The sequence below is a fragment of the Mustelus asterias genome, unplaced genomic scaffold, assembly GCF_964213995.1.
Source record: "Mustelus asterias unplaced genomic scaffold, sMusAst1.hap1.1 HAP1_SCAFFOLD_262, whole genome shotgun sequence".
In the NCBI taxonomy this organism is placed as follows: domain Eukaryota; kingdom Metazoa; phylum Chordata; class Chondrichthyes; order Carcharhiniformes; family Triakidae; genus Mustelus; species Mustelus asterias.
The window spans coordinates 10,001-212,500 of NW_027590228.1; the positions used below are offsets into that span (position 1 = coordinate 10,001).

The 202,500-nt window shown below is 47.9% G+C and overlaps 1 protein-coding gene across 1 annotated transcript; it reads left to right on the top strand.

Moving 5' to 3' along the window:
• Positions 1-14,821: 14,821 nt before the first annotated feature.
• On the top strand, positions 14,822-180,320 carry LOC144485994 (sodium/potassium-transporting ATPase subunit alpha-3-like). Its single transcript, XM_078204100.1, has 24 exons — positions 14,822-14,917; positions 123,501-123,623; positions 126,950-127,009; positions 131,628-131,831; positions 132,196-132,309; positions 132,737-132,871; positions 133,122-133,239; positions 134,355-134,623; positions 136,326-136,524; positions 139,252-139,361; positions 140,829-140,963; positions 144,631-144,823; positions 147,083-147,258; positions 147,688-147,824; positions 156,177-156,327; positions 157,043-157,211; positions 157,590-157,744; positions 158,227-158,350; positions 159,229-159,374; positions 164,061-164,191; positions 165,588-165,689; positions 165,804-165,895; positions 179,504-180,142; positions 180,227-180,320. Exons 1-23 carry the CDS (start codon positions 14,876-14,878, stop codon positions 179,530-179,532), a joined length of 3,114 nt encoding a protein of 1,037 aa, XP_078060226.1. The 5' UTR covers positions 14,822-14,875; the 3' UTR covers positions 179,533-180,142; positions 180,227-180,320.
• The last annotated feature ends 22,180 nt before the right edge of the window (positions 180,321-202,500 follow it).

A 202,500-nucleotide genomic window follows, 5' to 3' on the forward strand; every position in this document is an offset into this window, starting at 1 on the left:
GGCAAAGGAGAAAGGACCGGGCGGCACAATGGTTAGCACTGCTGCCTCACAGCGCCAGAGGTCTGGGTTCAATTCCAGCCTTGGGTCACTGTCTGTGTGGCGTCTGCACGTCATGTTTGCGTGGGTTTCCTCCGGGTTTCCTTCCACAGTCCAAGGATGTGCGGATTAGGTTGATTGGCCATGATAAATTGCTGATCCGTGTCAGGAGGATTAGCAGGGTAAATACTTGGGGTTATGGGGGAAGAGTGAGATATCAGACTGGGAGAGTATGGCATCAGAATGGTGGAGTGGGATATCAGATTGAGGGAGCGGTATATGAGATTGTGCATGCATTATAGTAGATTGGAAGAGTGGCCTCCTTCTGCACTGTAGGGTTTTTATGAATTCTATGACTGCGACACCCTTTTCTACACATAGAGGATTCAGCGAGGAGTCTTAAGATTGAGCAGTCGGGTGAAACAGGACAGGGAGGCCTGAGGGGGTAGAACAGATTTCAAGGGAGCAAGAGTAGAGCTGGGCCAGCAGCCCAGAACAGAATCGTGATGCGTCCCCTCCCTAAGCTGTGGAGAACAAGGATTTGCTGTGAGATATCCTCTCTGGCAAGACAAGAATGCTCCAGAGTGTTTTACAGAAAATATAGTAATTTAGAACTGCTGGGATCTGGGCCAGGCTTGGATTCTGGGCAGGCAGAGTAGAAAGATAGACATCAGACAGGGAGCGGGATATCAGACTGGAGTGGGAGGATATGAGACAGGGGAAGTGGGATATCAGAGTGGAAGGAAGGGCTATCAGACTGAGGAGTGGAAACATCAGAGTGGGGACTGGGGAATGCAATATCAGACAGGCAGCGTGGGATGTCAGACTGGGAGAGTTAGATATCAGATTGGGGCAGTTGGGATATCAATTTGGGAGGTCCAACTTGAAAAGTGGGATATCTGACTGGGGGAGTGGGTTATCAGATTGGGAGTGTGGGATATCAGACTGGGCGAGTGGGATATTACATTGAAGGTGTGGGATATGAGATTGGGTGCATGTTATATCAGACTGGGGGAGTGGGATATCAGAATGGGGAATGGGGTATCAGAATGGGGAATGGGGTATCAGAATGGGGAATGGGGTATCAGACTAGTGGAGTGGTATAACAGACTAGTGAAGTGGGCTATCAGACTATTGGAGTGGGATATCAGACTGGGAGAGAGGTGTATCAGACTGGGAGAGAGGTATATCAGACTGGGAGAGAGGTATATCAGACTGGGAGAGTGGTATATCAGACTGGGAGAGAGGTGTATCAGACTGGGAGAGAGGTATATCAGACTGGGAGAGAGGTGTATCAGACTGGGAGAGAGGTATATCAGACTGGGAGAGACGTATATCAGACTGGGAGAGTGGTACATCAGACTGGGAGAGTGGTACATCAGACTGGGAGAGTGTGCTATCAGACTGGGAGAGAGGTATATCAGACTGGGAGAGTGTGCTATCAGACTGGGAGAGTGGTACATCAGACTGGGAGAGTGTGCTATCAGACTGGGAGAGAGGTATATCAGACTGGGAGAGTGTGCTATCAGACTGGGAGAGTGGGATATCAGATTGAGCGAGTGGTACATGAGATTGGGGGAGTGGTTTCTGAGATTCGACATGCATTATATTACATTGGAAGATTGGGACATCAGACTGGAGGAGTGTGATATCAGTCTGTGGGAGTGAGATTTACAGACTGGGGGAGGGGATATCAGATGGGAAGAGGGAGACCAGATTTCCAGCGACTGACATCAAACCCTGGAGTAAGATATCAGACTGGGTGAGTGGGATATTGGATTTCGGTTAAGGGATATCTAACTTGGTGAGTATGGGGAATGTGATAGATTGAGAGTGGGGGATATCAGACCGGGAGGTTATGATAACTGAGTAATGGTGTGGGTGTGAGATTAGGTGTGTTTTATATCAGACTGGGGGAGTGGATATCCGGTTGGAAAAGGGATATCAGATTTCCAGATTGGGATTTCAGGGTGTGGAGTGGTATATCAGACTCGGATAGAACAAAGAACAGTACAGCACAGGAACAGGTCCTTCGGCCCTCCATGCCTGCGCCATATCATGATGCCTGCCTCAACTAAAACCGTATGCACTTACGGAATCCGTATACTTCCATTCCCATCCTATTTATGTATTTGTCTAGTTGCCCCTTAAATGCTGCTATTGTACCTGCTCCCACCACCTTCCCAGGCAGTGCGTTCCAGACATTCACCACCCTCTGTGTAAAAACTTGCCTCGTAAATCTCCTCTAAACTTTTCCCCACGTACTTTAAACCTATATCCCCTAGTACTACCGGAGGAAAGAGCATCTGATTATCCACTCTGTCCATGCCCCTCACAATCTTGTAAACCTCTATCAAAATACCCCTTAACCTCCGTCACACCAGTGAGAACAAACAGTGTTTATCCAACCTTTCCTCATAGCTAATACCCCCCAGACCAGGCAACATCCAGGTAAACCTCTTCTGTACCCTCTCCAAAGCCACATCCTTCTGGTAGTGTGGCGACCAGAATTGTACACACTATTCTAAATGAGGCCTAACTAAGGTTCTGTACAGCTGCAGCATGACCTGCCAATTTTTGTACTCAATACCTCAACTGATGAAGGCAAGTATGCCATATGCCTTCTTGGCTACCTTATCCACCTGCGTTGCCACTTTGTGATCGGTGGACCTGCACGCCCAGATCTCGATGCCTGTCAATACTACTAAGTGTTCTACCATTTACTGTACAGTTCCCACATGCATTGGACTTTCAAAAATGTATTACCTCACACTTGTCCAAATTAAGCTCATCTGCCATTTCCCTGCCCAAGTCTCCAAACGGTTTATATCTTGCTGTATTCTTTGACAATCCTCTTCATTATCCGCAACTCCACCAATTTTATGTCATCTGCGAACTTACTAATCAGACCAGCTACATTTTCCTCCAAATCATTTACATATACTACAAACAACAAAGGTCCCAGAACTGATCCCTGTGGAACACCGCTAGTCACAGCCTTCCATTCAGAAAAGCACCCCTTTACTGTTACCCTCTGTCTTATATGGCCAAGCCAGTTCTGTATCCACATTGCCAGCTCTCCTCTGATCCCGTGTGACTTCACCTTTCGTACCAGTCTACCATGAGGTACCTTGTCGAAGTCTTTACTGAAGTCCATGTAGACACCATCCACTGCTTTTCCCTCATCTGTCATCTTCGTCACTTGCTCGAAAAGCTCAATCAAGTTAGTGAGGCATGACCTCCCCTTCACAAAACCATGCTGTCTATCACTAATAAAACCATTTGTTCCTAATTGTGGGTAAATTCTAAGAATCTTTTCCAATAATTTCCCTACCACTGACACAAGGCTCACCGGTCTATAATTTCCTGGATTTTCCCTGCTGCCCTTCTTAAACAATGGAACAACATTGGCTATCCTCCAGTCCTCTGGAACTTCACCTGTAGCCAATGAGGATACAAAGATTTCTGTCAAGGCCCCAGCAATTTCCACCCTTGCCTCCCTCAGCATTCTCGGGTAGATCCCTTCAGGCCCTGGGGACGTATCTACTTTAATGCTTTTTAAGACGCCCAACACCACCACGTTTTTGATATCGACATGACCCAGAATATCTACACACCCTACCCTAGGCTCCTCATCCATCAAGTCCCTCTCTTTGGTGAATACTGAGGCAAAGTATTCACTTAGTATCTGGCCCATTTCCTCTGGCTCCAAGCATAGATTCCCTCCACTATCCTTGAGTGGACCAACCCTTTCCCTGGCTACCTTCTTGCTCTTTACATACATATAAATTGCCTCAGGATTTTCCTTAATCCTGTTTACCAAGAACTTTCATGACCCCTTTTAGCCCTCCTAACTCGTTCGTTAAGTTCTTTCCTACATTCTTTATATTCTTCAATGGCTTTATCTGTCCTAAGCCTTTCAGACTTTGCAAATGCTTCCTTATTCTTTTTGACAAGGCTTGTAATATCCCTCATTATCCGATGCTTGCCACAGTTAACCTTCATCCCCACAGGTACATGCAGGTCCTGAAATCCATTCAACTGACATTTGAAAGACTCCCAAATGTCAGATGTTGATTTACCCTCAAACAGCCTCCCACAATTTAATATCTTCACCTGAGGACCACTTTTGTCCTTATCTACAAGCACCTTAAAACTCATGGAATTATGATCACTGTTCCCTCGATGCTCTCCCACTGAAACTTCAATCACCTAGCCGGGCTCATTCCCCAACACCAGGTCTAATAAGACTCCTTCCCGAGTTGGGCTATTCACACACTGTTTCAAGTGGGATTACAGAATCGAGAGGGGATATCAGGTTGGAAGAGGGATATTAGATTGCCAGCTTGTAAATCAGACTGTGGATTGGGAAATCAGGCTGTGGATTGGGATATCAGATTGTGGATGAGATATCGACTAGGAAAGGGGATAACAGATAGGGGGTGTGGGATATACCACTGGGAAAGTGGGTAAATGGGGAATTGGATAACAGACTGGGGGAAGTGGGGTATCTGAGTCTGATAGACTGGGAGAACCTAACAAATTTGATAGAAGTTTTTGAGGAGGTGACCATGGAGGGTAGTGCAGTTGATGTAGTCTATATGGATTTCATCAAAGCCTTTGACAAGGTCCCACAAGGGAGACATATAAAGAAAGGAAATGCACATGGGATATGTGGTAATTTGATAAAGTGGATTCAAAATTGGCTCAGTTGTAGGAGACAGAGGGTAGTGACAGAGAGCTACTTTAGTGACTGGAAGCCCAGTGTCCAGTGGCGTACGACAGGGATCTGTGCTGGGCCCCCTATTATTCCTCATTTATATAAATGACATAGATGACTATGTGGGAGGTAGGATTAGTAAGTTTGTGAATGACACAAAGACTGGTCGGGTGGTTAACGGTGAGGCTGACAAAAACGATTGACGAGGGAAGGGCCATGGATGTCGTCTATATGGATTTTAGTAAAGCGTTTGACAAGGTCCCTCATGGCAGGCTGGTGCAAAAAATTAAATCTCACGGGATAAAAGGTGAGCTAGCTAGATGGGTGGAGAACTGGCTTAGCCATAGAAGACAGAGGGTAACAGTGGAGGGGTCTTTTTCCGGTTGGAGGTCTGTGATGACTGGAGTTCTGCAGGGCTCTGTACTGGGACCTCTGCTGTTTGTGATATATATAAATGATTTGAGGAAGATGTAGCTGGCGTGATCAGTAAGTTTGCGGATGACACAAAGATTGCTGGAGTTGCGGATAGTGACGAACATTGTCAGAGAATACAGCAGGATATAGATAGGCTGGAACATTGGGCGGAGAAATGGCAGATGGAATTTAATCCAGATGAATGCGAAGTGATGCATTTCGGTAGATCTAATGTAAGGGGGAGCTATATAATAAATGGCAGAACCATCAGGAGTATAGACACACAGAGGGACTGGGTGTACAAGATCCTTAAAGGTGGCAGCACAGGTGGAGAGGGTGGTGAAAAAGGCATATGGCATGCTTGCCTTTATTGGATGGGGCATAGAATATAAAAGTTGGCATATGATGTTGCAGCTGTATAGAACAATGGTTAGGCCACATTTGGAATACTGCGTCCAGTTCTGGTCGCCACACTACCAGAAGGACGTGGAGGCTTTGGAGAGAGTACAGAGAAGATTTACCAGGATGTTGCCTGGTATGGAGGGTCTTAGCTATGAGGAGAGATTGGGTAAACTGGGGTTGTTCTCCCTGGAAAGACGGAGGATGAGGGGCGATCTAATAGAGGTGTATAAAATTATGAAGGGCATAGATAGAGTGAACAGTGGGAAGCTTTTTCCCAGGTCAGAGGTGACGAACACAAGGGGTCACGGGTTCAAGGTGAGAGGGGCAAGGTTCAACACAGATGTCAGGGGGATGTATTTTACACAGAGGGTGGTGGGGGCCTGGAATGCACTCCCAAGCAAGGTGATTGAGGCGGACACGCTGGGATCGTTTAAGACTTATCTAGATAGCCACATGAACAGACTGGGAATAGAGGGGTACAAAAGAATGGTCTAGTGGGCACATGAGCGGCGCAGGCTTGGAGGGCCGAAGGGCCTGTTCCTGTGCTGTATTGTTCTTTGAGTGTCTTGGGCAACAAGAAGATATAGACAGGGTGGTCAAATGGGAAGATAAGTGACAGATGGAAATTAACCCTAAAAAGTGTGAGGTGATACACTTTGGAAAGTGTAATTTGACAAGGAAGTATTCAATGAATGGCATTGCACGAGGAGGTTCTGTGAAACAAAGTGACTTTGGTGTGTTTGTCCATAGATCTCCGAAGGCACAAGGGCATGTTAGTTGGGTGGTGAAAAAGGTATATGGGACACTTGCCTTTATCAATCGAAGGTTATCTGACTTGGTGAGTGGGAGATCAGATTGAGGGAGGGGGATTTCAATTTGGAGGAATGTGATATCAAATTGGGTGTTTGGGGTATCAGTCTAAGAGAGTGGGATTTCAAACTGAGTGAGTGGAATATCTGACTGGATGAATAGGATGTGAGACTGGGGCAGTGGGATTTCAGATTGGAGGAGTGTGATATTGGACTGGTGGATTGGGATTTAAGATTGCGGAGTGGGATATCGGACAGGGGGAATGGGACATCAAACTGGTGGATAGGATATCCAACTGGGGGAGCAGGATATCCAACTGGGGGAGTGGGGTATCAGACTGAGGGAGTGGGATATCAAACTGGGGGAATGGGATGTCGGACTGGGCGAATGGGATATCAATGTGCGGAAGTAGGATATCACACTGTGAGTGGGATATCAGATAGGGCAAGTGAGATATCAGGCTGAAAGAGTGAGATATCAGACTAGGAGAGTGAGATATCGGACTGTGAGAGTGAGATATCGGACTGTGAGAGTGAGATATCGGACTAGGAGAGTGAGATATCGGACTGGGAGAGTGAGATATCGGACTGGGAGAGTGAGATATCGGACTGGGAGAGTGAGATATCGGACTGGGAGAGTGAGATATCGGACTGGGAGAGTGAGATATCGGACTGGGAGAGTGAGATATCGGACTGGGAGAGTGAGATATCGGACTGGGAGAGTGAGATATCGGACTGGGAGAGTGAGATATCGGACTGGGAGAGTGAGATATCTGGTTGGTGTGTGGATATTGTGGGAAATTAAGAAATTAGACTTCTAGAGTGAGTCAGATATCTGACTGAGATTGTGAGATATCAGACTGTGAGAGTGGGACATCAGACTGAGAGTGGGATATCAGACTGAGAGTGGGACATCAGACTGTGAGAGTGGGACATCAGACTGTGAGAGTGGGACATCAGACTGTGAGAGTGGGACATCAGACTGTGAGAGTGGGACATCAGACTGTGAGAGTGGGACATCAGACTGTGAGAGTGGGACATCAGACTAAGAGTGGGACATCAGACTGGGCTTGTGCGATACAAAACCTTGTATCAGAATGGGGAATTTGGATTTCAGACTGAGAGAGTGTGATATTGGATTGGAGGATTGGGATATAAGACTGGTGAAGTGGGAGAGGGTGAGTTAGATATCAGACTCAGTAAGCGAATATCAGACTGAGGGAATGTGATTTCAGACTGAGACAGTGCTGCGTGGTACACTGGTCGTGCACTGGGCCCATAACTCAACATTTGATGAATCAAAACCATTCTCTGCTGTTTAAATCCTCATTTCTTTTTAATTCATTCATGAGACATGGGCGTCGCTGGTTGGCCAGCATTTATTGCCCATCTCTACTTACCTGAGGGCAATTGAGAGTCAACCACATTGCTGTGGCTCTGGAGTCACATGTAAGCCAGACGAGGTAAGAATGGCAGATTTCCTTCCCTAAAGAATATTAGTGAATCAGATGGGTTTTTCTGATAATCGACAATGGTTTCATGGTCATCAATAGATTCTTAATTCCAGATATTTTTGATTTGATTTGAATTCCATCATCTGCCGTGGTGGGATTTGAACCTGGGTCCCCAGAACATTAGCTAAGTTTCTGGATGAATAGTCCAGCAATCATACCACTAGGCCATTGCCTCCCCTGGAAACATTTGGCTCCTGTTCCAAATACACAATTGGATTTTATATTGTGGTTTTCATGTTTTCTTTATATGGGCATGTTTCGAAACTCTTTAGAAAGATTGTCAAAGTGGTAGATTGGGATTTCAGAGTGTGGGAGTGGGATTCCAGAGTGGATGAGTGGGATATCAGATTGGGATTGTGGGATATTAGATTGAGATCGTGGACATTTTTCTGAGAGAGCGGGCTATTAGACTAGGGGAATAAGAATATATGAGAACATATATGTATGATTGGAATATCAGTTAAGAGAATTGATTATCAGACTCTGGGATTGGAATATCAGACTCTGGGATTGGAATATCAGACTCTGGGATTGGAATATCAGACTCTGCGAGTGGGATATCAGACTGGCATTTTGGACTAGGTGAGTAGGATATCAGACTGCGAAGTGAGATAACTGACTGGGTTGTGGGATATCAGATTGGCATATCGGACTGGAATATTGGACGGAGGGAAATTTCAGATTGGAATGTCGAACTTGGATATCAGACTGGAGCACGCAGATGTCAGACTATGGCAGTGGGATATGAAATTATGAGAGTGGTATATTGGACAGTCTGAGAGTGATATCAGTACCTTAGAGTAGGATATCAACCTGGGAATGTGGGATAGAAACTTGAAGATTGGGATATTGGATGTGGGAGTGGGATATCAGACTGGGAGAGTGGGGCTTTGGAATAGCAGAGTGGGATACCATATTGGGGAAGTGGATACCAGACTGGAGGAGAGGGATTTCAAACTAGGGGAGTGGGATATCAAACTGGGGGAGTGAGATAACAAACTGGGAGAGTGGAATATCACACTGGGAGAGTGGAATATCAGGCAGGGAGAGCGAGGTATCAGACTTGGAGAGCGAGGTATCAGACTTGGAGAGCGAGGTATCAGACTTGGAGAGAGGTATCAGACTTGGAGAGCTAGGTATCAGACTTGGAGAGCGAGGTATCAGACTTGGAGAGCGAGGTATCAGACTTGGAGAGCGAGGTATCAGACTTGGAGAGTGAGGTATCAGACTTGGGGAGTGAGGTATCAGACTTGGGGAGTGAGGTATCAGACTTGGAGAGTGAGGTATCAGACTTGGAGAGCGAGGTATCAGACTTGGAGAGTGAGGTATCAGACTTGGCGAGTGAGATATCAGACTTGGAGAGTGAGATATCAGACTTGGAGAGTGAGATATCAGACTTGGAGAGTGAGGTATCAGACTTGGAGAGTGAGGTATCAGACTTGGAGAGTGAGGTATCAGACTTGGAGAGTGAGGTATCAGACTTGGAGAGTGAGGTATCAGACTTGGAGAGTGAGGTATCAGACTTGGAGAGTGAGATATCAGACTTGGAGAGTGAGATATCAGACTGGAGGTGTGAGATATTGGACTGGGAGAATGGATATTGGAGTGGGAAAGGGTGATATCTGATTAGGATAGTGGACATTGGGCTAAGAGAGAGGACTATCAGATAGTGGAATGGTAATTGAGACTGGATATAGGATGGAGAATATAAGTCTGGGAAATGTTAGCAGACTTTGGGAATGGGATATCAGACTCTGTGAATGGGATATCAGACTCAGCGAATGAGATCTCAGACAGGCATATTGGACAGGGTGAGTACGACATAAGTCTGGAAAGTGAGATAATGCATTGGGTTCTGGGATGTCAGACTGGAGAATGAAGTATTGGACTGGGTTGTGGAATATCAGACTGGGATATCGGACTGGGGGTGAGTGATTTCAAATTGGATATCAAACTTGGATATTGGCTGGAGCATTAGAATATCAGACTTGGGCCAGGGGACATCAAATTGTGGGAGTGGTATAGTGGACAGCTGGAGTGAGATATCAGGGCCTTAGAGTGGGATACCAGACTGGGAGTGTGGGATATCAAACTCAGGGATTGGAATGTTGTACTGTGGGACTGGGATATCAGACTGGGAGAGTGGAACTTTGGAATGGCAGAGTGGGCTTCACAGTGGGGAGTGGGATACCATAGTGGGGATTGGGATATCAGACTGGGAGAGTGAGATATCTGATGGGAGAGTGGGATATGAGACTAGGAAATTTGATATTGGACTGTTGTCGTGGACTACTGGTATGGAAGAGTAGGATAGCAGACTGGGAAACCTGAGTTTGAAATCCAACTGGGGCGTGGAATATAATATTAGTAGAGTGTAAGATCAGATGGGAGAGTTGGATTTCACACTGAAGTAGTGAGATACGGGACAAGGTTAGTGGGATATCGGTCTGCTGGAGCAGAATATCAGATGAGGGGAGTGGGATATTGAACTGGGAAGTGGAATATCAAACTAGGGATTTGGCATATCAGACTGATGAAGATGGATCTCAGACTAATGAAGTGGGATATCAGTCTGATGGAGTGGGCTATCAGACTGATGGAGTGGGATATCAGACTGATGGAGTGGGGTATCAGACTGATGGAGTGGGATATCAGACTGATGGAGTGGGATATCAGACTGATGGAGTGGGGTATCAGACTGGGGAAGGGGAATATCAGATTGGGAGTGTCAGGAATCAGTCTGGAAGAGTGCGATTGTGGAATGGGGGAGTGGGATATCTGACCTGGGAAGTGGGATATCTGGTCTGGGAAGTGGGATATCTGACCTGGAGAGTGGGATATGGGACTTAAGAGGAGGTATCAGACTGGGAATATCAGAAATCGGACTGGGAGAGTGGGATTTTTGAATTGGGGTGTGGGATATCAGACTGGAGAGTGGAATATTGGAATGGGTGTCAATAAGACATAGGAACAAAAAAGAGGCCATCGACTGGAGCAGAGAGAGAGGCAGAGAGAAACACGAGGTGAGAGAGAGAGAGAGGCAGAGAAAAGGTGCGAGATGCAGAGAGAGAAACAGGTGAAAGAGGTCAGAGGGATTTGCATAGGTTAGCGGGATTTGCGTAGGTTAGCGGGATTAGTGGGGTAAATATGTGGGGTTATGGGGATAGGGCCTGGGTCGGATTGTTATCAGTACAGACTTGATGGGCCAAATGGCCTCCTACTGCACTGTATGGTTTCTATGATTCTATGACTCTGCCACAACATTCAATGAGATCATGGCTGATCTGTTGTAATAATCTGAACCCCCGCACTCCTGCCTTATCCCCATAACCGCGGATTCCGATGATGATTAAAAATTTGTCTCTCCCAGGTTGGTATCTGACCCAAACAGCCTGATTTCCCAGCAAGGCTGCCAATACTGCAATGACATGCCCCCAGCGAGATATCTGATGAGAGAATGTGTTAAGAGACAGGCTGTGTGGAATAACAGAAACGGGAGAGTAAGCTATCAGATGGAAAACTGGGATATTGAAGGTGCTGGAGCTTGGGGTTCAAAGCATTGCGGTAGTCCTCAAGCACTGACACACTTACAAAGAACAAAGAAAATTACAGCACAGGAACAGGCCCTTCGGCCCTCCAAGCCTGCACTGACCATGCTGCCCGACTTAAACCCCTTACCCTTCCGGGGACCATATCCCTCTATTCCCATAATATTCATGCCTCTTAAAAGTCAATACCTTATCCGCTTCCACTACCTCCCCCGGCAACGAGTTCCAAGCACCCACTACTCTCTGTGTAAAAAATCTGCCTCGTACATCTCCTTTAAACCTTGCTCCTCGCATCTTAAACCTATGCCCCTGAGTAATTGACTCTTCCACCCTGGGAAAAAGCTTCCACTCTGTCCATGCCTCTCATAATCTTCTATCAGGTCTCCCCTCAACCTCCGTCGCTCCAGTGAGAACAAACCGAGTTTCTCCGACCTCTCCTCATAACTAATGCTCTCCATACCAGGCAACATCCTGGTAAATCTTTTCTGAACCCTCTCCAAAGCCTCCACATCCTTCTGGTAGTGTGGCGACCAGAATTGAACACTATATTCCAAGTGCGGCCTGAATAAGGTTCTATAAAGCTGCAACATGACTTGCCAATTTTTAAACTCAATACCCCGGCCGATAAAGGCAAGCATGCCGTATGGCTTCTTGACTACCTTCTCCACCTGCATTGCCACTTTCAATGGCCTGTGTACCTGTACACCCAGATCCCTCTGCCTATCAATACTCTTAAGGGTTCTGCCATTTACTGGATATTTCCTATCTGTATTAGGCCTTCCAAAATGCATTACCTCACATTTGTCCAGATTAAACTCTATCTGCCATCTTTCCGCCCAAGTCTCCAACTGATCTATATCCTGCTGTATCCTTTGGTGGTCCTCATCGCTATCCACAAATCCACCAACCTTTGTGTCGTCGCAAATTTACTGGTCAATCCAGTTACATTTTCCTCCAAATCATTTATATATATTACAAACAGCAAAGGTCCCAGCACTGATCCCTGAGGAACACCACTTGTCACAGCCCTCCATTCGGAAACGCACCCTTCCACTGCTACCCTCTGTCTCCTTTGACCGAGTCAGTTTTGTATCCACCTTGCCAGCTCACCTCTGGTCCCGTGCGACTTCACCTTCTGCACCAGTCTGCCATGAGAGACCTTGTCAAAGGCCTTACTGAAGTCCATGTAGACAACATCAATCCTCTTCATCACTTCCTCGAAAAACTCGATCAAGTTTGTGAGACACGATCTCCCCTTCACAAAACCGTGTTACCTCTCACTAATACGTCCATTTATTTCCAAGTGGGAATAAATCCTGTCTCGAAGAATCCTCTCCAATAACCACTGATGTAAGGCTCACCGGCCTGTAATTACCTGGATTATTCTTGCTACCCTTCTTAAACAAAGGAACAACTTTGGCTGTTCTCCAATCCTCTGGGACCTCCCCTGTCGCCAGTGAGGATACAAAGATTTCTCTCAAGGCCTCAGCAATTTTCTCCCTTGCCTCTCTCAGTATTCTGGGGTATATCCCATCAGGCCATGGGGGCTTGTCTACCTTAACGTTTCTCAAGAACCCCAATACCTCCTCCTTTTTGATCTCAACATGACTCAAACTATCTACATACCCTTTCCCAGACTCATCATCCACCAAGTCTTTCTCCTTGGTGAATACTGACGCAAAATACTCATTTAATACCTCCCGCATTTCCTCTGGCTCCAGGCAAAGATTTCCTCCCTTGTCCTGTACAGTGCGGCGCTCCCTCAGTACTGACCCTCTGACAGTGCGGCACTCCCTCAGTACTGACCCTCTGACAGTGCGGCACTCCCCCAGTACTGACCCTCTGACAGTGCGGCACTCCCTCAGTACTGACCCTCTGACAGTGCGGCGCTCCCTCAGTACTGACCCTCTGACAGTGCGGCGCTCCCTCAGTACTGACCCTCTGACAGTGCGGCACTCCCTCAGTACTGACCCTCTGACAGTGCAACACTCCCTCAGTACTGACCCTCTGACAGTGCGGCACTCCCTCAGTACTGACCCTCTGACAGTGCAGCACTCCCTCAGTACTGACCCTCTGACAGTGCGGCACTCCCTCAGTACTGACCCTCTGACAATGCAACACTCCCTCAGTACCGACCCTCTGACAGTGCGGCACTCCCTCAGTACTGACCCTCTGACAATGCGGCACTCCCTCAGTACTGACCCTCTGACAGTGCAACACTCCCTCAGTACTGACCCTCTGACAGTGCGGTGCTCCCTCAGTACTGACCCTCTGACAGTGCAACACTCCCTCAGTACTGACCCTCTGACAGTGCGGCACTCCCTCAGTACTGACCCTCTGACAGTGCAGCACTCCCTCAGTACTGACCCTCTGACAGTGCGGCACTCCCTCAGTACTGACCCTCTGACAATGCAACACTCCCTCAGTACCGACCCTCTGACAGTGCGGCACTCCCTCAGTACTGACCCTCTGACAATGCGGCACTCCCTCAGTACTGACCTCTAACAGTGCAGCACTCCCTCAGTACTGACCCTCTGACAGTGCGGCACTCCCTCAGTACTGACCCTCTGACAGTGCGGCACTCCCTCAGTGCTGACCCTCTGACAATGCAGCGCTCCCTCAGTACTGACCTTCTGACAGTGCAACACTCCCTCAGTACCGACCCTCTGACAGTGTAACACTCCCTCAGTACTGACCCTCTGACAATGCAGCGCTCCCTCAGTACTGACCCTCTGACAGTGCAGCACTCCCTCAGTACTGACCCTCTGACAGTGCGGCACTCCCTCAGTACTGACCCTCTGACAGTGCAGCACTCCCTCAGTGCTGACCCTCTGACAATGCAGCGCTCCCTCAGTACTGACCCTCTGACAGTGCAGCACTCCCTCAGTACTGACCCTCTGACAGTGCGGCACTCCCTCAGTACTGACCCTCTGACAGTGCAGCACTCCCTCAGCACTGACCCTCTGACAGTGCAGCACTCCCTCAGTACTGACCCTCTGACAGTGCGGCACTCCCTCAGTACTGACCCTCTGACAGTGCAGCACTCCCTCAGCACTGACCCTCTGACAGTGCAGCACTCCCTCAGCACTGACCCTCTGATAGTGCAGCACTCCCTCAGCACTGACCCTCTGACAGTGCAGCACTCCCTCAGTACTGACCCTCTGACAGTGCAGCACTCCCTCAGTACTGACCCTCTGACAGTGCGGCACTCCGTCAGTACTTTCGTGACCACGCCTTTCTGTTGAGGACTCAGATGTGAGATTGTGTTCCGCCAGTTTATCAGTTTATTTTTGGAGCGTGAATACCATATGTTTATTTGTTTTGTCAATCCATTAATCCAGAGCGAATGTCACATGACCCGGTTACCAGCACCAATTCTCAAGTAGGAAGTGGAAGCTGGCTTGTTTCTGTGTGGAAGGAGCAGTTTGAGAGATGTTGACCGAGCCCTTGGATCAGTCGATGACCGATGATCAGGTAATGTATTCGATCTGCTCCTGCCAGCCAGCCCGGGTAACAGCAGCTGAGTTCAGCTATCTCTCTGGACTGGGGCAGAGGTCAGTCTTTAAGATGCAAAGTACAATATGATGCTGCCTGGAACTCTCAGTGCTGCACACTCTATTTCCATTCAGCATCAGGCGCTGCTCACTCAGCCTGTTCCGTGTCTCACATTAGCCTCTCAAACACTTCTGCCCACTCGCTGCAGTTTCCACCCTGCTCACTGGCCTGCTGACAACTACTTGAACCTCAGTCACGCTGTGTCCCTCTCCCTGCCTCAGTCACCCTCTCTTTCTCTCAGCCTCTCTCACCCTGCCCTTTGCCTCTCTCACGTTGTCTCTCTCTCTCTGTCTCTCTCTCTCTTTGCTTCTCACCCTCTGTCTCTCTCTCTCTCTGCCTCAGTCACCCTCACTCTCTCTATCTTCCTCTCTCACCCTCTGCCTCTCTCTTTCTCTCGGCCTCTTTCATCCTCTGTCTACCTCTCTCCCTTCTGCCTCTCTCTGCCTCTCGCACTTTTTCTCTGTCTCTCTCTCTCACCTTGTGTTTCTTTCTCTCTCTGTTCCTCTCTGACCCTCTGACTCTCTCTCTCTTATGATTTCAACTTTTCTATAAGTCTAGCTCTTTCTCATGTCAGTCTTTTAATCTCCCTCTGCCATTCTCTAACTCTCTGTTACTGTCCTATCTCTGTCTCTCTGTCTCCCTCTGTCTTTCTGCATCTCTATTTTTTCTGTCTCTGCCTCCATGAATGTTTTTTCTCTCTCTTTCTCCTTTCTCTCTGTTTCTCTGTCCTTGCCTTACTGTTTCTCACTCTGTCCCATTTCCTCATTCAATTTCTCATTCAGTAACTCACTGAGTTTCTGTCTCTGTGTAACTCTTTTTCTCTCTCTCTCTGTCAAATGTCCTGTCTGTATCTCCTTGTCCCTGTAAAATTTATCTCTTGATCGCCCTTTTTTTCCTCAATTGTCGCTCTCTGTTTGTCCTCACTCTGTCTTAATATCTCTCTCTGCCTCACCATTCCTGTCTTTCTCTCTCTCTATTTGCACTATCTCGCTCTCTGTCAGGATTACAGCTATGTGCTGTACCCGTCTGTCCAAACACTGCCTGTTGCCACTCGGTGTCTCTTCCTCTTGCTGTTTCTCTCCATTTCTGTCTTTCCCTGCCTCTCCTCTCTCTCTCTCTCTCACACTCACTCCATTCTCCTCCATCACACGACATTGACAAGGTCATGGTCTCCGATAAGGGAAATATTTCTGTTTGCTGGGTATAGATTAGGGTTTGATGTGATGGAGGGTGAGTGAACAAGGGAACTGATTGCAGGAACATTCCAGACATGGCGGGCGGAGGGGGGCACAAGCAGCTCGAGGGAGTGAGCAGCTGTACACAAAAGCCTGGACTGAGAGCGGAGAAAAGTGATAGCGTGACTGACATTAAACCGGAGACACTCACAGGACCAGTGACATTCAGGCAGAGGTGGGGACTGTTCTCCTTGGAGAAAAGAAGGCTGAGAGGAGATTTGACAGAGATGTTCAAAATCACGAGGGGGCTGGACAGAGTAGACGGGGAGAAACTGTTCCCGCTTGTAAAAAGACCGAGAAAGAGAGGGCACAGATATAAAGGGCACAGTCTGACTGGTTCTTCACGCCAACGCTCCCGCTGCAGCGAGGCCAGAGAATTCGGCAACTCAGCCAAATCTCGGTTTACTGCAGCGGGATGGGAAAATCCAGCCGGCATGAACAGCCACAAGAGTCCGGCTAAAGTGTTTAGCAAAAGAAGCAAATGTGTTGTGAAGAAAGTCTTTTTCACACAGCGAGTGGTTGTGGTCTGGAATGTTCTGCCTGGGAGTGTGGTGGAGGCAGATTCAATCGAGGCTTTCAAGGGGGCATTAGGTGATTATGTGAACAGAAACAGTGTGCAGGGGTTACAGGGGAATGGCACTAAGTCATGATGCTGATTTGGAGAGCCGGTGCGGACACAATGGGCCGAATGGCCTCCCCCTATGATTCTATGATTTTGAGTCTAAATCAGGCTGATCTGTCAGAGTCTGATTGTGAACCTCCTGGCTGGGATTCTCCCAAAAACATTCTCAATTCCCAATGTGTGGGAAAATGGGAGTAAATAACACCAGTTTGTTTAGCGTGATTTCCAGAATGAATCTCTGACATTTTGTGTGAGCAGGAACGTGGCGGCTGGGAGAATCGCCTCCCAGATTTTCAAAGGCCTGCACATTGAAGTCCCATTTCATCATCACATCCCCAGGTTACAAATATAGAAAACACCCCAGACAGACCCACTGGGAAATTAATACTCATATCGTGACACTAAAATCTATCCATTGCCTTATTCATTCCTATACCTGCACCATCCGCAAACCCAACAATGATCCCTTATCTCAGTAATCTCCTCCAGCCCTGAGAACCCTCCATATCTCTGTAACCTCCTCCAGCCCCTCCAACCCTCCCTATCGCTGTAACCTCCTCCAGCCCCTACAACCCTCCCTATCTCTGTAACCTCCTCCAGCCCCTACAACCCTCCCTATCGCTGTAACCCCCTCCAGCCACCTACAATCTTCCCTATATTTGTAACTCCTCCAGCCCCTACAACCTCCCTATCTCTGTAACCTCCTCCAGCCCCTACAACCCTCCCGGTCACTGTAACCTCCTCCAGCCCCTACAACCCTCCCTACCTCTGTAACCTCCTCCAGTCGCTACAACCTTCGCTTTCTCTGTAAATTCCTCCAATCCCTCGACCCCCCCCCCTATCTCTATAACCTGCTCCAACTCCTACAGGCCTCCCTATTTCTGTTACCACCTCAAGCCACTACAAACCACACTTTCTCCGAAAGTTCCTTCAGCTCCTACAACTCTTTCAATCTCTGTAACCTTCTCCAGCCTCACAACTCTTCACATCTCTCTAATCTCCTCCAGCCCCTACAACATTTCCTTTCTGTGTAAATTCCTCCAGCCCCTACAATCCTCTCTATCTCTGTAACTTTCTCTTGCCCCTGCAATCCTAGCTATCTCTGTAATCTCCTTCAGCCTCTACAACCCTCCCTCTCTCTGTAACAACCCCCAGTCCCTACAACACTCCCTATCTCTGTAAAGTCCAGCACCTTCAACCTACCTTATCTGTAACCTCCTCCAGTCCGTACAACCCTCCTGATCTCTGTAACCTCCTCCAGCCTCTACATCCCTCCCTATCTCAGTAACCTTCTCCAGTTGCTAAATACCTTCTTATCTCTGTATCCAACTCCAGCCCTTACATCCTTCCCTATCTCTGTAAATTCCTCCAGCCATTACACCACTCTCCCTCTCTCTGTAACCTCCTCCAGCCCCTACACCACACTCCCTATCTCTGTAACTCGCTCCAATTCCTACTACAATCCCTTTCTCTGTAACCTCCTCCAGCCTCACAACCCTTCCCATCTCTGTAACCACCTCCAACCCCTAGAACTGTCCGTATCTCTGTAACCTCCTGCGACTGTTAAAAATCACCAAATAAAAGCAATTCTGTGGATGCTGGAATATGAAACAAAAACAGAAAATGCTTGAAAATCTCAGTGGGTCTCACAGCATCTGTGGAGAGAGAAAAGAGCCAACATTTCGATTCTGGAGCGAAGAGCAAAGAAAAGGTCATAGAAGGTTCAACACCTTCCCCTTTACCTCCTCCCGGCTCACCATCCCAGGTCATAGAGTCATAGAGGTTTACAGCATGGAAACAGGCCCTTCAGCCCAACTTCTCCATGCTGCCCTTTTGTTTTAAACTCCTAAAATAATCCCAATTGCCTGCATTTGGCCCATATCCCTCTATACCCATCTAATCCATATAACTATCTAAATGCTTTTTAAAAGATAAAATTGTACCCGCCTCTACTACTACCTCTGGAAGCTTGTTCCAGACACTCACCACCCGCTGTGTGAAACAATTACCCCTCTGGACACTTTTGTATCTCTCCCCTCTTGCCTTAAACCTATGCCCTCTAGTTTTAGACTCCCCTACCTTTGGGAAAGGATATTGACTATCTACCTTATCTATGCCCCTCATTATTTTATAGACCTCTATAAGGGGTCACCCCTCAGCCTCCTACGCTCCAGAGAAAAAAGTCCCAGTCTATCCAGCCTCTCCTTATAACTCAAACCATCAACTCCCGGTAGCATCATAGAACATAGAACAGTACAGCACAGAACAGGCCCTTCGGCCCACGATGTTGTGCCGAGAGCTTTGTCTGAAACCAAGATCAAGCTATCCCACTCCCTATCATCCTGGTGTGCTCCATGTGCCTATCCAATACCCGCTTAAATGTTCCTAAAGTGTCTGACTCCACTATCACTGCAGGCAGTCCATTCCCCACCCCAGCCATTCTCTGCGTAAAGAACCTACCTCTGATATCCTTCCTGTATCTCCCACCACGAACCCTATAGTTATGCCCCCTTGTAATAGCTCCATCCACCCGAGGAAATAGTCTTTGAACATTCACTCTATCTATCCCCTTCATCATTTTATAAACCTCTATTAAGTCTCCCCTCAGCCTCCTCCACTCCAGAGAGAACAGCCCTAGCTCCCTCAACCTTTCCTCATAAGACCTACCCTCCAAACCAGGCAGCATCCTGGTAAATCTCCTCTGCACTCTTTCCAGCGCTTCCACATCCTTCTTATAGTGAGGTGACCAGAACTGCACACAATATTCCAAATGTGGTCTCACCAAGGTCCTGTACAGTTGCAGCATAACCCCACGGCTCTTAAACTCCAACCCCCTGTTAATAAAAGCTAACACACTATAGGCCTTCTTCACAGCTCTATCCACTTGAGTGGCAACCATTAGAGATCTGTGGATATGAACCCCAAGATCTCTCTGTTCCTCCACAGTCTTCAGAACCCTACCTTTGACCCTGTAATCCACATTTAAATTAGTCCTACCAAAATGAATCACCTCACATTTATCAGGGTTAAACTCCATTTGCCATTTTTCAGCCCAGCTTTGCATCCTATCTATGTCCCTTTGCAGCCTACAACAGCCTTCCACCTCATCCACTACTCCACCAATCTTGGTGTCATCAGCAAATTTACTGATCCACCCTCCAGCCCCCTCCTCTAAGTCATTAATAAAAATCACAAAGAGCAGAGGACCAAGCACTGATCCCTGCGGCACTCCGCTAGCAACCTGCCTCCAATCCGAAAATTTTCCATCGACCACCACCCTCTGTCTTCGATCAGATAGCCAGTTACCTATCCAATCGGCCAACTTTCCCTCTATCCCACATCTCCTCACTTTCATCATAAGCTGACCATGGGGGACCTTATCAAACGCCTTACTAAAATCCATGTATATGACATCAACTGCCCTACCTTCATCAACACACTTAGTTACCTCCTCAAAAAATTCTATCAAATTTGTGAGGCACGACTTGCCCTTCACGAATCCGTGCTGACTATCCCGGATTAATCCGCATCTTTCTAAATGGTCGTAAATCCCATCTCTAAGGACCTTTTCCATCAATTTACCAACCACCGAAGTAAGACTAACCGGTCTATAATTACCAGGGTCATTTCTATTCCCTTTCTTAAACAGAGGAACAACATTCGCCATTCTCCAGTCCTCTGGTACCATCCCCGTGGACAGAGAGGACCCAAAGATCAAAGCCAAAGGCTCTGCAATCTCATCCCTTGCCTCCCAAAGAATCCTAGGATACATTTCATCAGGCCCAGGGGACTTATCGACCTTCAGTTTATTCAAAACTGCCAGGACATTCTCTCTCCGAACATCTATTTTCTCCAGCCTATTAGCCTGTAACACCTTCTCTTCCTCAAAAACATGGCCCCTCTCCTTGGTGAACACTGAAGAAAAGTATTCATTCATCACCTCGCCTATCTCTACTGACTCCATACACAAGTTCCCACTACTGTCCTTGACCGGCCCTAACCTCACCCTGGTCATTCTTTTATTCCTCACATAAGAGTAAAAAGCCTTGGGGTTTTCCTTGATCCAACCCGCCAAGGACTTTTCGTGTCCCCTCCTAGCTCTCCTAAGCCCCTTTTTCAGCTCATTCCTTGCTAACTTGTAACCCTCAATCGAGCCATCTGAACCTTGTTTCCTCATCCCTACATAAGCTTCCCTCTTCCTTTTCACAAGACATTCCACCTCTTTCGTGAACCATGGTTCCCTCACTCGGCCATTTCCTCCCTGCCTGACAGGGACATACCTATCAAGGACATCCAGTATTTGTTCCTTGAAAAAGTTCCACTTTTCATTAGTTCCTTTCCCTGACAGTTTCTGTTCCCAACTTATGCCCCCTAATTCTTGCTTAATCGCATTATAATTACCTCTCCCCCAATTGTAAACCTTGCCCTGCCGTACGGCCCTATCCCTCTCCATTGCAATAACAAAAGACACCGAATTGTGGTCACTATCTCCAAAGTGCTCTCCCACAACCAAATCTAACACTTGGCCCGGTTCATTTCCCAGTACCAAATCCAATGTGGCCTCACCTCTTGTCGGCCTATCCACATATTGTGTCAGGAAACCCTCATCCTAGTAAATCTTTTCTGCACTCTTTCTAGTTTAATAATATCCTTTCTATAATAGGGTGACCAGAACTGCACATAGTATTCCAAGTGTGGCCTTACCAATGTCTTGTACAACTTCAACAAGATGTCCCAACTCCTGTATTCAATGTTCTGACCAATGAAACCGAGCATGCCGAATGCCTTCTTCACCACTCTGTCCACCTGTGACTCCACTTTCAAGGAGCTATGAACATGTACCCCTAGATCTCTTTGTTCTGTAACTCTCCCCAACGCCCTACCATTAACTGAGTAAGTCTTGTCCTGGTTCAATCTACCAAAATGCATCACCTTGCAATTGTCTAAATTAAACTCCATCTGCCATTCATCAGCCCACTGGCCCAATTGATCAAGATCCCATTGGTGGCATAGTGGACAGTGAAGAAAGTTATCTCAGAGATAACTTTCTTCACTATCCACTATGCCACCAATCTTGGTCCATCCTAAACACCCTTTTCAGGTGAAGCAGCGCTTCACATGCACCTCCTTCATTCTGGTCTATTGCATTCGCTGCTCCCAATGTGATCTACTCTACATCGGAGAGACCAAACGCAGACTGGTATAATTATCATTATAATATAACATATTTTGAGACCAAACACCTTCGGTCCGTCTGAAACCAGGATCCAGACCTTCCTGTCATTTTCTCCTGCCCACATGTCTGTCCTTGGCCTTTTGCAATGTTCTAGTGAACCCCAATGCAAACTGATGGAACAGCACCTCATTTTCCAATTGGGAACTTTACAGTCTACTGGACGAAACATTGAGTTCAGCAACTTCAGAACATGAACTCTCCCCACCATTGTCACAATATTTCCATTTTATTTCATTTCTTCTTTTCATCTCATTCATCCATTTTTATCACTCTTCATTCTCACTTCCATTTTTCCACTTCTTCATTCTGGCTCTCCGTTGTGCACCCCCCCCCCCCCCCCCCGACTTCAGGGCAATTATCACATTCCTCAGACAGTCCCTTTACGATCAGTACCTCTGTTCTGCCATCCACACATTCTGACCACTTAATGGACATTTCTATTACCTTTCTCAGTCTTCTTTATCATCATCATTTTCATTCCGTTTGTCCAATTACAGCCCCCTCCCCACCTTCATAGTGTAAATCTCTTCTGATTTTATTTGCTCTTAGCTCTGATGAAGGATCAAGCAGATTTGAAATGTTGCCCCTATTCTTTTTGATTTGATTTGATTTATTATTGTCACACGTATTAGCATACAGTGAAAAGTATTCTTTATTGCGCGCTCTACAGATAAAACATACCGTTCATAGAGAAAGAAATGAGAGAGTGCAGAATGTAGTGTTACAGGCAAAGCTGGGGTGTAGAGAAAGATCAACTTAATGCAAGGTAAGTCCATTCAAAAGTCTGACAGCAACAGGGAAGAAGCTGTTCTTGAGTCGGTTGCTAAGTGACCACAGACTTTGGTATCTTTTTCCGGACGGGAGAAGGTGGAAGAGAGAATGTTTGGGGTGGGCCTTAATTATGCCGGCTGCTTTGCCGAGGGAGCGGGAATGTAGACAGAGTCAATGGATGGGAGGCTGGTTTGCGTGATGGATTGGGCTACATTCATTCTCCACAGATGCTGTCAGACCGCTGAGAATTTCCTGTTTCCGTTGTGTAAAAATGACCAAATCCTCATTATTAAGTAAAGTTCAGGCGAAATGGCAGATATAATAGGTTTTATACAGAAACTTTATCACAGGAGAGTTTATACAGGAACTGTATCACGGGGGTTTATACAGGAACTGTATCACAGGGGGTTTATACAGGAACTGTATCACAGGGGATTTATACAAGAACTGTGTCACAGGGGGTTTATACAGAAACTGTATCACAGGGGGTTTATACAGGAACTGTATCACAGGGGGGTTTATACAGGAACTGTATCACAGGGGGTTTATACAGGAACTGTAACACAGAGGGTTTATACAGGAACTGTATCACAGGGGTTATTACAGGAACTGTATCGCAGGGGGGTTTATACAGGTACTGTATCACTGGGGGATTTATACAGGAACTATATTCCAGGGGATTTATACAAGAACTGTATCTCAGTGGGGATTATACAAGAACTGTATCACGGGGGTTTATACAGGAACTGTATCACAGGAGGGTTTATACAGGAACTGTATCACCGGGGGATTTATACAGGAACTGTAACACAGGGGGTTTATACAGGAACTGTAACACAGGGGGTTTATACAGGAACTGTATCACAGGGGGTTTCTACAGGAACTGTAACACAGGAGGGTTTATACAGGAACCGTATCACCGGGGGGTTTATACAGGAACTGTATCACAGTGGGATTATACAGGAACTGTAACACAGTGGGGTTTATACAAGAACTGTATCACAGGAGGGTTTATACAGGAACTGTATCACGGGGGTTTATACAGGAACTGTATCGCAAGGGGGTTTATACAGGTACTGTATCACTGGGGGATTTATACAGGAACTGTAACACGGGGGTTTTATACAGGAACTGTATCACAAGGGGTTTATACAGGAACTGCATCACAGTGGGATTATACAGGAACTGTATCACAGGAGGGTTTATACAGGAACTGTATCACGGGGGTTTATACAGGAACTGTATCACGGGGGTTTATACAGGAACTGTATCACGGGGGTTTATACAGGAACTGTATCACGGGGGTTTATACAGGAACTGTATCACGGGGGTTTATACAGGAACTGTATCGCAGGGGGGTTTATACAGGTACTGTATCACGGGGGGGTTTATACAGGAACTGCATCACAGTGGGATTATACAGGAACTGTAACTCGGGGGTTTATACAGGAACTGTATCACAGGGGGTTTATACAGGAACTGTATCACAGTGGGATTACACAGGAACTGTATCACAGTGGGATTATACAGGAACTGTATCACAGGAGGGTTTATGCAGGAACTGTATCACAGGGGAGTATATACAGGAACATCGATAGTCACAGGTGAGGTGTCTGAAGATTGGAGGGTGGCAAATGTTGTGCCGTTGTTTAAAAAGCGCTGCAGGGAAAAACATGGGAACTACAGGCCAGCGAGCCTCACATCTGTGGTGGGTAAGTTGTTGGAAGGTATTTTGAGAGACAGGATCTTAGAGGCATTTAGAGGCACAAGGACAGATTAGGGACAGTCAGCATGGCTTTGTGAGTGGAAAATCATGTCTCACAAATTTGATTGAGTTTTTTGAAGGGGAACCAAGAAGGTAGATGAGGGCAATGCAGTTGATGTTGTCTACATGGACTTTAGCAAGGCCTTTGACAAGGTACCACATGGTAGGTTCTTGCATAAGATTAAATCTCACGGGATCCAGGGCGAGGTAGCTAAACAGATACAAAATTGGCTTGATGACAGAAGCCAGAGGGTGGTTGCAAAGGGATGCTTTTCAAACTGGAGGCCTGTGACCAACGGTATGCCTCAGGGATCGGTACTAAGTCCACTGTTATTTGTCATTTGAGAATATAGGAGGCATGGTCAGTAAGTTTGCAGATGACACCAAGATTGGTGGCATAGTGGTCAGAAAGGAAGATTATCGAGGATTGCAACGAGATGTTGATCAGTTGGGCCAGTGGGCTGATGAATGGCAGATGGAGTTTAATTTACAAAGATGCAAGGTGATGCATTCTGGTAGATTGAACCAGGACAAGACTTACTCAGTTAATGCTAGAGTGTTGGGAAGAGTTACAGAGCAAAGAGATCTAGGGATAGGTTCATAACTCCTTGAAATTGGAGTCACAGGTGGTCAGAGTGGTGAAGGAGGCATTTGGCATGCTTGGTTTCATTGGTCAGAACATTGAATACAGGATTTGGGACATCTTGTTGAAGTTGTACAAGACATTGGTAAGGCCACAATTGGAATACTGTGTGCAGTCCTGGTCACCCTATTATACAAAGGATATTATTAAACTAGAAAGAGTGCAGAAAAGATTTACTAGGATGCTACCAGGCTTTGATGGTTTGAGTTACAAGGAGGGTCTGGATAGACTGGGACTTTTTTCTCTGGAGTGTAGGAGGCTGAGGGGTGATCTTATAGAGGTTTATAAAATAATGAGGGGCATAGATAAGGTGGATAGTCAATATCTTTTCCAAAAGGTAGAGGAGTCTAAAACTAGAGGACATAGGTTTAAGGTGAGAGGGGAGAGATACAAAAGTGTCCAGAAGAGCAATGTTTTCACACAAAGAGTGTCTGCAACAAGTTGCCAGAGGTAGTAGTAGAGGCGGGTACAATTTTGTCTTTTAAAAAGCGTTTAGACAGTTACATGGGTAAGATGGGTATAGAGGGATATGGGCCAAATGTGGACAATTGGGACTAGCTGAGGGGTTTAAAAAAAAGGCTGGCATGGACAAGTTGGGCCGAAGGACCTGTTTCCATGCTGTAAACCTCTATCCCTTTATAAACCTCGATAACTGCATCATTGGGTTTATACAAAAACTATCCCACGGGGTTTATGCAGAAATTGTTTCACACGGGGATTTATACAGTAACTATATCAGAGGGGGATTTATACAGGAACTGTATCACAGGGTGATTTATACAGTAACTATATCACAGGGGGATTTATACAGTAACTATATCACAGGGGGTTTATACAGGAACTGTATCACAGGGGGATTTATACAGTAACTATATCACAGGGGGATTTATACTGTAACTATATCACAGGGGGTTTATACAGGAACTGTATCACAGGGGGATTTATACAGTAACTATATCACAGGGGGTTTATACAGGAACTGTATCACAGGGGGATTTATACAGTAACTATATCACAGGGGGATTTATACTGTAACTAAATCACAGGGGGATTTATACAGTAACTATATCACAGGGGGATTTATACAGTAACTATATCACAGGGGGATTTATACAGTAACTATATCACAGGGGGATTTATACAGTAACTATATCACAGGGGGGTTTATACAGGAACTGTATCACAGGGGGATTTATACAGTAACTATATCACAGGGGGGTTTATACAGGAACTGTATCACAGGGGGATTTATACAGTAACTATATCACAGGGGGATTTATACAGTAACTATATCACAGGGGGATTTATACAGTAACTATATCACAGGGGGATTTATACAGTAACTATATCACAGGGGGGTTTATACAGGAACTGTATCACAGGGGGATTTATACAGTGACTATATCACAGGGGGATTTATACTGTAACTATATCACGGGGTTTATACAGGAACTGTATCACAGGGGGATTTATACAGTAACTATATCACAGGGGGTTTATACAGGAACTGTATCACAGGGGGATTTATACAGTAACTATATCACAGGGGGATTTATACAGTAACTATATCACAGGGGGTTTATACAGGAACTGTATCACAGGGGGATTTATACAGTAACTATATCACAGGGGGGTTTATACAGGAACTGTATCACATGGGAGTTTATACAGGAACTGTATCACAGGGGGATTTATACAGGAACTGTATCACAGGGGGATTTATACAGTAACTATATCACAGGGGGGTTTATACAGGAACTGTATCACGGGGTTTATACAGGAACTGTATCACAGGGGGATTTATACAGGAACTGTATCACAGGGGGATTTATACAGGAACTGTATCACAGGGGGATTTATACAGTAACTATATCACACGGGGATTTATACAGGAACTATATCACAGGGGGGTTTATACAGGAACTGTATCACAGGGGGATTGAGACAGTAACTATATCACAGGGGGGTTTATACAGGAACTGTATCACAGGGGGATTTATACAGTAACTATATCACAGGGGGATTTATACAGTAACTATATCACGGGGATTTATACAGGAACTGTATCACAGGGGGTTTATACAGGAACTGTATCACAGGGGGTTTATACAGGAACTGTATCACAGGGGGATTTATACAGTAACTGTATCACAGGGGGATTTATACAGGAACTGTATCACAGGGGGATTTATACAGTAACTATATCACAGGGGGTTTATACAGGAACTGTATCACAGGGGGATTTATACAGTAACTATATCACAGGGGGATTTATACAGGAACTGTATCACAGGGGGTTTATACAGGAACTGTATCACAGGGGGTTTATACAGGAACTGTATCACAGGGGGATTTATACAGTAACTATATCACAGGGGGATTTATACAGGAACTGTATCACAGGGGGTTTATACAGGAACTGTATCACAGGGGGATTTATACAGTAACTATATCACAGGGGGTTTATACAGGAACTGTATCACAGGGGGATTTATACAGTAACTATATCACGGGGATTTATACAGGAACTGTATCACAGGGGGATTTATACAGTAACTATATCACAGGGGGTTTATACAGGAACTGTATCACAGGGGGTTTATACAGGAACTGTATCACAGGGGGTTTATACAGTAACTATATCACAGGGGATTTATACAGTAACTATATCACAGGGGGATTTATACAGGAACTGTATCACAGGGGGATTTATACAGGAACTGTATCACAGGGGGGTTTATACAGGAACTGTATCACAGGGGGATTTATACAGTAACTATATCACAGGGGGGTTTATACAGTAACTATATCACAGGGGGATTTATACAGTAACTATATCACAGGGGGATTTATACAGTAACTATATCACAGGGGGGTTTATACAGGAACTGTATCACAGGGGGATTTATACAGTAACTATATCACAGGGGGATTTATACAGGAACTGTATCACAGGGGGATTTATACAGTAACTATATCACAGGGGGATTTATACAGGAACTGTATCACAGGGGGATTTATACAGTAACTATATCACAGGGGGATTTATACAGGAACTGTATCACAGGGGGATTTATACAGTAACTATATCACAGGGGGTTTATACAGTAACTATATCACAGGGGGATTTATACAGTAACTATATCACAGGGGGTTTATACAGGAACTATATCACAGGGGGATTTATACAGTAACTATATCACAGGGGGATTTATACAGTAACTATATCACAGGGGGATTTATACAGTAACTATATCACAGGGGGTTTATACAGGAACTGTATCACAGGGGGATTTATACAGTAACTATATCACAGGGGGTTTATACAGGAACTATATCACAGGGGGATTTATACAGTAACTATATCACAGGGGGATTTATACAGGAACTGTATCACAGGGGGATTTATACAGTAACTATATCACAGGGGGTTTATACAGGAACTGTATCACAGGGGGATTTATACAGTAACTATATCACGGGGATTTATACAGGAACTGTATCACAGGGGGATTTATACAGTAACTATATCACAGGGGGTTTATACAGGAACTGTATCACAGGGGGTTTATACAGGAACTGTATCACAGGGGGTTTATACAGTAACTATATCACAGGGGATTTATACAGTAACTATATCACAGGGGGATTTATACAGGAACTGTATCACAGGGGGATTTATACAGGAACTGTATCACAGGGGGGTTTATACAGGAACTGTATCACAGGGGGATTTATACAGTAACTATATCACAGGGGGGTTTATACAGTAACTATATCACAGGGGGATTTATACAGTAACTATATCACAGGGGGATTTATACAGTAACTATATCACAGGGGGGTTTATACAGGAACTGTATCACAGGGGGATTTATACAGTAACTATATCACAGGGGGATTTATACAGGAACTGTATCACAGGGGGATTTATACAGTAACTATATCACAGGGGGATTTATACAGGAACTGTATCACAGGGGGATTTATACAGTAACTATATCACAGGGGGATTTATACAGGAACTGTATCACAGGGGGATTTATACAGTAACTATATCACAGGGGGTTTATACAGTAACTATATCACAGGGGGATTTATACAGTAACTATATCACAGGGGGTTTATACAGGAACTATATCACAGGGGGATTTATACAGTAACTATATCACAGGGGGATTTATACAGTAACTATATCACAGGGGGATTTATACAGTAACTATATCACAGGGGGTTTATACAGGAACTGTATCACAGGGGGATTTATACAGGAACTGTATCACAGGGGGATTTATACAGTAACTATATCACAGGGGGATTTATACAGGAACTGTATCACAGGGGGGTTTATACAGGAACTATATCACAGGGGGATTTATACAGTAACTATATCACAGGGGGATTTATACAGTAACTGTATCACAGGGGGGTTTATACAGGAACTATATCACAGGGGGATTTATACAGTAACTATATCACAGGGGGATTTATACAGTAACTATATCACAGGGGGATTTATACAGGAACTATATCACAGGGGGGTTTATACAGTAACTGTATCACAGGGGGGTTTATACAGTAACTATATCACAGGGGATTTATACAGTAACTATATCACAGGGGGATTTATACAGTAACTATATCACAGGGGGATTTATACAGTAACTATATCACAGGGGGTTTATACAGTAACTATATCACAGGGGGATTTATACAGGAACTATATCACAGGGGATTTATACAGTAACTATATCACAGGGGGGTTTATACAGTAACTATATCACAGGGGGGTTTATACAGTAACTGTATCACAGGGGGATTTATACAGTAACTATATCACAGGGGGTTTATACAGTAACTATATCACAGGGGGATTTATACAGGAACTATATCACAGGGGATTTATACAGTAACTATATCATAGGGGGGTTTATACAGTAACTATATCACAGGGGGGTTTATACAGTAACTATATCACAGGGGATTTATACAGTAACTATATCACAGGGGATTTATACAGTAACTATATCACAGGGGGGTTTATACAGTAACTATATCACAGGGGGGTTTATACAGTAACTATATCACAGGGGGATTTATACAGTAACTATATCACAGGGGGGTTTATACAGTAACTATATCACAGGGGATTTATACAGTAACTATATCACAGGGGATTTATACAGTAACTATATCACAGGGGGGTTTATACAGTAACTATATCACAGGGGATTTATACAGTAACTATATCACAGGGGATTTATACAGTAACTATATCACAGGGGGATTTATACAGTAACTATATCACAGGGGGGTTTATACAGTAACTATATCACAGGGGGATTTATACAGTAACTATATCACAGGGGATTTATACAGTAACTGTATCACAGGGGGGTTTATACAGGAACTATATCACAGGGGGATTTATACAGTAACTATATCACAGGGGGGTTTATACAGTAACTATATCACAGGGGGGTTTATACAGTAACTATATCACAGGGGGGTTTATACAGTAACTATATCACGGGGGTTTATACAGGAACTGTATCACAGGGGGATTGATACAGTAACTATATCACAGGGGGATTTATACAGTAACTATATCACGGGGGTTTATACAGGAACTGTATCACAGGGGGATTTATACAGTAACTATATCACAGGGGGATTTATACAGTAACTATATCACGGGGGTTTATACAGGAACTGTATCACAGGGGGATTTATACAGTAACTATATCACAGGGGGATTTATACAGTAACTATATCACAGGGGGATTTATACAGTAACTATATCACGGGGGTTTATACAGGAACTGTATCACAGGGGGATTTATACAGTAACTATATCACAGGGGGATTTATACAGTAACTATATCACGGGGGTTTATACAGGAACTGTATCACAGGGGGATTTATACAGGAACTGTATCACAGGGGGATTTATACAGTAACTATATCACAGGGGGATTTATACAGTAACTATATCACGGGGGATTTATACAGTAACTATATCACAGGGGGGTTTATACAGGAACTGTATCACAGGGGGATTTATACAGTAACTATATCACAGGGGGGTTTATACAGTAACTGTATCACAGGGGGATTTATACAGTAACTATATCACAGGGGGATTTATACAGTAACTATATCACAGGGGGGTTTATACAGTAACTATATCACGGGGATTTATACAGTAACTATATCACAGGGGGGTTTATACAGTAACTGTATCACGGGGATTTATACAGTAACTATATCACAGGGGGAGTTATACAGTAACTATATCACAGGGGGATTTATACAGGAACTGTATCACAGGGGGTTTATACAGTAACTATATCACAGGGGGGTTTATACAGTAACTATATCACAGGGGGGTTTATACAGTAACTATATCACAGGGGGATTTATACAGTAACTATATCACAGGGGGGTTTATACAGTAACTATATCACAGGGGGGTTTATACAGTAACTATATCACAGGGGGATTTATACAGTAACTATATCACAGGGGGATTTATACAGTAACTATATCACAGGGGGGTTTATACAGTAACTATATCACAGGGGGGTTTATACAGGAACTGTATCACAGGGGGATTTATACAGTAACTATATCACAGGGGGGTTTATACAGTAACTATATCACAGGGGGGTTTATACAGTAACTATATCACAGGGGGGTTTATACAGTAACTATATCACAGGGGGGTTTATACAGTAACTATATCACAGGGGGGTTTATACAGTAACTATATCACAGGGGGGTTTATACAGTAACTATATCACAGGGGGATTTATACAGTAACTATATCACAGGGGGGTTTATACAGTAACTATATCACAGGGGGATTTATACAGTAACTATATCACAGGGGGGTTTATACAGTAACTATATCACAGGGGGGTTTATACAGTAACTATATCACAGGGGGGTTTATACAGTAACTATATCACAGGGGGATTTATACAGTAACTATATCACAGGGGGGTTTATACAGTAACTATATCACAGGGGGGTTTATACAGTAACTATATCACAGGGGGTTTATACAGTAACTATATCACAGGGGGGTTTATACAGTAACTATATCACAGGGGGATTTATACAGTAACTATATCACAGGGGGATTTATACAGGAACTGTATCACAGGGGGTTTATACAGTAACTATATCACAGGGGGGTTTATACAGTAACTATATCACAGGGGGGTTTATACAGTAACTATATCACAGGGGGATTTATACAGTAACTATATCACAGGGGGATTTATACAGGAACTGTATCACAGGGGGTTTATACAGTAACTATATCACAGGGGGATTTATACAGGAACTGTATCACAGGGGGATTTATACAGGAACTGTATCACAGGGGGGTTTATACAGTAACTATATCACAGGGGGGTTTATACAGTAACTATATCACAGGGGGGTTTATACAGTAACTATATCACAGGGGGGTTTATACAGTAACTATATCACAGGGGGATTTATACAGTAACTATATCACAGGGGGGTTTATACAGTAACTATATCACAGGGGGTTTATACAGTAACTATATCACAGGGGGTTTATACAGTAACTATATCACAGGGGGTTTATACAGTAACTATATCACGGGGATTTATACAGTAACTATATCACAGGGGGGTTTATACAGGAACTGTATCACAGGGGGTTTATACAGTAACTATATCACAGGGGGATTTATACAGTAACTATATCACAGTGGGTTTATACAGTAACTATATCACAGGGGGATTTATACAGTAACTATATCACAGGGGGGTTTATACAGGAACTGTATCACAGGGGGTTTATACAGTAACTATATCACAGGGGGATTTATACAGTAACTATATCACAGGGGGGTTTATACAGGAACTGTATCACAGGGGGTTTATACAGTAACTATATCACAGGGGGATTTATACAGTAACTATATCACAGGGGGGTTTATACAGGAACTGTATCACAGGGGGTTTATACAGTAACTATATCACAGGGGGATTTATACAGTAACTATATCACAGGGGGTTTATACAGTAACTATATCACAGGGGGTTTATACAGGAACTGTATCACAGGGGGATTTATACAGGAACTGTATCACAGGGGGATTTATACAGTAACTATATCACAGGGGGGTTTATACAGGAACTGTATCACAGGGGGATTTATACAGGAACTGTATCACAGGGGGATTTATACAGGAACTGTATCACAGGGGGATTTATACAGGAACTATATCACAGGGGGTTTATACAGTAACTATATCACAGGGGGATTTATACAGGAACTGTATCACAGGGGGATTTATACAGGAACTGTATCACAGGGGGATTTATACAGGAACTGTATCACAGGGGGATTTATACAGGAACTATATCACAGGGGGATTTATACAGGAACTGTATCACAGGGGGGTTTATACAGGAACTGTATCACAGGGGGATTTATACAGGAACTATATCACAGGGGGATTTATACAGGAACTGTATCACAGGGGGATTTATACAGGAACTGTATCACAGGGGGATTTATACAGTAACTGTATCACAGGGGGATTTATACAGTAACTGTATCACAGGGGGATTTATACAGTAACTGTATCACAGGGGGATTTATACAGTAACTATATCACAGGGGGATTTATACAGTAACTATATCACAGGGGGATTTATACAGGAACTGTATCACAGGGGGTTTATACAGGAACTGTATCACAGGGGGTTTATACAGGAACTGTATCACAGGGGGATTTATACAGTAACTGTATCACAGGGGGATTTATACAGTAACTGTATCACAGGGGGATTTATACAGTAACTGTATCACAGTGGGGTTTATACAGTAACTGTATCACAGGGGGGTTTATACCGTAACTGTATCACAGGGGGATTTATACAGTAACTTTATCAAAGGGGGATTTATACAGTAACTATATCACAGGGGGTTTATACAGGAACTGTATCACAGGGGGTTTATACAGGAACTGTATCACAGGGGGTTTATACAGGAACTGTATCACAGGGGGATTTATACAGTAACTGTATCACAGGGGGATTTATACAGTAACTATATCACAGGGGGATTTATACAGTAACTATATCACAGGGGGATTTATACAGTAACTATATCACAGGGGGATTTATACAGTAACTATATCACAGGGGGATTTATACAGGAACTATATCACAGGGGGATTTATACAGTAACTATATCACAGGGGGATTTATACAGTAACTATATCACAGGGGGATTTATACAGTAACTATATCACAGGGGGATTCATACAGGAACTGTATCACAGGGGGATTTATACAGTAACTATATCACAGGGGGATTTATACAGTAACTATATCACAGGGGATTTATACAGTAACTATATCACAGGGGGATTTATACAGGAACTGTATCACAGGGGGATTTATACAGGAACTGTATCACAGGGGGATTTATACAGGAACTGTATCACAGGGGGTTTATACAGTAACTATATCACAGGGGGATTTATACAGTAACTATATCACAGGGGGATTTATACAGGAACTGTATCACAGGGGGATTTATACAGTAACTATATTCAAGGGGGTTTATACAGTAACTATATCACAGGGGGGTTTATACAGTAACTATATCACGGGGGGTTTATACAGTAACTATATCACAGGGGGGTTTATACAGTAACTATATCACAGGGGGATTTATACAGTAACTATATCACAGGGGGGTTTATACAGTAACTATATCACAGGGGGTTTATACAGTAACTATATCACAGGGGGTTTATACAGTAACTATATCACAGGGGGTTTATACAGTAACTATATCACAGGGGGATTTATACAGTAACTATATCACAGGGGGGTTTATACAGGAACTGTATCACAGGGGGTTTATACAGTAACTATATCACAGGGGGATTTATACAGTAACTATATCACAGGGGGGTTTATACAGGAACTGTATCACAGGGGGTTTATACAGTAACTATATCACAGGGGGATTTATACAGTAACTATATCACAGGGGGGTTTATACAGGAACTGTATCACAGGGGGTTTATACAGTAACTATATCACAGGGGGATTTATACAGTAACTATATCACAGGGGGTTTATACAGTAACTATATCACAGGGGGTTTTTACAGGAACTGTATCACAGGGGGATTTATACAGGAACTGTATCACAGGGGGATTTATACAGTAACTATATCACAGGGGGGTTTATACAGGAACTGTATCACAGGGGGATTTATACAGTAACTATATCACAGGGGGATTTATACAGGAACTGTATCACAGGGGGATTTATACAGGAACTGTATCACAGGGGGATTTATACAGGAACTGTATCACGGGGGGGATTTATACAGGAACTATATCACAGGGGGATTTATACAGGAACTATATCACAGGGGGATTTATACAGGAACTGTATCACGGGGGGGATTTATACAGGAACTATATCACAGGGGGATTTATACAGGAACTGTATCACAGGGGGATTTATACAGGAACTGTATCACAGGGGGATTTATACAGGAACTGTATCACAGGGGGATTTATACAGGAACTATATCACAGGGGGATTTATACAGGAACTGTATCACAGGGGGATTTATACAGGAACTGTATCACAGGGGGATTTATACAGGAACTATATCACAGGGGGTTTATACAGTAACTATATCACAGGGGGAATTATACAGGAACTGTATCACAGGGGGATTTATACAGGAACTGTATCACAGGGGGGTTTATACAGGAACTATATCACAGGGGGATTTATACAGGAACTATATCACAGGGGGATTTATACAGGAACTGTATCACAGGGGGATTTATACAGGAACTGTATCACAGGGGGATTTATACAGGAACTATATCACAGGGGGATTTATACAGGAACTGTATCACGGGGGGGATTTATACAGGAACTGTATCACAGGGGGATTTATACAGGAACTGTATCACAGGGGGATTTATACAGTAACTGTATCACAGGGGGATTTATACAGTAACTGTATCACAGGGGGATTTATACAGTAACTGTATCACAGGGGGATTTATACAGTAACTATATCACAGGGGGATTTATACAGTAACTATATCACAGGGGGATTTATACAGGAACTGTATCACAGGGGGTTTATACAGGAACTGTATCACAGGGGGTTTATACAGGAACTGTATCACAGGGGGGTTTATACAGTAACTGTATCACAGGGGGGTTTATACAGTAAATGTATCACAGGGGGGTTTATACAGTAACTATCACAGGGGGATTTATACAGTAACTATATCACAGGGGGATTTATACAGTAACTATATCACAGGGGGTTTATACAGGAACTGTATCACAGGGGGTTTATACAGGAACTGTATCACAGGGGGTTTATACAGGAACTGTATCACAGGGGGATTTATACAGTAACTGTATCACAGGGGGATTTATACAGTAACTATATCACAGGGGGATTTATACAGTAACTATATCACAGGGGGATTTATACAGTAACTATATCACAGGGGGTTTATACAGTAACTGTATCACAGGGGGATTTATACAGTAACTATATCACAGGGGGATTTATACAGGAACTGTATCACAGGGGGATTTATACAGTAACTATATCACAGGGGGATTTATACAGTAACTATATCACAGGGGGATTTATACAGTAACTATATCACAGGGGGATTTATACAGGAACTATATCACAGGGGGATTTATACAGTAACTATATCACGGGGATTTATACAGTAACTATATCACGGGGATTTATACAGTAACTATATCACAGGGGGATTTATACAGGAACTGTATCACAGGGGGATTTATACAGTAACTATATCACAGGGGGATTTATACAGTAACTATATCACAGGGGATTTATACAGTAACTATATCACAGGGGGATTTATACAGGAACTGTATCACAGGGGCATTTATACAGGAACTGTATCACAGGGGGATTTATACAGGAACTGTATCACAGGGGGTTTATACAGTAACTATATCACAGGGGGATTTATACAGTAACTATATCACAGGGGGATTTATACAGGAACTGTATCACAGGGGGATTTATACAGTAACTATATCACAGGGGGATTTATACAGTAACTATATCACAGGGGGATTTATACAGGAACTGTATCACAGGGGGATTTATACAGTAACTATATCACAGGGGATTTATACAGGAACTGTATCACAGGGGGATTTATACAGTAACTATATCACAGGGGATTTATACAGGAACTGTATCACAGGGGGATTTATACAGGAACTGTATCACAGGGGGATTTATACAGTAACTATATCACAGGGGGATTTATACAGGAACTGTATCACAGGGGGATTTATACAGTAACTATATCACAGGGGATTTATACAGGAACTGTATCACAGGGGGATTTATACAGTAACTATATCACAGGGGATTTATACAGGAACTGTATCACAGGGGGATTTATACAGGAACTGTATCACAGGGGGATTTATACAGGAACTGTATCACAGGGGGATTTATACAGTAACTATATCACAGGGGGATTTATACAGGAACTGTATCACAGGGGGATTTATACAGGAACTATATCACAGGGGGATTTATACAGTAACTATATCACAGGGGGATTTATACAGGAACTGTATCACAGGGGGATTTATACAGTAACTATATCACAGGGGATTTATACAGGAACTGTATCACAGGGGGATTTATACAGTAACTATATCACAGGGGGTTTATACAGGAACTGTATCACAGGGGGATTTATACAGTAACTATATCACAGGGGATTTATACAGGAACTGTATCACAGGGGGATTTATACAGTAACTATATCACAGGGGATTTATACAGGAACTGTATCACAGGGGGATTTATACAGTAACTATATCACAGGGGGTTTATACAGGAACTGTATCACAGGGGGATTTATACAGTAACTATATCACAGGGGAGTTTATACAGGAACTGTATCACAGGGGGATTTATACAGTAACTATATCACAGGGGGATTTATACAGTAACTATATCACAGGGGGATTTATACAGGAACTGTATCACAGGGGGATTTATACAGTAACTATATCACAGGGGGATTTATACAGTAACTATATCACAGGGGGATTTATACAGTAACTGTATCACAGGGGGATTTATACAGTAACTATATCACAGGGGGATTTATACAGGAACTATATCACAGGGGGATTTATACAGGAACTGTATCACAGGGGGATTTATACAGTAACTGTATCACAGGGGGATTTATACAGTAACTATATCACGGGGGATTTATACAGTAACTATATCACAGGGGGTTTATACAGGAACTGTATCACAGGGGGATTTATACAGTAACTATATCACAGGGGGATTTATACAGTAACTATATCACAGGGGGTTTATACAGGAACTGTATCACAGGGGGATTTATACAGTAAATATATCACAGGGGGATTTATACAGTAACTATATCACAGGGGGATTTATCCAGGAACTATATCACAGGGGGATTTATACAGGAACTGTATCACAGGGGGATTTATACAGGAACTGTATCACAGGGGGATTTATACAGGAACTGTATCACCGGGGGGTTTATACAGTAACTATATCACAGGGGGATTTGTACAGTAACTATATCACAGGGGGGTTTATACAGTAACTATATCACAGGGGGATTTATACAGGAACTGTATCACAGGGGGGTTTATACAGTAACTATATCACAGGGGGATTTATACAGGAACTGTATCACAGGGGGTTTATACAGTAACTATATCACAGGGGGATTTATACAGTAACTGTATCACAGGGGGTTTATACAGTAACTATATCACGGGGGATTTATACAGTAACTATATCACAGGGGGTTTATACAGGAACTGTATCACAGGGGGATTTATACAGTAACTGTATCACAGGGGGATTTATACAGTAACTATATCACAGGGGGATTTATACAGTAACTATATCACAGGGGGTTTATACAGTAACTATATCACAGGGGGATTTATACAGTAACTATATCACAGGGGGATTTATACAGTAACTATATCACAGGGGGTTTATACAGGAACTGTATCACAGGGGGATTTATACAGTAACTATATCACAGGGGGATTTATACAGTAACTATATCACAGGGGGATTTATACAGTAACTATATCACAGGGGGTTTATACAGGAACTGTATCACAGGGGGATTTATACAGGAACTGTATCACAGGGGGATTTATACAGTAACTATATCACAGGGGGTTTATACAGTAACTATATCACAGGGGGATTTATACAGGAACTGTATCACAGGGGGATTTATACAGTAACTATATCACAGGGGGGTTTATACAGTAACTATATCACAGGGGGATTTATACAGTAACTATATCACAGGGGGATTTATACAGGAACTGTATCACAGGGGGATTTATACAGTAACTATATCACAGGGGGATTTATACAGTAACTATATCACAGGGGGATTTATACAGTAACTATATCACAGGGGGATTTATACAGGAACTATATCACAGGGGGATTTATACAGTAACTATATCACAGGGGGATTTATACAGTAACTATATCACAGGGGGATTTATACAGTAACTATATCACAGGGGGATTTATACAGTAACTATATCACAGGGGGATTTATACAGGAACTGTATCACAGGGGGATTTATACAGGAACTGTATCACAGGGGGATTTATACAGTAACTATATCACAGGGGGATTTATACAGTAACTATATCACAGGGGGATTTATACAGGAACTGTATCACAGGGGGATTTATACAGGAACTGTATCACAGGGGGATTTATACAGGAACTGTATCACAGGGGGATTTATACAGGAACTGTATCACAGGGGGATTTATACAGGAACTGTATCACAGGGGGATTTATACAGTAACTATATCACAGGGGGATTTATACAGTAACTATATCACAGGGGGATTTATACAGTAACTATATCACAGGGGGATTTATACAGTAACTATATCACAGGGGGATTTATACAGGAACTGTATCACAGGGGGATTTATACAGGAACTGTATCACAGGGGGATTTATACAGTAACTATATCACAGGGGGATTTATACAGGAACTGTATCACGGGGGGGATTTATACAGTAACTATATCACAGGGGGGTTTATACAGGAACTGTATCACAGGGGGATTTATACAGTAACTATATCACAGGGGGATTTATACAGGAACTGTATCACGGGGGGGATTTATACAGTAACTATATCACAGGGGGGTTTATACAGGAACTGTATCACAGGGGGATTTATACAGGAACTGTATCACAGGGGGATTTATACAGGAACTGTATCACAGGGGGATTTATACAGTAACTATATCACAGGGGGATTTATACAGGAACTGTATCACAGGGGGATTTATACAGGAACTGTATCACAGGGGGATTTATACAGTAACTATATCACAGGGGGATTTATACAGTAACTATATCACAGGGGGATTTATACAGTAACTGTATCACGGGGATTTATACAGTAACTATATCACAGGGGGGTTTATACAGGAACTGTATCACAGGGGGATTTATACAGTAACTATATCACAGGGGGGTTTATACAGGAACTGTATCACAGGGGGATTTATACAGTAACTATATCACAGGGGGATTTATACAGTAACTATATCACAGGGGGATTTATACAGTAACTATATCACAGGGGGATTTATACAGTAACTATATCACAGGGCGGTTTATACAGTAACTATATCACAGGGGGGTTTATACAGGAACTGTATCACAGGGGGATTTATACAGTAACTATATCACAGGGGGATTTATACAGTAACTATATCACAGGGGGATTTATACAGTAACTATATCACAGGGGGATTTATACAGGAACTGTATCACAGGGGGATTTATACAGTAACTATATCACAGGGGGATTTATACAGTAACTATATCACAGGGGGATTTATACAGTAACTATATCACGGGGTTTATACAGGAACTGTATCACGGGGATTTATACAGGAACTGTATCACAGGGGGTTTATACAGTAACTATATCACAGGGGGATTTATACAGGAACTGTATCACGGGGGGGTTTATACAGTAACTATATCACAGGGGGATTTATACAGGAACTGTATCACGGGGGGGTTTATACAGTAACTATATCACAGGGGGTTTATACAGGAACTGTATCACAGGGGGATTTATACAGTAACTATATCACAGGGGGATTTATACAGGAACTGTATCACAGGGGGGTTTATACAGTAACTATATCACAGGGGGATTTATACAGGAACTGTATCACGGGGGGGTTTATACAGGAACTGTATCACAGGGGGATTTATACAGTAACTATATCACAGGGGGTTTATACAGTAACTGTATCACAGGGGGATTTATACAGGAACTGTATCACAGGGGGATTTATACAGTAACTATATCACAGGGGGTTTATACAGGAACTGTATCACAGGGGGGTTTATACAGGAACTGTATCACAGGGGGATTTATACAGTAACTATATCACAGGGGGTTTATACAGTAACTGTATCACAGGGGGATTTATACAGTAACTATATCACAGGGGGTTTATACAGTAACTGTATCACAGGGGGGTTTATACAGTAACTATATCACAGGGGGATTTATACAGGAACTGTATCACAGGGGGATTTATACAGGAACTGTATCACAGGGGATTTATACAGTAACTATATCACAGGGGGGTTTATACAGGAACTGTATCACGGGGATTTATACAGGAACTGTATCACAGGGGGTTTATACAGTAACTGTATCACAGGGGGGTTTATACAGTAACTATATCACAGGGGGGTTTATACAGGAACTGTATCACAGGGGGATTTATACAGTAACTATATCACAGGGGGATTTATACAGGAACTATATCACAGGGGGATTTATACAGTAACTATATCACAGGGGGATTTATACAGTAACTATATCACAGGGGGATTTATACAGTAACTATATCACAGGGGGATTTATACAGTAACTATATCACAGGGGGGTTTATACAGGAACTGTATCACAGGGGGATTTATACAGGAACTGTATCACAGGGGGATTTATACAGTAACTATATCACAGGGGGATTTATACAGTAACTGTATCACAGGGGGATTTATACAGGAACTGTATCACAGGGGGATTTATACAGGAACTGTATCACAGGGGGATTTATACAGGAACTGTATCACAGGGGGATTTATACAGGAACTGTATCACAGGGGGATTTATACAGGAACTGTATCACAGGGGGATTTATACAGTAACTATATCACAGGGGGATTTATACAGTAACTATATCACAGGGGGTTTATACAGTAACTGTATCACAGGGGGATTTATACAGGAACTGTATCACAGGGGGATTTATACAGTAACTATATCACAGGGGGTTTATACAGTAACTATATCACAGGGGGATTTATACAGGAACTGTATCACAGGGGGATTTATACAGGAACTGTATCACAGGGGGATTTATACAGTAACTATATCACAGGGGGTTTATACAGTAACTATATCACAGGGGGATTTATACAGTAACTATATCACAGGGGGATTTATACAGTAACTATATCACAGGGGGATTTATACAGGAACTGTATCACAGGGGGATTTATACAGGAACTGTATCACAGGGGGATTTATACAGTAACTATATCACAGGGGGATTTATACAGGAACTGTATCACGGGGGGGATTTATACAGTAACTATATCACAGGGGGGTTTATACAGGAACTGTATCACAGGGGGATTTATACAGTAACTATATCACAGGGGGATTTATACAGGAACTGTATCACAGGGGGATTTATACAGGAACTGTATCACAGGGGGATTTATACAGTAACCATATCACAGGGGGATTTATACAGTAACTATATCACAGGGGGATTTATACAGGAACTGTATCACAGGGGGATTTATACAGGAACTGTATCACAGGGGGATTTATACAGGAACTGTATCACAGGGGGATTTATACAGGAACTGTATCACAGGGGGATTTATACAGGAACTGTATCACAGGGGGATTTATACAGTAACTATATCACAGGGGGATTTATACAGTAACTATATCACAGGGGGATTTATACAGTAACTATATCACAGGGGGATTTATACAGTAACTATATCACAGGGGGATTTATACAGGAACTGTATCACAGGGGGATTTATACAGGAACTGTATCACAGGGGGATTTATACAGTAACTATATCACAGGGGGATTTATACAGGAACTGTATCACGGGGGGGATTTATACAGTAACTATATCACAGGGGGGTTTATACAGGAACTGTATCACAGGGGGATTTATACAGGAACTGTATCACAGGGGGATTTATACAGGAACTGTATCACAGGGGGATTTATACAGTAACTATATCACAGGGGGATTTATACAGGAACTGTATCACAGGGGGATTTATACAGGAACTGTATCACAGGGGGATTTATACAGTAACTATATCACAGGGGGATTTATACAGTAACTATATCACAGGGGGATTTATACAGTAACTATATCACAGGGGGATTTATACAGTAACTATATCACAGGGGGGTTTATACAGGAACTGTATCACAGGGGGATTTATACAGTAACTATATCACAGGGGGGTTTATACAGGAACTGCATCACAGGGGGATTTATACAGTAACTATATCACAGGGGGATTTATACAGTAACTATATCACAGGGGGATTTATACAGTAACTATATCACAGGGGGATTTATACAGTCACTATATCACAGGGGGGTTTATACAGGAACTGTATCACAGGGGGGTTTATACAGTAACTATATCACGGGGGGTTTATACAGGAACTGTATCACAGGGGGATTTATACAGTAACTATATCACAGGGGGATTTATACAGTAACTATATCACAGGGGGATTTATACAGTAACTATATCACAGGGGGATTTATACAGGAACTGTATCACAGGGGGATTTATACAGTAACTATATCACAGGGGGATTTATACAGTAACTATATCACAGGGGGATTTATACAGTAACTATATCACGGGGTTTATACAGGAACTGTATCACAGGGGAATTATACAGGAACTGTATCACAGGGGGTTTATACAGTAACTATATCACAGGGGGATTTATACAGGAACTGTATCACGGGGGGGTTTATACAGTAACTATATCACAGGGGGATTTATACAGGAACTGTATCATGGGGGGGTTTATACAGTAACTATATCACAGGGGGTTTATACAGGAACTGTATCACAGGGGGATTTATACAGTAACTATATCACAGGGGGATTTATACAGGAACTGTATCACAGGGGGGTTTATACAGTAACTATGTCACAGGGGGATTTATACAGGAACTGTATCACGGGGGGGTTTATACAGGAACTGTATCACAGGGGGATTTATACAGTAACTATATCACAGGGGGTTTATACAGTAACTGTATCACAGGGGGATTTATACAGGAACTGTATCACAGGGGGATTTATACAGTAACTATATCACAGGGGGTTTATACAGGAACTGTATCACAGGGGGGTTTATACAGGAACTGTATCACAGGGGGATTTATACAGTAACTATATCACAGGGGGTTTATACAGGAACTGTATCACAGGGGGGTTTATACAGGAACTGTATCACAGGGGGATTTATACAGTAACTATATCACAGGGGGTTTATACAGTAACTGTATCACAGGGGGATTTATACAGGAACTGTATCACAGGGGGATTTATACAGTAACTATATCACAGGGGGTTTATACAGGAACTGTATCACAGGGGGGTTTATACAGGAACTATATCACAGGGGGATTTATACAGTAACTATATCACAGGGGGTTTATACAGTAACTGTATCACAGGGGGATTTATACAGTAACTATATCACAGGGGGTTTATACAGTAACTGTATCACAGGGGGGTTTATACAGTAACTATATCACAGGGGGATTTATACAGGAACTGTATCACAGGGGGATTTATACAGGAACTGTATCACAGGGGATTTATACAGTAACTATATCACAGGGGGGTTTATACAGGAACTGTATCACAGGGGGATTTATACAGGAACTGTATCACAGGGGGTTTATACAGTAACTGTATCACAGGGGGGTTTATACAGTAACTATATCACAGGGGGGTTTATACAGGAACTGTATCACAGGGGGATTTATACAGTAACTATATCACAGGGGGTTTATACAGGAACTGTATCACAGGGGGATTTATACAGTAACTATATCACAGGGGGTTTATACAGGAACTGTATCACAGGGGGATTTATACAGTAACTATATCACAGGGGGGTTTATACAGGAACTGTATCACAGGGGGATTTATACAGTAACTATATCACAGGGGGGTTTATACAGGAACTGTATCACAGGGGGATTTATACAGGAACTGTATCACAGGGGGATTTATACAGGAACTGTATCACAGGGGGATTTATACAGTAACTATATCACAGGGGGATTTATACAGGAACTGTATCACAGGGGGATTTATACAGGAACTGTATCACAGGGGGATTTATACAGGAACTGTATCACAGGGGATTTATACAGTAACTATATCACAGGGGGATTTATACAGTAACTATATCACAGGGGGATTTATACAGTAACTGTATCACAGGGGGATTTATACAGTAACTGTATCACAGGGGGATTTATACAGTAACTATATCACAGGGGGTTTATACAGGAACTGTATCACAGGGGGATTTATACAGTAACTGTATCACAGGGGGATTTATACAGGAACTGTATCACAGGGGGATTTATACAGTAACTATATCACAGGGGGATTTATACAGTAACTATATCACAGGGGGTTTATACAGGAACTGTATCACAGGGGGATTTATACAGGAACTGTATCACAGGGGGATTTATACAGTAACTATATCACAGGGGGTTTATACAGGAACTGTATCACAGGGGGATTTATACAGTAACTATATCACAGGGGGTTTATACAGGAACTGTATCACAGGGGGTTTATACAGGAACTGTATCACAGGGGGATTTATACAGTAACTATATCACAGGGGGTTTATACAGGAACTGTATCACAGGGGGTTTATACAGGAACTGTATCACAGGGGGATTTATACAGTAACTATATCACAGGGGGTTTATACAGGAACTGTATCACAGGGGGATTTATACAGTAACCATATCACAGGGGGATTTATACAGGAACTGTATCACAGGGGGATTTATACAGGAACTGTATCACAGGGGGATTTATACAGTAACTATATCACAGGGGGGTTTATACAGGAACTGTATCACAGGGGGATTTATACAGTAACTATATCACAGGGGGGTTTATACAGGAACTGTATCACAGGGGGATTTATACAGGAACTGTATCAAAGGGGGATTTATACAGTAACTATATCACAGGGGGATTTATACAGGAACTGTATCACAGGGGGATTTATACAGGAACTGTATCACAGGGGGATTTATACAGTAACTATATCACAGGGGGGTTTATACAGGAACTGTATCACAGGGGGATTTATACAGGAACTGTATCACAGGGGGATTTATACAGTAACTATATCACAGGGGGATTTATACAGTAACTATATCACAGGGGGGTTATACAGGAACTGTATCACAGGGGGATTTATACAGTAACTATATCACAGGGGGTTTATACAGGAACTGTATCACAGGGGGATTTATACAGTAACTATATCACAGGGGGGTTATACAGGAACTGTATCACAGGGGGATTTATACAGTAACTATATCACAGGGGGGTTATACAGGAACTGTATCACAGGGGGATTTATACAGTAACTATATCACAGGGGGGTTTATACAGGAACTGTATCACAGGGGGATTTATACAGTAACTATATCACAGGGGGTTTATACAGGAACTGTATCACAGGGGGATTTATACAGTAACTATATCACAGGGGGGTTATACAGGAACTGTATCACAGGGGGATTTATACAGGAACTGTATCACAGGGGGATTTATACAGTAACTGTATCACAGGGGGATTTATACAGGAACTGTATCACAGGGGGATTTATACAGTAACTATATCACAGGGGGATTTATACAGTAACTATATCACAGGGGGATTTATACAGGAACTGTATCACAGGGGGATTTATACAGTAACTATATCACAGGGGGATTTATACCGGAACTGTATCACAGGGGGGTTTATACAGGAACTGTATCACAGGGGGATTTATACAGGAACTGTATCACAGGGGGATTTATACAGTAACTATATCACAGGGGGGTTTATACAGGAACTGTATCACAGGGGGATTTATACAGTAACTATATCACAGGGGGTTTATACAGGAACTGTATCACAGGGGGATTTATACAGTAACTATATCACAAGGGGATTTATACAGGAACTGTATCACAGGGGGATTTATACAGTAACTATATCACAGGGGGTTTATACAGTAACTGTATCACAGGGGATTTATACAGTAACTATATCACAGGGGATTTATACAGTAACTATATCACAGGGGGTTTATACAGTAACTATATCACAGGGGGGTTTATACAGGAACTATATCACAGGGGGATTTATACAGTAACTATATCACGGGGGATTTATACAGGAACTATATCACAGGGGGTTTATACAGTAACTATATCACAGGGGGGTTTATACAGTAACTATATCACAGGGGGATTTATACAGTAACTATATCACAGGGGATTTATACAGGAACTATATCACAGGGGGTTTATACAGGAACTATATCACAGGGGGGTTTATACAGGAACTATATCACAGTGGGATTTATACAGGAACTATATCACAGGGGGTTTATACAGTAACTATATCACAGGGGGGTTTATACAGGAACTATATCACAGGGGGATTTATACAGTAACTATATCACAGGGGGTTTATACAGTAACTATATCACAGGGGGGTTTATACGGTAACTATATCACAGGGGGATTTATACAGTAACTATATCACAGGGGATTTATACAGGAACTATATCACAGGGGGTTTATACAGGAACTGTATCACAGGGGGATTTATACAGGAACTGTATCACAGGGGGATTTATACAGGAACTGTATCACAGGGGATTTATACAGGAACTGTATCACAGGGGGATTTATACAGTAACTATATCACAGGGGGATTTATACAGTAACTATATCACAGGGGGATTTATACAGGAACTGTATCACAGGGGGATTTATACAGGAACTGTATCACAGGGGGGTTTATACAGTAACTATATCACAGGGGGATTTATACAGTAACTATATCACAGGGGGATTTATACAGTAACTATATCACAGGGGGATTTATACAGTAACTATATCACAGGGGGATTTATACAGTAACTATATCACAGGGGGATTTATACAGTAACTATATCACAGGGGGGTTTATACAGTAACTATATCACAGGGGGATTTATACAGGAACTATATCACAGGGGGATTTATACAGTAACTATATCACAGGGGGATTTATACAGGAACTATATCACAGGGGGATTTATACAGTAACTGTATCACAGGGGGGTTTATACAGGAACTGTATCACGGGGGATTTATACAGTAACTATATCACAGGGGGATTTATACAGTAACTGTATCACAGGGGGATTTATACAGTAACTATATCACAGGGGGGTTTATACAGTAACTATATCACAGGGGGGTTTATATAGCAACGGCATCACAGGGGGGTTTATACAGGAACTGTATCACGGGGGGGATTTATACAGGAACTGTATCACGGGGGGTTTATACAGGAACTGTATCACAGGGGGATTTATACAGTAACTGTATCACAGGGGGATTTATACAGTAACTATATCACAGGGGGATTTATACAGTAACTATATCACAGGGGGATTTATACAGGAACTGTATCACAGGGGGGTTTATACAGTAACTATATCACAGGGGGGTTTATACAGTAACTGTATCACAGGGGGATTTATACAGTAACTATATCACAGGGGGATTTATACAGTAACTATATCACAGGGGGATTTATACAGGAACTGTATCACAGGGGGGTTTATACAGTAACTATATCACAGGGGGGTTTATACAGTAACTGTATCACAGGGGGTTTATACAGTAACTATATCACAGGGGGGTTTATACAGTAACTATATCACAGGGGGATTTATACAGTAACTGTTTCACAGGGGGATTTATACAGTAACTATATCACAGGGGGGTTTATACAGGAACTGTATCACAGGGGGGTTTATACAGTAACTGTATCACAGGGGGGTTTATATAGCAACGGCATCACAGCGTTTTTATACAGGAACTATATCAGATGGAAATTTATGCAGGAACTGTATCACAGGGGGGTTTATACAGGAACTGTATCACGGGGGGGATTTATACAGGAACTGTATCACGGGGGGGTTTATACAGGAACTGTATCACAGGGGGGTTTATACAGGAACTGTATCACAGGGGGGTTTATACAGGAACTGTATCACGGGGGGTTTATACAGGAACTGTATCACAGGGGGATTTATACAGGAACTGTATCACGGGGGGTTTATACAGGAACTGTATCACCGGGGGTTTATACAGGAACTGTATCACGGGGGGTTTATACAGGAAATGTATCACGGGGGGGTTTATACAGGAATTATATCATAGGGGGGTTTATACAGCAACTGTATCATAGGGGGGTTTATACAGGAACTGTATCACGGGGTTTATACAGGAACTGTATCACGGGGTTTATACAGGGACTGTATCATAAAGGGGTTTATACAAGAACTGTATCACAGGCATTTATATATGAACTGTATCACATAAGGTGTTACACAGGATCTTTGTCACAGAATTCCTACAGTGCAGAAGAGGCCTTTTGGCCCATTTGGTCTGCACTGACTTTCTGAAAGAGCAACTCTCCCCCACGCTATCCCTGTCACCCCACACATTTCCCATGGCTAATCCATCTAACCTGCACAACTTGGGACACTAAGGGGTAATTTAACATGGCCAATCCACCTATCCTGCACATCTTTGGACATATTTGTTGGAGGAAACTGGAGCACCCGGAGGAAACCCACGCAGATGCAGGGAGAACATGCAAACTCCACACAGTCGCCTAAGGCCAGAATTGAACTTGGGTCCCTGGAGCTGTGAGGCAGTGCTAACCACTGTGCCACCCCCAGGTGGTTTTAAAACGGATGTTGATAGTGGGGAATTCAGTGATGATAATGTCATTGAATGTCAAGGGGCCATGGTTAGATCCTCTCTTGTTTGAGAAGGGTGTTGCCTGGCACTTGTCTGATTCAAATTGTATTTGTCCCTTGTCAGCCCAAGGCTGGACATTGTCCAGGTCTTGCTGCATTTGGACTTGGACTGCTTCAGTATCTGAGCAATTGGAAATGGTGCTGAGATATTGTCAGGGCCCATAGCAGTGTCCAATGCTGTCAGCCATTCCTTGATATCACGTGGAGTGAATCGAATTGGCTGAAGACTGACGCTTGTGATGCTGGGGACCTCCGGAGGAGGCTGAGATGAATCATGCACATGACACTTCTGGCTAAAAATTGCTGCAAATGTTTCAGCCTTATTTACCTTTTGCACTGATCCGCTGGGCTCCTCCATTATTGAGGATGGGGATATTTGTGTAGCCTCCTCCTTAAGCGAGTGAGTTGTTTAATTGTCTGCCACAGTTTATGACTGTCGTTGGTCACCATGGAGGAGTACTGTTCCATTCACTGACTGGAGGCGTGGGCGGTGACTGGGAGTTGGTAATCTGCAGGAGGTCTCCTTGCCCATGCTTGACCTGGTGCCAGGAGACTTCAATATTGAGGACTCCTGGAGCAACTCCCCAGCAACCATATCCCACTGCGCCACCACCTCTGCAGGGCTTGTCCTGCCACTGGGACAGGACATACCCAGGGATGGTGATGCTGGTGTCTGGGACATTGTCTGTCAGTTGTGATACCATAGAACCATAGAATCTCTAGCATGCAGAAGGAGGCCATTTGGCCCATCAAGTCTGCACTGACTCTCCAAAAGAACATCTTTCCCCAGGCCCATCGCCTCTGCCCTATCCCCTTAACCCTGTCCAATTTAGCACGGCCAATCTAACCTGCACATCTTTAGACACGAAGGGGCAATTTGACATTGCCAATCCACCTAACCTTCACACTTTTGGAGTGTGGGAGGAAACCGCAGCACGTGGAGGAAACCCACGCAGACACGGAGAGAACGAGCAGACTTCACACAATCTTTGTTTTGAATTTATTGGATTTGATTTATTATTGTCACATGTATTAGTGTATAGTGAAAAGTTTTTTCTTGCACGCTACACAAAGCATACCATACATAGAGAAGGAAAGGTGAGAGTGCAGAATGTAGTGTTACAGTCATTGATAGGATGTAGAGAAAGCTCAGCTAAATACGAGGTAGTTCCATTCAAAAGTCTGACGGCAGCAGGGAAGAAGCTGTTCTTGAGTCGGTTGGTACGTGACCTCAGATCTTTGTATCTTTTTTCCGACGGAAGAAGATGGAAGAGTGTATGTCCGGGGTGCGTGGGGTCCTTAATTATGCTGGCTGCTTTTCTGAGGCAGCGGGAAGTGTGGACAGAGTCAATGGGTGGGAGGCTGGTTCGCGTGATGGATTGGGCTACATTCACGAGCCTTTGTAGTTTCTTGCGGTCTTGGGCAAAGCAGGAGCCACACCAAGCTGTGATACAACCACAAAGAATGTTTTCTATGGTGCATCTGTAAAAGTTGGTGAGAGTCACCCAAGGCTGGAATTGAAACCGGGTCCCTGGCGCTATTGGACAGCAGTGCCAACCACTGTGCCACCGTTGCTTGACCAGTCTGTGGGACAGTTCTTCCAGTTTTGCCTCTAGCCCTCCCATACATCATGAGGAGGAATTTGCGGTGTTGACAGGCCTGAGTCGGCTGCTGTTGTGCCCAGTGCCTAGGTCGAGGCCGTGGGTGGTCTACCCGGTTTTATTTCTTTCCGAACTTTTCATGGTTTGATCGAGCTAAGTGAGTCTCTCGGCCATTTCAGAGGGGCAGTAAAGAATCACCGACATTGATGAGACTCTGGAGTCACATGTAGGCCAGACTGTGTAAGGATGGCAGATTTCCTTCCCTACAGGATATTTGTGAACCAGATGGGTTTTTATGACAATGTGCCAGTTTCCTGGCACCGTTGCTGATACTGTTTTGGATTTATTAATGTATTGAACTGAAGTGGCACCAGCTGCCATGGGGGAGATTTGAAGCCATGCCCTGGAACGTGATGTCCAGGCCTCCGATTAACTCACCCAGTGACATTGCTAATAGCCAGCCATGGCGTATCACAGAGGTGTCAGTATCACACTGGGCATTGTACAAGAGCTTGTGCCAAGGTGTTTGACAGGAACAGTACCAGCACAAAGTGCGAGTGGTGTACACGAGGAGTTCCCAGGTCAGTGTGGGGGAGACAGATGGGATCCGTGGATTCAGGTTGAGAGGATTATGTTCTCAGCCTTGTCTCCGAGGCACAGGCGACAGCAGGGGATAAATCCGTGCATCTAGTGGTCATGACACTGACTGCCCCAGCACGCAGAGGCAGAGAGAGAGGGAGCGACCAGGAGAACGGCAAGTCACAAAGGTTCAATCCTTGTAATGGTGAGTCCGTCGTGGGAGTCGCTGAGGGATTATGTAGCCGGGCGACTGGGTAGCGAGACGTAGAGGCAAACGCAGGAAGTGGCCCAGAAGCAGCAGCTGAAGGAGAAAGAGAGTTTGAGGAGCTCTCGTTAGAGCAGGACTAATCACAGAGAGGGAGTTCGGGAAGCTGGGATTATTCTCCCGAGCACAGCCAGGGTTAAGAGGAGATTTCCTGGGACACTGCGCAACTCAAAAAGGGGACGGCGATCGAGGGGAGTAAAAGTAACACGGTTTCGGGGCAGCGAGAAGTCTCCATGTTATTGAAGGAACAGAAGGAAGGCCTGAGAATTTAGTCCAGTCTGTCTGTAGTTGTTGTGAGCCAGAAGTCGCTGCCTGTCAAGGCGGCACAGGCAGCGACTTTCACAGAGCACCCTGATGAATATGTGAGGAGGGGGCGGTGGGTGGGTGGGCGGGCAGAGTATGGGCGGTGAATCACAGAGTTGTGAAGGGATAGCTTTTTCCAAAGAACCAGTGCAGGCATGACGGGCCGAGTGGGCAGCCCCCACGCTGTCAGATCCCCCAACACAGGACGTCCCCTCCCAGGGGAGAGTGAGCTTGGTGTGTGTGGGGGGGCGGGGGGTCACTTGCCAACACTTCCTCCCTTGCTCCGTCCGCTCGGGATACGCAGCCTGGGATTGGTCCCGCTCAGATTCACTGCGCGGTCGCTGACACGTCACATCGTCTGCAGACAGAAAAGCACTGCCCCACCCTCCCGCTCCACCCCCCAGCCCCGGCACTCTGCCCCCTGCTCCACTCCACGACTAGCGCCCCCTCCCCCCACCACCATCCCTCCCCCTGCCTGCTGCTAACGAGGGCTCTCTCCACCCTCACCTGGCTGAGACAGGGCAATCGAACACGAACCAGGGTTCATTTGGAGTTCGGGGCTGATTTACTGATCTAGGGAGTAAGACACAGCTTTAGCAAACGGGGAGGCGGCTGGGGGAAAGGGGAGAGGTGATGGTGGGAGGAGGGGGGTTGGGTGGGGAGGGGGTTTGGGTGGGGTGGGGGGGTGGGGGTTGGTCCCCTGATGATCTCCATTGGGGCCTCAACTATTTACAGTGCTGATTAGCCACTCATTAACGGAATATCGAATCCACGAATGCAAATTAGCCAGTGACATCACCCGCATGCGTTAAAGAAAACATAAAATGTGAACGCAAAATGGAGTTTAAAGTTACTTTATTAGTCACAAGTAAGCTTACATTAACGCTGCAATGAAGTTACTGTGAAAGTCCCCTAGTCGCCACACTCCGGTGTCTGTTCGGCTACACAGAGGGAGAATTTAGCACGGCCAATGCACGTCTTTTGGGCTGTGGGAGGAAACCGGAGCACCCGGAGGAAACCCGTGACTGCCAGGGTATCACTCTGCACGGCTGGGTCAGCGAGATTACCACGAGACCCCCTATGTCCCACACGACTCCAAACTGGACCTGCTTATACTTGCAAAGACTGAAATCACAGTGGTTAGCACTGCTGCCTCACAGCGCCAGGGACCCGGGTTCGATTCCCGGCATGGGTCCAAGCAATACTTCCAAACAAGTATTGTCTGTGTGGAGACAGTGAGAAGTTTAACAACACCAGGTTAAAGTCTAACAGGTTTATTTGGTTGCAAATGCCATTAGCTTTCGGAGCGCTGCTCCTTCATCAGGTGGAGTGGAGAAATGCTCACAAACAGGGCACAGAGACACAAACTCAATTTACAGAATAATGATTGGAATACAAAGATGCAAGAAAGCAGACAAGATACCGGAATGCATTCCAATCATTATTCTGTAAATTGAGTCTGTGTCTTTATATGCTCTGTTTGTGAACAGAATTCCCACTCACCTGACGAAGGAGCAACGCTCCGAAACCTGGTGGCTTTTGCTACCAAATAAACCTGTTGGACTTTAACCTGGTGTTGTTAAACTTCTCACTGTGTTTACCCCAGTCCAACGCCGGCATCTCCACATCATGGAGACAGTGACGCAGACAGGGGGAGAACGTACAGTCGCCACATGGACAGTGACCCATGCCGGGAATCGAACCCGGGTCCCTGGCGCTGTGAGACAGCAGTGCTAACCACTGTGATTTCAGCCTTTGCAAGTATGAGCAGGTCCAGTTTGGAGTCGTGTGGGACATCATAGAATCATAGAAACCCTACAGTGCAGAAGGAGGCCATTCGGCCCATTGAGTCTGCACCGACCACAATCCCACCCAGGCCCTACCCCCACATATTTACCCACTAATCTACGCATCCCAGGACTCTAAGGGGCAATTTTTAACCTGGCCAATCAACCTAACCCGCACATCTTTGGACTGTGGGAGGAAACCGGAGCACCCGGAGAAAACCCACGCAGACACGAGGAGAATGTGCAAACTCCACACAGACAGTGACCCGAGTCGGGAATTGAACCTGGGACCCTGGAGCTGTGAAGCAGCAGTGCTAACCACTGTGCTACCGTGCCGCCCATAGGGGGTCTCGTGGTAATCTCGCTGAACCAGCCGTGCAGAGTGATACCCTGGAGGTCACGGGTTCAAACCCCACCACGTCAGCACTGGGATTGAAACTTAATGAATAAATCTGGAATGTAAAGTTAGTCTCAGTAATGGTGACCATTAAATCTCTCATCGATTGTTGTAAAAAGCCATGTGGTTCACTGATGTCCTTTAGGGAAGGAAATCTGCCTCCTTACCCGGCCTGGCCTACATGTGATTCCAGACCCCCAGCAATGTAGGTGACTCTTAACTACCCCTCTGAAATGGCCGAACGAGTCACTCAGTTCAAAGGGCAATTAGGGATGGATAATAAATGCTGGACCAGCCAGAGATAACAATACTAGAACAAAGAGATTTGGTGGTTCAGGGATGGAAATGAATAAGATGTCATCATCAGGTAGAGAAAATATTTCAAAAAGCAAATGGAAAGCTGGCCTTTATTCCTTGAGGATGATAATACAAGGAGGTTAAAGGCAATTAGCTCACAAAATCTCAGGGTGCATGAGGCATATTTTGCAGTGTGTGTATTCAGGGTAAGGATTACAGTACAGAGTATCTGTGTATTCAGGGTAAGGATCACTGTACAGAGTCTCTGTGTATTCAGGGTAAGGATCACTGTTCAGAGTATCAGTGTATTCAGGGTAAGGATTGCTGTAGAGTATCTGTGTATTCAGGGTAAGGATTACTTTATGGAGTCTCTGTGTATTCAGGGTAAGGATCACTGTACAGAGTCTCTGTGTATTCAGGGTAAGGATTGCTGTAGAGTATCTGTGTATTCAGGGTAAGGATTACTTTATGGAGTCTCTGTGTATTCAGGGTAAGGATCACTGTACAGAGTCTCTGTGTATTCAGGGTAAGGATTGCTGTAGAGTATCTGTGTATTCAGGGTAAGGATTACTTTATGGAGTCTCTGTGTATTCAGGGTAAGGATTGCTGTACAGAGTCTCTGTGTATTCAGGGTAAGGATTACTGTACAGAGTCACTGTGTATTCAGGGTAAGAATTACTTTATGGAGTCTCTGTGTATTCAGGGTAAGGATTGCTGTACAGAGTCTCTGTGTATTCAGGGTAAGGATTACTGTACAGAGTCTCTGTGTATTCAGGGTAAGGATTACAGTACAGAGTCACTGTGTATTCAGGGTAAGGATTACAGTACAGAGTCTCTGTGTATTCAGGGTAAGGATTGCTGTACAGAGTCTCTGTGTATTCAGGGTAAGGATTACTGTACAGAGTCTCTGTGTATTCAGGGTAAGGATTACAGTACAGAGTCACTGTGTATTCAGGGTAAGGATTACAGTACAGAGTCACTGTGTATTCAGGGTAAGGATTACAGTACAGAGTCACTGTGTATTCAGGGTAAGGATTACAGTACAGAGTCTCTGTGTATTCAGGGTAAGGATTACTGTACAGAGTCTCTGTGTATTCAGGGTAAGGATTACTGTACAGAGTCTCTGTGTATTCAGGGTAAGGATTACAGTACAGAGTCACTGTGTATTCAGGGTAAGGATTACAGTACAGAGTCACTGTGTATTCAGGGTAAGGATTACAGTACAGAGTCACTGTGTATTCAGGGTAAGGATTACAGTACAGAGTCTCTGTGTATTCAGGGTAAGGATTACTGTACAGAGTCTCTGTGTATTCAGGGTAAGGATTACTGTACAGAGTCTCTGTGTATTCAGGGTAAGGATTGCTGTACAGAGTCTCTGTGTATTCAGAGCACAGGTAATTGGGTTACCGTCAAGCGAGGGAAAGGGCAGGCAGAGCAGGGTTCCCCTGTGGCCATTCCCCTCCTCAACAGGTATACCGATTTGGATACTGTTGTGGGGGATGCCGTACCTGGGGCAAGCTGCGGCAGCTCTGGCACTGAGTCTGGTTCTGCAGCGCAGAAGCGAGGGTGGAAGAGGAGGAGAGCGGTAGTGATAGGGGACTCGATAGTCAGAGGTACAGACAGGAGGTTCTGTGGTCGTGACAGAGACTCCCGGATGGTTTGTTGCCTCCCGGGTGCCAGGGTCAGGGATGTCTCTGATCGCGTGCACAGCATTCTGAAGTGGGAGGGTGATCAGCCAGATGTCATGGTCCACATCGGCACCAATGACATAGGAAGGAAGAGTGAGGAGGTCCTGAAGAGTGAGTATAGAGAGCTTGGTAGGAAGTTAAAAAGCAGGACCCCGAGGGTAGTAATCTCAGGATTGCTACCTGTGCCAAGTGTCAGTGAGGGTAAGAGTAGGATGCTCGGGCGGATGAACACGTGGCTGAGGAACTGGTGTAGGGGGCAGGGTTTCAGATTTCTAGATCATTGAGACCTCTTCTGAGGCAGGTGAGATGAGTTACACCTGAACTGCAAGGGGACCAATATACTTGCAGGGAGGTTTGCTAGTGTTATTGGGGAGGGTTTAAACTAGATTTGCAGGGGGATGGGAACCAGAGTGCCAGAGCAGATCGTGGAGCGGGGGTGAAAATAAATGATGTTAATAGTTCATGCAAAATTACAAATAGAAGGGCTGTGTGTGGTGGTAATAATCTTCTGAGGTGTGTCTATTTCAATGCCAGGAGTATTGTGGGGAAGGCAGATGAGCTGAAGGCGTGGATAGACACGTGGAAATATGACATTATAGCCATTAGTGAAACGTGGCTACAGGAGGGGCAGGACTGGCAGCTCAATGTTCCAGGGTTCCAATGTTTCAAATGTGATAGAGGCAGAGGGATGAAAGGTGGGGGGGTGGCATTGCTAGTCAGGGAAAATGTTACAGCAGTGCTCAGGCAGAGCAGATTAGAGGGTTGTCTACTGAGGCCATACGGGTGGAGCTGAAGAACAGGAAAGGTATGACCACATTAATGGGGTTGTATTATAGACCACCCAATAGTCAGCGAGAATTGGAGGAGCAAATCTGCAGAGAGATAACAGACAACTGCAGGAAACATAAAGTTGTGATAGTAGGGGATTTTAATTTTCCACATATAGATTGGGACTCCCACACTGTTAAAGGTCCAGATGGGTTAGAGTTTGTAAAATGTGTTCAGGAAAATTTTCTAGATCCATATATAGAGGTACCAACTCGAGAGGATGCAATATTAGATCACCTATTAGGAAACGAGTTAGGACAAATGACGGAAGTGTGTGCAGGGGAACACTTTGGTTCCAGTGATCATAACGCCATTAGTTTCAACTTGATCATGGATAAAGATAGATCTGGTCCTCGGGTTAAGGTTCTAAACTGGAAAAAGGCCAAATTTGAAGAAATGAGAAAGGATCTAAAAAGCGTGGATTGGGGCAGGCTGTTCTCTGGCAAGGATGTGAATGGTAAGTGGGAGGCTTTCAAAGGAGAAATGTTGAGAGTGCAGAGTTTGTATGTTCCTGTCAGGATTAAAGGCAAAGTGAATAAGAATAAGGAACCTTGGGTTCTCGAGGGATATTGGAACTCTGATAAAGAAGAAGAGAGAGATGTATGACATGTATAAGCAACAGGGAGCAAATAAGATGCTTGAGGAGTATAAAAAGTGCAAGAAACTACTTAAGAAAGAAATCAGGAGGGCTAAAAGAAGACATGAGGTTGCTTTGGCAGACAAGGTGAAGGATAATCCTAAGAGCTTCTACAGGTATATTAAGAGCAAAAGGATAGTAAGGGATAAAATTGGTCCTCTTGAAGGTCAGAGTGGTCGGCTATGTATGGAACCAAAAGAAATGGGGGAGATATTAAATGGATTTTTTGCATCCGTATTTACTAAGGAAACTGGCATGGAGTCTATGGAAATAAGGCAAACAAGTAGGGAGGTCATGGAACCTATACAGATTAAAGGGGAGGAGGTGCTTGCTGTCTTGAGGCAAATCAGAGTAGATAAATCCCCAGGACCGGACAGGGTATTCCCGAGGACCTTGAAGGAGACGAGTGTTGAAATTGCAGGGGCCCTGGCAGATTATATTTAAAATGTCGGCATCCACGGGTGAGGTGCCGGATGATTGGAGGATAGGTCATGTTGTTCCATTGTTTAAAAAAGGCTCAAAAAGTAATGCAGGAAATTATAGGCCAGTAAGTTTGACGTCAGTAGTCGGTAAATTATTGGAAGGAGTACTAAGAGATAGGATCTACAAATATTTGGATAGACATGGACTTATTAGGGAGAGTCAACATGTCTTTGTGCATGGTAGGTTCTGTTTAACCAATCTATTAGAGTTTTTTGAGGAGGTTACCAGGAAAGTGGATGAAGGGAAGGCAGTGGATGTTGTCTACATGGACTTCAGTAAGGCCTTTGACAAGGTACCGCATGGGAGGTTAGTTAGGAAGGTTCAGTCACTAGGTATACATGAAGAGGTAGTAAATTGGATTAAACATTGGCTCAATGGAAGAACACAGTAAGAAGTTTAACATCACCAGGTTAAACTCCACCAGGTTTATTTGGTAGCAAAAGCCACACAAGCTTTCGGAGCCCCAAGCCCCTTCTTCAGTTGAAGAAGGGGCTTGGGGCTCTGAAAGCTTGTGTGGCTTTTGCTACCAAATAAACCTGTTGGACTTTAACCTGGTGTTGTTAAACTTCTTACTGTGTTTACCCCAGTCCAACACCGGCATCTCCACATCAATGGAAGAAGCCAGAGAGTGGTAGTGGAGGATTGCTTCTCTGAGTGGAGCCTGTGACTAGTGGTGTGCCACAGGAATCAGTGCTGGGTCCATTGTTGTTTGTCATCTATATCAATGATCTGGATGATAATGTGGTAAATTGGATCAGCAAATTTGCTGATGATACAAAGATTGGAGGTGTAGTGGACAGTGAGGAAGGTTTTCAAAGCTTGCAGAGGGATTTGGACCAGCTAGAAAAATGGGCTGAAAAATGGCAGATGGAGTTTAATGCAGACAAGTGTGAGGTATTGCACTTTGGAAGGACAAATCAAGGTAGAACATACAAGGTAACTGGTAGGACACTGAAGAGTGCAGTAGAACAGAGGGATCTGGGAATACAGATACATAATTCCCTAAAAGTGGCGTCACAGGTAGATAGGGTCGTAAAGAGTGCTTTTGGTACATTGGCCTTTATAAATCAAAGTATTGAGTATAAGAGTTGGAATGTTATGGTGAGGTTGTATAAGACATTGGTGAGGCCGAATTTGGAGTATTGTGTGCAGTTTTGGTCACCTAATTACTGGAAGGATATTAATAAGGTTGAAAGAGTGCAGAGAAGGTTTACAAGGATGTTGTGGGACTTGAGAAACTGAGTTACAGAGAAAGTTTGAATAGGTTAGGACTTTATTCCCTGGAGCGTAGAAGAATGAGGGGAGATTTGATAGAGGTGTATAACATTATGATGGGTATAGATAGAATGAATGCAAGCAGGCTTTTTCCACTGAGGCTAGGAGAGAAATAAAATAGAGGACATGGGTTAAGGGTGCAGGGGGAAACGTTTAAAGGGAGTATTAGGGGGGCTTCTTCACACAGAGAGTGGTGGGAGTGTGGAATGAGCTACCGGATAAAGTGGTGAATGCGGGCTCACTTTTAACATTTAAGAAAAACTTGGACAGGTACATGGATGAGAGGGGTGTGGAGGGATATGGTCCAGGTGCAGGTCAGTGGAACTAGGCAGAAAAACGGTTCGGCACAGCCAAGAAGGGCCAAAAAGCCTGTTTCTGTGCTGTAATGTTCTATGGTTCTATGGTAAGGATTACAGTACAGAGTATCTGTGTATTCAGGGTAAGGATTACTGTACAGAATCTCTGTGTATTCAGGGTAAGGATTACTGTACAGAATCTCTGTGTATTCAGGGTAAGGATTACTTCTTAGAGTGTCTTTGCGTTCAGGGTAAGTTTCATGTACGATGTTAGATGTGTTTTAAACCAGAAGAACAAGATGTGTTTTGCACACTTCGATTCAAAGTAACACAGAATTATTGAAAGAAATTTCTCTGTGCAAAACAGAAAAAGACAGAAGCCTTTGACGCACCTGAATGACATCACTATCAAATGAATGCTTAAAGCAATCGTGCAACCTCTTAAATATGTAACAACCATCCACCTTTACTTCTGTGGTCATGAGATCAAATTACTATGATATACATTGGATCAATAATAATTTAGACATAGTACAATGCATCATTATTATTATACTCAGTCAATATTTGATTTGATTTATTATTGTCACATGTATTAGTATGCAGTGAAAAATATTGTTTCTTGCACGCTACGCACAAAAAGGCATACCATTCATAGAGAAGGAAAGGAGAGCGTGCAGAATGTAGTGTTACAGTCATAGCTAGGATGTGGAGAAAGATCAACTTAATGCAAGCTTGCTCCATTCAAAAGTCTGACAGCTGCAGGGAAGAAGCTGTTCATGAGTTGGGTGGTACATGACCTCAGACTTTTGTATCTTTTTTCCGATGGAGGAAAGTGGAAGAGAGAATGTCCGGGGTATGTGGGGTCCTTAATTATGCTGGCTGCTTTGCCAAGGCAGCGGGAAGTGTAGACAGAGTCAAAGGATGGGAGGCTGGTTTTTGTGATGGACGAGGCTACATTCATGGCCCTTTGTAGTTTCTTGCGGTCTTGGACAGAGCAGGAGCCATACCAAGCTGTGATACATCCAGAAAGAATGCTTTCTATGGTGCATCTGTAAAAGTTGGTAAGAGTCATAGCTGGCATGCCAAATTTCCTTAGTCTTCTGAGAAAGTAAAGGCGTTGGTGGGCTTCCTTAACTATAATGTCAGCATGGGGGGACCAGGACAGGTTGTTGCTGATGTGGATGCCAAAAAACCTGAAGCTCTCGACCATTTCTACTTCATCCCCATTGATGTAGACAGGGGCATGTTCTCCACTACACTTCCTGAAGTTGCTGACTATCTCTTTCATTTTTTTGACATTGAGGGAGAGATTATTGTTGTCGCACCAGTTCACCGGATTCTCTATCTCATTCCTGTACTCCGCCTCATCATTGTTTGAGATCCGACCCACTATGGTGGTGTCATCAGCAAACTTTAAAATCGAGTTGGAGGGGAATTTGAGGAGTATAAGGAGTATAGTAGGGGGCTGAGGACACATCTTTAAGGGTGTTGAGGATGATCGTGGAGGAGCCTATCCTTACTGGTTGCAGTCTGTGGGTTAGGAAGTTCAGGATCTAGTCACAGAGGGAGGAGCCGAGGCTCAGGCTATCGTGTTTAGAGGTGAGCTTCATAGGAATAATGGTGTTGAAGGCTGAGCTGTAGTTGATAAATAGGAGTCTGACATAGGTGTCTTTGTTATCAAAGTGTTCCAGGGTTGAGTGCAGGGCCAGGGAAATGGCGTCTGCTGTGGACCTATTGCTGCGGTAGGTGAACTGCAGTGGATCCAGGCAATCTGGGAGGCCAGAATTGATTCGTGCCCATGACTAACCTTTCGAAACATTTCATACTGATGGATGTCAGAGCCACTGGACGATAGTCATTAAGTCATGCTGCTTGGCTTTTCTTTGGTATCGAAATGATGGTGGTCTTCTTGAAGCAGATAGGGACTTCAGATTGTTGTAAAGAGAGTTGATATAAAGAAGAAAATAAGAATAAGAAAATAAATATAAATAAGAAAGTCGATCATGTGGATTTCTAATTCTCTTTTGTTGTACACGACGTTCTGGAGTTTGGTTGTCCTTGACCCTAGAGTATGATTTGAAACTTCAGTAGACACTTCTTCTTTTGGGACTAATTCTGTATCATTCTTGCTTGTATAGTAGCAAAGATACAATCTTCAGGCAACTCAGATTCAACTGAGTCTTCCGTAGCCGTATTCACAACACAGGGGACTAAAGAAGTTGCTATTTCTGGAGATGATTCTGAAAAATCATTTTGACGTGACAACAACTGGTCAGCATGACATCACCAATCTGGTTCATCTTGACTTTGAACCGTGTAAGAAATTGGTCCTGTTTTTGCTAAAACTATGGCTGGTTCCCCATTCTCATTTGTGGCATAATTACACACGAACACTCGAGCTCCTGGTTCGAATAAGCATTGTCTTTTAAAAAACATTTGTTTCATTGATTATCGGAAGGAGATAAGAAACAAAGTCCAATACAATGAACAGCCCCTACCCCTCAGTGAACAAACAATAACTAGAATCATAGAATCACTGCAGGGCAGATAGAGGCCATTCAGCCCATTGAGTCTGCACTGACTCTCTGACAGAGTCTCTTACCCAGGACCTTTCCCCTACCCTATCCCTATAACTCCAAACATTTCCCATGGCCAATCCACCTAACCTACACAGGGGCAATTTAGAATGGCCAATCTATCTAACCTTCACATCTTTGGACACTAAGGGGCAATTTTGCATGACTAATCTACCTAACCCGCAAATCTTTGGACTGTGGGAGAAAACCGGAGCACTCGGAGGAAACCCATGCAGACATAGGGAGAACGTGCAAACTCCACATAGACAGTCACCTGAGGCCGGAATTGAAACCAGGTCCCTGGCACTAGGAGGCAGCAGTGCAAACCACTGTGCCACCAATTCCTTAAAGAAAGAAGCAAAAGGCTACCAAATGCAAAAATATTTCACAGTGGATTCTGGTACGCATAATCCACTCCAAATACAAAAAAAAATGTTCAGTCTTATAACCAGGATGGAGAAGTTTGGTAAGGGGAAATTTACAGTTTGATAGAACCCTCCTGTGAACTATTAATGAAGCAAAGGCAGTTTCATCTGCCTTAATCTTAGTGAAACTAGCCAAATATTGCTGTCAAAGAATGAGGGAAAAGTCAATATTTCGAGCTTTGGAGAGAGTATCAAAGAGAAGGAACCAGAAACCAGTTAGCGTTGGGCATGGGCAGAACATGTGGGTTCAGTCTACAGGTGCAACTGAACAGCTGTCCCATTTGTTGGTTGTGCAGGAACAAGAATAAACTATTTCTAGACTTGAAGTGAATTCTGTGCAGAAGGTTAAACTGAATGAAGCTGAAGCGAGCACAGGAGGAGTTGACCCTGAGAAGGACCTCCTCTCAGCGGCTATCCACTAAGTCAAGCTCAAACTCTGCTTCCCAATCGTTTCTTGTCTTGTGGAGAGGAGAGGGACCAGAGAACAGAACAAGACCATACAATCTTCAAACCAAACCTCAGCGGGTTTGAGGCAATGATAAAAATCCCTTCCAATAATGTGTTTGGAGGCAGCTGAGGAAAGGGTGAGCAGTGGTTAGATTTACACACATCCTTGTCAGACAGTAAGTTTGTGCTAAATCCCCATTGAGTCTGACCTTTATCTTCGGGCATGAGAACCATGTCGAAGGGATGAGGTGAATGGTCTGATAGAACAACGGTAGCACACTCAGCAGCTTAAACTATGCGGAGAGAAGCCCTGTATAAAAGAGAGTGGTCGAACCATGAGTAAGCATGATGGACATGAGAGAAGTAGGAAAAGTCCCTTATGACTGGATAGAGTAAACACCAAGGGTCAACACAACCCATTTGAGTCATAAAAATGGGGCAGCACGGTGGCACAGTGGTTAGCACTGCTGCCTCATTGTGCCAGAGACCCGGGTTGATTCCCAGCTTGGGTCACTGTCTGTGTGGAGTCTGCACGTCCTCCCCGTGTCTGTGTGGGTTTCCTCCGGATGCTCCAGTTTCCTCCCCACAGTCCGAAAGATGTGCTGGTTAGGTGCATTGGCCATGCTAAATTCTCCCTCAGTGTACCCGAACAGGCACTGGAGAGTGGCGACTGGGGGATTTTCCCAGTAACTTCATTGCAGTGTTAATGTAAGCGTACTCATAACGCTAATAAATAAACTTTAAACTTTGTAAAGGGGGCCCTGGACATGCTGAGAAGGGTGAAAGTTGAAAGAGGATAATTACAACATAAGAACTAGGAGCAGGAGTAGGCCATTTGGCCCCTCGAGTCTGCTCCGCCATTCAATAAGATCATGGCTGATCTTTTTGTGGACTCAGCTCCACTTACCCGCCCGCTCACCATAGACCTTAATTCCTTTACTGTTCAAAAATGTTTCTATCCTTGCCTTAAAAACATTCAATGAGGTAGCCTCAACTGCTTCACTGGGCAGGGAATTCCACAGATTCACAACCCTTTGTGTGAAGAAGTTCCTCCTGAACTCAGTCCTAAATCTGCTTCCCCTTATTTTGAGGCTATGCCCCCTAGTTCTAGTTTCACCCGCAAGTGGAAACAACTTCCTTGCTTCTATCTTATCTATTCCCTTCATAATCTTACATGTGTCTATAAGATCTCCTCTCATTCACAGAACGGAAATTACCAACATAGCGAATCTCTCCCATCCTCCCTCCATTCCCAAAACAGCCAACACACTTCCACACACCAGAACAAAAACCAAACCATAGTAATAAACTGTTAAATGAAACCATGAATCAAGCCCTAAGCTCGCCATTAGAACCAATTATTTTATCCGCCTTACTTGGCATCCATTGACTAAACAACCTTGATAGTGAGACATGTCCCTGACATGTGACCTATATTATCTAACACTATTATATAAACCTTGCTCATTACATCCATATAGATAGAGCTCAGATGCATTTGAACAAGTGAACATGGCTGTAATTTGGAGCTTATCAGGTGGCCGGTGCAGGGATTCAGATACAGGATTCTCAGAACAACACCCAAAATGTATCGATCTCACGGCTAGATCAGTAACGAGACTGCGTCTAACATTCCGTCTTGAATCAGGATAGCCCGATATTTTAATCGCGATTGAAAGAATCAACAAGATCACCCCACGGGAATGGGGATTCCCGTGGAATAAATAAAATCCGATATTGTCAGTCCCCACAGCCAGAGTACGAACCAAGACATGAGACTACTCTGTGGGTCCACATTCAATAGGACCACCTACAATGACCCTGAATATAAACAACAATGAGCAGTATTGAAAGAGTCTGGTTTCCAGTTGTTGCTCCCATCAAATCAACCGAGGCAGCCCGTCAAGAATTAAGTCTGTGTCACTGGAGGAATGTCTCACCTGGTGTGTCAAAGAAGTGATTTTCTCTGTTAAATGTGACTGGGAGACGGGCAGAGTGAGTCAATCTGAAGATTACTCCTCTCTTGTACAGCGTGGAGTTGTTGTTAAATGCTGCTCGCCTCATAGAACATAGAACAGTACAGCACAGAACAGGCCCTTCGGCCCTCAATGTTGTGCCGAGCTTTGTCCGAAACCAAGATCAAGTTATCCCACTCCCTATCATCCTGGTGTGCTCCATGTGCCTATCCAATAACCGCTTGAAAGTTCCGAAAGTGTCCGACTCCACTATCACAGCAGGCAGTCCATTCCACACCCCAATCACTCTCTGAGTAAAGAACCTACCTCGGACATCCCTTCTATATCTCCCTCCATGAACCTTATAGTTATGCTCCCTAGTAACAGCTACATCCACCCGAGGAAATAGTCTTTGAACGTTCACTCTATCTATCCCCTTCATCATCTTATAAACCTCTATTAAGTCGCCTCTCAACCTCCTCCGCTCCAAAGAGAAAAGCCCTAGCTCCCTCAACCTTTCCTCATAAGACCTACCCTCCAAACCAGGCAGCATCCTGGTAAATCTCCTTTGCACTCTCTCCAATGCTTCCACATTCTTCTTATAGTGAGGTGACCAGAACTGCACACAATATTCCAAATGTGGTCTCAACAAGATCCTGTACAGTTGCAGCATAACCCCATGGCTCTTAAACTCAAACCCCCTGTTAATAAACGCGAACACACTATAGGCCTTCTTCACGGCTCTATCGACTTGAGTGGCAACCTTCAGAGATCTGTGGATATGAACCCTAAGATCTCTCTGTTCCTCCACATTCCTCAGAACCCTACCGTTGACCCTGTAATCCACATTCAAATTTGTCCTACCAAAATGAATCACCTCGCACTTATCAGAGTTAAACTCCACCTGCCATTTTTCAGCCCAGCTCTGCATCCTATCTATGTCTCTTTGCAGCCTACAACAATCCTCCACCTCATCCACTACTCAACCAATCTTGGTGTCATCAGCAAATTTACTGATGCACCCTTCAGTCCCCTCCTCCAAGTCATTGATAAAAATCACAAATAGTAGAGGACCCAGCATTGATCCCTGTGGCACACCGCTGGTAACTGGTCTCCAGTCTGAAAATTTTCCATCCACCACCACCCTCTGTCTTCTATGAGATAGCCAGTTACTTATCCAATCGGCCAACTTTCCCTCTATCCCACACCTCTTTACTTTCTTCATGAGCCGACCATGGGGAACCTTATCAAACGCCTTACTAAAATCCATGTATATGACATCAACTGCTCTACCTTCATCAACACACTCAGTTACCTCCTCAAAGATTTCAATCAAATTTGTGAGGCAAGACTTACCCTTCACGAATCCATGCTGACTATCCCGGATTAAGCTGAATCTTTCTAAATGGTCATAAATCCTATCCTTCAGGACCTTTATCATTAACTTACCGACCACCGAAGTAAGACTAACTGGCCTATAGTTACCAGGGTCATTCCTGTTTCCTTTCTTGAACAGAGGAACAACATTTGCCACTCTCCAGTCCTCTGGCACTATCCCCGTGGACAGTGAGGACCCAAAGATCAAAGCCAAAGGCTCTGAAATCTCATCCCTTGCCTCCCAAAGAATCCTAGGATATATCTCTTCTGGCCCAGGGGACTTATCGACCCTCAGGTTTTTCAAAATCGCTAATACATCTTCCCTCAGAACATCTACCTCCTCCAGCCTATCAGCCTGTATCCCACTCTCATCCTCAAAAACATGGCCCCTCTCCTTGGTGAACACTGAAGAAAAGTATTCATTCATCGCCTCTTCTATCTCTTCTGACTCCATGCACAAGTTCCCACTATTGTCCTCGACCGGCCCTAACCTCACCCTGGTCATTCTTTTATTTCCCACATAAGAGTAAAAAACCTTGGGGTTTTCCTTGATCCAACCCGCCAATGACTTCTCATGCCCCCTCCGAGCTCTCCTAAGCCCTTTTTTTAGCTCATTCCTTACTAACTTGTAACCCTCAATCGACCCAACTGAACCTTGTCTTCTCATCCTTACATACGCTTCCTTTTTCTTCTTGACAAGACATTCAACCTCTTTTGTGAATCATGGTTCCCTCACTTGGCCATTTCCTCCCTGCCTGACAGGGACATACCTATCAAGGACACGCAGTATTTGTTCCTTGAACAAGCTCCACTTTTCATTTGTGCCCTTCCCTGACAGTTTCTGTTCCCACCTTATGCTCCCTAATTCTTGCCTAATCGCATCATAATTACCCCTCCCCCAATTATAAACCTTGTCCTGCCGTACGGCCCTATCCCTCTCCATTGCAATAATGAAAGACACCGAATTGTGGTCACTATCTCCAAAGTGCTCTCCCACAACCAAATCTAACACTTGGCCCGGTTCATTACCCAGTACCAAATCCAATGTGGCCCCACCTCTTGTTGGCCTATCCACATATTGTGTCAGGAAACCCTCCTGCACACACTGTACAAAAACTGCCCCATCCGAACTATTCGACCTATAAAGGTTCCAATCAATATTTGGAAAGTTAAAGTCACGCATGACAACTACCCTGTGAGCCCCACACCTATCCATAATCTGCTTTGCAATTTCTTCCTCCACATCTCTATTACTATTTGGGGGCCTATAGAAAACTCCTAACAACGTGACCGCTCCTTTCCTATTTCTAACTTCAGCCCATATTACCTCAGTAGGCAGATCCCCCTCGAACCGCCTTTCTGCAGCCGTTAAGCTATCCTTGATTAACAATGCTACTCCTCCACCTGTTTTACCACCTTCTCTACTGTTACTGAAACATCCGTACCACGGAACGTCCAACAACCATCCCTGTCCCTGTTCTAACCATGTCTCCATGATGGCCACAACATCGTAGTCCCAAGTACCAATCCACACTCCAAGTTCACCTACCTTGTTCCGGATGCTCCTTGCATTGAAGTGGACACACTTCAACCCATCTTCCTGTCTGCCGGTACACTCCTGCGACCTTGATACCCCCCTCAGTACCTCACTACACTCAACACTGGCTTCTGGACTACAGCTCGTTTTCCCATCCCCCTGACAAATTAGTTTAAACCCCCCCCCGAAGAGCCATAGCAAATTTCCCTCCCAGGATATTGGTGCCCCTCTGGTTCAGGTGCACCCCGTCCCGTTTGTACAGGTCCCACCTTCCCCAGAATGTGTTCCAATTATCCATGTAACTGAAACCCTCCCTCCTACACCATCCCTGCAGCCATGTGTTTATCTGCACTCTCTCCCTGTTCCTCAACTCGCTATCACGTGGCACCGGCAACAAACCAGAGATGACAACATGGTTTGTCCTGGCTCGCAGCTTCCACCCGAGCTCCCTAAATTTCTGTTTTAAATCCCTGTCCCTTCTCTTACTTATGTCATTGGTACCGATGTGTACCACGACTTATGACTGTTCCCCCTCCCCCTTAAGGATCCTGAAAACACGGTCTGAGACATCACGGACCCTTGCACCTGGGAGACAACATACCATCCGTGAGTCTCTTTCGCTGCCACAGAACCTCCTATCTATCCCTCTAGAACCATAGAACCATAGAAAATTACAGCTCAGAAACAGGCCTTTTGGCCCTTCTTGTCTGTGCCGAACCATTTTTTGCCTAGTCCCACTGACCTGCACTTGGACCATATCCCTCCACACCCCTCTCATCCATGAACGCGTCCAAGTTTTTCTTAAATGTTAAAAGTGACCCCGCATTTACCACTTTATCTGGCAGCTCATTCCACACTCCCACCACTCTCTGCGTGAAGAAGCCCCCCCTAATATTCCCTTTAAACTTTTCTCCTTTCATCCTTAACCCATGCCCTCTGGTTTTTTTCTCCCCTAGCCTCAGCGGAAAAAGCCTGCTTGCATTCACTCTATCTATACCCATCAAAATCTTATACACCTCTATCAAATCTCCCCTCAATCTTCTACGCTCCAGGGAATAAAGTCCCAACCTATTCAATCTCTCTCTGTAACTCAGCTTCTCAAGTCCCGGCAACATCCTTGTGAACCTTCTCTGCACTCTTTCAACCTTATTTACATCCTTCCTGTAACTAGGTGACCAAAACTGTACACAATACTCCAAATTCGGCCTCACCAATGCCTTATATAACCTTACCATAACACTCCAACTTTTATACTCGATCCTCCTATTTATAAAGGCCAATGTACCAAAGGCACTCTTTACGACCCTATCCACCTGTGACGTCACTTTTAGGGAATTCTGTACCTGTATTCCCAGATCCCTCTGTTCAACTGCACTCTTCAGACTCCTACCATTTACCCTGTACGTTCTACTTTGGTTTGTCCTTCCAATGTGCAATATCTCACACTTGTGAGATAACTAATGAGTCCCCAATAGCTATTGCTCTCCTGCTCTCCCCCTTTCCCTTCTGAGCCACAGGGACAGACTCCGTGCTGGAGATCCGGTCACCGTGGCTTACCACTGGTAGGTCGTCCCCCTCAATTGTATCCAAAGCGGTATACTTGTTGCCGAGGGGAACAACCACAGGGGATCCCTGCACTGACTGTTTCCTCCCAGACCCTCTCACCGTCACCCACCTATCTTCATTCCTCGGAGTAACTACATCCCTGAAGCTTCTATCTATGTACTCCTCTGCCTCTTGAATGATCCGAAGTTCATCCAGCTCCAGTTCCCTCACGCGGTTTTTGAGGAGCTGCAGATGGGTGCACTTCCCACAGGTGAAATCAGCAGGGACACTGACGGCGCCCTCACCTCCAACGTTCTGCAGGAGGAACATTGCACTGCCTGCACACCCATCCCCTCTAGATAACTTGCTGATACAACAAGAAAAAGAAAGAAAGAGCTTACCTGCTCTCACTCCGGGTCTTTTTAGGTTAGAGGAGGGGGGAAGGTGGGAGATGCTACACGTGTAGTGTCTCAAGTTTCTTCACCGTTCAGATTTATTGGGTACAACAAAATTACCCAGGTCTCCCCACGGCCGACTTCTGGTTTCTGATTTCCTGCTGCTCTTTTTTAAAAAAAGCTCCAAAAAAGTAAGTGAAAATAAACTCAGCTTAACTTCCAGCTCTCCTCGCCAAAATCGCTCCCCTCTTTGCCCGCTCTGCCGGAAGCCTCCTTGCCAGATCTGCACTCAATGTCCCAGTAAATCCTGATTGTGTGGCCAAGTGGCATTGTGGCTTGTGGTGTTCCCTGGCCCACCTGAGAACGAGTTCCTTCTCCTTGTAGTGATGGATCCACACCAGCCATGGCTGGCAGGGGCATCGGCAGGGCAAAGTTTTGGCCGAAGGGTACGGTGGGCTCGGGGGGGTTTGAGGAAAGTTTCCTCGCCTGCCACCTTTCTGAACAGTTCCGGCACAAACTGTGTTTTGTCATCTTCATTGGTTTTCCAGTCATCCATCGCCTTTGGCTTGCAACAGCGCACTTTCCTTAATCGCCCAGTCAGCTTGGAGTCTAGCGTACAGCTCCCGTCGCTGTGCTCCAAGAGGGCCATCTCAGTGTTGGCGTGGGGATTGAGAGCTGAACGAATGGTGTCGAAGGAGGACCAGACAGGACCCAATGACTCTCCCAGTGAATATTTCAGCTCCGGACCCAAACTTCGTTGGGATTTATCAAGCTCAGTGACAAGAATTTCTCTGAAAGCTTCAAAGGTTACCTGAGGGCCAAAGTTGGTTTTAATCCGAGTAGCAAATAGGAATATATCAGGATGGTGAAAGGAAGCTAATAAAACACCCATCAGGAGAGACGCTGCGTCTGATTCTCCGACATTGCTCAACCCAAAGTCTATGAGCGTTGTTTTGCCCTCACCTTCTATCGAGCAACTTGAGATTGTTGCTTTGACAAAGGGTCATCCAGACTGAAGCGTTGGCTCTATTCTCTCCCTGCAGATGCTGTCAAACTTGCTGAGATTTTCCAGCATTTTCTGTTTTTGTTTGAGATTGTTATTGAGGCTTTACTACCTCTGAAGTTTCTGCAGGTATTAACAAAACAAACATAGTTTTCATCTTTCTCTTCAATAGTAACCCAGGTCAACTTTGGGTAGTCACATGAGTAGTGTTTCTATTAAATGCCAAAAGGCTATTCATAGATTGTGATAATGAATCTTGCTCTCTTAAAGCTTTTGAAAAATGTTTCAAGGACTGTATGAATCTTTCAGATAATTCATTGGTTCATAGAATCCCTGCAGTGCAGAAGGAAGTCATTCAGCCCATCGAGCCTGAACCGACAACAATCTCACCCAGGCCCTATCCCTGTAACCATCATGATGTTTCAGATTCCAGCATCCGCAGTAATTTGCTTTTATCTTTTACTCCTATTCCTGTATCCCCACGTATTTATCCTGCTAATCTCCCAACACTAAGGATCAATTTAGCATGGCGAATCCACCTCGCCTGCACATCGGTTTCCTCCGGAAACCAGAGCACCCGGGGGAAACCGACACAGACACGGGGACAATGTGCAGACTCCACGCAGGCAGTGACCCGAGGCTGGAATTGAACCCATATCCCTGGAGCAGTGAGGCAGCAGTGCTAACTACTGTGCCACCGTGTTGATGGATGATAAGGTGTGGCTTTTACATGTTGAATACCATTTACTTTGAGAGAATCCTCAAACTCGTGTGGGGTAAACTGTGAACCATTATTACTAACAATCTGTTCCAGTTTTCCAAATCTTGCAAACATTTTGTCAAGTTTTTGAATGTTTGTTCAGTTGTAGTGGATCTCATGATAACAAATTCTGGCCACTTTGAGTGTGTGTCAATTATGACTAAGAACATGAAACCTTCAAATGGACCAGCAGAATTTATATGCATTCATTGCCGTGACATTTTAGGCCACTCCCATGTGTGTAAAGGAGACAATGATGGTTTCTTATTCATGCATAGGATTGACACTGTCCCACTTCTTCTTCAATCTGAGCCCCCAAACACAGTAACCAAAAACACCTATGTGCTATTCTTTAATTCCGACTATACCAGGATGTTCTTCAAGTAGTTGTTCAAGAACTCTTCCATGCAGATGAGGGGGAATGATCACTTCGATTCCCCACAATAAACATGCACCTTAGACGGTCAACTCAATCTTTTGATACACATCTGGTTTCAAATCAAGATGTGTATGATGTGATCTAGCTATCAATCCTTTCAATACTATATTCATCACCTTCCCCAACACAGGATCATTTCTGGTGTGTCTCTGAACTTGAGAAGTTGTCACAGGCAAATGATCCATCAGCGAAAAGAAAGAATATTAGCAAAACTAATTGGTGCCATCTGTTCAGTAGGTAAAAATAAGTGTGATAATGCATCAGAATGGCACTCTGATTGACAATACTTTATATCATAGGAGTGTTAGATAAAATGAGTGCCCGTCTTTGAAATTAGCTAGCAGCTAATGATGGTATGCCTTTATACAGCCTAACAATAGTAGTTGAGGGTTGACGATCAGTGAATAATGTGAAATGATGACCATATAAATAATGATGAATCCTTCATACACCAAAAATTATACTCAGTGCTTCTTTCTCTAATTGAGCACAGTTAGACTCAACAGTAGTCAGAGTACACAAAGCAAAAGGTTTTGGCCGTTCTTCTCTCGAATGCATAATATGTGAAATGACTGCCCCTGCTCCATAAGGCGAAGCATCACAAGCAAATAGTAATGGTAGCTTTGGATTAAAATAAACCAATACTTCAGACTTCTGCAAAGAATCTTTGACATCCTTGTATTCTTTCTCACATTCTGTTGTCCAGTCCCATGACTGTTTCACACATAGTAAATTATGCAATGGCTTCAATAATGTGGATAATTTAGGAACACATTTGCCATAATAAATTCGTCGGATGTGGTTCTAAAATATCTTCCATCTTTTTCGGTGCTTTGTTACCCAAATACTAGACTGATGTCTGCGAAAAGCCAAATTTATTTTTCTTGACGTGCCGACCATGCACTTGGCGACATTCTGAGGTTGGTTCTAAATTATTCAATTGCATTTTGCCGTGAATGTACCAACAAGTCAAAGGTCACCAGCATTTTGAAAGGTATTTCACAGGATGTCAGTCCCAACACTTGGGTAAACAATTGCACCATCCAGGGAAGGCATGCATTTGTTAATCTTTGAGCTGAGGGTGCAGACCATAACACCATAAGATACAAGACAGATATATACCTGATATATGAGATATAAGGTATAGGAGCAGAATTAGGCCATTCGGCCCATCAAGTCTGCTTTGCCATTCAATCATGGATGATAGGTTTTTCAACCTTATTCTCCCATTGTATGGGCGGCACGGTAGCACAGTGGTTAGCACTGCTGCTTCACAGCTCCAGGGACCTGGGTTCGAGTCCCGGCTTGGGTCACTGTCTGTGTGGAGTTTGCACATTCTCCCCGTGTCTGCATGGGCTTCCTCCGGGTGCTCCAGTTTCCTCCCCCAGTCCAAAGATGTGTGGGTTAGGTTGATTGGCCGTGCTAAAACTGCCCCTTAGTGTCCTGAGATGCGCAGTTAGGAGGGATTAGCGGGTAAATATGTAGGGATATGGGGGTAGGGCCTGGGTGGGATTGTGGTTGGTACAGACTCGATGGGCCAGATGGCCTCTTTCTGCACTGTAGGGTTTCTATGATTCCAGCCTTTTCCCCATACCTTTGATCCCTTTACCAATCAAGAACATATCTATCTCTTTCTTTAATACATTCAATGACCTGGCCTCCACAACCTCCTGTGGCAATGAATTCCATAGATTCATCACCCTCTGGCTGAAGAAATGCCTCCTCACCTTGGCCAATACACAGAAAGAACCATCAGATGGAAATAATAGTATAATCGGCAATCTTTTCATGGAAGCAGGGAAGCAGTTTCCAATTAGCACCGTGCAGCACAGATTCCACCCAGCAACCTTTTAGCCAGTTCTAGCTAGCAGACTAGAAGCAAGTGTGCAGAAAACTTCGTGGAGTTAAAAACTGATATCTTTGCTGAGCCAAGAAGAGATACTCCTGAGAATAACTCCTCAATCCTATACAGTTTGATAACTATAAGCTGGCCTTTACTTATAGATCTGGTGAGGTGGATGTTGCTTGGGAAGAGGGAAGTCTGAAAGAGTTCAGATCTCATAAGTGTATTATGGATCTAAAGGGTAATTTCTACTTAAACTGTGAGGGTGTGTCTGATAGTCCTTATACATAACTGTTTTAGATCATTATAGTCCTGTTTGTGTATATGTGTCTTTTCAGTATTGTGATAAATTGTCTTTATCAAGTGTTGTACTATGACTGGGCCAGTTACTGTTGTCACTGGGTCTCCCAGCTGGCTCCTCACACCAAAACCTTACCCCACTATGAACCAGTGTCCCAGATTAGGACATCCTTGCAGATAACATCAGCTGGGCTCATGACATCTTATTCACTGAACTCTATAATTAGAATATCATCCAAGTAATGTTGTACACCAGAGAGAGACCATTTAAAATCTGATCCAACGATTTCTGGAATAGGGCTGGTGTCTATGTTATTACGAAAAACAAAGTTTTATAATGCAAAAGACCTTTATGAGTAACAATGGTAAGCAATGGTTGAGATTCAGCAGTTACATTCATTGGTGAATATGAATGTGAAAGATCATTCTTGCTGAATTTCTGCCCACCTGATAACCCAGCAAACAATTCTTCTATTAATGGAAGTGAATATTGATTAGCTCACAACACTGGATTTAGAGTTGTTTTAAAATCACCACAAATACAAACTGAACCATCCGATTTCATGACAGGTACAATTGGGGTAACCCAATCATTCATTGTGACTGACTCTAACACAACAGTGTTAACAAGTTGTACAAAACAAAGTTTTATAATGCAAAAGACCTTTATGAGTAACAATGGTAAGCAATGGTTGAGATTCAGCAGTTACATTCATTGGTGAATATGAATGTGAAAGATCATTCTTGCTGAATTTCTGCCCACCTGATAACCCAGCAAACAATTCTTCTATTAATGGAAGTGAATATTGATTAGCTCACAACACTGGATTTAGAGTTGTTTTAAAATCACCACAAATACAAACTGAACCATCCGATTTCATGACAGGTACAATTGGGGTAACCCAATCATTCATTGTGACTGACTCTAACACAACAGTGTTAACAAGTTGTACTAACTCTTCTTCAGGCTTGGGAAAAATTGCATATAGCACCACTCTTGAGTTGAGACTTCTTGATTGACTAGTAGGCTTTAATCCTGAGTTTCACTTGAACTCCCTTCATTGGGTAGCACGGTAGCACAGTGGTTAACACTGTTGCCTCACAGCACCAGGGACCCAGGTTCGATTCGCGGCTTGGGTCACTGTCTGTGTGGAGTTTGAACGTTCTCCTCATGTCTGCATGGGTTTCCTCCAGGTGCTCCGGCTTCCCCTCACATTTTGAAAGACGTGCTGGTTAGCTACATTGGCCATGCTAAATTCTCCCGCAGTGTACCCGAACAGGCACCGGAGTGTGGCGACTTGGGGATTTTCACAGTAACTTCATTGCAGTGTTAATGTAAGCCTACTTGTGACACTAATGAATAAACTTAAACTTAAACCAAGTGTCTTTTCGAACACATTTTTGTACTTATCCAGAAGGTCTGTTTTGGTATCTGTTGACAGCGCTCCTCCAGTTAAGCTTTATCTTCTCCAACCATGATCTCCAAAATAGAGCTGGAAAATTACCATTGACCACATGGAGAGGCAACTCCACCATTTATCCACTCAAATCTACATTGACCATGATGTAACTTTTTAATGGCACGACCTCTTCCGTGTATGTCCTTAAAATCATATCAGCTGGTTCGAAAGGTAGAAGCTTGAGCTTTTGTTGGTATGTAGCCTCAGGAATTAAAGGTACAGCAGCTTCAGTATCACGTTCCACCCTAATCTGTGTGACTCACTCTGTATGGACATGACGTTCAGCCAGAACTCTTCATCATATTTCTAGACATTCCCTTCTTCACAATCGTAATTCTTTTTCTTCCATGTTGTAAATTATGTTTTTGTAGAATGCAACTTGTTCTTCTTGAAGGTACTCAGATTCTTCTTCTGAATATTCTTCTCAGGGGAAGCTGATCTAGCCCAACAAGCTTTTGTGATGTGACCCATTTTGCCAGGATTCTTGCATTGACAATCCTTGCTTGAGTGTTCACTCATTGAATGGCCCATTTTGGCACATCTGTGACATGCTTGTTGCTGTTTTGACTTTTTATGGGCAACTTGAGGTTCTTCATTCCTGCACTTCACTCCTGTGAAGCCTCTTTAGCAGCCAGTTCCATCAACACTGTGATTTCTACTGCTGACTTTAAAGTCAAAGCTTGTTCAGTAAGCGATCTTCTTTGGCTAGCCTCTTTTTGGAGACCACAGACTAGACGATCTCAAAGAGAGTCTTCTAATGACTCACAATGTTGTGCCAGCAATTTTAGGTTGCCCCAAAGTGAGCAATGCTTTGGCCTTCCACTTGGAGTGAAACCTGTACTGTTCCACAATGATCGGTGGCTTTGGAGAGTAATGCTCTTCAAGGATCTTTGTCAGATCATCGTGACTTTTGTTTCCTGGCTTTGCTGGATGAATAAATTTCCAGAGCAAATTAAAGGTTTTACTTCCTATTGTACTGAGAAAACCTGGTACGAGCAACTGGTTTGCAATTTTGTTCGCTTTTACATTGGTGAATATGCAAATGAAAATACTCAGCATAGGAATTCCATGATTTATTTTCTTTATTGAAAGGGCCTATAGATTCTAATTATCCTGCCAGTTCTGTGGATGACATTAGCGACTTGAGGCTATCAGTATATATATATATATATATTATTTCTAACTGTCTTCCCAGAACTCCCCTTTTTACCTTGGAGACCGTTAGCTTGATATCTACTTTTCAAATGACCCAAGCCATATAGTGAAGCATCTGTGCCAGATTTGCCCTGCATCTCACACTTCTCTAATTGGAAAAAACCCTGCAATGCATGGAAGAAAATGTGAAAGTAAAGCAGCTGCCTGCAACACCCTATTGACATCACCATGGAACCATGTGATCAGCACCTAAAACAACTGTCAAAACAATGAAATATATAACAATGTACAGGATCTTTGTGTTCATTGTAAGGATTACTGTCAATCTTCGCTGCATGTTCGTGGCAAACATTAGAATACAGAGTCTCTGTGTATTGGGTAAAGATTACTGTACAGACTCTGTATTCAGGGTAAGGATTACTGTACAGACTCTGTATTCAGGGTAAGGATTATTGTACAGACTCTGTGTATTCAGGGTAAGGATTACTGTACAGACTCTGTATCCAGGGTAAGGATTATTGTATAGAATCTCTGTATTCAGGGTGAGGATTACTGTATCGAGTCTCTGAGGATTCAGGGTAAGGATTACTGTACAGAGTCACTGTGTATTCAGGGTATGGATCACTGTACAGAGTCTCTGTGTATTCAGGGTAAGGATTACTGTACAGAGTCTGTGTATTCAGGGAAGGATTACAGTACAGAGTCTCTGTGTATTCAGGGTAAGGATTACTGTATAGAGTCTGTGTATTCAGGGTAAGGATTACTGTACAGAGTCTCTGTGTATTCAGGGTAAGGATTACTGTACAGAGTCTCTGTGTATTCAGGGTAAGGATTACTGTACAGAGTCTCTGTGTATTCAGGGTAAGGATTACTGTACAGAGTCTCTGTGTATTCAGGGTAAGGATTACTGTACAGAGTCTCTGTCTATTCAGATTACTGATTAGATTTGATTGGATTTGATTTATTATTGTCACATGTATTAGTATACAGTGAAAAGTTTTGTTTTTTGTGCACTATACAGACAAAGCATACCATACATAGGAAAGGAGAGAGTGCAGAATGTAGAGTTACAGCCATAGCTAGGGTGTAGAGAAAGATCAACTTAATATGAGGCTGGTCCATTCAAATGTCTGATGGCACCAGGGAAGAAGCCGTTCTTGAGTCGGTTGGTACGTGCCCTCAGACTTTTGTATCTTTTTCCCGACAGAAGAAGGTGGAATGAGTATGTCCAGTGTCTGTGGGGTCCTTGATTACGCTGGCTGATTTCCGAGTAGTGGGAAGTGTGGACAGAGTCAATGGATGGGAGGCTGGTTTGCGTGATGGACTGGACTTCATTCACCACCCTTTGTAGATTTTTGCGGTCTAGTCAGAGGAGAGCCATACCAAGTAGTGATACATCTGGAAAGAATGCTTTCTATGGTGCATCTATAGAGGTTGGTAGCGAACATGCCAAATTTCTTTACCTACTGATAAAGTAGAGGCAATAGTGGATTTTCTAACCTATAGCACACAGAGTCTGTGTATTCAGGGTAAGGATTACTGTCCAGAGTCTCTGTATACTCAGGGTGAGGATTACTGTACAGAGTCTCTGTGTATTCAGGGTAAGGATTACTGTACAGAGTATCTGTGTATTCAGGGTAAGGATTACTGTACAGAGTCTCTGTATACTCAGGGTGAGGATTACTTTACAGAGTCTCTGTATACTCAGGGTAAGGATTACTGTACAGAGTATTCTCTATGTATTCAGGGTGAGGATTACTGTACAGAGTATCTGTGTATTCAGGGTAAGGATTACTGTACAGAGTCTCTGTATACTCAGGGTGAGGATTACTGTGCAGAGTATTCTCGGTGTATTCAGGGTGAGGATATGTTGCAGCGTGATTCTTTTCCTGATTCTGTTGTGTAACCTCAGCAATCTGCTGTGGTTTGGCGATTTAACGGAATTTCTTTTGGAGATGCTTTCCTGTCCATATTGCCTTTCTGGATTTCCTGCCTCTTCCCGTTTCCCCCTCTGTATCAGGCTGCCTCTTTTCCCTGCTCTCTCTATCTATTTCCATCTATCTTTCGACCTCTTCCTTGCTGTGCTGTTTTTTTCTCTCTTTCTCACGCTCCCTCTCTCCTTCTCTGTTGCTCTTTTTTTCTCTGTCTTTGTGCCTCCCTTCAACTTGTTCTTTCTTTCCACCTCCCTGTGTCCATTTTTCTTTCTGTTCCACTCTCTCTTCCTATTTTCTTACTCTCTGTCTCTTTATCTCCTCTTTGCTGCCGGCTGCTCTCAGTCTCTGCAATCTCCCTCGCTTCTCTTTAATTTGTTCTCTCCCAGACTCTCTGCTTGTTCCTCACTCAGTCTCACTGGCTGAAATTCTCCAAAGTCACACACCAAGGCCCTGATTTTACCGGCACGGCCGCCCGAGCTTCGTAAGATCGTGCCCAAGACCAAGGGGGAATGTCGTTCTGCGATCCTCGCCCGCCCTGATTTCGGGGAGGCTGCACTGGTAAAATCAGGGCCCAAATCTCCGTTCACTGCAGCTGGACCAGACAATCCCAGCCGCGGATGAGATCAGAAAATACCGGCCTCTGATCTTTTCCTCTATCTGTAACCGCTCTCTGTCGCTGTCTCTCTCTCTCCCTCTCTCTCTTCCTGCCTCACACTGACTTTCTCTCTGACTCTCTGTGCCTGTGCCTCTCTCTTTCTGCATCTCTCTCTCCTTCTCTACATCTCTAGGGCGGCATTGTGGCACAGTGGTTAGCATTGATGCTTCACAGCGCTAGTGACCCGGGTTCGATTCCCGGTTTGGGTCACTATCTGTGTGGAGTTTGTACATTCTCCCCGTGTCTGCATGGGTTTCCTCCGGGTGCTCCGGTTTCCTCCCACAGTCCAAAGATGTGCGGGTTAGGTTGGTTGGCCATGCTAAATTGCCCCTTAGTGCCCCAAGATGTGAAGGTTAGATGGATTCGCCATGGTAAATACATGAGGTTACGGGGATAGGGTGGGGGAGTGTCTGTCAGAGAGTCGGCGATGGGCCGAATGGCCTCGTACTGTACTTGTAGGGATTCTATGATTCTTTCTCTTACTGCTCAAAATCTCAGGACACCGTGCAGTTCCACTCCAGTGCAGTACAGAAGGAGCGTCATACTGTCAGAGGTGCAACCTTCCGCATGAGAACTAAAACAAGGCACCTACTGCTGTCTCCTGTGGGAGTATAGTGATGCTAATCAAGGGGATACTGGGGAGTTTTCCCCAGTGTCCTGACCAATATCTATCTCAATCAGCATCACTAACAAGCAGGTTATCTGAACATTTATCATGTTGCTGTTTGTCAGATTTCGCTGAAGGTAAACCTGGCTACATTAAATCAGTGACTAGGCTGGCGGTAAACCTCTTAGAGAAAGGGGCAGCACGGTGGCACAGTGGTTAACACTGCTGCCTCACAGCGCCAGGGTCCCGGGTTCAATTCCCAGCTTGTGTCTGTGTGGAGTCTGCACGTTCTCCCCGTGGCTGTGTGGGTTTCCTCCAGGTGCTCCCACAGTCCGACAGACGTGCTGGTTAGGTGCAATGACCACGCTAAGCTCTCCCTCAGTGTACCCGAACAGGCGCTGGAGAATGGCGACTAGGGGATTTTCACAGTAACTTCATTGCAGTGTTAATGTGTTATTGTGACAATAATAAATGAACTAAAAAGTCTCTGTCTGTCTTCCTCTGTTGCTGCATGTACCTCTCTCTGTATCTCTCTCTCTCTCTCTCTTCCCACTCTCTGCCTCTCTCTTCCCTCTCTCTCTCTACCACCCTCTACATCTGTTCTCTCTACCTGTCCCTCCCTCTCTGCCCTCTGCTCCAACCCTCCTGGATCTTTGTCTCTTTTTCTGTGTGTCTCTTTATTTCTTTCTGTCTCTCTCTATATATCAGTCTCTCAATTTTTCTGGTTGCATCTGCCTCTCTCTATCTGTTGCTCTGTCACTCTTTATCCATCTCTGCCTTACTCTATGCATTCAACTTTTAAAAATTATTCACAGAATGTGAGCATCGCATGCTACATCCAGCATTTATTGCCCATCCCTAGTTGCCCTTGTGAAGTTGGTGTGAGCTGGCTTCTTGAACCATCGCAGTCCCTGAGGTGTTGCTACACCCACAGTGTTGAGTTCTGCAATGTATCGAAGGCGTGGTGAGATCTGTGGTCTCTCGTTTCTGTCTGTCCTGCATGAACTCTACATTCACTTCCCTGAATTGTTGAATCATTTCTATATAACAACATCTATATTTCACCTCCCCCACACCCACAGGATCCATTCCATACAGCAGAGAGCACGAGAGAGAGAGAGAGCACAGGAGAGACAGAGCGAGAGAGAGCACAAGAGAGAGCGAGAGAGAGAGCACAGGACAAAGAGAGAGAGAGTTAGAGATAGCATAGGAGAGAGAGAGAGAGAGATCGCAGGAGAGGGAGAGAGAGATCGCAGGAGAGGGAGAGAGAGAAAACAGGAGAGAGAGAGAAAAAACAGAGAGAAAAAGAGAGGAAGAGCACAAGAGAGAGAGAGCACAGGAGAGAGAGAGAGAGAAAACAGGAGAGAGCGAGAGAGAAAACAGGAGAGAGAGAGATCACAGGAGAGAGAGAGAGAGATCAAAGGAGAGTGTGGGAGCACAGGAGAGAGAGGGAGAGAACAGGAGAGAGAGAGAGAGGGCACGGTGACAGAAGGTATTGGTGCAGTCTTGATGGGCCGAATGGCCTCTTTCTGCACTGTAGTGTTACGACGCAGACGTTAATCTCCTTTACTTCACTTCATAATCTGGTAAAGTGTTTGGGAAGATGTCAACTGCTTGTATTAACGTTTAGAGGTTAATATAAAGATCTGACACTCACTTGAAGTGAATAATTATTTAACTAACCAAGCACTTTAACTAAACAAGGAATATATCAATTAAAGTAAGGTTCAACTGGAATGCTGTTCAAATAAATACAAGGTCCATTTATGACCAAAAAATAATAATACTTAGTCACTCTTAAAAAAATATATACAAACAGGTTTTGTGACTTTGGAAAAAACCTTTGGAGTTCTCCTGTTGATGATGCTGTCGGTAAACTCCTTCTGATTTGGGACCTTCTGGAAGATACATGGAGAGTTCTCTTCAGATATATTTATAGCAGGCAGTGATCCGCTCTTGCCCTCTATGTGTTGAGAGGTGGCAGCTTTTTATTTCAACTCAACTGAACTAACTAGCTGAACTACTGAACTGAACAGAACTAAATAGCTGAACTACTGAACTGAACTAACCAGCTGAACTATTGAACTGAACTGAACTGACTAAACCAAACTGAACTAACTAGCTGAACTACTGAACTGAACTGAACTAACTAGTTGAACTACTGAACTGAAGGCAGGCAGTTGAGTTCCTATTTCTCTATCTCTGATGACCTATCCACTTTCTTACACCAGGATTGTTCGGATGGTGTCAACAACAGCAAATTCAAATTTGATAGTTGAGTAACTTCTTTAAACTGATAGGTTATCAAAATGCAAAAGCCTGCTACCAAAGCAACCCTGATGCATGGTCCTCGTTATAATTGTTGGCAATCTGTGTACCCTATATTTTAAACATTCAAGCACTGAACACAAATCCAGCTTTTAAAGGGACCACACAATGTTTTTTCTCTCTAACAGTTTTTACAATTGTTTTACATCTTTACAAACTCAGCTTCACAGCAGTATGATTGTACGAGAGCAATAAGACCATAAGAAATAGGAACAGGAGGAGGCCATTCAGCCCTTCGAACCAACTCCATAATTTAATAAGATGATTCCCGATTCATACTCAGTAACTCTACTTTCCCATCTTTTCTCCTTAAACCTTCATCCCCCAACTGATAAGAAACCTATCGATCCCAACCTCGAAAACATGGAAGGATTCAATCTCCACAACTTCCTGGAATAAAGAATTCCAAAGATTCACCAGTGGAAAGAAATTCTTCCTCAAACCTGTCTTAAATGAGCCGCCCCTTATTCTGTGACTGTGTCCTCTGGTCCTACATTCCCCCATGAGTGGAAACATCCTTCCAACATTTACTCTAACCCCCCTCAGAATCTTCTATGTTTCAATTATATCACCTTTCATTCTCCGGAACTCCAAGGAGTACAGACCCAGCCTGTTTAATCTTTTCTCAAATGGCCATCCCTCTGTATCTGGGGTTATCCCAATAACCCTTCTCTGTACTGCTTCCAATGATTATATATCTTTCTTCGATTTGATTTGATTTATTATTGTCACATGTATTAGCATACAGTGAAAAGTATTGTTTCTCGCGCGCTATATAGACAAAACATACTGTACATAGAGAAGGAAACGAGAGTGTGCAGAGTGTAGTGTTATAGTCATAGCTAGGGTGTAGAGAAAGATCAACGTAACGCGAGGTAGGTCCATTCAAACGTCAGACGGCAGCAGGAAAGAAGCTGTTCTTGAGTTGGTTGGTACGTGTCCTCAGATTTTTGTGTCTTTATCTTGACCAAAAAAGATGGAAAAGAGTATGGCCAGTGTGCATGGGATTCGTAAATATGCTGGCTGTTTTGCCGAGGCAGTGGGAAGTGTAGACAGCGTCAATGGATGGGAGGCTGGTTTGCGTGATGGATTGGGTTACATTCATGACCTTTTGTAGGTTCTTGCTGTCTTGGGCAGAGCAGGAGCCATACCAAGCTGTGATACAACTAGAAAGAATGCTTTCTGCAAAAGTTGCTGAGAGTAGTAGCTGATATGCCAAATTTCCTTAGTCTTCTGAGAAAGTAGAGGCGTTGGTGGACTTTCTTAACTATAGTGTCGGCATGGGGGAACCAGGACAGCTTGTTGGTGATCTGGACACCTAAAAACTTTAAAATGGACCATAATTGTACACAGTATTCTAAATGTGGCCACATTAGTACCTTGTACAAAAACAACAATTTACTTTTATACTCCAGCCCCCTTGAAAGGGATTCCATTTGCCTTTCTTATGAGTTTCTGCACCTGTATGCTAGCTTTCTGGGTTTCAGGAACAAGGACCCCCAAGTCCCTTTCTGCTACAGCTTTCTACACTCTCTCTCCATTTAAATAATAATCACCTTCTCATTCTTTCTTCCAAAATCAACAACCTCACATTTTCCCACATTAAATTTGCCAATTTCCTGCCCACTCTGTTATCGGGTGCAACCTTCCTAAAGAATGCCAAACCAGCGAGAAAACTGGAGAGAATGGTGCCACTTTTTCTTGGTGAGTTGCGACCTTACGGCACTCAGTGCAAAACAAAAGCCAGAATGCAGGGCTGAATTTTCGCCAGTAGGGGGGGCAGAGCCTAAACTTGCCGGTGAAGCCGGCTACTGAGCTCTTGGGGCGCCATTGCGCAGGTGCCCTGATTTTCTGACAGCTGGGAAATTCGCACCGGTTGGTTGCGGGGGGGGGGGGGGGGGGGGGTGGAGGGGTAGGGGGGCAGGGGAAGGCACGGGAGTTTGGGGGTGGGGGAGCCTAAGCTCGCCGGGAAACCCGCTTCAGAGCTCTCGGGCGCCATTTTTCAGGATGCCCTGATATCTCAGTGAACCAGGAGACCTCTTTCCCCAGCCCCCCGAGATGGAACCCATCCCCATCATCGGGGCCTTTGCTTACCCCCCACACAATCACCAGGGGTCGCTGGCATCGGGACATCAGGACCTTTCCGATGAGTCACTGGTGGACCCCATACGCCCCCGTCTTGCATAGCCCCCTCATTGTGCATAACCTGACACTACCCCCTCCCCAATCCACACCCACTCAGGCCCGACACCCACTCTGGTCCCACCCCCCAACTTAGGCCACACAGCCCTGGCACTGCCCCGGCACACTTATGGTGCCCAACTAGGCACTGCCAGAGTGCCAGGTGGGCACTGCCCGGTGGGCACCAGTAGTGATTCTTGTCGGCGTGACCTCATGCCAGGGAGGGGGAAAGTAGCCGGGAGGCTGGAAGATGCCATGCGGAGAGCAGGCAAAGTCTTTTACCTCTCACTGATAGACCTCGCACCAATCTCGCCGGCAAAACAGGGTTGAGGGGATCCAAAACTAGTTCATGCCCAGCACACATCGGATTCATAACCTCCCACACAATCTTCCCGGACTGCATGCTGAACACCCAGAGCAGTGAGCCGGTAAGAATCATAGAATCCCTACAGTGCAGAATGAGGCCATTCGGTCCATCGAGTCTGCACTGACCACAATCCCACCAAGGCCTCATCCCTGTAACCTCATGCATTTACCTTAGCTGGACCCCCTGACACTCAGGGTAATTTAGCCTGGCCGATCCACCGAACCTGCACATATTTCGACTGTGGAAGGAAACCGGAGCACCCGGAGGAAACCCACACAGACTCGAGGAGAATGTGCAAACTCCACACAGACACTGATCCAAGCCGGGAATCGAACCCAGGTCCCTGGTGCTATGAGACATGCCCAACCTGTCAATATCTGCCAGTTAGGTGGATTGGCCAAGCTAAATTCTCCCTCAGTGTACCCAAACAGGCGCCAGTGTGGCGACTAGGGGACTTTCACGGTAACTTCATTGCAGTGTTAATGTAACCTACTTGTGACACTAATAAATAAACTTTAAACTTTAATATTGCTCTGTAAATGATTTATATCCTCCTTACGTCCTGTCTTCCTTCCCACCTTCATCATTCACAAATCTGGCCACAGTACATGCTGTTCCTTCCTCCAAATCATTAATATAGATTTTGATAAAAGCAAATTACTGCGGATGCTGGAATCTGAAACCAAAAGAGAAAATGCTGGAAAATCTCAGCAGGTCTGGCAGCATCTGTGAGGAGGGAAAAGAGCTGACGTTTCGAGTCCAGATAACCCTTTGTCATAGCTAAAAGGCATAGAAAGTGGGAGATATTTATAGGCCATGCTAAATTACCCCTGAGTGTCAGGGGGACTAACTCGGGTAAATGTATGAGGTTTCAGGGATGGGACCTGGGTGGGATTGTGGGCAGGGTGAGGGAATGAAGTTGAGTCATAGCCACAAAAACAAGGGGAAAGGCTACTAATGACAATCCATAAAAGCTGAAATCAGAGGGTAAGTTGTGACAGATGAAGATGCGGGGGGATATATATTGTGAAAAGCTGCAGTCCCAGTAATGATCCCTATGGGATTCCACTGCTTAATAGAATCCCGACAGTGCAGAAGGAGGCCATTCGGCCCATCGGGTCTGCATCGACAACAATCCCACCCAGGCCTATCCCTGTAAACTCACATATTTACCCTACGAATTCCTCTAACCTACGCATCCCGGGACACTAAGGGGCAATTTAGCGTGGTCAATGCACCTAACCTTTGGACTGTGGGAGGAAACTGGAGCACCCGAAGGAAACCCATGCAGTCATGGGGAGATGTGCAAACTCCGCACAAACAGTGACCTAAGCTGGGAATTGAACCCAGATCCCTGGAGCAGAGACAGCAGTGCTAACCATTGTGTCACCAGCCACCCTCCTCAAATTTCATGCTGACTCTGATCAGATTATAACTTTCCAAATGCACTGCTATCCGCTCCTTTATAATCGATTCTAATATTTTTCCAATGACTTAAGTTAGACTAAGTGGCCAGTGTGATCCTCAGCACAGGGGAGAAGGAGCGAGAGAGAGAGAGAGGAAGCACAGGCCAGAGAGGCAGAGAGGTGAAAGAGAGACACAGGAGTGAGAGAGTGAGGGGGGATGGAGGAAGTGAAAGTGAAAGTAAAAAATGAAAGACAGAGCACAGGAGAGAGAAAGACAGGGAGAGAGAGATATTTTGATTTGATTTGATTTGTTATTGCCACATTGCAACGCAGGTGGAGAAGGTAGTCAAGAAGGCATACGGCGTGCTTGCCTTCATCGGCAAAATTGGCAGGTCATGTTGCAGCTTTATAGAACCTTAATTCGGCCGCACTTGGAATATAGTGTTCAATTCTGGTCACCACACTACCAGAAGGATGTGGAGGCTTTGGAGAGGGTTCAGAAAAGATTTACCAGGATGTTGCCTGGTATGGAGGGCATTAGCTATGAGAAGAGGTTGGAGAAACTTGGTTTGTTCTCACTGGAACGACGGAGGTTGAGGGGGAGACCTGATAGAAGTCTACAAGATTATGAGGGGCATGGACAGAGTGGATAGTCAGAAGCTTTTTCTCAGGGTGGAAGAGTCAATTACTCGGGGCATAAGTTTAAGCAAAGTTTAAAGGAGATGGACAAGGCAAGTTTTTTACACAGAGGTAGTGGGTGCCTGGAACTCGCTGCAGGGGGAGGTAGTGGAAGCAGATACATAGAAACATAGAAAACTACAGCACAAAACAGGCCCTTCGGCCCCACAAGTTGTGCCGAACATATCCCTACCTTTTAGGCCTACCTATAACCTTCCATCCTATTAAGTCCCATGTACTCATCCAGGAGTCTCTTAAAAGACCCGATTGTGTTTGCCTCCACCACCACTGACGGCAGCCGATTCCACTCGCCCACCACCCTCTGTGTGAAAAACTTCCCCCTAACATCTCCCCTGTACCTCCCCCCCAGCACCTGAAACCTGTGTCCTCTCGTAGCAGCCATTTCCACCCTGGGAAAAAGCCCATGAGAGTCCACCCGATCTTTGCCTCTCAACATCTAATATACCTCTATTAGGTCTCCTCTCATCCTACGTCTCTCCAAGGAGAAAAGACCGAACTCCCTCAGCCTATCCTCATAAGGCATGCCACTCAATCCAGGCAACATCCTTGTAAATCGCCTCTGCACCCTTTCAATCTTTACTACATCCTTCCTGTAATGAGGCGACCAGAACTGAGCACAGTACTCCAAGTGGGGTCTGACGAGGGTCTTATATAGCTGCATCATTATCCCCGGACTCCTAAACTCAATCCCTCGATTGATAAAGGCCAGCACACCATATGCCTTCTTAACCACCTCCTCCACCTGTGGGGCCGATTTTAGAGTCCTATGGACCCTGACCCCAAGGTCCTTCTGATCCTCCACAGTACTAAGAGTCTTTCCCTTTATATTGTCTTCCTTCATCCCATTTGACCTGCCAAAATGGACCACTACGCATTTATCTGGGTTGAAGTCCATCTGCCACTTCTCCGCCCAGTCTTGCATCCTATCTATGTCCCTCTGTAACTTCTGACATCCCTCCAGACTATCCACAACCCCACCAACCTTCGTGTCATCGGCAAACTTACCAACCCATCCCTCCGCTTCCTCATCCAGGTCATTTATGAAAATGACAAACAGCAAGGGTCCCAGAACAGATCCCTGGGGCACTCCACTGGTGACCGACCTCCAATTAGAAAAAGACCCATCTATACACACTCTCTGCCTCCTTTGGGCAAGCCAGTTCTGGATCCACAGGGCAGCAGCCCCTTGGATCCCATGCCCTCTCACTTTTTCGAGAAGCCTTGCATGGGGGACCTTATCGAACGCCTTGCTAAAATCCATATAAACCACATCTACCGCTTTCCCTTCGTCAATGTGTTTAGTCACATTTTCGAAGAACTCCACCAGGCTCGTAAGGCACGATCTGCCTTTGACAAAGCCATGCTGAGTATTCTTGAGCATACTAAACCTCTCTAAATGCTCATAAATCTTGTCCCTCAGGATCTTCTCCATCAGCTTACCAACCACTGAGGTTAGACTCACCGGTCGGTAATTTCCTGGGCTATCCCTATTCCCCTTCTTGAAAATAGGAACCACATCCGCAATCCTCCAATCCTCCGGCACCTCTCCCATCTCCATCGACGACGCAAAGATCATCGCCAGAGGCTCTGCAATCTCTTCCCTCGCCTCCCACAGTAACCTGGGGTACATCCCATCTGGACCCAGCGACTTATCCATCTGATGCCATTCAAAAATTCCAGCACAACCTCTTTGTTAAAGTCCACGATACGATATGATACGATAGTGAATTTTAAGGGGCATCTGGACAAATACATGAATAGGATGGGAATGGAGGGATATGGTCCCCGGAAGGGTAAGGGGTTTTAGTTAAGTCGGGCAGCATGGTCAGTGCAGGCTTGGAGGGCCAAAAGGCCTGTTCCTGTGCTGTAACACTTTGTTCTTCATATGTATTAGTATACAATGAAAAGTATTGTTTCTTGCACGCTATTGAGACAAAGCATTCTATTCGTAGAGAAGGAAAGGAGAGACTGCAGAATGTAGTGTGACAGTCATAGCCATGTTGTAGAGAAAGATCAAGTTAATGCAAGGTAAGTCCATTTAAAACAGGGCAGAAACTGTTCTTGAGTCGGTTGGTACATGACCTCAGACTTTTGTATATTTTTCCCGACAGAAGAAGGTGACAGAGAGAATGTCCGGGGTGTGTGGGGTCCTTAATTATGCTGGAACTGTAGACAGAGTCAGTGGATGGGAGGCTGGGTTGCGTGATGGATTGGGCTACATTCATAGCCTTTTGTAGTTTCTTGCTGTCTTGGGCAGAGCAGGAGCCATACCAAGCTGTGATACAACCAGAAAGAATGCTTTCTGTGGTGCATCTGTAAAAGTTGGTGAGAGTCATAGCTGACATGCCAAATTTCCCTAGTCTTCTGAGAAAGTCGAGGCGTTCTTAACTGTAGCATCGGCATTGAGGGACCAGGACAGGTTGTTGGTGGTCTGGACGCCTAAAAACTTGAAGCTCTCAACTCTTTGTACTTCGTCCCCCCTGATGTAGACGGGAGCATGTTCTCCAATTTGCTTCCTGATGTTGTTGACTATCTCTTTCGTTTTGTTGATATACAGAAAGAAGGGGAGAAACAAAGAGGCAGAGAGAAAGAGAGAGGGAGAAGTGAGAGAGAGATAGGGAAAAAGTGAGGGAGAGAGAGAGAGAGATAGACAGAGATAGAGGGGGGACGAGAGAGAAGGAGAGAAAGAGAGTGTGAGACAGGGAGAGAGAGAGATGGAGAGAGGGAGAGAGAGACACACAGGGAACGGGAGGGGGGGAGGCAGAGACATGAAGAGAGAAAGAGAGGGAGTGAAAGAGGGACGGAGAACATTGAGAGAGATGGACAGGAAGAAAGAGAGAGAGGGGGGGAGAGAAAAAGTGGGAGAGAGAGAGGAGACAGAGACAGGCTGACAGAGAGAAAGAGAGAGACAAGGAGAAAGAGAGGGAGTGAAAGAGAGCAAGAGAAGGAGAAAGAAAGAGAGAGACAGGGAGAGAGAGAGAGACAGAGAGAGAAAGCACAGGAATATAGCGGGAGTTTAAAATCAGAAAAAAGATTGACTGAGCCACAGTTTATCAATCACTAAAAATTGTACCACACCCAGTAAACTGAAGCACTCAGCTTAAATAAATCATTCTGGAAATCTGAAATAAAAACGGGAAATGCTGGAGAAACCAGCATCTGTCGAGAGAGAATCTGAGTTAACGTTTCAATTCCATGTGAATTTTCTTCACAACACGAGGAGAGGGTTTTAGTGCCACTCCCACCCAGCGGCAGGCTCTGGTCACAGCAAAGTAAATGGCAATTTCAATGGCCAACCACCTGCCGGGGAGAGAAAGACTAGAATCCAAACCCAGGTTTCCTTTCCACTGGGATTGAACTGGGAGCAGTGAGGTGATGTTTTCCTGTCGTGAACCTGCTTTGATCACAATGAGAGTGTTGTGTACAGACCGCTCTCCATATTATAGGAAGTATGTACAGAGACAACTGGAGAGAGTGCAGAGAAGATTGACAAGGATAGTACCAGAAATGTGAGTGTGTGACACTGTGTATGACTGTGGGTATCGGTGCGTGTGTGACAGTGTGTGTCAGTGCGTGCACGTCAGAGTGTGTGTGTGTGCGCGTGTGAGAGAGACCATATGTGCCTCAATGTGTGTGTGTGTGTACATGACTGTGTGTCAGTGTGGGGATGTGACTGTGTGCATATCAATGTGTGTATGTGTCATTATGTGACAGTGTGCGTGTATGCATCAACATGTATGCATGTGTCATTGCATGTGAGCATGTACGTGTTAGTGTGAGTTTGAGTGTGCATGTGTGTACATGCCTGTTCATGTGTGCATGTGCATGAGAGAGTGAGTGTGTGTATGTGTCAGTGTGTGTGTGAATGAGTGTGAGATCAAGTGTGTGTGAGTGTTTGTGTGTATGTTAGTGTATGTCAGTGTGAATGAGGATGTGAGTGGGTGTGTGTGTGTGCAATTGTGTGATTGTGAGTATTTGAGTGGGTTTGAGTGTGTGTGTAGGTGTGATTGTGTGTGTGTAAGCTAGTACTGATGTATATGGGTCTGCCTGTATGCATGCATGACTCAGCGTGTCGGTGTGTGTATGCCATTATGTATGTTTGTGTGTTAATGTGTGTGAGTATGTGTATATATGTATGCGTGTGTCAGTGTGTGCCTTTGTATCAGTATGTGTGTGTGTATCAGCATGTGTGTGTGTGTGTGTGGGTATGTGTGTGTGTGTGTGTGTGTTGGTGTGTGTGAGAGAGAGACAGTGTGTGAATGTGGGTGTGAGTCAACGTGTGTGTGTGCCTGTGTGGTTGTGTGTGTGAATGTGGAGGTGAGTCAATGTGTGTGTGTGTTTCAATGTGTGTCAGTGTGTGTGAGGGAGTGTGTGTCAGTGTGTGTGTGAGAGAGTGTGTGTCAGTGTGTGTGAGAGAGTGTGTGTCTGTGTGTGGGAGTATGTGTCAGTGTGTGTGTGAGTTTGTGTGTGTCAGTGCGTGTGAGGGAATGTGTCAGTGTGTCAGTATTGTGTGTGAGGGAGTGCCTGTCAGTGTGTGTCAGTGTTGTGTGTGAGAGGAAGTGTGTGTCAGTGTGTTTGTTAGACAGTGTGTGTGTCAGTGTGTGTCAAGACTGTGTGTGTGTGAGGGGGAGTGTGTGTCAGTATTGTTTGTGTGTGAGGGGGAGTGTGTGTTGATGTGTCAGTGTTGTGTGTGAGGGGGAGTGTGTGTCTGTGTGTGTGTGTGTGTGTGTGTGTGAGGCAGTGTGTGTGTCAGGACTGTGTGTGTGTGAGGGGGAGTGTGTGTCAGTATTGTTTGTGTGTGAGGGGGAGTGTGTGTCGATGTGTCAGTGTTGTGTGTGAGAGGGAGTGTGTGTGTCAGTATTGTGTGTGTGTGAGGGGGAGTGTGTGTCAGTATTGTGTGTGTGTGAGGGGGAGTGTGTGTCAGTATTGTGTGTGTGTGAGGGGGAGTGTGTGTCAGTATTGTGTGTGTGTGAGGGGGGAGTGTGTGTCAGTATTGTTGTGTGTGAGGGGGAGTGTGTTTCAGCATTGTGTGTGTGAGGGGAGTGTGTGTCGGTATTGTGTGTGTGTGAGGGGGAGTGTGTGTCGGTATTGTGTGTGTGTGAGGGGGAGTGTGTGTCAGTATTGTGTGTGTGTGTGAGGGGGAGTGTGTGTCAGTATTGTGTGTGTGAGGGGAGTGTGTGTCGGTATTGTGTGTGTGTGAGGGGGGAGTGTGTGTCAGTATTGTTATGTGTGAGGGGGAGTGTGTTTCAGCATTGTGTGTGTGAGGGGAGTGTGTGTCGGTATTGTGTGTGTGTGAGGGGGAGTGTGTGTCGGTATTGTGTGTGTGTGAGGGGGGAGTGTGTGTCAGTATTGTTATGTGTGAGGGGGAGTGTGTTTCAGCATTGTGTGTGTGAGGGGAGTGTGTGTCGGTATTGTGTGTGTGTGAGGGGGAGTGTGTGTCGGTATTGTGTGTGTGTGAGGGGGAGTGTGTGTCGGTATTGTGTGTGTGTGAGGGGGAGTGTGTGTCAGTATTGTGTGTGTGTGAGGGGGAGTGTGTGTCAGTATTGTGTGTGTGTGAGGGGGGAGTGTGTGTCAGTATTGTTGTGTGTGAGGGGGAGTGTGTTTCAGCATTGTGTGTGTGAGGGGAGTGTGTGTCGGTATTGTGTGTGTGTGAGGGGGAGTGTGTGTCGGTATTGTGTGTGTGTGAGGGGGGAGCGTGTGTCGGTATTGTGTGTGTGTGAGGGGGAGTGTGTGTCGGTATTGTGTGTGTGTGAGGGGGAGTGTGTGTCAGTATTGTGTGTGTGTGAGGGGGAGTGTGTGTCGGTATTGTGTGTGTGTGAGGGGGGAGTGTGTGTCAGTATTGTGTGTGTGTGAGGGGGAATGTGTGTCGGTATTGTGCGTGTGGAGGGGGAGTGTGTGTCGGTATTGTGTGTGTGTGAGGGGGAGTGTGTGTCGGTATTGTGTGTGTGAGGGGCAGTGTGTGAGTAACTGCTTGCTGCATCTCTAATCTCGCCCATTGAACTTGATCCTCAGGCAGTTTATAGAATGGAATTAATGTCCCTTAATCTCCCAGCAGTACAGTAGAGGATGGGAGAACAGGGGATAAATGAGCGGGACTAAATTTAGTCCGGTTTGTCATTGAGCGAGGAGGGAGCAGAGTGATGAAAGGAAGCGGGGGGAGGTGAAAGATAACAGCCGGCATTCATTTCAGAGGAATCACTGCTCTGACTCAGGAGAATGTGGGTTTAAATCATCAACTCATAATCCAGGCTGAAACAGCCAAAGCCAGAAATAGGTACTGCAATGTCACAGGGTCGGTACTGAGGGAGTGCCGCAGTGTCAGAGGGTCAGTGCTGAGGGAGTGCCGCACTGTCACAGGGTCAGTGCTGAGGGAGTGCCGCAGTGTCACAGGGTCAGTACTGAGGGAGTGCCGCACTGTCACAGGGTCAGTGCTGAGGGAGTGCCGCAGTGTCACAGGGTCAGTGCTGAGGGAGTGCCGCACTGTCACAGGGTCAGTACTGAGGGAGTGCCGCACTGTCACAGGGTCAGTACTGAGGGAGTGCCGCACTGTCACAGGGTCAGTACTGAGGGAGTGCCGCACTGTCACAGGGTCAGTACTGAGGGAGTGCCGCACTGTCACAGGGTCAGTACTGAGGGAGTGCCGCAGTGTCAGAGGGTCAGTGCTGAGGGAGTGCCGCACTGTCACAGGGTCAGTACTGAGGGAGTGCCGCACTGTCACAGGGTCAGTACTGAGGGAGTGCCGCTCTGTCAGAGGGTCAGTACTGAGGGAGTGCCGCACTGTCACAGGGTCAGTACTGAGAGAGTGCCGCACTGTCAGAGGATCAGTACTGAGGGAGTGCCGCACTGTCAGAGGGTCAGTACTGAGGGTGTGCCACACTGTCACAGGGTCAGTACTGAGGGAGTGCCGCACTGTCACAGGGTCAGTACTGAGGGAGTGCCACTCTGTCAGAGGGTCAGTACTGAGGGAGTGCCGCACTGTCACAGGGTCAGTACTGAGGGAGTGCCACACTGTCAGAGGATCAGTACTGAGGGAGTGCCGCACTGTCACAGGGTCAGTACTGAGGGAGTGCCGCTCTGTCAGAGGGTCAGTACTGAGGGAGTGCCGCACTGTCACAGGGTCAGTACTGAGAGAGGGCCGCACTGTCAGAGGATCAGTACTGAGGGAGTGCCGCACTGTCAGAGGATCAGTACTGAGGGAGTGCCGCACTGTCACAGGGTCAGTACTGAGGGACTGCCGCACTGTCAGAGGATCAGTACTGAGGGAGTGCCGCACTGTCAGAGGGTCAGTACTGAGGGTGTGCCACACTGTCAGAGGGTCAGTACTGGGGGAGTGCCGCAGTGTCAGAGGATCAGTACTGAGGGAGCGCCGCACTGTCAGAGGGTCAGTACTGAGGGAGTGCTGCACTGTCAGAGGATCAGTACTGAGGGAGTGCTGCACTGTCAGAGGGTCAGTACTGAGGGAGTGCCGCACTGTAAGAGGGCCAGTACTGGGGGAGTGCCGCAGTGTCAGAGGATCAGTACTGAGGGAGCGCCGCACTGTCAGAGGGTCAGTACTGAGGGAGTGCTGCACTGTCAGAGGGTCAGTACTGAGGGAGTGCCGCACTGTCAGAGGGCCAGTACTGGGGGAGTGCCGCACTGTCAGAGGGTCAGTACTGAGGGTGTGCCACACTGTCAGAGGGTCAGTACTGGGGGAGTGCCGCAGTGTCAGAGGGTGAGTGCTGAGGGAGTGCTGCACTGTCAGAGGGTCAGTACTGAGGGAGTGTCGCACTGTCAGAGGATCAGTACTGAGGGAGCGCCGCACTGTCAGAGGGTCAGTACTGAGGGAGTGCTGCACTGTCAGAGGATCAGTACTGAGGGAGCGCCGCACTGTCAGAGGGTCAGTACTGAGGGAGTGCTGCACTGTCAGAGGATCAGTACTGAGGGAGTGCCGCACTGTCAGAGGGTCAGTACTGAGGGAGCGCCGCACTGTCAGAGGGTCAGTACTGAGGGAGTGCTGCACTGTCAGAGGATCAGTACTGAGGGAGCGCCGCACTGTCAGAGGGTCAGTACTGAGGGTGTGCCGCACTGACAGAGGGCCAGTACTGGGGGAGTGCCGCAGTGTCAGAGGGTCAGTGCTGAGGGAGTGCTGCTCTGTCAGGGGGTCAGTACTGAGGGAGTGTCGCACTGTCAGAGGGTCAGTACTGAGGGAGCGCCGCACTGTCAGAGGGTCAGTACTGAGGGAGTGCTGCACTGTCAGAGGATCAGTACTGAGGGAGCGCCGCACTGTCAGAGGGTCAGTACTGAGGGAGTGCTGCACTGTCAGAGGGTCAGTACTGAGGGTGTGCCGCACTGTCAGAGGGCCAGTACTGGGGGAGTGCCGCAGTGTCAGAGGGTCAGTGCTGAGGGAGTGCTGCTCTGTCAGGGGGTCAGTACTGAGGGAGTGTCGCACTGTCAGAGGATCAGTACTGAGGGAGTGCGGCACTGTCAGAGGGTCAGTACTGAGGGAGTGCCGCTCTGTCAGAGGGTCAGTCCTGAGGGAGTGCCGCACTGTCAGAGGGTCAGTACTGAGGGAGTGCCGCACTGTCAGAGGGCCAGTACTGGGGGAGTGCCGCAGTGTCAGAGGGTCAGTACTGAGGGAGTGCCGCTCTGTCAGAGGGTCAGTCCTGAGGGAGTGCCGCACTGTCAGAGGGTCAGTACTGGGGGAGTGCCGCACTGTCAGAGGGTCAGTACTGAGGGAGTGCCGCACTGTCAGGGTCAGTACTGAGGGAGTGCCGCACTGGCGAACGGTCCCAAACTCTCCAATCTAACTTTGTAACTGAAGTCCTTCCTCCCTGGACTCATTCCTGAGAATCTTCTCAGCTTTCTCTCTAACATCTTCACATCTTCCCTATAGTGTGGAGCCCAGAACTGGACACAATACCCCCGCTGAGGTCTAACTCGTATCTTGTTCAGCATAACCTCCTGGCTCTTGTACTCTGTGTCCCTATTAATAAAGCCCAGGATACTGTTTACTTTCTGAACCGTGCTCTCATGCTGTCCTCTGAGTTCTACACGTATACATCTGGATCTCTCTGCTCCTGCAGTCCCTCTTGAGTTGTCCCCTTTATTTATACTGTCTGCCCATGTTCTTGTGAGAAAATTAATCTTCACTTTAATCTGCATTGATCTTCATCTGCCACCTCCCTGCCCATTCCACTACCTTATCTGTGTCCTTTCGAGGTTCCACACTGTCCTCCTTTCTGTTTCACAATGCCTCTGAGTTTCGTATCATCTGCCAACATTGAAATTGTCCCTTGCACACCAAACTCTAGCTCATTAATCAACATCAGGAAAAGCGAGGGTCCCAAAACTGACCCGTGAGGAACTCCATGACAAACCTTCCTACATGGAGTCCTGGAGGTTTACAGCATGGAAACAGACCCTTCGGCTCACCTTGTCCATGCCACCCTTTTTTTTAACCACCAAGCTAGTCCCAATGGCTCGCATTTGGCCCATATCCCTCTATAGCCATCTTACCCATGAAACTGTCTAAATGCTTTTTAAAACACAAAATTGTACCCGTCTCTACTACCAAGACATTGGTAAGGCCACACTTGGAATACTGTGGTCACCCTCTTATAGAAAGGATATTATTAAACTCGAAAGAGTGCAGAAAAGATTTACGAGGATGCTACCGGGATTTGATTGTTTGAGTTACAAGGAGAGGCTGGATAGACTGGAACATTTTTCTCTGGAGTGTAGGAAACTTAGGGGTGACCTTATGGAGGTCTATAACACTCACCACTCTGTCTGTGAAAAAATTGCCCCTCTGGACCCTTTTATATCTCTTCCCTCTCACCTTAAATCTATACCCTCTAGTTTTAGACTCCCCTACCTTTGGGAAAAGTATTGACTATCTAGCTGATCTATGCCCCTCGTTATTTTGTAGACCTCTATAAGATCACCCCTAAGTTTCCAACACTCTAGAGAAAAAAGTCCCAGTCTATCCAGCCTCTCCTTGTAACTCAAACAATCAAGTCCCGGTAGCATCCTCGTAAATCTTTTCTGCACTCTTTCTAGTTTAATAATATCCTTTGTATAATAGCGTGACCAGAATTGCACACAGTATTCCAAGTGTGGCCTTACCAATGTCTTGTACAACTTCAACAAGACGTCCCAACTCCTATATTCAGTGTTTGACCAATGAAACCAAGCATGCCGAATGCCTTCTTCACCACTCTGTCCTCCTGTGACTCCACTTTCAAGGAGCTATGAACATGTACCCCTAGATCTCCTGGTTCTGTAACTCTCCCCAACGCCCTACCATTAACTGAGTAAGTCGTGCCTTGGTTCGATCGACCAAACTGCATCACCTCGCATTTATCCAAATTAAACTCCATTCATCGCCCCACTGGCCCAATTGATCAAGATCACGTTGCAGTCCTAGATAACCTTCTTCACTGTCCACTATGCCACCAATCTTGGTGTCATCTGCAAACTTACTAACCATGCCTCCTAAACTCTCATCCAAATCATGAATATAAATGAGAAATCAGTGGACCCAGCACTGATCCCTGAGGCACATCGCTGGTCACAGGCCTCCAGTTTGAAAAACAACCCTCGACAGCCACCTTCTGGCTTCTGTCATCAAACCTGATATAGCTGAGGACACAAACCAACCAACTCAAGAACAGCTTCTTCCCTGCTGCCATCAGACTTTTGAATGGGCCTACCTCGCATTAAGTTGATCTTTCTCTCCACCCTAGCTATGACTGTAACACTACATTCTGCACCCTCTCATTTCATTCTCTATGAACGGTATGCTTTGTCCGTATAGCACACAAGAAACAATACTTTTCACTCTATACCAATACATGTGACAATAATAAATCAAATCAAATCAAATTAGCCAGTCTTGTCCATTTCCCATTACTTAGCCAATTCCCTATCCAGGAGCTGTCATTTTGCTCAATTCAGTCCCTTTGAGTCTGCTACAATGGAACAGGAGGAGGCCATTCAGCCCTTTAAGCCTGTTACGCAGGAACAGGAGGAGCCAACTCATGCCCTGCATTCCAGATTTCTGTTCTTCATTGTGTGAAGAAATGTGTTGAGACTCTCTCTCTGTTGGGCCGATTGTATCTTGTAATCATCTTAGTCCTATCCTGTGTTAACCAATGGGCTACAAGGCTGGCCTGAGCGACCTGTCCTTGCAGTTTAACTCTTTCCACCTTGGCTACAGAAGGATTTTGATCGCACATCTGACCACATTCCAGTCAGGATGTAGTCCTGTTGATGGGCCCACCTCTATTTCAGCTGGAAAAGCATGGCGACAGCTGATATGGACACACAAACAGAACGGGAGACCGTGGGGTCTGGATCTTCCACATCCACCCTGAGGGCCTAGCAGTCAGGCTCTCAGGTTAAGCAGGGTTCTCCTGACAGTGCAGCCCTCCCTCAGCGCTGCTGCACTTGCAACCTGGCTCAATTCATCCCTTCACCCATTCACGGGATGTTGGTGTCATCGGCATGTCCGCCATTCGCTGCCCCTCCCCTATAATTGCCCCCGGACTGAGTGACTTCCAGAGAGGGGAGGGTTGGTGGGGAGCACAATTCAGCCAGGTCGCTGTGGGCGTGGAGTCTCACATAGGCCGGACCGACGGGAGTAGGGTAAGTTGACCCATTTCCTTCCCCGGAAAAGGGTATTTATTTTCAAATGACAATCCATGGTAGCTGTCATGGTCGCCGTTACTAGGACTAGCTTTCTGATTCCACGTTGTGTTCGGTGAATTTTAATTCCACCAACTGCCGTGCTGGGATTTGAACCACTTTCATCGTTCCCCCCATTCCCCCGAAAGGAGTTAGCCAGGAATGCAGAGTAGAATACTACTACAGTGCAGTAGAGGCCCTTCAGCCCATTGAGTCTGCACCGACGATACCAGTCCACCTCCCCCTACTGTCCGGTGCGGATGTGTCTGGAGGGGGACGTGAACCCAGGACCTTGTGACTCGGGAGGTGAGAGCAGTAATGACTGAGCCACAGGGCTGGACCTTCTCAATCCATCGAGTGCTTGTCCCTCTGAGCAACAATCAGCCTCTCCTTCTTGTTCTAGCTTTTTCAGAATGCAGCACCACCTCCCCTCCTGGTGAGGTGTGAGGGGAAATTCTGGCTCCGGTAGCCTCGTGTCCTGCTGTAACATCCCCCTCCACTCACCGCAGCCTCTCCTCCAGGTGCTCCCTGCGCCGACTTCGGACACTCCCACTGGATTGGAGCACAGGATTGAGGATCGAGAGGAGGAAGGGGCGAATGTGGGAATTCTTCCTCATTTTATTGTCTCTCCCAGAAGCGGGGAAGTTGGGGGGGGTGCGGGGGGGGTGGTTTAGGGAGGGGGGTTGGGGTTAGCAGGTGAGGCAGCCTGGGGTTCCCCAGCTCCCTGACTCACTCACTGACAGCAGCCTGGGAGACAGCTTGCTTGCCTGCTCCAGTGCGCGCGCGCACACACACACACACACACAGACTGGCAGAGGACACGTCAAGGTTAGAGGCAGTGCTGCGTTAATGGCTGATATAGAGAGGCCCAGAGATCAAGGAGAGAGGGAGATGGATAGAAGAAGAGAGAGACAGGAAGAGAGAGTGTGAGGGAAACAGAGGGAGAGAGAGACAGATAGAAAGAGATAATATGAAAGAGAGAGACAGAGAGAGAGATTCAGGGAATGAGAGACAGAAATAGAGACAGAGAGAGACAGTATGAAAGAGGGACACGGAGACAGACTGACAGAGAGAGGGAGCGAGATAGAGAATGAGAGAGAGAGAGACAAAGAAAGAGACAGACAGACAGACAAAGAGAGAGAAATAAGAGAGAAGCAGAGCAACAAAGGGACAGAGAGATAGAGTTAGAGAGATATAGACAATAGGCAATTAGCCACAGACATACACAGAGCAAGGAGAAAGATTGAGATGGGAGGAGGGAGAGAAAAAAAGAGAGGTATAGAGAGACTTGGAGAGAGAGAGAGAAAGAGACAGGAGAGAGAAGCAGAGACACAAAGGACAGAGAGAGATGCAGCGAGTTAGAGAGAGAGAGATTAACAGGCAGAGAGATGTTGAGACAGAGAGAGATTTAGAGAGACACAAGAGAGGCCACACACAAAAAGGAAAAACTCAGCAATGTGACCATGTGACAAAAGCAAAGAGAGAAATCTAATGTGTCAGCTGATCTCACAGTGTGTGAGAGAGGAAGCTGCAAACACAGGCAGGAGAATGGAGGCCACACCCCCTGGCCTACACTGAGTGAACAGGCATTTCTGTAAGAGGAAAGCAGCCCAGGTGTGGTAATAATATTAAAGGTACAATTCCAAAAGTGGGACCTGAGGACAGATGTGTAAAACTTATTAAAGGTGACAGGTGGAGAGAGAGCAGTTCAGAAAGCAAACAGTATCCTGGGCTTTATTAATAGGGGCACAGAGTACAAGAGCCAGGAGGTTATGCTGAACTTATACAAGACACTAGTTAGACCTCAGCGGGAGTATTGTGTCGGGTTCTGGGCTCCACACGATGGGAAGAATGTGAAGGTGTTGGAGCGAGTGTAAAAAAGGCCCATGAGAATGGGTTCAGCGATGAGGGACTCAGTTACGAAGATAGATTGGAGAGGTCGGGACTGTTGTCCCTGGAGAAGAGAACATTGAGGGGAGATTTGATCGAGATGTTCAAAATCACAAGGGGACTGGGCAAAGCAGAGGGGGAGAAACTGTTCCCATTGGTGGAAGGACCGAGATCCGGGGCAGGGGAGGACACAGATTGAAGGTGATTGGGAGACACAAGGAGAACATTTTTCACCCAGCGAGTGGTCAGGATCTGCCCGAGAGTGTGGGGGAGACAGGTTCAATCCAGGCATTGAGGAGGCAATTGGATTGTTATCTGAAAAGGAAACACAAAATGGCAGGGGAGAGGGCAGCGGAGTGAATAATGTCTTCAGAGAACCCCAGAAATACGGGCCTCTTTCTATGCTTGCACCCATTCCGTCATTTTCCTGGGACCTCACATCATTGGAACTGGGCTGTCTCTCTATCAGCACCGGGAAGGTTTCCAGGGAAGGAATTCCACTCCTAAGGACAGACACAGGGATGGGCAATAAATGCTGACCAAGACACTCACTTCGGAGCAAGAGGAAGGGGGGTGATGGGATGGCTGTGGTATTGTCATTGGACAAGCAATCCAGAGCACCAGGCTCTGGGCTGACACGGGTTCAAATCCAACCAGGACAGTCAGTGAAATTTAAATTCAGTTCATAAAATCAGAAATGTGGTTAAATAAGAAAAGTTAGTCTCAGTAACGGCGACCATGGAACTCTCATCGATTGTTGTGAAAACCCATCTGGGTCACTAATGTCCTTTAGAGAGGGAAATCTGCCGTCCTTACCTGGCCTGGCCTACAGGTGACTCCAGAGCCACAGCAATGTGGTCGACTCTTAACTGCCCTCTGAAATGTCCAAGCGAGACACTCAGTTCAAGGGGCAATTAAGGATGGGCAATAAATATTGGCCTTGCAACAGCCCATGAAAGAATTTTAATGAAGGAATGATGGGTGGGGGTGCTGATCTTTCTCATTATATCCACCCTGATGTTTATTAATTCAATCAAAGGATGTGGGTGTCGCTGGCCACACCAACATTTATTACCCATCCATAATTGCCCCTTGAGAAGGTGGTGGTGAGCCGCCTTCATGAACCGCTGCAGCCCTGAGGTGTAGGTCCACCCACAATGCTGTTAGGGAGGGAGTTCCAGGATTTTGACCCAGCGACGGTGAAGAGATGGCGATATATTTCCAAATCAGGATGGGTGCATGAGTTGGAGGGGAACCTCCGTGTGGTGGTGTTCTCATGTATCTGCTGCTCTTGTCCTTCTAGATGGTAGAGGTTGTGGGTTTGGAAGGAGCCTTGGTGAGTTGCTGCTGTGCATCTTGTAGATGGTACACACGGCACTCATTGTGCATCGATGGTGAAGGAAGTGAAAGTTTGTGGATGGGGATCAAGCAGGGCTGCTTTGTCCTGAATTATTTGCTATCGGACCTAGTTTGCTGAGGAGAGGAAGTACAGGGGTGCATCATCCCGAAACCTCAGCCAATCCTGTCAAAAGCAACATAGTTCTCGGGTTGAGGATATTGTTGAGAGCAACCATAGTAACCACAGCAAATTATACTTATTTGACAACTTGAAGGTAAGCAAACATCCTGCAGAGGTTTGGGGGAGCCACAAGCTTCATCGGACATTCAACCACACAGGAAGGAGTATTTTGAGAAAAAGCTGATGTGATGTGTCAGCACGTGACAGTGAGGTAATCCTGGAGCTCGGGGCTCCAACAGCTGAAGGCACGGCCACCAATGGTGGAGCGATGGGAATCGGGGGATGCTCGAGAGGCTGGAATTAGAAGAGCACAGAGATCTTGGAGGGTTGCAGGAGGTTACAGAGATAGGGAGGGTTGTAGGGGACTGGAGAAGGTTACAGAGATAAGGAGAGCTGTAAGGATTGGAGGAGGTTACAGAAATAGGGAGGGTTGTCGGGGATTGGAGGACTTTACAGCGATATGGAGGGTTGTAGGGGACTGGAGGAGGTTCCAGAATTAGAGAACGTTTTAGGGGCTGGATAAGGTTACAGAGATACAGAGTGTTTTGGGGCTGGAGGAGGTTACAGAGGTAGGGAGTGTTTTAGGGGCTGGAGGAGGTTACAGAGATTGGGAGTGTTTTAGGGGCTGGAGGAGGTTACAGAGATAGGGAGTGTTTTAGGGGCTGGAGGAGATTACAGAGATCGGGAGGGACCTCGAGGCTGGAGGAGGTTACAGAGATAGGGAGTGTTTTAGGGGCTGGAGGAGGTTACAGAGATGGAGAATGTTTTAGGGGCTGGAGGAGGTTACAGAGATGGAGAGTGTTTTAGGGGCTGGAGGAGGTTACAGAGATAGGGAGTGTTTTAGGGGCTGGAGGAGGTTACAGAGATCGGGAGGGACCTAGAGGCTGGAGGAGGTTACAGAGATAGGGAGTGTTTTAGGGGCTGGAGGTGGTTACAGAGATGGAGAGTGTTTTAGGGGCTGGAGGAGGTTACAGAGATAGGGAGTGTTTTAGGGGCTGGAGGAGGTTACAGAGATCGGGAGGGACCTAGAGGCTGGAGGAGGTTACAGAGATTGGGAGTGTTTTAGGGGCTGGAGGAGGTTACAGAGATTGGGAGTGTTTTAGGGGCTGGAGGAGGTTACAGAGATTGGGAGTGTTTTAGGGGCTGGAGGAGGTTACAGAGATAGGGAGTGTTTTAGGGGCTGGAGGAGGTTACAGAGATTGGGAGTGTTTTAGGGGCTGGAGGAGGTTACAGAGATTGGGGGTGTTTTAGGGGCTGGAGGAGGTTACAGAGATAGGGAGGGACCTCGAGGCTGGAGGTAGTGACAGGCAAGGCCCAGGAGGAATTTGCAATGATGGGTGAGAATTTGAAGATGCATTGGGGGCGAGTGAGAACACTGAGCGCTGGGTGGACGAGTGTGGGCGTGTGTCAGGAGAGATTTGGATCATTCTGAATCTGTGAAGCTCACAACTAAGATTTCAAAGAAGGAACATTGCAGGTGTTATAAAGCACTGAAGTCACAGGTCAAGACGTAGCTGTTCCTTCGAGAGTGTTTCGAAGGAAGCTTTGAACTCAATGTGTGAGTGTTGACAAGCTGTCAGCTATTTATGTTTAATGTTGGGTCAGAGGGTAGAGTCATCTGTCTTTTTCAACTCACGTGATATGGGCATCGCTCGCTGGGCCCAGCATTTATTATCCATCACTAAGTGCCCCTTTTGAGTGTGTTGCTCGGACAGTTCAGAGGAGCAGTTCAGAGACGACCACATTGCTGTGGCTCTGGAGTCACATGTCGGCCAGATATTGCAGCAAATCAGAAAGTCTGAAGTTTCAAACTGTTTCATGTGCAACATACTGTGATACTGAGTGAGATTTATTCTGGTAACTGGTTCCTTTGCCTGTTTACTCCGTACCAAACAGCCTTGCAGCAAAGAAATAGCTCACACGGGGACTAACATCACTAGTATTCACTCTCCATTCCTGCCTCAATCACCCCTTCTTCACTCTCTTTTTCTTTTTTTCCCATATCTGTCAGTTGTCTTTCTCTCTCTGTCTCTCTCTCTCCCTCTCTCTTTTCCTCTCTCTCTCTCAATCTAGCTATCTATCAATTTATCTATCTCTCAATCTTCTCTCTTTACCTCTCTATATCTATTTTTCTCCATCTCTGTCCAATCTATCTCACTATATCTCCCCTCTTCTATCTCTCTCGCTCTCTTATTTTCTTTCACACTCTCTCTCAATATCACTCTCTCTCTCTCTGTTTATCTATCACTCTATCTCACTCCAGTCTGTCTCTTGTTCTCTGTCTCCCTCTCACCGTATTTCTTTATATCTGTCACTCTCTCCCCTGTCACTCTCTCTATATCTTTCTGTATCCCACTGTCTCTTCATCTTTCTCTGTTCATGTCTCTCTGCCATCACTTCATCACTCCCTCGCTGCATCACTCCCTCGCTCCATCTCTCCCTTGCTCCATCTCTCCCTCGCTCCATCTCTCCCTCGCTCCATCTCTCCCTCGCTCCATCTCTCCCTCGCTCCATCTCTCCCTCGCTCCATCTCTCCCTCGCTCCATCTCTCCCTCACTGCATCACTCCCTCGCTGCATCACTCCCTCGCTCCATCTCTCCCTCGCTCCATCTCTCCCTCGCTCCATCTCTCCCTCGCTCCATCTCTCCCTCGCTCCATCTCTCCCTCACTTCATCTCTCCCTCACTCCATCTCTCCCTCACTCCATCTCTCCCTCGCTCCATCTCTCCCTCACTCTTGCCTCTATCTGTCCCTCCCCCACACCCTCTATCCATTCCTCCAATTCTCCCTCCTATCTCTCCCTCAATCCAATACTCGCTCCATCTGCCTCCACTTTGCCTCTCACTTCATCTGCCTCTTCCTCCACACCTCCTTCCCTCCATTTCTTTATCACTCGCTTCCTCCCTCCCTCTCCTCTGCATCACTCTTTCCAACTCTGCCCCTATTTCTTTCTCTCTGCATTTCTATGTTCTGTTTTTCACTGCATCTCTCCCCCCGGTTCTCCATCCCCCGTTCTCACTATCCATTGATCCCTGTGATGTGCTCCATCCTGTCCATCTGTTGTGCAAGCCCTCTGGTCACTATGGCGACAGAGTCTGTATAAATTACATCCCATTGTCTGACTGTAACAGCAGAGAGAGCGACAGAAAAATAGAGAGAGAGGGGGGAGAGCTGGGGGGAAAAAGAGAGTGAGAAAAACCAAGAGAGAGACAAAGAAAGAGAGAGGGAGGGAGAGAGAGAAAGAAACAGGGAGGGGGAGAGAGAGAGAGAGGGAGCGAGAGAGAGAGAGAGAGGGAGCGAGAGAGAGAGAGAGAGAGGGAGCGAGAGAGAGAGGGAGCGAGAGAGAGAGAGAGGGAGCGAGAGAGAGAGGAAGTGAGAGAGAAAGACAGTAAGAGAGAGATAGAGAGAGAGATACGGAGAGAGAGAGAGAGAGAAAGAAAGAGGAAGGGAGACCAAGAGAGATAGAGAAACAAAGAGAGGGAAATAGAGAGGAAGGGAGACCGACAGAGAGAGAGAGACAGAGATAGTGAGCGAGAGACACAGAGAGAGACAGCGAGATAGGGAGAGAGACAAGAGAGAGGGGGAGAGTCAAAGGGAGAAGACAGAGAAAGAGAGACAGTTAGAGAGGAAAGTAAATGGAGAGATAGAGAGAGGGATTGCGAGACAGGGATACATAGGTGGATGGAGAGATGGACAGAGAGAAGAAATGGAGAGAGAGGGATTGACAGACAGGGATAGAAGGAAAGGGATTGTCAGAGAGAGAGCAATAATGAGACAGAGGAAGAGAGATAAAGAGACAAAGAGATAAAGAGAGAGAGAGAGAGACAGAGAGAGAGAGAGACAGAGCCAGAGAGAGAGAGAGACAGAAACAGAGCGAGACAGAAACAGAGGGAGAAAGAAACAGAGAGAGACAAAGAGGGAGCCAGAGAGAGGGAGCCAGAGAGAGGGAGCCAGAGAGAAGGAGACAGAGAGACCAACAGAGAGAGACAGGGAGGGAGAGAGGCAGAGAGAGAGAGACAGAAAGGGGATGAGGGAGAGAGATCGAGGAAGAGGGAGAGTGGGGGTGAGGGAGAGTTAGAGAGCGACAGAGAGGGAGAGAGAGATAGAGAGAGAAGAGAGGGATGAATGAAAGAGAGAGAGACAAAAGAGAGGGATGAATGAAAGAGAGAGAGACAAAAGAGAGGGAGAAAGATAGACAGAGAGAAGCAAAGAGGGAGAGAGGTAGAAAAAGAGAAAAGGGAGGGACAGTTAGAGAGGGAGAGAGAAAGAGAGTCAGAAAGAGAGGTGGATAGAGAGAAAGGGACAGAGAGAGAGGCAGAGGGAGAGGCAGAAAAAGAGAGAGATAGCAAAAGAGGGAGAGATAGAGACAGGGATAGAGACAGAAAGAGAAATGTGTGAGAGAGAGAGAGAGAGAGGCAGAGACGGAGAGGGAGATTAGTGAAGTACAGTTCATCCTTTCACAAGGTGATTTGGACAAGGTGATTTCAGCAGTGGGAGGGGCCAGCCTGTTCAGCAGCAGCAATCTGATAGGTGATTGGCTGCGAGGAGGGACGCAGGAGGATCCCAAGCCTGCTCTCCAGTGCCTACTGAATTTGAGTCATAGCAAAGACGGTGAGTCAGACGCAGACATCTTCTCCAGTGTGTGAAGACGGGCAGCAGGACAGCCTGGCTCTCTCCTGAAGCAGCTCAGACAGCCAGAGGCAACTCCAGATTGTTCTTCAGCCAGCGCTGGCAGTGTCGCACTCAGCACCGTCGCCATGGGGGTAAGTCAGCCCCCGAGTGTGGGGCAACATGCGTGTGTGCCGTCACTGGTGAGAACATTGAAGAGCTGTCAGCAAGATGGGGAACGCAGTGGGAAGAATTGCAGGGCTGCAGTGCGGGAGCAGAGATAGCGTGATAGTGGATACAGAGGTATCAGAGAGAGAGAGAGAGAGAGGGAGCGTAGGGACAGGAGGATGGAGAGAAGCTGAAATCAAGAAGAAGACGAAATAGGAGAATGGAGAGAAGTGGTGGAACCGATCGACTGAGCAAGGGACAAAAAGAGATGAAAAGAGAGACAGACTGAAATAGAAAGAGAAACACAGAGACAGACAGAGAGTGTGACAAAGAGAGAGACAGAGATAGACAGGCTGAGAGAGACAGAAATAGATAAAGAGAGAGACAGTTAGAGTGACAGAGACAGCGAGAGACAGCGACACAAATAGATAGAGGCAGAGAGAGTGTGTGGACGATAGACAAAGATACAGAGAGAGACAGATCGAGAGACAGTAATAAACAGAGAGAAAGATAGGTGGAGAGTGAGAGACAGAGACTGAGAGATAGAGAGAGACGGAGAGAGCAATAGAGAGAATAGAGAAAGACTGAGGGAACAATAGAGAGACAGATCGCAATTAGGTGGAGAGAATTGCTGAGGGGGAAGAGATGGAGAAATCAGAGGCACAGGTGGAGGGATGGAGAGAGGCGGTGGATTGACAGGAAGAGACGATGAGAGAGACAATCTGTGAAACAAATGTGCAAAATGGGACCTGACACTGTCTCCCTTTCTCGCTCCATCTCTCTCTCCCCCTCCCCCTCTCTCTCTATACCCCTCTCTATCTCTCCCGCCTCCTCCTCTCCATCCATCTCTCTCTCCCCCTCCCCCTCTCTCTCTATACCCCTCTCTATCTCTCCCGCCTCCTCCTCTCCATCCATCTCTCTCCCCCTCTCTATCTCTCTTTCTCTCCATCTCTCTCTCCCCCTCTGTCTCCATTTCTCTTTCTCTCTCCCCCTTTCTCTCTCCATCTCTCTCTCCCTCCTCCCCCTCTGCATCTCTCTGTTTCTCTCCATCTCTCTTCCTCCTCCCCCTCTATCTCCATCCTTCCTCTCTCTCTCTCTCTCACTTTCCCCTCCTCTCTCTCCCCCTCTCTCTCTGGAGCAGAAGCTGGTGCTGTCAGTTGGCAGTGCCAGCCATTTTGACTGGGTGAGAGGATGTGAGTGGTGCAGAGAGAACGCCGCTCTCTCTCTCTCTGTACGTGAGTGGGGAAGGTGGCGGGCTGCAGATGCTCCATCAGTGAGTGCTGCAGAGCTGGCATGCAGCCAGACCCTCCCTCCCGCCCAGCACCACTGCAGAGATGAAGGGGGATGGGAATCAGTCAAGGTCACCCAGGTTCAGCTTTGTGTGTTATCTCCATACACATCTGGCTGCTTGCTCACTGCAGACACCCAAAGGGCTGCCCAGTGCAGAATGAACACAATTCAGCCTCTCCTTCCCCCCTCAGCTCCAATCTACCCTGCTGTTATTTCACACATCGGTTTTCCCAAAGAAAAAATATTTACAATCTGTCTGTGCTGATGTTCATTGCTGCTCTTTCTGTTCCCTCCTCTATCTCTCTCTCTTTCCCTCTCTGTCTTCCTGTCCCCTTCTATCTATCTCTACCTCTTTTGCTGTATTTCTCTCTTCCTCTCTGTGTCGTGCCCTATCACTCTCTCTCTCTCTATGTTTATCTCTCTCAATCGTTCTTTTTCTTTATTTCCCTCTTTTGTCTCTCTTTGCTCTCTCTATCTCCCCCCTCTCTCTTTGCCTGTCTATTTCTCCCTATCTCTGTCTCTTTGTTTTCTCTTTCTTTCTGTCTCTCCTTCTGTCACACTCTATCACTCTCTCTGCCTCTATCTCTTTCTGCCTAACTCTCTATCTCTCTCTCTGTCTCTCTCTCTCTCTATATATCACTCTTTATCTCAGTCTCTCTATCTCTCTCTCTATCCCTCTGTGTCTCTCCTTCTTTCTGTCTCTCTCTCTCCCTATTTTTCCTTTCTTTGTTTTTCTGCCTCTCTATTTCTCATTTTCTTCCTGTCCCTCCAGCTCTTTTTCTTTTTCTGCATTTCTCTCTTTCTGTCTGTCTCACTTCATCACTCATTTTGTCTATCTTTCTCTCTGCCTCTCTGTCTCTCTTTCTCTATTTCACTCTCACACTGTCTCTCTCTCTCTGTCTGTCTCTCTCCTCCTCCCTCTTTCCTTCTATATGTCTCTCTTTTTCTCTGTCTGTCTTTCTGTCTCTCTCTCTCTCTCTTCATCCCTCTCTCTGTCTCAACCTGTCTCTCTATCTCTGTTTCTCTCTCTCTCTCTTTTTGTCTCTCTTTCTGTCTCTGTCTCTCTCTTTCTGTCTCAGTCTCTCTCTCTCCTTTTGTCTCTGTCTGTCTCTCTCTTTCTCTCCCTGTCTTTGTCTCTGTCTCTCTTTGTCTTTCTGTCTCTCTCTCTGTCTCTCTCTCTCTGTTTCTCTCCGTGTCTCTCTGTGTGTCTCTCTCTGTCTCTCTCTCTCTGTGTCTCTCCGTGTCTCTCTTTCTCTCTGTGTCTCTCTCTCTCTGTCTATCTCTCTATTTCATTCCCCCCTCACACTCCTGCCTGGTACCGGTGTATTATCAGCTGTGTGCGATCTCTCTGCTCTCCTGCAGAGTGTGCCAGTCTGTGAGCTGGCACAGTGGTGTGGGTTTTGCTGCAGAGTGCCGATGCGGCAGTCCCTCCTGATCCGCAGTGCCTCACCACCAGTTGCTGGCACCTGCAAATTCATCACGCGACGGCCAGGCAGGGAGGCAGTGCGCTGTTAACCCTCGAGTGCCCAGCACAGCTGTAACCCCGGACTGGTGGGGATGGGTGAGCGAGTGACGGGGGGGATGGTTGGGTGGGGAGGGGGGGGGTGGTGGAGAACGGGTATCCCTGCGACAGTCCTTTGCACGTTTGCAGGTGATAGACAGTGACAGCATCCTGTAGTCTGCCAGGAAGCTACTAGCCCTCACACCGCTGCACGCTCTGCTGTGGCAATATGGACACCAGCACTTGCTGTGCTGCAATTCATGGTCGATTGGCTCAACATTGAGCTGACGCAGCCTGTGACTGGTATCCTGGCGCATTGTACAACAACAAGCTGGATGCAGAAAGGTGCCTTTAACACGGCGTGACTCCCCAGGGTGTATCGCGCAGGGGGCGGGGAGCAGGGGAGTGAATAATTCGAATCAATTTAACACTAAGTCACAGAAGCAGATATGAGACCAAGTCGTCAAACACAATGTCAAAGAGGTGGGAAGGAGCGAGAAAGAGAGGGGGTGGGAAGAGAGAGAGAGCAAGGGGGAAAGAGGGAGAAAGAGGAGGAGAGAGAGAGGGAGGGAGAGATAAAGAGAGTGCGAGGAAGAGAGAGAGAGAGGGGGTGGGGGAGACAGAGATAGACAAGTTTAGCGAGGGAATTCCACACTTTTGGCATCTGGCAAGTGAAGGCACGGCCCCAGTGATGGAGCGATAGGAATCTAAAGCAGAAGAGGCCAGAATTGGAGGAGCACAGAGATCTCGGGGTGGGGGTTGGGGGGGGGGGGGGGGGGGAGGTATAGAGATAGGAAGAGTTGGAGGTTGCAGAAATAGGGAGGGTTGTAGGGGCTGGAGGAGGTTACAGAGATAGAGAGGTCTGTAGGAACCGGAGGAGATTACAGAGATAGGGAGGGGTGTAGGGGCAGGAGGAGGTTACAGAGATAGGAAGGGGTGTAGGGGCAGGAGGAGGTTACAGAGATAGGGAGGGGTGTAGGGGCAGGAGGAGGTTACAGAGATAGGGAGGGGTGTAGGGGCAGGAGGAGGTTACAGAGATAGGGAGGGGTGTAGGGGCAGGAGGAGGTTACAGAGATAGGGAGGGGTGTAGGGGCAGGAGGAGGTTACAGAGATAGGGAGGGGTGTAGGGGCAGGAGGAGGTTACAGAGATAGGGAGGGGTGTTGGGGCAGGAGGAGGTTACAGAGATAGGGAAGGGTATAGGGGCTGCAGAATGTTACAGAGATAGGGAGGGGTGTAGGGGCAGGAGGAGGTTAGAGAGATAGGGAGGGGTGTTGGGGCAGGAGGAGGTTACAGAGATAGGGAGGGGTGTTGGGGCAGGAGGAGGTTACAGAGATAGGAAGGGGTGTAGGGGCAGGAGGAGGTTACAGAGATCATTAGAATATATGAAATAGAGAAGGAAGAAAAAGCGGGGGAGGGGGGGCATTCGGCCCCTCGAGCCTGTTCTGTCGTTCCTCAGGACCACGGCTTATCTGATTGTGGCCCCAACTCCACATTCCTCTCCCTCTCCACCATAACCCTCGACTCCCTTGTCGATGAAAATCTAACTCAACCATGAATGTATCCAATGACCTGCTCTCTGGGGGAGCGGATTCCACAGACCAACCGCCCCTGCGGGTGGAAATTCCTCCCCATCTCCAGCTTCAATGGGACACCCCTTCATTCTGAAATTCTGCCCCAAGGTTTAGAGTTCCTTGGGTTTTTGGACGGGGGGTGGAGAGGTGAGGCTTGGAGGGGGAAACATCCTCTCCGCATCTACCCAGTCAAACCCCCCCCCCTCTCAGAATGTTACGTGTTTCAATCAGATCGGCCTGTTGTTCTTTGAAGCTCCAACCTGTGAAGGTTTAACCTGCTCAATATTCCCTCATGTGACAAATCCCAGGAATTCATTGAGTGAGTCCAACATGAGTAAATCCCTCTTTAACTAAGTTAACCAGCACTCTACACAGCTCTCCCAATGGGGAGTCTCGCCAATGCTCTATACAGCTGTCGCAGGACTCCCTACCATTAATACTCCAATCCTTCCTTCCAATGAAGGCAGACATTCCATTCGCCTTCCTCATCTCTTGCTGAAATTGCATGCAAACATTTTGTCCTTCGTGTACAAGGATGCCCAGATCCCTCTGTACCACAGCATCCTGCAGTCTGTCTCCATTTCAATCATTTGCTGCATTTCTATCCTTCCAGCCAAACTCGACAACCACAAAGACCTGATTTATATCCCTTTCAGACTCGATATATTCACTTCATAACTTTCCTCGCTACCTCTGCTGGTGTCGACAGTAAACTTGGCTACAATACCTTCTGTCTCATTTTTCAAAGTCATAAATATATACTGTATCCTTGTGTATCCTCTCCACTACTTACTGACATGGGGAGGGTTGTAGGGACTGGAGGGGGTTACCAAGATAGGGAGGGTTGTTGGGGCTGGAGGAGGTTACAGGGATAGGGAGGTTGGTAGGGACTAGAGGAGGTTACAGAGATAAGGAGTGTTGTAGGGACTGGAGGAGGTTACAGAGATTGGGAAGGTTGTAGGGACGAGAGGAGGTTACAGAGATAGGGAGGGTTGGAGTGACTAGAGGAGGTTACAGAGATAGGGAGGGTTGTAGCGACTGGAGGAGGTTACAGAGATTGGGAAGGTTGTAGGTGCTGGAGGGGGTTACAGAGATGGGGAGGGTTTTTGGGTTTGGAGGAGGTTACACAGATAGGGCGGGTTGCAGGTGCTGGAGGATGTTACAGAGATCGGGAGGGTTGTAGGGGCTGGAGGAGGTTACAGAGATACGGATGGTTGTAGGGGCTGGAGGAGATTACAGAGATAGGGAGGGTTGTTGAATTTCGAAGAGATTATAGAGATAGAGTGAGTTGTAGGGACTGGAGGAGGTTACAGATATGGGGGGGTGGATGAAGGGGCTGGAGGAGGTTGCAGAGATAGCAAGTGGTGTAGAGGCTGGAGGAGGTTAAAGAGATAGGGAGGGATAAAGGGGCTGGAGGAGGTTACAGAGATAGTAAGTGGTGTAGAGGCTGGAGGAGGTTACAGAGATAGGGAGGGAAGAGAGTGTTAAAATGGAGGTGTCACCATGTTACGAGACAGGAAGAGGGCTGATGGGTGAGTGAGACTGGGTGTGAATCAGTGTAATGGACAGACGACATATCAGTGAGGTGAATTATTCAGAGAGTGGGAGAGGGGAGACCAGCGAGGAGGACACTTGAACAGTCCAGACCAGAACTGATGACATCCTGGACCAGGATCGCATCTGTAGATGGACCGGGGCAATTACCCTCAATCCTAGGGGCCTTCTCCCACTGCCTGGTGAGGGAGACCTCCTCACCCCCTAGGGCACAGAGTCCTTGGCATGGTGCCCTGCGGGTGAGTCCTGCGGAGAGCCCCATGCCTGTGAGAAAGCTGACGTGAAGTGTGACATGAACACCGTTCTGTTCAGAGTGATCAAATCACAGCCCATGCATAATTTATCCCTATTTCCTTCATAATTTACCAGGCAGCAGTAGGAGCCATTTCCAGAAATGAATAAACACTCTGCGGGCTGTCGGGATGTGGCAGGCTGGCCTGCTATGTATTTATATGTATTTGAACATCACTGTGGGGAGCGAGTTAGCAAATTTACACACAGCAAGATCCCATAGATTCCAACTGAGAACAACCCAGCTCATAGGAACAGGAATCTGCCATCTGCACCCCCCCCCACCCCTCTCCCCCGAGCCTGGCCCGCCATTTAACCTTACCATGGCTGATTCCCTGGCACTATCTCCCTAACCTTTGACATCTTTATGGACCAGGAATATCTCTGTCCGCATCTGGGACGGACAGATTTCTCATTGGTAAGGATCACGGGGATAAGGCGGGAGAATAGGAGCCAAAGACCATCACATCGGGTCAGACACTATCTCACTGAGTGGCAGGCAGGCCCAGTGGGGCCTACTCGGGTTCAAATCCCAGCCTGACAGCTGGAGGAATTTAAATGCAATCAATCAAAATGTGGAAATTAAATGCTCGCCTCAGGAATGGTGATCATCGATTATTGTTCAAAACCCATCTGTTTCACTAATAAGCAGGAAATCTGCTGTCCTTACCACTCATGTGACCCCGAACCCACAGCAATGTGGTTGACTCTCGAACGCCCCCATCTCGGAAATGGCCGAGAAGGACAGCCAGTTGTATCAACAAGGAATGCTGCGGTTCAAGAAGGTAGCTCACCACCACCTTAAATCATACAATCATACAAACCCTACAGTACAGAAAGAGGCCGTTCGGCCCATCGAGTCTGCACCGACCACAATCCCACCCAGGCCCTACCCCCACATCCCTACATATTTACCCACTAATCCCTCTAACCTCCGCATCTCAGGACAATAAGGGCAAGTTTTAGCATAGCCAATCAACCTAACCCGCACATCTTTGGACTGTGGGAGGAAACCAGAGCACCCGGAGGAAACCCACGCAGACACGAGGAGAATGTGCAAACTCCACACAGACAGTGACCCAAGCCGGGAATCGAACCCAGGTCCCTGGAGCTGTGAAGCAGCAGTGCTAACCACTGTGCTACCGTGCCATCTTCTCAAGAATAATTGGGGACGTGCAATAAATGCTGGCCTAGCCAGCGATCACACACACAGGGAACAAATACATTGAAAGAAATGTATTTCTCCAATTCCCCGGGTGGTGGTCCTGGTCCAAGGGTTGAACAGCATCAGGAAAATAAACAATTCACACACACCCGGCCTAATAACAAGACCATTGAAGAGTGAAACTTGTTCTCAGGTGAGAGGACAAAATGGCGAAGGCCTTACCTGACCCCCATTTCCACTGATAGTGTTCATTCCATTAAGATTCCAAAAGTGGGCACTTGGTTAATCCTCTGAGAATCAAGAGAATGGTAACTGCTTTGATCCATGGGATTCTATCGAATAGTAACTGGTTTGATCCATTGGGAATCTATTGAATGGTAACTGACTCAATCCATTGGTATTCTAGAGAATGGTAACTGGTTTGATCCATTGGGAATCTGGAGAATGGTAACTGGTTTGATCCATTGGGAATATAAAGAATGGTAACTGACTCAATCCATTGGGAATATATAGAATGGTAACTGGTTTGATCCATTGGGAATATATAGAATGTTAACTGACTCAATCCATGGGATTCTATAGAATGGTAATTGGTTTGATCCATTGGGATTCTATAGAATGTTAACTGATTCAATCCACTGGGGATTGCACATTTGACATTGCTTCACTGGGATTGTTTAGAATGGTCTCTGATTTGTTCCATTAGGATTGAGTAGAATGTTAACTGATTTGATCAATTGGAAATCTATAGATGTTACAGATTTAACCCATTGGGAATCTATAGAATGTTAACCGATTTTCTCCATGGGCCCTCTATAGAATGTTAACAGATTTGATCCATTGGGAACCAGTTACCATTCTAATACCATTTGTGCGGGTTAGGTTGATTGGCCATGCTATAATTGCCCTTAGTGTCCTGGGATGTGTAGGTTAGAGGGATTAGTGGGTAAATATGTAAGGATATGGGGATAGGGCCTGGGTGGGATTGTGGTCGGTGCAGACTCGATGGGCCGAATGGCCTCTTTCTGTGCTGTAGGGTTTCTAAGATTCTATAGATTCCCAATGGATTAAACCAGTTACCATTCTATAGATTCCCAATGGATTAAACCAGTTACCATTCTATAGAATCTCAATGCATCATTGAATTTCATATATTAGTATTCGGTAAAATGTTACCCAGATTGATCCTTTGGGATTGTATTGATTGGTAACTTATCTTGTTAAGCACGCCCCTATTGGATGGAAACTGATTTGATTCTTGGCGATTCTATCGATGGTTATTTCAGTTTCCTTTTTTTGTGCTTCTATTGAATGAGTTCTGCTGTAATCCATTGGGAATCTGTGGAATAGGAAGTGATTTAATTGTTTGTGTCTCTATTGGATGAGATTTGGTTTGATTTGAGGCGGTGTTAAGTGGATACTGACTTGATTCTTTGGCATTGTATAATGGCGGCTGCTTTCATTCTGTCAAATATGAAAGAATGGGAGCTGTATTTAGTCTTTGGGATGTTACTGAGTGTAAATGGTTGTTGTTGATAAAAGAAACATGCTGTCAAAGCTTTTCATCTTGCACTCATCAGGACAGATGCAAGAATACCAAATTTCAAACAGATCAACATTTTATCCTGCTTCATAGAAGGGGTGCTGAGTAGTTGACATGTCAGCTCTGATTGGTTGAGACATTGCAGTGATAAATGCACCAGGGAGCTAGTGTCATCTTCTCTGGCCCCCCTCTCCCACCCCGCATGCTTTTTTTAATTCAAAAAAGCTGCAACATCAGAATCATAGAATAGAACAATGGAATCCTGACAGCGCAGACTGAGGCTGCCCCCAGCCCCCCAACCCCCGAGTCTTCCCCGACTCTCTGAAAGAGCATCCCAGTCCCTCCTTTCCACCCTATCCCCGTAACCCCACACATTTACCATGGTCAATCCACCTAACCTGCATTTCTTTGGACACTAAGGGGCAATATAACGTGGCTAATCCACTTAACCTACACATCTCTAGACACTAAGGGGCAATTTACCTAGGCCAATCCATATAACCTACAGATCTTTAGACACTAAGGGGCAATTTAGCATGGCTAATCCACCTGACCGACACATCTTTGGACACGAAAGGACAATTCAGCATGGCCAACCCATCTAACCTACACATCTTTGGACACTAAGGGGCAATATAACATGACTAGTCTACCTAACCTATACATCTCCAGACATTAAGGGGCAATATAACATGGCCAATCCAACTAATCTACATATCTTTGGACACGAAGGGGAAATCTACCATGGCTATTCCACCTGGCCTACACATCTTTGGACACTAAGGGACAACTTAGCATGGCCAGTCCATTCCTGCACATCTGTTGACTGTGGGAGGAAAACGGAATATGCAGAGGAAACCCATGCAGACATGTGGAGAATGTACAAACTCCACACAGACGGTCACTTGAGGCTGAATCAAATTCATGTCCCTGATGCTGTGAGGCCGTAGTGCTAACCATCGTGCCACTGTGCCATACCATGAATGTACCCCTTTTTCCTTCAGAGAATGCTTCCTGCACATAAACATATGTAGCGCCTAATAACTGTAAGTGAGTTACATTGCAAACCTGACTGATAATCTTCAGCTGGTTGTCAGTGTAATTCTTAGCACACTCGGGATTATTCACCAAGTGCTGCCCATTGGGAATGCGGAATTACATCTAACGTTAGACATTACATTCTGGAATGATTAACCTCCTACCCCCTTACATTTATGTATCTGGATCTGCAGTTGCATTGTTGAGAATTTCTTTACACAGTTCAATGCACTCCATTCTGTGCTCACAAATGATATATAAAATGGCTGAAGCCGCCCAAAGAGCTCCCTTTTCTTTAAGTGCTAGTTGAGAAATAACTCTACCCACAATCCACCACAAGCCTACATTCACAGGACAATCTATGCTTTGGGGATCCTACAGATCCCCCCCCCGCACTATAATATTATCTTATCTGCAATCTCGTCAATAGGGCCTGATTATTAATCACCATACAAGCTTGATGCAGAAACAGGGCACTTCAAAATATCTCGCACAGGATAATCACTACCATACGGATCAAAGTAGGGCCCAACCAGTCTACACCAACTCTCCCAAAGAGCATCTTACCCAGGCCCGCTCCTCCACCCTATCCCATAAGCCTGCATTTTTATCATGGCTAATCCCCAAATCTTTGGAGACTAAGGGGTAATTTAGGATGGCCAATCCACCTAACCTGCACATTTTGGACACTAAGGTGTAATTTAGCATGGCCAATTCACCTAATCTACACATCATTGAACACTAAAGGGCAATTTAGCATGGCCAATCCACCTAACCTGCATATCTTTGGAGTGTGGGAGGTAACTGGAACACCCATGCTGATGTGGGAAAATGTGCAAACTTCACATGGACTGTCACCCAAGGCTGGAATTGAAATCGGGTCCCTGCTGCTAACCATTGTGGGTCTGGAGTCACATGTAGGCCAGATTGGGTAAGGACGGCAGAATTCCTTCCCTAAAGGACACCAGTGAACCAGATGGGTTTTTACAATTGATGAGAGTTTCATTGGTCATCAATACTGAGACTAAATTTATATTCCAGATTTTCCTCATTTAATTTAAATTCCACCATTGGTGGGATTTGAACCAGCGTCCATCCGGATTGCTATAGTCCCAGCATATTTCCACTGTCTCCCCTCAATGAGCAAGTGAACACGTGCAAGTGCATGAGTGAAGCAAACTGAGCTGGGGCCTCAACCATTTACAATCTCTGGCTGGGAATCTCGGAACAACTCCATCCCCGTCACCGCTGCCAATGAGAACGGAAAATTTGTCACTCAGCCAAATCTCCATTCATTGCAGCAGGACCGGAGAATCCCAGCCCTGGGCGAGGTCCGAGTTTTCTGGCGCACTTGGGCATCGGGGCTGAAGGTGCGGTTGCTAATTTAGCTGACAATATAAAGGTAGGTAGGAAAGTAAATTGTGACGAGGATGTAAGGAGTAATATTTAGTCTCTGCTCCCCCCCCCCACAACCTCGACACCCCAACCAGCAGAAATAGTTTCCCTCCATTCTCCCTTCAATCCAGTAAAACTTGAAATGGACGACCAAATCACCCATTAATCCATCGAGTTTCCGGGGAACCTAAGCCTGGTTTGTGTAATCTCTCCCTGTAAAGTAACTCTGGAGTCAAGTATCATTTGGTAAATCTACACTGCGCTCGATCCAAGGTTAAGATATCCCTACCTAAGATTCAGTGCCCAGAACTGCTCACAGTAACTCCAGGTGTTGAATAACCAGGGGCTCTGTTTAACTGAAGTATGACTGGTGTATTCTAGTCCGTAAATAGAAAGGCCAGAATTGCATTTGTCTTTTTTCTTGCCTTCTCGACCTGTTCTGTACATTTTAATGACCTCTGTACTCTTGGGACCTTCACCTTTCATCATCTCGAAAATACCCTGTTCTGTCATCCTTGGGTCCAAAGTGGACTTTCCCACACATTGTTTTGCCCGTTCGCTTAGCCTATATTAATATCGCTTTCTAATTTTATCATCTGCATTGCTTACAATGCTGTCTATCTTTCTATCATTGCCAAATTTGAGTCAGTGGCCTTTTCTATCTCATCATTTGAGTTGCTAATGAATTCAATGAACAGCTGAGGCTCCCGATAGTCACAGGCAGCCAATTAAATTACCTGCACGTTATTCTTCCGCTGTTGCCTATCATTTGGTCAATTCCATAGAGTTTTACAGCGCAGAAAAGAGGCCCCTCGGTCCATTGTGACTGTGCAGGCCGTCCATCTCTGCTAATGCCATTTTCCAGCTGTTGCCTTGTATGCGATGGCAGTTTAAATGCTCATCTAAATGCTGCTTAAATGTTGTGAGGCTTCCCTCCGCTACCCCCTGTGCTAACTTGAGACCCCAAATAAATGTCATCATGTGCGTTGTTTGAAAGAAGGATCTTCTTTATAATAATAAGTTAAAAAATTTACCAATAACAGTACCTCAGCAGATGGTTATGACAGTCATAACTATGAAAACAGGAGCACTAGTAGTCTTGCTTCAGAACACTCCCTTACAGACTGAAAAGTCCTCCAAAACCCACACATGCTCTGAACCCTCAACAGAGACCAGTAAAACATTTCCATAGGAGAATCATAGGACGGCACAGTGGTTAGCACTGCTGCCTCACAGTGCCAGGAACGCAGGTACGATTCCCGGCTTGGGTGACTGTCTGTGTGGAGACAGACAGTCTCCCTGTGTCTGCGTGGGTTTCCTCCCACAGTCCAAAGATGTGCGGGTTAGGTGGATTGACCATGCTAAATTGCCCCTCAGTGTCAGGGGGACTAGCTGGGGTAAATGCATGGGGTCGTGGGGGCAGGGCCTGGGTGGGATTGTGGTCAGTGCAGATTCAGTATGCCAAATGGCCTCCTTCTGCACTGTAGGATTCTATGAAAAGACATATAAGAACACTCTGTACTCAAAATGACATTCTAACAATTGCCCTTCAGGCAGTGAGATCCAAATTCCCACCACCCTCTGGGTGAAAATGCTTTTCCTCAAATTCCTTCTAAATCTCCTGACTTTAATTCTATGCCCCCTGCTATTGACCCCTCTACTAAGGGGAAATGTTTCTTCCTGTCTACCCTATGTCCCTGATAATTCTATACACCTTGATCAGATCTCTCCTGTCAGCCTTCTCTGCTCTAAGGAAACCAATCCCAGCCTAACAAGCGTCTCTTCACAGTTGAAACGCTCCAGCCCAGGCAACATTCTGGTGAATCTCCTCTGCTCCCTGTGTTTAGCTAGCCCTTCAGAAGGCATTTGATAAAGTACCGCAGAAGAGCTTTCAGATAAAGCTCGGCATAACATCGTGGGCCGAAGGGCCTGTTCTGTGCTGTACTGTTCTAACTAAAGTTGAAGTTAATGGGATAGAAGGCCTGGCCTGGAGAGGGTGCAGAGGCGATTCACCAGGATATTGCCTGAAGTGGAGCGTTTCAGCGATGAAGAGAGGCTCGTGAGGCTTGGGTTGTTTTCCTTAGAGCAGAGAAGGCAAAGGGAGATCTGATTGAGGTCAACATAATTATGAGGGATAGATAGATGGTTCAATAACCAGGGGGAGTAGTCTGGAATTCACTGCCTAAAAGGGGGATTGAGTCAGAAACTCTCTTGACATTTAAGAAATATTTAGCTATTCACTCGCACTGTCATAACCTCCAGGGCTATTGGTCCAAGTGCTGGAAAGTGGGATTAGATCTTTGTTGGCCAGAGTGGACAGTGTGAGCTGTAAATATCTATGAGTCTAATCTGTCTAATGTGCTGGAAGAACTCCAGAGTTCTGGCAGCATCAGTGCAGAGAGAAATGGAGCTAATGTTTCAAGTCCAATGTGGCTGCTCTGCAGAAGACGATCTGTGACATAGAGGCTGATGATCAAACTGTTTGGCCACATTGCGGAAGTAATTTCCATGGCCTTCGGGTGCTGGAGTGGGATTCAAACCCAGAGCTTAAGGGCCCAGAGGTAGGGACATTACCCATTGCGCCACAGGGCCTTGACTGACTCACCCTTATCCATAATGATAGACTGGAGCACTTTCCCCACAGTGGGTGTTTGACGAGTGAATCACGGATTCTCATTACTAAGGCATGTGACTTGTGTTAGGGTCGGGGACTCGAACCCCAAGGTATATTGTGAAGCCAGACTAGACGCCAATAATTTTTTTATTTTGGCATTAATGAGGGGATAGGATCTGTCACTCCAGGAGTATTTCTGCTGACCAATTAATGATCTTTTATCAAAGCAAGCTTTATTCATAACACGGTTTAAATATAACTCTAACAAAATGAAGCAGCCTAACCTTTAACAGTTGAATAATAGTTTTTTAAAAAAGGAAACAATGCTAATTTCTAAATTATCATTATTTCAGTTCCAAATGAGCAACATTTCTCTGACAGGCTCAAATTCCACTTCAAATACAGTTAGCAAACCTAGGCACGGTTGCTACAAAATGTTAACAGCCTTGAAGTTTTCAGAGAGGATGTCATTTTCAGAGCAGCTTGCAGACTTCTATCTTTGAACACCAGCCAGAAACTGAAAACTGTTTCTCTGCTTAAAAACTAGCTCCTCCCAGTAACCACATTATCACATGACCCTGCATGCCTAATCAAAAACCCCAGCTTCCATTCCTTTCCTCAAAAAACCCCAGGCAACCTTTTCACCTATAAACGAAAATCCATTAGCTCGATCCTAAGAAAACACTGCATGGATAAAATGAGTAATTATCCTGCTTTCCCAGCATCTGTATTCCCTCCAAGCATACTGACTGCCTGTAGAAAAAAAACAGAATTTTAAAACATTCTGCTTACTCGTAAAAAATATAGATGTATCTATCGCAACTATTATCACCACACTTGGAAATTTGGGGAAGAGTTTGGTTTCATTTAAACAGGGCCAGCTGTGGGGGATGGGGGGGGGGGGGGGAAGAAGGGGCATGAGGCTGGAGAATTTTAATCAGAAAGGGGATTGAGGGTTATGGGGACAAGGCAGGAAAGTGGGAATCGAGGTTTATCGCATCAGGTCGGTTATGATCTTGTTGAATGGCAGAGCAGACTCGATGGGCCGAATGGCCTCCTTCTGATGCTAGAGTTATGGTCTTGTTTGGGTGTGAGTGTGGTTGGGTGATATTATCCAGATAGGATTCAGGCCTCTGATCGGAGGCATTCGTATGGCCTGCTTGGTAAAGAGTCAGCACTGGTGATGCCATCCCTAACTCGCTTTGTGTTTCCTGTGTTGCAGTATGGGAGATCGGACAGCTATCGTGTGGCCACCACACAGGGTGACAAGGATGACAAAATCTCGCCAAAAAAGGGCAAGGGCCAAAAACGGGATATGGATGACCTCAAGAAGGAGGTCGCTCTGGTGAGTAGAGAGAACGCAACGCCGTGAGATCCAGCTGACGAAAGCTAGCGGGGGTGTGGAGTGGTTGGGTAGGGGAGGAGAGGGGTTGCGGTGGTTGGGTTGGGGATGGCTGTGAGCTCACTGTAAACAGCCACTGTACCTCTGACAACCTGAGGCCCTGACAAGCTGCACCTGCAGCTCAAGACCCCGATGCCTGACGCTGCCCAGATGTTTACTATCTGGCTTCAGGAGTCCCCCAGCCGACCAGCGCCTGGCACTGGAATCTTCGGATTGATGCCTGCCGGTGGAAGTTCTGGCCGGAGACTCGAGCATTCGATTCAGGGAGAAACAGAACTGGACCCTGTCACACAAGTATTTTGGCTACAAGAGCAGCTCAGAGGATAGAAATGTAACTCATCTCCTGACTCCACAAAGCCTGTCCACCATCTACAAGGACACAAGGCAGCAGTGTGATGGAATACTCCCCACTTGCCTGGATGGGTACAGCTCCAAAAACACTCAAGAAGCTCAACACCATCCAGGACAAAGCAGCCCCACATGACTGGCACCCCATCCACAAACACTCCCTCCCTCCTCCACTGACGCACAGTGGCAGCCGTGTGTACCATCTACAAGATCCATTGCAGCAACTCACCATGGCTCCTTCGACAACACCTTCCAAACCCACGACCACAACCATCTAGAAGGACAGTGTAGCACTCCCTCAGAACTGACACTCTGACAGTGCAGCACTCCCTCAGTACTTACCCTCTGACAGTGCGGCACTCCCTCAGTACTGACCCTCTGACAGTGCAGCACTCCCTCAGTACTGACCCTCTGACAGTGCAGCACTCCCTCAGTACTGACCCTCTGACAGTGCGGCGCTCCCTCAGTACTAACCCTCTGACAGTGCAGCACTCCCTCAGTACTGACCCTCTGACAGTGCGGCACTCCCTCAGTACTAACCCTCTGACAGTGCAGCACTCCCTCAGTAGTGACCCTCTGACAGTGCGGCACTCCCTCAGTACTGACCCTCTGACAGTGCGGCACTCCCTCAGTACTGACCCTCTGACAGTCCGGCACTCCCTCAGTACTGACCCTCTGACAGTCCGGCACTCCCTCGGTACTGACCCTCTGACAGTGCGGCACTCCCTCAGTACTGTCCCTCTGCCAGTGCCTAGCTCCCTCAGCACTGTCCCTCTGCCAATGCCTAGCTCTCTCAGCACTGTCCCTCTGCCAATGCCTAGCTCTCTCAGCACTGTCCCTCTGCCAGTGCCTAGCTCCCTCAGTACAGTCCCTCTGCCAGTGCCTAGCTCTCTCAGCACTGTCCCTCTGCCAGTGCCTAGCTCCCTCAGTACTGTCCCTCTGCCAGTGCCTAGCTCTCTCAGCACTGTCCTTCTGGCAGTGCATAACTCTCTCAGTAATGACCCTCCGGCAGTGCCTAGCTCTCTCAGTCCTATGCCTCCAACAATCCTGCTGGCTTTAACTCTTCCGTTTACCGAGCTGGAACTTTGAACTGTGAATTATTCTCCTGGGCCTGATCGAGTCAGTTAGCAAAGCCCTCAATATCAGTCAGCGCGTGTGGCGACTAAAGCTGTCCACAGTTGTCAAACCAGGGCCTAACTAAGGTCTCTTAGCAGAACCAAATGCTAAGTGCTGTTAGTGTGCTATGAATACACTCGAGAACTGGAACCACATCAAAAACTGCTCCATGACGTTGGCATGAATCCTTTGAGATTAATGCAGCCTAACACCATCAAACCCTACACTTTGATGATGATTTCTGCAGGGAGGATCTATATTTAGTTGCAGATGTGCCCACGTGCACTAAGCTCCTCAAGGTGAAAGATAATGTTCTGAAGGAGGATAGAATTCTCCATTATAATGTACTAGTGTGCTGTGTTCACAATTAGGCTGCATCCTCCAGCATTCTGATTCAGACGCGCATCATCACATTATCCACAGGGCAGTGAATCATTCTCTCTGAAAACCTGCTGCAGCTAATACAGAGGCAGAACTGGGGGAAGGTTACACGGGCTAGAGAGAATCGCTGTGTAAGGAGCTTTACTCTATATACCTGCCCCCGGAGTATTTGATGGGAACAGTGTCAAGGGAGCTTTGCTCTGTATCTAACCCTGTGTTGTACCTGTCCTGGGAGTGTTTGATGGGGACAGTACAGGGGAAGCTTTACTCTGTATCTAACCCCGTGCTGTACCTGGCCTGGGAGTGTTTAATGGGGACAGTGTAGAGGGAGCTTTACTCTGTATCTAACTCTGTGCTGCAGCTTTCATGGGAGTGTTGGATGAGGACAGTGGGTGCCAGAAGGATTTGGCACACTTCTACTTGATGGGAATTTGTTCCCGGTCTCTGAGGACCTGCGAGACGTGGGGAGGAAGTCTGTTGCCAGCAGGAGGGACCAGCTGCCTGGTTCTGTTGTTTAATGTACAGAAAGCAATCGGTGCCTTTGTGTGAGGAGGGAGAGCACTTCCAGTCCAAAGCCTGATTAAATCTTTCCGAGCAAACATTTCTGATTCCCCCTTGGCCTCATTAAACATCTCAATGAACATCTGCCAGCCCCCTGCCATTCGAACGGAGGGAGACTGTGTTCATGTTTAATGTTGGTTCCAGATTGTTTCCTGATGAGTAGTCTTTTCAGTTGAGCACCAGGAGGGAGGAGTGAATAAATATTCCCAGCTGTCTCTCTCTCTGTACTCCCAATCCCAAACTCCTGGGAATCCTGCAGTGGGTAACTCACCTCCTGACTCCCACAAGCCTGCCCACCATCTACAAGGCACAAGTCAGGAGTGCGATGGAAAACTACCCACTTGCCTGGATGGGTGCAGTTCTAAGAGCCTTCAAGAAGCTCAACACCATCTAGGACAAAGCAGCCCCTCTTCATTGCCCATTCAGCCCCTCTTGAAGACTGTTACACAGGAATAGGAGCCCATTCAGCCCTTTTTGAGACTGTTACACAGGAATAGGAGGCCATTCAGTCCCTCTTGAGCCTGTTGCACCGGAACAGGAGGAGACCATTCAGCCCTTAAACCTGGTCCAGCCAGGCTATCACTGACATAACTGAACCCTAATTCTTACATAGTGCTCCAATGTTTCCAAATCATCCCATTCATTGATGGGAACAATCCCACTGCAAGAATTCAGAATGTGAAGCGTTGTTAGTCTGGAATTGGACAGGATTTAGGGGCTGGGCGTTTTGAAGAGGATAGTTTGTGCCTAACTATTGCGGATTGTGTCTGAGCTACTGCTCCTTCCTTAACTCCTCCTGTTCCAGTTTGGTATGAGTTGAAATTGGGGATTCCTCATCTCTGTCTCTCTATCTCTCTCTGTAGACTGAGCATAAGATGTCAGTGGAAGAGGTGTGTCGGAAGCACAATGCTGATTGTGTACAGGTTAGTGAGAGACTGTAGTTAGCATTGCGCGCAACACTCTAAGATCGACCCTCACTGTGTAACCCACTAAATCCTCCCCCTCCGACCCTCACTGTGTAACCCAGACAATCCACTCCTCTACCCTCACTGTGTAATCCAGATAATCCACCCCCCCCCCCCCCCCCAGCCCTCATTGTGTAACCCAGACAATCCACCCTGACCCTCACTGTGCAATGCAGCCAATATTCCCCCCTGGCTCTCACTGTGTAACCCAGCCAATCCTCCCCCGACCTTCACTGTGCAACGCAGCCAATACCACCTCCCCGAGCCCTCACTGTGTAACCCAGCCAATCCTCCCCGACCCTCACTGTGCAACCCAGCCAATCCTCCCCCGACCCTCACTGTGCAACGCAGCCAATATCTCCCACTCCCCCCCCCCCCCTCCCCCCGGACCCTCACTGTGCAACCCAGCCAATCCTCCCCGACCCTCACTGTGCAACACAGCCAATAAGCCACCACCACGCCCCCCCCCCACCCCCCAGTTTAACCCAGCCAATCCTCCCCATGACATTCAGTGTGTAATCCAGCCAATCACCCCCCAATCCTCACTGTGTAACCCAGACAATCCCCCCCCCCCGACCCTCACTGTGTAACCCAGCCAATCCTTCCCCCCCGACCCTCACTGTGTAACCCAGCCAATCCTCCCCCGCCCCTCAGTGTCACCCAGCCAATCCTCCCCCGCCCCTCACTGTGTAACCCAGCCAATCCTCCCCCGCCCCTCACTGTGTCACCCAGCCAATCCTCCCCCGCCCCTCACTGTGTAACCCAGCCAATCCTCCCCCGCCCCTCACTGTGTAACCCAGCCAATCCTCCCCCGCCCCTCACTGTGTAACCCAGCCAATCCTCCCCCGCCCCTCACTGTGTAACCCAGCCAATCCTCCCCCGCCCCTCACTGTGTAACCCAGCCAATCCTCCCCCGCCCCTCACTGTGTAACCCAGCCAATCCTCCCCCGCCCCTCACTGTGTAACCCAGCCAATCCTCCCCCGCCCCTCACTGTGTAACCCAGCCAATCCTCCTCCGCCCCTCACTGTGTAACCCAGTCAATCCTCCCCCCAACCCTCAATGTGTAACCCAGAAAATCCTCCCCCCCAACCCTCACTGTGTAACCCAGCCAATCCTCCCCACTACCCTCAGTGTAACCCAGCCAATCCTCCCCCGCCCCTCACTGTGTAACCCAGCCAATCCTCCCCCGCCCCTCAGTGTAACCCAGCCAATCCTCCTCCGCCCCTCACTGTGTAACCCAGTCAATCCTCCCCCCAACCCTCAATGTGTAACCCAGAAAATCCTCCCCCCAACCCTCAGTGTCACCCAGTCAATCCTCCCCCGACCCTCACTGTGTAACCCAGCCAATCCCCCGCCCCCAAATCTTACTGTGTAACCCAGCCATTCCTCCCCCCGACCCTCACTGTGTAACCCAGCCGATCCCCCCGTCCAACCCTCACAGTGTAACCCAGCCAATCCCCCCAACTCTCACTGTGTAACCCAGCCGATACCCACCCCCCAACCTCACTGTGTAACCCAGACAATCCTCCCCCCCGACCCTCACTGTGTAACCCAGCCGATACCCACCCCCCAACCTCACTGTGTAACCCACTCAATCCTTCCCCTGACCCTCACTGTGTAACGCAGCCAATCCTCCCCCAATCCTCAGTGTAACCCAGTCAATCCTCCCCCCCCCCGACCCTCACTGTGTAACCCAGCCAATCCTCCCCCGACCCTCACTGTGTAACCCAGCCGATACCCACCCTCCCAACCTCACTGTGTAACCCACTCAATCCTTCCCCTGACCCTCACTGTGTAACGCAGCCAATCCTCCCCCAATCCTCAGTGTAACCCAGCCAATCCTCCCTCCCAACTCTCACTGTGTCACCCAGCCAATCGTCCCTCCGACCCTCAGTGTAACCAAGCCAATCCTCCCCCCCGATCCTCACTGCGTTTCCCAGCCAATCCTCCCCCCGCAACCCTCACTGTGTAACCCAGCCAATCATCCCACCGACACTCACTATGTAACTCAGTCAATCCTCCTCCCCTACCCTCACTGTGTAACCCAGCCAATCCTCCCCCGCTCCTCACTGTATAACCCAGCCAATCCCCCCCCAAATCTGTGTAACCCAGACAATCTTCCCCCCAACCTCTGTGTAACCCAGACAATCTTCCCCCCAACCTCTGTGTAACCCAGACAATCTTCCCCCCAACCTCTGTGTAACCCAGACAATCTTCCCCCCAACCTCTGTGTAACCCAGACAATCTTCCCCCCAACCTCTGTGTAACCCAGACAATCTTCCCCCCAACCTCTGTGTAACCCAGACAATCTTCCCCCCAACCTCTGTGTAACACAGCCAATCCTCCCCCCCTCAGTGTAACCCAGCCAATCCTCCTGCGACCCTCACTGTGTAACCTAGTCAATCCTCCCCCCGACCCTCACTGTATAACCCAGTCAATCCTCCCCCCCCGATCCTCACTGTCTAACCCAGCCAATTCAGCCCCAACCTGCACTGTGTAACCCAGCCAATCCTCCCCCCGACCCTCAGTGTAACCCAGTCAATCTCACCCCCTCTGACCCTCACTGTGTACCCAGTAAATCCTGCCCCTGACCCTCAACAGTGTAACCCAGCCAATCCTCCCCCCGACCCTCAGTGTAACCCAGTCAATCTCACCCCCTCTGACCCTCACTGTGTAACCCAACCAATCCTCCCCCCGACCCTCACTGTGTGACCCAGCCAATCCTCCCCACCGACCCTCACTATATAACGCAGCCAATCTTCCCCCGCCCCTCACTGGGTAACCCAGCCAATCCTCCCCCCCAACACTCACTGTGTAACCCAGTCAATCCTCCCCCCCGACCCTCACTGTGTAACCCAGCCAATCCTCCCCCTCGACCCTCACTGTGTAACCCAGCCAATCCTCCCTCCGACCCTCACGGTGTAACTGAGACAATCCTCCCCACCGACCCTCACTCTGTAACCCAGCCAATCCTCCCCCCTCGACCCTCACTGTGTAACCCAGCCAATCCTCCCCCCCGACCCTCACTGTGTAGCCCAGCCAATCCTCCCCCCCCCCCCCCGACCCTCACTGTGTAACCCAGCCAATCCTCCCCCTCGACCCTCACTGTGTAACCCAGCCAATCCTCCCTCCGACCCTCACGGTGTAACCTGAGACAACTCCTCCCCACCGACCCTCACTGTGTAACCCAGCCAATCTCCCCCTCGACCCTCACTGGTGTAACCCAGCCAATCCTCCCCCTCGACCCTCACTGTGTAACCCAGCCAATCCTCCCCCCCCCCCGACCCTCACTGTGTAACCCAGCCAATCCTCCCGACCCTCACTGTGTAACCCAGCCTATCCTCCCCCCCCCCCGACCCTCACTGTGTAACCCAGCCAATCCTCCCCGACCCTCACTGTGTAACCCAGCCAATCCTCCCCCCCCCGACCCTCACTGTGTAACCCAGCCAATCCTCCCCCCGATCCTCACTGTGTAACCCAGTCAATCCTCCCTCCGACCCTCACTGTGTAACCCAGCCAATCCTCCCCCTCGACCCTCACTGTGTAACCCAGCCAATCCTCCCCCTCGACCCTCACTGTGTAACCCAGCCAATCCTCCCCTCGACCCTCACTGTGTAACCCAGCCAATCCTCCCCCTCGACCCTCACTGTGTAACCCAGCCAATCCCTCCCCCTCGACCCTCACTGTGTACCCCAGCCAATCCTCCCCCTCGACCCTCACTGTGTAACCCAGCCAATCCTCCCCCTTGACCCTCACTGTGTAACCCAGCCAATCCTCCCCCCCCCCGACCCTCACTGTGTAACCCAGCCAATCCTCCCCCCGACCCTCACTGTGTAACCCAGTCAATCCTCCCTCCGACCCTCACTGTGTAACCCCAGCCAATCCCCCCCCCGCCCCCCAATCTCAGTGTAACCCAGCCAATCCTCCCCCGATCCTCAGTGTAACCCAGCCAATCCACCCCCGACTCTCACTGTGTAACCCAGCCAATCCTCCGTCCCAACCTTCACTGTGTAACACAGCCAATCCTCCCCCAATCCTCACTGTGTAACCCAGACAATCTATCCCCCCAACCTCTGTGTAACCCAGCTAATCCTCCCCCAACCCTCACTGTGTAACCCAGCCAATCCTCCCCCGACCCTCACTGTTGTAACGCAGCCAATCCTCCCCTGACCCTCACTGTGTAACGCAGCCAATCCAACACCCAAAGCTCCTTCACCGGAATCTCGCCCCACCGGATCCTCCCTTGACCCGAGCCTCACTGTGCAACCCAGCGTCCCTCCATCCCTGCCTCCCCCATGTGACCCTCCCTCCATTCGCACCTCCATCCATCTAACCCCTCCCCCATCAAGATACAAACTCTAGTCCAGTTCAGCCATCAATTATTTTCCTGCGACCTCCTCTCTCTCTTTTTTTCTCTCCCTCTTTGTCCATCTCTCTCTCTTCTTGCTCTGTCTCGCTCTCTCTCTGTCTCCATGTTTCTATATCTCTCTTTCACTCTCTCTCTGGCTCTCTTCCCCCATGCTGTACCTCACCCTTTGACCTTGCCTTGACCATGTTGACCTTTGCTCCCCACAGGGTCTTACCCACGCCAAGGCAGCTGAGTTCCTGGCCCGTGATGGGCCCAACGCCCTGACCCCACCCCCCACCACCCCGGAATGGATCAAGTTCTGCCGCCAGCTCTTTGGGGGTTTCTCCATCCTCCTGTGGATTGGTGCCATCCTCTGTTTCCTGGCCTATGGCATCCAGGCTGTAACTGAAGACAATCCAGCCGGGGACAACGTGAGTAGGGGTCAGGGGTCATGAATCGGGTGGGGTGGGGAGGCAGCTTTGTCATTCCAAACCTAAAACCCTCTAAATGGTGGGGTCAAGTGACAGCTTTGATGGACTGAATGGCTTCCTCCTGTTCCTATGCAACAGTTTCAAGGGGCTGAATGGCCTTCTCCTGTTCTTGTGATGGAGGGTTCATTCACAACTCATAAGTGTGTCCTGGGTTGGTCTAACTCTATCTAATAGGGGTGCCCGAGTCGGTCTAACTCTATCTAATGGGGGTGCTCTGGGTCAGTCTAACTTTGTATCTAATGGGGGTGCCCTGGGTCAGTCTAACTCTGTATCCTAATGGGGTTCTTGTTCCCTTTCCCTACAGTTATATCTGGGCATTGTGCTGTCGGCTGTAGTCATCATCACCGGCTGTTTCTCATACTACCAAGAAGCTAAGAGCTCGAAGATTATGGAATCCTTCAAGAACATGGTACCCCAGGTAAACAAGAGAGGAACTTTCATCTGAAATGTCCTGAGCAATCTTCGTCGGGGACCTGAGTTAACAGACACGAGCGAAACAGTAGCTGAGCGGAAAGGGACTGGTACAGGATGAGGGACAGGTACAGGGTATGGGATGGACAAAGGGTGTGTGACGGGTACAGGGTGTGTGAGGAGTACAGGGTGAGGGACGGATACAGGGTGAGTGACAGGTGCAGGGTGTGGGACTGGGTACAGAGTGAGGGACTGGGTACAGGGTGTGGGATGGGTACAGGGTGTGGGACGGGTACAGGGTGAGAGACAGGTACAGGGTGTGGGACGGGTACAGGGTGTGGGACGGGTACAGGGTGTCTGATGGGCACAGGGTATTTTGAGTCACCCTCATCCTTCACGTTGCCCTCACCATGCCCCTGTCTGTCTCCTTGCAGCAAGCGATGGTGATTCGAGAAGGTGAGAAAACGCAGGTTAATGCGGAGGAAGTTGTGGCTGGTGACCTGGTGGAGGTGAAAGGTGGAGACCGAATACCGGCTGATCTGAGGATTATCTCTGCTCACGGCTGTAAGGTTTGTGACCTCCACCTTCTCACTCTGATGTGTTCATTTATTCTGGGGATTTATTGCTCCTGATTCACGTTCTCAATGTCTTTCCCATTCCCTCGCTCCTCACTGCTTCCCTCTTTCTATATCACATTGAAATTCTCATTTACCCCCTCTCTCCCCACATACCTTCTTCTCCCTTTCTCTGTCTCCCTTCTCCCTGTCTCCTTGCGATGACCCTCCTGCCATTGCTCCCATTCCCCACTCTGTCTCTCAGGTTGATAACTCCTCACTGACTGGTGAATCTGAGCCTCAGACCCGTTCACCCGACTGTACCAACGACAATCCACTGGAGACCAGGAATATCGCCTTCTTCTCAACCAATTGTGTGGAAGGTACAGAGTCAGAGTGCTTGTTTAGTTTATTTATTAGTGTCACAAGTAGGCTTACATTAATACTGCAATGAAGTTACTGTGAAAAATCCTCTAGTTGCCACACTCCGGTGCCTGTTCGGGTACACTGAGGGAGAATATAACATGTCCAATGTACCCAACCAGCGCATCTTTGGAATGTGGGAGGAAACCGGAGCACCCAGGGGAAACCCACGCAGACACGGGGAGAATGTGCAGACTCCGCACAGACAGGAACCCAAGCCGGGAATCGAACCCGGGTCCTTGGTGCTGTGAGGTTGCAGTGCCAACCACCGTGTCACCCGTGCTCAGTCTGGGCTTGAGCGTGCTCAGTCTGGGTGTGGGTGTGAGCGTGCTCAGTCTGGGTGTGGGTGTGAGCGTGCTCAGTCTGGATGTGGGTGTGAGCGTGCTCAGTCTGGGTGTGAGTGTGAGCGTGCTCAGTCTGGGTGTGAGCGTGCTCAGTCTGGGTGTGGGTGTGAGCGTGCTCAGTCTGGGTGTGGGTGTGAGCGTGCTCAGTCTGGGTGTGGGTGTGAGCGTGCTCAGTCTGGGTGTGTGTGCTCAGTCTGGGTGTGTGTGAGCTCAGTCTGGGTGTGAGTGTGTGTGTGCTCAGTCTGGGTGTATGAGTGTGAGCGTGCTCAGTCTGGGTGTGTGTGTGTGCGCTCAGTCTGGGTGTGAGGGTGTGAGCGTGCTCAGTCTGGGTGTGAGTGTGTGTGTGCTCAGTCTGGGAGTGAGCGTGCTCAGTCTGGGTGTGAGTGTGAGCGTGCTCAGTCTGGGTGTGGGTGTGAGCGTGAGCGTGCTCAGTCTGGGTGTGAGCGTGCTCAGTCTGGGTGTGAGTGTGAGCGTGCTCAGTCTGGGTCAGTGTGTGGGCGTGAGTGTGCTCAGTCTGGGTGTGAGCGTGCTCAGTCTGGGTGTGGGTGTGAGCGTGCTCAGTCTGGGTGAGTGTGTGGGCGTGAGAGTGCTCAGTCTGGGTGTGAGCGTGCTCAGTCTGGGTGTGAGTGTGAGCGTGCTCAGTCTGGGTGAGTGTGTGAGCGTGAGTGTGCTCAGTCTGGGTGTGAGCGTGCTCAGTCTCACCCTCTCCCTGTCCTCCTCTCGCTCTCCAGGCACAGCCCGGGGAATTGTGATCTTCACTGGTGACAGAACAGTGATGGGACGCATTGCCACCCTGGCTTCAGGATTGGACACCGGGAAAACCCCCATCGCTAAGGAGATTGAACATTTCATTCACATCATCACTGGAGTGGCAGTCTTCCTGGGAGTCACTTTCTTCATTCTCTCCATCATCCTGGGTTACTCCTGGCTGGAGGCTGTCATCTTCCTGATTGGGATCATTGTCGCCAACGTACCTGAGGGCTTACTGGCTACAGTAACGGTGAGTGTCGGTCTGACCCTCCCCTGAATTGTGATTCCCGGAGCAGCAGGCTCAGTGTCAGCTCAGAGAGAAAACTAACTGGAGGGCAGAAAGCAGCGGGTTGTGGTAAATGGTGATATTTCAGACTGGAGGATGGAAGGCAATGGTCTTCCCTCAGGGTCAGTGTGAGGACCACTGCTTTTTCCTGATGGCGAAAGAAATATCTTCAACATCGGAACACAGAGTAAAATTTCAACACTGCCCGATGTTACCAAACTCGGAGGAATGCCGGGCGGTGAGGATGATGCCAATTAACCGCAACAGGACTTTGATAGATTGGCAGAACGGGCAGGAGAGTGGCAGCTGGAATTGGACACAGGGAAGTGTGATGGATTTGGACTGCTGGGATAGGGAGAGGCTAAACAGGCTGAATGGCCCATTTAGAAAGAGAGTGCAGGGCCAAAGGGACCCTGTGGGTGGGGAGGGGGGGGCGGTGGGGGGATGCGGTTAGTATACAGATCTCCAAGGTTGGTGGAATGCACTGAGGGTGCGGTGAGCAAAGTATACGGGATCTGGAGTTTCAAAAAGAGAGGGATTGAGCTGAAAAGCAGGATGTTATACTGAACCTTTGGAAAGTTCTAGTTTAGATCACAAACTACAGCATTGTGTCCAGGACTGGGCACCGCACTTTATGAAAGATGCGCGGATCCTTGAGAGGGTGCGGGGTGAGATTGACCAGAATGGGTCCAGGGAGGAGGGGAATTTTAGTTATGACTTATAGAGTTTTACAGCCTATCATGTCTGCTCCAGCCATCAAGCACCTATCTGTTCCAAACCCATTTTCCAGCACTTGCTCTGTAGCCTTGTAGGCTATGGCATTTCAAGTGCTCATCTAAATGCTGCTTAAATGTTGTGAGTGTCCCCGCCTCTATCACTCTTTCAGGCAGTGAATTACAGATTCCCATCATCCTCTCGGTGAAAGAGGTATCCCTCAAAATCTACGTCCCATGGTTATTGGCCCCTTTACTGAGGGGAAATTTCTTTTTCCTATTTACATCCCTCATAATTTTGTACACCTCAGTCAGGTCCCCTCTCGGCCTCTCTGCTCGAAGGAAAACAACCCCAGCCGAACCAGGCTCCCCTCATAGCTGAAACATTCCAATCCAGGCAGCATCCTCTGCACCCTCTCCAGTGCAATCACATCCTTCCTATGATGTAGCGACCAGAACTGCACGTAGCACTCTTTCCGTGGTCTCACCAGTGTTTTGTACGACTCCTTCATAACCTCCCAACTCTTACATTCAATGCCTCGGCTAATAAAGGCAAGTATTCATATTCTTTCCTAACTACCTTACCGATCTGTCCTGCTGCCTTCAGGGATCTTTGGACATGGATCATTGGAAATCTCCTTTGGATAATGGAGATTGGGGGGCAGAATCTGGTAGAGGTGTACAAGATGATGACAGCTTTAGATAAAGTTATGTTATGGACAGGAATGGGGTTAATTTAAGCCATACTGATTTCTCCTCTCACCACCCCGGAGTATATAAGCGATGGTCTATTTCTCAACCCCTGGGTTTTGCTAATGACCAATTTCCTATTCGCCTTTTGTGATAGGATGAACTCAGAGGGTTAGTTTATTTGCACTCATTCAAAACACCGGAGTTATGGAGCCCTGCTTGCAATGACCCATTCAGCTAAAGGTTTGCCGCTTCTCCCACAGGTCTGCCTGACCCTGACTGCAAAGCGCATGGCTCGGAAAAACTGTTTGGTGAAGAATCTGGAGGCCGTCGAGACTCTGGGATCGACCTCAACCATCTGCTCGGACAAGACTGGCACATTGACCCAGAACCGAATGACCGTGGCCCACATGTGGTTCGACAATCAAATCCACGAGGCTGACACCACCGAGGATCAATCTGGTAAAATAATCGGGCAGCTCAGGCAGACGGCGTGCCTGCTCACCCTCACCAACCTCACTGTGCCCACCCTCACCAACCTCACTGTGCCCACCCTCACCAACCTCACTGTGCCCACCCTCACCAACCTCACTGTGCCCAACCTCACCAACCTCACTGTGCCCACCCTCACCAACCTCACTGTGCCCACCCTCACCAACCTCACTGTGCCCACCCTCACCAACCTCTGTGCCCACCCTCACCAACCTCACTGTGCCCACCCTCACCAACCTCACTGTGCCCACCCTCACCAACCTCACTGTGCCCACCCTCACCAACCTCACTGTGCCCAACCTCACCAACCTCACTGTGCCCACCCTCACCAACCTCACTGTGCCCACCCGCACCAACCTCACTGTGCCCACCCTCACCAACCTCACTGTGCCCACCGTCACCAACCTCACTGTGCCCACCGTCACCAACCTCACTGTGCCCACCCTCACCAACCTCACTGTGCCCACCCTCACCAACCTCACTGTGCCCACCCTCACCAACCTCACTGTGCCCAACCTCACCAACCTCACTGTGCCCAACCTCACCAACCTCACTGTGCCCACCCTCACCAACCTCACTGTGCCCACCCTCACCAACCTCACTGAGCCCACCCTCACCAACCTCACTGTGCCCACCCTCACTGTGCCCACCCTCACCAACCTCACTGTGCCCACCCTCACCAACCTCACTGTGCCCACCCTCACCAACCTCACTGTGCCCACCCTCACCAACCTCACTGTGCCCACCCTCACCAACCTCACTGTGCCCACCCTCACCAACCTCACTGTGCCCACCCTCACCAACCTCACTGTGCCCAACCTCACCAACCTCACTGTGCCCACCCTCACCTACCTCACTGTGCCCACCCTCACCAACCTCACTGTGCCCACCCTCACCAACCTCACTGTGCCCACCCTCACCAACCTCACTGTGCCCACCCTCACCAACCTCACTGTGCCCACCCTCACCAACCTCACTGTGCCCACCCTCACCAACCTCACTGTGCCCAACCTCACCAACCTCACTGTGCCCACCCTCACCAACCTCACTGTGCCCACCCGCACCAACCTCACTGTGCCCACCCTCACCAACCTCACTGTGCCCACCCTCGCCAACCTCACTGTGCCCACCCTCGCCAACCTCACTGTGCCCACCCTCACCAACCTCACTGTGCCCACCCTCACCAACCTCACTGTGCCCAACCTCACTGTGCCCAACCTCACCAACCTCACTGTGCCCACCCTCACCAACCTCACTGTGCCCACCCTCACCAACCTCACTGAGCCCACCCTCACCGACCTCACTGTGCCCACCCTCACCGACCTCACTGTGCCCACCCTCACCGACCTCACTGTGCCCACCCTCACCAACCTCACTGTGCCCACCCTCACCAACCTCACTGTGCCCACCCTCACCAACCTCACTGTGCCCACCCTCACCAACCTCACTGTGCCCACCCTCACCAACCTCACTGTGCCCAACCTCACCAACCTCACTGTGCCCACCCTCACCAACCTCACTGTGCCCACCCTCACCAACCTCACTGTGCCCACCCTCACCAACCTCACTGTGCCCAACCTCACCAACCTCACTGTGCCCACCCTCACCAACCTCACTGTGCCCACCCTCACCAACCTCACTGTGCCCAACCTCACCAACCTCACTGTGCCCAACCTCACCAACCTCACTGTGCCCACCCTCACCAACCTCACTGTGCCCAACCTCACCACCTTCACCACTGCCGCCCTCGCTCGCCTCGCCTGCCTCACACTCGCCCGCCTCGCCCTCGCCCGCCTCTCCCTCGCCCGCTTCGCCCGCCTCACCCTCGCCCACCTCGCCCTTGCCCTGGCCCGCCTTGCCCTGGCCCGCCTTGCCCGCCTTGCCCTGGCCCGCCTTGCCCTGGCCCGCCTTGCCCTGGCCCGCCTTGCCCTCGACCGCCTTGCCCTCGCCCCCCTCGCCCTCGCCCCCCTCGCCCGCCTCGCCCTCGCCCGCCTCGCCCTCGCCCGCCTCGCCCTCGCCCGCCTCGCCCGCCTCGCCCGCCTCGCCCTCGCCCGCCTCGCCCTCGCCCGCCTCGCCCTCGCCCGCCTCGCCCTCGCCCGCCTCGCCCACCCTCGCCCTCGGCCGCCCTCGCCCTCGGCCGCCCTCGCCCGCCTCGCCCTCGGCCGCCCCCGCCCACCTCGCCCTCGCCCGCCTCGCCCTCGCCCTCGGTCGCCCTCGCCCTCGGTCGCCCTGGCCGCCCTCGCCCTGGCCGCCCTCGCCCTGGCCGCCCTCGTCCTGGCCGCCCTCGCCCTGGCCACCCTCGCCCTGGCCGCCCTCGCCCACTTCGCCCACCTCACCATGCCTACCCTCAAAAATACCTTCACTACCCATACCAACTTCACCCTCACCAATCTCACCATGCCTGCCCTTACCAACCTCACTGAGTGATTCTGTCTGGGACCAGGAGTTTATTCGCTGCAATTCATTCCATTCTGGTGTGGGATTTCTCTCGTTCGCTCTCTCTCCCTGTCTGTGCTTTTCTCGCTCCCCTTTCTCACTCTCACTCGATCTGTGTCTGTTGTTCAAACCAACGCTCTTCCGCCCCTTCTCTTCGCCATTCTCTCTGTCACTCTGTCGCCCGTACTGTTGCTCTGTTTCTTACACATAGCCTCCTCGCATTGGATATATCTTGAGTTTTACTTCCCTCTGTGTTTCTAGGTGCTTCCTTTGACAAGAGTTCTGTCACATGGGCCTCTCTGTCACGGATTGCTGCTCTGTGTAACCGAGCTACATTTAAACCTGGACAAGAAAATATCCCCATTCTGAAGGTAGGTCAGAGACAGACCAGCATAGGGGTCTGCACCGGCAGAGAAGAAGAGGTGGCAGAACCGGGCGGACGCCCCCTCTCCCCGGGCGGGCGCCCCCTCTCCCCAGGCGGGGGCGCCCCCTCTCCCCGGGCGGGCGCCCCCTCTCCCCGGGCTCTTTACACTATCCCAGGATATGCCACATTCTCCACAGGCAATCTTTCCCCGGGCATGTTTCACTCTCCCCGGGTGTGTGAACCCTCCCCAGGTTCTGTATTGCCGCTGACAGCTGTATGCTCTGGATAAACGGCTTATGAAGAAAGTGAGGAGGTGTGGGATAGAGGGAAAGTTGGCCGATTGGATAGGTAATTGGCTGTCTGATCGAAGACAGAGGGTGGTGGTGGAGGATAGTAAATTTTCGGATTGGAGGCAGGTTGCTAGCGGAGTGCCACAGGGATCAGTGCTTGGTCCTCTGCTCTTTGTGATTTTTATTAATGACTTCGAGGAGGGGGTTGAAGGGTGGATCAGTAAATTTGCTGATGACACCAAGATTGGTGGAGTAGTGGATGAGGTGGAGGGCTGTTGTAGGCTGCAAAGAGACATAGATAGGATGCAAAGCTGGGCTGAAAAATGGCAAATGGAGTTTAACCCTGATAAATGTGAGGTGATTCATTTTGGTAGGACTAATTTAAATGTGGATTACAGGGTCAAACGTAGGGTTCTGAAGACTGTGGAGGAACAGAGAGATCTTGGGGTCCATATCCACAGATCTCTAATGGTTGCCACTCAAGTGGATAGAGCTGTGAAGAAGGCCTATAGTGTGTTAGCTTTTATTAACAGTGGGTGGAGTTTAAGAGCCGTGGGGTTATGCTGCAACTGTACAGGACCTTGGTGAGACCACATTTGGAATATTGTGTGCAGTTCTGGTCACCTCACTATAAGAAGGATGTGGAAGCGCTGGAAAGAGTGCAGAGGAGATTTACCAGGATGCTGCCTGGTTTGGAGGATAGGTCTTATGAGGAAAGGTTGAGGGAGCTAGGGCTGTTCTCTCTGGAGTGGAGGAGGCTGAGGGGAGACTTAATAGAGGTTTATAAAATGATGAAGGGGATAGATAGAGTGAATGTTCAAAGACTATTTCCTCGGGTGGATGGAGCTATTACAAGGGGGCATAACTATAGGGTTCATGGTGGGAAATATAGGAAGGATATCAGAGGTAGGTTCTTTACGCAGAGAGTGGTTGGGGTGTGGAATGGACTGCCTGCAGTGATAGTGGAGTCAGACACTTTAGGAACATTTAAGTGGTTATTGGATAGGCACATGGAGCACACCAGGATGATAGGGAGTGGGATAGCTTGATCTTGGTTTCAGATAAAGCTTGGCACAACATCGTGGGCCGAAGGTCCTGTTCTGTGCTGTACTGTTCTATGTTCGATATAAACCTTCTGTTTTATGAGCTTACCCTGAACACTGCTTCTGTCCCCTTCCTCACAGCGAGATGTTGCTGGTGATGCCTCGGAGTCTGCTCTGCTGAAATGTATCGAGCTTTCCTCCGGATCGGTGAAAGCCACACGGGAAAAGAACAAGAAAATCAACGAGATCCCTTTTAACTCCACAAACAAATACCAGGTGAGGCTATTGCGAGTGTTAGGTTACTGCGTATCACAGCAGCGACACACTGCGGTAAGCTGAACCGAATACCACAGTCCAAGCTATGTTAGCGGTTGTGGGTTTCAAACAAAAAAAAGATGTGGTTTTCACATGTAGATTGAAATGAACAAGAACAGATAGATCGCAGGAGCAGTTGTTTGTACAGCATCGAAACGGAGTCAAAACTGCAGCCTGTGAAACAGCCCAATGACATCAGCATCAAATCATATGACTGGCTCTTGAAGTAATCATGCAACCCCTTAAATATATAACACACTCAAAATGCTAAGCAGATCGGGGGTAGAGACAGAGAGTTGGACGCGGTTAGCACTGCTGCCTCACAACACCAGGTACCCGTTTCAATTCCCGGCTTGGGTCACTGTCTGTGCAGAGTCTGCACATTCTCCCCGTGTCTGCATGGGTTTCCTCCACGTGCTCCGGTTTCCTCCCACAGTCCGAAAGACATGTAGCTTAGGTGCATTGGCCGTGCTAAATTCTCCCACATTGTACCCAAACAGGCACCGGAGTGTGGCGATTCGGGGATTTTGACAGAAGCTTACTTGTGACACTGATAAATAAACTTTAAACTTAATAATTCAGATCGATACCTTTTAGAGAGCAAGAGCAAGGAGGTTACACCTCAGCTGGTGTACCGTGTACAGTTCTGGGTGCCACACTATACGAAGGATGGGAACACATTGGAGAGAGTGCAGAAGAGGTTTACAAGAATGGTTCCGGGATGAGAAACTTCAGTTAGGAGGATGGATTGGAGAGATGGGGACTGGAGAGAAGGAGGCTGAGAGGAGATTGGATAGAGATGTTCAAAACCATGAGGGGGCTGGACAGAATAGACAGGGAGAAACTGTTCCCGCTTGTAACAGGATCAAGAATGAGAGGGGACAGATTTAAAATGATTTGCAAAAGAAGCAACTGTGATGTAAGCAACAATATTTTCACACAGCGTGTGGTTGGGGCCTGGATTGTTCTGCCTGGAAGTGTGGTGGAGGCAGATTCAATTGAGGCTTTCGAGAGGACCACCAGTGCATGGGAGGCATTTTCACATTGTTACGGACCACAAACCACTCCTGGGTCTTTTTAAAGAAGACAAGGCCACTCCACCAATCATATCAGCAGGAATTCAGTGTTGAATGTTAATTCTGTCACTCTCTGAACACACATTCAAGCACTGGCCTGGAACACATTGTAAATGTGGATGTGCTTAGTCACCAGGTACTATCAGAGAGTGTAGCACCTCCCCCAGTACCACAGGAAATTGTCATGGCATTGAATTTATTCAGTGCCAGTTTCAGCTCAACAAATCAAATGTTGGACCAGCAGGGATCCGCTGTTACCCATATAAGGCACAGGGTGCTAATAGGTTCGGCCAGTGAGCCAGTATCTGAAGAGAAGAAACCATATTATATACAAAAGGATGAATTGAGTTGTGAAGGTGGCAACAAACTTTGGGGAGCCAGAGTAGCCGTCCCTAGGAAGGGAGTTGCTCCTAGCTAAATTACTCACCTGAGTGCTCCAAAAGCTCGTGATTTAAAATACACCTGTTTGACTTTAACCTGGTGTTGTGCGACTTCTTACTAGCGAAATTACACAGTGCCTATCTAGGTGCATCTAAGCTGAAGATGCTCACCAGGAGTTGTGTCCAGTGGCCTGGTATCGATGCCAGCACTGAGAGTTGAGGGAACGGTGCCAATTGCAACAAAGGTTGCCTGCTGCAACCGCACTGCACCTTTGGGAGTGGCCGGGACGGCCATGGGTATGAGTTCATGTCGATGATGTGGGACCATTCTTGGTCACAATGTCGATGCCCATTCAACATGGATGGCAGTGTTTGAAAGGAAGTCAATGGCGTCGCACTCTACAGTTGAGAAATTGCATCAGTATTTTTCAACAAATGGGATACCTGAAGTCATCATGTGAGATAATGGGACAGCCTTCACGAGTGCTGAGTTTCAGCTCCTTAAATGGCATCAAGCACATCAAGATTGTGCCTCACTGTCCAGCGTCTAAAGGACTGGTGGAAGGTCTTAAGAAGCAGTTAAGGGGATGAAGCTGGAGAGCAGAATGTCACAGTTCCACCTGGGCTATAGAACCACTCTGCACAGTACTCCAGGAGTGCTGCCAGGTGAGTTGTTAATGGGCCTCTTCGACCACAGGACCAATAGAAATAGGGGCAGGAGTAGGTGGGAGGTGGCATGGCTGATGGAGTGCTCCAACCTGGTGAGTGGATTTGAGATTGGAAACAGAGTTACGATGTTTTTAATGGTGGTGGAGCTGGGCCGTCATTACTAAGTCCGATCGGGAATGGATGAGGACTGTGGAGAGTGAGCAATTAAACGTTTAGCAGGTTGTAGAGATTGTCAGAGATGAGGGGAAGCTGGTTAACTATACGAGAGACAGAGAGAGGAACAGAGGAAGGTAAATGGAATGCTGGCTTTCATTTCATGGGAGCTGGAGTATAAAAGTAAAGAGGTGTTTCTGCAATACTACAAGGCACCAGTGAGGCCACATTTCGAATACTGAGAACAATTGTGGTCCCCTTATCTAAAGGAAGTTAGATTATCATTGGAGGCAATACAGAGAAGGTCTTGATTTGATTTGATTTATTATTGTCACATGTATTAGTATACAGTGAAAAGTATTGTTTCTTGCACGCTAAGCGTCCCATATGTAGGAAAGGAAAGGAGAGGATGCAGAATGTAGTTTTACAGTCATAGGTTTACGAGGATGATCCCGGGTATGGAGGGACTGCCATATGAGAAAACATTAAACAAGTGGCACAGTAGTTAGCACTGCTGCCTCACAGCACCAGGGAACCCGGGTTCAATTCCAGCCTTAGGTGACTGTGGAGTCTGCACATTCTTCCCTTGTCTCCGTGGGTTCCCTCCGGGTGCTATGGTTTGCTCCCACGGTCCAAAGGTGTGCAGGTTAGGTGAATTGGCCATGCTAAATTGCCCCTTAGTGTCAGGAAGATTTACAGGGTAAATACGTAGGGTTACGGAGATAGGATCTGGATGGGCTAGTTGTCGGTGTGGGCTCGATGGGCCAAATGGCCGCCTTCTGCACTATGATTCTATCCTAGATTGAGTCTGTACTCCTTGGAGTTCTGGAGAATGAGAGATGATATAATTGAAATGTAGAAGATTCTGAGGGGGTTAAACAGGGTAAATGTTGGAAGGATGTTTCCACTCATGGGGAGTGTAGGACCAGAGGGCACAGTCACAGAATAAGGGGCTGCTCATTTTTGAGGAAAGATTTCTTCTCTCTGGTGAATCTTTGAAATTCTTTACCCCAGGAAGCTGTGGAGGTCGAGTCCTTGAAAGCTTTTGAGGTTGGGATCGATAGGTCTCTAATCAGTCAGAGGATTAAGGATCAGTGAGAAAAGTGACTCTGCGATCAGCCATGATTTTATGAAATGGGGGAGCAGGCTGGAAGGGCTGAATGGCATCTTTCTGCTCTTATTTCATATTGCGGTGAGAGGGCTGGTGTGGGCAGGTTGGTCATTGAGGCCGGTTTCTATGTAACAGACAGCCTCAGCTGCTCGGTGGAAGGCCAGCCTGATGTTTGGAAAGGTTTTGAGGCGGTGTGGGGTTCAGTTTGTATTAAATGGGGGTTTCCTATGTGCCTGCAGCTCTCCATTCATGAGACAGAGGACCCAAATGAGAAACGCTACCTGCTGGTGATGAAGGGAGCGCCTGAGAGAATCCTGGACCGATGCTCGACAATCATGATACAGGGCAAAGAGCAACAACTGGATGAAGAGTTGAAAGAGGCCTTTCAGAACGCTTACATGGAGCTGGGGGGACTGGGAGAACGCGTGCTGGGTAAGTGCAAGGAGGAGCAGAGAATGGAGCAGAGGGTGTACCAACCCTCAGTACTGACCCTCTGACAGTGCGGCACTCCCTCAGTACTGACCCCCTGACAGTGCGGCACTCCCTCAGTACTGACCCTCTGACAGTGCGGCACTCCCTCAGTACTGACCCTCTGACAGTGCAGCACTCCCTCAGTAATGACCCTCTGACAGTGCAACACTCCCTCAGTACTGACCCTCTGACAGTGCAGCACTCCCTCAGTACTGACCCTCTGACAGTGCGGCGCTCCCTCTGTACTCACCCTCTGACAGTGCGGCACTCCCTCAGTACTGACCCTCTGACAGTGCAGCACTCCCTCAGTACTGACCCTCTGACAGTGCAGCACTCCCTCAGTACTGACCCTCTGACAGTGCGGCGCTCCCTCTGTACTGACCCTCTGACAGTGCGGCACTCCCTCAGTACTGACCCTCTGACAGTGCGGCACTCCCTCAGTACTGACCCTCTGACAGTGCAGCACTCCCTCACTACTGACCCTCTGACAGTGCAACACTCCCTCAGTACTGACCCTCTGACAGTGCGGCGCTCCCTCAGTACTGACCCTCTGACAGTGCGGCACTCCCTCAGTACTGACCCTCTGACAGTGCAGCACTCCCTCAGTACTGACCCCCTGACAGTGCAGCACTCCCTCAGTACTGACCCTCTGACAGTGCGACACTCCCTCAGTACTGACCCTCTGACAGTGCGGCACTCCCTCAGTAATGACCCTCTGACAGTGCGGCACTCCCTCAATACTGACCCTCTGACAGTGCTGCGCTCCCTCAGTACTGATCCTCTGACAGTGTGGCACTCCCTCAGTAATGACCCTCTGACAGTGCGGCACTCCCTCAATACTGACCCTCTGACAGTGCTGCGCTCCCTCAGTACTGATTCTCTGACAGTGCGGCGCTCCCTCAGTACTGATTCTCTGACAGTGCAGCACTCCCTCAGTACTGACCCTCTGACAGTGCAGCACTCCCTCAGTACTGACTTCCTGACAGTGCGGCACTCCGTAAATACTGACCCTCTGACAGTGCAGTGCTCCCACACACTGAACCTCTGACAGTGCAGCACGCCCTCAGTACTGACCCACACACTGAACCTCTGACAGTGCAGCACATCGTCAGCACTGACCCCCTGTCAGTGCAGCACTCCCTCAGTCCTGACCGTCTGACAGTGCGGCACTCCCTCAGTACTGACCCTCTGACAGTGCAGCACTCCTTCAGTACTAACCCTCTCACAGTGCGGCACTCCCTCCGTACTGACCCTCTGACAGTGCGGCACTCCTTCAGTACTAACCCTCTGACAGTGAGGCACTCCCTCAGTACTGACCCTCTGACAGTGCGGCACTCCCTCAGTACTGACCCTCTGACAGTGCAGCACTCCTTCAGTACTAACCCTCTCACAGTGCGGCACTCCCTCCGTACTGACCCTCTGACAGTGCGGCACTCCTTCAGTACTAACCCTCTGACAGTGCGGCACTCCCTCAGTACTGACCCTCTGACAGTGCAGCACTCCTTCAGTACTAACCCTCTCACAGTGCGGCACTCCCTCCGTACTGACCCTCTGACAGTGCGGCACTCCTTCAGTACTAACCCTCTGACAGTGAGGCACTCCCTCAGTACTAACCCTCTCACAGTGCGGCACTCCCTCCGTACTGACCCTCTGACAGTGCGGCGCTCCCTCAGTAATTCTTTACTTAAGGAGTGATGTACATCCATGTGAGCCAGTCCAGCGGAGGTTCACCATGCTGATTCCTGGGACGAAGTGGGTTTGTTTGAAGAGGACAGGTTGAGCAGGTTGGGCCCATACACGCCGTTGTTTTGTAGAACAGGTTCATCTTACCGAAACGCCTAAAATTCTGTTAGGTGCTCGACTGGGTGAGAGAGTGTATCTCTCTGTTGACGGTGGTGAAACCAGGACAATGTTTAAAAATGAGGGGTCTCCCACTGAAGACGGAGATGAGGGGGAATTTCTTCTTTGTGTGCAGTGAATCTGTGGCATTCGCTTCCCCCAGAGAGCGTGCGGAGCTGTCGAAAAAATTGAAAGCTGAGTTGGAGGGATTTTGGCCATTGAGTGTTACTGGGAGACAGGCAAGAAACTGATTGGAGATGACAACCAGATCAGCCATGATCAGATCTGGCACGATCTTACTGAGTGGGGTAGCAGGCTCCTCCTGCTCCCATTTCTAGTGATGTGCTGACCGTTTGCTGTCTGTGTACCTCCTCTCTGCAGGTTTCTGTCATTTCTACCTCCCAGAGGAGCAGTTCCCAAAAGGATTCGCCTTTGACACCGATGATGTGAACTTCACGACAGAAAACCTGTGTTTCATTGGTCTGATGTCCATGATCGACCCCCCCAGGGCGGCTGTGCCAGATGCTGTTGGCAAGTGCCGTAGTGCGGGCATCAAGGTACCCGACAACTAGTTCTAGAGCTGGCGACGGCCCGTGGGGAATTAATGCGGAAACAAGAGTTCGAATTGGTCTCAGTGAAGAGGGGGCAGAGAGACAGAGCGAGAAACAGAGTGTGAGAGAGGCAAAGGGAGTGAGAGACAGAGGGCGGAATTTTCCCATCCCGCCCATCAGGGAATTGTAGTGGGCCGGGGGACGGACCGTGCAAAGGTCCATTGACCTCGGGTGGGATTTTCTGGTCTTTGGGATGAGCCCGGCTGGAAAATCCCACCCAGAGAGTGGGAGGCGGCGAGTGGGAGACGGAGATTGGGAGACGGAGAGTGGGAGACAGCACCTTCAAGTGGTGGGTTGGGGGATTGGAAGCTGATTTGAACCCTGGTTGGGAGTTTCTCTTGCGAAGCCTGTGGCCTAACTCTCGGTTACCTGCAGGTTATCATGGTGACTGGTGACCATCCAATCACAGCGAAGGCCATCGCAAAGGGAGTGGGTATCATATCGGAAGGGAACGAGACAGTGGAGGATATCGCTGCTCGACTGAATATCCCTGTCAGTCAGGTGAACCCACGGTGAGTCATGGGAGACGGCCAATCGAAAAGGCTGCATTTTGCCAAATGTAGCCTTGATGATAATGCAGAAAATACAGCATCCATTTTGTGCACAGCAAGATTCCACAAACAGCAATGCAAAAGCCATCTCATTTCCCAACTTTGGCTGAGGAATCACTAATGGTGCCCAGAACACGAGGATAATAGAGTCATAGAGATTTACAGCATGGAAACAGACCCTTCGGCCCAACTTCTCCACGCCGCCCCTTTTTTTTAACCCCTCAGCTAGTCCCAATTGCCCGCTTTTGGCCCATATCCCTCTATACCCATCTTACCAATGTAACTGTCTAAACGCTTTTTAAAGACAAAATTGTACCCGCCTCTACTACTACCTCTGGCAGCTTGTTCCAGACACTCACCACCCTCTGTGTGAAAAAATTGCCCCTCTGGACACTTTTGTATCTCTCCCTTCTCACCTTAAACCTATGTCCTCCAGTTTTAGACTCCCCTACCTTTGGGAAAAGATATCGACTATCCAGTTGATCTATGCCCCTCATTATTTTATAGACCTCAATAAGATCACCCCCAAGCCTCCTATGGTCCAGAGGAAAAATGTCCCAGTCTATTCAGCCTCTCCTTATAACTCAAACCATCAAGTCCCAGTGGCATCCTAGTAAATCTTTTCTGCACTCTTTCTAGTTTAATAATATCCTTTCTACAATAGGGTGACCAGAACTGTACACCGTAATCCAAGTGTGGTCTTACCTATGTCTTGTACAACTTCAACAAGACGTCCCAACTTCTGTATTCAATGTTCTGACCAATGAAACCAAGCATGCCGAATGCCTTCTTCACCACTCTGTCCACCTGTGACTCCACTTTCAAGGAGCTGTGAACCTCTACCCCTAGATCTCTCCCCAATGCCCTACCATTAACTGAGTAAGTCCTGTCCTGGTTCGATCTATCAAAATGCATCACCTCACATTTATCTAAATTAAACTCCATCTGCCATTCGTCAGCCCACAGGCCCAATTGATCAAGATCCCGTTGCAATCCTAGATAACTTTCTTCACTGTCCACTATGCCACTAATCTTGGTGTCATCTGCAAACTTACTAACCAGGCCTACTAAATTCTCATCCAAATCATTAATATAAATGACAAGTAACAGTGGACCCAGCACTGATCCCTGAGGCACATCACTGGTCACAGGCCTCCAGTTTGAAAAACATCACTCTACAACCACTCTCTGTCTTCTGTCATCATAGTAAGAAGTTTAACAACACCAGGTTAAAGTCCAACAGGTTTATTTGGTAGCAAAAGCCACACAAGCTTTCGGAGCTGCAAGCCCCTTCTTCAGGTGAGTGGGAATTCTGTTCACAAACAGAGCACAAACTCACCTGAAGAAGGGGCTTGCAGCTCCGAAAGCTTGTGTGGCTTTTGCTACCAAATAAACCTGTTGGACTTTAACCTGGTGTTGTTAAACTTCTTACTGTGTTTACCCCAGTCCAACGCCGGCATCTCCACATTCTGTCATCATGCCAATTTTGTATCTATTTGGCTACCTCACCCTCGATCCTTAACCTTATGCAACAACCTACCATGTGGTACCTTGTCAAAGGCCTTGTTAAAGTCCAAGGAGACAACATCAACTGCAGTGCCCTCATCTGCCTTCTTGGTTACCCCTGCAAAAAACTCAAATTTGTGAGACATGATTTTCCACAAAGCCATGCTGACTGTCCCCAATCAATCCTTGCATCTCTAAATGCCTGTAGATCCTGTTTCTCAAAATACCTTCTAACAACTTATCCACTACAGATGTGAGGCTCACCGGCCTGTAGTTCCCAGGCTTTTCCCTGCAGCCCCTCTTAAACAAAGGCACAACATTTGCCACCCTCCAATCTTCAGGCACCTCACCTGTGACTATCGATGATTCAAATATCTCTGCTAGGGGACCTGCAATTTCCTCCCTAGCCTCCCACAGTGTCCTGGGATACACTTCATCAGGTCCTGGGGATTTATCGACCTTGATGCGCTTTAAGACCTACAGTACCTCCTTCTTTGTTATATGTACACTCCTCAAGACATCACTATTTATTTGCCCAAGTTCCCTAATATCCATGCTTTTCTCAACAGTGAATACTGATGAGAAATATTCATTTAAGATTTCACCCATGTCTTGCGGATCCGCACATAGATGACCTTGCTGATCCTTAAAAAGCCCTACTCTCTCCATAGTTACTCTTTTGCCCTTTATATATTTGTAGAATATCTTTGGATTCTCCTTTGCCTTTTGCGTCAAAACAATCTCGTGCCCCCCTTTTGCTCTCCTGATTTCTCTCTTAACTCTACTCCTAAACCCTCTGTACTCTTCAAGGGATCCACTTGATCCCAGCTGCCTATGCATGTCATGTGTCTCCTTCTTCTTCTTGACCAGGGCCTCAATATCCCGAGTCATCCAGAGTTCCCTACTTCTCCCAGCCTTGCCCTTCACTCTGAATAGAATGTGTTTACCCTGAACCCTGGTGAGCACACCTTTGGAAGTCTCCCACTTACCAGACGTCCCTTTCCCTTCCCACAGACTCCCCCAATTAACTGTTGAAAGTTCCTGCCTGATACCATCAAAATTGGCCTTGCCCCAATTTAGAATTTGAACTTTTGGGCTAGACCTATCGTTCTCCATAGCTATCTTAAAACTAATGGAATTATGGTCACTGGTCCCAAAGTGATCCCTCACTGACATTTCTGTCACCTGCCCTTCCTTATTCCCAAGAGGAGGTCAAGTTTTGCCCCTTCTCTAGTCGGGCCATTTACATACTGAATGAGAAATTCCTCCTGAATACACTCAACAAATTTCTCTCCATCCAAGCCTCTAATACTATGGCTGTCCCAGTCAATATTGGGAAAGTTAAAATCCCTACTATTACTACCCTATTTTTCTTGGAGTTAGTTGTAATCTCCTTACATATTTGCTCCTCAATTTCCCGTCGACTATTTGGGGACCTATCGTGCAACCCCATCAAAGTTATTTCCCCCTTCTTATTTCTCAGTTCAACCCATATAGACTAGGTGGGTGAACCCTCGGCTATATCCCCTCTCAGTACGGCCGTGATGTTTTCCCTAATCAAAAGTGCAACTCCCCCCCGCCCTCTCTTACCTCCTGTTCTATCTTTCCTATAGCATCTGTACCCTGGAACATTGAGCTGCCAGTCCTGTCCCTCCCTTAGCCATGTTTCAGTAATTGCTATAATATCCCAGTCCCAAGTACCCATCCCGTACTGAGTACTGAGTTCATCTGCCTTGCCTGTCAGGCCTCTTGCATTGAAATAAATGCAGTTTAATCAGGACTTCCCTTGCTCTCTGTACTGCTTTTGTCTGACCTGTCTAGTACTAGGATTACTGACACTGCCCTTACTATTTAATGTGCTCTCTTTAACTTCTGTGCTGTCCTCAAGCTTCTCTTCTGTCTCCCTCCTGCTTTGGGTCCCACCCCCTGCCAAACTAGTTTAAATCCTCCCGAGTGGCTCTCACAATCTCCCCGCCAGGATATTCGTCCCCCTCCAGTTCAGGTGTAACCCGTCCCCCTTGAACAGGTCAGTCCTTCCCCAGAAGAGATCCCAATGATCCAAAAATCTAAATCCCTGCCCCCTGCACCAGCTCTCAAGCCACACATTCATCTGCCTAATCTTCCTATTCCTATTCTCACTAGCACGTGGCACCAGTAGTAGTCCAGAAATTACTACCTTCGAGGTCCTGCAGTTCACCCTTCTGCCTAACTCTCTATATTCACACTTCAGGACCTCATCCCTTTTCCTACCAATGTTGTTGCTGCCAATATGTACAACGACTTCTGGCTGCTCACCCTCCTCCTTAAGAATGTCCTGCAACCGTTCAGAGACGTCCTTGACTCTGGCACCAGGGAGGCAACACACCATCCTGGAGTCTCGATTGCGGCCACAGAAACGCCGGTCTGTGTCTCTAACTAGCGAGTCCCCTATTACTACTGCTCGCTTGCTCTTTGCCCGACCCTGCTCTACAGCAGAACGTGACGCGGTGCCACAGGCCTGGCTGCTGCTGGTATCTCCCCATGACAGGCTATCCCCCTCAACAGTATCCGAAACGGTATACCTGTTTGCAAGGGGAATAGTCACAGAAGATTCCTGCACTACCTGCCTGCCTCTCCTGGTGGTCACCCATCTACCTGACTGAACCTATGATGTGACAACCTCCCTGTGACTGGAATCTATCTCACTCTCTGCCCCCTGTACGCTCCACAGTGTGTCCATCTGCTGCTCCAACCGAACAATGCGATCAGTGAGGAGCTGCAACTGGACACACTTCCTGCAGACAAAGTTGTCAGGGAGACTAGATTGCTCCCTAATTTCCCACATCTGGCAGGAGGAGCATACCACTGCCCCAGCTGCCATACTGCCCTTATACACGTAAAAGGATAAAAGAATCCCAACTCACCTTTCTTGTGGTCTTCCCAGTGGTTTTTCTTTTTTGGTTAGAGGAGGAGATAGGGAGGGAAACACTGAAGTGGTCTTCAGTGGAGTAGTCTTCCTTCGTCTTCCATTGAGAGTCCTACGTATCCACATAAAATGACAAACTGGGATCAGACTTAACATCTCACCTGAGAGCTAGCACTTTCAAAATTGCAGCACTCCCTCAGTACTGACCCTCTGACAGTGCAGCACTCCCTCAGTATTGACCCTCTGACAGTGCGGCTCTCCCTCAGCACTGACCTTCTGACAGTGCGGCACTCCCTCAGTACTGACCCTGTGACAGTGCGGCACTCCCTCAGTACTGACCCTGTGACAGTGCGGCACTCCCTCAGTACTGACCCTCTGACAGTGCAGCACTCCCCCAGTACTGACCCTCTGACAGTGCGGCACTCCCTCAGTACTGACCCTCTGACAGTGCGGCACTCCCTCAGTACTGACCCTCTGACAGTGCAGCACTCCCTCAGTACTGACCCTCTGACAGTGCGGCACTCCCTCACGGCACTCCCTCAGTACTGACCCTCTGACAGTGCGGCACTCCCTCAGTACTAACCCTCTGACAGTGCAGCACTCCCCCAGTACTGACCCTCTGACAGTGCAGCACTCCCTCAGTACTGACCCTCTGACAGTGCAGCACTCCCCCAGTACTGACCCTCTGACAGTGCAGCACTCCCTCAGTACTGACCCTCTGACAGTGCAGCACTCCCTCAGTACTGACCCTCTGACAGTGCGGCACTCCCTCAGTACTGATCCTCTGACAGTGCAGCACTCCCTCAGCACTGACCCTCTGACAGTGCAGCACTCCCTCAGTACTTCCTGGTTTTGAATGTCTCTGTCAAATCTATCCGTGAAGCTTCTCTGCTCTAAGGAAAGCAAGCTTTGTGTCTTGAGTCTCTCTGTATAAATCAAACTCCTTAATCCTGGTACCATTTTACGAAAGCCTCTCGGTGAGGCCTGGCCCTCCTTTCTGAAGTGATGTGGCCAGAATTGGAGCATTGTTTTGCAAAGTGTTTAACGTGACTAGGCGCCTTTTTACTCTCACTGTTAATGAAGTCAACAATACCTATGACTTGGGTAACCTCTCTCTCCTTATCTCGCCACATCAAAGACTTAGAACATAGAAAAGCTACAGCACAAACAGGCCCTTCGGCCCACAAGTTGCGCCGAACAATTTCCTTACCTTCTAGGCTCATCTATAACCCTCTATCTTACTAACTTCCATGAACCTATCCACAAGTCTCTTAAAAGACTCAATCGAATCCGCTTCCACCACCACTACCGGCAGCCGATTCCACGCACCCACCACCCTCTGAGTGAAAAACTTACCCCTAACATCTCCTCTATACCTACTCCCCAGCACCCTAAACCTGTGGCCTCTCGTGACAACCATTTCACTCCTGGGGAAAAGCCTCTGAGAATCCACTCTATCAATACCTCTCAACATCTTATACACCTCTATCAGGTCACCTCTCGTCCTTCGCCTCTCCAAGGAGAATAGACCTAGTTCTCTCAACCGATCCTCATAAGGCATACCACTTAATCCTGGCAACATCCTCGTAAATCTCCTCTGCACCCGTTCTATGGCTTCCACATCCCTTCTGTAATGAGGCGACCAGAACTGGGCACAGTACTCCAGGTGGGGCCTGACCAGGGTCCTATACAGCTGCAGCATTATCTCCCGATTTCTAAACTCAATTCCTCTATTGATGAAGGCCAGTATTCCATACGCCTTCTTAACCACAGTCTCTACCTGCAACGCCGCTTTGAGCGTCCGGACCCCAAGATCCCTCTGTTCTTCCACACTGCCAAGCGTCTTACCCTTAATATTATATTCTTCCACCCTATTCGACCTGCCAAAATGAACCACCACACACTTATCTGGGTTGAAGTCCATCTGCCACTTCTCCGCCCAGTCTTGCATCTTATCTATGTCTCATTGCAACTGCTGACATCCCTCTACACTATCCACAACACCTCCAACCTTTGTGTCATCAGCAAACTTGCCAACCCATCCTTCCACTTCCTCATCCAGGTCATTTATAAAAATCACAAAGAGCAAGGGTCCCAGAACAGATCCCTGGGGTACTCCACTGGTGACCGACCTCCATGCTGAAAAAGACCCATCTACAACCACTCTTTGCCTTCTGTGGGAAAGCCAGTTCTGAATCCACAAAGCAACGTCCCCTTGTATCCCATGCCCCTTCACTTTCTCCATAAGCCTTGCATGGGGCACCTTATCAAATGCCTTACTGAAATCCATATAAACCACATCTACCGCTCTTCCCCCGTCTAAGTGTCTGGTCACATCTTCAAAAAACTCAATCTGACTCGTAAGGCATGATCTGCCTCGGACAAAGCTGTGCTGGCTACTTCTGATCATACTATTCCTTCCCAAATGTTCATAAATCCTGCCTCTCAGGATCTTCTCCTTCAACTTACCAACCACTGAGGTTAGACTCACTGATCTATAATTTCCTGGGCTACCTCTTCTCCTTTTCTTGAACAACGGAACCACATCCGCCATCCTCCAATCCTCCGGAACCTCTCCCGTCTCCATTGACGACGCAAAGATCATCGCCAGAGGATCAGCAATCTCTTCCCTCGCCTCCCACAGTAACCTGGGGTACATCCCATCTGGTCCCGGCGATTTATCTAACTTGATGCTTTTCAACAGCTCCAACACATCCTCTTTCCTAATGTCCACATGCTCAATCTTCTCAGTCCACTGCAAGTCTGCACTGCAACTACCAAGATCCTTTTCCACTGTGAATACTGAAGCAAAGTATTCATTGAGTACCTCTGCTATTTCAACCGGTTCAATACAGACTTTCCCACCGTCACATTTGATAGGTCCTACTCCTTCACATCTTACCCTCTTGCTCTTCACATACTTGTAGAATGCCTTGGAGTTTTCCTTTCCTGTCTGCCAAGGCCTTCTCATGTCCCCTCCTGGCTCTTCTAATTTCCCTCTTTAGTTCCCTCTTATACCCATCCATCCCCTCGAAGCCAAACTTCCTTCACCCCTTTTAATATTCTGCTCTTCAAATAGTCCTTTGGTACTCCAGAAATTGAGTACCGCGATAAAAATGTGATATGCTGTATTTTGACTTGGACTCATCATCAGCATAGTTTGCAAGAATGCCCTCAAATGTAAAGGAAACAACAATTTATACTTCCTGGCAAGAGAGGGCAGTTGAGAGTCAACCACATTGCTATGGCTCTGGATTTATATGTCGGCCAGACCAGGTAAGGATGGCAGACTTCCTTCCCTAAAGGACATTAGTGAACCAGATGGGTTTTTCCAGGAATCGACAATGGTTTTCATGGTCATCAGTAGATTCTTAATTCCAGATTATTTTTTTTATTGAACTCAAATTCCCCAAAAGCCATGGTGAGATTCGAACCCGGATCCCCAGAACATTAGTTGAGTTTCCTAATTAATAGTCTAGCGATAATACCACTAGGCCATTGCTTCCCCGACTCTGGGCAAGGCATTGCCGTGGGGAATGAACGAGGGAGTATCTACCACAAGCTTTTGATTTGTTGAAAAATGAGCAGTGTGTGGAGAAGTTTATAAGCGGATCTGCCAATCGTTGGCAGGTGCAACTTGGCATCGCAACGGCATTGTTATTCATATACCACATTTTATTCTCCACAGCAACACTTTGACCAATCAGAGTCCATTTGCTAACCAATCAATGCGCTCTTCCCATGCAGTGTAAATTGTTGTTTCCTTTACTGCTGCCAATCTTGTGTATCTATTGTGTTGAGTCGAAGATGTCAATCTTCGATGGTGCGTCTGTTTTCTCTGTTCGGCTATTTGGTTTCTATTGGCTGTCTTCAATCATCCTGTCCTGGTCTTGTTGTTCCAGAGATGCCAAAGCCTGTGTGATCCATGGCACTGACTTGAAGGATCTGAGTGGCGAGCAGATTGATGACATTCTGCGCAATCACACGGAGATCGTCTTCGCTCGGACCTCCCCTCAACAGAAACTCATCATCGTGGAGGGCTGTCAGAGACAGGTCAGAGTTCAACTAAGCAGCCAACCCAGGCGCAATATGGAGACAGGGTCAGAATTCAGAGAACAAATCTACTGCTAAAGGAAAAGCCAGAGACAGGTCAGAGTTCAGAATGCGAGTAACCCGGTCAATGTGGAGGCCAGAAACAGGGTCAGAGTTGAAGGTGTGAACAACTGGCCTATGGGGAGGTCAGAGTTTAGAGGGTGAGTAACTCAGCCATGGAGAGGCCAGAGACAGGTCAGAGTTCAGAAAGTGAATAACTGACCAATGGGGAGGCCAGAGATAGGGTCAGAGTTGAGAGAGTGAACAACTGGCCTATGGAGAGGCCAGACAGGTCAAAGTTCAGTGAGTGAATAACAGGCCAAGGGAAGGGCCTGAGATGGGTCAGAGTTCAGAGGGTGAGTAACCCGGCCTATGGAGAAGTCAGGGACAGGGTCAGAGTTCAGAAGGTGAGTAACCCGGCCTATGGAGAGGTCAGGGACAGGGTCAGAGTTCAGAAGGTGAGTAACCCGGCCTATGGAGAGGTCAAGGTCAGAGTCCAGAGGGCAAGTAACCCGGCCTATGGAGAGGTCAGGCACAGGGTCCGAGTTCAGAGGGTGAATAACCACATGGCCAAGGGAATGGCCTGAGACAGATCAAAGTTCAATGTCCTTAGCCCTAGGGTCTTTGTGATTAGGGCCAGTCCCTTACATTCGGTTCTCTCTGCCTGTCTCCCTAGGGTGCTATTGTAGCTGTGACTGGAGATGGTGTCAATGATTCTCCGGCGTTGAAGAAGGCTGATATTGGGGTGGCAATGGGAATTGCTGGATCTGATGTGTCCAAACAGGCTGCAGACATGATTCTACTCGATGATAACTTTGCTTCCATCGTCACAGGAGTGGAGGAAGGTATGAGATCAGAATGCAGAGCGAAGGGTCAGTTCAAGCACTCTCTCTCTGAGGGAGAGTGTAGTCTCTCTCACTCTCAGGTTCAGTGTGATCTCTCTAAACGTCTCTCTGTCTATTTTTCTCTCTCTCATTCTCTGCCTCTCATTCTCTGTCTCTCTATTTATCTCTTGCTCACTCCCTGCCTCTCACTCTCTGCCTCTCTATTTCTCTCTCTCCCTTTCTGTCTGTCTCTCTTTCTCTCTATTGCTACCTCTAGGTGTCTCCCCCCCGTCTCTCGCTCTCTGTCCCTCGCTGTCTGGTTCACTGTGATCTCTCTCTCTCTGATTGGCTATAACTGTGTTACTTCTCTGATTGGCTATAATTGTGCTCCATCCACAGGTCGATTAATCTTTGATAATTTGAAGAAATCCATCGCCTACACATTGACTAGTAACATTCCCGAAATCACCCCCTTCCTGCTCTTCATCATGGCCAATATCCCACTGCCACTGGGAACCATCACCATCCTGTGTATCGACCTAGGCACTGACATGGTGAGTGTAGTAAAGGCCGGGGGAATGTGATCCCTGGTGGTCGGGTTGTCAGTGAGTGAGGGTGGAGTGTGTGTGTGTGTTGGTCTGGGGTGAATGTGGGTAGGTTGAATATGATTGTGTATCGGAGGGCAAAAGCTGCACTGTAAGAGGGTCAGTACTGAGGGAGGGTCTGTACTGAGGGAGGGTCAGTACTGAGGGAGTGCTGCACTCTCAAAGGGTCAGTACTGAGGGAGTGCCGCACTCTCAGAGGGTCAGTACTGAGGGAGTGCAGGAAACCACAATCCTGGCTGGTGAGGGTTCCTGGTAGCTCCAGATGAGGGGCTGCTCTGAGCATGGACCACTCCTCACTGGAGGAGATTCCTGTCCCAGTTCACTGCTCTCTCTGCTCGCGACCTGGCTTTAATTGGACAGTTACTTTTGGGTGTTGGTTGGCAGGACCAATCACTGATGCCACCCCGTGGGACATGTGACTTGTTTTGCAGGTTCCTGCCATCTCATTGGCTTATGAAGCCGCAGAGAGTGACATCATGAAGCGACAGCCCCGAAACCCACGAATGGACAAACTGGTGAACGAGAGGTTAATCAGCATCGCGTACGGTCAGATTGGTAAGTACTGTCCAGGGAGTGGGAGACCGGGGTCAGAGTGACAAGGGAGTGAGAGATAGGGCAAAAGAGTGACGAGGGAGAGAGAGACGGGTCAGAGTGACGAGAAAGTGAGATACAGGGGTCAGAGTGGTGAGGGAGTGAGAGACAGGGCAAAAGAGTGGTGAGGGAGTGAGAGACAGGGCAAAAGAGTGGTGAGGGAGTGAGAGACAGGGCAAAAGAGTGGTGAGGGAGTGAGAGACAGGGCAAAAGAGTGGTGAGGGAGTGAGATACAGGGGTCAGAGTGGTGAGGGAGTGAGATACAGGGGTCAGAGTGGTGAGGGAGTGAGAGACAGGGCAAAAGAGTGGTGAGGGAGTGAGAGACAGGGCAAAAGAGTGGTGAGGGAGTGAGATACAGGGGTCAGAGTGGTGAGGGAGTGAGATACAGGGGTCAGAGTGGTGAGGGAGTGAGATACAGGGGTCAGAGTGGTGAGGGAGTGAGAGACAGGGCAAAAGAGTGGTGAGGGAGTGAGAGACAGGGCAAAAGAGTGACAAGGGAGTGAGAGATAGGGATCAGAGTGACGAGGGACTGAGAGACAGGGCAAAAGAGTGACCGGGGTAAGAGTGAGGCATCACCATTGGAAGAACGGATAGAGGGAGGGATGGAGGGGAAGATAGAGTGTCAGCTTGATGGAGGGAGGGATGAACAAAGATGGATAATCCCTCTGTCTCCCTATCGGAGACGGAGAGAGGGTCGGAACAGATTGTTAATTCCTCTGTATCCCAGTCGGAGCCGGAGAGAGGTATGGAAGCAGATTGATAATACCCCTGTATCCCAGTCGGAGATGGAGAGAGGGACGGAGCAGATTAATCATCCCTCTGTATCCCTATCTGTTTTACAGGAATGATCCAAGCACTGGGAGGGTTCTTTGCCTATTTTGTTATCCTGGCTGAGAATGGCTTCCTCCCGAGGGAGCTGGTTGGAATCCGACTGCACTGGGATGACAGAAACGTCAATGATCTGGAAGATAGCTACGGCCAACAGTGGGTGAGTTACAGACAGATCCTGACCGCCCTGTCCCGATCCTCGCCCACTCCCGATCCTCCCTCGCCCCTCCCGATCCTCCCTCGCCCCTCCCGATCCTCCCTCGCCCCCTCCCGATCCTCCCTCGCCCCCTCCCGATCCTCCCTCGCCCCTCCCGATCCTCCCTCGCCCCTCCCGATCCTCCCTCGCCCACTCCCGATCCTCCCTCGCCCCTCCCGATCCTCCCTCGCCCCTCCCGATCCTCCCTTGCCCACTCCCGATCCTCCCTCGCCCCTCCCTCGCCCCTCCCGATCCTCCCTCGCCCCTCCCGATCCTCCCTCGCCCCTCCCGATCCTCCCTCGCCCCCTCCCGATCCTCCCTCGCCCCCTCCCGATCCTCCCTCGCCCCCTCCCGATCCTCCCTCGCCCCCTCCCGATCCTCCCTCGCCCCCTCCCGATCCTCCCTCGCCCCCTCCCGATCCTCCCTCGCCCCCTCCCGATCCTCCCTCGCCCCCTCCCGATCCTCCCTCGCCCCCTCCCGATCCTCCCTCGCCCCCTCCCGATCCTCCCTCGCCCCCTCCCGATCCTCCCTCGCCCCCTCCCGATCCTCCCTCGCCCCCTCCCGATCCTCCCTCGCCCCCTCCCGATCCTCCCTCGCCCCCTCCCGATCCTCCCTCGCCCCCTCCCGATCCTCCCTCGCCCCCTCCCGATCCTCCCTCGCCCCCTCCCGATCCTCCCTCGCCCCCTCCCGATCCTCCCTCGCCCCCTCCCGATCCTCCCTCGCCCCCTCCCGATCCTCCCTCGCCCCCTCCCGATCCTCCCTCGCCCCCTCCCGATCCTCCCTCGCCCCCTCCCGATCCTCCCTCGCCCCCTCCCGATCCTCCCTCGCCCCCTCCCGATCCTCCCTCGCCCCCTCCCGATCCTCCCTCGCCCCCTCCCGATCCTCCCTCGCCCCCTCCCGATCCTCCCTCGCCCCCTCCCGATCCTCCTCGCCCCCTCCCGATCCTCCCTCGCCCCCTCCCGATCCTCCCTCGCCCCCTCCCGATCCTCCCTCGCCCCCTCCCGATCCTCCCTCGCCCCCTCCCGATCCTCCCTCGCCCCCTCCCGATCCTCCCTCGCCCCCTCCCGATCCTCCCTCGCCCCCTCCCGATCCTCCCTCGCCCCCTCCCGATCCTCCCTCGCCCCCTCCCGATCCTCCCTCGCCCCCTCCCGATCCTCCCTCGCCCCCTCCCCATCCTCCCTCGCCCCCTCCCCATCCTCCCTCGCCCCCTCCCCATCCTCCCTCGCCCCCTCCCCATCCTCCCTCGCCCCCTCCCCATCCTCCCTCGCCCCCTCCCGATCCTCCCTCGCCCCCTCCCGATCCTCCCTCGCCCCCTCCCGATCCACCCTCGCCCCTCCCGATCCTCCCTCGCCCCTCCCGATCCTCCCTCGCCCACTCCCGATCCTCCCTCGCCCCTCCCGATCCTCCCTCGCCCCTCCCGATCCTCCCTCGCCCCTCCCGATCCTCCCTCGCCCCTCCCGATCCTCCCTCGCCCCTCCCGATCCTCCCTCGCCCCCTCCCGATCCTCCCTCGCCCCCTCCCGATCCTCCCTCGCCCCCTCCCGATCCTCCCTCGCCCCCTCCCGATCCTCCCTCGCCCCCTCCCGATCCTCCCTCGCCCCCTCCCGATCCTCCCTCGCCCCCTCCCGATCCTCCCTCGCCCCCTCCCGATCCTCCCTCGCCCCCTCCCGATCCTCCCTCCCCCCTCCCGATCCTCCCTCGCCCCCTCCCGATCCTCCCTCGCCCCCTCCCGATCCTCCCTCGCCCCCTCCCGATCCTCCCTCGCCCCCTCCCCATCCTCCCTCGCCCCCTCCCCATCCTCCCTCGCCCCCTCCCCATCCTCCCTCGCCCCCTCCCCATCCTCCCTCGCCCCCTCCCCATCCTCCCTCGCCCCCTCCCCATCCTCCCTCGCCCCCTCCCCATCCTCCCTCGCCCCCTCCCCATCCTCCCTCGCCCCCTCCCCATCCTCCCTCGCCCCCTCCCCATCCTCCCTCGCCCCCTCCCCATCCTCCCTCGCCCCCTCCCCATCCTCCCTCGCCCCCTCCCCATCCTCCCTCGCCCCCTCCCCATCCTCCCTCGCCCCCTCCCCATCCTCCCTCGCCCCCTCCCCATCCTCCCTCGCCCCCTCCCCATCCTCCCTCGCCCCCTCCCCATCCTCCCTCGCCCCCTCCCCATCCTCCCTCGCCCCCTCCCCATCCTCCCTCGCCCCCTCCCCATCCTCCCTCGCCCCCTCCCCATCCTCCCTCGCCCCCTCCCCATCCTCCCTCGCCCCCTCCCCATCCTCCCTCGCCCCCTCCCCATCCTCCCTCGCCCCCTCCCCATCCTCCCTCGCCCCCTCCCCATCCTCCCTCGCCCCCTCCCCATCCTCCCTCGCCCCCTCCCCATCCTCCCTCGCCCCCTCCCCATCCTCCCTCGCCCCCTCCCCATCCTCCCTCGCCCCCTCCCCATCCTCCCTCGCCCCCTCCCCATCCTCCCTCGCCCCCTCCCCATCCTCCCTCGCCCCCTCCCCATCCTCCCTCGCCCCCTCCCCATCCTCCCTCGCCCCCTCCCGATCCTCATCCCACATCCTCCTATTTCCTCCCTTCTCCCGTTCCCTCCTGCAAAATAAAGCTCTTTGCTTTTATCTGCACTGAACTCCATCTGCCACCTCGCTGCCCATTCCACCACCGTACCTGTGTCCTTTTGAGGTTCCACACTGTCCTCCTGTCTGCTTCACAATGCCTCTGAGTTTTGTATCATCTAAAAACATTGAAAGTGTCCCCTGCAGACCAAACTCCTGCTCATTAATGAACATCAGGAGAAGCGAGGGTCCCAACACTGACCCGTGGGGAACTCCATGACAAACCTTCCTCCAGCCCGATATACATCCATTAACCAGTCCTGACCATTTCCCACCACTGAGCCAATTCCCTACCCATCTGCTCCTGTTCCTTTGATTCCAGGAGCTGTCACTTTGCTCACAAGTCTGTTGTGTGGCACTGTATCAAGTGTCTTTTGGACCATACAAACATACAAAATAAGAGTAGGACAAGGCCATTTGGCCCCTCTTGCCTGCTCCGCTATTTTATAAGACCGCGGCTGATCTCTTTGGCCTGAATTTTACCGGCACGCCCACCCGAGGCTCGTAAGATCGCGCCCAAGGCCAACGGGGAATACAGTTCTGCGGGGCTGGCGTGCCGGTAAAATCAGGACCTTTGTGTTTTGGATTCTACATTCCCCATCGATCCCGGCCCATAATCTTTAATTCCCTCACCAACAAGAATCTACCGACCTCCCCATTTTAAAATAATTCAATTACCCCACCTCCATCACTTGAGGCAGGGAATTCCAAAGTCTCACAACCCTCTGAGAGAGAACAATTCTCCTCATCTCTACCCGATAACCCCTACTTTCAAAGCAGCGCCCCTAGTCTTGGACTCTCCCATAAGTGGAAACATCCTTTCCACAGCTACCTTGTCAAGACCGTTCAGGATCTTATAGACTTCAATCAAGTCATCCCCTCACTCTTCCAAACACCAGTGAAAACAAGGCCAGTCTGTCCATAAGACAACCCACTCACTCCAGTTATCAATCTATTAAACCGTCTCTGAAATGCCTCCAATGCAATTGCATTCTTCCTTAAATAAGGAGACAAAAACTGCACACAGTATTTGCAATGTGGTCTCACCAATGTCATAGAATCCCTACAGTGCAGAAGGAGGCCATTCAGCCCATCGAGTCTGCACCGACCACAATCCCACCTAGACGCTATCCCTGCAACTCCATGCACCTACCCTAGCTAGTCCCCCTGACACTAAGGGACAATTTAATTTAGCATGGCCAATCCACCTAAGCCACACATCTTTGGACCTATATAACTGAAGCATAACATTCTTATTTTTATCTTCAATTCCTCTGGTAATAAAGAATAATGTTCCATTAGCCTTCTTATTTACTTGCTGTACCTGCATACTAACCTTTGGTGGCTCGTGTATTAGAACACTTCAATCCCTCTGCACCTCAGGGTTCTGCAGCTGTTCTCTGTTTAAGTAACGCTCTGCTTCTTTTATTCTTCCTGCCAAAGTGAATAACTTCACACTTTCCCACATTATACTCCATCTGCCAGATTTTGTCCATCCACTCACCCCATCTAAATGCACCTGCAAATTAATTATGTCTTCACAACTTTCCTACCTATCTTTGTGTCATCCGCAAATTTAGCTACCATGCCTTTGCTCGCCTCATCTAAATCATTGATATAAATTGCAAAAGGTTGAGGCCCCAGCAGAGACGTCTTTGGGACTCCACTCATCACATTCTGCCAGTCAGTAAAATACCCATTTATGCATATGTTACCCTGACACCAAGCGCTACTTTGGGAGACAGTGATGTGGAACTGCCAAACAAAACAGACAGAGAAGAGATGATTTAGAAATGCTTCTGAGAACGTGCAGTTACAGCAGCAGAAAAGATTCACTGCAGCGAGGGAACTTTACTCTGCGTTCACTCCAGACAGGGAGCTTTACTCTGCATCTAACCCCGTGCTGTACCTGTCCAGGGATTGTTTGATGGGGACAGTGCAGAGTGAGATTTACTCTGTATCTAACCCTGTGCTACACCTGTCCTGGGAGTGTTGTGGACTGTGTGAATCTGAACTGCCTATGTGATCCAACTTTCTGCTCTTCCCTCACAGACATACGAGCAGCGGAAGATTGTGGAATTTACCTGTCACACTTCGTTCTTCGTCAGTATTGTGGTGGTTCAATGGGCTGATCTGGTGATCTGTAAGACAAGGAGGAACTCCATATTCCAGCAAGGCATGAAGTGAGTCCACAACATTGAGGGAGTGTTGCACTGTCAGAGGGTCAGTATTGAGGGGGTGCTGCACTGTCAGAGGGTCAGTAATGAGGGAGTGCTGCACTGTCAGAGGGTCAGTACTGAGGGAGTGCAGCACTGTCAGAGGGTCAGTACTGAGGGAGTGCAGCACTGTCAGAGGGTCAGTACAGAGGGAGTGCTGCACTGTCAGAGGGTCAGTACTGAGGGAGTGCAGCACTGTCAGAGGGTCAGTACTGAGGGAGTGCTGCACTGTCAGAGGGTCAGTACTGAGGGAGTGCCGCACTGTCAGAGGGTCAGTACTGAGGGAGTGCAGCACTGTCAGAGGGTCAGTACTGAGGGAGTGCCGCACTGTCAGAGGGTCAGTACTGAGGGAGTGCCGCACTGTCAGAGGGTCAGTACTGAGGGAGTGCAGCACTGTCAGAGGGTCAGTACTGAGGGAGTGCGGCACTGTCAGAGGGTCAGTACTGAGGGAGTGCAGCACTGTCAGAGGGTCAGTACTGAGGGAGTGCGGCACTGTCAGAGGGTCAGTACTGAGGGAGCGCCGCAGTGTCAGAGGGTCAGTACTGAGGGAGCGCCGCAGTGTCAGAGGGTCAGTACTGAGGGAGCGCCGCAGTGTCAGAGGGTCAGTACTGAGGGAGTGCGGCACTGTCAGAGGGTCAGTACTGAGGGAGTGCCGCACTGTCAGAGGGTCAGTACTGAGGGAGCGCCGCAGTGTCAGAGGGTCAGTACTGAGGGAGTGCTGCACTTTCGGAAATGTAGCCAAGAGGGCAGCATCATGAATCACTGGGGGTAGGGGGAATCATTTCTGAGAGCAAGGCTGAGACAGAAAGAGAGACTGAGACAGAGAGGTAGCGAGGTCCACCGGGAGAGACTGAACAAGAGAGAGACCGAGAGTGAACCTCAGGAAAAGTGGAGATGGAGAGGGAAAGGGAGACGGAGATGGAGAAAGAGACTGAGGCAGAGGAGAGAAATGAAATGGAAAATGGTGTACCACTGACATCAGGAGCAATGGAAGAAGAAACAGAGAGAGGTGGAGAAAGGGACAGAGAGAGAGGGTGGGAATTTTCGGCTTCATTTGTCCCGAAACCGGAAAATCCCGCCCAAGGTCAACGGACCTTTCCTTGGTCCACCCGTCGCCTGCTCTGATTCCCGTGGTGGGTGGGATGGTAAAATTCCAGCCAGAGAGAGAGATCAAAAGAATGTGACAGATGAGAGAGGTGGAAGGAGGAGGGAGAAAAAAGTGATAGTGGTGAGAGAGAGGTGGAAAGGGGAGTTGAGACAGAGTAAGATGATGGGAGATGGGGAAGAAGAGAAACAGAAAGAGATCTAAAACACTTTGCATCTTCCCCCGTAAGCCTGCCATTAACTGACTGTTTTGTTCCAGGAACAAGATCCTGATTTTTGGTCTGTTTGAGGAGACAGCTCTGGCTGCATTACTCTCATACTGTCCCGGGATGGATGTAGCCCTCAGGATGTACCCTCTCAAGTAAGTGACAGATCAGCTACTGTGGTTTTACGGACATTGTATGGATATGGAAGGCGCTATATCAATTCAGGTTTCACTCTCTCCCTGAACTAACAATCTCCCTTTCACCCTTAGGCCAAACTGGTGGTTTTGTGCCTTTCCCTATAGTTTCCTGATCTTCGTGTACGATGAAATTCGCAAACTCATCCTTCGCAGGAACCCTGGAGGTGAGGACCAATCATCACCACCTGTCTGAACCCGTACCCCAGTGAGAGTCAGTGTGTGTGGAACCCGTACCCCAGTGAGAGTCAGTGTGTGTGGAACCCGTACCCCAGTGAGAGTCAGTGTGTGTGGAACCCGTATCCCAGTGAGAGTCAGTGTGTGTGGAACCCGTACCCCAGTGAGAGTCAGTGTGTGTGGAACCCCCCATATCCCAGTGAGAGTCAGTGTGTGTGGAACTCGTATCCCAGTGAGAATCAGTGTGTGTGGAACCCATATCGCAGTGAGAGTCAGTGTGTGTGTGTGTGGAACCCGTATCGCAGTGAGAGTCAGTGTGTGTGTGTGGAACTCGTATCCCAGTGAGGGTCAGTGTGCGTGTGTGTGTGGAACTCGTATCCCAGTGAGAGTCAGTGTGTGTGTGTGGAACCTGTATCCAAATGATAGTCAGTGTGTGTGTGTGGAACCCGTATCGCAGTGAGAGTCAGTGTGTGTGGAACACGTACCCCAGTGAGAGTCAGTGTGTGTGTGTGTGGAACTCGTATCCCAGTGAGAGTCAGTGTGTGTGTGTGGAACCCGTATCCAAATGATAGTCAGTGTGTGTGTGTGGAACCCGTATCGCAGTGAGAGTCAGTGTGTGTGGAACACGTACCCCAGTGAGAGTCAGTGTGTGTGGAACCCGTATCGCAGTGAGAGTCAGTGTGTGTGGAACCCGTACCCCAGTGAGAGTCAGTGTGTGTGTGTGGAACCCGTACCCCAGTGAGAGTCAGTGTGTGTGGAACTCGTATCCCAGTGAGTGTCAGTGTGTGTGGAACTTGTATCCCAGTGAGAGTCAGTGTGTATGGAACTCGTATCCCAGTGAGAGTCAGTGTGTGTGGAACACGTATCCCAGTGAGAGTCAGTGTGTGTGGAACCCGTACCCCAGTGAGAGTCAGTGTGTGTGTGTGTGGAATCCGTATCCTGGTGAGAGTCAGTGTGTGTGTGGAACCCGTATCCTGGTGAGAGTCAGTGTGTGTGGAACCCGTACTCCAGTGAGAGTCAGTGTGTGTGGAACCCGTACCCCAGTGAGAGTCAGTGTGTGTGTGTGGAACCCGTACCCCAGTGAGAGTCAGAGTGTGTGTGTGTGGAACCCGTATCGCAGTGAGAGTCAGTGTGTGTGGAACCCGTACCCCAGTGAGAGTCAGTGTGTGTGTGTGGAATCCGTACCCCAGTGAGAGTCAGTGTGTGTGGAACTCGTATCCCAGTGAGAGTCAGTGTGTGTGGAACCCGTACCCCAGTGAGAGTCAGTGTGTGTGGAACCCATACCCCAGTGAGAGTCAGCGTGTGTGGAACCCGTACCCCAGCGAGAGTCAGTGTGCGTGGAACCCCCCATATCCCAGTGAGAGTCAGTGTGTGTGGAACCCGTATCCCAGTGAGAGTCGGTGTGTGTGGAACTCATATCCCAGTGAGAATCAGTGTGTGTGGAACCCGTACCCCAGTGAGAGTCAGTGTGTGTGGAACCCATATCGCAGTGAGAGTCAGTGTGTGTGGAACTCATATCCCAGTGAGAGTCAGTGTGTCTGTGTGTGGAACCCGTATCCCAGTGAGACTCAGTTTGTGTGTGTGGAACCTGTATCGCAGTGAGAGTCAGTGTGTGTGTGTGGAACCCGTATCGCAGTGAGGGTCAGTGTGTGTGTGTGTGTGTGGAACTCGTATCCCAGTGAGAGTCCGTGTGTGTGTGTGTGGAACCCGTATCCCAATGAGAGTCAGTGTGTGTGTGTGGAACTCGTATCCCAGTGAGAGTCAGTGTGTGTGGAACCCATACCCCAGTGAGAGTCAGTGTGTGTGGAACCCGGACCCCAGTGAGAGTCAGTGTGTGTGGAACCCATACCCCAGTGAGAGTCAGTGTGTGTGTGTGGAACCTGTACCCCAGTGAGAGTCAGTGTGTGGAACCCGTATCGCAGTGAGAGTCAGTGTGTGTGGAACCCGTATCGCAGTGAGAGTCAGTGTGTGTGGAACCCGTACCCCAGTGAGAGTCAGTGTGTGTGTGTGGAACCCGTATCGTAGTGAGAGTCAGTGTGTGTGGAACCTGTACCCCAGTGAGAGTCAGTGTGTGTGGAACCCGTACCCCAGTGAGAGTCAGTGTGTGTGGAACTCGTATCCCAGTGAGTGTCTGTGTGTGGAACTCATATCCCAGTGAGAGTCAGTGTATGTGGAACTTGTATCCCAGTGAGAGTCAGTGTGTGTGGAACCCGTACCCCAGTGAGAATCAGTGTGTGTGGAACCCGTACCCCAGTGAGAGTCAGTGTGTGTGGAACCCATACCCCAGTGAGAGTCAGTGTGTGTGTGTGGAACCCGTACCCCAGTGAGAGTCAGTGTGTGTGTGTGTGGAACTCGTACCCCAGTGAGAGTCAGTGTTTGGAACCCGTATCGCAGTGAGAGTCAGTGTGTGTGGAACTCGTATCCCAGTGAGAGTCAGTGTGTGTGTGTGTGGAACTCGTATCCCAGTGAGAGTCAGTGTGTGTGTGTGGAACCCGTATCCAAATGATAGTCAGTGTGTGTGTGTGTAACCCGTATCGCAGTGAGAGTCAGTGTGTGTGGAACCCGTACCCCAGTGAGAGTCAGTGTGTGTGTGTGTGGAACCCGTACCCCAGTGAGAGTCAGTGTGTGTGGAACTCATATCCCAGTGAGAGTCAGTGTGTGTGGAACTTGTATCCCAGTGAGAGTCAGTGTGTGTGGAACCCGTACCCCAGTGAGAGTCAGTGTGTGTGTGTGGAACCCGTACCCCAGTGAGAGTCAGTGTGTGTGTGTGGAACCCGTACCCCAGTGAGAGTCAGTGTGTGTGTGTGGAACCCGTACCCCAGTGATAGTCAGTGTGTGTGGAACCCGTATCCTGGTGAGAGTCAGTGTGTGTGTGGAACCCGTACCCCAGTGAGAGTCAGTGTGTGTGGAACCCGTACTCCAGTGAGAGTCAGTGTGTGTGGAACCCGTACCCCAGTGAGAGTCAATGTGTGTGTGTGGAACCCGTACCCCAGTGAGAGTCAGTGTGTGTGTGTGTGTGTGGAACCCGTATCGCAGTGAGAGTCAGTGTGTGTGGAACCCGTACCCCAGTGAGAGTCAGTGTGTGTGGAACTCGTATCCCAGTGAGAGTCAGTGTGTGTGGAACCCATACCCCAGTGAGAGTCAGTGTGTGTGGAACCCGTACCCCAGTGAGAGTCAGTGTGTGTGGAACCCATACCCCAGTGAGAGTCAGTGTGTGTGGAACCCGTACCCCAGTGAGAGTCAGTGTGTGTGGAACCCCCCATATCCCAGTGAGAGTCGATGTGTGTGGAACCCGTACCCCAGTGAGAGTCAGTGTGTCTGTGTGTGGAACCCGTATCTCAGTGAGACTCAGTTTGTGTGTGTGGAACCCGTATCGCAGTGAGAGTCAGTGTGTGTTGAACCCATACCCCATTGAGAGTCAGTGTGTGAGTGTGGAACCCATACCCCAGTGAGAGTCAGTGTGTGTGGAACTCGTATCCCAGTGAGAGTCAGTGTGTGTGTAACCCGTACCCCAGTGAGAGTCAGTGTGTGTGGAACACGTATCCCAGTGAGAGTCAGTGTGTGTGTGTGGAACCCGTACCCCAGTGAGAGTCAGTGTGTGTGGAACCCATACCCCAGTGAGAGTCAGTGTGTGTGGAACCCGTATCCCAGTGAGAGTCAGTGTGTGTGGAACACCTATCCCAGTGATAGTCAGTGTGTGTGGAACCCGTATCGCAGCGAGAGTCAGTGTGTGTGGAACCCGTACCCCAGTGAGAGTCAGTGTGTGTGGAACCCGTATCCCAGTGAGAGTCAGTGTGTGTGGAACCCCCCATATCCCAGTGAGAGTCGATGTGTGTGGAACCCGTACCCCAGTGAGAGTCAGTGTGTCTGTGTGTGGAACCCGTATCTCAGTGAGACTCAGTTTGTGTGTGTGGAACCCGTATCGCAGTGAGAGTCAGTGTGTGTTGAACCCATACCCCATTGAGAGTCAGTGTGTGAGTGTGGAACCCATACCCCAGTGAGAGTCAGTGTGTGTGGAACTCGTATCCCAGTGAGAGTCAGTGTGTGTGTAACCCGTACCCCAGTGAGAGTCAGTGTGTGTGGAACACGTATCCCAGTGAGAGTCAGTGTGTGTGTGTGGAACCCGTACCCCAGTGAGAGTCAGTGTGTGTGGAACCCATACCCCAGTGAGAGTCAGTGTGTGTGGAACCCGTACCCCAGTGAGAGTCAGTGTGTGTGGAACCCCCCATATCCCAGTGAGAGTCGATGTGTGTGGAACCCGTACCCCAGTGAGAGTCAGTGTGTCTGTGTGTGGAACCCGTATCTCAGTGAGACTCAGTTTGTGTGTGTGGAACCCGTATCGCAGTGAGAGTCAGTGTGTGTTGAACCCATACCCCATTGAGAGTCAGTGTGTGAGTGTGGAACCCATACCCCAGTGAGAGTCAGTGTGTGTGGAACTCGTATCCCAGTGAGAGTCAGTGTGTGTGTAACCCGTACCCCAGTGAGAGTCAGTGTGTGTGGAACACGTATCCCAGTGAGAGTCAGTGTGTGTGTGTGGAACCCGTACCCCAGTGAGAGTCAGAGTGTGTGTGTGTGGAACCCGTATCGCAGTGAGAGTCAGTGTGTGTGGAACCCGTACCCCAGTGAGAGTCAGTGTGTGTGTGTGGAATCCGTACCCCAGTGAGAGTCAGTGTGTGTGGAACTCGTATCCCAGTGAGAGTCAGTGTGTGTGGAACCCGTACCCCAGTGAGAGTCAGTGTGTGTGGAACCCATACCCCAGTGAGAGTCAGCGTGTGTGGAACCCGTACCCCAGCGAGAGTCAGTGTGCGTGGAACCCCCCATATCCCAGTGAGAGTCAGTGTGTGTGGAACCCGTATCCCAGTGAGAGTCGGTGTGTGTGGAACTCATATCCCAGTGAGAATCAGTGTGTGTGGAACCCGTACCCCAGTGAGAGTCAGTGTGTGTGGAACCCATATCGCAGTGAGAGTCAGTGTGTGTGGAACTCATATCCCAGTGAGAGTCAGTGTGTCTGTGTGTGGAACCCGTATCCCAGTGAGACTCAGTTTGTGTGTGTGGAACCTGTATCGCAGTGAGAGTCAGTGTGTGTGTGTGGAACCCGTATCGCAGTGAGGGTCAGTGTGTGTGTGTGTGTGTGGAACTCGTATCCCAGTGAGAGTCCGTGTGTGTGTGTGTGGAACCCGTATCCCAATGAGAGTCAGTGTGTGTGTGTGGAACTCGTATCCCAGTGAGAGTCAGTGTGTGTGGAACCCATACCCCAGTGAGAGTCAGTGTGTGTGGAACCCGGACCCCAGTGAGAGTCAGTGTGTGTGGAACCCATACCCCAGTGAGAGTCAGTGTGTGTGTGTGGAACCTGTACCCCAGTGAGAGTCAGTGTGTGGAACCCGTATCGCAGTGAGAGTCAGTGTGTGTGGAACCCGTATCGCAGTGAGAGTCAGTGTGTGTGGAACCCGTACCCCAGTGAGAGTCAGTGTGTGTGTGTGGAACCCGTATCGTAGTGAGAGTCAGCGTTTGTGTGTGGAACCCGTACCCCAGTGAGAGTCAGTGTGTGTGGAACCCGTACCCCAGTGAGAGTCAGTGTGTGTGTGTGGAACCCGTATCGTAGTGAGAGTCAGTGTGTGTGGAACCTGTACCCCAGTGAGAGTCAGTGTGTGTGGAACCCGTACCCCAGTGAGAGTCAGTGTGTGTGGAACTCGTATCCCAGTGAGTGTCTGTGTGTGGAACTCATATCCCAGTGAGAGTCAGTGTATGTGGAACTTGTATCCCAGTGAGAGTCAGTGTGTGTGGAACCCGTACCCCAGTGAGAATCAGTGTGTGTGGAACCCGTACCCCAGTGAGAGTCAGTGTGTGTGGAACCCATACCCCAGTGAGAGTCAGTGTGTGTGTGTGGAACCCGTACCCCAGTGAGAGTCAGTGTGTGTGTGTGTGGAACTCGTACCCCAGTGAGAGTCAGTGTTTGGAACCCGTATCGCAGTGAGAGTCAGTGTGTGTGGAACTCGTATCCCAGTGAGAGTCAGTGTGTGTGTGTGTGGAACTCGTATCCCAGTGAGAGTCAGTGTGTGTGTGTGGAACCCGTATCCAAATGATAGTCAGTGTGTGTGTGTGTAACCCGTATCGCAGTGAGAGTCAGTGTGTGTGGAACCCGTACCCCAGTGAGAGTCAGTGTGTGTGTGTGTGGAACCCGTACCCCAGTGAGAGTCAGTGTGTGTGGAACTCATATCCCAGTGAGAGTCAGTGTGTGTGGAACTTGTATCCCAGTGAGAGTCAGTGTGTGTGGAACCCGTACCCCAGTGAGAGTCAGTGTGTGTGTGTGGAACCCGTACCCCAGTGAGAGTCAGTGTGTGTGTGTGGAACCCGTACCCCAGTGAGAGTCAGTGTGTGTGTGTGGAACCCGTACCCCAGTGATAGTCAGTGTGTGTGGAACCTGTACCCCAGTGAGAGTCAGTGTGTGTGGAACACGTATCGCAGTGATAGTCAGTGTGTGTGGAACCCGTACCCCAGTGAGAGTCAGTGTGTGTGGAACCCGTATCCTGGTGAGAGTCAGTGTGTGTGTGGAACCCGTACCCCAGTGAGAGTCAGTGTGTGTGGAACCCGTACTCCAGTGAGAGTCAGTGTGTGTGGAACCCGTACCCCAGTGAGTGTCAATGTGTGTGTGTGGAACCCGTACCCCAGTGAGAGTCAGTGTGTGTGTGTGTGTGTGGAACCCGTATCGCAGTGAGAGTCAGTGTGTGTGGAACCCGTACCCCAGTGAGAGTCAGTGTGTGTGGAACTCGTATCCCAGTGAGAGTCAGTGTGTGTGGAACCCATACCCCAGTGAGAGTCAGTGTGTGTGGAACCCGTACCCCAGTGAGAGTCAGTGTGTGTGGAACCCCCCATATCCCAGTGAGAGTCGATGTGTGTGGAACCCGTACCCCAGTGAGAGTCAGTGTGTCTGTGTGTGGAACCCGTATCTCAGTGAGACTCAGTTTGTGTGTGTGGAACCCGTATCGCAGTGAGAGTCAGTGTGTGTTGAACCCATACCCCATTGAGAGTCAGTGTGTGAGTGTGGAACCCATACCCCAGTGAGAGTCAGTGTGTGTGGAACTCGTATCCCAGTGAGAGTCAGTGTGTGTGTAACCCGTACCCCAGTGAGAGTCAGTGTGTGTGGAACACGTATCCCAGTGAGAGTCAGTGTGTGTGGAACCCATACCCCAGTGAGAGTCAGTGTGTGTGGAACCCGTACCCCAGTGAGAGTCAGTGTGTGTGGAACCCGTATCCCAGTGAGAGTCAGTGTGTGTGTGTGTGTGGAACCTGTACCCCAGTGAGAGTCAGTGTGTGTGTGTGTGGAACCCGTATCGCAGTGAGAGTCAGTGTGTGTGTGTGGAACCCGTATCGCAGTGAGAGTCAGTGTGTGGAACCCGTATCGCAGTGAGAGTCAGTGTGTGTGGAACTCGTATCCCAGAGAGAGTCAGTGTGTGTGTGTGTGGAACCCGTATCGCAGTGAGAGTCAGTGTGTGTGTGTGGAACCCGTATCGCAGTGAGAGTCAGTGTGTGTGGAACCCGTACCCCAGTGAGAGTCAGTGTGTGTGGAACCCGTATCCCAGTGAGAGTCAGTGTGTGTGGAACCCGTATCGCAGTGAGAGTCAGTGTGTGTGGAACTCGTATTCCAGTGAGAGTCAGTGTGTGTGTGTGGAACTCGTATCCCAGTGAGAGTCAGTGTGTGTGTGTGGAACCCGTATCCAAATGATAGTCAGTGTGTGTGTGTGTAACCCGTATCGCAGTGAGAGTCAGTGTGTGTGGAACCCGTACCCCAGTGAGAGTCAGTGTGTGTGTGTGTGTGGAACCCGTACCCCAGTGAGAGTCAGTGTGTGTGGAACTCATATCCCAGTGAGAGTCAGTGTGTGTGGAACTTGTATCCCAGTGAGAGTCAGTGTGTGTGGAACCCGTACCCCAGTGAGAGTCAGTGTGTGTGGAACCCGTACCCCAGTGAGAGTCAGTGTGTGTGTGTGGAACCCGTACCCCAGTGAGAGTCAGTGTGTGTGTGTGGAACCCGTACCCCAGTGATAGTCAGTGTGTGTGGAACCTGTACCCCAGTGAGAGTCAGTGTGTGTGGAACACGTATCGCAGTGATAGTCAGTGTGTGTGGAACCCGTACCCCAGTGAGAGTCAGTGTGTGTGGAACCCGTATCCTGGTGAGAGTCAGTGTGTGTGTGGAACCCGTACCCCAGTGAGAGTCAGTGTGTGTGGAACCCGTACTCCAGTGAGAGTCAGTGTGTGTGGAACCCGTACCCCAGTGAGAGTCAGTGTGTGTGTGTGGAACCCGTACCCCAGTGAGAGTCAGTGTGTGTGTGTGTGTGTGTGTGTGTGTGTGTGTGTGTGTGTGTGTGTGGAACCCGTATCGCAGTGAGAGTCAGTGTGTGTGGAACCCGTACCCCAGTGAGAGTCAGTGTGTGTGGAACCCGTACCCCAGTGAGAGTCAGTGTGTGTGGAACTCGTATCCCAGTGAGAGTCAGTGTGTGTGGAACCCGTACCCCAGTGAGAGTCAGTGTGTGTGGAACTCGTATCCCAGTGAGAGTCAGTGTGTGTGGAACCCATACCCCAGTGAGAGTCAGTGTGTGTGGAACCCGTACCCCAGTGAGAGTCAGTGTGTGTGGAACCCATACCCCAGTGAGAGTCAGTGTGTGTGGAACCCGTACCCCAGTGAGAGTCAGTGTGTGTGGAACCCCCCATATCCCAGTGAGAGTCAGTGTGTGTGGAACCCGTATCCCAGTGAGAGTCGATGTGTGTGTAACCCGTACCCCAGTGAGAGTCAGTGTGTCTGTGTGTGGAACCCGTATCTCAGTGAGACTCAGTTTGTGTGTGTGGAACCCGTATCGCAGTGAGAGTCAGTGTGTGTGGAACCCGTACCCCATTGAGAGTCAGTGTGTGAGTGTGGAACCCATACCCCAGTGAGAGTCAGTGTGTGTGGAACCCGTACCCCAGTGAGAGTCAGTGTGTGTGGAACACCTATCCCAGTGAGAGTCAGTGTGTGTGGAACCCGTACCCCAGTGAGAGTCAGTGTGTGTGGAACTCGTATCCCAGTGAGAGTCAGTGTGTGTGGAACTCGTATCCCAGTGAGAGTCAGTGTGTGTGGAACTCGTATCCCAGTGAGAGTCAGTGTGTGTGGAACTCGTACCCCAGTGAGAGTCAGTGTGTGTGGAACCCGTACCCCAGTGAGAGTCAGTGTGTGTGGAACCCATACCCCAGTGAGAGTCAGTGTGTGTGGAACCCGTACCCCAGTGAGAGTCAGTGTGTGTGGAACCCCCCATATCCCAGTGAGAGTCAGTGTGTGTGGAACCCGTATCCCAGTGAGAGTCGATGTGTGTGGAACCCGTACCCCAGTGAGAGTCAGTGTGTCTGTGTGTGGAACCCGTATCCCAGTGAGACTCAGTTTGTGTGTGTGGAACCCGTATCGCAGTGAGAGTCAGTGTGTGTTGAACCCATACCCCAGTGAGAGTCAGTGTGTGTGGAACCCGTACCCCAGTGAGAGTCAGTGTGTGTGGAACACGTATCCCAGTGAGAGTCAGTGTGTGTGGAACCCATACCCCAGTGAGAGTCAGTGTGTGTGGAACCCGTACCCCAGTGAGAGTCAGTGTGTGTGGAACCCGTATCCCAGTGAGAGTCAGTGTGTGTGGAACCCGTATCCCAGTGAGAGTCAGTGTGTGTGGAACCCGTACCCCAGTGAGAGTCAGTGTGTGTGGAACCCGTATCCCAGTGAGAGTCAGTGTGTGTGGAACCCGTATCCCAGTGAGAGTCAGTGTGTGTGGAACCTGTACCCCAGTGAGAGTCAGTGTGTGGAACCCGTATTGCAATGAGAGTCAGTGTGTGTGGAACTCGTATCCCAGAGAGAGTCAGTGTGTGTGTGTGTGGAACCCGTATCGCAGTGAGAGTCAGTGTGTGTGTGTGGAACCCGTATCGCAGTGAGAGTCAGTGTGTGTGGAACCCGTACCCCAGTGAGAGTCAGTGTGTGTGGAACCCGTATCCCAGTGAGAGTCAGTGTGTGTGGAACCCGTATCCCAGTGAGAGTCAGTGTGTGTGGAACACCTATCCCAGTGATAGTCAGTGTGTGTGGAACGCGTATCGCAGCGAGAGTCAGTGTGTGTGGAACCCGTACCCCAGTGAGAGTCAGTGTGTGTGGAACCCGTATCCCAGTGAGAGTCAGTGTGTGTGGAACCCGTATCCCAGTGAGAGTCAGTGTGTGTGGAACACCTATCCCAGTGATAGTCAGTGTGTGTGGAACCCGTACCCCAGTGAGAGTCAGTGTGTGTGGAACCCGTACCCCAGTGATAGTCAGTGTGTGTGGAACACGTATCCCAGTGAGAGTCAGTGTATGCGTGTGGAACCCATACCCCAGTGAGAGTCAGTGTGTGTGTGGCACCCCTACCCCAGTGAGAATCAGTGTGTGTGGAACTCGTATCCCAGCGAGAGTCTGTGGGTATGTGTGGAACCCGTATCCCAGTGAGAATCAGTGTGTGTGGAACCCGTATCCCAGTGAGAGTCAGTGTGTGTGGAACCCGTACCCCAGTGAGAGTCAGTGTGTGTGGAACCCGTACCCAGTGAGAGTCAGTGTGTGGGGAACCCATACCCCAGTGAAAGTCAGTGTGTGTGGAACCCGTACCCCAGTGAGAGTCAGTGTGTGTGGAACCCGTACCCCAGTGAGAGTCAGTGTGTGTGGAACCCGTACCCCAGTGAGAGTCAGTGTGTGTGGAACCCATACCCCAGTGAGAGTCAGTGTGTGTGGAACCCGTACCCCAGTGAGAGTCAGTGTGTGTGGAACCCCCCATATCCCAGTGAGAGTCAGTGTGTGTGGAACCCGTATCCCAGTGAGAGTCGATGTGTGTGGAACCCGTACCCCAGTGAGAGTCAGTGTGTCTGTGTGTGGAACCCGTATCCCAGTGAGACTCAGTTTGTGTGTGTGGAACCCGTATCGCAGTGAGAGTCAGTGTGTGTTGAACCCATACCCCAGTGAGAGTCAGTGTGTGTGGAACCCGTACCCCAGTGAGAGTCAGTGTGTGTGGAACACGTATCCCAGTGAGAGTCAGTGTGTGTGGAACCCATACCCCAGTGAGAGTCAGTGTGTGTGGAACCCGTACCCCAGTGAGAGTCAGTGTGTGTGGAACCCGTATCCCAGTGAGAGTCAGTGTGTGTGGAACCCGTATCCCAGTGAGAGTCAGTGTGTGTGGAACCCGTACCCCAGTGAGAGTCAGTGTGTGTGGAACCCGTATCCCAGTGAGAGTCAGTGTGTGTGGAACCCGTATCCCAGTGAGAGTCAGTGTGTGTGGAACCTGTACCCCAGTGAGAGTCAGTGTGTGGAACCCGTATTGCAATGAGAGTCAGTGTGTGTGGAACTCGTATCCCAGAGAGAGTCAGTGTGTGTGTGTGTGGAACCCGTATCGCAGTGAGAGTCAGTGTGTGTGTGTGGAACCCGTATCGCAGTGAGAGTCAGTGTGTGTGGAACCCGTACCCCAGTGAGAGTCAGTGTGTGTGGAACCCGTATCCCAGTGAGAGTCAGTGTGTGTGGAACCCGTATCCCAGTGAGAGTCAGTGTGTGTGGAACACCTATCCCAGTGATAGTCAGTGTGTGTGGAACCCGTATCGCAGCGAGAGTCAGTGTGTGTGGAACCCGTACCCCAGTGAGAGTCAGTGTGTGTGGAACCCGTATCCCAGTGAGAGTCAGTGTGTGTGGAACCCGTATCCCAGTGAGAGTCAGTGTGTGTGGAACACCTATCCCAGTGATAGTCAGTGTGTGTGGAACCCGTACCCCAGTGAGAGTCAGTGTGTGTGGAACCCGTACCCCAGTGATAGTCAGTGTGTGTGGAACACGTATCCCAGTGAGAGTCAGTGTATGCGTGTGGAACCCATACCCCAGTGAGAGTCAGTGTGTGTGTGGCACCCCTACCCCAGTGAGAATCAGTGTGTGTGGAACTCGTATCCCAGCGAGAGTCTGTGGGTATGTGTGGAACCCGTATCCCAGTGAGAATCAGTGTGTGTGGAACCCGTATCCCAGTGAGAGTCAGTGTGTGTGGAACCCGTACCCCAGTGAGAGTCAGTGTGTGTGGAACCCGTACCCCAGTGAGAGTCAGTGTGTGGGGAACCCATACCCCAGTGAAAGTCAGTGTGTGTGGAACCCGTACCCCAGTGAGAGTCAGTGTGTGTGGAACCCGTACCCCAGTGAGAGTCAGTGTGTGTGGAACCCGTACCCCAGTGAGAGTCAGTGTGTGTGGAACCCGTACCCCAGTGAGAGTCAGTGTGTGTCGAACTCGTATCCCAGTGAAAGTCAGTGTGTGTGGAACACGTATCCCAGTAAGAGTCAGTGTGTGTGGAACCAGTACCCCAGTGAGAGTCAGTGTGTGTGTGTGTGGAACCAGTACCCCAGTGATAGTCAGTGTGTGTGTGTGTGGGGAACCCGTATCGCAGTGAGAGTCAGTGTGTGTGTGTGGAACCAGTACCCCAGTGATAGTCAGTGTGTGTGTGTGTGGGGAACCCGTATCGCAGTGAGAGTCAGTGTGTGTGGAACCCGTACCCCATTGAGAGTCAGTGTGTGTGGAACCCGTACCCCACTGATAGTCAGTGTGTGTGGAACGCGTATCGCAGTGATAGTCAGTGTGTGTGTGTGGAACCCGTACCCTAGTGAGAGTCAGTGTGTGTGTGGAACCCGTACCCCAGTGAGAGTCAGTGTGTGTGGAACCTGTACCCCAATAAGAGTCAGTGTGTGTGGTACTCGTATCCCAGTGAGAGTCAGTGTGTGTGGAACTCGTATCCCAGTGAGAGTCAGTGTGTGTGGAACACCTATCCCAGTGAAAGTCAGTGTGTGTGGAACCCGTATCCCAGTGAGAGTCAGTGTGTGTGGAACTCGTATCCCAGTGAGAGTCAGTGTGTGTGGAACTCGTATCCCAATGAGAGTCAGCGTGTGTGGAACTCGTATCCCAGTGATAGTCAGTGTGTGTGGAACTCGTATCCCAGTGAGAGTCAGCATGTGTGGAACACCTATCCCAGTGATAGTCAGTGTGTGTGGAACCCATACCCCAGTGAGAGTCAGTGTGTGTGGAACCCGTACCCCAGTGAGAGTCAGTGTGTGTGGAACATCTATCCCAGTGAGAGTCAGTGTTTGTGGAACCCGTACCCCAGTGAGAGTCAGTGTATGTCTGTGGAACCCGTACCCCAGTGAGAGTCTGTGTGTGTGTGAGGAACTTGTATCCCAGCGAGAGTCTGTGTGTATGTGTGGAACCCGTATCGCAGTGAGAATCAGTGTGTGTGGAACCCCCCCGTAACCCAGTGAGAATCAGTGTGTGTGGAGCCCGTACCCCAGTGAGAGTCAGTGTGTGTTGTACCCGTACCCCAGCGAGAGTCAGTGTGTGTGGAACCCGTATCCCAGCGAGAGTCAGTGTGTGTGGAACCCCCCGTACCCCAGCGAGAGTCAGTGTGTGTGGATCCCCTATCCCAGTGAGAGTCAGTGTGTGTGGAACCCGTACCCCAGCGAGAGTCAGTGTGTGTGGAACCCGTACCCCAGCGAGAGTCAGTGTGAGTGTGGGATGTCAATTGGTAGGGTAATGTCTAACCCTCTGTTTGATTTGCTTTTCCAGGTTGGGTTGAACGAGAAACATACTACTGAATCATTCACCACCTCGACCTGTCTGCCACTCTCAGTCCACGCACTTTCACCTCCGAACTACGACCCCCAGCTTGTCAATGGAATGGGAGAACAGTCAAGAGAAGCTTCCAGCTGGGAGGGCTGTCCCAGAATCACCCACCTTCCCCTCGCACCGTTCACTTAACCCCCATCCCGTCACTGTCTCCCCTCCTCTGCTGTGTCGAGATGCAGTTTGATGGTAGCTATACCCTCTCTGGGTCTGTGGGACAGGGTCTTCCTCAGCGAGAATCTGGTCTGCAGGGGGTTCAGTGCGTGGTGTTGACGCGGGACTGGGGGAGGGAAGGGGTGACACTGTGTTTTTATCTTCCCCTGTCGAAGGAAGATGGCGAGGCTGGTTTCTCTCGGTGTCTTGTCTCCCTTCTCTCACCCACTCCATCATCGTTCCTCTTTAATTTTGTCATCATTATCAAAGTTTGATTGAAAAGTGAGCAGCGGGGAGAGCGAGGGAACGAGGGAGAGGCAGAGCGAAGGCGGGATGAGGAAGAGTGTGTGGGAGGCAAGGGAAGAGGGAGGTGGAAGCAAGAGGGGGCTGGGAGCAGGACGGGAGGAGAGAGAGAGTGAGATAGAGCGTGTGGGCGAGAGGAAGACCGGATAGAGAGAGAGCACGAGGGAGAGAGAATGCGTGACAGGGAGGAGAGAGAGTGAGATGGAGGAGAGAGTGTGTGGGAGTGTGTGGGAGGGTGGGGAGACAGAGGAGGATGGAGAGAAAGAGGGGAAAGAGGATGGGACGGGGAAAAAGAGAGGAGAGAGAGAGCTGGAGAGAGAGAGAGCAGTTGGGGAAGAGAGGGCAAAAGTGTGAGGGAGTAAAAAGAGATTGAGAGGGTGGTGAGAGAAAGAGGGGGGAGAAAGAGAGAGAGAGCAGAAGAGCGAGGGAGGGGGAGGTGAGAGTATATAGAGGAGGGAAAGAGAGAGATCTAGGAATCTACAGAGGACCTGTAGCAGCATGCCCCCAAATCCTTCCCAGTAAGTTCCAGATCCTCTGGTGTTTGACATGTGTCTTTCTCTGCCGCGAGCCATGCACTCGATGTACATCTCATCTCCAAGTCCGTGAGGTGGAGACTTGTACTTCATCTGGGACTTACTATTCCTCCAAACACCTCTGAGAGATTATAGATAGATCCAATAGGTGTGCGAGGGAGTGTGTGTGTGCATCTGCAAGGGTGTGTGCGCGTGTGTGAGAGTGTGTGCTTGCGCGTGAGGGGGTGGGTGCGTGTACGTGAGGGGCTGTGCGCATGCACAAGAGGGCCTGTGTACGTGAAGGGGTGTGTGCATGTGTGCGCGTGCATGAGGGGGTGGGCGCCTGTACATGAGGGGCTGTGCGCATGCACAAGGGGGTGCGTGTATGTGACAGAGTGTGCGCGCGTGCATGAGGGTGTGTGTGTGCATGTGTGCGAGGGTGTGTGTGCACGCGCGTATGTGTGCACGCACACACGAAGGTGTGAGTGGGTGTGTTTGTGTATGCACACTTAAGGGTGTATGTGAATGCGGGTGCGTGGAAGTGAGTGCAGGTGCGCGGAGTATGCATGAATACGTGTATGAATGAACACGAGCATGCAAGTGTGTGCGACTGTGTGGGTGTAGATGGGTGTGTGAATGATGTTGGTGATTTGTGTCACATTGGAGGGAGAGGCGCCACAAAGCAACCAAACGTTTAATCTCTCAGCTTGTTTGCAACCCTCCCAGCCCGCATTGAATCCCCTAGCCCGTATGCAACCCTCCCAGCCTGTGTTTAGTCACCCAGTCCGTACTTACTCCCTCAGGTTCACGTTTGACTCCTTGGTCCATTTCAGTTCTCCCCGCTGCCACCCTTCACCCCCACCCCTCTCCCACCCCAGCCTGTGCTCAATCCCCCTCGGGCTCTGTACTGGATCCCACCATTGGTATTTGGTACCCTGGCCTGTGTTTCAACTCCTGGCCCATGTTTTGAATCCCCTTCGGCCTGCGTTTCAGTCACCCCCACCTGTGTTTGGATCCTCCTGGCCTGCGTTCAGTCCCCCACTGAAGGAGACGTTTATGGTTAAGCTCTGAAGCATACGTTTGACCCAACTATGTCTCTGTTTGAGACTCTGGATCTGTTTATGATCCCCTCTCCCCACTGGAACGGTGTTTGATCACTCATTGGATTTGTCATGAGGCCCCCATCAGGCAGAAGCCTTTGCACCCTCCAACCAAGCTGATGGAATACAGACCTCCGACCAACACAACACAGTCTCGCGTTTCAACTGTGTGTAAATATTCCAGCAGAGGGAGAGAGAGTGAGTGCGATTAAACAGGATCTGCAAGACACTCGCTCACTCCTTCCCGCATTTCCACATGCCCAACAGAGGAAAATCTCTCCATCCAATCCAGAGACAGCGTGTCAGAGATGGGGAGGAGAGAGATAGAGGCAGAGGGACAGAGAGGGGAGAGAAACAGATTGGAGAGAGAAAAAAAGAGACATAAAAAGACAGACACAAGTGGGGAGAGAGGGAGTTAGAGGGAGAGAGACAAAGAGGGAGGGAGAGAAAAAGGGAGAGGGTGAGACAGGGACAGACAGGATGAGAGGGAGAGACGGGGCAAGGGGGGATAGAGATGTCAAGAGGTGGTGAGAGAGGGAAAGAGGGGGTAAAAGAGACAGAGGGAGGGAGATACAGAGGGAGAGACAGTGATGGAGGGAGCGAGAAAGGGAGAGGGTGAGACGAACAGAGGATGAGAGGGAGAGACGGAAAGAGGGGGTGAGAAAGGGAGAAGCGGAGAGGTGCTCAGTGGAAGAATGGTGCTGAATTGAAGACCTCGTTCCCGGGATTGCTTGGGGTCCCTGTACCCAGCTCTGAGCTGCTGAGACTCTTTGTCCTGTGTGTGTGTGTGTGTGTGTGTGTGCGTATGTGTGATGTTGTGATGTCATTCTCTCCCCCCCCCCCCCCATTCCGCTTGCACACTGTTCAAAATTCCTGTCATAGAAACTGAAACCTCACTGTAATCTTCGATAACAAAATAAACTGGACAATTTAATACAACCAAACTCTGCTTCTCACACCTGTTTTCATTCTCAGTCCGTGTGTGTGGGCCCATGCGTTTAAAATCAAGAGTCAATCATATACTTTGACTCAAATGGAACCTATTTACTTCACAAATTTGATTTGATTTGTCACATGTATTAACATACAGTGAAAAGTATTGTTTCTTGCACGCCATACAGACAAAGCATATTGTTCATCGAGAACATAGAACATAGAACATAGAACATTACAGCGCAGAACAGGCCCTTCGGCCCACGATGTTGCACCGACCAGTTAAAAAAAAAAACTGTGACCCTCCAACCTAAACCAATTTCTTTTCGTCCATGAACCTATCTACGGATCTCTTAAACGCCCCCAAACTAGGCGCATTTACAACTGATGCTGGCAGGGCATTCCAATCCCTCACCACCCTCTGGGTAAAGAACCTACCCCTGACATCGGTTCTATAACTACCCCCCCTCAATTTAAAGCCATGCCCCCTCGTGCTGGATTTCTCCATCAGAGGAAAAAGGCTATCACTATCCACCCTATCTAAACCTCTAATCATCTTATATGTTTCAATAAGATCCCCTCTTAGCCGCCGCCTTTCCAGCGAAAACAATCCCAAATCCCTCAGCCTCTCCTCATAGGATCTCCCCTCCATACCAGGCAACATCCTGGTAAACCTCCTCTGCACCCTCTCCAAAGCCTCCACATCCTTCCTGTAATGTGGGGACCAGAACTGCACACAGTACTCCAAGTGCGGCCGCACCAGAGTTGTGTACAGTTGCAACATAACGCTACGACTCCTAAATTCAATCCCCCTACCAATAAACGCCAAGACACCATATGCCTTCCTAACAACCTTATCTACTTGATTCCCAACTTTCAGGGATCTATGCACACATACACCTAGATCCCTCTGCTCCTCCACACTATTCAAAGTCCTCCCGTTAGCCCTATACTCAACACATCTGTTATTCCTACCAAAGTGAATTACCTCACACTTCTCCGCATTAAACTCCATCCGCCACCTCTCGGCCCAACTTTGTAACCTGTCTAAGTCTTCCTGCAAACTACGACACCCTTCCTCACTGTCTACCACACCACCGACTTTGGTGTCATCAGCAAATTTGCTAATCCACCCAACTATACCCTCATCCAGATCATTAATAAATATTACAAACAGCAGTGGCCCCAAAACAGATCCCTGAGGTACACCACTTGTAACCGCACTCCATGATGAATATTTACTATCAACCACCACCCTCTGTTTCCTATCCGCTATCCAATTCCTGATCCAATTTCCTAGATCACCCCCAATCCCATACATCTGCATTTTCTGCAGAAGCCTACCATGGTGAACCTTATCAAACGCCTTACTAAAATCCATATATACCACGTCCACTGCCTTGCCCCCATCCACCTCCTTGGTCACTTTCTCAAAAAACTCAATAAGGTTAGTAAGGCACGACCTACCTGCCACAAAACCATGCTGACTATCACCTATCAATTCATTACTCTCCAAATAACTATAAATCCTATCCCTTATAATTTTTTCCAACATCTTGCCGACAACAGAAGTGAGACTCACCGGTCTATAATTCCCGGGGAAGTCTCTGTTCCCCTTCTTAAACAATGGGACAACATTCGCTAACCTCCAATCTTCTGGTACTATACCAGAGGCCAACGACGACCTGAAGATCAGAGCCAGAGGCTCTGCAATCACTTCTCTTGCCTCCCAGAGAATCCTTGGATAAATCCCATCCGGACCAGGGGATTTATCTATTTTCAGACCCTCCAGAATATCCTGCACATCCTCCTTATCAACTGTAATACTGTCTATTCTACTCCCTTGCAACCCAGTGTCCTCCTCAGCTATATTCATGTCCCCTTGCGTGAACACCGAAGAGAAATATTGGTTCAATGCTTCACCAATCTCCTCCGGTTCCACACATAACTTCCCTCTGCCATCTATAACTGGCCCTAAACTTGCCCTAACCAACCTTCTGTTCTTGACATACCTATAGAACGCCTTAGGATTCTCTTTAACCCTATCCGCCAAAGTCTTCTCATGTCCCCTTTTAGCCCTTCTAAGCTCGCTCTTCAACTCCCTCTTAGCCAATCTAAAGCTTTCTAGTGCACTACCCGAGTGCTCACGTCTCATCCGAACATAAGCCTCCTTTTTCTTTTTAACCAACAAGGAAACGAGATTGTTTCTCTCTTGGGTTGAGTTCTCCAGTGTACCTCATTCGCTATGGAAACGAGGCCTACAGGATGGAGGGGGAAAAGCTGAGCCTCCATCCGGAGCCTAAGGGAGTGGGGTGTTGAATTTGACCTCGGTATCCATGAGTCTGAGTGGAAAATGTCAGCCGGATCCATGTCCTATTAATTTCCACGTTGCCCTCCTCCGAGTGAGGCCACGAGGCGATGGCTCTATGCACCCTGGGTTAGAGCACTACCCACACTCAGTATTTGGGCTGTTGGATGAGGCACCCTGTGATACTCAAGACCTTTGGTGCATGACAGGAGGGGAGGAGGGAGGGCGGAGGGAAGTGGTCAACACTGTCTCCATCAAACACTCCCGGGCAGGTACAGCACGGGGTTAGATACAGAGTAAATCTCACTCGACACTGTCCCCATCAAACGCTCCCAGGAAAGGTACAGCACGGGGTTGGATAGAGAGCAAAGCTCCTTCGACATTGTCCCCATTAAACACTCCCAGAACAGGTACGGCATAGGATTAGATAAAGAGTAAATTTCCATCGACACTGTCCCCATCAAACAATCTGAGGCAGGTACTGTACAGGGCTAGATGCAGGGCAAAGTTCCCTCGACACCTTCCTCATCAAGCTCTCCCAGGTCAGGTACAGCATAGTTCCAGATACAGAGTAAAGCTTCCTCTGCACTGTCCCAATTAAACAAACACTGGACGGGTACAGCATGGGGTTAGATACAGAGTAAAGCTACCTCTACACTATTCTACGCCAGGGTTTGGTTGGGATAGTTGTTTGAGATTGTTTCTCAGAGAGGGCCCTGGGGATCTTGCTGCATTGTGAAATGGAAAGCGCTGGGTGTAACACTGGGATATTGGAATTCGCTCCGGAGGCGATGAATTCCGGAGACCCTCGCCTATTCTGTGTGCGTGGGTGTGGGGGGAGGAGGGCAGGGGGAGGGTGCGGGGCACCAGCTAAGAGGCTAATGCATCCGAACAGCTGGATAGCCCCGGCAAGGCCATCTCCTTGACGACAGATTGGCACCATGGTAACGGTTGGGATGAGGAATCAAATGGTTTGCAGTTTCTATCTCGGTCAGTCAGATTGCGGACTGACACTGGCCTCACAGCGAGGGTGACTGCGGTGAGTTACTCACTCAGCATTGCTCCTCTGGCCTCTCACCCCCCACCACACAGCCCCAGCCTTTCACCCCAAACACAACTCATCCAGCACACCTCCCTGGCCCCGCAATATCAGAGTTACTGAGAGCGCAGCACACACACACACCATTATTTTCATGACATTGCTTTCCTCTCTCGCGGAAATTAAACAGTGTGCTGCGAATTTGTGGAGAGTAATTATAGATTGGGAGGTAGGAAGTTAGAATGGTAAAATTGTAAAATGCTGGGGGTGTGGGTGGGTGTGGGTGGTGGTGGGGGGGTTGGTGGTGGTGGGGGGGTTGGTGGTGGTTGGGGGGTGGTGGGGGGGTGGGGGGCAGCATTGCATGGTCCCTTTAAAAGGTGCTTGGAGCTTAAAAAAAGGCAAGTACATAGGGAGCCAAACTGAAACATATCGAAAGGCCAAGCAGCAATTTTTACCAAGACAACAAGCTTTTGAATTTAGCCAATCAATTTGAATCAGGCACTTGGATACCGAAAGCCTATTAAATTTAAATCTGATGGTTTTGACAACCTAGGATCAATCCCATTGTGGGAGGTATCATCATTGTACAGAGAATGGATACATTTATGTCATCACGGATGTAAAAGAAGGGGGCAGTGGAACAAAGGGTGGACCAACTGCCACCTGCCAGAGCTCTCAGCTCTCTCAAGACAGAATCACTGTCTCGCAGAGCTTATCTATGTCGGGAAAGCATCATCTAGATAGTAAAGGTACCAAAGAAGAAAGAAGTTCCAGACGGAAGAATCAACAGAGAAAAGCCCAGAAGTTTCTGGAAGATACAAACCCTGGTTGTAATTTAGAGAGTGACTAAATTCTATTTTTGTTAATGAGTGGGAATTGTAGTTATTTGAACAGTTAGCTCAATAGTTAGAGGGGATTTATTCCATTGGTGAATAGTTTAATTTGTTCACTGTTAGTTATGTTATGGTGAAATTAACGTGATGGACACAAAATGGTTACCTGGCACACAAAATGGACTCTGGGAAGGGACATTAAGAGGCACGGACAGTTACACAGTGTTAAAACCTGCAGTATCTGAATTGCTACAGGAAACTGGTCAGAGCTTGAGGCACTTTAGATAAGAGCGGATCCAGAACAATGAGTTTGATAATAAGGTCAGCCACTGATGGGGACATAAACGCATAAATGTAACAAGATCAGCCACTGAATGTATAGATCGAAACCAGTCATTGATAGAGGACATAACTGCATAAATGTATCCATTCTCTGTACAATGATATGTTAACTGATCATGTCCGTACTTGTTTGCTTGTAACGATGTGATAACTGTCAATGTCCGTATCTGTCTACTCAACTTGTAACGATGTGTTAACGGCTAATGTCCACACTGCCTATTGTCTAAAAGGTATAAAGATGGTCAACTACCATTGTGTAGTTGAGAAGGTAGCTGCCAAGTAGATAAGTGGAGACAGGTAGCAGGTGGACCCGCCGCTCCTCCAGCACAGGATTATAGTGGGGGATGTTGGACACATGTAGTCGCCCTAACATCAGAGATAGATGCCCAACAGGCACCCTTCACCAGTTTAAGACAGAAATTCAGAGAGTTTTAGGAAATGCTCCTACTAACTGGAGCAGAATTACAACGACCAAGCAGCTAAAGGGGGGAGGAGCTTCTGAGTACGGGGAATGGTTGTTCCAAGTATACCAGGAATGCTCGGCAAGGAAATCCAGGTCGTGGGGATCGAGCGTTCATCCAGGCTTTCAAGGATGGGCTCTCTAGTGCTCACCAAACCATCTTAAAAATGGGAGTGATTATGTCCCAAGATTACGATGAACTGGTAGAGTGGGCTAGTGGCGTACCGGGAGGAGGAGAGGAGAAATCCCAGACAATAACAAGGCTAGAAAGAATAGCCATTTACAGTAACGGGAACGGAACTAAGTCCAAACTGACTTGCCACAATTGTGGCCGACAAGGGCACTTTGCGAGGGATTGCGGGGTCCCAAGGAGAGGAAACAAATTTGGAAGCAATGGGAAACATTGTAGTCACTGTAATAAACACGGACACACAGAAGCAGTGTGTTGGGATAAACATGGGAGACCCCCGACCCGATCCATGACCACAGCAGAATCGGAGGAACCACAGAACCTCCGGGGTCAGCAAGATTGACGGTCTGCAGACCCCATTCATAAGGGTAAGAAGGAGGGAAGGATTTATGTGTCTGCACTAGTAGGGGGCAGGCAATGTGAGATGCTGGTGGACACAGGAGCATCCATATCTGTCACCGACCTACCCTTACCCACTACAAATAAAATGATTTACCTAACCGGGATAGGAGGGAACAAAACACCCGCCTACCTGAGCGAGACCACATTAGTAGAAATAAATAATTTGTATATACCGATGAGGTTTTATGTGTGTAAAAATAACGAGGGTACAATAATGGGAAATTATTTAATGAAAGAATATGAGATTTTGATAGACTGTGGAAAGGGAGAATTAATCTGGCCAAGACAGGACGGTCGGAAAACTAGAATAGGGAAACTCACAAGTCACCTCGAAACTATTAAGGTGGCCACAGTCACCACCAGAAAGTGGGAATTAGAGACAGGAGGGTTCGGAGCCGTCTGTGCCTCCGTCCCTGGAGTATGGGCTAAAATAAAATTAGATACCGGCTTAACTAAAATGGACCCAATAAAAGGTACCTGGACCGGAGCATAAGTGCCACCGACAATACCCAATAAAACCAGAGGCAGAGAAAGCTGTAGTGGAGATAGTCAAAGGGTTAGTGGAAAGAGGGATTCTGAGAGAAACCACAAGCACCACTAACTCCCCAACCTGGCCGGTGAGCAAACCTGACGGAAGCTACAGGGCTCACAATAGATTACACCGGTCTCAATAAAGTCACGTCCAAGTTGCACCCCATTGTAGCAAACCCTTCGACAATCCTGAATGGACTGTCACAGGAGCACAAAATACTCACAGGATTGGACATAGCCAACGGATTCTGGTCCCTACCCTTGGATCCCGAATCCCAAGACAAATTCGCCTTTACAGTGGGGGACAAACAGTACATTTGGACTCGCCTACCGCAGGGATTCCACAACAACCCCGCTATCTTCCATCGAGTAATGAGTGACATCCTGAAACAGGGTAGAACTGCCAGAGGGTAGCACGATCCTTCAACATGTAGATGATATCTTAATAGCTTCAGAATCCAAATCAGGACATCAAGAAGCACTATATCTAGTATTAAACAAACTAAAAACCGCAGGGTTAAAGGTGAGCCCCAAAAAGGCACAAATCGGGAAAACACAAGTCCTGTACCTAGGACACCTTATATCCCAAGGACTTAAAGAAATGCCAACAGACCGAAAGAAGGCGGTACAACAAATGCCGCGACCCGTCACCATAAGAGGAGTCAGGAAGGTGCTGGGACTGTTTAACTATAGCCGAAGTTTTATCCCGGGATTCGCAAAATTGGCAGAACCTATACAAAGACTAGTCAAAGGGGGAAAACCAGCTTTAAATCCCATAGAATGGGGACCCGAGCAGGAAGAGGCTTACAACAAACTAAAAACAGAACTGATATCAGCCCCTGGACTAGGATTACCAGATTTCAATAAAGACTTCCACATCCATTGTAGTAATGAGGGAGGGTTCTATTCCGCAGTGGTAACACAGGGCCATGGCGACAAAAGGAGACCCATAGGTTACTATTCAACAGTAGAAGGGCCGGTAGTCACCGGACTGCCAAGGTGCATAGTCGCCTTGGATTGCGCCGGCTGGGCTGTAAAGGTTAGCGAGCCAATAATAATGACAGGGAATATAATCCTCCACACCAAACACACCTTGGTGGAAATGCTGAACACGGGAAAGCTAAGGTCCGTCTCAAACATGAGAAGGGCTAAATGGGAATCTGCCCTCCTACCTCCAAGCAAATCAGTCATAATAATAAAGGGACACAGGAAATAACCCAGCAGAAGGGATTTTAGACACAGGAGAGCCACACAATTGTGGGGATACAGATATGGACACAGAAGAAGGTAGGATAAAGGATGTACCTTTAACAACAGCTGAGAGACCCTTTTTGTAGATGGTTCACGCAAATATGTGGAAGGATCACCCCGGACAGGGTGGGCAGTATTAAATGACAAATTAAAAATAGTAAGGTCAGAAAGGATTGACGGAGGTCTATCCGCACAAGTGGCAGAACTAGTGGCACTCACACAGGCACTAGAGTTATCTGAAGGCAAAACGGTAAACATATATACAGATAGTCATAGAAATAGAAACCCGACAGTGCAGGAAGAGGCCATTCGGCCCATCGAGTCTGCACCGACCACAATCCCACCCAGGCCCTACTCCCATATCCCTACATATTTTACCCACTAATCCCTCTAACCTACACATCTCAGGAAACTAAGGGGCAATTTTAGCATGGCCCATCAACCTAACCCGCACATCTTTGGACTGTGGGAGGAAACCGGAGCACCCGGAGGAAACCTACGCAGACACGAGGAGAATGTGCAAACTCCACACAGACAGTGACCCAAGCCGGGAATCGAACCCACGCCCCTGGAGCTGTGAAGCAGCAGTGCTAACCACTGTGCTACCGTGCCGCCCCAGTCGCATACGTGTATTACCCCGAATGCATACCGGTCGATATGCATTCGGGGTAATACACAACTATATGACAGCATGGGGTAGAAGGGCGTTCATAACCACGGGTGGAACTCCTATTAAACACCAACGAATAATTGAGGCATTGTTGAGAGCTAGCGAGAAACCTCGAGAAGCCGCAGTAATAAAAATTAAAGCGAACTAGAAAGAACCAGGAAGAGATAACCCAGACTGGTTAAATTTCAAAGGGAACCAAGCCGCAGATGAAGCAGCATAGTTAGAACAGGAGACAGTTGGCGAGCTGCCAATAGCAGCAACGGGACAGGAGACGAAGTAGATGTTCGGGACTTACATGAGGATACCTCGAAAGAGGAAAAGGGGAAGTGGGAAGCACAGGGAGCGATCAAAGGGACTGATAACGTTTGGAGATGAGAAGATAAGGTAATAACACCAGAGTGCATACAAAACACCCTAAACGTATGAATAGAACACTTAAGAATGCACTGGCTAAAGCCATACAAACATCGGGAAAAATGTGGACAGAAGTATTGCCCATTATATTAATGAGTCTAAGAGCTACCACAAACCGGACAACCGGATTATCCCCTTATGAACTAATGACAGGACAGGCGATGCAATTACCAGAAAGCATCATAACAGGTGGGACCGATGTAGGTCCACTAAAAGATAAAATCAAAAGATATGTTTTGGAACTAAGCGCCCAACTAAAAGGATGCGCAAATTGGTAAAAGATAATCAGAAAGAAAGAGACGCAGAGAGAGAGCTTGAAATGCTCCCTGACGTCCCAACAGCGGGAAGTCGCGTCCTAGTGAAAACATTACCCGAAAAACCAGGGTTTGCACCAAAATGGAATGGGCCATATGAAGTTATAATTAGTGGAGACACCTGTGCCTGTCTCGACATAAGAGGGAAAGGTGTATGGAAACATTGGATCCAGCTGAAATTACACAAAGAAATGAATGAATGAATGAAAGTGATCAGAGTGCTTTCCCCAAAACAGGTGAAGACTGCAAGCAAGAGTAACTGATGCGTTCGGGTTGACAGTATAACTTTTGAAAATTGTATAACTTGAAGTAATAAGATTGATACTTGCTTGTTCCGGACATGTATGAAATCGCATATGTAACTGTATTACTTGGCGTTGTTACGACTGTAAACTTGACTGGGCTGGAGGATAACCTATTTTACAAGGCTCGTATACACTTAGACGGGAATTGAACTGTATGTTACCCGTTAGCCCAATCGGTAGAAGCCCTAATTGTGGCCACCCCTGGGTGGACCCACCATGATTTATATACAGCAGAAAAGTCAGATGCACCCTGTAAGGGACAAATTGGGAAATATAAAAGAGGTATACAGGGAAGATGTGTGGAACTTGTAAATCCCACAGATCCTGTGAGCAGGGGGCTCCAAAAGGTGAGAGGAAGAGCTTGCTCGGATACTGCAAGCTATCCGCTTTGTTTTTCAGGACAGGGATGGGGATGTGCATATGCCTTGGTCCCCAAGAATGATTCCTGCGTGCAGACGCAGTGTGTCCGTCAGCACTGTTGGGTAAACAGAGGTCAGTTTACTTGCACCCGAGATGAGCAGAAATGCCTGAATGTAACCGCGGGGAGGCAGCTCACTTGTGGTCAGTGTAATGGGACTCATGTAGGCTCAGCCGAATGGTAAGTATCAAATACCCATTTGATACTTAACAGGTGGTGGGATCAAATGGGGAGTCAAGTAAACTGAGCAATTGGCGGTATACACAAACTCATAATCATGACACTAAATGCTACCGGGCTAAGAAGGGATTTGTATTCCTCTTCAATGGTACCTACACGACAGCAACACCAACTCTCCCGATCCTTTTTGCAGTAGGAACAATAGGACCACTCACTGTTCCATGCCCTCAGAACGGGCAAATCCGGAGAAAGATAGTAACCCGGGCTATCAGCAAAGAATTCTGTGGATTGGGAAGCCCCGGGCACAATGGGATCATCACTGGGATACGGGTTCCTTGGAACCCTATCTCTGAGGGGGGGCAGCAGGAGTAATTAGCGCAAAAAATAGGAATCATATTATCTGTGGACTAACAGTCCTGGGAAACAGTACATCAAAAGCACTGGAGGCTGTCAACCAAGAAATGGCTGAACTGAGATTGTATGCACAGCAGACACGATATGCAGTAGACTACCAGTTAGCACAACAGGGGGGAGTGTGTACAATCATAGGAGACAAATGCATAACCCATGTCACAGACGAATCCTATAACATTACCCAAGTCATTAATAACATCAGAAAACAACTTGATAACTTTAGACTGGGACCCAAGAAAGGGAGTAGCTGGCTGGAATGGCTAGTGGGGGGATCCTGGGGATCCTATTTAATGCATGGACTGATCATACCCATTGCAATAGTAATTGTCTGTTGCCTAATTGTTGGATGCCTTAATGTCTGTTGCAAAGCAATGGTGACACGAATTGTACCAGGAGCCAGTGTAACCATTGGGGAAGAATACATGATGGGAACCCCTGAAGACATCGAGAACTACAAAGAAGGAAAGAAGATGATGAACATCTACCTGTGAAGATGCTGTTGTTGGTCTGGGGATTATTAAATAATAATCCTGACCAAAAAGGGGGAGCTGTTATGGTGAAATTAAAGTGATGGACACAAAATGGTTACCTGGCACACAAAATGGACTCTGGGAAGGGACATTAAGAGGCACGGACAGTTACACAGTGTTAAAACCTGCAGTGTCTGAATTGCTGCAGGAAACTGGTCAGAGCTTGAGGCACTTTAGATAAGAGCAGATCCAGAACAATGAGTCTGATAATAAGGTCAGCCACTGATGGGGACATAAATATAACAAGATCAGCCACTGAATGTATATATCAAAACCAGTCATTGCTAGAGGACATAATTGCATAAATGTATCCATTCTACGTACAATGATATGTTAACTGATCATGTCCGTACTTGTTTGCTTGTAACGATGTGATAACTGTCAATGTCCGTATCTGTCTACTCAACTTGTAACGATGTGTTAACGGCTAATGTCCGTACTGCCTATTGTCTAAAAGGTATAAAGATGGTCAACTACCATTGTGTAGTTGAGAAGGTGGCTGCCAAGTACTGCAGAGTACCAAAGCTTTGTCCAAAATAAAACTGTTTTGTTGAACCTCCACGTCTGAATCCGAAGTGGTAAATTTCCCACAACAGTTAGATAAATAAATTGTTACGTGTTGCTGTTAGAGTGAGTGTCAGGGAATTATTTTGTATTTAACCACTAGAAGTTGCTGAAGAGCAGGACACCACTTCACACTTTTTACAGATTATAAGGTGAGATACTCCTCTTTTGATGTTTCGGTGTTAGTTCGCAGAGGGGTGGTGGGGAAGTCAACCTCCGCTTTATAGTAGGTTGGGGGCTTGGGTCCGGGATTTGAACAGTCCTAGCTCTTTAAATAAACCTCAAGTGAGAAGTGGAAAATCTGTTTAATTTTGGTTGCTTGTTGTTGGTTAATCAGAAGTGGGGAATTGGCTCTTAACATTGCTAAAGGCATTCTGGGGATCGAAGATGCTTCCCAGAGATGCCAAGGAAGTTTAGAAAGACAGAAAAAGATGGCACTTGTAGAATTAGCAAACAGGCTAAAATTGGGTTTAACCAGGATAATAAGAAAGCTGAAATTGTAACGGAGTTAGCCAAGCATTCAGGTATATCAGAGAAACAGTCAAGTGCAGTGAAGTTAGAAAAAATAAATTGCAAATGACAGAATTGGAGTTAGAAAGCAAACTTAAAAGGCTGGAGTCAGAAGAAAGAGAGAAGCAAAGAGAGGGGAAGGTCCTAGCAGAAGATAAAGAAAGGGAAAGAATGTTTGAGTTGGAAAAGATGAAGTTGGAACTTGAAGCGAAAAGACTTCAAATGGCAGAAGTAAAAGTGCAAGATAGAAGATGGGCAAACTCATCGTAGCCAACGCCTGGTAGGGAGATATACAAATATATCCAAACATTACCAAAATTTTGATGAAAAAGACACAGAAGCCTTTTTCATTTCCTTTGAGAAATTGGCTATACAGAGGAACTGTACCAGAAGCATATAGACAACAGTTCAGAAATGTAAGAAAGGAACAAGGTAAGACTTTGACTGTGAAACAATTAAAAAGAGCAACTTTGTAAGAGCACTAAAGGTAGAAAAGACATATGAGGTTCTTAGAGATATAATTCTGATGGAGGAGTTTAAAAACTCACTTCCAGAAGTGATAAGAACTCATGTTGAGGAACAGAAAGTTGAAACAGCAAGAAGATCTGCAGAGATGGTAGATGAATACGCATTAGTGCATAAAGTAAAATCTAGCTTCCAACAGCAATTTCATTCTGAGGGGGATAGAAATTGGAAAAGAGGGAGATCCTTCAATGAAAAACAAAAGTAGATCACACTGGGAACAGTTTACCACCTGTGAAAAAAGAAACCCAAGAGGGTGGAAAAGAGGTGAAAATCCTCAGGCGTTTTCATTGTAATAAGGTGGGACACACAATGTCACAGTGGCTTCAGAAAGGCACTGGGAAAAAATGATGTGGCAAAAGAGGCTCAACCAGTGGGATTCGATAAGGCAGTGAAAGAAATCCCAAGAGAACTCGAGGAGCTAAAGGAGAGTGTTCAGCTTAGGCCCAGGTTGGACAGTAAGATAGCGCCTGATCTTTTCAAAGACTTCACCTGTGTGGGTAAGATTTACTTAGGTAGAACTGGAGCCATAGGTAAAGAAGTTAAAATATTGAAATCATAGAAACCCTACAGTACAGAAAGAGGCCATTCGGCCCATCGAGTCTGCACCGACCACAATCCCACCCAGGCCCTAACCCCATATCCCTACATATTTTACCCGCTAATCCCTCTAATCTACACATCCCAGGACACTAAGGGGCAATTTTTTTTAAGCACGGCCAATCAACCTAACCCACACATCTTTGGACTGTGGGAGGAAACCGGAGCACCCGGAGGAAACCCATGCAGACACAAGGAGAATGTGCAAACTCCACACAGACCACTGACCCAAGCCGGGAATCGAACCCAGGTCCCTGGAGCTGTGAAGCAGCAGTGCTAACCACTGTGCTACCGTGCCGCCCATATTGAGAGATATGGGAGCTAGTCTGTCTCTAATAGTAAGAGATGAAAATATTTGCACTCCTTCTGAAATATTGCCCGAGAGTGGTAACCTGTGGAATAAATGGAGAGAGGAGTGGTATTCCCCTGTGTAAGATAAGGCTAGAAAGTGTAATTAAGACTGGGGAAGTGATAGCGGGAGTGATGGAAAGATTGGCTATTCCAAAAATACCGTTTATTCTTGGAAACGGTATGGCTGGATCACAGATGGGAGTGATGCCCATTGTAGTGGAAAAGCCAAAAGAAAACCAGGGAACTCAGGAGTTAAAAGAAAAATACCCTGGAATTTTTCCAGACTGCGTGGCGACAAGATCCCATGGCCATAAGTTAAAACAGAAAGGGAGAACAAAAGAGAAAGATGAAGGAGTTGAGGACCAGTTAGCTGACACTGTTTGATGAGATGGTAAAGGAAAAACCTAAGTAGGAAGAGGATCAGAGGTGTTTAGCTCGGAAAGATGAATGAAGTTACAACAGAAACATGAGACAATAAAGGATTTATATCATAAAGCCTATTTGGAAAAGGAATCAGAGTGTATTCCAGAATGCGATTACCTTAAGGATAAAATCTTAAGGCAGAAATGGAGACCGTGGCAGGTTAGTGCAGACGGGAAATGGGTGGAAGTTCATCAGATTGTGTTGCCGGTAAAATACAGACATTGCAGGTAGTATTGCAAGTAGCACACTACACGTAGCAGTGAGGAAGACTCAGGCTATGATACAGAAGCATTTTTATTGGCCTGGATTACATAAAGATGAGATTGAATTTTGCCATACCTGTCATACATGTAGATGGTAGGAAAGCCACCGGCAGTGAGGAAACCGGCGCCTTTGATGCAAATTCCCACATTTGAAGAACACTTTACATGGGTTATAATTGATTGCGTAGGTCCCCTCTGTAAAACCAAAAGTGGGAACCAGTATTTGCTAACTGAAATGGATGCGTCTACCAGGTTTCCAGAGGCAATTCAAGGCAAAAAAAAGGTTGTGGTGTTGATTGCTTTCTTTACCTGTTATGGATTACCCAGGGAGATTCAATCGGACCAAGGGTCCAATTTTACTGCCAAATTATTTACGGAGGTTATGGATAGTTTTGGCATCAGACACTTTACATCTAGTGCGTATCATCCTGAATCCCAGGAAGCATTGGAAAGGTGGCATCAGGCCCTAAAGACTATGTTGAGGGCTTATTGCCAGGGATAAAGGTATCCCATTTATAGTATTTGCCATTAGAGATGCTCCAAATGAATCAATAGTTTACTCCATTTGAATTGATATTCCAACACAAAGTACGAGGTCCTTTAAAATGAAGGAAAAGTTGGTAGGTTCGAAGCCAGAGATCTCAGTTGGATTAGGTATCTCTTTTTGACTTGATTTGATTTGTCATATAGAACATAGAACATAGAAAGCCACAGCACAAACAGGCCCTTCGGCCCACAAGTTGCGCCGATCATATCCCTACCTCTAGGCCTATCTATAGCCCTCAATCCCATTAAATCCCATGTACTCATCCAGAAGTCTCTTAAAAGACCCCAACGAGTTTGCCTCCACCACCACCGACGTCAGCCGATTCCACTCACCCACCACCCTCTGAGTGAAAAACTTACCCCTGACATCTCCTCTGTACCTACCCCCCAGCACCTTAAACCTGTGTCCTCTCGTAGCAACCATTTCAGCCCTTGGAAATAGCCTCTGAGAGTCTACCCTATCCAGACCTCTCAACATCTTGTAAACCTCTATCAGGTCACCTCTCATCCTTCGTCTCTCCAGGGAGAAGAGACCAAGCTCCCTCAACCTGTCCTCATAAGGCATGCCCCCCAATCCAGGCAACATCCTTGTAAATCTCCTCTGCACCCTTTCAATGGCTTCAACATCTTTCCTGTAATGAGGTGACCAGAACTGCGCGCAGTACTCCAAGTGGGGTCTAACCAGGGTCCTATAAAGCTGCAGCAATATCTCCCGACTCCTGAACTCAATCCCTCGATTAATGAAGGCTAGTACGCCGTACGCCTTCTTGACCGCATCCTCCACCTGCGAGGCCGATTTAAGAGTCCTATGGACCCGGACCCCAAGGTCCTTCTGATCCTCTACACTGCTAAGAATGGTACCCTTCATATTATACTGCTGCTTCATCCCATTGGATCTGCCATTAATATGCATTAGTTTACAGTGAAAAGTATTGTTTCTTGCGCACTATACGGACAAAGCATACCGTTCATAGAGAAGGAAACGAGAGAGTGCAGAATGTAGTGTTACAGTCATAGTTATGGTGTGGAGAAAGATCAACTTAATGCATGGTAGGTCCATTCCAAAGTCTGACGGTAGCAGGGAAGAAGCATTCTTGAATCGGTTGCTATGTGACCTCAGACTTTTTAAATCTTTACCCCGACATAAGGTGGAAGAGAGAATGTCCGGGGTGTGTGGGTCCTTAATTCTGCTGGCTGCTTTGCCAAGGCAGCGGGAAGTGTAGACAGAGTCAATGGATGGGGGGCTGGTTTGCGTGATGTATTGGGCTACATTCCATAGAACCATAGAAAATTACAGCTCAGAAACAGGCCTTTTGGCCCTTCTTGTCTGTACCGAACCATTTTTTGCCTAGTCCCGCTGACCTGCACTTGGACCATATCCCTCCACACCCCTCTCATCCATGAACCCGTCCAAGTTTTTCTTAAATGTTAAAAGTGACCTCGCATTTACCACTTTATCCGGCAGCTCATTCCACACTCCCACCACTCTCTGCGTGAAGAAGCCCCCCCCTAATATTCCCTTTAAACTTTTCTCCTTTCACCCTTAACCCATGCCCTCTGGTTTTTTTCTCCCCTAGCCTCAGCGGAAAAAGCCTGCTTGCATTCACTCTATCTATACCCATCAAAATCTTATACACCTCTATCAAATCTCCCCTCAATCTTCTACGCTCCAGGGAATAAAGTCCCAACCTATTCAATCTCTCTCTGTAACTCAGCTTCTCAAGTCCTGGCAACATCCTTGTGAACCTTCTCTGCACTTTCAACCTTATTTACATCCTTCCTGTAACTAGGTGACCAAAACTGTACACAATACTCCAAATTCGGCCTCACCAATGCCTTATATAACCTTACCATAACACACCAACTTTTATACTCGATACTCCGATTTATAAAGGCCAATGTACCAAAGGCACTCTTTACGACCCTATCCACCTGTGACGTCACTTTTAGGGAATTCTGTACCTGTATTCCCAGATCTTTTGTAGTTTCTTTCGGTCTTGGGCAGAGCAGAACCCAAAACAAGCTGTGATACAACCAGAAAGAATGTTTTCTATTGTGCATCTGTAAACATCCCAAATTTCCTTAGTCTTCTGAGGAAGTAGAGGCGTTGGTGGGCTTTCTTAACTATAGTGTCGGCATGGGGGAACCAGCACAGGTTGTTGGTGTAAGGGACTGAGGAAAATTTGTGGGGAAGACAGTTACCAGTGTTCTTTATCCCTGGTGGGCTTCAGTGTCCTGTTTGCAGGGTGGGTGCTGTGAACAGGATGCTGTTGGTTGAGTGATGTGGGCTGGGCCAATGGGATTGCACTGGGGGTGGGAGAAAAAAATAAGGCGCCAGGAAGTGAGGAGGAAGAGAGCTGGAGGGAGAGGCAGAGCTGGAGAGGAAGAGAGCTGGAGGGAGAGGCAGAGCTGGAGAGGAAGAGAGCAGAGAGAGGGAGAGGCAGAGCTGGAGAGGTAGAGTGCAGAGAGAGAGAGCTTTTTCCAGGCAGAGAGAGAGAGAGAGGCAGAGCTCACTGTTTCATGTCTGTTAATGATGTGTTATTAAATTTATTTTTGATATTCCGACTTACAGTACTGACATTTATGGGTAAACAGGGAATTAGCCAAATCAACATCAACCGCTAAATATTCGGGATCCTGTTGATTGAATATTTAAATAGTAGCCCCCATATAGTGGTCAGCAGGGGGTTACATTGGTAATTGGGACATCTAAAAACTTGAAATTGTCGACCCTTTCTACTTCGTTCCCGTTGATGTAGACGGGGCATGTTCTCCTCTATGCTTCCTGAAATTGTTGAAAATCTTCTTCGTTTTGTTGACATTGAGAGATTATTGTCGCCACACAAGTTTACCAGATTCTCTATCTCATTCCTGTACCCTGTCTCGACATTGTTTGAGATCTGTCCCTGATGTCGTCAGCAAACTTGAAAATCGAATTGGAGGAAAATTTGGCCACACAGTCATAGTTGAGAGAACGTTTAAACAGAGTGGGTGAATTAGCTAGACAACATTTGAAGGTGGCACAGCACCTAATGAAGCCAGAAGCAGGTCAGAAATCTAAAATTTGCATACTTGTTCATGGGGATAAAATATTGGTGCTATCACCCGTGGTCAGAGATCCCTTCAAAGCAAGGTTTAGTTGTCCCTATCAAATTGAGAAGTTAAGTCAGGTGATTTATCTGGTAAAGATGCCAGATAGAAAAAAAAATTATAGGATATGTAATGAGAACAGGCTAAAACAATACTATGTCCGGGAAAGAGCACCGGAGAAACAGGTATTAGTTACTGCCACTCAGAGTGAGGAATCAAATACAGATGATTTTGATGAGCTTCAGAATAAATTGAATAATGAATAAATCCTTCAGGAATGGAATAGGGTAGTGAGCTATCTGCCCCAGGAACAGAGAACTGAAATGAAAGACTTGTTACAGTGCTATGAGAGTCTATGTAGAAATAGAATGGGGAGGACTAATGTCATAGTACATGAGGTTGACATAGGGAATGCTGTTCCGATAAAACACCACCCCCACCAGGTTAATCCTCTCAAAGCAGCGTAGGTTCAGAAGGAAGTGGAAGCGATGCTACAAGAAGACATCATAGAGTCAAGTCAAAGCGAGCGGGGTTCACCGATTGTGCTGGTTCCCAAACCTGACGGTATTCAATGATTCTGCATAGGTTATTGGAAGGTCAATGCTGTAACTAAATCTGACTCATACGCAATTCCAAGGCTTGTGTGGAAAAAGTAGGACAAGTCACTTACATCCACAAAGTTAGACTGACTTCACAGGTACCGGCAAATACCTTTGTTGGAGATGCAAAATAAATTTCTGCTTTTGTAATCCCAACTGGGCTATATCAATTTAAAGTAATACCCTTTGGGATGAAAAACACACCAGCCACTTTTCAAAGGCTTACAAACAGAGTTGCTGCAGGTTTGACTGATTGTGCTGTCTACATTGCCTACATCCTCATAAGGCAATGTACATTGTCTACATTGCCTTATGAGGATAGGCTGAGGGAGCTCGGTCTTTTCTCCTTGGAGACACGAAGGATGAGAGGAGACCTAATAGAGGTATACAAGATGTTGAGAGGCATAGATTGGGTGGACTCTCAGAGGCTTTTTCCCAGGGTGGAAATGTCTGCTACGAGAGGACACGGGTTTAAGGTGCTGGGGGGTAGGTACAGGGGAGATGTTAGGGGTAAGTTTTTCACACAGAGGGTGGCGGGCGAGTGGAATCGGCTGCCGTCAGTGGTGGTGGAGGCGATCTCAATAGGGTCTTTTAAGAGACTCCTGGATGAGTACATGGAGCTTAATAGGATGGAGGGTTATAGGTAGGTCTAGAAGGTAGGGATGTGTTCGGCGCAACTTGTGGGCCGAAGGGCCTGTTTGTGCTGTAGATTTTCTATGTTACATGGATGACTGAGTGATCTTTAGACATTCGTGAAAAGATCATATGGAGCATTTGGCAGAGCTCTTGGAGACTACGGAAGTTGATCATAAACTTGGCAAAAACAGAATTTGCGAAGACAGAAGTGAAATTCTTAGGACACAACATTGGATATGGATGGATGACACCGAGAAACGTGAAGACGAAGGCCATCGAGGAATCCCCAAGACCATCCTCAAAGAAAGAACTGCTAAGATTTTTGAGATTGAGCAGATTCTACAGGAAATTTAGTGCAGTGGCACCATTGACAGTTTTGTTAAAATAAAAAACACCAAATTTTGGTGGACAGACCAATGTCAGGAGGCATTTGAGAAATTAAAAGCAGTGTTAACCACCACACCCGTTTTAGCCATGCCAAATTTTTTGGAACCCTTCAAAGTTGCCATCGACGTAGGTGTTGGAGCTGTGTTGTTACAGGAGAATGATTGTGGAATTGAAAATCCAATTGGTTGGTTATTTTTTTTAAAAAACTCAATATCCAGCAGAAAAGATATTCAGCCATTGAAAGTTATTGAGATTGGGAATAGCCGTACAACATTTGAATATTTACGTTGCAAACAATGGTGTACACAATCATCTCTGATACAATCATAATCCTTTGACATTTCTGGAAAGATCTAAAGACACGAACACTAGATTATTTCATCGGAGTCTCATGTCACAACATTTAATTTACAGATAGTGTACGTTGCGGGTCGTGAAAATATTATCACGGATGCTTTATTGCAAATTTAAAAGAAAAATGTTTTGCATAAGAGAGAAATGGTAGTGCTCAATGTTATACAGGGAATGTTAAAAATAGCACCAATGTTATATAGGGGGGAAAGCAATGTATGATCCCTTTAAAGGGTAGTGCCTTTTCTGTGCTTAGAAATTTAAAATGCAAGTACATAGAGAACCCAAACTGAAACATTTATATCAAAAGTACAAGCAGCAGTTTTTACCATTTTGAATTTAGCCAATCAATTTGAATCAGGCACTCGGATACCAAAAACCTATTAAATTTAAATCTGATGGTTTTGACAATCTAGAAACAATCCTATTGTGGGAAATATTGATATGTCAACACGCGTATAAAAGGGGGCAGTGGAACAAAGGGTGGAGAGCAACT

What these genes read in the sequence shown, in the direction of transcription:
- LOC144485994 (XM_078204100.1), top strand. Translation starts at nt 14,876, where the DNA reads ATGTTGACCGAGCCCTTGGATCAGTCGATGACCGATGATCAG. An exon ending in AGTCGATGACCGATGATCAG is followed by an intron (nt 14,918 to 123,500) that starts GTAATGTATTCG and finishes CCTGTGTTGCAG; the next exon opens with TATGGGAGATCGGACAGCTA. An exon ending in GTCAGTCAGGTGAACCCACG is followed by an intron (nt 147,825 to 156,176) that starts GTGAGTCATGGG and finishes TTGTTGTTCCAG; the next exon opens with AGATGCCAAAGCCTGTGTGA.